Source organism: Enhydra lutris, unplaced genomic scaffold (assembly GCF_002288905.1).
Source record: "Enhydra lutris kenyoni isolate GAN:26980312 unplaced genomic scaffold, ASM228890v2 scaffoldscaffold13, whole genome shotgun sequence".
Classification (NCBI taxonomy): domain Eukaryota; kingdom Metazoa; phylum Chordata; class Mammalia; order Carnivora; family Mustelidae; genus Enhydra; species Enhydra lutris.
The window spans coordinates 13,164,001-13,410,011 of record NW_019154097.1 but is presented as its reverse complement, the minus strand read 5'-3'; the positions used below and the strand labels follow the sequence as shown (position 1 = coordinate 13,410,011).

The 246,011-nt window shown below is 40.2% G+C and overlaps 1 protein-coding gene across 3 annotated transcripts; it reads right to left on the bottom strand.

Annotated features, from left to right (window-relative positions):
• Positions 1 to 39,999: 39,999 nt before the first annotated feature.
• Positions 40,000 to 193,798, bottom strand: LOC111146248 (solute carrier family 44 member 1). Of its 3 annotated transcripts, XM_022501711.1 has the most exons (16): positions 193,680 to 193,798; positions 138,181 to 138,270; positions 128,606 to 128,748; positions 102,866 to 103,002; positions 90,435 to 90,528; positions 82,503 to 82,672; positions 80,492 to 80,581; positions 71,814 to 71,953; positions 70,192 to 70,378; positions 69,077 to 69,242; positions 67,495 to 67,651; positions 66,691 to 66,774; positions 54,733 to 54,870; positions 46,842 to 47,078; positions 44,179 to 44,259; positions 40,000 to 41,157 (listed from the first exon to the last, which is right to left on the bottom strand). In XM_022501711.1, exons 1-16 carry the CDS (start codon positions 193,713 to 193,715, stop codon positions 41,134 to 41,136), a joined length of 1,974 nt encoding a protein of 657 aa, XP_022357419.1. In that variant the 5' UTR covers positions 193,716 to 193,798; the 3' UTR covers positions 40,000 to 41,133. The 3 variants fall into 3 exon arrangements, with proteins under 3 accessions (XP_022357419.1, XP_022357417.1, XP_022357418.1); XM_022501709.1 differs by lacking the exon at positions 40,000 to 41,157 and having other exon boundaries at positions 43,969 to 44,259; XM_022501710.1 differs by lacking the exons at positions 40,000 to 41,157; positions 193,680 to 193,798 and adding an exon at positions 140,010 to 140,060 and having other exon boundaries at positions 43,969 to 44,259.
• Between the last annotated feature and the right edge of the window lie 52,213 nt (positions 193,799 to 246,011).

Here is a 246,011-nt window from a genome sequence, read left to right as displayed (position 1 = left end):
TGTCCAAGACTAGATCTAATTAGCTAATCCAATAAAGTTTGCTTCTTATACAATAAACCGCAGTTTTCTACACAGGACTTCACACAGAGATTGCCTGAAATCTCATGTTTGATACAGAGGGTGCTAAAATGAGCTCTCACCACCACTGGTGGAAAGTACCTCAGTAACATGACTGCCGGTATTATTCCCTCTGGCCAGGAATATTAGAGTGTCCTTTATGGAAAACTATGGTATCAGCTGCCTTTAAGCTGCCATTGACTTTTCTCTGGTTCAATTATCAGGAGTCTATCTATTGAACTTGCTCATAGAGCTCATTAGCTAATAGAGCTAATTAATAGGCAAAGTTTAAGTGCCCTTTCTAGCCTCCAATTTAACATTGGCTCTGCATTCCTTTCAGTACCTTCATTTTCCCCTGCATAGCTGGAGTAAAAAGAAGGCGTTCATGGTAACATCTAAACAAATGGCCATATTTTTCCCACCAGGAGTGGGTAATTTCCCATTCTCTCTCTTAAGGAAGAGAAACAATACCCTTTTGTCAGACAGTTTTTTAGATGGAAACAACTTAAATTCCGTATCCTTTAGTACCCTACTAGGGAATAGTATCCCATTAGCAAAGAGCTAATAGTTATAAAGATTTCAGATACTAAAATATTTGACAGCAACTCTTTCCAAAAGAAATGCTTGGCATAGAATTTTAAACAGCCAACATAGGATTTTTACCGGTTCTATTTTTTTTTTAAGCTTTTTGACGTTTCCCTTGTCTGTTTAAAAACCCAGTATAAAATTAAAATGAATTTTTACAAAAAGAAAAATTTATTCATAATTTCACCATTGTAGCATACCTATTTCAGGACTATGAATTCCCTTTTATCTTTGTCCAAGCGTGTGTTCTTTTTACCTCACATTTTATTATAAACATTTCCTATGTCTCTGGTATTTATGTATATTTTTTAAGGGTTACATAATATTTCATTAAGTAGATGTATAATTATTATTTAAACATTTCCCTAATGTAGTTTAAAAGGGGAAAGACTTTTTCTGTTTTCTTTTTTTTTCCCTTTTGTCTGTATTCACCACTGGACTCTGAGCATTTAAAACAGTGCTAGCAAGGGGCACCTGGGGGGGATCAGTCGGTTAAGCTTCTGCCTTTGGCTCAGGTCATGATCCCAGGGTCCTGTGATGTAGCCTCATGTTGGGGGGAGGGGTCCTGCTTAGCCGGGAGTCTGCTTCTCCCTTTCCCATTGCCCCTACCCCTTGCTAGTGCATGCTCGCCCTCTCTCTCTATCTCTCTCAAATAATAAAAGCCAAACAGCGGGGGCGCCTGGGTGGCTCAGAGGGTTAAGCCGCTGCCTTCGGCTCAGGTCATGATCTTAGAGTCCTGGGATCGAGCCCCACATCGGGCTCTCTGCTCAGCAGGGAGCCTGCTTCCTCCTCTCTCTCTGCCTGCCTCTCTGCCTGCTTGTGATCTCTCTGTCAAATAAATAAATAAAAATCTTAAAAAAAAAAAAAAAAAAGCCAAACAGCGGTGGCAAAAAGTAGACCCCAGGTACATACTTGTTGAATAAAAAGTGAATTTAAATGGTTTCAAGTTTTACTCTCACGTATTATTTTTTTTATCCTGCTTTCTTCTGACTTAATTTTTTATTTTACCTCCTTGAAATAAAAACAGTTGATCATGATTATTATTATTTTTTTTAATGTAGAAAGTATTTACAGTGATCAGTTGTCTTTGATTATGATCTGGTATAATTGGTATGATCCCAGGTAAATTCCTTATATATCTGAAAGGTCTTTATTCTACCCTCACATTTATTTCATAGTTTGGGTAGGTGGAGAATCTAGGATGGAAACCGTTTTCCTTCAGAATTTTGGTGAAGGTGTCCTTCCTTTTTTTTTTGTAGTTATCAGTGCTGTGCTGAGAAAGCCATTGTCATTCTGATTCTTGATCCTTTTTCTATGTATATCATTTTTCCTCTCCCCTCCTCCTCTCCCTTTCTCTCTGTTCCTTCCTCCCTCCCAGCAGCCCTTCCCCTGTAACCTCTCAAAAGTGCCTATAATTTGGATATTGAATCCCCTGGAATGAATCTCTAATTTTATCTTTTCCACCTTGTTTTTGCCCGACTTTCTGAGAGATTTCCTCAAATTCATCTTCTAACTCTTCTACTAAGTTTTACATTTTTGTTCTGTTGCTAATTTTCAAGAGCTCTGTTTTTCTCTGAGTCTTCCTCTTTTATTTATTTATTTTTTAAAAAGATTTTATTTATTTATTTGACAGACAGAGATCACAAGTAGGCCAAGAGGCAGGCAGAAGCAGAGGGGGAAGCAGCTTCCCTGCCAAGCAAGGAGCCCGATGTGGGACTCGATCCCAGGACACCGGGATCATGACCTGAGCCGAAGGCAGTCGCTTAACCAACTGAGCCACCCAGGCGTCCCTGAATTTAGCACCTTTTAAAAAACAAAAGAGTTAATCGTTTGAGAGAGAGAGAGAGCAGTGGGAGAGGCAGAGGGAGAGGGAGTGAGAGAATCTTCAGTCAGACTCCCCCTGAGCATGGAGCCTGACATGGAGCTCATTCCCAGGACCCTGAGATCACAACCTGAGCCGAAATCAAGAGTTGTTTGCTTAACTGACTGAGCCACCCAGATACCTTGAATTTAGTTCTTTTGAAAATGTTATCTTCTACCTTACTTCTGTTTCCTCCAAGTCATTTTGTTGTTTTCTCTCTGTTTTGATCTCTCTCCTGTCATAGAGACTTGCCTCAAGGGTCTGGTAATTCTTATTCAAGAATGGGGCCTTGAGGGGTGCCTGGGTGGCTCAGTCGGTTAAGCAGCTGCCTTTGACTCAGGTCATGATCCCAGGGTCCTGAAGTGCCCCTGCATCAGGCTCCCTGCTCAATGAGAAGTCTGCTTCTCCCTCTCCCTCTAACCCTGCCCCTACCTGTGCTCTCTTGGTTGAGTTCTCTCTCTCTCAAATAAATAAAGAAAATCTTAAAAAGAAAAATAAAAAAGATTGGGGCATGAAAAGCTAGTTGGAAGTTTTTTATTTGTAGGTAGAATTGAAGTGCTTCACCAAGGGTGATTTGGCTGGGCCTTTTAGTTGGAGAACCTGTGTTAGTTTCTTTAGATATGTTCCCTTGGCCTAGTTGGGTTCCTCAGAGAATAATTTTCCAATTTCGAACTTAGTGGGCAAAGGCCCAGTTGCTAGGATTCCAGGAGCTGTAAGAAGGAAGAAGGCCTCAGGTCCTCTCTTCCAGTATGCAGACTTCCAATTAATCTCCCTGATTTAAGTGTCATAGCTCTGCTTCTTATATCCCCTTAAATTCTATTCTAGCCTCATCAGAGAATATCCCTCTAGCTGTCTGCTGGGGATAAGAAGAGGCAGTTGTCTGACTTCGCAGAATAGAGGATGGTGTCTGGAATAGTTTATTTTTTAATATACATTTAAAAATTTTAATGACAACTTAAATGCAATAAAGTACACAAATTTTAAGTATACATGCCTAATGCATTTTTGCATGTGTACGTATCCATATAACATCCAGATTGGCATATAGAATATTTCCAGCACCCCGGAAGACTCCCTCATGGCCCATCTCAGTAAAAACCCTCCACAAAGTAACCATTATTCTCTTGGGTTTTACCATAGATGACTTTTACCTGTTCTTAAACTTGAGTTAAAGGAAATCACACTGTATGTACTCTTTTGTGTCTAGCTTTTTGCTCAATATTGTATCTGCATGATTTATTCATGTTGTTTCAATTTAGTTGTAACTCATTCTTTTTCACCTCTGTGTAGTATGCTATTGTTTAAATATACCACAATTTATTAATCCATTTGAATATTGTGGACATGAATAATTTCCACTTTTTACTATTTTTTAATTTTTCTTTTTTTTTTGGAGATTTTATTTATTTTTACTTAATTGAGAGAGAGAGAGAGCACAGCAGGGGGAGCAGCAGGTAGAGGAAGAAGGAGAAGCAGTCTCCCCTCTGAGCAGGGAGCCTGATGTAGGTCTTGATCCCAGGACCCTGGGATCATGACCAGAGTTCAAGGCAGATGCTTAACCAACTGAACCACCCAGGCAACCCTTTACTATTTTTTTAAATTGAAGTATAGTTGACATAGAGTTTTTTCCAGTTTTTGGCTCTTATAAATAATCCATTCATGAAGATTATTATGCATATCTTTTGGCGCACATATGCCCATGCTTCCATTGGGCATATACACAGGAGTGAACTTGTTGGATCTTTGGACATATATTTATTTTTAGCTTCAATAATACAGCAAATAAGTTTCCAGTGTGCTTGAACCAATTTGTTTTCCCATGAGCAGTGAGTGACAGTTTCAGTTGCACCACAATCTAGCCAACACCTTAAATTTTAGTCATTTCGACGGGTGGGTAGTAGTATCACATTGTGATTTTAATTTGCGTGTCCTAGATAACTGAAGATGGTAAGCACATTTTATATGCTCACTGAGCATTTGACTGTCCTCTTTTGGGAAGTGCCTGTTCAAGTCTTTTTTTTTTTTTTTTTTTTAAAGATTTTTTTATTTATTCATTTGACAGACAGAGATCACAAGTAGTCAGAGAGACAGGCAGAGAGAGAGGAGGAAGCAGGCTCCCAGCTGAGCAGAGAGCCCGATGCGGGGCTCGATCCCAGGACCCTGGGATCATGACCCGAGCCGAAGGCAGAGGCTTTAACCCACTGAGCCACCCAGGCGCCCCGCCTGTTCAAGTCTTTTAACCATTTGGGTTGTCTTTTTCATACTCATTTGCAGAAGTTCTTTATAAATTTTGGATAGGAACTCTTTATCAAATGTGTATTGAATAATGTCACTTTTCCAATCCGTGGCTTGATTTTTCTCTCTTTTAGTGGTGTCTTTTGATGAGCAGAAGTTCTTAGTTTTTGTTATGGCAAATGTAAGGCTCGATTTTAAGCAACTTAAAAAGGAAAATTTTGTTTAAAAATCAGGGTTGTCTTGGGGTGTCTGGGTGGTTCAGTCAGTTAGGCATCTGACCCTTGGTTTTGGCTCAGGTCATGATCTCAGGGTCATGAGATCAAGTCCCACATCTCAGCAGACTGCTTTAGATTCTCTCCCTCTGTCCCTCCTCTGGCTAGGGTGTGTGTGTGCACATGCTCTCTCTGTCTCTCTCAAATAAATAAATAAATAAATAAACAAATAAATCTTAAAAAAAAAAAAAAGTCAGGGCTGTCTTTCTGGGTTTTCTGTAATGCAATGCAATAAAACTTGTGCTGAGCAGAAAACCATCTTTGTTCCAAAGTTCAGGGTTATGGCTCTTGTTCTAGCTCTCATCATAATAGAACGTTACCAGACACAAACTCTGTACCATGCTACTCTACCTTTGGTCTTTTGGTCCCTAAAGAAATAAGGATAAAACTTCCAGGCCCAGAGAATCACTGTCTCTGTCCCCCTTCCATATACTTTGTTAATAAAATAATATCCTTTTGGGTGTTTTCTTCAATCCTGCAGATGCCTCCCCCCAGCCACCTTCAACAAAGTGAAATGGAACAACAGGCATTCTATTATACACAAATGATAAGGTTTTATTACTTCTAACAAGGAGTGGTCTGAACAGACAGTTGGCCTACAAGGTAATTGTTGACAAAGAGAAGGCCTATAAAGCAATTATTCAAAAACTAGAGCCACCATTTAACTGTTTTTAGCCAATGAAAAATGATAATAGAGTCAAAGTACTGTTTTTGGTAACCTTGGAAAATGTTGGAAGTAGGCCAGAAATGGAAGTCCTCCATCAAGACTGGTTTATTGTGCACAGTAGAGACTGGGAATTCAATAAGTATTTATCAGATGAATTTGAGGATGCTGGGATGGACATGTGGAGGCTCTTGGAACTGGTCAGAGTTACACTCTCTTTTCAGGTTCAATTCTGAATAGGAAGAATAATTGTTTTTAAAATAATGTTTTCCTAGGGGCGCCTGGGTGGCTCAGTGGGTTAAAGCCTCTGCCTTCAGCTCAGGTCATGATCCCGGGGTCCTGGGATCGAGCCCCGCATCGGGCTCTCTGCTCGGTGGAAAGCCTGCTTCCTCCTCTCTCTCTGCCTACTTGTGATCTCTGTCTGTCAAATAAATAAATAAAATCTTTAAAAAAAAATAATGTTTTCCAAATTAATTTATAAATCTAGTAGTCTTCTACTTAAAATTGCAGAGGACTTTTTGACAATAAACAGTTACAAAGTGATTTTATATATCAAAGGATAAAAAATGCTATATGGAAAAATAAAGGATATTAAGCAGACAGGGACTGTGGTGGTTGGGTTACTCTCTTCTATAAGTAGTTCAAGGAAGGCGGTACTGATAAGGTAACATTTGTACTGAGACCTGAGGCAAATGAGGGCATGAGACATGTGGAAGCAAGTACAAAGGTCCTGAGTTACCCCTGGTTATACGAAGAACAGAAGGTGCCAGAGGAGGTCTCCAGCTAGCACAGAATGATTGAAGACAGAATGATAGGAAATGATTTGAGAGTAGCATTAGGTGGGTTAGTGGGTGGAGGGTGAATCATGTGGGGACTCCGAAACCTATTCAATTTATTTTGAATGAGAAGGCAAGCCTTTGGAGAGTTTTGAGCAGAGGACTGATGAGATCAGACTTAGATTTTAAAAGGATGCTCTGACTCTTGTGCTGAGAAGAAAATGTAGGGGAACAAGGCTGGAAGCAGGAAGATGAGTTAAGAACCTGTTGCCATTTTCCAGGTAAGCGATAAAGGGTAGCAGCAATGGAGGAGGTGAGAATGATTGTATTATGGCTCTCTATGGAAAAATAGAGTTGACAGGATTTGGTAATGGGCTGGGTGTAGGGCGTGAGAGAAAAAGCATGGTCAAGGATGATTCACAGCTTCTGTTCTCAGCAAATGCAAGGCCAGAGTGGCTATTTACTGAGAGTTCAGTTAGGGAATGTCACATTTGTCATGCTTATTAGAAATCCAAGTGGCGATGGCAGGTAGGCAGTTGGAAAGGCTTAAAAATGAATCTGCATTTCATCTAGAAGAATAATGGGCAAGATTTGCTATTAAATAAAATTTCAAAATAAAAATTAAGGTGGGAATTGGCTTCACAGACATGAAAGTGCAATCTAAAACTACAATAAACAAAACTGACGCAGAAAACCAGAGAGATCGAAGAAACAAGAAATATGCCTTGAAACAGTTCCTCCAAGGCTTCTCTGCGTTTACAGATTTAAGCATTGCTGTTTTTACTGTTGGCAATGAGCTCTAAATCTTCATGACGATTCATCTCTAAAATTTGCTCAGGTACGCAGTTTTCCCAATGGAAACTTCTTTATTGTTTGTCCCTCAATATACATAATTATTGTCAAAAAATTACAGTAATGCAGAAAGCTATACTCTCATATCCCTCCAGGTTTTGAGATAATCTGTTTTTGTTTTTGTTTTTTTATCCTTCGGGTCTTCCTTCTAGGGCATAATATGAGTTGTGTGCCTGTGGATCTGGAAGAGTGTCACTCAGCTGTGAGTGAGCCCAGCTAATATCCACTGTGGAGATGTGAATGCAGCTTTGTTTTAATTTTTTAATCAAATTCCCAGTAACTCATTACCAGTTAAAACAAATGCAGCTTTGTTTTATTTTTCAGATTCCCAGTAACTCATTAAAGCTTCCTACACCATTCAAGAACACTGAGATTTATTCAAATATGGAATAACTTTACCAATATCTCATAGTTATGGTAGCAAATATGTACCCTATAGAATGATTCCCAAGTGACACACCTCCTGCTAAACGCTCTGTATGCACCAAAGAATAGGATCCTCTTCACAATCCCTCTTTAATAGATGGGGGAACTTAGGGTTTGATGAGCTAAATAACTTATTTCAAATAAAAAAAAAAAAATAGCAGAGCCAGAATCTGAACCCAGATGTGGCTGATCACAAAGTCCAAAGTCCAAACTCTTGGCTTATTATTATACTTCTTGGAAATATTAAGGGGTCTACTGCATATGATAAAACATCTTTACAAACCAGTGGGGGAAGGGATGAATTAGTCAATAAATGATTTGGTGGAAATTCGTTTAATATTCAATATGGGCCTCATTTCATATTATGTAACAAGATTATTTCCGGCTATTAATAAATATGAAAAATGATAGATAAAATCATTGAAAACAGAACATATATTATATCTTAATGTTAAAAAGAAAAAATATGGGGGGTGCCTGGGTGGCTCAGTGGGTTAAAGCCTCTGCCTTCGGCTCAAGTCATGATCTCAGGGTCCTGGGATTGAGCCCCGCATCGGGTTCTCTGCTCGGCGGGGAGCCTGCTTCCCTCTCTCTCTCTCTGCCTATCTCTCTGCCTACTTGTGATCTCTGTCTGTCAAATAAATAAATAAAATCTTTAAAAAAAAAAAAGAAAAAAGAAAAAAGAAAAAATGTGGGAAAACTAGAAGAATATATAGGTAAGTATTTTATTGATTTAGGAGAATAGGGAAAAACTTGAACAAAAAACTGGAAAAATAACACAAAATAAATCAATTTGTCTATCATAAAAATTTAAACCACTTATACATAAAATATCACTAGCAAAATTAAAAGACATATTATAAATAAGAAAAAATATCTGCAATGAATATGACTGAAAAAGTGCTAATACCCCTAATATAAAAAAATCTCTTATCCAACAGGAAGGAAAGCAGTGATAGTTCAATAGCAAAATTGGCAAAGGACATGAACAGAGAATTTACAGAAGAGGAAATATAAAGGACTGATTAATTAATGCAAAATTTCAACTCACTAATAAAGAAATGCAGTATTTTTACAAGAGACTATCATTCATCTTCCGGCTTTAGGGTTATCAGAAGTGAATGAGAACGGTGTCAGGACTATCTGCCAGGTGTGGGAAAATGGAGACATTCATAGACCTTAGTAAATATTTACTTTAGTAAATTGGTACAACCTTTCTTGAAAGCAATTTGGCAATATGTATCAACACTCATAAAGTCCCTTTACCTTTTTTTTTTTTAAAGATTTTATTTATTTATTTGACAGACAGAGATCACAAGTAGGCAGAGAGGCAGGCAGAGAGAGAGGAGGAAGCAGGCTGATAATTGTGATAATTCTATCACTGCAAAACAGTAACATCATTTTAAGATTATTTTTATCATTTCATCCCACTTTTCAAATTTCTTTTTTTTTTCAGTTTTTTTAAAAGATTTTATTTATTTATTTGACACAGAGAGAGCACCCAAGCAGGGGGAGCGGCAGGCAGAGAGGGAGAAGCAGGCTCCCCGCTGAGCAGGGAGCCTGACACTGGGCTTGATCCCAGGACCCTGAGATCACAGCCTGAATTAAAGGCAGACCCACAACCTACTGAGGCACCCAGGCGTCCCAGCCCACTTTTTAAATTTCTTAGCTAATATCATCTCATTAGCATTTTCCATCCTGTGGCATCCTTCACAATGATTTTTTAATGGTGACCTACCATTTTATTGAATTGATGTGCTATACCCCAGCTCAACATTCCCAAGATGCTGGGCATCCGATCTACTTCCAAGTAAAATGTCAGTTTATGGTGATAGTTTCTGTACAGGTGGATATTAATGTCTTCACTTGGTTATAAAAACTAAGATATATTCTTTTATTTTAATGTTTTATTTTAATTTTTATTTATTTATTTGACAGAGATCACAAGTAGGCAGACAGGCAGGCAGGCAGAGAAAGAGAGAGGAGGAAGCAGGCTCCCCGCCAAGCAGAGAGCCCGATGCAGGGCTCGATCCCAGGACCCTGGGATCATGACCTGAACCGAAGGCAGAGGCTTTCACCCACTGAGCCACCCAGGCACCCCCTAAGATATGTTCTTATTATGAAGATAATACACACTCAGTATTTAAAAGATAAGCGAAAGTGAACTACACTTACAATTTTGCAACCCAGAAAACCACTGTAGCACCTTGCAGATTTTTCTGACACACACAAACGTATGTGTAGTATATATTTACATTTTTTAAAAAATATTTTATTTATTTATTATTTATTTATCCCCTCAGCTCTGTGAACTTTTTGCCCTGTGAAGGGGTCCAGAGGGAGGAGGACAAGAGTGAGGATCTGATGCTCAGGGCTACTTAAGGCAGAACTGATTGCATCTAGTCAAAATTAACTTTGAAAAATCTCATAAATCATCCTTAAAGCATAGTGCTGTATGTTTTGTCTGTATGACCCTCTATCATTATTTTCTAATTTTTCCTTGTCCGTGTTTCTCTATATCTCTCAGTTAATTTCATCCTACATGACACTGATGGAGTCATCAACACCCATTTACGTAGCTATGGGAATAATATATTTCCTTTGTATCGTGACAAGTAAACCCTTGAAAGCATTCATAACTCTTTCATACATTGGCTTTTAGGCTTGATGGCATCTATTGCCTGCTTAAGTTAACACATCTGTAAGATGACTCCCTGTTGATTTTGGAAAGTGATAGGACTTGGACTAATGGTTGAAATAGAGGGAGGGAAATTTAGGAATGATGGTAGATTTCCAGCCTGAGCAACTGATTTAACAGTGCTATTTACTGAGATGGGAAAGACCAGGGGAAAAACAGGTATAGATACATTGTAATCTACTGATCTGATTCCCTCTTATTGGATCAGGTTGCTTGCAATATGTTATCATTAGGAACTATACTCTGATTTGTGGCAAGATCTTTTTGCACATCTTTAATTTCTAAATACAGAATTACTTGATTAAGGGATGTAAAAATTCTTAAGATTTTTTAAAAAAGATTTTATTTATTTGACAGAGATCACAAGTAGGCAGAGAGGCAGGCAGAGAGAGAGAGGAGGAAGCAGGCTCCCCGCTGAACAGAGAACCCGACGCAGGGCTCGATCCCAGGACCCTGAGATCATGACCTGAGCTGAAGGCAGAGGCTTTAACCCACTGAGTCACCCAGGCGCCCCCAAAAATTCTCAAGATTTTTAATGCACATTGCCAAATAACTTTTAAAAGAGCTGTTTCTTCACACTGTTAACATTAGGACAGATTTTGAACACTGAAGTTCCGAGCCTCCCTCGCTCTTTCCTTCTTTCCCTCCCACTTTTCCTTTGTTCATTCAATAAGTAACTTTTGTTGAGTACCTACTATGACCCACCCAGGGCCTGAGATAAATCTAGCTTTGTTCCTTGTTGGGAGCTGGGCAAAGCCTGGGGAGTAGGAAAAGCTATGGAAGACTCTAGAGTTTTGAACTGGGTGACTTGGATATCTTGCCCCAAACGGCTTCTTTAGCTCTGGAGACCAATCTAAAGAAGTTAAAACTCCTTCTTTATTTAGATTGGTGATGGCTCTCTAAGAATTTGGGGAAAAACGTTTAACTTAGTACAGACCACAAATAGGACACCGAGAGCAGGCTTTGCCCCAAGGAACTATAATTTGGAGGATATTATTTTGCAATGAGCTTTTAAAATATGGTGCAAAGTTTACTCTTAACCAGAGGCCACATCATCTCACCAGGACTTGTGGCAGAACTGCCCTAGCAAGGATTCTGTCTCATGGCAGCTGATTGAGAAGGGTGGAGCAGGAGACTCCAGGTCAGGGCATAAGGCCCCTTTGTGCTCACCAGGGCCAGCCCTCAAACTCTTGATTTGAAGCACTTTTCCTACTATCTGGCCTGAGCACCTAAGTTGCTAGATTTGACTCTGAGCTTGAGTTAAAAGAGGTGCTGGTGGATGTCCTCATTGCTGTAACTCAGATAGGAGAGTCCAACCCAACAGCACCATCTTGTCTCCTCTCACCTGGGACCTAGTAAAAGATTTCAGTATGCATAACACTGTAATCACTGCCAGTTATTGGTAGCCTTGGGTCCTACACAAGGCTGGAAAATAATAAGAACACACCCAGGTGCCAATAGAATTACAAGGAGATGCCTGGAGTATTATGAACCTAAGGTAAGACTGGATTATGAGGGTTGTAGCTCTCCTCTCTAAATATGGGTTATGATATAACCCCCCCTAATCCAGAGTTCTGCTAATGACTGTGGCTCTAACACTTCACTAACCCTCTGGAGGCTCTCTGACCTGAGTGTTCTCATCTTTAAAATGGCAACTGGGGAGGGGCACCTGGGTGTTCTCATCTTTAAAATGGGAACTGGGGAGGGGCGCCTGGATGGCTCAGTGGGTTAAAGCCTCTGCCTTCGGCTCAGGTCATGATCTCAGGGTCCTGGGATCGAGCCCCACATCGGGCTCTCTGCTCAGCAGAGAGCCTGCTTCCTCCTCTCTCTCTCTGCCTGCCTGTCTGCCTACTTGTGATCTCTGTCAAATAAATAAATAAAATCTTTAAAAAAAATAAATAAAATAAAATAAAACGGGAACTGGGGGCCCCTGGCTGGCTCAGTCGGTAGAGCATGCAACTCTTATTCTCGGGGTTGTGCATTCAAACCCCACATTGGGTGTAGAGATTACTTAAAAATTAAATCCATAAATAAATAAATAAATGAAATGGGAATAATTCAATGTCTCATGATTCCTATAAGGATTTAAAAAGATAATCCATATAAAACCCACAGTAGAGTAACTTTCACTTAGTAAGTGTTCAGTAAATGATGGAAGTTCCTGGAACAATGTACATCATACTATCACATCTGATTCATAAAATATTAATGCATCTTATTTATCAGACCATCTATTTGAAAACCAGAGGAACCGTTCCCAAGTATGATTTTTTTAAAGACTCAGCATCTGCCTTCTTAAAATATATGATGTGGTTATGCCTCTGGAGCTCTAGGTATTTGTTAGTTTATTCAACATCTGCTGAACACTTTTTTTCCCTTTCTTTAAAGATTTTACTTTTTTATTTGACAGAGAGAGACAGTGAGAGAGGGAACACAAGTAGGGCAACTGGGAGAGGGAGAAGCAGGCTTCCTGATGAGCAGGGAGCCCAACGTGGGACTCAATCCCAGGACTCCAGGATCATGATCTGAGCCAAAGGCAGACACTTAACAACTGAGCCACCCAGGCACCCCTGCTGAACACTTTTTAGACACCAAAATCATGCTACCTATCTGTGTCTTTGAATGGGACTTTGTAGTTCCTTGCTGAGTGGATTATCAAAGCAACCCAAAAGCAGATTTATCTAGACCATGCTATTTATATAAATATTATACTGGCTGTAATCAGCTCAACTTTCTGATATCTTTTTTTTTAATCATTTTTTAAAATTTATTTTCAGCATAACAGTATTCATTGTTTTTGTACCACACCCAGTGCTCCATGCAATCCGTGCCCTCTCTAATACCCACCACCTGGTTCCCCCAACCTCCCACCCCCCCACCTCTTCAAACTTTCTGATATCTTGCTGACTTCCACAGTTTGAAAGAAAAGAAAGAGATGTACACAAAAGGGATGTGTGATTCCCAGTGAAAGGAAAGTCTCCATACTCTGCACTCTGTACTCTACTCTTACTTCTCCATACACACATTTCTGTCTCCAGGACAAATTAAGAATCTTGTGATAACTTTAATTTTACATTCCCAATAGGAGGCCAACACTTTGTAAAAAGCAGAAGTTACAGATAACCATGACTTTTATTTAATCAAGTTCTATGGCTTCCTCCTTCTTCCTTGGGCGGTAACAAGAAGTTAAACAGGTGTCTTGCCTCTCTTCCTGCCACAATGTTGGGATGCTGCAGGCATCAGGATTCTTTCTGTCCAGACCAAGGATCCCGGATTGGATGGGCTCTGGGGACTATGGCATTTGTCCTGAATAATAGCAGACAAAAGAGACCTCTGAGCAAATGATTGACAGGTCTCAAACAGCATGGGCACCTGCTGTTTCAAAAGACAGTGCAGAGTGTACTCTGGAATAGGTGCAAAGCACCAGATTCTGCTCCCCAACAGTTAGAGTAGGTGGCATGGAAACAGGCTGCCTTCTACAAGGACTCCTAACCTACTTAGAAGGTAAGGATTACTAAATTAATTTCCATTAATAATTAGCAGTTAGGTGTACTTGTTAGTTAGGAGTTCCAGAGCAAACAAGATGCTTCTGGGAGTAGAGTGTGTTCAAACCTTTTTAAATCCCAGCTGGGGAATGTGGTCCGTCCCAAGGCTCTTTCTCCTGACTCATATGTTTCCTGAAAGATGCTCCCTTTGTAAAACTACAGTGAATGTACAATCTCCTTTCCAACCCTTTGAGCTTATCAGACACGAAAATAAAAATTGCCTAGAACATACTTTAAAATCCTTCAAGTACAAATAAAGCAGAGTCGTGTTTGAGGATCATCGTTATCTCCCCATGTCGTCACCATCTCTGGCAGCAGACACCCTTGGGCAGGTGTTGGCATGATTAACGTTAGTGTTGTTGGGGAGTACTGATGCTGTGCAAAGCAGCGCATTTGTCCCCGCACGCCATGTCCCCGCACGCCAACAGGAGGGTTCTTCAGCTTCTAAGTCTTTTTCCTTTGTGGCTTTTCAATCTTTCGTTGATTGATTTCTTTGGCCCTTTTTTGATTGTCACACCCACTGCCAAACTTTTAGAGATAATTTGCCCATATCTCTACATCACCAGGATAGTTAAGAGTAATGAGTACAACAGAATAGAATATATACAATTTGGGGGACGGGTCCCCCGCCCCAGATGTTATCCCTTTAAGTCAAAGATTAACTTTGGACCAAATCTTTGAGAGTAATGTCCTTTAGGCTGTTGACTTGCCTAGTAAGCAAGAACCCTCAGTGTGTTAGGCAATACCTGTAAATAAGACAGTCACACTTGGGCATGAGTGGCTAAGAGACCCTCTCCTGATTTGGGGTCAAGCCAGTCAGGCACAAGCTGCTTATCTGTGCAGATGGGGCAGCCCCACCCACGGGTCAAGAGAGCTTGGCTTGGGGGATCACATCAGCGTTGTGACCATGTCCTGCGGTGAGCAAATATTGACAGAATTGGATTCCTCTCTGAACAGCTGGTTAACGACCGTCAGACTCCATCCTTGAAAGAACTCAGACTCTTTACAGAGAGATTGGGACAGAAAATCTGTAAGCTAAGAAAAGGTCTCTTATTTAATTAACCTGTTTCAGAGGTAAACCCCATAAAGAGCACAGAATAGCATGAACTAATAGCCACTTACCACTGTTGCAGTCTTGATGCTGTGTGCTTCCTGGTCTTTTGATGATTCATTGGTATCAAGGGAAGGAGGGAAAAAAGGGAAAGGAGCTAACATTTATTAAGGACCTGCTGTGTGTTGGGCACTGGTCTCAGTCATTTTATACATATTTTTCTCACTCAATCCTCAAGATAAGGTATTATTAGCTCCTTTGCCCAGTAAAAAAAGAGGAAAAGTTAAGTGACTTGCCAATGCAATGGCAGAGAGGAGGCAAGATTCAAATTCAAGTCAATCAGTTTCCAAATCGATGCTTTTTCTGCTAGACCAGGCCAAATGTGTAAGGATATGCATGGTGTGGCTGGAGATGCAGCAGGGGGAGGAGGGAGAAGCAAAGAAATTCTGTTTGTCCATCTTTCATGAAGAGAAGTATTGATTCTGTAGCATGAACCCAACCAGAACACCTTATTCTGTTGTGAAAAGCAACCTGGACATATATCATTATCACTTATTCATTTTTAAAAGAGTTTATTTATTCACTTGAGAGAGAGAGAAAGAGCACACAAGCAGGGAGAGGGGCAGAACGAGATGGACAAGCAGGCTCCCTGCTGAGCAGGGAGCCCAACGTGGGGCTGGATCTCAGGACACCGGGATCATGACCTGAGCCGAAGGCAGACACTTGACAGACTGAGCCACCCAGGTGCCTCGATCACTTATTTTTAAAAGGTGAAAAATTATGCACAAAATAATGAATCAATTTATTTACTGCCTCTGGCTCTAAATATGAACCAGTGTTAGCTTTTGGACGTGGGCAGGATACCTATGGGATTTTCCTGGATTTTGTGTGATAGGCAAAGCTTCAGAGTCCTGTAAGGACAGGAAGAGAAGGCATTGCAGAAGCTCTTAAAAAGGCACAGTAGGGGCACCTGGATGGCTCAGTCAGTTAAGCACCCGACTTTTAGCTTCCCCTTGGATCATGATCTCAGGGTCAGGAGCTCAGGGTCATGAGATGGAGCCCTACTTGGGGCTCCACACCCAGCCTGGAGCCTGCTTGAGATTCTTTCCTTCTTCGTCTCTCTTTGCCTCTCTCCCTGCTTGTGTTCTCTCTCTCTCAATTAATTAATTAATTAATCTTTTTTTAAAAAGGCACAGAAATCCACCTCTGTCCCATATCTGCATAAAAAGAACCCCTTGTTAAACACATGGGTCAAATCTAATTACCAGAATACTAAGAGACTTTCCAAATGGACTGGGACTTTTTGTGTTGAATCTGCGCAAAATTCTCAATGACTACCTCTAATCTTAAACAGGAATTCGGACTCAGATTTGACCACTATTAGTTACAAAGGAAGTCCTGTACTTACTATGTTGATATTCCGATGGAATAAATAATCTGATAAAAAGTAAACCTTAGGGGCGCCTGGGTGGCTCAGTGGGTTAAGCTTCTGCCTTCGGCTCAGGTCATGATCTCAGGGTCCTCGGATCGAGTCCCACATGGGGCTCTCTGCTCAGCAGGGAGCCTGCTTCCTCCTCTCTCTCTCTCTGCCTCTCTGCCTACTTGTGATCTCTGTCTGTCAAATAAATAAATAAAATCTTTAAAAAAAAGTAAACCTTAAATTTAAACTTTTCAGTGATCACTTACACCTATAGGATGAACTCTAACCTTCTTAGCAGGTGGGGGAGGCCTGGCCTGCCTCCTTGGCCCCATCACCCATCAGTTGCAATCTCACACTTCATAAGAGCAAATTCTTTGGAATTTCTCTCCTAGTGTAGACACCCCAAATGCCATTTCACACCTCTATGTTTTAGCATACACTTGTCTCTATTCTGAGAACTTCTGCCCTAGAAATGTCTATGTAGGATTTGGAAGAATCAATTTTTCCCAGACTCCATCTTATTCCTGGATTCCATCTCTATCCCCTCACTGCTTCGCTACACATCACACGCTTCCACAGCCCTAAGCACACCCTCCCCCGTCTCCATCCCTAAACTGTGAGCTCCCTGAGAGGAGGGCTGGCATAGAGTAGGTGCTCAGTAAGGAAAGGAATCAATTGCTCTAAGATCTCTTGAAACATTTTTTCTTTATCTTGCCTGGAGTCTTCAATGAGAGATCAAAGTTGGCTTCTCCTCATTTCCCTCAAACAACCACAAAGAGTAAGTTCCCTAGTTGAAGTTTCAGTAAATCCTTCCAGACGACATCCAAAACTTGTCAATGTTTCATATGAGCATGAGATAAGAATATTTATTCTGGGGTGCCTGGGTGGCTCAGCGGGGTAAAACCTCTGCCTTCAGCTCAGGTCATGATCCCAGGGTCCTGGGATCGAGCCCCGCATCAGGCTCTCTGCTCAGTGGGGAGCCTGCTTCTCCCCTCTCTCTCTCTGTCTGCCTGCCTCTCTGGCTGCTTGTGATCTCTGTCTGTCAAATAAATAAATAAAATATTAAAAAAAAGAAAAAATTTTGTTCTAAGAAACATGTAACATAATCGAAGGACAATATTCTCAAGAATCCATTGATTCTTCCCCAAGCTAGTAAAAAGAGGAGAGAAATGTGAAATCAGGTGTTCCCCACTTCCTGATACCTGGGACTTTGGGTGTATTAATTATTGCTGTCAGATTTTGAACACTAAAATGCAGCACCCACGGTCTTGTGGGCCCCATAGGAGAAAACACCCACGTAGTTAGAGGGGGTTGAGTGCTTGCTAATTGTTACCGTGAACCAGCAGGTGTCGCCAGAGACAAGCACATCCCCGGCGGCTGCCTTCTCGAGGATGACCACCCTGAATCCTGCCTCCCGCTGGAATTCTGCCACTGTGGAAGCTTCTACTGGAACAGCCAATCTACACGCCCATGGTTCCAAAGTTCATTATCCAGGAGAGTCACTTGGAGCGCAGGGACTGTTGAAATGCAGGTTCCTGAGCCCCAGCTGCAGAGATTCTGATTTAGTAGGTATGCAGTAGGGCCTTGAATAAAAAATTTCTGCTTTAAGCACCACCTGCTTATCCTCCCTCAACCCTCCATTATGAGGTGCTTGGAGAAACCCTGATTTGGACCCACATAGACTGTACAATACCCTCTTATAGCCTCAACTCAGAGATAGTCAGGCTGGAAAGGGATTCATGGGCTCATTCATTCACCCAACATCTACTGAGCCCTTACAGCTTGCTAGTCACCCCTGGGCACCTTCGCAAAGTCAGGCAGCACATTCCCAGGTCTGAGATCACCACTGAGGGATCGGACAGAACACCCAGTGAAGACTGAAATTATGCTTTCTTGCGTTTACTGCATCAAAGAACCTGGCTTCCATCACGAGAGGAAAAATGTCTTCCTTTCTCATAAAGAACACTCCCACGTTGACAGAAATTCTGCCAATAAATTGACCCCTAATGGTTAGTTTACAGAACATACAGTCGAAAAGGAATCTTGTTACCAAGATGTGTTTTCTAAAACACAGAAAATAATAAATGCATTATTTTAAAACAAAGATGAAAACAATAAACCCATAAGTATCTGAAAGTCAAAATGCTCCTGAGTATACGTCCTCCTGTCATGTTAACTTTGCAAATCCAAGATAAATAAAAATCTCAAGTAGTAAAACAGTGGGATAAATTACATTATACAAAGAAAACATAAACTTAAATTTCATTAGAAACTTAAAACTGGCATGATATGGTTACCCGGGGGGGTTTTAGGGAGAGGGCTTTCTTAGAAACCAATGGGAAGTATGGATTCCAGGGCCAAAACATACCACCTGTTCAGTGACCAATACTTAAAAGGCCCTGAGCCCACCTTTTTTTTTTTTTTTTTTTTTAACTACCTTTCTGACTTTTGAAAAGTTTTTGTTCTAGGATGGACTTGAAAGTTCACAGAATCCAACTTTTCACTGCACACTCAACACAGCTTTACCACATTGCAGCTACCAAAGCACTTCCCAGCCTCTGCATGCATTCCCTAGGGTCAAGGGGATCACTCCCTTTCCCAGAGCTCAGTCCATCTTAGCAATGTTCTAGTTTTTAGGAACTTCCTCTTCACATCCTGACCGACAGGCAGGAAAAGCCAGTGACTCCACAAGAAAGCAAGCCTTCCCTGACCCCTCAAAGTTAGCATGGTGCCCGGGGTCAGGTGGCATCCTCGCCTGTTACAACAGCCTAAACAAGGAAGGTGTCCATCTTTCATATACAACCCAAATGAAGGATGTAAGGACGTCCTCCAGGAGCTAGGCTCCTTCTCTCTTTCTGCCCTGCCATCTTTTCTCCTGTGGTTCTTGCTCCTGTTTATAAGATTACTTTGCTTCCCTCTGCACCACATCTGCATTCCCGACAGGCAGAGGGCAGGGAAAACCAAGAGGATGGGAGGCACCTGTATAGAGAAGGCAACACTTTCTTGAAACTCCCTCTTATATTTCACCTTGTATCTTGGCAAGAACTGTCACATGACCAACTCAAAACTTCAGTAGGAGGTGGGTGTTTTAGTTGGGCACTTTGTTGACCAGAACATCTGGGTTAAACTTATGAGGAAGAAGGAGAGAACAGATATTGGGTAGGACAATTAGCAGTCATTGCCAGAGCCTCATAGCAATAGGTGATTAACATGTTAATTGGCTGATAAAATTTGTCTTTCTAACCATTAGAACCCTTCAGAAGCTTAGGACAAGATTATAGAAACTCTTCTTTCTCTGTAACACCCCTTCAGATAATTGAATACAGTGATCATTTCTTTTCACTTCCCCCACCCCAAGATGTCTCTTTTCCAAGTAGATGTCTTTTTCAGGCTTATCTTTGAAAACACTCCCATTTGTTTATAGTCCGGGTGCGGATTGAGCCATAAAAACTAATGCAGAATCATCACCTTCTTCCTGCTGTACACCTTGCTGTTAACAGAGCCCCATATCTCTTGAACTGAAACATTCCACTATCAATTTATACAGAGCGTGTCTTGAACTCTGATGCTTGTGGGGAAGAGGTGGGGCAATGGGGACACACACCACTGAATCCATACCCTCTGAAAGGCACTCTGCCATCTCCCTTATAAGACATTCCATTCAGAAGACCCCAAGGCCGTATCAACCTCATTCGAGCCATTGCAAGACTGGTTTTATAGACTCAAGGAAGCACTTTACATAATCATTGCTAAACTCCATGCTGCCAGATTTAGTCTATTGCTCCTGAGCTCTGGTTGTTGTTACCCAATAGCATTTTAAGCCCTAAGTCACCTTAAAATATGATCTATCTTTAGTATTAGTTAGGATTGTGTTCAGCTGTAATGCAAAAAAACAAAAACAAAAACAAAAAAATCCCAAAAAACCAAAACAAAACAAACCCAGCCAAATAACAGTTACTGACATAGAACAGATTTATTCAAGAAGTGTGGAGGTTGGGGGCGCCTAGTGTGGTTCAGTCAGTTAAGAGTCTGACTTGATTTTGGCTCAGGTCAGGATCTCAGGGTTATAAGATCAAGCCCTGTGTCGGGCTCCATGCTGGTCGAAGAGTCTGCTTAAGATTCCCTTTCTCTCTTTCTCTGTGTCCCTCCATCTACCACACCCCTGACTCATTTGCTCTCTCTCTCAAAAAAAAAAAAAAAAAAAAGTCTGGAGGTTGTCAGCCCAGGGTTGATGTGGTATGCCAAGTATCGGGGATGCAGGCACCTTCTACCTTGTGACTCTATTATGAAGTTCTGCCAGTTTCAAGGTCACTGCATTGTTCAGGATGGCTGCTAGACTTCTAGCCATCATGTCTGAATTCCAGCCAGCAGAAAAGAGGAAATCAAAGAAGAGGCAATGGCCCTTCCTTTTAGATGTTTCCTGGTAATTACATGTCATTTCTACTTGTATCCCACTGGCCAGAACTGAGTCACATAGTCATAACTTAGCTGAAAGGGTAGCTGGGAGATGTAGTTTTTGTTCAGAATGGTTGTATGCCCATCTAAATATCTGGTAAATGTCACCATTAAAGACTGAAAGGATATGGGGAGACAACTTGTCATACTTTTCCTCCCTCCCTCCTTCCCTTCCTTCCCTCCCTTTTTTTCTTTTTTCCTTTCTTTCTTTTTTTTTTTTAAAGTAAGCTCTATGACCTACATGGGGCTTGAACTCACAACCCAAGATCAAAAGTCACATGCTCTACCAACTGAGCCAGCCAGGCACCCCTCTTTCCATTTCTTCACCCACATCAGTAGGAAAAATATTAAACTGTCCAAGACTAAGGCAAAAGACCAACAAGAATTAATATTTGCTGAACATTCACTATGTGTCATGAACTTCTCTATGTATTTTACATGTAATAATATAGTTAATAATCATAAAAATTCTCTTACTTTGGACACTGCGACTCTACTACATAGGTGGAAAAACAGAGGCCTTGAGAGGCTGAAGCCCCAGATCCTCTAGCTCCTAAGGGATACAGGTGTGCTTGAACTGGAGCTCATGCTCCTAGTTAATCACTGCAATGCATTGCCTCAGGGCAATGTGTGAGAAATATGAACTTCTGTCTTATTTCAGCAACTGTTATTTTGGGTTTTTTTGTTACTCACATCTGGCGTCTGGCTCCTCTCTCAGAGTCCTCCCTTGGGTTGAAATTAATTAGCAAGCCTTAGGTTTGATCCTTCAATTAATGACTATTCCACCCATATTTCTTCTCAGGTCTGCTTAGCTCCTAAGAGCCTTGTCCTTTGCAATTTAAATAAACAGGAAGGACTCCCAGAACCAAGCTGATGCTGAAGAAAAATGGGAGATACGACCTACATGCCGAGAGCAGGTGTGGCAGCCCAACAAACATCTTGGCAGTGTGGAGTGCTTTAGTGTGGCAAACCAAGTTCAAGGACTTTGGAGTAAAAAATACCGCAGGTTGAATCCTGGATCTGCAATTTGCCACCAGAAAAACGTCCTTAACCTCTTGGCCTCTCAGTTTCCCCAGATGAGACCCACTTTGCACATTTGTTGCGAGGAGTCAAATGCATATACATGTGTGCACAAGTACGTATCTCCAAACCATACAGCACAGAACCGGCCACCGGGCAGGCACTCCTTGCTTTACGACTTTGATGACAACCAGTGAAACTCCAATGCACTGTTGGAGCTCCAGGCGTCCTTGAAGGAGAAAGAAATGTGAAAGATTAAAGGTTGGAAAGATAATGAGGAGAAGAAATTGTGTTATACTTAAAAAAAAAAAATCTTTTTTGACTTCTGGGAATTTATCCAGAGGAACAAATACAACTGAAGAAAAAACATAGATGCTAGATTTTCAGAACCATCTCCGAACAGCTGAAAGCTAAAAGCCACTACCCGCCCACACTGGAGAAGGAAGAACTTCATGTACAGGACACAGTTGCTCAGTGGAACTCTGGGTAGCCATTTGAAAGGAGAGGGAGTGAGCTCTTGTAGCAACATGACAACATATTTAGGATCAGGATTTAATATAAGTGAAAAAAGGAAGACAAAGAGATTTGACACATGGTTGCAACTTTGTATGTATAATTATAGCTATATATATATAACTGTAACTATATATGTGTATTACAATTATATATATATATGCGCATGTTCATTCCTATGTAGAACCAGAAATAATGTGTACAAAATAGAAATAGAATTGGCACAAGGTAGAATATTTTCAGTACTTTTGTACTGCCTTTCCAATAAAACAACAACAAAAAAAGCATTATATAGTACCATTAGGTGGAAAGTCAGTTTTCTGTATTTTCAAAAAAAAGCTACCACGATGAGTACTTCTAGTGCCCAGATCTTGGTTTCTAAATACCAATTTCCATTAAAAAGGAACCAGGATTCCTTTAAGACATTAGTGATTACAGAGCTGAGCGGGGCAAGGCTAAGAAGAGCCTGGAATATCTGGGTGGTGTCAGTAAACAGGGCAGTACTCAAAGGCTCACAGAGACAGGTCAAAAGGATACAGAAGCTAGTATGGATGTACTCTTATGGGGCAAATGTGAGACAACTGGGGTATAAAGATGATAGAAAAAAAATCCATACTTTGGTACTTATCCAATGAATAAATAAGTGGGAAAGAAGATAAAGTTCTTCTTTATAGTGGAACACCAACTCTTAAATGTAGAAGGAATGATGGTATTAGAAAAGCACCATCAGGTAAAACCCACAGTAGTCGTTGTTTCAGAGAAGAATCATAAATAGATGCTAAGGCTACTGGGTGAAAGGTTGGTGGGAAACAGGATCTTTGCATACTCTCAAAATATTTCCTCACAAGATACTTATTAATTACAAAGGGAGAAATAGCAAATTCATAGTAGAGAAATGAGGAAGATCCACCTTAACCAAAAGATCGAAGCTAACGTCACCAATAACAAACAGACATTATGTGCCTCCTGATATGAGGCACTAAGAACATAACATGATTTCTGTGGTATCTCTGCCAATAATGCATAACTTAATCTAATCATGAGGAAACTTAAACCCAAATTGAAGGACAGTCTATAAAATAAATGGCCTGGTATTTGCAAAGTGACAGTTTAACTTATTAAAAATTGAAATATTAGGGGCACCTGGGTGGCTCAGTGGATTAAGGCCTCTGCCTTCAGCTCCAGTCATGATCTCAGGGTCTTGGGATAGAGCCCCACATCGGGCTCACTGCTTGGCTGGGAGCCTGTGTCTCTGTCTGCCTCTCTGCCTACTTGTGATCGCTGTCTGTCAAATAAATAAATAAATAATTCTTTTAAAAAATTAAAAAAATAAATAAATAAATGGCCTGACTCTTAAAAAAATGTCAAGGTCCTAAGTGGCAGACTGAGGAATTGTTCTAAATTAAAGGACATTAAAAACACATGGAACCAGGGCACCTGGGTGGCTCAGTTGATTAAGCGACTGCCTTCAGCTCAGGTCATGATCCTGGAGTGCCAGGATTGAGTCCCACATCCGGCTTCCTGCTCAACAGGGAGTCTGCTTCTCCCTCTGACCCTCCCCTCCTCATGTTCTTTCTCTCTCTCAAATAAATAAATAAAATCTTAAAAAAGAAAAAAAAAGATACATGGAACTAAATGCAACGTGTGATCCTAAATTGGATTCTTGACCAGAATATTTTTCCATAAAGGCCATCCCTGGGACAACTGTAGAAATTTAAATAGTCTATAGAATACACACACACACACACACACACACACACACACACACACGCACACACACAGAGTTAGAAACAAAAAGACAGACAAATAGAGAGCAACGGAGAGAGTGAGAGGGACAGAAAATAAAAAAGCAAATATGACAAAATGCTAACATTTGGGGAATCAGAGTGTGAGGTATATAAGAATTCTTTGTACCATTCTTCCAATTTTTCTGTAAGTTCTAAAATTTCAAAATAAAGTTAAATAAATAATATCTACCAGTGTCATTAGTTTTTTTAATTGTGGTAAAATAAACATAATAATGTTTCATTTTAATAATTTTAAAGTGCATAATTCAATGGCATTTGTACATTCAGAAAGTTGCGCAATCATCACCACTATATAATCCGGAACATTTTCAACATCCCAAAAGAAAACCTCATACCCACTAAGCAGCAACCCCTTCCCCTACCTTCCCCTAGGCCTTGAAAACCACTAAATCTGTTTCCTGTCTCCGTGGATTTGCCTATTCTGGATATTTTTATATACAGGTATTCATGCATTATATGGCCTTTTTTGTTTAGCATAATGGTTTCAGGTTTCATCCATATTGCAGCATGCATCAGTACCTAACTCCTTTTTACTGCTGGATAATGTTCCACTGTATGGGCATACCACATTTTGTTTCTCCATTCATCAGTCGATGGATAGTAGATTATTTCCACATTTTGGTTGTGAATAGTGCTGTGATGAACATTTGCGTAAAGTTTTTGTTTCAATGTCTGTTTTTAATTATTTTGGGTATATATCTAGGGAGAGGAATTCCTGGGTCATATAGTAATTCTATGCTTGAGCATGTACTGAGAAACTGCCAAATTATTTTCTATCGGCTCTGCATCATTTTGCATTCCCATCAGTAACATACGAGGGTTCCAATTTCTGCACATTCTCATCCATGCTTGTTATTCGTTGTCTGATTGTAGTCATCCTAGTGGATATGAAGTTATAGCTCATTGTTCATTGTGGTTTTGATTTGCATTTCTCTAATAATATTTAATAACACTGAGCATCTTTTCAGATATTTCATGGCCATTAAAAAAATCTTCTTTAGAGAAATGCCTATTCAACTGCATTGCTTATTTTTTTTTCAAATATTTTATTTATTTATTTGACAGACAGAGATCACAAGTAGGCAGAGAGGCAGGCAAAGAGAGAGAGGGGGAAGCAGGCTCCCTGCCGAACAGAGAGCCCTTTGCAGGGCTTGAACCCAAGACCCTGGGATCATGACCTCAGCCGAAGGCAGAGGCTTTAACCCCACTGAGCCACCCAGGCACCCCTGCATTGCTCATTTTTAAATTGGGTTTTCTTTCTGTTGTTGAATATTAGGAGTTCTGTATTCTGTATTCTGGATACTAAACCCTTATCAGGTATATGATTTGCATTTATTTCCTCCAGTTATGCGGGGTGCCTTGGCATACTTTTAAATATAGTATCCCATGAAGCCAAAAGTTTTTAATTTGGATGAAGCCCAATTTACCTATTTTTCTTTTGTTGCTTGTGTTTTGGTGTCATATCCAAGAAACCATCGTCAGATCCAAGGTTATGAAAATTTGCCCCTGTTTTCTTATAAGGGATTTACAGTTTTAGCTCTTATATGAGTCTTTGATTCATTTTGACTTAAATTTTTGTATATGATGTGAGGTAAGGGTCCGATTTCTTTTTCTTTCTCTCTCTCTCTCTCTCTCTCTCTCTTTTTTTTTTGTATGTAGATATTGAGTTGTGCAAGCATCATTTATTGAAAATGATAAGGAAATGATAAATTTCCTCACTGAATAGTCTTGGCAATTTTGCTGAGAAACAGTTGACAATAGACACATGCTTTTATTTTGGTGCTTTCAATCCTGTTCCATCTATTTCCATTTCTATCGATGTGTTAGTACCATGTTGTTTTGATTACCATAACTTTAGAGTAAGTTTTGAAATCAGGAAGTGGTAGTTCTCCAACTTTATTCTTTTTCAAGATTGTTTTGGCAAAATGGAGTAGCTTGCAAAACTCCATATGAATTTTTGAATCAACATTTCTGCCCCCCCCCCCCCCCCCCCCGCCAAAAAGCCTTCGGGATTTCGATAAGGATTGCTTTGAATCTGTCAATCACTTTGGATAGTATTATCATCCTAACAATATTAACTCTTCCAGGGGTGCCTGGCTGGCTCCGTTAGTAGAGCATATGACTCTTGATCTTAAGTTTAAGCCCCACGTTGGGCATGAGGCCTACTTTAAAAAGAAATAAATAAATAACTCTTCCAACCCATGAACACTGATGTCTCCCCATTTACTTATGTCTTCTTTTCATTTCTTTCAATAGTATTTTGTAGTTTTTAATGTAAACATCTTGCACTGCCTTTGTTAAATTTACTTCTCAGGATTTTATTCTTCTTGATGCTATTGTGAATGGGATTGTTTTCTTCATTTCTTTTTTAGATTAAAAATAAAACTGATTTTTATGTGATAGGAATAAAACTTTAGATAGAAATAAAACTGATTTTGGGGGCATCTGGGTGTCTCAGTGGGTTGAGGCCTCTGCCTTCAGCTCTGGTCGTGATCCCGGGGTCCTGGGATTGAGCCTCTCGTCGGGCTCTCTGCTCGGCGGGGAGCCTGCTTCCTCCTCTCTCTCTCTGCCTGCCTCTCTGCCTACTTGTGATCTCTGTCTGTCAAATAAATAAATGGAATCTTAAAAAAAAAAAAGAAATAACACTGATTTTTATGTGTTGATCTTCTATCCCACAAACAATGCTTAATTTGTTTAAATCTAATTGTGTGTGTGTGAACTCATTACGATTTTCTATATAGAAGATTGTGTCATATGGGAAGAGATAAAACTTTCTTTCTTTCTAAACTGGATGTCTTTTTCCTTTTTTTTTTTTTTTCCCTACTGAATTACCCTGGCTGGAATGTTCGGTATAATGTTGAAGAGAAATGGCAAGAGTAGATATGTTTGTCTTATAAGTGATCTTAGGGGGGTAAAACTTTGAGTCTTTCACCTCTGAGTGTACTAGCTGTGTGGTTTTCATAAACACTCCTTATCAGGTTGGGTACATTCCCCCACTGTTACCACAGTGATTTTCCCCCCTAAAATGCTCAAATCACCAAGCACTCCTTGCTTAAAATCCTTCAGCGAGTTCCCATCTTCTTCAGCATCAAATCAAGTCCTTGAGCCTGGCACACAGGACCCTCAAGATCTGATTTCTCTTGAGTTCTCTGATTTCATGTCCCCACACCTATTCTCTGGGACAAATTCACAGACATGTCATTTCTTTATACACACTGTCCCTTCTGTTTGGAGCAGTGACACTTTTGCAAAAGGTTTCTTTCCCTTACCACATCCCATCTCCCTGCCCTTCCCACCTTCAAGTTGTCTCCTTGCTGCTCCTGAGTGAATTCCATCAGCATCTGGCACACTACATTACAATCATCTCCTCACCCTCTATGCCTTCCTAAACACTGTGAGACTTTGAAAAGCAAAGTCTGGATCTTTCATTTCCATATCCTTAGCTAATACAGGACTTGGTAAATGTCTTTGGAATAAACAAAGACTCCTTTCTATTTTATTAGTACTTAAGAATGTATATTTTAAGTCCTAATAGAGGAAGATCTGGATAAGAATAAAGTCACACATTCAAAGACTCAAGAAGTTGCATGTTGGGACTTAATCAGCTCAGCACCTCCAAACCCCAATCTGACAGTCATGCAGATTAATTTTGCTTTCACAGTCACTTGAATAATGCATATACTTACTTCCATCAAAGAATGATATTCTATAAATCTTGGTGTTTTCTTTTCGTTCAGGTTGCTAGGAAGCTCAAAATATTAATGCCTTACTATGTGGTAACAATTAGTCCTAGAATCTAGCATGTTTGTTTCTTCTTGCTTATCCTTTGCTTTTCTAATTTTTTTAGAGTTTCCTTATTTATAATCTCTACACCCAACATAGGGCTCAAACTCATGACCCCAAGATCAAGAGTTGCATGCTCCACCAATTGGGCAAACTAGACACCCCTGCTTTTCTGTTTTCAATAATCTTAATTTATATATGCCTTTTTGGAGAAAAGTAGAACATGATTATGTAAACATACAAATACACCAAATATATTGCATTATTTCTTGTTAGTGTAGAAGTGCGCAGATGATTAAGGTAACAATTAGTAGAACAGAGTCACAGCCATAGAGACAGAGTTTGCCTGCAGTTACCACGACTGCACAGCCATTGCTAGGTTGGGATCTCTTAACTTAAACCAGAAATCGGGTGGATTTCATTCATCACGGAGTGAAAAAATAAATATTTTGTTGGTACAGAGAATTTCCGGACCCTCAAACTTTTCTACAACTGAATCCTTCTTATCATTACAGAAATTTTACATCAGAGAGCATTAAGAAGGAAAGGTAAATATTTCTGATATCCAGTGAAGTAGAAAAGCAGAGCCTGGATGAACTTGACCATCCAGTACAAGCCCCTATCTTTTTAAATGCAGAGGTGACATGCACCACTCTGAGTGTAGCGCTCCACGATTTTGTTTTCCTTCTCCCCCAGATCTAGTTGGTCACCAGGCCTGTTAGATTTCCCCCTGGAATATTCCTCTTCCCCTTCCTTCTCACTCCCAGGTCTCCCTCTTCCTGTCCTAGGCTCCTGACAGCTCTTGGCTCAGGTATGAATGTACAGGCAAGACGCCTGCATCCTCTCCAGGGTCACTGTCACCTCTTGCGGCATATCCACAAGTTCTTGGCTTAGGACATGCTCAACAACTGATGTTCTCTCATGTTGCTGTATGATCGCTGCTATTCTTCTGAGTAGAATCTTCTCCCCTCCCAGCATCTCCCTTATCTCATCGCGCTAATTAATTCCTGCTCATCCTTCAAGTCTCAGCTCAAGTTAGCTTCTCCTAATGACCTCAGTACCTCCCTATGTGCTCCCAAAGCATCCTGTTCTCATCCCAGCCTCACTGCTGTCTACCTCCCTTACTAGGCTGTGAGCTTCTTAAGGTCAGGGAGTCAATATTTACCAATGAGTTCCCACATTATAAATCTGACCGACCAGAGGAGGTCTCAGGAAATGCTTATTGAATTAAAGTGAACATACCCAGCAAACTGCTTAGTAAATGCATCGGAAGTGGGCCTCACTCATTACATTTTCGACAAAATGTGAGACATGGATCTCACCAACTCCCAGCAGTCTATGCTTTTTTTTTTTTAACCTAATCCTTCTAAATTTATTAAGTCCCTCCCACTCCTTCCCCTGATCTTTCCCTCGTCTAATTAAAAAAAAAAATCCTTAATCCATTTGGATTTGACTTGGATTTGTTTTCAAACTGAAAATCAATTGTCCTAAACACCGTTTATTAAATGAATTCTTTCTTTCCTTATTCATTTGAGGTATATCCTTAGCTTTCATTAAATTCTTATAAAAATATAATTTGTTTTGGGAACTATCTCTTCTACTCCATTAGATCTATTACCATATGGGTTTAGTTACTATCATTTTATTATACTGACCTAGCTATTTGCTTTTTAATGTGACTATGTTGTTCATAGTAAGAAACTAGAGAGGAATATTTTAAACATACAGGTAAGTAAAGAAAAAATTAAATTACCCACAATCCCGTAATGTAGAGCTTAACCATAATTATCATTTTGATGTAAAAAGGGTGGCTTTCTTAGCTGATTTCCACTTCACCATCTTGCCAGATTAACTGACATTTCTGTACTCCCCCGTGGAAGGTCCTGGTTGATGTCACACAGGCTGAGTGCTCCTGGGGGCACGTGCACTTTGTTCTCAGCATCAGTGGACTATGCTTAGCAAGAGTCAGGTGTGTTTATTCCAACATGTTATGCCAGGCGCACTGTTATTGTAATGGTATGATTATTTATATCACACACATTGATAAAAATGTGTATAAAGAGAGTAATTGCAAAGAAAACTAAGTTGAATGCTAAAGATACTAAAAATATTACTCTCGAATTATGTGTGTGTGAGAATTCTAAACAATGGAAAGAAATTATAAAAATCTGGGAGTCCATACACAGCTGGTGTCTAAACTCCTGAACCACTTTTAAAATCCAATATTTCACTTATCAGATTTTTAGGTGGTTACATTATTGGTGTGGTTAGTGCAAAAAAAGACAACAGACAACTTCAGAGGAGTCAGTCATAAAAAAGAACTATACCTATGTCAAAGATTAGCCAGTATTTACTTGTATTCAAAAATTTTTTTCATTAATAATGATTCTCTTCATTAACCAAATTTTTCAATTAACTGATTAACTACCAGTGCTTACAGAATTGCATCTACTATACCATCAGTCATTTAAAAATGTGTAAAAATTGAATTACATAAATGAGATCAGGCTGTCAATACTGTTTTATCCCTTTTTCATTGATTATAGATATTACAAGTCATTAAATATTACTCATTTTTAATACCTGACTAGTTACTCCTATTAAAGTTCTATTCAATGCTTCCTTCCCAACACCCCCCCATGCTTCCTTTTTTTTTTTTTTTTTTTTAGATTTTGTTTATTTATTTATTTGACAGACAGAGATCTCAAGTAGGCAGAGAGGCAGGCAGAGAGAGAGAGAAGGAAGCAGGCTCCCCTGCTGAGCAGAGAGCCCAATGTGGGACTCAATCCCAGGACCCTGGGATCATGACCTGAGCCGAAGGCAGAGGCTTTAACCCACTGAGCACCCAGGCGCCCCCCCCCCCATGCTTCCTTTTATTAGACACGTAAAACTATGTACCTTTTTTGACTTCCTCTTTGCAGGACTGACAAAATTAGCAGTTCAGTGTTATGCTCATCCTTGGGTTTCTTATACAGCTAATCTTCTTTTCTCAGTTTTCATTTTCCTTTTATTTTTAATTTTAATTTTGTTGTTGTTTTATTTTGTAAGTTATGAGAATCCTTCTTGGCAGATGGACTGTAGATCAGACACAAATGCCTAATATCCTGTCTCCAAGGATAAAGTTATATGGTGAGTATGAATGACTAAAAGCCCTTTTGTTTTGCCTTGAAGGCAATTCTACTGTCGCCTCCCTAGACTGACATACCTGGCCAGGGAGCTTATAACCATCTAGAAAGCTTTAAGACATTTATTGAAATTGCTGATTAAGTCCATGAAATGGTCTAATAGCTTAGCTTTGCATTTTCTGAAAACCCAAATTAAATCAAGGTGCATCTTCTATTTTTTTCAGGCTTTGAACAGTGAATGCGTAATATCAAATTAAAGGCACAAGTTACTTCTTGCTTTCACTGCTACTTTCCATGACTAAAAAATAGTATGAAGAAACACTGATTAGTTTCACAGCACTTGATCAGAGATCTAAGGCCAAAGATTCTCATAGCATACTGGCTTCTTTCTGAACCTTTCAACACCTGTAAGAGCTTGAGTTATATAGCTCTTTGAAACTCAAATCTCAATCCTAACTTATATATTAACCTCGAGTGCACAAACAGTATTCTTCCTGAAAGAAGTCTTATAGATTTTTATTTTCTAAAATTGGAAATTAAAAACAGAGTATACTTTCCACAGCCAAAGAGAAAAAAATTCTAGGTACCTTTTAGGAGATGTGAAGCTTTTCACAGTCTCTTTAATCACTAGGTGAGCTATAGAACAAGAAATTGTGTACATTTGCAACAGAACCGCTGAAAAAAAGAATTAACGGTCTAGACTTACTAATATTCTTCAGCATGTCAAATACCTCCAGTGTTTAAGGATACCTCACAAATGTCCTATCACAACTTTTGGCAAGGTGGTACAGATAAACATCTGGGGCTATCATCTGGGCATCATTCACATTTACTAATGAAAAGCAGTCTGTAGAGCAGCTTCTCAAAGTCCAAAATTATGAAACAAATTAGGAGAGGTTTATTGGTAGTACAAAAGGTCTTTCACTTATGAACATCCCCTTCCTTAGTCCCCAGTATCATTTAAAATACAATTCATCTTAAACTTGATTTTTCTAAGCTTTAATGGGGCATAGCCACTGTATAATTGAGGGCATACCACAGTTTCACAAACCCACTAACACAGCACAGATCTAGGCTTCAAGTTATGTGCAGGGCATGGTACCAGACAAAAGTGTTTTCCATTGTAAATGTGATCCAAGAGGCTTCTTTTCTATTCTACTTAATGACTTATTCAGTTGTAACCTTAGCATTCACAAGGCAACTCAGACCCAAGCTTTGTCGGGCAGTGGATGAACTTTGTACTTCTTTAGTCTGTAGCATTTTTATACTGTGCACTTCAAGGATGCTAGGACATGCTGAGAGGGGCTAGAAAGGAAGAACTGGAAAATTCTAGGGCACCCTTGCAGCATAATGACCTAATCCAAGAAGGTCAAGATGTTGCCAAGGATCACTTTCCATTGACAAGTAGGTTATGCTGCCCCAAAATATGACTGTAGGATTTCAAAACACGCTATCTCCCAAAATGCCATTTTGGTATATTGATCATTTTGAACTGTAGGTACTTGAAAAGTAGTAAATGCAGGAAGAGGCCTTCTCTGAACTCTCCTGATCTACCTTAAGACAGATCTTCCAAAAGGAACTCAACTGTCATCAACTCCCTTCTTGGGAGGTTCATCAACTGGGGAAAACAGATTTATCACAGTGGACAAGAAGTCAACACTACACCCAGGCAAACTTTTTCACAAACTGTCTTACCTCTCCTTTATTCTTCTAAGGGCCCACTCATCTTTCTTAAAAATCATCTCTTCTCAAAAAAAAAAAAACAAAAACAAAAACCTCTCTTCTCCCATAACAAAGCTACCTCACCCCCCTCCCCTTTCCCTAATAAGATGGTATTTAAGCTTGAATTTTAAGCCACCTTGGGGGGTTAATCAATTTTCCCTGGGTATCTCCCATGTATACATGAGGTATACATGTTAATACACTTCTGCATGCTTATCTCTCATTATCTGTCTTCTGTTATGGGCGGGGGGGGGGGGGTCTCAACTAAGAGTCCAGAAGGGTAGGGGGAAAATTATTTTCCTCCCTTACACTACTATTAATCACCACCCTGGGCATGGGAAAGTGTTCCAACACAGTAGACAATGACAATCTTTCCTATAAAATTTTATTTATTACATAAAAAATTCTATACATTTGTTAGACTAAAATACAGTTTTCATTATAATTCTGGCAACTGAGTCAGTACACAGAGAAAACTTAGCATTGGATCAGCACTTTTTTTCTAGTTCATATTTCTGCACAAGAAAAACATTTCAAAGCTCCATTTCATATAGGCTCATTGTACTCTGAAGCCAAATGGAATTCCATCCAATTCAGAGCTCTTGGAAGTTAATTTCCCAGCAAGATTTGATAACTCCAGAAAGTTAATTGCTTAATATACATATTTTTAAAGTCCTCTGAGAGCATAATGCTCTGTCTATAAAGTCTGCACTGTGTCAATAATGACAGTCACAAATAGTAGGGCTACAACCGTGTCTGTGGGGCATGTGCAAGCACCTATATGTTTGTTCCCCCACCTGAATACAGTGTAGTGACACTGGGATAAGGAAAAGCTCAAAATGACGCTAAGGGAAAGGATCCTGAACTGCAGAATTCATGGAAGGCTGAACTCTGATCCGATAATGGACAGACAGGACATGATACAAAAATCCATTTTGACACTATGAAATAGGATGCAAATGGCAAAAGAAAATGACAAAGACAAAAAGGCATCAGGTTAAGAAATATGTGGCACCACAACATATTTCTCATGCTGGATCACACAACAGTGAGTGATCGAGACACACTGATGCGTGTTTTCTATTCCTATCACCCCATCCATACCCTGGGCTGGGCCGGACACTGGATATAAGCCTCAGAGCCTGAGAGATCAAGAGCAGGTCCCTATTGCACTGACTCATCTTAAAGCTCAGCTGCCTATTCTAGGACTTCTATTCTACACTCCCAAAGTTCAGATGGGCTGTGCCAGCAAGTACTTAAAAGTTGGACCTTTGGTCTGCAGAAGATATGCTTTTGTCTTTGGTTGTTTTTCCAGAGCCCCTGTAATTTTGTTAGGTGCCCTCCATACTTTTCTCCCTACTTTTTGGTTGGTTGGTTGTAATGTTTTTCCTCCTATAGTCAGATCAGCTAACAACCCACTAAACTTATTTCACTGGGTACAAGACCTGTTTGAACTGCATTCAGTGGTCAAGAATATTCTGAGACAATACCATTGAAAATTCTTTTCATTATGGAGCCCCTATTACCCTTTTATAGGAAGGAAGAAGTCAGAAAACCTCAGCAACACAACATAATCTTGTAGCACTAAGGCAGCATAGAAGAAAGGTAACTTTCCCCGTGCTAAGTCTCCAAAAATCAAAACTAGCACAGAAACAAGAGGAGCCAAAAAGAACTTCTGAGCACACACTACTACTGGAAGGAACCCAGATGATGGAGAAAATTTACTTAAGAGTCTCTGTCTCAAATCATCAGCCCCCAACACTGTCCTATTATTGTCTCATTCCTGTGAGGTATCTAACACAATTTATGAATCCTGGCCTGGTGATCAACATGGTAAATAGAGAGAGTGCTCACATTTTCTAGTGGCAGGTAGAATGGTCCATGGGATGCTGGCTGGAGCTTCCTCTCGGTTCCATGCCCATTTATTCAAGTCTTCTTTTCGGTCCTTAATTTTACTCACACAGAATGATTTAACACAAATTCCTGAAAAAAATAACTAACTCAAACTACATTCCAATCAGACGGGAAGGGTAGATCAGATTCAGATGGGAGGATCAGAACATTCTAAGTCATACACGTCTACAACAAAAGGAATGTCAAATGCAGATACTTACACTGGACTTAGGCCCTTTTTCACCTGCTATGGGAATTTCCACCCATGGTCTCTCCATTTGCTACTGTAGAAGGTTCATTAAAGCTCTTCTGGAGGTGGGGGGTAGGGGAGGGAGCTGACTCTCCTTTCTTCTCCAGCCAGTTATGAGATTCCCACTGCTTTCTTCAGCTTGAAAATGTAGGTAAGGGTTTGATGTCTGACTACAAATCATGACTCACTGGAATCAAATCTTAAAAGAACTTCAAACTCTTTAAGGATTTCTGCCTGCTCTTTTTTAAGGGTCCTGAGGGCCCTCCATGTAGATGCAGCATGCTTCCCTAAAGAAGCCGGGATGGATGCAGGGGAGTGGAGGCACAGTCTCGTTGGCAGAGTGGCCAAAGGCTCAAAAACAGTCAAAACAAAGAAACACCTCCCTGATGTAACTAGGAAGAAAAACAACTTTTGAATTCCCTTCCTCCCACCCCCCAGCATTTGCTCCTCCAACTTTCCACTAAAATATTGTCAACTGTAAACTACACTGAGTTTGCTAATTTCTCATCATCTTCAACTGTTCTTGGTCAGAATGACTGATGACGTATTTTTGGACAGTGATCTACTGATAGCATTTGTCATATTTGAGAAACAAAAAAGAATCCAGTGTTTTGGTGGATGGATAATTATAAGATTCTTGGATTTTTTTGCCCACTGCAAATAACTGGGTAGCTTGCCAAAATCCCTCCCCAACACACCCCATCACACCTCCAAGGAATGAAATCTTACTCTTGAAGATTCAGTGTTGACCATTTTCTTACTCCTTCAGGTTAGTGTGGTTTCTGTTTCCAAAGCTAGTACTAAATCAAAGTCTTCAGGTTATACAAATAATTCCAAGTTATAAGTAGGTAAGTACCATATTAGAAGTATTTTTAGTGGAGGCCCAATCACTACTTTATTTCAAAACATGTTATCAAACCAAATTTAGGGCAGCCTTTGATTTGTGTGTGTTAGGCCTTAAGGGGATGGTGGGTTGGAGGCTGGCAGATGGAGGGTCCTGAAATTCTATTACCATTTCAAATCCTCATAAATGTGCTATGTGCTTTTGAGAGAAAGATAGTCCATTATTTTCATAAGCTTCTCAAAGGGGCCCATAGTTCTCTCAAAAGATTAAGAACCTGCTTAATATTAAATATTAAATTCAGGTCTTAGCAAGTAAAACAGAAATTCTTGAAACATTTGGGAATTACAGTGATTTCATATTCAGCTAGATCTTGACTTGACCTTGAATAACCTAAAAGCTTCATTATTCCGAGTACCCTGGCCTGGAGTATTTATTCCTCAGGAAATCATTTTAGTTGTAAAACTTGAGTATCAAAATGGAATAAAATTCCCTAATATTTTGGTTCCTAATAATTTCATATCTTTTCCACAAATTTACTAATGAGTTCCTTTAGAAAATATCAAACTTAAATCCTTTCCATGTAATTTACAAAAGTGATCATTGTTTATGCAATACTGAAACTGAAACAACATTTGCAATTTTTTATGCATATAAAAATCCTGAAGATGGGAAAGAAAGTACTATAGTATTTCTATAGAAAGGTTTTCCATAGAAATTCTCAAATTTAAAAACTTTGCATTGAAGCCTTCTATAAGAAAGTTGTTTTAAAAGTTTTGAATCTTGGATTAAAGTTTTCTCTTAAAATGTGGAGAGTAAGAATTTGGCTCACATTTATGAAATCTGAATGGGGCAAGTGTGCCGTTTTAAACTGACAAGTGTATACAACATAGTTAGTTTTTTGTTTTGTTTTCTGAAGTTTGTTACAAGCATTAGATTTTTCTCTTGGCATATTCAAGGGTCCTGCTTTCAAAATTTAGGCTATGTGCCGCTAATCAAAAATGAGCTAATTTCAAAAACAGCCACTGTATCTGAACAGTGCCTACTTTTCAAAAGGGCTAATATGCATCCTGAGTACACAAAGATGCATGAATATGTATTTAAAGCAAAAGGTAGTCTATGCTGTGAATTTATAATACACAAATCTCTGCTTTATGTGTATTTACTTATGAACCTGCAATTTTCCAATATATATTCAGAGACCACTTCTTAACAACTCTAGGCAAGCCCTTATAATGCACTCCTATCTGTTAGATGGAATATATGAAAAGAATACAGAAATTAACTCTGGCAGGTGCATTTATAAGCCTCCAGACTCTCAGGATTTTTTTTTTTTTTTTTTAAAGTAGCAATAAAAAAGCAGTAGAGAACTTATTGAAAAGTGAAAGCTTAAAGACTTTTCTGAAGGTAACGTCTCGTAGGCTACATTAAGGCTACTGGAAACTCCAGAAATATAAATGAGAAAGTTACTGACCAAAGACAAAATAAAATGCTTAGGTCACCGTAATTGGCAGCTCTGGTTTTGGGACTGACCCCACAGTCCTATTTTGTAGTTGTGGTGGTTTAGGGGTGGGGTGGGGGGTCTCCTGAAATGGCCTTTATTAGCTAGTACTGGCGCATGGTGGAAATGGTTGAAATTTGGGGAGCACTGATATGCCCTGATAATTCGGTGCCCGTAGTTCTGGTGGTAGAAGCATTACTCTGGTATAAAGCAGCAGGTCAGCATCAAGATAAAGGAAGGAGTCATCTCTTCACTACTCCCTACTGGGATGAAGTCCTGAAACTGCCCTGGAAAGACAAGGGCCCTTGGCAGACACCAAGGTCAATGGTATTGGCAATTGGCAGCTTAATGTTCTTTGCTGAAAAAAAAAAAAAATAGAAGAGTAAGGGAACATCTCTACAAAGAAAAAAAAAAACTTATTTCTAGCATAATTTTAAAAGAGACTCAGTGAGTACCTCTTCTCCAACCATTACAGAAAAAGTTTGGGGACCAGCACACAGTTAAGCTACTTAAATTGCGGTAACATAGGACTTAATCATGCTATAGGATAGGATAAAAGCTCTAATCCTAAACATTAAGCATTGCATTAAATGGTTTAAAGGAACAACTTGCTTTGAGCTCTGTTCATCTATGCAAGGATTATATAATCTCAATGCCCTAGCTAAATTCCTAATGTTTACCTAACGTACTGGTTAAGCCTCCCCTAGAAGATGGGTTTCTTGGATTTATACTGAAATATGACCTTTTCCCTTCCACTTTATATGACTGCAGCACTTCCTCTTGAGGCAGGAGCCTGCGAAGTCTAAATCAGGTACCACAGCCTTTTGCTGATGGCAGAACCCACAGTGATGCTTGGGTCCCCACGATCACCACTTACACTGGAGGCCCTTAACTGTATTCTGGAGATGTCAGCACTGAACACGACTTTGAAGATCCACCACAGAAAGAGACACAGACCACAACACAGAGTCAATGGCTTCTAAAATTATTCAGGTCACTACATATCACAGATAATTTTTGTTCTTCATCTATTCTTCTCACTTGGGCAGAAGATGGAGGCAGTGAGCATTGAATAGCAGTAAGGCAGCCCAGAGCTAGCTGAAGAATGACTCGCGATGAATGAAAGAGGCAGCAGGAATATCCAAACATAACCTCAAAACATTGAAATATTGCTAAAAAGCCTCTGTGATGCTTTATAAAATGTATCAAGGAATGAAGCTCATATGAGAGTGATATTCTCTACATTAAATATCTCTCTGTATGTGCCTGGGTAACACATATATGCAGAGAAGCATATATCTACCTATGTGGCACACACATTTACTTAGGGAACACAGCCTGGCAATTAATTTGGAACTCAAATGACATGGTTACACATAGATCATAATTTCTAAACACAATGTTAGTAAAACAAAATTTATTTGTAAAACAGGACCTGTTATATAAAATGGCACACGATCAAGTTATACAAAAATACAAAATTTCTTTCTGATTACAGTTCTAGTTGCAAATGATAATTAGAAAGCATTCCTGGTGGTTTCCAAATAGCTGAGATTGCGAGCAAATGGAACAGGGGAGCAGCGAGAGTCCATGATGCTGGGATGTCCAAGTGAGTAGAACCTAATTTCCAAAATTCAAGATTTCCATCAGGTCACTTTGGAGGGACATCTCCTAAAATAGCTAGCTCCTAGAATGTCTTCTGTTCTGATACTCATCTTGCAAACTTTTTCCAATCCTAAATTTAGTTCCCAATGTCTCTTAGTGTCTAAAATCTGTGTGGCTATGAAACAGAAGGTATTCTGAATTTTCTTACATGATTTGCTCTCTCATCTATTTGGATAATTGTTAGTTACATAATTATATTTATTCCATTTCAGAGGATACAAAAAGAGTACAATGATACTGTCTGGCGATGTTAGATGTTAACTTCTGGAGGATTATTGTTTCAAAATAGCTATTCTCACAATGTTGGTTTCCTAGGTCTTGCCAAGATAAGAGCTCTTAACTGTGTGTGTTTTGTTTTGTTGTTGTTGTTTTTTTTTAAATCCAGACTCTTATTGCAAATATTCTGAAAAATCAGAAATATTACATGAGCTTTGAAAAGAAACCAAGGCATTTAGCAAATTTTAGCCTAGCTAGAGTAAAGAACACGGATACTAAAAAAAAAAGAAAAAAATACAATTTACCTTTTGCAGCAATTTAAAGGTCTAACCCTTTGAAAGCAAGCACATGAGCAAACCGCTGCTTATTAAGCCCTAGTGACATTAATTGTATGCATTTCCATAATACCGGTCTAATTCACTGTCTACTTCTGGTAAGAGGCAATGCTTTCTTTCAAAAGATTCTTCTTCCATGGAATGATAAAATGCTGAGGCTTTTTTTTTTTTGTACAGAGCCTGTATTTAGTGCAATAAGTTTAAAAAATCTGCTCTGAAATATTTACTTTACATTAACAAAAATAGCTTTTTTTAAAAAAATCGTAACAAAAAGGAGTTATCGCATAAACAGATCATGAATTATTCTTAGCAAATTACACTTTTTTTTCCTTAAAGCATTCACCATTACAATAAGCAGAACAATGGAATATTAGCCATTCATATCTGGTAAGCTTCAGGAATAAAAAAGAAAAACAACGAGAAACAAAAAAACCCCAAACCCATTCCCAAACAAAAAGAATATTCAACACTTGAGGATCAAAACATAACCAATTCTTCAGTTAAACATTGGAGAATTCTGGATACTTAATGAATTACGGAGGAGAGGAGCACCTGCCAGTATGGTTCCAGATTTTACAGCAAGTATTTGAATAAAATGGCCACTTAGCCTGGAGCCACTGAAGTTCCTTAGGAGCAGAAGCCCAAGCACTGGAATTTGCAATGCTTTGTGTTCCATGTTTCTCTCCCTTTTTTATTCCTCCCAGCATTACTTAATCTGTAAATCAATACACGGAAACTTAAAGGCTAAAGTTGCTGGGCGCCCCAGCTTCCCTTCAAATCAGTCACACCAATGTGTGGAGGGTGCTACTAAAGTAAGAAATGAAAGAAAGACAAACTATAAGAACAAAGTTTGCATAAGAAAGATTATCTACCCTTTTCTTTTTTAACCTACTCTCTTATAGAAGCTTAGGGTAAACTACAAATACCTGAGGAGTTGGTTACTTTTTAATGTTGGCTGACAAATGCATGAGCTATTATGAAAATTCCCATATTGAGTCCACTAGTATGTTTCTAAAAGTAAAATGACATGGCTTCTTTGATTGGGGAAAACTGATTGGAGTATCTCCTTATTTATCTGAAAGCATATGCCTAGTCTCGTCCCGCTAGGACTTATGCATCAGTAAAGTAAGACCTTGATTTTATGCACACATCAGGGAAATCACCCCTGAATAAACTTTAGACAGAGAATTCGGTACAATCATTTTACCTAATTTAAATAACTAAAGTTAAAATCTCCTCTAAGTTATTAAAAATGTTAATCAGATATGAATCTTAACATTTCCATTAAGACAATTACAATTGAAAACATTAAATGACGGCAGTTGCCTTGTAAAAGCCACCCGTATGAAAGGAGTACATGTTTGACAAAAATAAGCATAAAAAAGGTATTAAATCCCTGTTCCTTTTCTCTGATTTTGGCTGATTATGTGTGTGTGTGTATATACATATACATATATATACACACATACATATACATATATACACACACCCACACACACAAATACATAGTTATGTGTATATATTGTTTTGGAATGTCAATGGGTTCCGTAACGGTCGGCTAGGTTCAAGCAGAACTTGCTCCCGAAGCCTAGAAAACAAAGTCATACAGAGTAGAATCTTAGACAATTACCATTAAAAGGAGATCATGAACGATGTTACAAATACATAGATGGTCACAAGCGGCAACAAAGCAAAATGGATTGAGAGCCCTTCTCCCCAAACCTATATTCCAAAGGGGTGCAATTCTTATGAATGTGGAAAGTCACGTTTCTGGGTAAGCTCTGAGATATGCAGAGAATACGTCTCCTGCCTATGTTGCTGCAGTGTCCAGCTTTTTCCCCTCCCTTTCCTCTATAAATTCTTTCCTATAGGCAGAAGGCCGGAGTGTCTCCTTCTTTAACTTCTACAACACATGTGATCAATTTTTCTAAAATAATTTTCAAAGATGCATAGGGTGACCTCACAAACCTTTGAAGTTTCCTTAACTAGTGAGTTTCTCTCAGAAAAAAAAAAAAAAAAAAGAAAAAAGAAAAAAAGTCCATGAGGAAAACTGGAAGTACTTATATCCAGTTCAATGATTCCCTGTCAAAAAGGAAATTTAAAAGCTCATTTTCTTCCCTGAACATTATTCTGTAGGCTAAAAGTAAATTCTAAAGTAAAATATCCACTAAGAAAGAAGATAGACCAGTGAACTTAAACAGCAGGTTGTACAGATATGGCAAAATGGGTATGATGCTTTCATAGAACTTTCATCTATGGGAATAACATGTGAATTAAAACAAGCAAATACAAATAAGCAATACTAAATTCTACCAATCCTCAAACTTTAGTGAGGAATTTCTCAGGTAATTATTTAGGAACACATCCAAGATGGTGGTCAACGCCAACCATGCTAATGGAAAAGCGGGATAAGAATTAGAGGTATTGATTATGCTTAAAGTATTTAACTACTCTGCAAGCAATATCTCAAATTCTCTCCTGCAAAGTTTTTAAGCCATATAAAAACATCATTCTTAGGGATCAAATGCTGTAATGTTCAAAGACCAGAAGAACAATGCACATAAAAGAGAGATTTCCGGGACAGAGTGGAGAGTTTTGTCACTAATTTGCAAGCAATGAGTTGATGAACAATATAAAATAAAAGCAAAAAATGAATGAAGATTTTAAAGCAGTATTTGAGTTAAGGGACAATAATTTAAAACTGAAAGCAATATTAGGGGAAAAGATCTTTCTAAGTTCTTGGCTTCTGGTAGAATGCCACATAACTTGGGCAATTCTATTATTATTACCTATGAATTAGGGTTTCGGGGAGAGAAGGCATACTTGGTCTGGTCTACCAGAATTTATCTCTCACTAAAGGATAATGCAAAAATACATGCCAATTCATGGTTCAAACTAAGCTAGTGTAGACCTCCACATATTTCTCCCTTTGGAAAAATGACTATTACTGACAAATGACTTAATAGAAGTGCCAACCACTGGAAAGACAGAAAGTGGTAGAGAAGAGAGGGTTTAGATTTTAAGATTTTATATTTTACCTTTTTAAAGTTATAGGCTGGGAACCTTATTTACTGAACAAGTAAGATAAGCCAAGAATGACACGAAGAAAGCCTTCCTCATTTACCCATGCCACCAGAAGGTTAGCAAGAATCTTTACTGCTTTCTCCTTTGGCCAGTGTCAAGTAAGAGGGATATAGAAAGGGTAGGGAAGGCAAGTAACCAGACCATGGGCATTGCTGATGGTGCTTCTTGCCCACTCAATGCAGTTCTGGCTAATGCATGCTTAAAACTAAAGAGCTCTACATCCTTTTACTTAAAATTAGAGTGATCTATACCTTGGGAACTAAACATTGAAGGTTTGACTTTATAATCATCAGTGCTATTAAAAGCAACACCAAAATAAGCCCTGAAAGGGGGTTATGGAGAAAGAGTTTATATCTAAACATTCTGCTGAGGCTTCAATTTGGGTTGAATATGCAATTATTTTACATATTCATATGCATATACATATGGCCTCCCCCACCACCCACCCCGCAACCTTAAACGAACCCATTTCCTTTACTCTTAGATACTTAAATGGGCTTGTTTTACATTATGTATTTCTCCAGATGGAGACCTATGAAATCAACCACTTACTAAACTAGAAAGAAGAAAGAGGAGTCTTAATCTCACGCTTTTGGAAGTTATGTGCAATGAGAAGTCACGTTATTTAAAATGTACCATTTAAGGAGGTAGGCAATTATATAATATTTTGAAGTCACATGCTCTTTAAGAACAATACATTTGTAAAATAAGCAGTAATTACACAAATATGTGTGAGAGACATCTGTCATTACGCAGAGGTGAGAATATCTGTGGGAAAAGCAACTCAGGATTCTCTTACACTGACTGAGTTGCTTTTTGTCAAATGGAAGTGCAGTACTTATAATACATACGTATCCCTGACCAGAGATAATTTATCCTTCTCACAATCAAGATGAGGTAAGAGAAGACCCGGTTGTCTTACTGAACGGGGAATGTGAGTGTTGATGGAAATAACCTTGTTTCCTACTGAAAAATAGCTGAAGAAACAAAGAAAGTACAATCCAGGCAACAGAAGAAAAAGTCAGCGAGGGATAAAAGACAGCAACAGAAACAAACCAATATTAAAAACGTGGGGGATATGAATTTTAGCAAGTTGAAAGGAATTATTATCACCTTCCAAAAATGACAAAAATCAAACTGTCAGTTCAAGTGTGCAACCAAATGTTCAGTCTGATGAAAACCAAACACTGACAGTTAAAAAGGAAAAAACAAACAAAACAAAACAAACACCCTCCACCCGAGAAATGGCAATTTTACTTTAGGGACAGAAACAGTCCCTCCCCACCAGGAGCACCGGAAAAAGACACTATTCCTTTCAGCTTACTTTTACAGAAGGTGGTCTCAGTTGTGACAAGAGTTCTGCCATCCAAGTGATGGGTAAACACACAAACAGAAAGAGCAGCACATCCTGCGTGATACAGATAACAACAGCTTCTCCTGAAGAAGTGCAGTCAGTGAAGACAGAGAGAGAGAGGAAGTGAAAATGAAACTCTTGGAGGCCGGCCACCTCCTCATCTCCACCTACCATCGGTTTCAGCTCTCTGGCATCAGCAACGCCTCCCTTACCAGCTTCTTTCATTGCTTTTCTACTGTTTTCCACAAACTCCTGCAAAATAGGGACCAGATGGCATAAATTCTTAGGTCCTTCAGATTGTGGTTGGTAGATGAACCTAAGGAGCGTTTACATTTTGTATTCAATGTTAGTAAAGGGATGGCCTAAAAACATAGCAATAAATGATAGTTAGTATCACCATACAAGAGCTGCTAAGTTGGTGTGGGTAGGCAGCAATGTCAAGATAAAATCTTTTTTCCATACATTCACTGGGACCATCTCACTCAGGCTCAGAGAGAGAATGTTACTTCTTTTTTTTTTTTTTTTTAAAGATTTTATTTATTTATTTGACAGACAGAGACCACAAGTAGGCAGGGAGACAGTCAGAGAGAGAGAGGAGGAAGAAGACTCCCTGCTGAGCAGAGAGCCCTATGCGGGGCTCGATCCCAGGACTCTGGGATCATGACCTGAGCCAAAGGCAGAGGCTTTAACCCCAAGAGAGAGAGAATGTTACTTCTATTTGGAAGAGAAAATACCTAATTATTTTTAAGAGGACTATTTTCCCATAGATTATTGTTTTATTTGTTGTTTTACTTTTTCCATATCAAGGTTAAAGGGAATAACAAAGACTATTTTACTCCAGAAGGCCTGTCTTTAAAATAACCCTAGAATGTAAAAGAAAGCATCGATACTAAGCCCAGATTACTGTTTTTACCAAACCATAAATAAGCTACTTAAAAAAAAATGTCTATTTGGCTTTGAAATTACTCCATAAAGCAGGAAAACAGGAAGTTACAACCAGAACCTGTGGTCGAAAAGTAGTCAAAATGGGATTATACCCTGAAGGAAACATCTCTATCTTGTCAAAGTTTATGGAGCACTTCTCCATTCAATATACTCATCATTCTTACAGAAGAAAACTAAAAGAAGAAAAAGTGTATTTCTTTTTTTTACTCAACTTGTGATCAGAGGTTTAAAAAATAAAAACAAGTAATTCTTTTTCTTCTTCTTTTTAAAGATTTTAACTAAACCCACTGTGGGGCTCAAACTTACAACTCTGAGATCAAGAGTCACATGTTCTACCAACTGAGCCATGCAGCCATCCCCAAATTCTTCCAAATGCCTTCATCAGAAAGGAGATGGAATGCTCACAAGTCAAATTCCATCATGAAAACAACCAGTTAGAATTATAGTATAGACATTATGAAAATGTCCAAAATGTAGTTGATGGTGTTCTCAATGAAAGATATTCAGTACCAAATACGTCAGCTAAATCATTTGGAATTTTTGTGACTGGGAGGGAAAAAAAAAAGGAATCTATTTTATTTATTGACACATTTTATTTATTTATTTATTTATTTATTTATTTAAATATTTTATTTATTTACTTGAGAGAGAGAGAGAGAGACAGAACATGAGAACGGAGGGTCAGAGGGAGAAGCAGACTCCCAACAGAGCAGGGAGCACAATGTGGGACTGGATCCTGGGACTCCAGGATCATGACCTGAGCCGAAGGCAGTCACTTAATCAACTGAGCCTCCCAGGCTCCCTGACACATTTATTTTATTTTAATTTTTATATTTTTATTTTTTTAAAGATTTTATTTATTTATTTGACAGACAGAGATCACAAGTAGACAGAGAGGCAGGCAGAGAAGTGGGGCTAGCAGGCTTCCTGTTGAGCAGAGAGCCCAATGTGGGGCTCGATCCCAGGACCCTGGGATCATGACCTGGAGCCGAAGGCAGAGGCTTTAACCCACTGAGCCACCCAGGTGCCCCCCCCAACATATTTATTTTAGACTTAACTAGATAAACCATGCTCCTGGTAGAGGACTTGTTATCTCAATGTCTAATGTTCAGTCTTCAACATTACCCACCCTTCAGATAGGAATATTTCACAGCTTACTAGCAAAGTATTATTATTAAGTATCCTTAATTTGGTACCATTTGACAGTGATAACAAGTATTTGAACCATTTAAGTAGGATTTCTAAATTTTAAAAAAATTTCTATTGAGATTCTACCATAGGGAATCTGCAGAGGCTACATAACTATAACATAACTATAAAGAATATGAATGTAATACCTTTATCTTTGGATCTTGACTTACGGGAAACAATACAGTCAGGGTCTGTTCATCTGTATTCATTATGAAACACCTTCAATTTGGCCTGGCATACTTAGGATAATGAGTTTTAATGGCGCTGACGGCAATAATATTTGGAAAGGTGATAGATCAAGAAATACAGGCAGGTACTACAACCTGGGAAGTCTTTGAGCTCCACTTTAGGAAAGGGCACTTAGAACATCAGTAGTCCAATGTTCCAATTCAAGGGCTAAAATGCAGGTTTAAAAAGTCAATTCTAATCCATCTAATCGCAGAGAGGGAGGCAGGAGTCTGAAATAATGTGAATCGGGGCTACCTAATGGTTATTGCTCCAGCTATAAACGGTCCCATCCATGCCAAGAAGAGCTCCTTCCCTGATTTCCCCAAGACTAAGCTCATTCATGAGCACTACAGGTCTCATCCTGAATGACTCAGTTGCATACAATAGAAATGAAATACAGACAATGTCTTGCAAAAATTCTGAATCGTATTTTTACCCCTAAAGCAGTTGAGGGCATTTGAAGTACTTACCATCAGCACTTTATCCATATAGAATTCTCTGCCAGGGCTCCCATCATTGTATTTTGTATCAATGGCAAAACACAAGAATAATACATCCACTACCATTTCGTAAATGGACAGGAAGCAATGAGCGACTAGGAAAGCAAAGAGGCAGACGATGATCAGAGGCAGCACCCAGACTGTGTAATCTTGCTGGTAGTTGAGCAGCATAATCCCAGCCAAGCCTGTGCTGCAGACTATCAGCACCTGAAGCAGAGAGAACAAAGAGCCCATTTAATAGCCACTGTTTGTTCAACATGTGCAGATTTCAAGTTCCCTTCAATATTCTTAAATGACGGTTGCATACATTCATTCCACCTCAAGTTAGGAAGTATGTCATCCACACAGACCCACAGACACATACGCATTTATATGTGTGCATGCATACACATGCTTATCACATAAACAAAACATCGTCCTTTAAACGCTCTGGTTTACATGAAAAAGGAGTCATATTTTCCAAAGATTATGCTTATTCCTTAAAACTTCCCATATATATAGCACCTGTGGCCATTTTTAAAATAAGTGTACACATATTTTAGGAAATGACCCTATTAGCACTCAGAAAAAAATTATTGACATTCCGGGGCATTGCTATGTACTTCTAAGCACTTTTACATATATGAAATAGTATTATACATATGAATCATTAAAAGCTATTCATTAATATTTATAATATCACTATCAATGTTTTATAAACACTTAGTCACATAATTTCATCTTACAGGGGACTTAGAAAATTTGACCAGGTTCCTACATCTAGAGACTCCGATTGTTTTCTGGTATAAATAATGCTGCAACAAACATCTCTGAGAGCTTTTTCTTTGTTTCATATTTTATTTCACACAGAATACATGGCGAATTGAATATGATTTGCCACGAAATTTAAATTTAGATTACCTGTGAGGAAAGAGGTTGCCACAAACATCCATCATAGAAGAATACAAGAAATAGCCAATTTGCTTATTGTCAAGAATGACCTACTCTGATCGTGTCCAGACAGCACTTGAAATTTCTTGTAGTTCTTTTACTATATTTTAGTTCAGCTTTTCAGTCCCTATAAATGGTTTATGGCAAACATCATCATTCCTCGTTTTATAGACTGGGAAACGTGCTCAGAGATACTATGCAACCTGCCCAGGGTCACAGAGTAGAAGAGCAGGTACCACCTAAATCACGGTCTTATGATGCCAACTCCAGCATTCTTTGCAGGTAAAAACTCAGCAAATACTTGGATATGGATATAAAGCAGCAATAGGTTATACTGAATCCTAAACACAGTCTTGCTCAGCCCCTTATTTGCCTTACCATCCATCATTAAGTAACAAAGGAAAAGAAAGAGTCCTCTAGAATCATAGCAGTCTTTCCCTGTCCAGTGCTGAGAACAGGCAGACTGAGAATTAATTCTCTTGCCTTTTCCCTACTATTTATCCACACCAAAGCATCTCTCCTTCTCCATTATTTTAACCAAGAGTTATAATGCATTAGACGGAATATTGGTTAGGCTATAAGTTGACCCTTCTCGGATGATTTTAGGGAACAAATCTGGGTCTGCCCCCAATTTTGAAGACCCTTCACCATTTTTTGGTGGCAAACATTCAGGAATCCTCTCTTACCATTACTTTCTGTGGTGACTTCTACAGATAACTAATTATATCCATTTTCTTTCACGCTTTTTGGTTTTAGGATGAAATCACTGTTTTTGATATCTCTTCTTCAAATTTTTGAAATCCACCCTATAGAAGGACTTAGGTTCTTTATGCTCTCATTAGACCACTTAAAGTTAAGCCACATTTGAAATGTTAAAGTCAATTATAGGGAGAAGATGTGACTCAGACAAACCAAACCAATGTTGAGATAAAAGCTGTTGAGGGGGAAAAAAAAAAGCTGTTGAGGGGGAAGGATGGATACTGTCACTTTAGAAACAACTTCAAGAATTTATGATATTTAGGGGCGCCTGAGTGGCTCAGTGGGTTAAAGCCTCTGCCTTCGGCTCAGGTCATGATCCCAGGGTCCTGGGATCGAGCCCCACATTGGGCTCTCTGCTCCGTGGGGAGCCTGCTTTCTCTTCTCTCTCTCTGCCTGCCTCTGCCTACTTGTCATCTCTGTCTGTCAAATAAATAAAATCTTAAAAAAAAAAAAAAGAATTCATGATATTTAGCTGAAAAGGTCAGAGAAGTGTAATAATTGCTTCCAAATATAATGAAAGGGCAACATGCATTTATTCAAGCAGAGGATACATTAATGGCTCTCAAACGATGAGGGGTCTAGGTTATCACTTGGGGAGTTTGAAAATAACACAGATTCCTGGGCCCTACCCCCAGAGTCCAGTTGGTTGGATCTAAGATGAAACCCAGCAATATTTATTTAAAAAGTACCTCAGGTCATTCTGATAAAGTCCACAGCCTATAAGAAGTACTGGTCTATATCAATGGTCTCCATAGTGGGATATACATACTCAAGGAGTATTGAAGGGGATTACCTAGGACTTCAAATTGTATTTCTCACTTATTGAAATTTTCTTTTGTACTATGCTTTATAATATATATTATTAAAAGCTGTACATATATTAATAAATGTAAATATATTAGGAAGTGTGCTCAATTTTTTTTTCTAATAAGACACCTGATATAGAAAGTTTAGACTCTCCTGTTCTACAGGATACATTATTGGTGATGCAACAGAAGAGATTCATACACAGGCCAGGATGTGAGAAGCACGAAGGAAAGGGTGCTAGTTTTGGAATCAGAAAGACATAGATTTGAATCACACAGAGTTAGTACTTCCTAGTTTGTGACTCCAAGCAAGTTCAAATTCAGGCTTTCTGAGTCTGTTTTTCTGCCTTTAAAAGAGACCTAAGAGTACACACATCCTGTAATTGTTAAAATAAGCATTCTGAAAGCATATAACACAGGGCTTGGCAATCTTTGTTTGTTTCTTCCTTTGACTTCCACTATAAATCTTGCATTATGATGCCCTTTCCACATAGAACTCAAGTTTTGAAAGATTTTGTTTACCAGTAAAATAGCACCTATTTAAGTAATAATTCATATTCTCATTTTTAATTAATCAATGCCAAATAAACTGCCAATAATTAATGTTAGAAGTAGTATTATCAAATAGAGATGAAAAAATTTCACACAGAAGTGGAGAAACAGATTTTGTAGGGTTTTGGGTATAGTTTTATTGGGCAAATATGCATTATCTATAGGAGTTGAAAATGTTTAAATAGCTTGTAGATCTCTATTCTTACCGGGGAGGACCCTATAGACCAGTGATCACAGGTCACAAGCCACTAAATTAGAGGAGCTAAGATCCCTTCCAAATCTAATTCCATTCCATGAAATCACTTGGGTTCCACAGAAATGGAATCCAGGGCGTTGTCTTTTGTTTTCTTTTAAATTTAGGTTTGTTTGCTTGTTTTTTAAAGATTTTTAAAATTTTATTTATTTATTTATTTATTTTAAAAGATTTTATTTATTTGACAGAGAGAGAGAGAGAGAGAGAGATAGATCACAAGTAGGCATAGAGGCAGGCAGAGAGAGAGGGGGAGGCAGGCTCCCTGCTGAGTAGAAAGCCCGACGCGGGGCTCCATCCCAGGAACCTGAGACCATGACCTGAGCCGATGGCAGAGGCTTAACCCATTGAGCCACTCGGCGCCCCTAAATTCAGGGTTTTACAAATGAAATGTTAAATTTTGAGACAATTTTGAATTCACATATAGTTGTAAGAAATAACAAAGAATGATTCCATAAACCCTTTACCCAGTTCCTTTCAATGGTAACATCTTGTATACAGTACAATACCACAACCACAGTATTGACATTGACACGGTCAAGATACAGAACATTTCCATCATCACAAGGATCCTTCATGTTAACCTTTTATAACTATTACTCCTCCCCCAACCCCATCTCTAGCTGAGTGACCACAAATCTGTTCCCATAATGTTGTCATTTCAAAAATGTTATATAATCAGTTCAAGTCCCACGTTGAGTGTAGTGCTTACTTAATTTAAAAAAAAAAGGTATATAAGAATGTTACATAATGGAAACATACAGTAGTTACTTTTCTGGCATTGGTGTTTTCCACTCTGCACAATTATCTCATGATTAATCCAAGTTGTATATTATCAATAGTTCGTTCCTGACACTTTTATTTAATTTTTAAAAATGATTTTATTTATTTGAGCGAGAGTGAGCGAGAGATACAGAGAAAGAGTACACAAGCAGGGGGAAGGGTAGAGGGAGAGAGGGGATAAGCAGGCTCCCAACTGAGCAGAAGACTGATGAAGAGCTCGATCCCAGGACTCTGGGATAATGACCTGAGCCAGACAGCAGAAACTTAACAGACTGAGCCACACAGGTGCCTCTGTCTTTCCCCAGAGAAATTGGGGATTTCTGATTTCCCCACTTAAACTATCTACTGATCTGGGACTTCTGATTTCCCCACTTGAACTATCTGCTCAGAAACTATTTCTGCATACTAGCAACCACTTTTAGAAAGAAATGCTTTCAAAAGATTTACTGTATTCTGTGATCAGAACTATATATATATTTTTTAAAGATTTTATTTATTTATTTGACAGAGAGAAATCACAAGTAGGCAGAGAGGCAGGCAGAGAGAGAGGAGGAAGCAGGCTCCCCACTGAGCAGAAAGCCCGACGCGGGGCCCGAACCCAGGACCTGGGACCATGACCCGAGCCGAAGGAAGCGGCCCAACCCACTGAGCCACCCAGGCGCCCCAGAACTATATTTTTTTTTAAAAGAAAACTAAAGAATGTTTATCTCAGTATGTTGGAAACCCAGACTTTATTCTCCTCTCATTTTTTTATTTTCTTTTTGGGTATCTGGATTAAAAAACAGTTTATCTTTCATGGGTATAGAAGTAATTTTTTTTACAGTGTTATGAATTTTATATTATTCAAATGTAAATGTTCCTGGAAAGCAATTTGGTAATGTACATCAAGAAACCTATTATGTACTCTGACTCATTAATTCTATTTCTAGGATTCTGGACTCAGGAAATAAGGATTGATGCAGGCAAGGATTTGTATACAAAAGTTTCTCTGTATCATACTTTATGTTAGTAAAATGAGAATAGTTTAACTATAAAAAATTAGAGGCTTAGTTAAATAAAAGATACAATTGTATAACCATGTTTAAAACATTTTTAATAGGAAATACTCATAATATAAAGTGAAAAAGGGGATATAAAACTGCTTTTTCTACTAGATTTAAAATTTTCTTTATTGACTAGTGTATCACCAGTATCCAGAAAAGTTCCTAGCATATTACTAGTGGGCACCCTAGGATATTTGTGGAATGAAAAAAATGATAAAACCAAAGAAAAAATTTTGATATAGGCTGCTCAAAAACTCAAAGTCAATTTTAAAACACTGTATCTCATCACCTCTATATTTCCCCATTATGAGAAATGCGTATTTCATATAGAGAACTTATTTTATTATGATAAAGCAGGGGAAGGGGTTTGGAATCACTCGTATTTCCTTTCTTTCTTTCTTTTTTTTTTTTTTTTAAAGATTTTATTTATTTATCTGACAGACAGAGATCACAAGTAGGCAGAGAGGCAGGCAGAGAGAGAGGAGGAAGCAGGCTCCCCACGGAGCAGAAAGCCTGATGCGGGGCTCGATCCCAGGACCCTGGGATCATGACCTGAGCCGAAGGCAGAGGCTTTAACCCACTGAGCCACCCAGGCGCCCCAGGAATCACTCGTATGTTCAATATCCAAAGATAATCATTAACATTTTGAGATAGTAATTCTTTCTCATATGTACATCCTTAAACAGTACTTAACAGTGATAGTCAAGTCAGTCTTTTCACTTGTCATATTATATGTAAAGATCACATTATAAACTTTTAATAAAAACATGGTCTAACAACAGGTGAATAACAGTTTGCTATTATTTCTAACCATTTCTCTATTGGTAGGCAGTAAATTGTTGGCGATTACTAACTATTAGAAATAATGTTGTATTTTTCTGTATTTAGGATTATATCTAGCAGTGGTTTACCGTAAACAGAATTACTGAATCAAAAGACTTAAAAAAAAAAGTCCAAGGGCAAACTTCAGGTTAGCACATAGTGACTGCACACTGAGAAGTCAGACAGACGTTAAGTTTGAACTCCAGCTCTGCCACATTCTAGTCCTTTAAATTTGGGCAACCTATCTAGTTCTCTAAACTTGAGCTTCCTCTGCTACAAAATGAAGGAAACAGTAGCGGCTCACATTCTAGGAGAGGACGAATAACACTTTCCATGAAGTACATTCCTCAGTACCTAATATGGAGCAAGTGTCTCCATCAGAGTTTACTAAAATCACCATTATGATCAAATGCTGCCCCTGAGAATAACTTTCTGTTATTTCTCTATATGGCTTCTCTTCTATTTTACCTGCTCTGTGTACATATGTTCGTATTTTAAGCTGCCTCATATCCTTCTTAGTAGTGGGGATAAATTATAAATATGTAAAACATAAAATAAACATAAAATCTGAAGGCTTCCTAAATTAGTCATATAGCATATAAATAATAGCAATAGTTAATAAGAGTGTCGAACGCTATACTCAGTCCTTAACATGGACTGACTCATTCAATCCTTACTATAAAACATTTCCTGTTGTAAAAACATGACAAGAACAAATCCAAGTTTAATTTAATTTAATTTAATCCAAGTAAGTTTAATTACAGATTTTCAAAACAACTGCACGGTTTTATAATTCTTTTTAGATGACAGCTGCCTGAGAACTAGACACCACACCATGGTATCTTGGCCTCTCTACACCAAGTATTTTTTCCTTTTTAAAAACATTTTCAAAACACAGTAGCTGGAGGAACCTAAGTGTTTAGTAGTAAGAGAGTGTCTAAGAATAGCATTTGATGAAATACTGCCCATCATGATTATGAATTCTTATGAAGATTATCAAAGCAACAGGAGAACTGGATACAATGTAATATAAAGTGCAAAGGGCAGAACAAACTGGTAAGTATGCTATGACTGTTACACTATAGAAATATAAGCCTATGAAAAAATACTGGGAGGGAATATATAAAAGTGATGTTATTAGGTTATAGGGATGTCAGCTTAATTTTTCAAAATTTCTGAGTATTTTATGGTTTGAACTAGAGATACACAGAAATCCAACTATAATGTTATTTATTCTTCTGCAGATTTTAATAGTATAGAAAAATTACCTTTTTTCAGACACTTTAAGGACAGGTAAGTCTCATTCCCACACAGCTCTGTTTTAAAGGCATTTATATACAGTAACAGTGACAGCCAACATTCATCGAGAACTTACAATGTGTCAGGCACTGTCTTAGGTACACTACGTGTATTAGCCAGTCTAATCCTTACAACCCTAGGGGTTTGGCTCTATTATTATCCCACTTCCATAGATGAACAAACTGAGGCACAGAATGGTTATGTACCCTGCTTCAGGTCACACAGTGAGAGAGCCAGGATTTAAATCCAGGCAGTCAGGCTCCAAATACAGCACCTCTAACCACTAAGCAGACTATTCCTGAGTTCTGTACAGATCAAAGTATGTAAGGAGAAACATGGACATATTACTTGACTGCTATCTCAGTTTTCCCGTCTGTAAAATGAGGATAGTAACAGAACTTCCTTCACAAATTTCTTGTTAGGATTAAATGAGCACCATACATGTAAAGTACTTAGAAGAGTGCCTGACATAAATTAAGGGCTTTTGTAAGTGCTTCTTTTATATTACCTATATTACTTTAAGTTTTTTGGTGGGCTAGATATTTTTCAAATGAAAAAGCAAACACATATATATGCAAAAATTCACTGTATGTCTCAGGTAACCGATGTGGTCTTACCTTGCCTAGGAACAACATGAAATCCCCCACTGTGTTGATGGCAGCCACCCGTAAAGCATTCTCCACAAGAATGACAAAGGCATCCTTCGCGGAGGTGCAGAAGTTGGTGCTATTGATAGCTGTGGCTGTGTATGCATTCTGCACAAAAGCAAAAATGGTATTTTCATCAGTAAATGTAATTTTGCTCGGTTAAGATATAAACCAAATACAGTTAAAGCACACTTTGTGAAAACAGTTCCCAGTTAAACCCATGGCTCTGGTAAGGTACAGGTTAAAACTCAGCACAAGGAATATTAGACAAAAAACCCCCCCCCAGAACCCAATATGGTAAAAAAGCTTTTCTGTTGGCTTATTTCAGTCTTTTTAAAACACTGATATTTATTAAGGCACACAAACCTTTCCAACATCCATTAACTTCTTCCCCGTCTTAGTAAATCAAACATAATTTAACCTTTCCTAGATGTCTCAGGTTCATCACTGTGAATATCAGGGATGCATTATTACCATTTCAGTGATGCTTTAAAAGCCATACAAATAGATAAAAGGCATAAGGATGTGTGCTGTTTTATCTGGAACACCTACCATCTCCTCTTGGTGCTTTTGTCTGTGCTGCCACTTCTCACAATTTTTGTAGTAGACAGCTATTTGCTGCCCAATACACCCCTCCCTCCTGGGAGCAGGGCCCCAAGTCCCCTTTGAGAAAAGAGTCCTTTCCCCTTCTCTTAGAGTCTGAGTGGGGGACACTACCTCTAGCTCTGGGGGCGGGCCCTGATTGAGATAAGCCAAACAGCCCGTTCTACCCAGCTCCACAACGCCGGGTTCAGGAACTGGGACATAAACTAATAGAGCCAATGAAAGCCAAAGATGTTCCCTGGGGCTTCTGGGGAAAAAGAAGTCTCCTTCTTCCATAAGAGCTCCTGACAAAGCAGGTCTCTCATTTTCCTGGAGAGCAAGGTGTGAAGGGATGAACTGCCAGGGCTGTTTGGCCAGCATAATGGGAAGAGCCTGAAGATGCTGGAGCTTACAACATGAAAGGGAGGGCAAGGCTACCATCATGGAAGCAAGAGCAGAGAGAAACCAGGGACTTGTACTTGGTGACAATGTTTGCACGATTAGGAACTAGCCACATTTTTGGACTTAGCCTAAGAACCTAATAAATTGCTAAGAATCTCTTTTCTCTCCCCCTCCCCCTTTCTCACTTTCTCTTTTTTAGGCCAGATGGAGCTGGCTTTCTGTCCCTTGTAGTACTGAGTCCCAGGTGACACACTTTTATTCAATTATACCTGCTTCTGCTGCTCCATGTCCTCTCTGACCCTCTGTCACAGACTCTGATTTTTTTCCCCTTTGTACAGTGCATTCTAGAATAGGATTGACATTTTCTGGGAAATGTGAATACATGCTAGAACATCAAATACATCTGAGTCGTAGGAAGGGAAAGTATGTAGGCTTTGTGGCTAAAACTTATAATCCCGATGAATTTTTGGTTTAGTGTGGACTTAAATTGTTGGTGAGTCCAAAATGTTCAAGTTGTTGGAAAACTGCTGCACACGAAGGGCTTACTTTACATTGTGTTGTCTGTGAAATTTTGTTTTCTTTTTTTATTTTTATGTATGTATGTATTTATTTATTTATTTAAAAGATTTTATTTATTTGATAGAGAGAGGTCACAAGTAGGCAGAGAGGCAGGCAGAGATAGAGTGGGAAGCGGGCTCCCTGATGAGCAAAGATCCAGATGCGAGGCTCGATCCTAGGACCCTGAGATCATGACCTGAGCCAAAGGCAGAGGCTTAACCCACTGAGCCACCCGTTTTCTTACTTTAAAGAGTTTATTTATTTATTAGAGAGAGAGAGAGAGCAGGAGTAAGGGGAGGGGCAGAGGGAGAGGGAGAGAGAGAGAATCTCAAATAGACTCTCTACTGAGCGTGGAGCCTGATGCCGGGCTGAATCTCATGACCCTGAGATCATGATCTGAGCCAAAGCCAAGAGTCAGATGCTCAACCAACTGAGACACCTTAGGTGCCCCTGTAAAGTCTTTTTCTTTCTTTCCTTTTTTATTATTATTTTTAAAGATTTTATTTATTTGAAAGAGAGAGAGAGCACAAGCAGGATAGAGGGAGAGGGAGAAGCAGACTCCCTGTTGAGCAGGAAGCCCAATGCAGGGCTCGATCCCAGGACCCTGGGATCATGACCTGACCCAAAGGCAGACGCTGAACTGACTGAGCTACCCGGGGTCCCATTTTATTTTTTTTAATTGAAGTATAGTTGACACATCATATTACATCAGTTTCAGCTACACAATAAAGTGACTCCACAACTCTGTAAGTTATGCTCTGCTCATAAGTGTGGCTACTGTCTGCCACCACACAGTATTACAACACCACTGACTATTTTCCCTATGCTGTTTCTTTCTTTTTTTTTTTTTAAGATTTTATTGATTTATTCAACAGAGAGAGAGAGAGAGATCACAAGTAGGCAGAGAAGCAGGCAGAGAGAGAGGGGGAAGCAGGCTCCCTGCTGTGCAGAGAGCCCGATGTGGGGCTCGATCCCAGGACCCTGAGATCATGACCCGAGCCGAAGGCCTAACCCACTGAGCCACCCAGGCGCCCCTATTTTCCCTATGCTGTACATTTCATCTCCATGACTTATTTATTCTGTAACTGGAGGCCTATATCTCCCACTCCCACTTAAACACTGAGCTTGGGAGATACAGTCTTTATTTTATGAATGTTCCTCTTGTACGCTTGTTAGTTAATAGGAATTTGGTATGAAGATGAAGTCTGAGTCACCAAAAATTTGTTGCCATTACACAATTAAATTCATTGATTAAAAATACAGAATATTTTAGGGCCAAGGAAAGAAGACTACACTGAGTAGGACACTAATTTTTCACCAAGGGAGCAGTATATAATGATGCTCTTTGAGAAAGACAGTATGATTTTGCTATATATAACTCCACTAAACAAATTGGGGTAATTTATTATCGGAACATACTACTACATTATGTTCGCAGTTCTTTTTATCTCAAAAGCTAATATACAGAGTCTTTTAAGGAAATGATACTATTAAATTGTTCTGGTAGCAATAATTTGCTGCTTGCTCTCATATGTCATCACTGGCAGTGTTTCTTATCAGTTCAAAGACAGCAGGCACCAAAGAGTTAATCACCTAACTGCAGTGGTCTACATCTCTTCATCTACAAAGCTTCTTTTCAAATATTCTGCCAAATGCCTCAATGACATAAAAATAAACTATACTTTTGATCTTACGTAATTTTAACTCTGCTGAAAGATAATGGAGAAGAACTTCTCAGGCCTGATCTATCCTCAAAGAACCAATACAGTTCCCTCCATACTCAAAACAAACAAAAAACAACAAAAAAAGAGTTTAACAATTTATTCTAAAGCAGAGGTTGAAAAACTCCCACCTGTGCACCAAATCTGGCCTGCTGCCTACTTCTATAAATAAAGTTTTATCAGAACACAGCCATGTTCATTTGCTTACATGGCGTTTATGGCTGTTTTCAGGCTACAATGGCAGACCTGAGCAACTGTGACAGAGTCTATGTGGCCACAAAGCCAAAAATATTTACTATCTGTTCCTTGACAGAAAAACTTTGCTGATCCCTGTTCTTGAGTACTGCCCAGGATCAATATCACCCTTGTCTACAGCCTACGGAACCCATCTTCTTATCCCTTCAATCTTCTAGTACCTTTCTCTACAACTTCAAAGTCTTCCAGCATCTTTCACTAAAATGCTTCAGTTCAACGACAGACAGATGTCTGTAATGATTTGAAATAGAACATCCCATAAGGAAAATACCTTACTTCCGCTATCCTAAGACATGATCAAGAAACTAATGTCAGTTACTTAATAACAGGTTTTCAGGGGGAAGATACCCTGCCACATTAACTATATATTGATTATGAGATGCTTTCTGAAGTTAAAAAAAAAGCATTGTGATATCTAGAATCAAAGATATTGGATAACCCATTTAAATCAAATAGGTAGTGTCTTAAATTTCACCTCCTCAATGAGGATCAACGACTCACTCTTAACTATGCTATTCTCCCCTTTCCAGTTTGAAAAGGATCTTCTTTGAAAGAGACAGAAGCAAGAGAGGACCCACATACCTCCAATCTCTCTCCTCTAGCATCAGACCAGCTGACTCAGAGAAGGCCTAACATCTCCAAACTAAACCATAAAAGCTTTTCTGTTTTTCAATAATTTCAGAAGAAATTATTATTCCTCCTCTCCTGCTTCCTTCTTCTCTCCCCATGCTGCCCCACCCATCCCATCTACATTTAGAGCAGAAGCCTATTTGTGGACATGGAAGAAGGCAGCAACAATTTTTCTCTACTCCTAAGTTCCAGGGCTGGATATGCTCATAGAAATTTAGCTTTCTTGGTAATATTCCTACAGATCTGTGCAACTCCTTTGGATTCAACCTAACCGAAAAAAGTTAAGTGGATATTTTGTAAGCTCTTTCTCCCACTCCCAAGGCAGAAAGATGAGCTGCATGTGACACACACAGGTCAGGATGACCTCTTCAGGAGGAAAATTGTGCTACAGATCACAGCAGGCCAGGGAAAATTTCCTTCTACTTCTATACCTCCTAGTCTGAAAGGATTCACGCTAAGGTGCTCAAGAAATTCTGAGTTCTTTGTGCCTTTCCCTATTACTATTCTCTGAACTTTCTGCTTAACTACTTGGTTGAGATTTTTCCAGCCCACCTCCTTTCTCACACAGCCTTCCTGATCTTGAGTAAACCGCCCGCAGAGAGGCATCAATGATTAACATTTAGCGAGTGCTCAAAATGTGCAAAGGCAGGATGGAGGCCTTAAGGCTATGTAACTCCCAGAAGCAAGATAAAGGTGATCACCCTCCAGGAAGCATTTTAAAAGGATGACTGTTAGGCCCAAGTGGTCCTGGTAATATCTGTGTGTGACAGGATGAGGTGAAAAAGTCCTGGTCACATGGAAGAAAATGTTGGGGTAGAAGGTCACCACGTAGACAACCTAGGTCTGTTTGGTCACATGTCCCAGAATACATCTACATTTCTGTACCTTTCCTTTCTTCACTTACAGACTTAAAAATTCTCTTCAAATTTAAAGCCCCTTTAGGGGGCGCCTGGGTGCCTCAGTTGGTTAAGCAGCTGTCTTCGGCTCAGGTCATGATCCTGGAGTCCTGGGATTGAGTCCCGCATCCAGCTCCCAGCTCCACAGGGAGTCTGCTTCTCCCTCTGATCCTCTCCTCTCTCATGCTCTCTCTCTCAAATAAATAAACAAAATCTTTTAAAAAAGATAAAATTTAAGATCTTTAGATAATAATAGGAGAGAGCTAGACAACAATGGTAGGTAAAGGGAACAGATATATACCACTCTATGTGTGGATTGTTATGAATTAAATAAGGGAAAAGGTAATTAAAATTATCCCTTTCTTGTTTTGAGTGAGGAATGGAGGGGGCAAAAAGTCCCACCAACACCATCCGTTTCATTCAGTTTGGTTCTAAATTCTTAGACTTTTTAAGAAATATAAGAATTAATAATATGTCGCAAATCTTAAATTGTCTTTATTTTTTAATTTCTTTTTAAAGACTTTATTTATTTATTTGACAGACAGAGATCACAATCAGGCAGAGAGGCAGGCAGAGAGAGAGAGGGGGAAGCAGGCTCCCTGCTGAGCAAAGAGCTTGATGCGGGGCTCGATCCCAGGACCCTGAGACCATGACCTGAGCTGAAGGCAGTGGCTTAACCCACTGTGCCACTCAGATGTCCCAAAATTGATTGTCTTTAAAACCATCACTTGTTTTAGTTTATAGCATGAAACATGAAAATTTGAGATGTTTGCATATTCTCTATAATAATCTATACTCTAGTCTTCTTTATGTTGCATAAAATGGGTAGATATTTATATGGAAAACAGGGTAATATCCTAGCGAGAAGTACACAAACTTAGATTTGAAAACTTCCTCCATCTCTCGGTCAGATGGTCTGCGACAAGATGCTAGTCTCCACTTTCTCTCCAAAGGAAATGAGCCTTCCTTGTAGAGTTGTAGAGAAAGTGATAATATAGATTAAGTGCTTAGTATGGTATCAGGTAGTAGGTGCTCAAAAAATACTCTTTGCAATTCCCACTCATACTTATGTCAAGAAGAGCTTTATAATCTTAAAAGCTTGGCAGCCAGAAAGCAGATTCCCTCCAGTATTAAACTCCACTATCTCCAAATGGTGTCGAAGAAAACCGAGGCCAGAGTAATGCCCACCAGAAACAGATTCTAGACAGTCTTTCCACCTAAAGTGAATTCTGTTAGATGAGATGTACAATCACCTTCCCAACACATTAAGATAAGGCAGAAACAAAGAGCAGTTTATAGTTTACTCTGTTTATGTGCAAAACTCTAACACCTATGCTATAAATAATTAATGGCTTATTTTGAAAACCCAAAGGTCATTTTTGAAGCCAGCTGTCTTTTCCATGCAGTATGGCACTGGACTATGGATGGGGCTTCCAAATTTCATACTGAGCTGCAAAATAACTCTGGTCTAGTCTACCTCCGTACCAACACTCCTCTACTATTATCCTCTAAGTACTGGCAACAAACTGGTGGCCCATGGTCAACTGACACTGTATGGCCCGAAGACCCTATCTGCTCTGGCTCACTCAGATATATATATTTTTTAATTAGCTGTCAACATTTTAATAGTAGGAGATAAAATGCAAACATCCAGAATTCTGGCTTCGCTTGAGAAACTGGAAGAGTTAGAAACTGTCTATAAATTCTCATATGGCAAGAATATATCTGGGCTAAGAAGTGACTGTCTTCTTTGATTGGAATATGAACTCCCCAACTTGCCAGTCTCCACCACTCTCTGCTGCCTTGGATCCTGTCTGCTGCTCTCATTTGCATAAGTAAAATAATACACCTCAACTGGCCCAGCAGGGGTCTGCCCTGTCCAGCTCTGCTCAAGGCTTTTGACTTCAAAGCTGCATACCAATCTCAGGAGTGATAGCAAAAGAAAGGATGAGAGGAAAACAATGCAACAGGCATTAACTAATTATTAACCATTTCCAAAGAGTACACAGAACAGATCTCCGAATGGGAGACTCCATATGTAAAATGTGAGCCACAGTGCCTGGCACAGGGTAAGTGCTTGATAAATATTAGCTGGCATTATAACTAGTATTATTATTTCACTGTACTCTATTGGACACTGCAAGGATAATTCCAGAATGTAAACAGGTGATGAGATAAGAAAATTTTGAAAATTAGGAAGGAGGGATGCCTGCATGACTCAGATGGTTAGGTGTCTGCCCCTGGAGTCCTGGGATGGAGCCTGGCACTGAGCTCCCTGCCCAGCAGGGAGTCTGCTTCTTCCTCTGCTCCTCCCTCAGTTCCTGCTCTCTCTCTCAAATAAATTAATAAACTATTTTTTAAAAATGTAAAAGAAACTAACAATGAACAGTACTACAGAATAAGAGTCATCATTACAGAGGACTTGCTGTGTCCAGCCACATGCTTGGGGTACTACAGATATCATCTCTGCATCCTCACGGTCATGGGCACTATAGATGCTATTATTATCCCCATTTTACAGATGACGTGTATAGACCGATAAGACAATCTGTAAGTAATGTTTACTGCACTGAAGCAAAGTCTTAGAAACTTTTTCTCGAAGCTAACAGTATTTCAATGAAGGTAACTTATGTTATTAAGGTCAGATCATGGGTGATGTTTTGTTTTGTCTTGGTTTTCCAAACTCTTCAGTATTTTACATTCTACTAACTTTTAAAGAAAATAGATACATCTTTAGAAATACCTCTTGTTTTATCTTTGCCAGAGCTCTCTTATCTTAGAGTAAAACACTGAGAGTTCTTTATAAAACAATAAAATGGAGAAGGAGCGATAACATTTACTAGGTGATGACCAAGAGCCAGGCACTGTAAGAGTTGATTTATCTGCATTATATTTCATCCTTACCTAAAGCCTATGAGGACAGGTATATTTTTCTCCACTGCCTGAAGAAGGAAACAGAGACTCTGAGGTTGCACTGAGCTTGCCAAAGAGTTAAACTGTTGGGATTGAAACACATCTACAATATCTGGGCTCTCTCTCCACTGTATCTCCCCCCAATTATCAACTGTGCCTTTTCTAACAAGGATATAAAAGTATGGATTCAATCTAATGTGTATGGGGAAAAAGGAACTTCATTTTCAGAAAGCGGTGATAAACACCAGAGAGGAAAGGAAAGGTGTGAGCCTCCTGTTATCTCGGTGCCAGTTCTGGCTCGATCTCTAGCAGAGCACTAATCTCAGAACTGCCACATGTATGCAGCAGCGCTGAGAAGAATGCCCCTTCAGACACCAGCAGATCATACTCTTGGGCCTTATTGCTTTTTTTTGTTTTTGTTTTTGTTTTTGTTTTCCAAATTTTAGAAAAGTCTTTAGAGCTCATCTATTCAGTACTGCCATGATTCCTGTCACCTTAAATACTTTAAAAGGATGCGTGCCCACCCAGCTCTGAAACATTTCACAGGAACAAGGATTAAAAAAATTCCACTGGCAACTGATACTTAGGCTTAACCTCTCATGCTAGGAAGTGTTCCAATGTCTTCAATCTGTTGACCTCACTTCAAGTGAAATTCCTGGGCAAAACAGAAGCAGCCTGGTAATCGGTCCCCAGAGGGCAGCATTTCATATTCCCAAACAGACCTAAGTATTAGTTTGGAATTACTCTCCTGAAACCTTCACTCACTTATTTATTACTATGTTACTGCTTCCCTTGTATCTTCAAACAATAAAGATCCAAAATGCACAAAACCTGTACAAAAAAAGACCAACTTGAAGTTTGGATATACGACTCAGGACTGCACTAAATTGCTGATTCATGTTCATCTTGGGATGAGCTAAGAACTTTGGATTTTTTCACCTGGTTACTAAGCATCTTAACATCATGCGATTTGTTCTCTTCCTTCAGTAAAACTGCACATCTCCTTTTTGAAATGCTTTCTTTTGGTTTTATGACACCCTGTTAGTCTTTTAAAATCCAAATAGTCACTGATTAACAATTCATCCAGAAAACATTTATTTTTCTTCTTTTTTTTTTTTTTAAGATTTTATATATTTATTTGACAGAGATCACAAGTAGGCAGAGAGTCAGGTGGAGAGAGAAGGGGAAGCAGGCTCCCTGCAGAGGAGAGAGCCCGACGCAGGACTTGATCCCAGGACCCTGAGATCATGACCTGAGCCGAAGGCAGAGGCTTAACCCACTGACCCACCCAGGCACCCCGAAAACATTTATCTTTTAAAAATATTTAATTTATTTATTTGAGAGAGAGAGAGGGCATGAGCAAGGAAAGGGGCAGAGGGAGAGGGAGAAACAAGACTCCCCACCGAGCAGGGAGCCTGATGCAGTAGTCAATCCCAGGACCCTGGGATCATGACCTGAGCCGAAGGCAGACGCTTAACAGAATGAACCACTCAGGAGCCCCTCATTCAGAAAACATTTAAAGACCACTTACTCTATACCAAGCACTGTGATAGTCTCTGGAGAGACAAAACTAAGATCCCTGTCTTTGAGGAGCTAAAGGTCTAAATGTGGAGATAAAGATATAAACAGATGATTTTCATACACTGTTTTCAGTGTTTTCGCAGAGGTATGAACTCGTGTTGTGAAAGGTTGGCGGGGACTGAGAGAAGACTGCTTTGAGGTGACACTCAGGCAGGATCATTAAGGATCGGAAGGAGTTAACCAAGCGTTGGAAGGAAGTCATTCCAGGCATGTCTGGTTAATTGCGAGAGCAAAAGGTTCCTGTGGGAAGGTGGTAGAAATTGAGAACGGAGAGGTGGGTTTAGCATCTCTCTCTGCGGATGAGCTATTTAGTGATGGGTATGAAATGTAATAATGATTATTTTTAGTGCATCTATCAACTTTTTGATAAGGATGACTTGGTCCTAAACTGAATTTTAAAGAATGTAATTTTTCAAATTGCTGTGGTTGATATTAATTATTTTTAATAACGACCTTCCAAACACTTTACATCCATACAGCATTATAATCTATAAGAATTTATTTTGCTAATGAAATGTCATGCCTGCTTCTTCATATTAACCACAGAACACCAATAAAGCAAACTCCAGGAACGCTAACCACCACAAGGACTACCATCCTCAGACTACCCTTGAGTGAATGGAAAACACATTGCTACTCCTGAATCACTTAGCCATAAATGGTGAGAAAGTCCATTTCTATCTTTAGTCTATTAGAAGAGGGCATTGGCACATCACAATTGATTTTCAAGAAATGGAGAGAAGTAGGTTTAAAAAAAAAATGAATAAGATGGGAAGAGTGAGTCCCGGCATGTCCTGGGTGCCCAGGCACAGCAAGACAGAGGAACAAGCTGCTCCCTAAGAACAGTTATTCTGTAATACCAGTTCTTCCATTTGACCCAAGAAATGATAGCATTGCTCTGACAATATTTCGCAGGCTAGTATCACAGTCTTTAAGCAGCTGGATTTCTCCTGCCAAAAAGTATCAGGATAGAGAGCACACTAGTCTTGAACAATAGTAGAACTGAAGGACAGGGTGCCTGGCTGGCTCAGTGGGTTAAGCCTCTGCCTTCAGCTCAGGTCATGATCTCAGGGTCCTGGGATCAAGCCCCGCATCGGGCTCTCTGCTCAGCAGGGAGCCTGCTCCCCCCGATTCTCTCTCTGCCTATTTGTGATCTCTCTGTCATAAATAAATAAAAACTTAAAAAAAAAAAAAAAAGAACTGCAGGGAAAAAATGAGTTTAAGTGTCACAGTGACTTTTCATTAAATTAAAGCTTTCAAACAACATTCATTCATTCATTCATTTAAAAAAAGTAGGCTCCTTGGGGCGCCTGGGTGGCTCAGTGGGTTAAAGCCTCTGCCTTCGGCTCGGGTCATGGTCTCAGGGTCCTGGGATTGAGCCCTACATCGGGTTCTCTGTTCGGCGGGGAGCCTGCTTCCACCTCTCTCTCTCTCTGCCTGCCTCTCTGACTACTTGTGATCTGTCTGTCAAATAAATAAATAAAAATCTTAAAAAAAAAAAAAAAAAAAAAGTAGGCTCCGTACCCAACATGGGGCTTAAACTCACAACCCTGAGATTAAGAGTCATATGCTCTATGGAATGAGCCAGCCAGCCAGACACCCCTCAAACAATATTTAAAAGAAGAATTAAGAAATACAGCTAGAGTAGACAGGTTCTTAGGGAAAATCAAAGATGAAAAGATGTTAATTAAGGGATAAGAGATAAATGTTTTTCCTTAAAGACGAACCCTAATGATATTTTATCCTTATATTACAATTAGTAATAATAAGCCTTGGTAAGAATATTTGTCACTTTTGGGGCGCCTGGGTGGCTCAGTGGGTTAAGCCGCTGCCTTCGGCTCAGGTCATGATCTCAGGGTCCTGGGATCGAGTCCTGCATCGGGCTCTCTGCTCAGCGGGGAGACTGCTCCCCTTCCTCTCTCTCTGCCTGCCTCTCTGCCTACTTGTGATCTCTCTGTCAAATAAATAAATAAAATCTTTAAAAAAAAAAAAAGAATATTTGTCACTTTTAAAAATAAGACTATGATAGGGGCACCTGGGTGGCTTAGTTGACTAAGTGTCGGCCTTCAGCTCAGATCATGATCCCAGCATCCTGGGATTGAGCCCCACATTGGGCTCCCAGCTTGGCTGGAAGCCTGCTTCTTCCTCTGCCCCTCCCCCCTGCTTATGCACAAGTGCGCAGCTCTCTCTCTCTCAAATAAATAAATAAAATCTTAAAAAAAAAAAAAGAATATGATAGAAATAGATATACCTGAACACACTACAATATACCACAACATAAGAAATCCATAAAATCTTTCAAGAAAGCTCAATTATTTTATCTTGGAAGAGGAAACGATGAACCTGTCTTTGAAAGTGAATGTTAGATTGATTTTTTAAAAATCTTTTACCTGATTTAGATAATTTAGGCACTTTTCAAGACACCAAAGGCAACAAATGCAAGATTTCAGCACACATCGAGCACAAGCATTTTCCTGGGAAGGACAAAAATTTGAAATAATTAAAAACCAAAGAATCAGATGATCATACAGAAAATTCCAAATGTTAGAAAAATAAATAAAAGTTAAAAAAAAAATCAAAACCTATGTTTCAAGGCCTCTACACCCACACCCTCTTTTCCCTCAAAATGTAATAGCTGAATTAGTTTTAATCAATTTAATTCAACAGCTAGTTAGTACCTACTGCATATAAGATAGAGTAAGGTATCTAAGACCAGAAAGGAACTTATACAACTGTACAAGAAAAAAAAATGCTAAATATAAAAAAAAGGTTAGAATCAGAATATGCAGTAGATCCTAGTGTGATGAGAGTGGAACACAGAGATGACATCATCAAAGAGGAGGAGTAATCAGGGAAGGCTTCTGGGAAGAGGTGTCATGTGAGCCAACCTGTGTTGAAATGCATGTTATCTCCATAGTCAGGGACAAGGAGCAGGCTCTAAGGAGGAGGGTGTGAGTCAACACAGAGGAAGAGAAGCAAGGGGTACTTTGCCAAACCAGTGATATGATGGATTTGCCAGAGCATATAGAGAGCAAGAATAGGGGATAAGGCAGAAGGGCTGGATTCTGTTTGCAGGGATTTTGAAGAAAACATTCACAGGTATGGACTTAACATCACTGGGAGCTTTACACATACAGAGCTGAGGTCTGGAGTGTGACAACCACAGAAAGCCCAAAAATGTTTTTTCTCCTTACCTTTCCTTTGAGCTGACTGTGCATGTACATAAGGATCATTCGTGGAATTTTGACTAATGTGATAATGAAAGATCCTTTTGCCACCGTACCCAGGTGATAACGAATAAGGCGATTCACTGATGCCAAAATAGGTGTAAATGGCAAATTCCTTTTATCCCTATTTAAAAAGTAACCAAAAAGACAGTTAAAACAAAGCCCAAGTACAGGAATGGTTTAAGCCCAATGCAGTGAAAAAAATCAGTTCATCTAAAAAAAATTCTAGCTTTGTGGCAAAATGGCAAAGTAATATATAGCTAATACAGATGCTACTGATGTACCAAATAAAATTAATGCTTCATTTCTCTATGGTAGTTTCATGGGGTTCTTAGGCTCTAAGACTTTAAGTAAAATGAAACTGTGCTTTGAAAGTTTTTCCTCATAAATACTTACGGAATTAAATATACAACCAAATGTACAACCAAAAAATGGAACTTAAAAAAAATGTTTAGGGTGACAATCGGTTAGGCGTCCAGCTCTTGGTTTCAGCTCAAGTCCTCATCTCAAAGGTTGTGAATCAAGCCACATGTTGTTTCCATGCTCAGTGTGGAATCTGCTTAAGACTCTCTCTCCCTCTGCCCCTCCCTCCCTGCTCTCTCTCTCCCAAATAAATACATAAATCTTAAAAAAAAAAAAAAAAAAAAAAAAAAAGATGTTCAATCTAGACCTGGTACCTCATTGTAATAGAAAATTGTAAGGCTTACAGCTTATATTCAGCTCTGAAGTTAGGAAAGGGAGTCACAATACTTATTGTGATCCAAACAAATTAAAAAGGTGTGTTATTCTTTGACGGATCCTTAAGTTTTTTTTTTTTTAAAGATTATTTATTTTAGAGTAAGAGCACAAATGTGAACGGCAGAGGAAGAAAGAAGGAGCGAGAATCTTAGGCAGATTCTCCGTGACATGGGGCTCCATCTCACGACCACGAAGACCATGACCTGAGCCAAAACCAAGAGTCAGAGGTTTCGCTGACTGTACCACCCAGGGGCCCCAATGGAAAAAGAACAGAAGACAGTATAAGATTTATTCTTCTGCTAAATATAATTGCAGTGATATCATGACCTGCTGTTCTGATTAATTTTTTTGAGGAACTTAAAGAAAAGTATAAAGATTAAAGTAATAATCTCCCATGTTCCTACTGCCCAGAATTATCAGGTATAACATTTTGTCATATTCACTTCCAACCGCTTTTTAAAGACATGAAACTTGGTGTGCCTGGGTGGCTCAGTCGTTAGGCATCTGCCTCTGGCTCAGGTCATAATCCCAGGGTCTTGAGATCGAGCCCCACATCAGGATCTCTGCTCGGTGGGAAGCCTACTTCTCCCTCTCCCACTCCCCCTGCTTGTGTTCCCTCTCTCACTGTGTCTCTCTCTGTCAAATAAATTAAAAAAAAAATTAAAAAATTAAAATTAATTTTAAAAAAAATTTAAAAATTAAAAAAAGAAAAGAAAAGAAAAGACATGAAACTCTTACAGCCTCACCTCCATGTCCTTCAGACACAATCCCTTAGATGATCTAAAGTTTTCTGACGAATATAAATTCTCACCTAGTAAAATAGTATGTTACCACGGCCCCCGCCACAGTCATCTGCTGACAGGCCAGGATGAATTCGCTGATCCATATCAGGCCCACCGCGTGGAACCACCACATGTACTGCAGAGGCCCAGAAACTCTGAACTCCACAAAGCCTTGCTCATTCTGAACAGCACTGCCTAGGAGAATATCAAGGAAGGAAGAGAGAAGCACATACAGCACAAGCTAAGAAATAGGGCTATTCAATGTAAGGCATTAATCTAATTCCCAACGACAGCCCCCTCCCACCCCCTCCACCCCTCTAATGCCCCCCCCATCCCCCCAAACCACCGACTTTATGATCATGGTGCTACTGAATTAGGAGACAAAAATAATTATCAGTTGAAAAGCTGTGAAGCCAGACATTATACAATGAAGCATTTTGTTTTCCCTGAAGGCATCATATAGTTTTTAAAAGGTCTTCTATTTGAATACAGTCCTTTACCACATCAGTTAATTTAGGCATGAATTTTCAAACACTTTATTTATTTTTTTTTCAGAGCTATTTATGACTCACCCAATAATTACAGACCTAAATCATTAGCAATGGATGGGAATTCATATTATTTTCAATTGGTGAATGTTGCTGAATGGCCAGAGAGGTCACATACAAGCCTACGATCCTTATGCCACTCCTCACCATTAATTCCATTTAGGGGTCACTTTTGATATGAAGTGTGGTTGCAAGCAAGTCTGAGACTCTAACTATGAATGGTATCAACTCTACTTAGGTTCAGATCTTTTGCAAACTAGAAAATCCCAAGGAAGCAAGATGATCTTTGGCTGTAACTGGGGTTTAAGGCAACCCCACAGCCACCCTGCATTCATCTGTTTGTCTGAGAATGAATCCAAATGTGTGAATCAGTCCTGGAGTATACTTCAAAGCCATGACCTGGTTTAGACCCACTCTGCTAGGATGATCTAAAAATCACACACAGGGAATGGGTTGGTGAAGGGCTGTGACCACTACTAGTTCTGAGGGCGATCAGACCTCAGTTATAAATGACTGAGAATTATACCTTAAGTTTTAAAATAATTTAACACGAATCAGATTCATCACCAAGAGAAAGAAGCAGCAGGTCTTCTTACCAGCGGTGCCAAGAAAAAGAAGTGTCATGATCCAGTATGCCCAAAATAAGACAAGAGCAAAGAAAGTCCAAAAGGGTTGGAAGACTAGCAGTGGCAAGTGAATGAAGACCTTGCCAGCCACGTGGAACAGGGCGATGGTGAGAGCAACGCGCTTGCGCATGACCAGCATGATCAGGAACAAGATAACCTGTGTCCAGAGAAGGCAGAGAAAGGCTCCCGTTAGCGTCTTGGGCAGTGAACACAGGAACCGAACAATGGCGGACATTTTTAACATAACCCTTCCTTTCAAATGGGGGAAGGACTATTATTCTCTGAATCCCCAAAATACTTTATCAGTCTTGCGGCACTTAGCGCTCTCGTTTGTACACTGAAAATATCCTTAAAGCTAAACATAAAAGGATTTCTCAATTAATAAATCCTAGAATTCTCCTACTTTACTTTCCTACTCATTATGAATCAAAATGGGCTGTTTATCAGTTGGGATGAGGCTCTGAATTTATCTGGATAGATACACACCTGTCACTCTGAAAACAGGGGAGAAGACAATACACCCTGATTACGAAATCAGAGGCCGTATTTGTGCCTCACCTCCTTTATTGGACCAAGAGCCCCTACACAGCAGGGTCGATGTCAAATTCCCTGCCCTGCATACCCTCACTCGGCCCTGGGTGAGGGCGGGTGAGGGATACTTTAAATTTAAAAAAAAAAAAAAAAAAAGAGAGAGAAGAAGAAGAATTGTACTTAAAGATGATTAATACATATTTAGATAATAGTAACAAACAAATACCTTTTGGGACCAATGGTTTTGTGTGGCTTTTTTAATTTTTAAAGCTCAATTAAAAGCTTGGGATTGGTCTGAGAAGTGTCTGAGATTTTTTTTTCCTTTTATCACTGAGGAGAAGATGAACTGAAGATATGAGTACAGATTATTTAACCACATGTTCATTGGTAATTTGCTGTAGAGTGCCTAGCCAGCAGGGCTCACGGACTTGGAATAATGTTGTTAAAAGTTGAAAAGGCAAAAACGGGAAAATAATTAGTGAACAAGCAAAAGAAATGATATGAAGTGGTGTGTTTCTTAACATACTTTAGGAAAGAAAACTATTTTTAGGGGCACCTTGGTGGCTCCGTTGGTTAAGCGGCTGCCTTGGGCCCAGGTGATGATCCCGGGGTTCTGGGATCAAACCCCTCATCAGGCTCCTTGCTCAGCAGGGAGCCTGCTTCTCCATCTTGTCCCCACTTGTTTTCTCTCTCACTATCTCTGTCTCTGTCTCCCTCAAATAAATTAATTAATTAATTTAAAAAGAAAAAGGAAACTTTTAAAAAAGGAATTATACTACGACAGTAAGATAACATGTTCTTACAAATGATAATGTAAATATTCTAGGCGAAACTCCTCTCGCAACAGGCAGGCAGTGCAGAATAAAAGGTTGCATCAAATAACACTCATCAATTAGGGGAGCCTTCTGAACACTTGTTAGTGTCCCACACCGTGGGACAGAGATTTTCTCTCATGGAGGTCAGGGTGAGGCATATGCAATAGCTAAGTGAGGTTCTGCTCCATTCATGATCCCTGTGAAGAAAAATGTAAACCTGAAGGATCCCCCCAAGCCCCTACTCACTGTGAACACTGTGGCTGAAATGGCATAGATGAGGAGGGCCCGAAGATTGTCTTCAGCTATTTGAAGCTGCTCAGGAATCACAGTTTCTTTGGGAGACCTTCTTTGCTTTGCATACAGCCACCACAGTACCCCTGTGCCACCTGGGTTCAAAAACCAATTGTTTTGGAAATAAGTAGCACGAGAAAATGCATAACATAAATCTGCCCTTTCCTGGATCTTTCCTACACATCACTGTGGGACTGACACAGCAACAATCTATTTGGCTGGGTGGGGGGGTGCGTGGCTGTAACTTTTTGCAGACGTAAGGGGAGTTCCAATTACTCCTTTCTCATCGTTCACACTAAGTACTCAGACATATTCCAGCGTATCAAATAAATGTCCTTCAGCCATATTTATTATTTTTTTAAAGATTTTATTTATTTATTTGACAGACAGAGAAAAAGCACAAGTAGGCAGAGCAGCAGGCAGAGGGAGAGGGAGAAGCAGGCTCTCTGTGGAGTAGGGAGCCTGATGTGGGACTCGATCCCAGGACCCTGGGATCATGACCTGAGCTGAAGGCAGCACTTAACCGACTGAGCCCCCCATGCGCCCAGCCATATTTATTATTGACACTGAAGCTCAGAGAGAGCCAGCAAAGACAGGTACCCCTGAGAGGAAGTGATCATGAAGAGAGAGTCAGAGCCTGTTGGGACCTGAGGAGCTTGTAGGAAGCAAGTAAGGGTCACAGAAATCAGTAATGAAGCTGAGGACTGAGGAAAGGAAAGATCCTCTTTGTTGTGCTATCACAGTAACCCCAGTGCCTCCTGCGGAAACAGTCATGCAGCTGATACAGTATTTGTACAACGAGCAAATGAAGATGAAAGGAGTAATTCCCACCAAAAGCAGGAACAAAGATAGGAGATCTTTGATAGCTTGCTAGCAGTGTGTGCTAGGATGGGAGTTTTTCTCCCTGTCACTGGTTCAGAGATCCCAAGAGCTAAACTGTAGAGGGGGGCAAACTCTCCACCACATGAGCACTGTATCAGACACCTTCATTCTGAGTGCTCAGAGCATCGACTGTTCTAGGTGCTGGGGACAGAGCTGTGAACAAAACCAAGTCCCCACCCTCCCCCCTCACGGAGCTTATATAGTCGTAAGGAAACAAAACAAATAAGGAAATAAGTAAAAATAGAGTATATGACGTCTAAAGAAAAATGTAACCTCTTAATAGGGATAGAAAGTGCTGGGGTTGGGAAAGCATTGTAATAGGATGGGTAAGCAAGGTCTCACTGGTGAGTTGGTATCTGAGCAAAAGAATCAAAGACAGGCCAAAAGCAATCTATAAAATTATCTAAGAAAAGGATGTTGCAGGCAAGGGTAATAGCAAATTCTAAGATGCTGAGGTGGGACCCCCACGTGGCAGGAGAGAAAGGAGGCCACCATGGCTAAGCAACAGCAAGGAGCAGTAAAAGCTGTGGGCAGAGGGGCTCTAGGGACCAGATCCTAGTGGAAGGCCTTGTAGGCTACAGCAAGAAAATGGAAGATTCAGAATAAAGATGTGTATGTGTCGGCAGACAAGATAAATGCCTGGGAGAGGAGAAATTGGGCTCAGAGATATGCAAATCAACCTGATCCCCACCTGCACTCAAGTAAACAGTGAAGAGTGTCAAAGGGAAATGCCACCCCTGCCTGGTGGCAGTGAGCACGAATTTTTTTCCATTGAAGATGAATAAACAAATTTAAAACAACCACGAGTCTATGAAAAACATTTGAAAAAGGGAAGTACTTCCATTTTGAAATCTTTTTTTTTTTAAGATTTTTATTTATTTATTTTGAGAGAGAGAGAGAGAGAGAGCATGAGAGGGGAGGTCAGAGGGAGAAGCAGACTCCCTATGGAGCTGGAAGCCCAATGTGGGACTTGATCCCAGGACTCTGGGACCATGACCTGAGCCGAAGGCAGTTGCTTAACCAACTGAGCCACCCAGGTGCCCCCGAAATCTTTTTTATTTTTATTTTTTTCAAAGCTTTTATTTATTTACTTGAAACACACACAGAGAGAGAGAGAGAGAGAGAGCACAAGCAGGGGGAGTGGCAGGCAGAGGGAGAAGCAGGCAGCCCAATGTGGGACTTGATCTAAGAACCCCGGGATCATGACCTGAGCCGAAGGCAGACGCTTAACCACCTGAGCCACCCAGGCGCCCCTTCCATTTTGAAATCTTAAAGAAAACTGTCATAGCCTCAAAAAATGGAGTAAAATATGTTCTCCACAAATAGGAATAGAAGTTATGAGGGAAACGGCTGCCTGGCTGGCTCAGTTGGTGGAGCGTGTAACTCTCAATCTTGGGGTTGTGAGTTTGAGCCCCATGTTAGGTGTAGAGATTACTGGAAAATTTTTAAAATCTTGGGCACCTGGGAGGCTCAGTGGGTTAAAGCCTCTACCTTCAGCTCAGGTAATGATCCTAGGATCCTGGGATAGAGACCCGCATCAGGCTCTCTGCTCAGTGGGGAGCTTACTTCCTTTTTCTCTCTCTCTGTCTGCCTGCCTCTCTGCCTGCTTGTGATCTCTGTCTATCAAATAAATAAATAAAATCTTAAAAATTTTTTTTAAACCTTTAAAAACATTATGAGAGAAAGACAAAAAGAATTGAGAAAGAAAGACAGAATAAAAACAGAAAAGAAAACAGAACGAGATAATAAAGGAAACATCAAGGAGGATACCGTTCCTAACAGCCACAGAAGATACCACTTATTAAACATGTAAATTTCTGTTAGGAAGTGCAAAACTGACGCGAACAAATTGAAGCACCACAATACTATTAAGCAAGTATTAAAAGTCCCACTTTTTAAGTGATAAAATTGAAATTCAGGAAGGTTAAATAACGTGCCAATTGTCACACACCTAGTTAAGTGGCAGAGCTGGAATTCAGATCTAGTTTTTTTATAAAAATGATCCATCTGGGGACGCCTGGGTGGCTCAGTTGGTTAAGCAGCTGCCTTCGGCTCAGGTCATGATCCCAGCGTCCTGGGATCGAGTCCCACATCGGGCTCCTTGCTCATCAGGGAGCCTGCTTCTCCCTCTGCCTCTGCCTGCCATTCTGTCTGCCTGTGCTTGCTCTCTCTCCCTCTCTCTCTCTGACAAATAAATAAATAAATTCTTTAAAAAAAAAAAAATGATCCATCTGCTATAAACTGAATGTTTGTGACCCCTTAAAACTCATATACTCAAGTCCTCCTTTTTAGATGGTATTTAAAGGTGGGTCTTTGGAAGATGATGAGATCATGAGGGTGAAGCCCTCACAAATGAGATCAGTGCCCTTATAGCACAGCTGTCAGAGAGCTCCTCCCCACTTGCACCATGTGAGAAAATAACAAGATGATGGCTGGACGCAGGAACCCAGCCCTCACCAGAAAAATGAAGCTGCTGGCACCTTGGCTTTGGCCTTCTGAACCTACAGAACTGTAAGAAGTAAACGTTTGTTGTTGATAAGGCATCCAGTCGATGGTAGTTTGTCACAGCAGCCCAAAGTGACTAAGAAACAGAAACTAGATACGATGGTGACACACGCTGAAGTAAAAAGAAAGATGGCTGGATGAAGGAAGGACTGGAATAACAAAGTGAGGAGGTCAAGTAAAGAAGTGACAGTGAGGAAAACGAAATCAGTGATCTGGAAGGTACACCTGAAGAGCTCCTTCTGAGTGTAAAGAATGTGATAAAGGATTCAAACGATAATGTAGAAGATGATAGCAGAAGAATGAAGAATGATGTGAAGAGGAAAACCACTGACACAGAAACAGTACTCAAATACAGAAATAAGACAACTTTTCAAGTTGGAAAAGACACACCCCCGCCACCCCAAAAAAGAGATCATAGGCAAACCTAGTTAAGATTCAGAATCAGACAGAAGTTTTAAGTTATAAGGATAAGTTAAAAATTAGAGACACATCTAGGTGAGTGAAATAGGTGGTGGGCAAAGGCACAAAATTAGACTGGTCTCTAAAAAGTAAAGTACAGACCCAGGGAACATATTGCCTCCTGAGAATTTTATATGCAACAGATTCAATATTCCCATCTTAAGGCAGAGCTAATAATCTTAGATGCTCAAGAGTTAAGAAAATAGAGAACCCACAAGTACTTCATGAATAAGTTACATGAATTCAAATTCTCGTCATTAAAAATATCTATCTATGAAAAACCCACAGTAAATATCATCCTCAATGGGAAAAAGCTCACAGCGTTCCCGTTGAGATCAGGAACACGACAAGGATGCCCACTCTCACCACTCTTGTTCAACGTAGTATTAGAAGTCCTAGCAACAGCAATCAGACAACAAAGAGAAATAAAAGGTATCCAAATTGGCAATGAAGAAGTCAAACTCTCTCTCTTCGCAGATGACATGATATTTTACATGGAAAACCCAAAAGACTCCAACCCCAAACTACTAGAATTCATATAGCAATTCAGTAAAGTGGTAGGATACAAAGTCAATGTTCAGAAATCAGTTGCTTTCTTATACACTAACAATGAAAATACAGAAAGGGAAATTAGAGAATTGATTCCATTTACTATAGCACCAAGAACCGTAAGATACCTGGAAATAAACCTAACTAAAGAGGTAAAGGATCTGTACTCGAGGAACTACAGAACACTCATGAAAGAAACTGAAGAAGACACAAAAAGATGGAAGACCATTCCAAGCTCTTGGATCGGAAGAATAAACATTGTTAAAATGTCTATACTGCCTAGAGCAATCTATACTTCTAATGCCATTCCGATCAAAATTCCACTAGTATTTTTCAAAGAGCTGGAGCAAATAATCCTAAAATTTGTATGGAATCAGAAGAGACCCCGAATTGCTAAGGAAATGTTGAAAAAGAAAAACAAAACTGGCGGCATCACGTTACCTGATTTCAAGCTTTACTACAAAGCTGTGATCACCATGACAGCATGGTACTGGCATAAAAACAGACACATAGACCAGTGGAACAGAGTAGAGAGTCCAGATAAGGACCCTCAACTCTATGGTCAAATAATCTTCGACAAAGCAGGAAAAAATATACAGTGGAAAAAAGACAGTCTCTTCAATAAATGGTGCTGGGAAAATTGGACAGCTATATGTAGAAGAATGAAACTCGACCATTCTCTTACACCATACACAAAGATAAACTCGAAATGGATAAAAGACCTCAACGTAAGACAGGAATCTATCAGAATCCTAGAGGAGAACATAGGCAGTAACCTCTTTGATATCAGCACAGCAACTTCTTTCATGATATGTCTCCAAAGGCAAAGGAAACAAAAGCGAAAATGAACTTTTGGGACTTCATCAAGATCAAAAGCTTCTGCACAGCAAAGGAAACAGTCAATAAAACAAAGACGCAACCCACAGAATGGGAGAAGGTATTTGATAAAAGGTTGATGTCCAGGATCTATAAAGAACTTCTCAAACTCAACACACACAAAACAGATAATCATGTCAAAAAATGGGCAGAAGACATGAACAGACACTTCTCCAATTAAGACATACAAATGGCTATCAGACACATGAAAAAATGTTCATCATCACTAGCCATCAGGGAGAGTCAAATTAAAACCACATTGAGATACCACCTTACACCAGTTAGAATGGCCAAAATTAGCAAAACAGGAAACAACGTGTGTTGGAGAGGATGTGGAGAAAGGGGAACCCTCTTACACTGTTGGTGGGAATGCAAGTTGGTACAGCCACTTTGGAGAACAGTGTGGAGATTCCTTAAGAAATTAAAAATAGAGCTTCCCTATAACCCTGCAATTGCACTACTGGGTATTTACCCCAAAGATACAGATGTAGTGAAAAGAAGGGCCATCTGTACCCCAATGTTTATAGCAGCAACGGCCACAGTCGCCAAACTGTGGAAAGAACTAAGATGCCCTTCAACGGATGAATGGATAAGGAAGATGTGGTCTGTATACACTATGGAGTATTATGCCTCCATCAGAAAGGATGAATACCCAACTTTTGTAGCAACATGGACAGGACTGGAAGAGATTATGCTGAGTGAAATAAGTCAAGCAGAGAGAATCAATTATCATATGGTTTCACTTATTCGTGGAGCATAAATAACACAGAGGACACACAGAGATGGAGAGGAGAAGGGAGTTGAGAGAAATTGGAAGCAGAGATGAACCATGAGAGACTATGGACTCTGAAAAACAATCTGAGGGTTTTGAAGGGGCGGGGGGTGGGAGGTTGGGGGAGCCAGGGGGGGGGGATTATGGAGGGCACGTATCACATGGAGCACTGGGTGTGGTGCATGAACAATGAGCCTGGTACGCTTAAAAAAAATTAAAAAAAAAAAAAAAAAGAACAAAGATGAACTGGGGCACATGCACCCCAATGTTTGTAACAGCAATGTCCACAATAGCCAAACTATGGAAAGAGCCCAGATGTCCATCGACAGAGGAATGGATAAAGATGTATGTATATATACACACAATGGAATACTATGCAGCCATCAAAAAGAATGAATCTTGCCAGGTGCAATGACGTGGATGGAACTACGGGGTATTATGCTAAGCAAAATAAATCAGTCAGAGAAAGATAAAAGACATATGATTTCACTTGTATGTGGAATTTAAGAAACAAAACAGATGAACATAGGGAAGGGAAGGAAAAATTAAGTAAGATGAAAATAGCGAGGCAAACCACAAGACATACTGAACTCTAGGAAACAAACAGGGTTGCTGGAGAAAGGTGGGTGGGGGATGGAGTAAGCAGGTGATGGGCATTAAGGAGGGCACTGGGTGTTATATGCAACTGGTGAATCACTAAATTCTACCTCTGAAACTAATAATACAGTCTATATTAACTAAATTGAATCTAAATAAAGAAATAAAAACAAAGATGAACCAAAATTAAGAACTCAAGAGTTAAGATTTACGGAAGACCAGTAGTTCTCACTAAAACTAGGACAGAAGAATGTAAATAAATTTATAAATGTAATTATGAAACATTTCAAGCCAAAGCAAATTTTCTTTAAAAAAAGATACAATATATCAAATAATAGTTTAACTTTAATAACCTGAAAGCAAAAATTCAGATTATTTTTAATGGCTAAAATGGGAGCAGACAGAGAGGAATAGGATTGGAAAGGAAGATGTGTATGGTGGATTTAAACGAAGTAGGGGAAAACCCAACACCTACCCTTTCATTTCAGCCTTTAATAATGATAGGATTCTAGATTGAAGAATATTTTCTGAAAACATATGGGTTACCAATTGTAGAAGTAAAAATAAAAGGTATACCTCTAAAGCAGGGTGAAAATAACCAGTGAAAGCATAGTTCATATAGCAAAGATGGGGAAAACAAAATAAGAAAGCATACACTTAAGGAAAACATAAAACAGACGACACCAATAAGACCAAACATAGCAGGCAGGATTATAAATGTAATGGCAGCAAACTCCCTACTAAAAAAGTTTCACATTGGGTAAAGCATTTACAAATGCATTGAAAAAAGGCACTTTATTTATTTAAAAAAATATACATATGTTTTGAATTTCAACGCTAATAGTGGTAAACTGAGGGAAGGTGGGGTGAAACTGTGAAAATTTTAGAGGCAAAAGTAAACTTCTTTTAAAGGGGTAATCGGGCACCTGGGTGGCTCAGTTGGTTAACTGTCTGTCTTCTGCTCAGGTCATGATCCCAGGATCCTGAGATTCACTGGGTTCCATGCTCAGCAGGGAACCTGCTTCTCCCTCTCCTTCTGCCTTCCCTCCCTCCAACTTGTGTTCTTGCTCACTCTGCTCTCTCAAATAAATAAATTAAATTAAAAACAATAAAGAAAAGAGGTGGCGTATGAAAATAAAACTTTTTCCTCTTTTTATATTTCTACTTTCTACCATGGAAGTAGTTCGATAATTTATATTTGGGAGGGGAGGGAATTACTATTCTCCAAAAAAGACAATAAACACAGAAAACCCAGAAGGTTTCATTAGAAATAGTAAAACAAAAATATTAAACAAAATAGAATGTCAATAGACAGAAAAATGAGTAAAAATTTTATACACACACAATTATCCCACCAGGAGCAGCTCAGCCTGAACGAACTTCAACAGCTTAGAATGGGGAATTCAGGCCATTAAAAGGTTTAGGATCAAAGGAAAGGACCCCTTCCTCTAACAGGCAGGGAACACTGAAAGTATCAAGAGAAAAATTATAGAACAAGAAGCAGAACAGGGCCTCAGTTGCTTTCTTTTTCTCATGGGCTCTTTTCCCAAAACTGATACTGACAGAAAAATGTTAGCCTCCTTTTAAAAATGTCTTCACTTGCTTTTATTCCAAACGGCCAATGACTTCACCATTTTATCTCATTTAGTGATCTCCTAGTGAATTAACGTCAGTGTAATCCGCTCACCAGTCTTTTTATGGTGTGTAAATGAACTCACAAGACTTACAAAAGGAAAATTATTTAAAATAACCAAAGTGGGGTGTCTGGATGATCTCCAGGTCCTGGGATCAAGCCCCCTAATGGCCTGTGTTCTCAGTGCAGTCCCTCTCCTCCCCCTCCTCCCCTTGCTCCCAGGCAGGTGAGCCTTTCTCTCCCTCAAATAAATAAATAAAATCTTTAAAACAATCAAAGTAGTTCTGAACTGAGGGACTGTTAAAAGCAAACTTAACTCTCAATTCTAATTACTAAAAAACAAAGGAATAAGCAGCTTACCGAGTGAACCCAATATGACCAGAATCGTTAAGATCCACACAAGTACTCTTGAAATATACCTGATTATCACCATCAGAATCATGGATAGAACTGCAGGGAAGACAGAGAACACGTAGAATATTATTTTAAAACACTGGAAAATCTAAAGAGAAACTCTTTCAACTGTTTTCTCCTAGGGATACAATTGGTCGCTACTGATACGTTCAAGAACCCAATTTAGGGACAAAGGTTAACTGACTACTTCTGCGCTTTGACTTTGGTACTTGCGGCACTGGAAACCAAAGGCACCTAACCGTGGGTTTATAAATGACAGAAAAGAACACATGCAAATGCAACATGGTGACTCCAAAACAGCACACAACTGTTGTGGATTCACCACGGGAAGACATCAGAACTCACATGCAAACAAACATGCCAACACACAGAGTGGAGAGAGTGATGTGTAGTGTTGGTGATTGGAAAAACTACCACACACAGACAGAGATCAGTTAAAGTAAGTGCTACGCTTCCTGGAGTAACCCTTGCATTTCAAGACCAACTTCTCTGATAGATGGTCCACGCACTAGACAGTATTTTATCTTTTTATCGTTTCTCTTCTGAAATTCCAAAAAATGCTCTGACCCTACGGAATAATATCCTGAAGCCTCCTGAGGCCCAAATTCCTTTAAACTTACTTCTTGACTGGGGTCAGGGGTCCTGACTGATTGAGAGACTCTTCAAAAAAGAGCAAAGCTCAGTTTGAGTTATTTAGCCAATGCCTCTACCCAACCCAAGCTAAATTCCAACATGCTAAAATCTTGAGTGAAAGAAATCTTAAAAAAGAAACCAGGAAGATTTGACCTTTGCATGGGGAAATTCGTTTCTGAAATCATAATTTGTTCTTCTTTAATTAACTAAAGGCCCATGTTACCAACAAATGAACAAAGATCTTAAGCCTCAAGAGAACCATTCCAATAAAAACTGGAATTCCAATGGTTTCACATTATTAGCACGATTTTTAAGGTTTCGTTTTTCTTTTCTTGGTTAAAGTCATCAACTATTTCAGAAACCAAGTAACTTTTTCGTAAAGCTGGACTAATTCAAGTTTTTTGGGGGACCATTTGCAAAGCCAAATAAACGGTCAGGATCTGTGACTAGGTAACATTATTAAGGTACTCACTTTTGCAATAAATGTACAGGAACCAAAAACAGATGGGAGCGTTTCAAATATCACAGAAATAGCTTTTCATATGGACAGCATTATTTCAATTGAGTCAAGTACTACCTAAGCAAAAAGAAAATACTCTCTAATGACAAGATGGAAATACAGCTAGTCTTCTCAATGACTATAATTGTTAACAGGCATAAATACTCATTTTACTTATACAGTGAAAGAGGTGCTTGGTTCCTACCACAGTTTACTCCTCCCAGCTAAAAAGAGCTTAGATTCTGATACGGTTACATATGGTTCTAGGATAACCCAGGATATTTACATCTTGAAAATCACATTTACTTTATCTATTGACAAGAAAACTCAAGGGCTAACAAGTGGAGATTTCCTAACTTTTCCAGCAATACAATGGTATTATGAACTGTAGCAATGAAAAAAAAAAAAACATACTCAAAAAGTAATCTATCAGAAAGCTTTGCTCTTTGATGGAAATAGAGAAGAGACTATGTGGCTCTTTTTTATAAGCCTCTGGAATCATAACTAAAAACAAAGGGGGTACTGATTCACTAAAAGAAGCCTCTTGCTATCATATTAAATGTTATTATAGACAGTAACCAGTTTGGGAAAACACCCGTTATCTCCAATGAGAGAAAAAGAAAGTTTCAGATATATAAATATAAATATATATATATATTTAAATATGTATATATTTATAACTCTATATAGTCTGAAACAATTATGTTGGCTATGGGAAGTTAAACATTGTACAGGTATCCCGGTTGTATTCATATTTTGGTTAAAAGACAGAACAGTCTTCTACTGCAGTACTATGCAATAGCTAATAATGAGAAAAACAATTACCTAGTGATAACAAGCAAAGTCCCAATATAATTTCTTTGCTGGTCATTACTCCACTAATCAGCCTGTGTAAGACACTATTGTCACTGACAAAGGTGATCAGGGCCTCTGCAAACTTGGCATAGCAGGAAATGTTCACAGGAGCACAGCGATGGAAGAATGGAATAGGTGCACTGGTGATACAAGAAAAAAAAAATCAGAAAAAAAATTACTCCTACTTAATATAAATGCCACATCAAACACACAAATGAAAGGTGGTTATGACTGCAACACACTCCACCCTCCACACATCATATGGGGGCCAAGAGCTGTGAGCTTAATGCTATGAGGATGACTGTCATGGGCAGGGATGCGAATCTTACCACAGGCCTTATCAGAGAGGGTGGAGTGCATATTCCAAAGGAAGACATTACCCTCCCCTTCTGGAAAGAAACACACGCACATATACACGCACATACGCACGTACAGAATACAAAAAGCAAAAGCAAACACTTAAACTCCTTCGCCTGTACATCCATCGGTCAATGGGCAGATGACAAAACTTACAAACATATACTTCATTGGACTGAAAATGACTTTTTGCCGTAAGCTATTTAAAACTAGAAAACACACATGCTTTTTGCTTGAAATGTTCCACCGTGAATACAAAGTTTCCTCTATCAGAACAGCATACAAAACCTTGCATTAAGAAAAGGTGTGTGGGGCACAAGCTTATTAACTCTCTTATCAATTAATCATGCCAAGACATCAACATACAACATAATATGTGGCTGTTTAAAATAATAACCATGGATACTAACGTATGGAAACAATTAGGAGGTAATAGTACAAGGGGAAAGAAGCAGAAATTTGATCTAATGTGATGGTTGCCAACTCTGTACAAAAAAGAGAAACATAAGAATGACAACAGAAAAAATATAAGTAAATGAAAAAATTTGTTAGGGTCATGAGATTCTGCATGGTTTTCTTTTTATATGTCATTATGATTATGAGATTATTTGTGTCCAAAAATGAGGTCATTGGTTCTATCAGGTTCACACTGACCACAGGGCTCTTCTTGTGAAGGAACACAGCTATGTACGAACAGTGATGTAGCTCTGGTTTGTTAGAACATATTCTATTTTAGCCTTTGAGACTATGGTATTTATCTGATCAACAGGAGAGTCTAAAAAAGTTCTAAGAACATGTCCCCAGTTGTGAGTTGTATGGATTCTAACAGAATCCGTATGTCTGTCCGTACACGAATACACACGTCTGTGTGCATTAAGTTAAAGGTTAGCCACTGTTAACACAAATCTCAGATTTTCAGAATTATTTGTAGAACTATCAGTCATAGCTCTAATATAACTCTGTTGATGGCAATGAGCTAAGCGTGCTCTCATTCTTGGTTGGCACTGTATTTGGGTCAAATTCGTGACTAAGAATATATGACTAAATATCAAATTCCAAGGTTTCTGATCCCAGCAAAGCAGTTTTGTCTGAACTGAAGTCAAACAGTATCTTTGTTTCCTTCCATGGAAAACAACAAAAATATTTCTTTTCAAATAAAAATATAAATGTACTAGGTACATTTACACCAATGGGAGTAAGAATAGGCAACATATTCCATGCTGTTAAACTTCATGGAACAACAAAACAATAAAAATAAAGATCAAGTCTTACCTTAGTTATGCTTTGGTAAAATGTATCCCAAAATAATGACGTGACATTATGACATGAATGTTCACTTAAAAAAAGAAGTGTCTCTTGTGACTTGTGGGTGTTTTTGTGTGTACCTTCAAAACAGGACTGGTGAAATTTAATGCCTAAGATTTGATGTTTTGTCAGAAATTGCAGAAAGTCAGAGCATTCTGAGCAATGCTTAAATTAAAGGTATGCAAGCCATTGTTTTTGACAAAAGTTGTTTCACTAATGATATAAAAAGCTATTAAATTACAGAATATCTTTCAGTGAAATGAATTTATTCAGAAATATTATAGGAAAGCATCAAAAGAATTAACCATAAGTTCACAGTCAACGGTGGCTAATTTAGGACAAGAAAACTTTGTTGTGACCTACAACTATTTTTCTTCCTGAAGCTGTCTATCTAGGTAATGTCCCTGCCAGGTTAATGTCTCTAAGGACTTCTAACCTTATTTTTAACTAAAGCCTGAGTTCTCTGTCTTTCAAAACCAAAATCTTCTCTGCTCTACAATTACCTGTACCCTCAGCTGCTTTACTCATAACCCTATCATTTCTGGTGTAGCCTCTGTTTAACTCACTTGCCTCCAACCTTGAACATAAAACATATCTACCTTAAGGATACAGATGCCACCTTCTTGCTTTCGATATCCACCAATTTTCTAGCCCTGCTCTGTTTTCCATTTTCCTGTCATATAACCATAAGTATTATCCCTCCATCCAGAGGCAGCTCCACATCTACCTCCCATATCCTAGCAGAATGCTGCTTTAGTTTTAGGCTCAAAGAGAAATATGCATCATTTCCAAAAGACAGAGGGGTCTGTTACAACAGGAAAACAAAACTGGACGAGTTCGAAAGCCTTGGGTGATCCCCTTAACATTACACAATTGCATTCTTAGCTAAAAGAGTAGGAGTAATGATGATAATAATAAATAGGAATGGAGCCCAGCCATAAGTCAGTGATTCTAAATCAATAGGAGCAGCATATCCAGTAGCGTTCATGTTTTTCTGCTTTTCAGACTTATAATAAGGATAGATGGCTGAAAGGGAAGGATTATATTCTTAAAATTCAAATCTTTTATTTCTATTTAAGAGTTAATGCTGACTAATACCTGTTCTCTTACCCTTTCAAGTCACATTTATACTATATCTAAACTCTTGGCTAATTGGAAGGAGTACTTTTACAAGTCTCCTTCAAAGAACTAAAGCAACGTAACAACAGTGCCTTAAAATTTAATCTCTATCAATTTAAAAAAAAACCTGACAGCTCTAAACTTGAAGGTATAAGATTAGCACAGACTGATTACATTGTCTAGCTGATGGTCAAAATGGTCAAAATTGTTCTTAGCGGTAGGGAATATCAGAAATAGAAGGCAAATAAAAGAGAAGACAGTATTTGGACACAGTAATAACAAAAGTTAAAGAGTTAGTTTTTTGTTTTTTGTTTTTTTTAAAGATTTTATTTATTTATTTGACACAGAGAGAAATCACAAGTAGGTAGAGAGGCAGGCAGAGAGAGAGGGGGAAGCAGGCTCTCTGCTGAGCAGAGAGCCCAATGCGGAGCTCGAACCCAGGACCCTGAGATCGTGACCTGGGCGAAAGGCAGAGGCTTAACCCACTAAGCCACCCAGGTGCCCCTAGAGTTAGTTTTAAAGTAAAAAGCACTACACTTCCTTGTCATTCTTTTCCTCTACTGTTCCCCAAACAAAAACAACCGGCCATGAGTTTTTAATACTCAAATGACATTCTTGTTAAAAAACAAAACAAAACAAAACACCACAAAACCTAAGTAATCATGGCATTGAAATGATTTTTCTTCTACTTTATCGCTTATATCCTATGTGACATAACGAATTCGAATTAGCTGATTTCATATATCTCTCAGAAAAGAATGCTTCTGAGAACCTTGTATGTGAGATCTTTTCTACTTTAGTGTCTAACCTAAATGACACACTTTGTGCTTCTTAATTAAGAGGATAAGCATAAAGAATTCTATTTATAGCAACTTTTCCTACCTTTCGAAGCCCACAGAATATTGAATCTTTATGAAGTCAATGTAGTCCCATTAGGAACTGATGCTGTTTCACATTATTGAAACATTAGTCAACAAGAACAAAATGAATTTATAATGAGTCTTTTAAAGATTTTTAAAAATTAGCTCAGAGGGATATTGTATCTTACCTTGGCAAACATACTATTTGCCTTAAGTCCAGACTATCAGTTAGTGAGCGCCCCTCCCTCAAAGTCCGATGACAAACAATGCCTAGTATCCCTCATCCATATGCCTTCATAAGAGAAGATAGGAGTTTGCATCTCACACAATGATCTTAAAACTTCAGGTTATAAAAAAGTAATTACACATGATTTCTAATGAAAAATTTTACTTAAGAAAGAATAGTAAGAAAGGATTCTTGACAGCCCAGAAAATGTAGAAAATAAATCAAGACTCTAATGGCAATACTCAGTGGTTTTTCATGTATTTCATTTTATTTATTTTCTCTCCTTTCCTTCCTGTACTCTTTTTAAAAATTTTAATCTTTAATTTTTTTTTAATAATTTATTTGACAGAGAGAGATCACAAGCAGGCAGAGAGGCAGGCAGAGAGAGGAAGGGAAGCAGGCTCCCTGCTGAGCAGAGAGCCCGATGCGGAACTCGATCCCAGAACCCTGAGATCATGACCTGAGCAGAAGGCAGCGGCTCAACCCACTGAGCCACCCAGGCGCCCCTAATCTTTAATTTTTTAAAAAGTAGGCTCCAATTCCAATGTGGGGCTTGAATTCATGACCCTGAGATCAAGTATCATGTGCTCTCTACCAAATGAGCCAGTCAGGCGGCCCCCACCTTTTTCCTTTTTTTTTTTTTTTCCCAATCTAACTGTGGTATAGGACTTTGCTTGGGGAAGATGGCAGAGTAGGAGGACCCTAAGCTCACCTCATCCCATGTATTTAACAAGATAACACTCACATCAGTATAAAACTGTGGTATAGATTTTACAAGATCTTAGATTAAATATCTGATTCCTAACAATCAACTGTGTGACTTTGCACAAGCCCTTTAACTTCTCCTATCTTCTATTTCCTCATCTATAAATTAGGAACAATATCCTTATAGGCTTTGTGAAGATTAAATAAGACAATACACGTGAGAAGCTTAATATGGTGACTGGCACCCAACAGATATTAACAAGTGTTAATTTATGTGGAATCCTTTATTTTAAAAATACGATAAACAGATAACACTTTTTTTTCTTGGCTATTAGTTTCTCATGTCCATATCATGTTTTTAATTCCCCAACACCTAATATCCTTTCTGGCATCCAGCAATAGTAAAATAAATGTTTGGTGAATTTACTGAATTTATGTAATGTTTGTACTACTGCAGTTTTCTTTAACTACACCTAAACCTTTAAGCATTTTAGGTATAAGGGATAGTCTCCCTACGGCTACTACTCTCCATCATGTCACCAAGTTATAAATTTGGATAAAACATGGCCCTTTCTAGGCATCTGCTTTTAAAATTCAAAAGCTCGGGGCACCTGGGTGGCTCAGTCGGTTAAGTGTCATGGCTCAGGGCATGATCCCAGGGTCCTGGGATTGAGCCCCACGTTGGGCTCTCTTCTCAGCAAAGAGTCTGCTTCTCCCTCTGCCTCTGCCCCTCCTCTGCTTGTGCTTTCTCTCTTTCTCTCAAATAAACAAATAAAGTCTTTTAAAAAAATAAAATAAAATAAAATTCAAAAGCTCTTAGGAATAGTCCCCATTTGGCAATTATGTGGTATTAGTGTTTTACTGCAAATTAGCTTATAACTGCTTTTCTCTAAGAAACAGGCATTGCTTTCAATGGCAGAAGGTGCCCAGGCACCCAGGGAGGTTAGGGGTGAAAGGGAAGGCTCTAGAGCTTAAGAGAAATATTACTCCCTAAGCCAGATGCCAAGCACAATAATGGATGCTTAAAACATATGCTCTTACTTAATTCTGACAATTCCAAGACAGAGGTATTAATATTGCCGTTTTACATGTGAGGACACTTGGTTCATAGACAGGTGAAAAGACTTGCTCAAGCTGACAAAGAGAAGGTGATGACACAGCATTCACCCCCAGGCCTAGCTGGACTCAAAGTGCAGCTCTTTCTGTCCCACTAGGGTGCTCCTAGGAGGAGAACAAAAGAGACATGAACGATGCTAAGGGCCATTTGCCTGCATCATGCTTTGCCTACTGTCCATCTTTTGGTGTATACAAAAAGTCACCAAAACCAGTAGGTTTTTTTTGTTTTTGTTTTTGTTTTTTTAAAGGACAGAGCTTCTTAAGGACAGAGACTAGATCTTACTCATCTTTGAAGATGTGGTCTCTAATGTGAGGTGGGAAATGTGGTATTGCCCCCAAGTTTTTATTACAACCAATTCACTGTTTTCTGATCTTTGCACTTTGCTTGCCAAAGGCTAAATGACACTGTTCACCAGGTCCTAATTTGATTTTCTTCCATCAACTGTTACTTCTTTGTTTACTTTCCAAGGCTGAGCTCAGATAAAAATGATAAGATCCTTAGACTGTGAGGTACTAAATTAAATAAAACCCAAGGATCTTTAAATAAAGTATAAACAGAGTTCACTGTCAGTTTTCAGATGGTTTAGGGTCATCACTGCAGCTTAGACTACTGGACATCAGTGGACAATCTTGCTAGAAGCCAAGTCTGTCCATGTCTAAAACACAAGCCCTTAATACTATGTCTTATCTTCTAGTGAATACCCCTCAGGACGCCGTATGTAAGATGTGTGAGCTCTGTATGGCCAAGAAAGGAACACCTGAGATACCAGAAAGAGGCAGCCCTCAACATGGTGGGGTCAGAGGTGAAGGAGGATTTACCTGAGCCCTGCCCCATCCTTACGCATGTACAGAGCAACCTCATCCTCACATCAAGGCTTTCCGGTTATCCTTTTATAATATGTTTATATCTTAAAATATGACTCTATACTCATAGTAGGCATTTAAAACAGGCTGTTTTAAAGTTCGAGTAGATAAGAGGACAGAGCCTTTCTTGTCTTTACATTGATACATTTTCTCCAACTACTCTATTCAAAGGACCTCCTTTTCTTACTGTTACAGCTTCCCTAATATTCTCAACGGTCACAAATGGGGTCTCTTTACCTATAGGTCTAAACCCATGATTTATAGGTCCCACTTGTTAGTATCTTTTAAAATAGTCCCTTTATTTTCATTTCTGTAGGCTTTACATTTTAACTCCAATAGCAAGTTGACAAGACTAAAAGAGCTGGACATCAATGAAACTGATAGATCCTTTGTCTACTTTTCAACAGAAATTTCCACATTTCATTCAAGTTAATAAAGCACAAGTTACACCCATTAGCAAGCCAAAGGAAAGCACACATAAGATCAGTCTCAACATTTTAATCAGTAGCTTGCTATAATATACCAAGATATAATAAAAGTGGCTTCAATTCAGTATTCCTGGTGAAGTTGACTCATGGCATACCTGGTTGATACACACTTAAAGTTCTCAAGATGAGACATGCTTCTAAATGCTATTCACCTAATTCTAGGGACATGTTCTACAATGCTTGCAAATTTATTTCCTCATTGAAAAAACCATTTATAATTTTAAAGTTGCTTCCCTTAAAACTACTGCGAGATCCCTGTAAAGATTATTTCCTGTCTCTTCTTTGTATCCAATATATGCAGTAGGTACTGAAATACTCAGTGTTTGTTGAGTAAGACCTTGGATAAGATAAGGCACACAGTGTATTAATATAGAGAATGTACCTAAAAGATGCAGCTTGAAATAAGGTATGGAGAATAATCACTGGCATATGTTTTAAATTTACAAAGTAAATTAAAAATAATCCCAGTATTACTAAGATCAACTTCAAAGAATCTTTGGAGACTGCGAGACTTGGCTTCTAATTTTGCTATAGATTTTGCAATGATTCAGCAGTTGTATATTCTTAAAAATTATGGCATTAAAAAAAAAAAGTGAGCCCTCAAAAGAAATTTAAAATCTGAGAATGAGAAAAAAGTTATTTGCCTCTGTGTGTGTGTGTGTGTGTGTGTGTGTGTGTGTGTGTTTTAAGATATGAAATACATGCTGTCATTTCTAGTATTATTTTCTAAATTTTGTGATAAAAGTATTGGTCCTGAGCAATAGGCATCATCAAGTGACTCTTTCCCCAGGATAATATATAGAGTTTAAAATCTACCTACAAAAACAAAAGTCACAAGTTCACAAAATACAATAAAATTTACCTCGCTGGAACTGGTAGTTTGGGGCATAGAACAGAAGCTTTTGAAGATGTAGTATATTCAGAAGGCTTTAGGTTGTAGCTACATAGTGCTGATCCTGTTGAAAGAAAAGCTGGATGTTAGCTAGCAGAACAGAGCCTCAAATTCTCTCACTGATTCATTGTATTCACTTTATATGTTAATATTAATTCAACATATTAATTCAAACACTATAGAATTAATAAGAATCTGATTTTGTCTTTAGTATCCGTCTTCAATCATTTAAAACTGATTCCTCAGGGCACCTGGGTGGTTAAGCATCTGCCTTAGGCTCAGGTCATGATCCCAGAGTCCTGGGATGAGCCCTACATCAGGCTCCCTGCTGGGTGGGAAGCCTACTTCTCCCTCTCCCACTACCCCTGCTTGTGTTTCCTTGCACTGTCTCTCTCTCTGTCAAATAAATAAATAAAATATTAAAAACAAAAACAAAAAAAACTGATTCCTCTCGGATAATTTATGTACAAACTTTAATTAATGATATTAAGGATAATAACAATAATAAGTACTAGAACTACCTTTACTGAGTGTCTGCCATATATTAGCCATTTTAAAATAAAATGTGAAGTGAAAACGGCAGGTTTTAACATTGAACTAATTATAGAAATGTCATGTGAGGATGTAAGAAAGAATTTCAAGAGAATACAGAAAAAAGATTTGCTAGGACAACAAACAACCTTGAGAATGGTTTTATTTCATCTATATTTTGTCTTATCAGTCAAAAGAACTTTTAAAAAGTCACAAACCTGCATTTAATTCAGTAATACTGCCCTCAAATCAGCAACCAACTTGCTAAGTATTTAAATATTTAAGGTCTAGATATCATACTTACAAAAAAAAAACCAAGTCGCCATCTATTTTATATAAAGATAATTCAAGTAATTTGACAATGTAAGGTACTTTTTATTTTTTAAGGATTTTATTTATTTATTTAATTGACATATAGAGAGAGAGAGAGACAGCAAGAGAGGGAACACAAGCAGGGGGAGTGGGAGAGGAAAAAGCAGGCTTCCAGCCCAGCAGGGAGCCTGATGTGGGGCTCAATCCCAGGACCCCGGATCAAGACCTAAGTTGAAGGCAGAGGATTAACGACTGAGCTACCCAGGCACGCATGTAAGGTACTTTTAAAAAAATATTTATTTACTTATTTGAGAGAGAAAGAGAGACAGAGACAGAGAGAGTGTGCCAGGGGAGGGAGAGAGGAGGAAGGAGAAGTGACCCTCTGCTGAGCAGGGAGCCCAACTCAGGGCTGGATCCCAGGACCTTGAGATCATGACTCGAGCCGAAATCAAGAGTTGTATGCTTGACCGAATGAGCCCCCCAGGCACACCTTGACAACGTAAGGTATTTTACAAGAGATACTTGAAAGTTACACGGCACTATTCATGTTTCCACCACTTCTTAAGATAGATTCAGTAGGAAACTTAAGTTTCTGAAACTGTTTCAGAACATCCTTTTCCATGTTAATGACTTATTTATTTTAAGTTAAGCATGAATATTAAATATCTACTTCTTCTAAAATTAGTCTTTTGTCTTTGAAGATAATGCCACCAGATTCTATTTACAGCAGTTTCGGAGAAACCATGACAACAGTGGAAAGCAAACATTTTAGATTAATCCTGAAATATCTGGAGTCTGACTATAGAACCGCTCAGGAAAAACACAGCAACCATGCCAGTCACTGCAGAGCGCCCAACAGGATCATCAACTTCCTGATCTGAATTGTCAACTTCTTTCTTTCAGGGTCTAAGACGGAATCGATTTGCACAATATGAAAGGGCCTAACTAAGGCACTGTGCCAGCACCGTCAAACACACTGCTCCATCTGAATTCAGTGAACATAATCTCTGTCCCCACCCTTTCTTCATTTAAAAAAGGAGGTCAGCAGGTGCAACAGAGTTCAATTTTATAAATACTTTCCCAGGATAATGCTCAATGAAAGGATAATAGCCTTATCTCTGATGGTATTCTGGGACATAGGCCAGTACTAAGTAGATCCTGTACTAAATAGATTAAAGGAAAAAGATCTTTACAATGTAGTAACAATCAGAAGAAACCTTATAATGCTTCCTGCTCAAAGGGCTGATGGAGAGAGAAGCTTCAATGCAGAACATTAAAACAACCCAGTAATGGCAAGCATTTTGCAATTGTTTCTCTTTTCATGTTGATTAGCTGATGCATTTTCAGTGAACATTTTTAAGGTGGTATCCATTTCTCTCTCTCTCTCTCTTTTTTTTTTATAGTGAGAGTATAAACAATACTTAGCACAAGAGGTTTGGTCATAAAGAGTAAGACAAAGTTTTTCTTCTAACGCAAAAGGTAGGGGAAACCATACTTGAGTAATGAAGTCTAAAACCAAAAACAAAAGCTTATCTAAACCACACCAGAGGCAATCCATGCAACTCAGCCAATGTTACTCAAAATGAGTGATCTTAGGAAGCCAACTTCCATATATAAACATTTATCTTGGTAAACAGTTGCCACAGTCCCCAGAATGTTTAACTACCATAATTTTTCAAATGCCTTATAATATTCAATTATTTATTCTTTAGCTCAATATCACTTATAAGAACTCCCCTAAGAGGTATGTTTCCATCACCAGACTCCAAACATTACAGATGAAAAAAATAAGTAATACTTCCAAGGCCTTTATAAGCAATCACTGACAAATTTAGGAATAACATCCTTTACTCCTAGGCCACAATACTTCTTATGTGCCATTTCTAAATATCATAATCAGACAAATATTCAATAAGCTCTGGGCAAAAAACATATATCCCACAGATATCTCAAAAACTCTTCTCTATATGCTGCACACAGCCTTGAAAATGGTCTTTGTGCGGTGCCTGGGTGGCTCAGTGGGTTAAGACCTCTGCCTTTCGGCTTGGGTAGTGATCCCAGGGTCCTGGGATTGAGCCCCACATTGGGCTCTCTGCTCAGCGGGGAGTCTGCTTCCTCCTCTTTCTCTGCCTGCCTCTCTGCCTACTTGTGATTTCTGTCAAATAAATAAATAAATAAATAAATAAATAAATAGAAAATGGTCTTTGTAAAATGGTCCTTACTTGTAAACATCTTCCTGCCCTCAGGATAATTTCCAAACTTCTTGGCTTCAAAGCTTTCCTAAGGCAGAACTCTACCTAAAACTTCTAGCCTTATCTTAACATAATAAGCTACTTAAAATTTTGCTGTTTAAAAACTTCCAGGCTTTTTTGTATGCTGTTCCCTCTGCTTGGATTGTCTATTCCTGACGACCATCTGATTGAGTGTTCAAGTTTGAGAATTTCTACAAACTACTCAAGCCTCACCTCCCTCATTAAGCTTTCCCTGATGCACCCAAAGCTATTTAGTCCTCAGTTCTACTATAAAGCTTAGCATATTATTTTGTAATTTTTTTTTTAGCTTACATATTATCTCTATTTTTAGAAATTGAGCTCTTTGAGAACTGGGTCCTTATGCCTTCAAAATATGTGGGACCCGTCTCTCCTGGCACATAGACAGCACTCAAAAGCCATCTGTTGAAGATAACAGATATCATGACTAAAAAAAAACCCACAAAACTTATTTTTAATCGCCTATTTTGGTGTTACATGTTATATATAATGTTTATATGCTTTTCACCACTCACTACAAATTATACAAAGTATACAAATTATACTATGTAAAACAGATTTCTGGACCTTGGTATTATGACACTTGGAGCTGGGCAATTCTTGGTTGTAGGGAGCTGTCCTGTGCATTGCAGGATGTTTAGCAGTATCCTTGGTTTCCAGCCACTAGATTCCAGGACCCTCCCCCTAGCCCTTACCCCAGTTTTGACAACCAAAAATGTCTCTTAACACTGCTATGTGTGGTGGGGGTAGAATGGGGGGGGGGCATGTGGTAGCAAAACTACCCTTGAGAACCACTGGTCTAAAACACCAAATTAGAGGCGCCTGGGTGGCTCAGTGGGTTGAGCCTCTGCCTTCGGCTCAGGTCATGATCTCCAGGACCTGGGATCGAGCCCCGCATCGGGCTCTCTGCTCGGCAGAGAGCCTGCTTCCTCCTCTCTCTCTCTGCCTGCCTCTCTGCCTACTTGTGATCTCTGTCTGTCAAATAAATAAAATCTTTAAAAAAAAAAACCACACAAATTATTTGAAACAAAAATACAAAATGGGCTTGGTAAGTTGGAGGCTAATTCTTCTGGCTTTAAAATTTTGCTTGATTTGCTATCACAACGATATTTATAGGCTACACTAAATTAAGAGAAAAGATTCCTTATAAAACATACTTTAGAAAATTGTAGTTAATAAAAAAAAGAAAATCTCCCAATGCAGAACAGTGTCCATTACAAAAAAAGAAATTACACTGCTGTGTGGGGTCCAGTGAATTTAACCCTCTTCTCTCCAATGAGGAAAGCATATATATTTACACGCTGGAAGAATACAATTCCCATTTTCAATTTCCAGGAACCAACAAAAAGCAAGGACATATTTGCAGTTCCCAAGAAGCACCCATTAACTAGCTAGTGCTGTGACATTATCTGTCAACCACTATTAGCAGCAGATATTCTGTACATAATAAATCTTTGCTGAGTGAATTAATTTTGGACATCTATGTGCAAGACTTCTAGGTATTATGGAGGACAAAGAAAAGTTTGTCTTCTATCATGCAAGCTCCCTAAAGGGAACTGTACCTTTTCTTTGTTTCGCTGGCACACACTTCATGGGTGCTAATTAACTGTTGAATGAAGGAATTACTTAAAATCGCATTATCAAATATAAGGATTTTTTTCCCCCTTAACAATCAAGCTTCAAGGGAAGCTGATTTCTGCCGGTTTCTGACTTGGAGGCTATTAAAGCAATTGCTAGGGTCGATCATTTCATTCATTTGTAAGTGATATCAAGTCCAAGCTTTTGATTCACTGTGTCAAAAAGAATCCATAATAACTCTGTGGTTTAAGTTACATTGTTACTGACTGGTAGGAAAGAAGGTAATACTGATCATTGACTGATACTAACTTTAAACCTAACACCTAGATAATGACAATCAAAGGCTTGTTTCTATTCATAAATTTTATCTGATGTGTCATATCATCTTTCGAGGTTTTCAAAGACAGAAAAATGATCACCGAGAAAGCACCCAGCTCCGTGGCCCTACTCAAAGTATGAACATGGTCTACATGGTAGTTCATAAAACTCTCTGACTTTTCACAAAATACAGTGCACTGCAGAAGCACTCCTAGATGGGAGGGATTTCTCCCATGCTATAAACAGGACACACACAAGAAAGAAAAGATTTCTGCCATTGTACTACTGTGTTAAGGAAACAAATTCGATTTTATAAAAGTTTGGTAAGAGTAATGCAAAAAGTTAATAAGGTATTCCAGGTAACACATTAGCAATGACTGAGAATATGCATGGGCCCCCAACTTTCAGGTCGTTCTTATTTCTAAATTGCTGTTTAGAATTTAGATTAGCAAGTGGAGAGAAATAAAATGACACGGAAAGCATCTGGCACTGTGCGTGGCACAAAGTAGGTACTAGTAAATGGTATAGTGAAACAAGGCAGGGCTTAAGTCTGACTTTATCCATTCAATAGACTCAGACACCTGTGCCAAACAATGGCTAGACAAGAGTAAATCGAAGGATGAACTATGGGCCAGACTCAGAGCAGGAGAGAGGAAGGGAAGGGACTGTCCCAGCAAGCATTACGCCCTGGGTTGAGATGAAAATCTCATATAAAGTTGATTAGCTTCTGAGGGAGAGCCATTCTCCTTCCCCCTACAATGGATACGTTATTTGAGTTTTCAAAAATAATAATAAAGTAAGAAGGAAACTGTTCACCAGAAACCGGAGGGAAGGAAAATTAGAGTAAGACGGAATTCACGCTCTGCTGCAAATAAATCAGGGGAGGGCTCCCACCAGATGATTTCAGTTTTCTCTGTAGGGCAGAAGGTTAGGAAAGAGGAAAAACAGGAGGGCTTGGGGGAAAAAAAAAGGTTATGAATAATCATGCGGATAGGATGGACAGGAGAGATAAATGAATGAGTAAGCTGAATTACTGAGAGATGAGAAGGAAGATGACCAAAGATTCATATCAATTCTGCTTAGCATGAAGCTAATCATTTTACCAGCTGGTGGCAACTGACACAGATTTAGAACTGAGAAAAGGATAACGTGTGGTGAGAGAATGAGAAATTATTAAGTGCCAAAGGAGATGAAGAGGAAAGTCCAGGGGCGCCTGGGTGGCTCAGGTCATGATCTCAGGGTCCTGGGATGGAGCCCTGAATTGGGCTCCCTGCTCAGCAAGGAGTCTGCTTCTCCTTCTCCCTTTGCCCTGCCTCATGTTCTCTCTCTCAAATAAACCAATGAAATATTTTTTTTAAAAAGAGAAAGAGAAGTCCAATCCATTGTTCTTTCAAAACGCATGAGTAGCCACTATGTGGGGTCCTGTACTAGGGCAAGGATATTCAGAAGTGAAGAGCATGATCTTGTCCCACAGGAAATTCATGCACTGCTGCAGGAAAATGATAAAGAACCAAAAAAGTTGAGTACTAAGTCCTTATGGTACTTAGCAATTTTAATTTTTAAAAGGCAATTTTTAATTTGTTCTCTAGCATATTTATATTTGGATCATATAAAAACAACAAACCATAATAATAATAAGGTATATGTTTGTCTACCTCTCACCCAACTCCTGGACCAGGACTTAAAAGACGTTTATATTCGTTTAAATTCTTCTGTTTGCCTTTTAAATTTTTTTTTAAGATTTTATTTATTTATTTGAGAAAGAGAGAGAGAAGAGAGAGAGCGTGAGAGAGCAGGAGAGGGGAGGTCAGAGGGAGAAGCAGACTCCCCATGGAGCTGGGTGCCTGATGTGGAGCTTGATCCCAGGACTCTGGGATCATGACCTGAGCCGAAGGCAGTTGCTTAACCAACCGAGCCTCCCAGGTTTCCTCTGTTTGCCTTTTAAAGCTCTTTATAATGGCAGCTTCTTTTCATAACCATCACATGTTCAGCTGTTTCTTCTAAATTTTCTATTCTAGTCAGACATATTTAACAGAGGTGTTCTACAAACTTTAATGTCTAAGAAAGCTCCTCTTTCTTGTCTAAAAGAAAGAGTTGAGGAAATTTCTTTTTTTTTTTTTTTTTTTGCCTATTAAATGCATTTCTTACAACGTTGTTATAGGAACCTAAAAGTTAGCTTTCCCTTACAAAGATTTTAAATAATTTGTGAAGGTAATAAAAGTCCACACAAATGGATAGTTGTAAGTGCTAAAAAGCACTTTCAAATGTTGTCATGGAAACTTAAAACTCTTTGAAAATGATTTATAGTATCTTTTTAGTCTGGTAAGTAAAACATTCTTTTACCTTACATTTTAAAATAAGGTTTAAAATTATCATTTAAAAAGTTACTATCCAGATGAATCTTTTTCTCTTTCCTGATCTTCTTTAATTGTGGTAAGATACACATAATAAAACATTCACCATTTTAACACCATTTAAATGCACAGTTCAGCAGCATTAGGTACATTCATGTTGTTGTTCAAACATCACCACCATTTAACTCCAGAACTTTCCATCTTGCAAAATCCAAACTCTTTACTTCTAAAATGGTAACCCCATTCCTCTCCACCCTGCAGCACCTGGCAACTTACCATTTTTTTTTTTTAAGATTTTATTTATTTGACAGAGAGAGATACAGTGAGAGAGGAAACAAAAGGAGGGAGAGTGGGAGAGGGAGAGGCAGGCTTCCCATCGAGCAGGGAGCTGGATGTGGGACTCAATCCCAGGACCGTGGGATCATGACCTGAGCTGAAGGCAGACGCTTAACAACTGAGCCATCCTGGTACCCCGCAACTTACCATTCTATTCTGTCTCTATGAATCTGACTACCCTAAGTATCTCATATAAGTGGACTCATATTGTATTTGTTCTTATGTGCCTGACTTATTTCACTTAACAATGTCTTCAAGATTCGTCTGTACTGTAGCATGTATCAGAATTTCCTTCTTTTTAAAAAAAAAAATTGTGGTAAAACCTGTAATACAACACTGATCATCTTAACGAGTTTTTCAGTGTACAGCAGTGTTAACTATATGAACACTGTTGTCCCAACAGATCTCTAGCATTTTTTTCTTTTTTTAAAGATTTCATTTATTTGTCAGAGAAAGAGAGTGCACACGCGCAAGCAGAGAGAAGGGCAAAGGCAGAGGGAGAAGCAAGCTCCCCACGGAGCAAGAAGCCTGATGCGGGATTCGATCCCGGGGCTCTGGGATCATGAACTGAGCCAAAAGCAGATGCTTAGCCGACTGAGCTGCCCAGGCATCCCTAGAATTTTTTCATCTTGCAAATGAGATTCTATAGCCAGTGGAAACCATCGCCCTATCTTTCTATGATTGGCTTATTTCACCTAAAATAATGACTTCAGGTTTCATCTGTATTGTAGCATATGACATAATTCCCTTGTTTTTCAAGGCTAATATTCCGTGGTGGGTATATACCATGTTCTCCTTATCCATTCATTCATCATTGGACGTTTAGGTTGCTCCCATCTCTCGGCTATTACGAATAACGCTACGATGAACATGAGTTTGCAAATATCTCTCTGAAATCCTGTCATCAATTCTTTTGGCTATATACATACACCCAGGGATTTCTGGGTCATATGGTAATCTACTTTCTAAAAGACGATTTTTTTGGAGCAGTCTTAAGGTTCGCAACAAAATTGAGAGGAAGGTACAAAGGCTTCCCACATACCTCCTGCCCCCCCCAACAGGCATAGACTCCTCCATTATAACACTCCCACCAGAGTGGTCCATTTTATACAACTGATGAGCCTACACTGACACATCATAATCACCCAAAGTCCACAGTCCTATTGGCATGGACAAATGTAAAAATAACATGAATCCATCATTACAGTATCATACGAATTATTTTCACTGCCCTAAGAAATCCTCTGTGGTAATTCTATTTTTTAATTTTTTAAGGAAGCTCCAAACTCTTTTCCATAGAGGACATACAATTCTGTATTCCTGCCAATGATGCACAAAGATTCTCATATATTCATAACTTCACCAATATTTGTTATTTTCTGTTTTGTGTTTTTCTCTAAAGAAGCTGTCCTAATTGGTGTAAGGCGGTAGGTATCTCACTGGTTTTTGTGTGCATTTCCCGTATGACTAGTAGATTGAGCATCTTTTCATGTCCTTATTATTGGCCCATGATGTATCATCTTTGAAGAAATGTCTATTCAAGTCCTTTGGCCATTTTTTAATTGGGTTGTTGTTTTTGTTGTTGAGTTGTAGGAATTCTTCATATAGTATGGGCATTAACCCTTTATCAGATATATGATTTGAATATCTTTTTTCTCCTATACCATGGGTTACCTTCTCATTCTGCTGTGTCCTTGGATGCACAGAAGTTTTAAATTTTGATGCAGTCTAATTTATCTATTCTTTTTCCTTTGTTGACTGTGCTTTTGGTTCATATCCAAGAAATTATTGCCAATGTAATGTCATGAAGTTTCCCCCTATGTTTTCTTCTAAGAGCTTTATAATTTGCTCTTGCATTCCACTCTGTCATGGATTTTGAACAATTGTCTCTTAGAGGTTTGGAAATTTCCCACATAAACTTAAAATCATCTACTCCTTCCAAATCAATATGCATCTCAAATGATGGAAAGACAAAAGGGTAAGAAAGAATGTAAAAAACAGACAAAGAATTCTCTCAGTGGCAAAAATAATGTTGGAATTAAATCTTACCAGGTCCATATTAGGTCACCAATCCAAAGAACAATACAGATTTTTTTGTTATTGTTGAGAAATTCAGGATTTTCAACTTAGGGTTGCTATTAAAATAAAAGTATTTAGGTCCCTCCACCAAAGGCTCCCTTCTCTATTATAATTTAATAGTTTTTCTATTGCCTTTTAAAATATTTATCTTCTCTATCCTCCACTGCTGTGCTTCTTGACGCTGCCATTATTAATACTTTTTTTAATGCCTAACATGTTGACTTATTTTGCAAACAGCTGCCTCAAAAGCCTAAGGGTACCTGTGTAGTTGGGCACCAATTTAAGAAGTCTGTTTTCTGGAATAATATTTATTCATTAATATTCTTGAACACCTGCTTTGTGTAAGACACTGTGAAAAAAACCAAGCTGTAAAACTCACCAAAAAGGTCTTATAAACTGGCCATAATAAGCCATACTCAGTATCATAATCACTTAGAAGGATAATGGCCTGGAAATAAACATACCAGCAGGGCAGCATGGGCATTTCTCCCCAGTGGGTCATCACAGCAGGCAATACAGTCGACAAGGAACTAACTCTCTTCTGGCCCTCCAGATGACATGTCAGGTTCAAGGGACCAAGACTCACATCCAGTGGGTTCAAGAAGACATGTTAGAAGATAGTTTGACACTAGATCCTAGCTTTGAATGCCAAGGTAAGGCATACAGTGTTTTATTTTTTTTACCTCTGAGTAAATATTATTTTACTTATTTCTGAGTAAGGGATTAATAGGATTGAAGCTCTAGCAACATTAATACAGCAGTATGTAAGGAGCTAGAAGTAGAGAGACTGTAGGCAGGAAGACTATCACATTCCTTTGGGGGAACAACATTAATAGTAGTAATGTAACAGCAGTTTTATATAAATAAATATATATGTGTGCGTGTGTGTGTGTGTGTATTTATATATATATATATATTTAGCAATTTACTAGTTGCCAGATATTCTTCTAAGCATTTTTCATGTATGAGGTCCTTGTAACAACCTATGAAATAGTTTTCGTACAAATATTATCTGCTTCTCAAATAGGGAAACTGAGGCATCTAGTGATCAAGTATCCTACCCAGGATCTCGTGGCTACTAAGTGGTAGTACCAACATCTGAACCGAGATAATCTGGTTCCAGAGACTATACTCTTAACAACTCGACACCATCATCTTCCAGAGTGTACTGTGTATGCTCACACTGTCTCAGATTTTAGAAAAACCCAAAAGGGATAATTCATTTCTCCCTAAGAAACCTGATAATGACAGGGCTGACAGTTCTAGTATTAGACTTAGCAAATCAATACAGATAAGGATATCATGTGGGAATAAAAAATGAGATCTTGAAGGGTAGTCGGTACCTCTTTATTTAACGCCCACCAAGTGCCAAGGATTCATGCATCATCTTATTTAATCCTCACAACCACCTATGAAGGAGGCATTGTATTTAATTCATTTTTTTTTCAGACGAGGAAATCTAGTTCAGAAAGGCTATACCTTCGGTCCCTCATTACAGAGCCAGTTAGTGGGGCAGCAGAATTAGAATCCAGAGTCACATGCTCTTCCCACTACCTCACGCCGAGGGCATGAAATGACAGGACAAGAATATGGCCAGTCTGGAAGGATGCTGTCCTTCTGCCCTCAAAAGGCCAGCAACAAGGGAAGACTCTGGAGCCATGCAGAGGTGTGTGTGCAGCTATATTCCCAGGCTGTCTCTTTACCCAGCTAGAAGTTATACTGATGGATGCATGAGTTAGCCCTTGTTCTGAGGAACCAGAACTAGCCTGTAAATTCAGGCAGGGCTAAAAGTCAGCTCTGGGGATTCCAACACACAAAATGCAACGTAAAGCCTCATGGAAGTTCGAAAACACAGGCTAGAAGTTTGTGACCCTCCACGAAGACAGGTTAAAAATAAAATTATCTGAAGAGAACTGAAGATAGCACGTGAAAGTGAGTAACCCAAGGGAACAGAGTCAGAGCTAAGGAAACTATGTTTGTTTTCTCAGCTAATCCCCATATGTTTAATCTCAAAGTTTCTCAAAACCCTACCCTTAGAAAAATCCTTATGAGACAATATTAAATTTAAAAAAGCAAAACACACTAACACACTTGAAAGATGGTGGAATTTTGGGTTTTACTTCATTTTCCTTTTCCTGAATTTTTCAAATTTCTCATACTAGACATGTATTACATTGTTCTTCCAGGGATAAAAATAAAGTATACTAATTGAAATACTTTTAAGCAATACTTAGGAAGAGAAAAAGAAAAAACCCAATTTCATGAAGAGTAGTTTAGTAATTCCTAAATGCGCAAAGACACTCCATCAAAATCACCTGAGACATTTGTAAAATAACAAAAAACCAAAACAAAAAAACCAAGAAGAAACCAAATTTCCAGAACCCAAAGACCTACTCAGTCAGAATTTCCCTGGGCTGAACCTAGGCATCTGGAGTTTTAACAAGCTCCCCAGGTGACTATCATCTTTTTCATCAAGGAAGTCCAAAAGCAGTTTCAATTCTCTTTCTCTTTTTAAGGCTCTTTGATATTTCTTTAACACCAGTTAGACTGGAAGGCAAACACACAATATTTAACAGTGAGAGCAAGTGACCAGGGTGAGGACTCGGATGGCCTCATGTCTCACCATTCATCTCTGCAAACTTCTGAACATCACTTAGGGTTTTCAGTTCTTGTCTTGGACATGCTGTCACACACAGTGCTATAGACTTGATCTTCCGGTTTATCAAGTCCAGATTGCATGGATCCAAAAAGAACACATACCTAAAGCATGGACAAAAATATTGAGACGTTATTTCACAAGAACACATTCTGGTTCGCTGCCTAATTTGACTACGCCTAAAAGCAAAGAACATCTGTGCTAGTCTATACTCCTTCACAAATTTTATCAAAGATGAACAGATCTAATCACAGATTTTCTTTTTAGTCAATTGTTTGTAAATATACCATTAACAGTAGGGACTGGAGGAAATGTTTGTCATGATGTATTTTTCCAATATTTAAATTTTTGTAATGTATACTTTATCATTAGAAGTTATTTTTTAAAATAAGTAGTTTTATTTTTTGCCGAACTTGTGCCTTCAGAATCTCCCAAGACTGCTATATAACATAAATTGTAGTTTCTATATAAACTTATGTAATAAAAATAATTATATACAAAATATAAATTTATAAAAACAGATATATAAACTTTTATTAATGAATATATAATTATAAAAATGAATTGTAAAATTATATAAAATTGAACATAAAAAGTTGAATGGAGGCTTGAAGGAAATACACCAACAATTTAACTGCAGTCACCTCTGGATGTTAGAATAAAGTGATTTTAATCTCTTTCTTCCACTTTTCAGAAGTCTCATTTTCTAGAAAATGTAAATGACTTTTGAATTGAGAAAACTACAGTTGATATTGTTTATTAGAAGGTCCATTACATTTCAACAAAGTAATGCCCAAAACTTAAATTATCCCTTCTGTATTCTGTACATTTATATTTTCTAAAAGGAAAGATCCATCAGAAATTACACTGAAACAGATCTTTTTTTTATTTTTTTTTAAAGATTTTATTTATTTATTTGACAGAGAGAGATCACAAGTAGGCAGAGAGGCAGGCAGAGAGAGAGGAGGAAGCAGGCTCCCTGCTGAGCAGAAAGCCCGATGCGGGGCTCGATCCCAGGACCCTGAGATCATGACCTGAGCCGAAGGCAGTGGCTTAACCCACTGAGCCACCCAGGCGCCCCAACAGATTTTTTTTTTTAAATGTTAAAAAGTAGGGTGGTTCAGTCGGTTAAGCATCTGCCCTTGGCTCAGGTCATGATTCCTGGATCCTGGGATCAAGCCCCACATGGGGCTCCCTATTCAGCGGGGAGCCTCCTTTTCTCCTGCCTGCCATTCCCCCTGCTTGTGCTCTCTCTCTCTCTGTCAAATAAATAAATAAATAAATAAATATTCATATGTATGTATGTATGTTAAAAAAGCGGAAGAGATGACAAAGACTGTAGATGTTGTTATCATCTGCCCAAAAAGAAAGTAAGAGCCAAATACTCTTATTTGAGAAAAGCAAAGTCTAATGTGGAGCAACAGAGGGGGTACAAGTAGGAATGCCTTCATGTCAGAAAGGAGTTAAAGAGCCTCCAGCACTGGTTTCCATGCTACTGGGTCCAAGGAAGGTTTTATGAAATCATCTATTTGCCAACAGCCTTTCCCACATTGTTAAACTCTGTTTGCTTTGCTATATAAAATAGGATTCAAATCAGGAAGTAAAACCAAATAGAAGAACCAGGTGAGAAAACTGAAAAGCAAAAATATCAGGGGCCCTGGCTGGCTCAGCTGGTGGAGCGTCTGCCTTTGGCTCAGGTCATGATCCCAGGGTCCTGGGATTGAGCCCCATGTTGGGCTCCTTCCTCGGTGGGGAGCCTGCTTTTCCTTCTGCTGCTCTCCACTGCTCATGTGCTCTCTCTCTCGCTCTCTCTCTGACTCCCTCTCAAATAAATAAGAAAAATCTTAAAAAAAAAAAAAAAGAAAGAAAAAATATCAAGTCAATACATACATTGGGACAGACAATATTAAAGGATACCAGAAAATAATTAAATATTAAAAGAAAAAAGTGTATATGTTGGGGGAGGGGGACCTGAGAGGCCTTTGCATGTGGAGTAATATTGCACACAGCAGGGATCAGGGACCAGGAACCCGCACAAAGGTCAAGGATCAGCTATAAACCACCAAACTAAAAAAATAAAAAAGAATATTTTGTGACTGGGCTAGTGGCCCCAATATCATTTATGTTCTACATAGATAAAAGGAAAGAAAGAAGCCAAGCAGAAAGGTGTTATTTGGCAGTGGAATTCAAGACTGCTCCTGTGCCTGATGGTTGGGAAGGAGCGCAAGGAGAAAACTTTCTGACCACCTTTGTATAGAAGCGAGTGCTCCCTTACTGATTCCCCCTCTATCTGTCCTGTGTCTGGGGGTGAGTATGTCCTGCCTGGGGCTCTGTGCAAGGAACAGCAGGAAACACACAGGTCCTTGAGGAAGGTGTCATAAAAACTTGGGAATCATTAACTACCACCACCATGGATACTGTCAGCAATACCCATAAAAATAATGGCAGTCAACATTTATTGAGTACTTACTACGTACCAGATGCCGTATTCATAAACCTTTTACACACATCAACTCCCTTATCGCACAATCCTCACAACAATCCCGTCATCTGTTTTTGTTGGGGTGGGGGGGGTGGGCAGTGGAGTTGGGGTGGGGAGAGGAGTTAAATGCACAGTTCTAAGCGATGAGCAAAGCCTGCAGAAATACCTGGAAAAATCACATGACAACAGAAAAAACGGGCCTGGGGAAAAGGAGAGACTGCCACAGGCTCCTAGGGCCTTGGATCAGTGACACGGACTTTTATAGCCTGCTGGGAACAGATACTTTGGCTGACTGTCCTGCAGGACTCTGCCCCCTCCAAGGCCAAAAGTGTCCTCACTATATTCCCAGCTTTCTCTGCATCTTAAAGCACATTCTTGATTTAGCCTAGTGACTAGGCAGCAGCCTTGTACCAAGCCTGGATCAGACCCATCTGAGCCTGCTTTCTGGTTCTCTTTCTTAATAGTTCTCTGACCTTGGGGAATATATTTATCCTTCTGAGCCTCAGTTTCCTTATCTACAAACTGCACATTCATGACTTTATTTGATCCTCACAACAACTTTATGAGCTAGAGGCCATTACCATTCTACAGAGGACAAAATTGAGGCCCCAAGGGACTAACTACATGGCCCAAGAGAGCTAGTAGATGCCAGAGCATGAATTCAAACCTAGTCCTTCTGATTTGGAGTTTCACCCTGTGTCCAACCTGCTCAAGCCCCAAAATATTTCCTATAAAATAATAAATCATTGTAACTGTTCTATATTAACTCTGAATATTTCTTTCACCATTCTGAAGTTCATTCAATCCATGGCAACGTGTTCATAAGTAATTAAATTTTAACTAAATGGCATTTAACTGAATATTTAGAGTAGGAAAAGTGCATGTGTCAAACAGACAAATTTATGATTCATTAAAACTGCACTTTCTTGCCTTTTGATTTAAAAATGCCCTTAGCCAGGTAAATAAATCCTTACATTAGTTTCAGTTTTCACTTCAAACAAAATGAACTATATTTGCCAATTTCATTTTTTTGAAATGAAACAAATACCCAGCTCTCAAATAAGCGTGACATTGGCAGACCAGATTATTTTAACTAACAAATTTACCAATGACTGGGTTTTTTTTTTAAACCAAGAAAGCGAAAGACACCAGGTAAGAGGTTATAAAACACCCTAAAAAAGGTTTCTTAAAACAGCCTACCTTGACTCTGTCACTGGGTAAATGGCTGGGAAGGGGTTGGGGTACATGGATTTGTGATTACATGCCCTCCTTTCAAGGTGGAGAACCACGGTCACAGATAAACAGTAAACTGGAGTGAAAAGCAAATTTTCATCTCTATCCTCAGTGAGTCTTTTACTAGACCTACTAACAACTTGAAAACAGCTTTAAGCTTCACATCCTGTAGAGGAGTGGGTATGAATAAAATACCAAAAGTGGGAAGGAAAGTAGGGAGAGACGCAACAAGAGAAAAACATTTTTCACCATTTGAACAGCCCAGACACCTGTGGGCACTGGCACATATGACAAGCATACAGCATCATCACACGGTATCGAGAACACATTTGCAAAGAGGACAGCAAAACAACCCAGGCGAGCTTTGAACTTCAGAGTTAGAGGAATGGCGAAACACGTGGAAGGCTGAACTGTAGAGCAAACACTACAGAGGACAGCAGGTAAGGCGTGGAAGTATGTATTATAGTCGAGATGGTTCCTGGGAGCTACTAAAGGCAAGAAACAAATAAATTAGTTTTCAATCGAAATTCTTGAAATAACAGCTTATCCCCAAAAAGAGAGGACAGGAGAGAGATCCAAAGAAAATGTCTATCTACACAGTAAACTTGTGGGCACAGATGCACCAAAGATGGAGACAGGGCCGCAAGGCATGAAAGCTCAGGAAAAGGGACAAGAGGTATAGAAAGAGGTGACTTTTGAAGCTGTGCTCAGGGCAGGGCAGTGAACACGGAGTGAGCTGATGCAGAGAAAGCTGCCAGAGATGGCTCACGCTGGTTTAAACTTCTATTTTGCTTTTGCTTTCAGGTTCTTCAAGGAAGATAGGGCAAGGTGGAGAATATAAGATATACCAAGAATTTACTTTGGGCCACCAAGCATCTTTGGCATTGTCCTCACACATCCTAATTCAACAAGAGGGAACTGGGATTTATGAGTTGGGCAAGCAACCAAAGGCTACACTGCCTTGAGCCCCAGGGGGACTGACTCCAAGGGCTGCTCTTCCTGCCATTGGTCCTCCAAGTAAGAGTAAAGGTAAGGGCGAGCGAATTACAGAGCAATCACACAGTGATTGATCTCTACATGGTGAGTTACGCTCCCATGATAAGAATTACATAGGATGGGGCCACCTGGGTGGCTCAGTTGGTGAAGCATCTGCCTTTGCTCAGGTCATGATCTTAGGGTTCTGGGATGGAGCCCCACATTGGGCTCCCTGCTCAGTGGGGAGTCTGCTTCTCCCTCTTCCCTCTGCTGCTCCCCCTGCTTGTTCTCTCTCTCTCTCTCAAATAAATATTTTTTAAAAAAGAATTACACAGGATAACATGTAAACACTTCACTCAGCAAACACACGAAGTGTTTATTATGTACCTACTCATGGGCTAGGCCTGGAGATACAAAATTCATTAAAAAAAAAAGTTCTTAAATGCAAATAACCTACAGGCTAGAGAGGAAGAAACAAAAATACAGTCATTCCAAATCACGTGATAGGTGGCAAGGTTGAGATGGCAGAGGAAACAGTGTCATTCTGCACAGAGCATATGGGGTTAGAGGAAGCAATACGGAGCAAGAGGCAGTTTCTAAGCCATATTTTGAAAATGAGTAGGAATTTTCCAGACAGATGGGGAAGGGAGCGTTCTGGGCAGAGGAAATGCATGTATAAAAGGACAGAAGCATGAAAGAGCATACTTAAGGAACTGCAAGTAATTTGATAAGGTGGACTCCGGGACGGGACATCAAAGGGCTGCGCCCAAGGAGAAGCGGGGGATCGAAGACCGAGGCATCCTTCGAATGCACAGACCCAGACAGCTCCGCGGCACCCAGGGTGAGGCCCACGGATCCCCGGCGTCACCAGCCCCTCAGGGCGGAGACCGCAGAGGGCGGCTGCCATGGCAACTCCGAGGCAAGGCTTTTTGGAGCAAAAAGTGGCAAACAGTTAACTGGTCTGCTGGCCACCTCCTGACAAATTTGGCTTCTCTCCTCCCTCATCAGGACGGAGGCACGGCAGCTGGAAAGCTGGCTGAAAAATCCCTCCGTCCAGCGCCTTCCGCGTTAGTGATTCCTGACACGCGTTTTTCCCCCAGAGGAGAATAAAAATGGAGTCTGATCATTTTTCCAATTACTACCTCGTATCAATTTACAATTTATAGCCCCTCTCCACAGAGCATGCTGCCATTAGTGAATCACACCAAAACGGAAAACAACCTCACAGAGGCTTCTCCTATTGCTCAATACGGACTTCGGAGAGCCTGGTCTCTGCTCCACCCGCCGTGGAACCGTGCCCAGAGGAGACCTCTGACTTCCTGTGCGGGTGCCAGCAAGGCCAGCCTGGTCATCCCACCCGGGTGGGACCCAACTGCACTGGGAAGGGCTCTGTTACACAGGACAGAGCTATGAAACCTGCATACTCAAGTCCCTAAAAAACCCCAAACGACCCCAACACACACCAACCCAACAAACTGAGGCAACACACCATAAACTAAAACCCCGCTGGCCCTCCCCTTTCTGGAACAAAGCCAAATGGAGAGAGAGAAATATGTTGAAAGCAGTGATTTATCTTCAAAATTGTCACTCTAGATAGGAGCTGAGAGAACAGCACAATGTTCACAACGCCCCCAAGATGGCAAGAAGACTAAGGAACAGAGAAAAAAGGCAGAGGTGAACTGTGGGTGACCTGACCCATGAGGGTGAGGACAGCAGCGCCCCATGTTCCCACTGTCCCCCGCCCCAGTCTCAATGAGGAAGAGGCAAAAACGTCCCCAGAGGAAGCACTTGATAAAGAAATGCCTCCCCAGCCCAGCAGCCTCCGATACTAGCACGTCTGTGGCCCTTGATTCACAGGTAACTGCTAAGCAGGGAAACTCCCATAGTCATTTCTGGTAAATGCACAGCATTGAGAGCTGAAAACAGCTTCCAGCTGCGGAGGGAGCCCAGGGATCAGATGCAGACAGCGACACTTGGAGATGTTAACCCATCTGACCTCACCTCTCGCAGGTCTCCTTTCTGTCCCTCACTCTCTAGCTCACCCGCACCTAGAAGCCTTTGCACTTCCTTTTTTTTTTTTTTTTAAAGATTTTATTTATTTATTTGCCAGAGAGAGAGAGAGCGAGAGCACAGGCAGGCTGAGTGGCAGCAGAGGCAGAGGGAGAAGCAGGCTCCCCGCCGAGCAAGGAGCCCGATGTGGGACTGGATCCCAGGACGCTGGGATCATGACCTGAGCCGAAGGGAGCTGCTTAACCAACTGAGCCACCCAGGCGTCCCAGCCTTTGCACTTCTATCTGCCTGGAGTGTTCCTCCAAAGAGCAGCACAGCCACTTGTAGACCCCTCACTTGCTTCAAGTCTTCACGCAAAAGTCACCCTCTTAATGACGGTGGGGCAGCCGCCCATCTGAAATGCTTCTCTCCACTCGGATGGGCGTCATCCATCTTTCCTCCTTTCTGTTTCTCCTTAGCACCTACCCTCACTAACACACTGTATATTTTACTTATTTATTGATTTATTATCTGTCTCCAGCCATAGAGTATCAGCTCCCAAAGGGCAGAAATATTTGCTGTCTTCTTCATCACTATATCCCTAGTGCCTAAAACAGTGCCTGGAATAAAGGAGTTCCTAACTTATTTGTTGAATTCATACATGGATGTTAACTGTGTAAGATTTTGCCAAGTGGAGGAGGGGGTGGAGGGAAGGTAAGGAAGAAGATATTTTAGGTAGAAGGAAATAGTCTCATTCACTCAACAGAAACTTATCAAACACCTCTGCCAGGTGCAGGGCTAAATACGGAGTCACGATGCCGTGATAAGTGAGACCAACACAAACAAGTGTCTCCCTTCCCAGCAATGACAGTCCAGAGAGAGTAAGGAGGTAATTACAAAAGCATATAAATGCTATTGCAGAGAAAAGAGGATAAGAGGATGCCTCCAAAGGGCCCCATGAATGGACAGGTGTCCAGAAGGAGGGAAATCTAAAGCCAGGACCTAAAGAATGAGTAAGAGTTTGCCAGTATGGAGGAAAGGAGGCAAAAACAGGGAAAGAAGAGCACATGGAAAGACATAAAAGTGAGACACAGCACGGTGTAACTGAAAAAATGAAAAACATCATGATGGCTGAAATGGACAGGGATAAAGAACCAGATGGCCGGACAGGCAAGCTGGAGCTGGACCACAAAGGCCTCTCAGGTGGTATCAAAAAGATCAGAAACTTGGGAGTTCATCCTAAAGACACTGGGGAGCCACTGAGGGTTCACCAGCTGTAATGTGGGGAATGAATTAAAGGCGAGCAAAAGAGAAAGTAAAGAGACTGAATCTCTACCAAGAGGATGACTTCGACTAAGGTGGGAATGGGAACAAAAATGAGATTTTGGAAACACTGAGGCACAATTAAGAAAACCTGATGACTGATTATATGTGGAGGGAAAGAAAGAAATTAAGCATGATGCTTATTTACAGAAAAAAATTAAGAAAGGAAGAAATTAAGAATGATCTGGTTTAGGGGTGCCTGGGTGGCTCAGTGGGTTGGGGCCTCTGCCTTCGGCTCAGGTCATGGTTCCAGGGTCCTGGGATGAAGAGCCCTGCATTAGACTCTCTGCTCGGCAGGGAGTCTGCTTCCTTTCTCTGCCTGCCTTTCTGCTTACTTGTGATCTCTGTCAAATAAATAAATAAAATCCTTAAAAAAAAAAAAAAAAGAATGACCTGGTTTAGACTAGGGTAGCGAGGGCATTCTGGTTTGGACTCCTGTTCAGTAAGACATGCGTCTCAGAAGGAGGAGTAGAGTCTGGAGGGATAAGATCACATTCTAACTGTAGACAGTGTGAGTCTGGAGTATCTGTGGAGTGTCCAAGTGGACCTAGACGGTTGGCCAGAATGCTCTGGCAGAGAAATCTGGACAAGAGGAATTACCAGCATATAAATGATAACCTGGCCCAGGAGTACATGAGATCATGAAAGAGAGTGTGCAGAGTTGAGATTCTGATTCTTCGCAAAATCTGTGACCCTCTTGAAATTGTAAACAAAATTTGGTGTACAAATTCACAGGCAGCTTCCTGAAGAGAGATTTCTTACTTATAGTTTTGATCAGATTGCCAAAGCCCTCCCAAAGAGGTTAAAACTAAAGTCAAGTACGATGAGCAGAGAGCCAAAACAAAGGCAGGGAACTGAAAAGGCATGGGGATAAATGATTCTATCATCTAGCTAAGTGTCTGCCTTCTCCTTATGCATATACCGCAAAGGGAGAAATGATCGCCAGAATGGTAACCAAGAGCTTGACAGCAAATAGTGTTCATCATACTAAACTGAGACCAAAAGGCAAATTAAAACACCTTTCTTTTTTTTTTTTTTTGAAGATTTTATTTCTAAGCAATCTCTATACCCAACATGGGACGTGAACTCACAACCCGAGATCAAGAGTCACACACTCCACCGACTGAGCCAGCCAGGTGTCCCTAAAATACCTTTTAAAAGCAATTCACAAGAACTTTAAGAAAGAAAAGTTCTCTATTTACTCTAGTCAACCGGAATAACACCCCAACCCCAAGTTCACTGGCAATACTACACAGGTCACACGAAGCATTCTCAGAATCAACTTGTTCCAGCACTCAGGCTGAGAAGTAGTATGTCCTGACAGTCAAGGACCAGAGATCTATTTTTTTTTTTTTAGTTTAATAGCTTTATTGAGCTATAATTTATGTGCCATAAAATTTACCTGTTAACTGTACAGTTCAAAGTTGTGTACAATTCAGTTCAATTAAATATTTTTAAGTATATTTCACAGAGTTGTTTATCTATCGCCACAATCTAATTTTAGAATATTTCATTACCCCAAAAAGAAATCTCATACTCATTAACAGTTATTCCCCATTCCCTCACTTTCTAACCCCTAGCCCTAGGCGACCATGAACAAACTATCTCTATAGATTTGTCTCTTCTGGACAGCTCACATAAATGGTATCATAGAATATATGGTCTTTTGTGACTGGCTGCTTCTACTTAGCATGATGTTTTCATGCTTTGTCTGTGTCATTCCTCTTTATGGTTGAATAATATTACGTTGTATGGCCAGAACACATTTTGTTTATCCATTCATCAGTTGGTGCACATTTCTGTTTTCCCTTTTTGGCTATTATGAATAATGCTGCTATGAACATTTGCATACAAGCCTTTCTACGGGTGTATGTTTTTATGGATACATGTTTTTATTTCTCTTGGATAAATAATAAGGAGTAGAATTGCTGGGTCATATGGTAACTCTGTATTTAATATCTTGAGGACCTGCCAGACTTTTCCATAGCAGGTGCTCTATTTAATGTTCAGACCAGTAATGTACGAGGGATCGAAATTTTCCACATCTTTGCCAACACTTGCACCTATGTGTTTTTTACCACACCCATTCTAGTGAATGTGAAGTAATAACTCATTGTGGTTTTGATTTGCATTTCCTTCATGACTAATGATGTTGAACATCTTTTCATGGGCTTACTGGCCATTCATCTCTCTTCTTTGGAGAAATGTCCTTTCAAATCTTCTGCCTGTCATAGACTTCTTTTCAGTCTTTGAGAAGGACAGAGTAAGGCAGAGACAGGCACTTGATATTATCACAACAGTATGAAAAAATTGTAAGAGAAAATAAGAATGAAAGTAAAGAAAGAAAAGCAATTAGGAGAGAAAGTACAGGAGTCAAAGAACTAATAAAGGTCAAAGAATGGCTCCAAAAGGCAAAAGACACACAAACTGGAAGGAGAAAAGGCTGTGGTCAGAGTGGAGAGTTCTTGAATTAGTTTGAATTGATTTTATAGGTGGAGCGGTAAAGGGTGATGACCAGAAATCAAGCTGTGACTACAGAAGAGTGAATCCTGAAAGCCCCCCACCACAGAGGAAATTCAGAGTTCCCAGGGCTAGAGTAAGAATGAGATAGAATATGGGAAAGTGTTTTGTAAACTCCACTAATGTAAACTGGGCTAAATGAGCAGTTTTCCCCATCTACGTTAAAAAGGGAAGAAGCTCTGATAAGTAACTTTGAAACTTGTTTTGGAAGATTATAATAATGAAAATGATTGTAAAAAATAACAGTTAACATCTATGGTTCCAGGCAATATGTCAAGAAGCATACATCATTTATCGTATTTATTCCTCCAAAACACCCTAGGAAGTAGGTACTACTATTATTTTTATTTTACAAATGAAGATCTTTAGGTCACACATATTAATGTAATTTTCTCCAGTGTCTATCATCCATGGTGAAAATGTAAACCATCATTAATTATCTGCCTACTGAATCTACCCTTATGGATATATCTCCAATTACATGAAAAATCTTACCCACCATAGAAAAACTATAAGTACCCTTCTCAAGGTACTACTTTTATCTTTACATCAGAGAATCAAGTTTTTTGACAATCAAACATGCCCACCTTGGTACTACTTTACTCCTTTAATGCTTCAATAACATATAAATGGTTTCCTCTCCATAACAAAAGTATTCCTCTCCATAACAAAAGTATATTTGTTTTAAAGTATTTAACTCAGGGCGCCTGGGTGGCTCAGTCGTTAAGCATCTACCTTTGGCTCACATAATGATCCCAGGGTCTTGGGGTCAAGTCTCATGTCAGGCTCCCTCCCTGCTCAGCAGGGAGTCTGTTTCTCCCTCTGCCCCTTCCCCACCATGTGTACTCACTCTTTCTCGAAAAATAAAATCTTTTTAAAAATAGCTTTAGATGGGGCACCTGGGTGGCTCAGTGGGTTAAAGCCTCTGCCTTCGGCTCAGGTCATGATCCCGGGGTCCTGGGATCAAGTCCCGCATTGGGCTCTCTGCTCTGCAGGGAGCCTGCTTCCTCCTCTCTCTCTCTCTTTGCCTGTGATCTCTGTCAAATTAAAAAAAAAAAAAGGCTCTAGATGTCGTTTCCTTCATATTAGCATTCAACAATGTCTTTTGTTAAACAGTGATTGCTATTAGTTTTTATTTTACTTGATTTCTCATATGCTACTATCAGTTTATTTCTCGTATTTCTATTTTGTTTCTGTCACTGTTATTAACCTGCACTTGGGCAGGCTCATTAACATACTTGGGAGTAAGCGTTGGTTTTGAATGGAAAAATTTCTTTTTGTTCAATTCTAAGCTACACAGTCACTAATTAGACAATGAGTGATCCCCTCCCCACTACCTGTTTTGTTTGGACAATACACTAACTGCCCATATTTAAGAATCAGAAGATCGTGCTATGGCCAGAATGTGTGCCCCCAAATTTCATATGCTGAATCCTAACTTCCAAAGGTGGCTATATTAGGAGTCTTTGAGAGATGACTAGGTCATGAGGATGGAGCCCTCATGAGTGGGGCAAGTGCCCTTATAATTCCAAAGAGATCCCTGTCTCTTCCTACCATGTGAGGACACAGGGAGAAAAGTATTAGCAATGAACCAGAAAGAAGGCCTTCATGAGAACGTGATCATTCCAGTGTCTTGACCTTAGATTTCTAGTCTCCAGAACTAAGAGAATTTAATTTCTGTTGTTTTTAAGCTTCTCAGTCTGTGATATTTTGTTAAAACAGCCTAAATAGAGTAAGGCGAGAGGTCATGTGTGCTCTCCTACTCTCCTTCCATCAATAGCTTACTGGCTTTTTTTTTTTTTTTTTTTAAGATTACTGGCTTTTTTTGAAAACGGAGCACCACTGGGCCATCCACCCACATGCCAAAAACCAGCTAAAACCAAGTAGAAAGTCTCCTTTCATTGGGCACACATATATCAAGTTCAGAGTGTCCAACATTCTCTATTATTTTATTCCCAGCCCACTTAAGTGATTTATAGTGACTGCCTACAGGCCTTTAAATATGCAAACTTTGGGGCACCTGGGTGGCTCAGTTGGTTGAGTTTCTGCCTTCTGCTCAGGTCACGATCCCACAGTCCCTGGATCAAGCCCCGTATCAGGCTCCCTGCTCAGCGGGAAGTCTGCTTCTCTCTCTGACCCTCCCTGGTCTCATATTCTCTCTCACTCTTTCCCTCCTTCAAATAAATAAATAAAATCTTTAAAAATAAATAAATAAATAAATAAGAATCCAAACTTTGGTGAAACTCACAAGTTTCCCTTTCTACCTTCAAAGCCAGAAAGTCCGTAGTGAATTTGGTGTATGGCTCTCTGCTCTTTTATCCCCATTTAACTGTCTTACAATATATGCTTCTAATTCTAATCCTTTCAAATTATTTTGAGAACAAGAATGATTTTTAAAATGTTCTCCCCTGAAGTTCTTTCCTGCTCCTTTATTCTGAGATTTATACTATCAATCAAGTCCAATTCACCATTCTATCAGGATATTAACTAGTATTGTATCAAATCTATAAATTAACTTTGTTAGTACTGTCATTTTTATTATATTAAGACTACTCAGCCAGGAGTAGATTATATTCTCTTATTATTTGTTTTCTTTTCATTCTATTAAAGTATTATAATTCTCTGTTTTTGGCCCTGTATCTTGTTAGATTCTGTTTTCTCATAAAACAAATATTACGTTTTTCATTATATGTTGTCTAGTGATAAAAAAAAATGACTGAATTGAGTTAGGTGTATGTTTTATAACCCATGATTTAAGCATCTCATTTTAAGATATGTTTTTGTCGAATCCCCTAAACATTCAAGTTACAGTCCCTTGTCGTTGGTAGACAGTATTATTTTTATCTCTACTGACCTACACACACTCCATTTATCTCTTTTATATAATTTGTTCCAACTAGTTATTTAAAACAGTATTATACAAGAGGTGATATCCTTCCTTTAATATTTTCCGTAATACTGGTATCTGCCACTACTGGAAACTCCAACAGCTTCCTTTCATGCCCTCAGATTTAAAAATCTTTTTTTTTTTTTTTTTTAAACAAAGGTACCAAGGTTATTCAACAGGGAAGGCAGTATTTTCAATAGATGAAGCTGGAATAACTGGATTTTTCTATGGAGGAAGAAGAAGACAAACCTTGACCTTTTCACACCATATGCAAACATTAAATCAAAATGGATCATAGGCATAAACCTAAGAGCTAGATAGAAAACTTTTAGAGGAAAATGAAAGAGGACGTCAGCTACCTCCATTTGACCTCAGTCTGTACTTTCTGATTAAGTTCTTCTTTCTAGTTTATCTCTTAACTCAGGCAAAAGACCCTGCAGGCAAAGCATCCCCTGATGGGAACCAAAACTACCCCCTCGAGCAGGAAGGACTGCCCCGAGTCAGCAAGACCCCACGGGACTGACCCTAAGACAATGATGACCTGACCTTTACTGCCCACCTGCATGTACCCACCCACCTTTGTCCCATATTCTCCTTATATAAACCTAGAAGTATTTTCAGCACTTTGAAGACACTCTTTGAGACGTTAGTCAGCTGCCTTCCCGGTGTTGGCCTCACTGAAATAAATTCCTTTCTTGTTTCCCCACCACGTGTGTCTCTGCTTTTGGATTTTGTCAGGGGCAAGGGGCCGAACCTGGTCTGTTTGGGACCCCTGGAGCCAGGGGCTCCTCCACCCCTGTGCCCCTGCTACAAAAACACAGAAACAAATCTGTATGACTTGGGATTACACCAATGATTTCTCAGAATACAAAGAACATGAGCCATTAAAAAAATATACATCTTTGTGTGTGTGTGTTTTAAATGTATCTAATGGATAAATTAGACTTCATCAAAATTGAAAACTTGCTTGTCAAAAGATAACCATTAAGAAAACAAAAAGGCAAACCACAAATGAGAGAAATACTTGCAAAACGTTTACCTGACAGAGGTCTTATAAACAGAAAATATAAAGAACTCTTAAGACTTTTTAAAACAAATCAAGTTGTCAAAAAATGTGCAAAAGATCTGAACAAGTACTTTACAAAAGAAGATATATGGATGGTTAACCAACACTTTAAAAAGATGCTCACCATCACTGGCCACTAAAACATGCGAATTAGAACCATAGTGAAATACCATCACATGCACATGTGACCAGCCAAACCTGGTCTGTTTGGAACCCCTGGAACCAAGTCCTCTTGCACCCCTACACACCAGCCACATTGGAAATGCAAAACGGTGCAACACCTCTGGAAAACAGTTCCGTAATTTCTCATAAAGTTAAACATAACCTCATCATGACTCAGCAATCCCAAACCTAGGTATTTATCCAAGAGTAATGAAATACATATCCATACAGCATCACATGCATAGATTTCCAAAGCAGTGTTAGTTACAATAGAACAAAATTATTTTAAATAAATAAATAACCCAAATATGCAAAAAGTAGTGAACAGACAAGCAAAATGTGGAATGGAATGGAATGGAATGGAATGGAATACCACTCAGTAATTAAAAAGGAACAAAGTAGGGGTGTTTGGGTGGCTCAGTTGTTAAGCGTCTGCCTTCGGTTCAGGTCATGATCCCAGAGTCCTGAGATGGAACCTCACATCAGGCTCCCTGCTCAGCGGGAAGCCTGCTTTTCCCTCTCCCACTCCCCCTGCTTGTGTTCCCTCTCTCATTGCCTCTCAGTCAATTAATAAAAAAATAAAATCTTTAAAAAAAAAGGAAAAAAGGAACAAACTATTGTTTAACAACATGGACGAATCTCGTTAATATAACGCCAAATTAGAGGCCAGACACAAAACACAATATACTGTATCATTTCTTGCATATGAAATTCTAGAAAAGGCAAAACTATACTATCAAAATGCAGATCAGTGGTTGCTTGGGAACAAGGATGGGAGAAGAACTGGCTGCAAAGGGATATGAGGCAATTTTCAGGGGGCAACAGAAGTGCGGACTGTGATAGAGGGCGAGTGACTGTATACAGTTACCAGTTACGTAAATTATTTCAAATTTCATCTTGAAAAATGTACTTTACAAAATCCAACTTAAAGAGTCTCTCATTAAGTCCCACACACTCAAAGTATGCAGTAAAGAATTTAACCTACTCAGGGAAAGGTTTTGACTTTGCTCTGGGCAAAGGCGTGTCTTTATTTGCCAGGGGCTTTGGGTCATAGCAGATAGTCCAACCAGTGTGGTTTAGGGTGTGGGCAGGCCACACCAGATAGAATTTAGGGCAGCAGTTAACCACTTTTTTCTTTTTCTTAAGATTTTAATTTTAAGTAATTGCTACACCCAACATGGAGCTCCAATTTACAACCTGGGATCAAGAGTTGCACGCTCCACGGATTGAGCCAGCCAGGTGCCCAAGGGGTTGACCACACTTAGACCAGCAATGTCATGCAGACTAGGAGTTTGAGTGATCTTGTGTTTTCTGCTTGATAAGAGGGGTTAGAGACGGAATCAGCCTCATGCACAATGAACCATACCTGCATAATGAAGCCCCAATAAAAATTCTGAATACTGAGACTTGGGTGAGCTTATCAGTTGGCAATGTGCCATGGGTGCTGTTACATATCAGCGCCAGCTAAGTAAATGTCCTGACTCCACAGAGAGAAAAGAATGAATGCCCCACCTTGTGTACTTCTCTCATTGGCTGGTTTTAATCTGTAGTTCTTCCCTGTGAGTATAATAGATTTCAGTGAGTTCTGTGAGGCTTCCTAAGTATGGTCTTACGGCCCACTCAACTTCCAGTTGGTCTCAGAAGTAAAGGTAGTCTTAGGGACCCAAACTTATAATTAGTGTCAGAAGTGAGGGTGGTCATGTATGGACTGTGTACCCTCCAACTTCTCAGTTGCCTTCATACTCAGGTCCCAATAAAAAAATAGATGTCAAACTAATGACTTTAAAATTCACAGCTGAAGTGGTTAATAATTACCTAAGATATATCATAAAGGTCGTTATCTATGAGCTTACATACAATGATAAGAGCTTTTTAGAATCTTTACAGTTGTCTCCTTCACCTGGAACCAACCCAAGTAGTGAAAGTCTGGATTGAGCATGTATAATCAGCTGTTTAATGTAGCTAGGGGAGGATACACACTGAAGCAGATAACACAGAGAAACCAATCACCCCATCCTTGCCTCATTGCACGCATGCCATCTCAGAATTCTAAGTGGCTTTTTACTTCCCTATTCAGAATCTGCAAAACATTTCAGGTTTCAGCTCCTGTATTTTCTAAGGTATGTAACTGAATCTCTTCTTTCAAATTGCTAGCAGTATTATCCATAGCAAGTATTATCCTGACGTTAGATTTATACTAGTAACACAGATGTTACCTTTGTAAAAAGTTTGAAAATTCAAGCTAAAGAGTGGTCCGGTCCCAAAATATGGCAAAAGAAAAAAAAAAAAATCCAAAGCTGCCTCCATAACTTTGCCTTCAGAAAATTTACCTATCATTTTTACACCTTCTAACATTTTTCCATGAGAGAAAAATGAAGTTTAGGGGAAAGGGCATAAAGAACACTCTTCAGTTTCCATTTAGAACATCCAAGGTGTTACTGTTTTCAAGCTTATCAGCTTGTGACAAAACGAGTCCACAAATGGAAGTTCATGCGGAGGATCTACCTTGGCTTCTCTTCTTCGCACTAAGCCAAGTAGGAGAGGTGATATTAATGTTAGAATCAGAGACTATTTGACAGGACACAAAGAGGACAGTGCTTTCCCCCAAAGCAAAACCAAACTCATCGAAGGCTTAAAATATCTCCATTTGTTCAAACCTATCTCTAGCTACAGGAATGAGCAGGTGATCTATTGAGCTGCTCTGAAGAATACCCTGAACACTGTAAAACCCAAGCATTAGTAGTGAATGAAAGGCACTGTCTCTCCTCTCTGAAGCCTCTATAAGTCCATGAGATAAGAGTTAGGAGCTCTTCACCGTGGGTGCCAGTTTTCAGCCAGCTTTAGCACGTCCTACAGAACTCCAACCTGTACACAATGTTCTTCAGCCAACGAGAACTAAGCCTGGCCTTCTAACTGGAATTTCATCCTCACAAGAGATGGGCTCTTGAGCTGCCATGTGGCCCAAGAACCCACATGACCATCCATTCACCAGTTTCCACCCCCATCACCGCTCCAGAAGCCTACTTTATTTGATTTTCCCTTTGCTAGAAGGCAAGTCCTGCTCAGATCCTCCAACCTAAGGCTCTAAAACTCTACTTCAAATGACTGCCCCTGAACCCCGAGTCACTGGCTAAGAAATTCTTCCACCAAATGGATGATCTAGAACCAAGATGCTACCCTGAAGAAGGGGGGGAGGTCAGGGAAACTTAAGCATGAGAAGGATCTGGCTGACTGTTGCTAACGGAAATGGACCATGAAACCCAGAATATAGGCTATAGGATATACAGGCTGCCTCCAGAAACTGAGAACGACTCCTTGTTGACAACCAGCAAGGAAATGTGATCTCGGTGTGACAACCACCTGGAACCGAATTCTGGCAACAGCATGAATGAGCTTGGAAGAAGATTCATCCCCCAGAGCCTCCAGAGAGGAACACAGCCCCGCCGATATTTTGTTTCAGCCTTGTGAAACCTGGAACTCAGGGAATCAGTTGAGCCTTGCCACGCAGACCTCTGACTTAGAGAGAACGTTATTGTTTCAAGCCACTTAGTTGGTGGCCATCTGTTAACAGCTGTAGTAGCACCTAATACAGCGGTGGTTCCAGGGCCACCACCAAACTGCCTTCAGATTGTTTGAAGCCTTCACAGATTCGGTAGGTTTCAAAGTTTCTTTAGTTATAACTATTAATTTATATAACCCACCCTTTCTTCTCTGTGTATTCTACTAAAAGTTTTACATCTTTAAATGTCCAGAGGGGAATGCTTGGGTGACTCAGTCTTGGTTAAGGGTCTGTCTTTGGCTGGGTCATGATCCCAGGGTCCTGGGATCAAGTCCCCCATCGGGCTCCTTGCTCAGCGGGGAGTCCGTTTCTCCCTCTGCCTGCTGCTCCCCCTGCTTGTGCGTGCATCAGCACTCTCTCTCTCTCTGACAAATAAATCTTAAAAAAAAATTTAAAAATCTTAAAAAAAAATTCAGAGGTAGAGGCCCTAAAAGTTAAAAAAAAAAAAAAGGGTGGGTAACTGGAATCATTGTGTAGCTCACCAGGAAATAATGCAAAGAGCACTAGACTGTGCATTCAAGAGTGGGTGCTAGTCCTGATACTATTGTTTCATCAAGCCGCTGATGTATCCTAAACCTCAGTCTCTTCACCTGTAAAATGAAGGGGCTCCGTGATCTCCAGAGCCTTTCCACCACGTACATTCTATGCTGTGGATTTCTGGGGAATGAAACAGTTGAAATAAAGAAGTAAAACTCGCATTAGATACCCTGCCACAGGTAAGGAAGGTAATTGAAAAAGGTCTCAAACAAAATGACCCTATAGATTTTACTTACAAATGTATGCCATCAGCCTCCTCAGACCTCTATTTCCTGTATATCCTGTTAATACTGATTATCTGAAATCTGAGAGGCATTTTATGGTCAAAGAGCCTTTATCAGTGATTGGGGCTTTAAATGGCTTCCTTAGAGGAAAGATAAAAAGATAAAGAACAAAGTTAGATTTGTGCAAAAAATGTATCTTTGGAACCTCTATGAAAAAATCAATACTGGTACGTGAGACCTATCTCATGTACCTCCTCACTGAGAAAATTTCTTAAGAGTCACAAAGAAAGAGTCACTAAGCTCTGTGTTAGGATTATTTGCAGGATGGAGAAAACATTTCTAATAAGTGATATAATACCTACGTAAGAAAGATTAAAAGCAATTCTCTACATACCCCACACCTGGCTTTCCAATAATTTATGAACACTAAGAGTCAATGTCACCCTGCCATAGCCTCTCCCACCCCAAATACCCATGACAAAGGTAACATCCATAGTGGAAACACAGTGCTTCCCCCCGCCTCCAATTATCTCCCCAGGGGCCAACAGAGCTAGATGCTTTGCTCTAGTATAGTCCCCATATCCACAGATCCAGGTATCTTAGAATTAAAAGCAGCCCTATTCTATCCAAATTGATATGGAGGACAGGGGGCTTCCCCTGTGGGAACAATTTCTATAATAATAATAATACTCTAAAAATTGACACATACACTGTAAAGCTAGCTTTATGGTTTTGAAAATGGTAGGCAATGTAGAACGTAGAAGAATGGTGGGTTTTGAAAATGGTAGGCAGTGTAGAATTTTGGAATTGTCGATCAGAGTTCAAATATATTATTACTACCCCATCCCCCACATCCCCCCCAAAAAGACTATAAGGCTTACACTTGTTCTCTAGCATCTCTGCTACATAATAATAGCTCAACTACAAAACAAGTCATTTTCTTCTCTGAGCCTTAGTTGGCACTCAACCAGTATTTGATGGGGTGGTTTACAGAGGTTACACACAAGGCTTACCAATATTTGACAGGATGTTTTAAGGTGGTTACACACTAGATAATCTTGAAGATCCCTTTCACCTCTGACAGTCTATGATTCTAAGATAAACGAGTTTTCTGAGTTAAGTGAGCCTCAGAATCTTATTTATAGCAGTTTCTACGCAGAAGAGTTGTATATATCTTAACCAACTTAAAAGTAAACTTTGGGAACATAATCCATTTGAAGTTGGGGGGTCTCTCTGTATCTCATAAAATATTATCTGCCATTTTTCTTTACATCCTTCTTACTGCAGTAAATATATATTATCGGGTCAAAATATTACTTGAAGAAAAAGAACACATTATAATTAGAGTAAGAAGGCAACAGGGGCCCCTGGGTGGCTCAGTCAGTTAAGCAGCCAAATCTTGATTTAGGCTTAGGTCATGACTTCAGGGTCCTGAATCGAGCCCCACCTTGGGCTCTCTGCTGGTGGGGCCTGCTTAAGATGCCATCTCTTCCTCTCCATCTGCCCCTCCCCTTCTCTGTCAAATAAATAAACCTTTAAAAAAAAGAATGATAAGGCAATAAAATATTGCCTTTTCTTTACCACTAATAGAAACCTATAGTCATCTTAGCATCTTAAACTTTTTTTTTTTAAAGATTTTATTTATTTGACAGAGAGAAGCAAGCGAGGAAACACAAGCAGGAGGAGTGGGAGCAGAAGAAGCAGGCTTCCTGCTAAGCAGGGAGCCTGATGTGGGGCTTGATCCCAGGACTCTGGGATCATGACCTAAGCCGAAGGCAGACGCTTAACAACTGAGCCACCTGGGCAGGCACCCTGGCATTTTCAACATTTTTTGAAGATTTTATTTATTTATTTGAGAGAGAGAGAGAGAGAGAGAGAGAGAACACATGAGCAGGGGGAGGGGCAGAGGGAGATGAAGAAGCAGGCTCCCTGCTAAGCAGGGAGCCCAAAGTGGGGCTTGATCCAAGGACCCCAGGATCATGACCTGACCCAAAGGCAGATGCTTAACTGACTGAGCCAACCAGGCGTCCCTGAAATTTTCTAATTAGAAGAGGACAAAGGCATTTCCCCTTCCTAGTCTTCTTCTAGCTTTGTTGCTTCCTCTATTACTGCAATTCAATAAGCTATGAAATAACTCAATAACTATGAAATAACTCTCAGGTGTTCAAATCTGGGAGCTATACAAAACATGACACTCCAGCGAGACACAGTTGGGCAGGGTGGCAGAAGACTTTAAGATGCCCCAATTATTCCCACCTCTTGGAATTCACACTTTGGTGTAATTCCCTCCCCTTGACTTTGGATGGGACTTGTGACTTGCTTCTAACAAGTAGAATATGGCAAAGGTGACAGGACATCACTTCTATAATTATATTACAAAAAATTTAACTTCCATCTTGCTAGCAGACTCTACTGATACTATCCCTTGCTGGCTTTGAAGTAAGCCACCATATGGAGTAGCCCACATAGCATGCACTGAGGGTGGCCTCAGGCTTATGGCCACAAAGTGCTAAGGCCCTCTGTCCAACTATCTTGAAAGTGCTGCTAACTATATGAGTTTGGAAGGGGAACTCCCAGCAGAGCCCCAGCCCTGACCAACACGTTGATCTCAGTCTTGCAAGACACTCTGAAGCAGGAGACGCAGCTAAGCTATACCCTATTCCTGACCCAAAGAAACTATGAGATAGCAAATGTATCTTGTCTTAAGCCACTAAGTTTATAGTAACATTGTTACCTAGCAAATGATCATTACTACAGGCAGAAGAAACACACATTATAATTGGAAAAGGACTTTGAGGCAACAGAAAAACAAATTTGAGATAGGAAAGTTTGGGTAATAAAAGGTCACTATGGGATAAAGTTTGTTTTGAAATATTTCATGAAGAGGTCAGGACACCTTAAGTCTTTCAAGAATTCAGATTGGCAGAGAGGGAGAGGGGATAGTACACAGGAAGAATGAGTATCTTGAACACTACTATTACACTGAGAAACAGTGGGAAAGGACTGAACAGATACAACGGGTCTAGATCACTGGAAGCCTGGAAGGTTGAGTGGGCTCACCTTTAATACTGTACGCATCAACAACACTAAAGTAAAGGCTCTTGAGCAGGGAAATGAACGTAAAAAGTGTTTGAAAGAACTTAATCCTATCACAGCATAAAGGATGGAGAAGATTAGAGATTAGAAGGCCAAGAATAGATATACTACCACAACAGTTGTCCTGAGGTCAACAAACGTGCGGTAAAGAGGCTCACACTCCCAAATAACCCAAGATGAGCAAATTAAAACTATAAAATGCCATTTCTTGGTTAATGAGTAAAAAAATAAAACTAGTAATACTAGCAAAGATAAAGCAATCTCAGACATTGGCGGGAATGTAAATGGAACAGACTTTATGGAAAGCCATATTCATCAATAATTTTTATTAATAATCTTAAATATTTATTAGTAGTCTTAATCTTATCCTCAAACTTGGTAATTCACTTCCTAGAAAATATTTTAAGAAAATAAATTTTTTACCCATTCAACAAACATTTGAGAGTATCTACTACATTCCAGGTACTGAGGATACAGTACTGAAAACAGACCTCACCTCTGCTTTCACAGAACTTAGAAGACACATTTAATAAATAATCACAAAATATATACGTAATTACACATATTATAGGACACAATGAGAATATTTTTATTTTTTTCATTTATTTAATTTCATTTATTTAATAAATAATTTCATTTATTTATTTATTTAAGTACACTCAACACCCAACATGGAGTTCGAACTCACAACGCCAAGATCAAGAGGCACAAGTTCTACTGACTAAGCTAGCCAGGCACCCCGTGAGAAAGTATTTTTAAATACCTGATTTAAATTGTGAGATCAAAAAAGACCTTTCTAGGAAATAACATTTATAGTGAGGACTGAAGGATGAGTAGGATTTAGCCACATGAAGAATGGGAGAAACGTTTCTTTCTGACAGAGAAAACAATACTCATTAAAGCAAGAAAGAGTTAGTTGTATTCAAGATTTTAGAGGATTTATTTATAAACTTATTCAACAAATATGTATGGAGGTAGGTCCTAGTAAGTACCAGGTACTGACACTTACTGAGGATAAGAAATGGGAGAAAATAGTGATCAAGATCAAGTTGAGGCAGCAACAGACAAAACAGATATAAAAAAATTCTACAGCTATGGTAGGTATGGTAGCTATGGTAGTAATGAAGACAAAGATATATCAGGAAGTGAATGAAAAAGGAGGAAACAAATGCAATTGGCAGGAAAAAGAAGAGGATGGAGTAAAAGTAACAAACGCAAAGGCACTGTGCCTTCTTTAAGACCCAAACAGGATAGACTTACCTGAGAAAGGTATGTTCAAAATGTATGAGTCATTAAAAATATATATATTCCATTTATAGTTAGAATAGTTAGATGGGTCAGCACTAAAATGTTTACATGCAGAGGAGAAGTAGAGATCAAAAATAAATAAACAGGGGGCCCTGGGAGGTACATTTGGTTGAGTGTCTGGATTTTGGCTCAGCTCGTGATCTCAGGGTTGTGAGACTGAGCCCGGGTGAGAGTCTCTCTCACCTTCTCCCTCTCCATAAACAAACAAACAAACAAACAAACAAACAAACAAACATTTATACTTAAGGTATAGCTACACTTGGGAAACTATTTCTTCTATAGCAATCCATGAATGGCTCCCAACTATGCTTAAGCACTCAGGGAAAAGTAACCACTTTTTTTGGAATAATAAGCAGGCTCTCTTTACAAAAGACCAATATACATAAAAATATACACGGGGTGTGTGTGTGTGTGTGTGTGTGTGTGTGTGTGTGTGTATAGTCTATAGAACATATAGTATATAGAGAATATCTATATCAGTATATAGAAAATACAAGGATTTGAAATTAAAAATTGATCAAGTGAACTTCCATAAGGTTAAGTGTGAAGAGTGACATTTATACAAACCTATGGTGACAATACGCTTGGAACCATCAGCAAGTTATAAAGGGAGCCATAAACATGAGTATGACCTCATGTGAGCAATAGATCTGAGGGAAGAGAGCTCTTTTCCTCCTGTCTCCACAATTACCTAATTGGTAATATTTCATGTCTGGTACATGTCACCAGCACTGAAGAGTCAAAATGTATTGCACAGCATAGACACTACCCACAACAACAACAAAAGATGTGGAATCTGTACTATTTTGCAACTTCTAGGAGTCTAAAATTATTTCCAAAGAAAAAGTTTAAAAATATATGGATGGGCTATCAGAAATAATGGGTTATCAGAAATAACACAAGGCCTAAACATTGTGTTAATTCTATAAAGCAATAAAAAAAGCGATAAATGAAAATCCTCCAAATTACTCTCCATGAGTCCAATTTTCACTTCTGTCAAGGGATGCAGGTGCTTATCCAGAATAAAGCTCATAGTCTGTGTTTGATATTCCACTGACCAACCAGACTTTTGAGAAAAATCACTTCAATCTCTCTAAATCTCTGCTACACCTACCTCACAGCATGGTATCATACGCTTGCCAACTATCACATGCTACACAAATATTCACTGTTATTATTTGAAATTTTATTTATTTAAAATGCATTATTCCTTCTTTCAATGGGGGAATATCTCTGAGATATGATTAACTATCTGGATTTCTTCAAGTTTGTGAAATTATCAAATCAATCTTATACTTTTCAGGAAGGGCCCTGATTTAACAAACAGATTTATCTAATAATAAATATAGCTACTATGGGGCAGCAGGGTGGCTCAGTCATTAAGTGTCTGCCTTTCAGGTCATGATCCGAGGCTTCTGGGATGGAGCCCCACATTGGGCTCCCTGATGAATGGGGAGGGGAGCCTGCTTCTCCCTCTCCCTGATACTCCCCCTACTTGTGCTCACTCTCCTGTCAAATAAGTAAATAAAATCATAAATAAAAAAAATAAAGAAATAAAGCAAGCTACTATATCCTGGAAAATGCTTCTTAAATGTTATTAATTGAATTGAGTAACCCATTACTTTGGTTAATTCTGAAGACCTGTTTTCATTTATTACACTTGTCTAATCAAGTGTGATGGAACATTAATATACAGTGTGGACAAATATATTGACATCATACCTAAGATATGTTTGATGACATTTTCCTCACAGACATTAAAAATGAAGTAATAGCTCTCATGAAGAAAAAAGGCAATTAAGACAGGAATTTCATAAAATGCAAAAGATGAAGCTTGAGAACACAAAACAAATTTTAAAGTCTGACAAAGAAAATGTTATCTTTCATAAAATTGGAAATTGATGTGTACTGTACTTATAAATGATGCATCACAAAATGTTTCGTTAATCCATTTCATTTAATGTTTCAAAATCCATTATCATCCCTCCGTCCCCCATCAAGTACAATCTTAGGAAGAAAAAAATAATTACGTTATTTCCTGAGTTAAAACTTCATGTACAATCTAAAGGCTAATGGGAAAAGAGAGTATAGGTAGAAACCTCTCAAATCAAGCCTTTACTTATTAAAACCTTAAGATAGTTAATATTAACTTGGCAGCTAATTTTATTTCCTGGAAATGTATTTACAGACCAAAAACAGGACTAATTTGAGTGGGCAGTTAAAAAAATAAAAATAAAAACACCAACAGGAGACATATAAAAATAATATTCAGTAAGATATTATTTTTATAACAGTAAGAGAAGCAGGATTTTCTACCCCCCTTCATTCAGCCAACAGTCTACTCACTTCCGATGGGTGTGGTCCATGCCACTGTTTGGTATTGCTTCCAACTTGGCATTTTTCTGCCCACAGATATTTCCATAGCTGTCGTATCCTGACACTAGTCTCGCTGCTGCACCTGTTGCTATCGAAAAGCCACAAATAAATCCCTAGAAAAAAAAAAAAACAGAAAAAACATATAAATAAACCAGTTCAATAACAACAGTCACTACTTGATACGATAATGAGCTTCTTTTGTCCGCTGAAGGGAACAAAGAGCTATCTTTCCTTATTGCAAACACTATTCTACTGTTTTCCTGGGATTTCACAGAAGCAGCACAGAGAAGTCCACAGGGAAACACTATTTACTACTGTAACAAAACAAATCTTAAGCTCTGACATCATAAGATCGTCTACGCATTTTATAATAGTAACAGCGGCTTCTCTGTATGGAACATCTGTGCTGTGCCAGGCTCCTACTAAGTGCTTACCAGACATTATCACTAATCCTCAGGATGGGGAAACTGAGACCCAGAGAGGTTCAATAAGTTGCCCAACGCCAAAGAAGCTAGTAAAGATCAAAGCATTAAATCAAACCCTGCTTGTTTTATTCTTTTATTTGGTTGTAAAGGAGCTCTGTTAAATGGACAACAGTAACAGATGAAAGAAAAAAATTCAAAGAAGAATAGGTGTGTGGGTTTTAAAATTATTATCACTCTGGTGCACGCAACACTCCTGTTTCCTTCCTGCAGTAAAGCTGTATACAAGCCAAAGAATTATGCCATGAAACACCACCATGTTTTTAATACTGCAGACTCAAGGAGCGGGAGGCACTGGGTCTATATGCCACAAAGGTCACTCCGCTTCATGGGAATAGGCTTCATCACAGTGCCAAAGGCAAATAAATGGTAGATGCTTCGGGAATGTATCATACCTGCTGAGTCAAGTACGCGCTGACCAAGACAGAGCAATCCAGCCTACGCTCATTGCAGGGAGCAGGCATAACAACAGGAAATAAGGTGAATCACTACTGATAAACTGAACTGGGCGAAAAGACTGGGGTTAGAAAAATCTTGCGATGTAGTCATTAAAAGGGTGAGTTCTTATTATCCCTCATGAAGTGGCCAATGAAGGCAGGGATTATCACTGTTTAATGTATTCTAGCCAAGTCTCATGAGTAGGACACATGTAAGCAGCTCAGCTAGATCTCGGGCCCATGGTGCTCAGTACAGTACCCACATGCACTTCCTCCAAGAAAAGTGTTTCCCTCTTAAACATACTTTCCTAAAAAGGCAAACAAACTCTTTTTTTCTAAATAACCCCTCTAGTTTTATCTTGCAGGTGAGGAAAGGGGCGGGAGGGAGAGTGTGGCTCTAGCTAATAGAAACTGCTTGAAACTATGGCTTATAAAAAAGTCTACTCCAGAGCAGACCAAATTGCTGCTGTCATGCCTTCTGATCCCTGCCAAGTTACGTTAAGTCTCCGTCCCTCAATTTACTCACCTGTAAAGTGGGATAGTGAGTGTATAGCTCATAAGAGCGCTGTATGGATTAAATGAAATAATCCAGTAAAGTGGTAAGAATCCTGCTCAGCACACAGTTAGAGCTCAATAAATATTAGCTATTATTGTTGTTAGAAATGAGAATGTGTAAAGGAAAAGATCACGGGTTCGGGGTCAGATACACCTTCACTGATCAAAGGAATACTGATGACTCTATATTCTACCTGTGTGACATTGGCCAAACCTGCTTAATGCTTTGTGCTTCAGTATTCCCGTCTATAAATTGAGGATAAAACCACTTACCACAAAGGCTGCTATGAGAATCACATGAAATAATGCATGTAAGTGTCTGTTTCAATAAAAATGTTAGTACCCTTCTGCCTCCAAGGAGCAGCTAACTGCTTGTACTAGGGTTAGGCAGAGGCTGGTCTGGACCCACTCATTCACCCTCGCCTTTTGCCCCCTCCCTCTCTCTGGATTCCTCCATGGAAAATGCAAGATAGTTCCACGTCAGGACCTCAGGCCAACAGTAAAACATGAGATAAAAAACATTTAAGCCCCTGCACACATACACATGTGCAAATCAGCATGCCATTTTAAACGTATCGTTGAACTTCCAATTAGGAAATCCCACACCGAACAAAACCTGGAAGTGGAGGTAAACATTAGGAGGTTTAATAGCTAACCTTTCCAACACAGTTCTTTAACAAGAAGAATCAGAGAATAACAGAAAGGGAACACAGAGAGAGCTGGATTTAAACCCTGGATCTACCACTTACTACCTACGTGACTTTGATCCAATTACATACTTGGAGTGTTTCTTCCTCATCCCTCACAAAGCACTATCATCTATTTCATAGAAGATATGAATGTCATGATGAAGACTAAAGGAGATAATGCATCTCTAAGCCCTAGCTGGTCTGGTACATGGCTGGTCATAAGACATGGTAGCTGTTAGTGGGAAATTTGAAGGATAAAGCCAGTCTACAGAAGTTGACACCAATAACTGGGGACTAACCAAAAACTCCTTCAGTTCTCACCTTTAGCACAAAAATTTCTAGGGGGAAAATGAGCGATATTGTCAGTAATTGTGTCACTACATAGAAGCATTCAGACCACAATTACAATCTTTTTTCACTAGCCTGAAATAGCAAAGCCCTTGCATAATTAAAAGGTTATGTTCTTCTTTCCTTTTTATAGAAATTTTCTTATGTTTGATAAGTACTTTGTGTTACAGATTCCTTTAAATGGTATCTGATTTCCCTTTCTGACTATTTTTAACAGTACTGTTGGACATGTGAGTTTTCTTCTTCTTCTTTTTTTTTTAATCATAAGCCACCTCACATCCCTCTGGGATGTAGACAGAGGATAAATTATAAACGTTACATATATATGGTAAAATGGGACACTGACGTATTTTCACACAGGCCACTTAAATTTCTTAGTTGCTTAGTAGCTTCCAAAGCCATTAGAGAAGAGAGGTTGAGAAGCTGCAGGGGAGAAAGCAAGGAGAAAAAAGTAAGCTAATAAGATAGGAAGAAACCATGACTGTTATCCCAGGGACTTCCCATATGGTAGAAGTACTGACAATGGGGAACTAGGCCAAATATAATTAAAAATACAATCGCCTTTAAAAAAAAAAATTCTAAGTCCAAATGCGGGAAGCAATATAGTTTCATATGAGAAAAAAATGTGGTACATGAAATTAAAATAGGATGAGAGAAACTTTACAGAATGCACTCAATAATTTAATGGCTCTAAGCAGGGAGAGGAAGAGGCATTCAAGAGAAGGAAATCATATTAATGAAGCAAATGATAAGGGGGATGAGGAAAGCTTTTTTTTTTTTTTTAAAGATTTTATTTATTTATTAGTCAGAGAGAGAGAGGGAGAGAGAGCAAGCACAGGCAGACAGAATGGCAGGCAGAGGCAGAGGGAGAAGCAGGCTCCCTGATGAGCAAGGAGCCCGATGTGGGACTCGATCCCAGGACGCTGGGATCATGACCTGAGCTGAAGGCAGCTGCTTAACCAACTGAGCCATCTAGGCGTCCTGAGGAAAGCTTTTATATGCCTATAGCAGAGAGCAATCACGGCAGAGAAAGTAAGCCTATTAGTAAGGAAGAGAACCGTGGCTAAAAATCTTAAAAGGACTGAGTTACTGAAGTGCTTGCAGAACTGCTCTTTCGAGAGAGAGGAGGAGCAGACAAATGGAATCACGAACAGGAGGTGACTCAAGTCAGATCAGGGCATCCGGTGGTATGGATCCCAAGCCAGATCTTGCAAACTCATTAAGTTCCCTATTGCCTACGCGGGAGAAAGACAGTTTGCTAATTAATGAACTGTGCTCATTATTTCAATGTAAGAAGGAGGATTTGCTTAGATTCATACATTTTAGTCAAAAGGAGGGACATGCTTTATTTCACAAGCATGTTTGAATTTCAAACCTGGAGGCTTAACATGCAACTGAGCAAGGCAGAAGGCCTTAGTTTTGGTTTGGGGGGCGGGCAGAAAAAAAAATGGGTCAGCCAAAACCTGTGTGGCAGGTGGGGATGAAATATGAATATGGCAAAATGTTTCAAAATAAAAACACAGGCAAAAAAGAACTTACTCCTACAGCTCTCTCCTAGGGATTCAAGAAAATATGCCCAGACCCTTTTTCCTCAAATACTACCTCCTTAGCTCTATCCCTAATCCTCTACCTCTATCCCTAAACTCAACCAAAGCTTGGGAGTCAATCTCTTAATAACTAATTTGTCAAACCTCAAAGTAACATTTGGCTTCTGTTTCTCCTCTGTAGAACCCTGAGATCTAAAAGGCTATTAGGACCCAGCAGACAGGATAAGAATGTCTGATGCAGAGCTAGTATTTATACAAACAAACAAAAAATTTAAACATTCTCCCAATCTTCCAGATCTCTCTAAAGTTTAATAGGATGCATTACTCTAAGAAAGAAGAAAGAAGCTATAAGCAAATATGACTGGAAGCCTAGAAGAGTCCTGTCAATAAGCATTTATCAAGCACAATCAAACAGAAGATGTCATGCAGGGGACGAAAGAGTTATAAGACATCAAGTTTACCCTGAAAGACCTGACATGTTCGCAAAAGATCAGAAAATAATGAGGTGTGAGGAAGCAAGATCAGAGAGGTTCAGTTTCACGGGCAGCCAGAACAATGAATAAAAGAAATAAAACACATGGGCAAGGAATGCTAGACACCGAACCCAGCTTGGCCTCAAACGATCCTTATGATTGTGGGGAAGTCACTTTAAATACCGAGACTCGGTTTCCCTACCTGTCACGAGGCTTGAACTAGATTAATCTATAAAGCCCTCTCCTCATCCCGAATTTTATGACCCTAAGGAAAAGTAGGTAGAGAGTAAAATGTTTCAGACTATACTTGCAGGAAGTAGGATAAACACATTGGGTCCAGCACAGTGACCAAGGATACAAAAAACAAGAGTGGATTAAAAGCAAATCGATTCAAACTTTAAAAACAGTTTAAATGGCAAATTTTACATTATGTGTATTTTACCATAATCCCCCCCCCCAAAAAAAAAGGAATGAAACAAAGATTTGACAGAAAGGAGACAGGTATTTGGATCAGGTAACCTCAGGGTAATTTTTGGCGTGCTATTCCTACTCTCTGATCCTGCCAGAGCTCAGACCATCGCACAGATGACTAAACACGGCAATCAGTCTTTGAGTCTTTCACTTTGTGCTGCATGCTCAACAATAGTTAATGAGGTAGAAACACTATGCGCTGGGAAATAGACTAGTGTTATAAAATAAAAAAGGTCCTTGAAAGTGGTCTGAAGGGACAACGTATGCAATGTTGTCTCCTACTCCCAGCTCTAGTCCAGAGCCTTCTCCAAAACTCCCAACTCTGCCTTTCCCACTGCTTATCTTTACCCACACCCTACCTCTCCCAAACTCATCTTCTCATTCCACATTTCCCCAGGCCACTTTCCTTCATCTACCCTGTCTGCCTTTGTAGTATCATTTCCTTACCAGACCGCACATGTAAGAGTATGGAGTAGAGCGGACTCTTCGGTCTCCCTTATCCACGCCTCTGGCCATCACTCTCGCCTCCTAACTGCACCAGAGGAAGTAAGAATGCTAAACTGTTTGCTTAGAATCTGAAATCCTGACGAGACCACTTTCTCCTGGCAGGTGAGGTTACTGTGTCCATGTTCCAAACAACAACTTTTCTATAGTTCCAACTCCAGGCAAAAAGGAAGGACTATTCTTGAGGCCTCGCCTTCTAGAGCTCTTCTCTTCCAGGTCCAATCCTGCCACTGTGTAACCTAGACAAGTTACTTAACAAAACCATGTGCCTCTGTTTTCTTATCTGTAAAATGAGAATGATGTTAACAACAGCAGCGACTTCATCGTATAGCTGTGAAATGTAAATGTTTCTGCATCACATGCAGAATAGTCCCGAGTCCACAGTAAGCAGCGCCCAGTATCAGGAGTACATGGTAGGGCGTCACCACTGTCCATGGTGAGCACTCCTATCAGGGCCAAGGAGCCCCGTCTTTCCTGCCTTATCTGGGCAGAGAGGGTCCAGATGGATCTCTTCTCTCTTCTCACTCATATCTCTTTCCCTAGAAACAGAATGGAGTCACACTGTCCAACATGGGAAGGATCTTCAGGCCATGTGGCCCACGTTTCATTCTACAAGTTGTTTTTACCAAGGAGCTCTTCATTGAGTATAATCAGGTGACTTTCTGGCTCCTAACACAGTGCTTTGTTTATCCATCTCATTCTTGTTCCTTCACGTACACAGAAATTGTGGTTTGGAACTTACAAGCTGCGGTCAGATTTGATCTGAAAAGCCCTACTCTGAACCCTCATACAAGAACCTCTTAGTCATCCTTACTCTGCTTCCCCCTTGTCTGCAACATCGATGACACTCTCTCCTCTTCTTTATCACGACGCTATTTCAGGTTTTCCACATGTTCCCTGGACTATTCCATCAGCCTCCAAAGCGGACCCTCTTTATAATGCATTATAAACCATCTATAACATCCGTTACCAGGGCCATCCTTCTAAACCCGGTCACATCATTTCTTGCTGATAACCCTTCAGTGATTGGGGGACCTGGGTGGCCAAGTCAGTTAAGTGTCTGACTCTGATCTCCACTCATGTCATTTGGGTTGTGAGACTGAGCCCTGTGTCAGGTCCATGCTGGGTGTAGAGGCTGCTTGAATTTCTCTCTCCCTCTCCATCTACCCGTCCCCTGTTCACCCTCTTCTAAAAAAGAAAGAGAGAAAGAAAGAAAGAAAGAAAGAAAGAAAGAAAGAAAGAAAGAAGGAAAGAAGAGAAAACTCTTCAGTGGTTTACTGGCACTTAAAACAGGAATCCCAACCCTGGCTGAACACTGCAAACACAGAGATTAAGTCAGAATCAGAGGAGGGACCGAGGAAAGAGTATTCCAAATTCTAGCTGCTTCTGATAATCAACTTGTCCAAAATGAGAACCACTTGACTGCTACCTTACTGGAAAACAGAAATTTAGAAGTACAATGCTACATGCAACTTTTTTAAAGAACAGAGTAAATGTATGTCCAGTGATTTCAAAATATTGATAAAAGTTCAAATGTGGAAGATGAGCATGGAAGGCGGGCCTGGAAAAACCCTGGATGTAAGGGAGGAAATAAAGGTACAAATATTTATGAAGAGGTGAATGCGTGTAAGTAAAAAGATTAATGGTGAAGATGAATGAAATGAGACAAGGTCTTAAAATATTTCAAAGCATTACATAAATAAATATTTCAAAGGATAGGTATCAAGGAATGAGCAAAGAACTGCAAGTAAGGACAATGAATAAAGATTTGGCTTGAATATTCAGCCCTAAGATGACAGAAGAAGCAGACACCATGAGGTTAAAAGAGTATTCTAGTTCTAGTACTAGAACTAGTATTCTAGTTCCTATTCTACCTTTGCCACATATTACCAGTATTCTATTCTTGGACAAGCTAATATTTAACCTTGCTACACCTTGCTTGTAAGCTGGGGAGAAAACCTATTTCATAAGGTAAATGGGAGAATTTAATGAGATGAATACATACAAAAGCATCAAGTGTAGGATAATCTCAACAAACGTTTGATGAATATTTCTCTGAAAAGAATGAAATCCTAAAGAAAAAAAGAACTTCTAAAAACCATACAAAACAAATACACAGAAGACAAAAAACTTTGGTCTGCTGCTGTGTCCGTATGGCAACAGAACCTGGAAATTTCTGCAGTTCCCACATGGCAAAATGTGAGGTAAGCTCAACTGTATGAGACTAATCCATTAAAAAAAAAAAAAAAAAATCATTCCAAAACAAGTAACACTATGCCTGCATTTAAAAGTACACACAGTGGGTCTTAATTACCATGGCACTGAAATCAAGGTTCTATTAATTACCATTGCATTAAAATGTGTCAGTGAACAGATAGCTCCCTACTCTAAGTCACTCCCAAATCAGCCTATCAACATTAATGACTGCACTTTCCCGAGCTCTTTTAGCATAGAAAATCAAAAGCACATGGAGTGGCAGGTACATGTTTTTATAAACATAATTTTGAAAGGTCAGCTGCCATCCATCTCGGGAATAATTCAGGGAGTAGGGAGAGTCTGTGCTAATTCTGTTAGCAAAAAAAAAAAAAAATCTTTCCCACACTTGACACGCACACTGCATTTTAGGAACTACTCGATTAAACTAAGTAAACTCCTGAAAAACATTTTCCAAGTCCTAACTAAGTGAGGAAATGGGTATTCTGATGTCTTCTAAATATCTTAGGTTTCATGAAACTGAGCCGTCTATTTAAAACGAACTTTCCTCATTTTACTTGCTTTATTATATCTCTTTAAAGTCGGCTTCTTTCTTTTCCTTTCTTCAGGTGCGTAACAGGTCCCTGCAATTATGCCTTTTTGTCAGGATTAGGGTGGTTCTGTGGTTTGCAAATGGCATTTGCAGCGAGCAGTTGCAGAGGACACAGAATCAGATTATCCTTAAAGAAGCTCTACAAAAGATATGGGGAAATGAGGCTTAAAAACACTCATACATTTGTGAAAAAAGGCTGCCAGAGGTATTTATGCTTTAGTTGTAAAGACTAAGAAAGAGAGCATAATACCCGGCTGCAGAGTCCCTCTGAGAAAGGGGAAAGGGGCTGGCAGAAGACAGCATTGTCCTGGAAATGAAGAGGGCAGGGCTCTGGTACCAGCTCTCCCATGAACTAACAATGTGGCCTTGGCATGGTCATTTCCATCTCCGGGTTTGATGCTTTCCATCTGAGGAATGAGGGGAATAAACCAGATGGGGATTTCCAAGCCTGTTCTAACTCGAGCTGGCTTTAAAACCCTGTTTTCACCCTGTTTTTTCCCAGCCCAGCACACCTGCAGTGAATCTCCAGTCCCTGAAGCCTGTGTCAGAAATCCTGCCGGGCAGGGTGCGGGTGCCATTTGAAAAAGCCCCCCCCCCCCGACACTCTGCACCAGGGGCTCTGCTCCTCCACCCTCGACACCCAGTGGAAAATCACCAAGTCCCTGATCTCCAATGGAGAGATGCCACCCTTTACAGCAGGCAGCGGGGGCCGAGTATGGGCAGAAGCAGAGAGCAGCCAGCCTCCTCTCTAGGAAGAGCTAAAAGATGTCAGATTTGGAAACACTGTAGACATCCTCTGGCACAAACTCTAATTGTATATAAAAGAACACCAAATACCCCAGGGGCACACTGGTGCAAAAACAGTCAGGCTTGTGTGACTGGGTTGGATACATACTCAGGACTCAGGGGCCAGGGCTCTGCTCAACACTCCATCAAGACCACAATTCACAGAAATTTATGTCTCATGATCTGGCTTTCTTAAATGATCTAGTCCAGGGGACAGTTCCAATCCTCTTAATTTTATCTCATGTATCAAGGGGTACCAAATACCAACAAATTGTATATGGGACAAAAATAACCGGCTTCAATGGTCTCCGAGGACCTCCAGTCATAAGCAATTCAGAAGGAGTTAAACATAAATCAAATAACAAGCTCCCTCTTTAGACCAGTTCCGCATCATTCCCCTGGATCATGAGGCCGCCAGGGTCTAAGGATCTGTGAGAGGGTCCTTACCATCCCAATGCAGAAGAGGATAAAGAGCAGCAGCCATGGGATGTCTGTACAGCTGCGGTCCTCCAGCGGCTTCCATTCTCGTTTAGAGCTCTAACGGAAAACACACAGTAAGAGACTGGTGAGCGTTAAATGTGAAGTAGGAAGGCACAAACATACCACTTATTCCTAGATTGCTTCTTCTTTTTTTTTTAAAGATTTTATTTATTTATTTGACAGACAGAGATCACAAGTAGGCAGAGAGGCAGGCAGAGAGAAAGGGAAGCAGGCTCCCCACTGAGCAGAGAGCCTGATGCGGGGCTCGATGCCAGGACCCTAGGAGCATGACCTGAGCTGAAGGCAAAGGCTTTAACCCACTGAGCCACCCAGGCGCCCCCTAGATTGCTTCTTGCCTGACAAGTTTCTTTCTTTCTTCTTCTTCTTCTTCTTTTTTTTTCTTTTAAGATTTTATTTATTTATTTGACAGAGATCACAAGTAGGCAGAGAGGCAGGCGGGGGCGGGGGGAAGCAGGCTCCCTGTTGAGCAGACAGCCCAATGCAGGGCTCGATCCCAGGACCCCGAGATCACGACCCGAGCCGAAGGCAGAGGTTTAACTCAATGAGCCACCCAGGTGCCACACCTGACAAGTTTCTTACTGAACATTTTAAGATACAACTCAAATATGTGTCACCTTTCTGGGAAGTCGTCCCTAACTCCCATCGTTCTTCCTGGCCAGGCAGACTACTGACTGCAATGCTTTTTTTGGTACCTCTATTATGGCATTTAGGATACTGAATTGAAATGTGTTGAGCTGTGTCCCCAGAAGATCATGAGCTTCCCAAGGGAAGAGACCTCTTCTCATTTCCTGGCATCTACATGACACTAGAGGGTCCAAGATATGTACTCAGTATGAGCTTTTTAAAATGAATAAACAGGGGTGCCTGTTGAGCTCAGTGGGTTAAGTGTCTGACTCTTATTATCAGCTCAGGTTGTGATCTCGGGCTTTTGAATTCAAGCCCCATGTTGGGCTCCATACTGGACATAGAGTCTGCTTAAAATAAATAAAATTTAAAAAAAGAACAAACAAATTCTTCCAACTTCAATCTTTGTGGTAGCTTTCTCTTTGAGTGTCCAGATGCGAGACTTATAGAATGTGCTTTACATGTGTCCTCTTCTAGGTAGAAAGCCCATTAAAATGAATTCCTATTCAGGGGTAGCTTCTTTTATATCTAATAAGATTCAGGAAGGAAAAACTGAATTAAAACATTTTTACAGACTGATCTGGGTAACTCCTTACCTACCATCCACAGATCTTTAATCTGTTTCTGGGAAGTTTAAAGAGTTTCTAGATCAGAGATCCCCTAACTAAAGAACTAGAAGCATTCTGAACGTGAATTTGCAAAGTATTGACTGGAATCCTGATCGTATTTTTCTTTCTTCTAGCAAATAGTCTTAAGTTTTCAAGTCATCTTACAAATTCCTTTTACCCAGAATGTAATTGAAATAACACCCCTAAGCTTTCTAATGAACAAAAATCCCAGAGCCTCACCCCCTCTGCTAGAAAAATAAACAGAAAAGGCAGAGAGATGGTAGTCTTGGGAAACCTACGGGAAAAGTTCCTGTAAGACGAGGACTGTGGCCTCCAACGGCTTCCATGACAAGATCAGGAAGCCATCTGGGAAGGCTTATCTGCAGGAAAGGGCACACAAGCAGAAGGCAGCTGGAGATAATAGGAGCCCTCTAGTATAATTAGCATTTGGAGTGCAAGAGTGAGAAACTGGTTCTCAGGTTTGCTTATTAGCTTTCCCTCCCTTTATTTAAAAAAAAAAAAAAAAAGGTTTTAGCTAGGTACCCTTTGATAAGCTGATGAAAGGTACACATTCTTGTCTTGGGAGGTATGCATCTATTTGTGTAAATTTCAAATTTACGACCCCAGGTTAGGAAGCTCAACTTTAAAATACCTGCCTATCCAGCACCACTATCCGAACCCAGGTTAGGAAGCTCAACTTTAAAATACCTGCCTATCCAGCACCACTATCCGGGTGGCTCAGCGGGTTAAGCCTTTGCCTTCGGCTCAGTTCATGATCTCAGGGTCCTGGGATCCAGCCCCACATCGGGCTCCCTGCTCAGCAGGGAGTCTACTCCCCGCCCCCCCCCCCGCCTCTCTGCCTACTTGTGATCTCTCTCTCTGACCAATAAATAAATAAAACTTTAAAATAAAATAAAATACCTGCCTATCAATGTTGAGGGCAGAGAGTATGAACTTCAACCCTTCCTTCCTGAACCCCTTTGTGCTAACCAGATAAATGCTTTCTCCTTGTTTAGTGCCTTATACTGTTCAATTGTTCAACAACAACAACAACAACAAAACACACTACCCTTGATAGTTTGCTCCCAGACACCCACACAAGAAAACAAAAGAGCAGTAGTGAGTCATGGGGAAAAACCTTACCCAGAGACTCTAACTAGCATTAAAAACCAAGAGTGAGTAGGCAGTTTTTTTCCAGAGGAATGTAATACTGGAAAATGGATAAAGGGCTCTGTTCTCTCCCTGGTTCTGTCATTAGCTAGCTACATGACTTTAGATAAATTACTTTCTCTCTCTGGGTGGCAGGAAGGAGTTAGATTGGATCTCTTAAGTTCCTTCCAACTCTGAAAATCTGTGATCAGGAGGACAGTTTCGTGAAAATTTTTATTATGACCAAAAAAAAAAAAAAAAAAAAAAAGCTACAAAAATAATTTGACATTATTCCTTGTATTATTCAGGTTCAAGAATGCCTGTATTGTGGTCTGTGTTTTGGAAGACAGTTGCTCACAGTATGAATAAAGAATGTTTCTTTGTATTAAATAATTTCAATCTTGAGTAATACCCATTACAGTAAAATTACTTACAAACACAGAATCTGGACACCTCTTTGAAATTCATTGTATTTACTCTAAGGTAATTTCCAGAGCAACAGCTACTTTAAAATCTGATATTTGTTTATTTTAACAGTCAGGGGTGGGGTTGGGGGGGGAGCCCTTGGACTGAAGGAGCAGTTTATTTACCCACAACTATGGTCTTAGTAGTTTTACCTTAGACCAACATTCTTTTTTTAATGCTTAGATTTTCACCTATAACATAAAGAAAGTGGGATTTCACTCTTGACCAGAAACATACAAAGATTCAACATCTCAACAATACAACTTACTGTGGGCCACTTCTAACCAAATATATTAAAAACAAAAACAACAACAACAACAACAACAAAACCTTTCACTGGGGATGAGAAGTGGAAAAAGGATAGGGGTTACATATAAAAAACAATGATGAAGTACAAATTAGAACAGAAGACCACAAAGCAGAGGGCGGTCACCCTCACTCAAATAATTAAAGAATTCGCAGGGGATGGAGGGCTTACTTCTTGGAGCTATTCTGAGGATCCTGTCACACAGTAAATACTAATTCTCGGTTATTATTCTTATTCATCAACACTCACTTTTCAGTTCCCCCTCTCCCTATTGTTAAAATATCCTTTTACCAGATGGACCTCCCCAACTAAAAGAAATAAAAAAAGTAAACTTGCTTTCCCCTTTGATTTATTAATATTCAACTTAACAGCAGCATATTTTCATTTTAGCTATTATTCTTAATGCTATCAGTCATTCATCATGATTAACTAGGCACTATACCCAAAGCTTTACATACTTGATATCTTCTTTACATATATTATATCTTCAGAACAGCTGGTGAAGGTATCCTTATTTCACAGATAAAAAACAACAACAAAAACTCAAGCTTAAAAGTTAAATAATCAGCCCAAGATTTTACAGCTGTGCAACTAGAATCTGAATCCAAGTACGGGACTACAAAGCCAAATCCAATGAGAATATCCTTAATTTGTACCAGTCAGTAAGGAGCAAAAAACTCCATTAGTTTTTCCTCACAACACAAAATTTGAGAGCCAAACCAATTATTTAAAATCCTATATGCACAGACAGAGTGAGATGTTTTATGAGCCATGACATTCCTCAAGTGAGTCAAGAAGCCCAACAGTTGAAAAATTTTAATGATTCTTTAACAGATTTAACCAAGTGGCAACTGGATTTAATGCTTTCTGTTTCTTCCAATTAAAATCCACATAGACCCGGCAAAAGTAAAATGTTCTACAAAACCACTTTTAAAATGTGATTTTTATCCCTCTCTCAAATTCTACATGAGATTAATACAGGCTGTCAATAAATGTTAGGTCCCTTCCTCTTCACAGAATCTTACAATTTAGGAATTAAATAGGGTCAAAGTAATCATACCCTGCAAGCCTTGAGTGACAGTGATTGAGACTGAGGGAAGAGAGAGGCAGGGTCTAGCCTAAAGGATCACATTGATTCCCCAAAACAATTCTGTTAGTCATTATTATATATTCCTGATATTTGTCTTTTGTAAAAGAGAAAACCAAGGTTCTGAGAAAATAACTGAAAAATCTATTTCTGAAACCTGAAACCTCAATCTTAAGTGGAGAGTTGGACACTATAAGAGTTAAGGGAATGCTAAAAATAAAAAACATGGTAACGAGATGAAGAATGCTTTTGTCAGTCTCATCAATAGACTAAACACAGCTGAGGAAAGAATCAATAAACTCAAGGATAGGTCAATAGAAATTACTGAGAGGGAAACACAAAGAAAAAAAGAGTGAAAAATAAAAAACCCACAACCAAGCATCCAAGAACTATAGGGCAATATCAAATGGTCTAACATATGTGTAATTGGAATCCCAGAAGGAGGATGAATGGGACAGAGAAAATGTTAGAAGAAATAATGACTAAGAATTTTCCAAAAATTGTAACAAAAGAAATTTATAACAAAATTAGCATAGTTATATTTACAAAATGTTAACAAAAGAAATCAAAGCACAGATCCAAGAAGCTCAGAGAATCCCAAGCAGGATAAATCGAGCACACACATATGTGTGTGCATACACACACAATACACACCCTACATATATTATATTCAAACTGTTGGAAACCAAAAATACAGAGATCATCTTGATGGCAGTGGACAGGGGCGAGGCACAAAGATTAAACAAACGTCTTGTCAAAAACTATGCAAAGCAAAAAACTATGCAATGACATCTTTAGATTACTGAAAAAATTTTTTAAAAACAACCAGCACACCAGGGGCACCTGGGTGGCTCAGTTGGTTAAGCACCTGCCTTCAGCTCAGGCCATGATCTCAGCATTCTGGGATCAAGCCCCATGTTGGGCTTCCTGCTCAATGGGGAGTCTGTTTCTCCCTCTTCCTCCGTCCCACCCCCACCTCACTCATGCCCTCTCTCTCTCTCTAAAAAAAAAAAAAAAGAAGAAGCCAAAAGAACCAACACTATTAACCCAGAATCCTATACCCCTCAAAAAAATGTTTCTCAGAAATATTTTTTCAAACAAAAATTTAAGAATTTATTAGCAGCAAACCTCAACTACAAAAAAGTTTTTAAAAATTCTTCAGATTGAAAGAATAAAATACCAAATTTCAATGTACACAAAGAAACAAAGATTCCCAAAAATGGATAAAGAGTGAAATTTCCCATAATAAAGTTTTTAAATTATTTATTTATTTATCTGAGAGAGAGAGAGAGAGAGAGAGAGAGAGAGAATGTGAACAAGGGAAGGGGCAGAGGGAAAGGGGAACAAGCAGACTCTCTGAGCATAGACCTGGAAGCGGGGCTCAATCCCAGGACCCTGAGATCATGACCTGACCAGAAACCAAGAGTCAGTTGCTCAACTGACTGAGCCAGGCGCCCGAAAGTTTTGTTGTTCTTTTTTTTAATTAAAAAGATAAGGGTGTGACTATATGTGTACAAGGACATTTACCCTATAGTCTTTTTACTTACATAAGGTCAATATCTAGGAATTGTAATTTTTAATACTAGTACTAGACCATAAAAAATAATTCTCAGTCAGACCACAACCGACCTCCATCTTATGTTTTTTTTTAAAAAAGATTTATTTATTTATTTTGAGAGTGAGAGCGCAAGTGCGCATGAGCAGGAGAATCAAGCGTACTTTGCGCTGAGCACAGAGCCCGATGCAGGACTTGAGCTTTCGACCCTGAGATCACGACCTGAGCCAAAACCAACAGTCCGACATTTAACCAATTGAGCCACCTGACCTCTACCTCATGTTTATGTTTTATTATATTCATATCCGTAAAGATAGGGAAGAACAATGTTTAATATCTTCACATTCCTTCTTACATTTTGCCCATCATAGATGGAAAGAAAGGGAGGGAAGGAAGGGGAGGGGAGGAAGGAAGAAAAGCTTCCACCGTATCTCTTACAGAAGTCTTAGCACAGGCAGCTGTGTCCTAGACTCCACATTCACTATGAGCCCCGATACCTAAAACCATCTGATGAATCTGATGTGGTATAGCAGGGATATGTACTTTTTAAACCTGTAATGTTATGACCTAAATTTCCACGTTATTTCTAATGAAAACATGGATCCTGAGTGAATGTATTACAGATAATAGTAACACACAAAGCTTTGGACAAATGATATGTTATAACCAGTCAGGTCAAATCAGGTATCACTGGAGGGCATCAGCAGTAAATAGGGCAGGCAGGGTGGACCACGGGTAGGAAAAGGCTGGCAGATGTGAATCTAGTTCATGGAAGTGGACAGGGCAGAAAGGATTGGGAAAAAAATGAAAAGATCAGAGAGGTAATACCAACAATCCAGAAATGAGACAAGCAGGCCTCAAACACAGAGTCAAGGAGGGTCCAGGTAGTCACAAGACAGATACCCAGGTGATATCTAACAGCAAGGACTGAATGTTTCCAGCCTCTTTTCATACTCTGTGCTTACTCTCTGTATGACTTTCTCCTAATTAAGATAAAAGTACGAAGCTTCCCCAAAAGATTCTTACACTAATCTAATAACAGTATTTCCTAATGCTATGAATCTTTCCTTGACACACCAGACTTGTGTAGACATGATTCGAAAATAATGAAAAATGTGCCACAAAAAAAGAGCACAATTACACTAAGAAGTTACTCAATTTTCAGACAATACTCTCAGGCATTCTGTTGATTCTTCAGATCGATACTGAGTGCCACACAATGTACCCGAGATTCAAAGCCAAGTAAGATAGCCCCATCCTCACTGGGCTCCAGTGTAAAAAGAGAAAGACAAATTAGATACTATGGTATCGTCAAGTGATGCCAAAATAGAGACATGTAAAACGTAATGCAGGAAAAGAGATGTGGAACTGTTGAGTAAACGTTTGTGAGATCTGTTGAAATGACCTCGCAAATTCTGAAGCAAACACTGAAAAATGATCCTTCGGTGTCTGAAATAGAATGTGTTTTGTGCCCAAAACATACTGAAAATTCTCGCTCTCTATGGTGCGGAAATATTGACTGCCAAATAAGAATTACTCCACTCCGAAGTGTTTAGTCGTAAACAAACAGAACATTAAGTTGGCTTAAAAATACAAAAATCAGCCATTCCTTTGCTTTGTTTCCATTAAGATTTCTTTCTACTAAAGATTCTACGGTGCCTCCAGTTAGGAAGAGGCCTTCCAGTCTTTTCAGACTGAAAAGTGGTTTTCCCTTCTTTTCGGGCACAATTAGTGCAGCCCTGTACTTACTAAGCTGCTCAAATATTTTCATGTTGATGTCACTGGTGAGACTCCTAAGTCTGGTCGCAGACATCTAGAATTGCTTCAGCTGGGAATTTCAGCTGCACTAAGTGACCACAAGCTCCCTTGTCATTTCCCCTGAGTGAGCCAGGGGACTGTATTCTACATTCAAAGCAGCACGAAGCGTCAACCCAGGAGGCTGGTGTTAACCCTGCAAACAAAGGACAAGCCAGCATCCATTCCAACACTGAGGGCCAGGAGTTCACAGCTACAGCTGCCCAATACTTCTGTGTTTTGATCAATGGGGAGGTATAGCAAAAGCATTATTACTAATTAGGTACAGAAGTTCAGAAATTTGAGCAGAATCAAGATTCTTCTTATAAGGTCATCGACACATGCCTACACTCCCACATGCCAGCAATGAAAGTTAAACAGGTAAATCAGGAATTACAGAAACCTGAAGCCTCCACCTCATGAGAAGCATAAGGACACCATGTGTGGGCCTAGATCTCTGCGGCTCAGATCCATCCTTTCCATCCGCGCTCCTTTCCCAGATTCCAGTGAAAAGCCAACTGTGCATGTGAAGGCCAAAGCAAGCTGAGATGTAGCCTCTCATGCAGGACAGATTCCCAGAAGGTCTCCTTGAGGTGTGTTTGCTAATGTGTTGAATAATCAAATTCCCCACTCCATCCCCCTGCAACATTGTTTTTTGGTTTTAGGGGTTTTGTTTTTTGGGGTTTTTTGGGGAGGAACATCATGGTCTCTCTACTGCCTGGATAAACAGACCAGCTCCAAAATTGGCTCCATAGTTCCAATGGCTCTGCTACAGTGTTCATCGTCCTGGATGCTCTTTGGCACATCCAAAAAGCCTCTAAGGTAGTCCCTGAATGCATCTCCAAGGTAACTGCCACTAGATAGCCGTGTGATTTAAATTACACATGTGGCAAACACTGGGCTATCTGTAAGGACTTTATTTTGTTCGTGCCAGTCTGTTTTACACAAAAATCTCCAGTATTAAAGACAAATAGTCACACACTCCAAATCTTCAAAGCTCCCTCCAAGGACATACTGCTTCATTAAATTCCCCAATATGCTTTTATTTGTGCAGAGTAGTAACAAAAGAATAAAAGAGCTGATGTGTATCATTTTTGCCACAATTTTCAATAGAGTGAGCAGACCTGATGAAGTTGGGCAGCAATAAAACATGGGAGGCTTTCAGCCTTCTGTTCATAGCACCTGCAAATAAAATCCTGTAATAGGATTTTGAAAGACATTGCCTGCCCTTTGGGAAAGCTCTCTCAAGGATTTGGAGTGCATAACTACTTATAGTTACCATAAGTAATCCGTTTCATTTGCTAAGCCTGGTGATGGCAATTTATATTTGAAAGGTAAAAATAAAAGCATGATTTTAACAGGCAGTTAAAGGTAATAAGATACATTGAGTGGAAAGATACCGGCATCTGTGTCCAACTGCTTTTCTTAGTTCATGAACTTTATGCTAAATCACAAACATTCATCCGCTGGAGAAAAAAAGGGGGAAATAGCAACTAGAGCTACTCTATAAGTTATTTAGTTACACAATGATAGAAAGATCATGGGGAGATAGCTCCCTTTTGTCTTCACCCTTCCTCCAACTGCCCTAAAAATAAATAAATAACTGTAGGCCTGCTACAAAGATGTTCTTCCATCAGACTTCTCAGTGGCTATCTTTCTTGCCATGAACACATGATAATTAGTGGGCAGAGGCCAAAACCATCCTGCTCTGCAACACAGCTACTAGCATCTTTCACCGTATCATCAATGAAACACGTCAAAATTATCCAGACAAGCCTTGTCTGCCGTCCTCAAACTGTATTTCTAACCTGTCTTTCTTCTCAATCAGTGGTGAGCAATGTTTTTAACTTGAAATTACTATTTATTTATTTTTAACTATACCATTTTTATGCCTTCATTCCCACCCCACCATTACATCCCACCAAGTGTCAGAACGTATTCGGTACCTGAAGATACCAAGGACAGACGAAAAAGACCAAAGCTCTACTTTGCACCACCTCCCTGTGACAGGACAGCCAGTTTCCAGACTGCTAATGAGTTTTCCAGACTGATTACTGAGTTTCCCTGTTATACTAGAAACATGTATTAAAGCAGGAGTCATAGGTACTCAGCATAGGATTCTAACTCACATCTGGCTTTCTTTCCAAGACACAGTAAGTAAGAACTGGCTTATGAAGTCTATACTGACTGAGGAGAAGGAATATGAAGATTATACTGACTATAACACAGTTAATGGGTGGGAGGAACTGAGTAAATGTGTTTTAAGTCAGAATTAGAGAGGTGCCTGGGTGGCTCATTCACTTGAGCATCTGCCTTCGGCTCAGGTCGTGATCCTGGGGTCATGGGATGGAGCCCTGTCTCAGGGTCCCAAATTAGCAAGAAGTCTGCTTCTCCCTCTGTACCACCCCCTGCTCTCTCAAATAAATTAGTAAATAAAATCCTTAAAATAAAAATTAAAAAATCAGAATTAGATATTGCCTTTGCCAATGAAGAGGTTTTTAGGTTCACAGTAAACATGCACAGAAACAATATATGTTCAACTCCGTGGCAGTGCATAAGAACTCTTAAGTGACCAAATTCCTATAATAGCTTAAAAATTTTTGGAACTCTCAAAATATGGATTCGATTCCTTTCCTTTGTGCTCCTATAACCCAATTATGTATATACCACCATTACAGTAATCATCATTTCACATTATAATTGTTTTCCTAATAGATTACAAACTTCTTGAAGGTAAGCTAACATTCTTCACCCCGCCCAGTAAATCATGAATCAGCACTGTTTACAGTTGGCACTTAAAGTTCTTTAAGTGAAAGCCTATTCCATGTAAAACAATGTGTATAGGGGCATCTGGGTGGCTAAGTCAGTTAAGCATCAGCCCTCGGCTCAGGTCATGGTCCCAGGAGTCCCAGGATAGAGCATCCCGCCCTTGGGCTCCCTTCTCAGTAGGGAATCTGCTTCTCCCTCTCCCTCTGCTCCTCCCTACAGCTCTCTCTCTCTCTCAAATAATAAAAAAAAAATCTTAAAAACAAAACAAAATAATGTGTACAGAATCAATCTCTAAGGGAGCAAACATACAATGACCATTCTTCCCACTCTACTGCCTACTTAGGGGCAAGGACTTGTTGGTTTTATTCACTGCTATATCCTCAGTAGATGAACTGCGTCTGGCACACAGCTCTAACTTTCTTTAATGAATGAATGAACAAGGCTAGGTCTCTCCCTTACTACTGGTACGACATGTTACAGCAAACACCCTTACTGTCTCTCCTGCATGAGATCACATCCCTAAAAAGCACTGTACTGCATCATAGGCTGGAGCTTTCTCTGAGAGATATTATACAGTATGGTATTCCCCAAAGATGTTTATTAACAAATCTACAAGAAAAATAAATTCCAGATTTAAATAAGTTCCAGAAATGCTAACAGAATCTATTATTTCAGGTGGGATTGGTCTGAGACCTTACTGTGAGACTCTCAAAAACTTATGGGGTCATGGGAGACATGAATACAGACAGTGCCAACCTCTCTAACAATATATTTCTGGAAACCAGAGCACAAGAGTTCATGCTTCCACTTAAAATCACTTTCAGAAGTGAAGGTGGGTAGTGTTAGTGGGACTATGTTAAAACTGAAAGCAATTTAAACTGGTTAGATATTTTTGCAAAGTATTTGACAATACATTTCAAAAAGCCAAGGAAATAATCTAAAACATTAAAAGAGCTGCACATAAGATGTTCAATACAGCTCTATTATGCAGAAAGAACTAGAAATTAACAGAAAATAGTTAAATATGAGAATGGAATATGAAGCAATTACAAAAATACAAAGAGTTTGCACTGTAACATATAAAAATGATAATGATAAGTTGTATTTAAAAACATGTATGAGGGGCGCCTGGGTGGCTCAGTGGGTTAAAGCCTCTGCCTTTGGCTCAGATCATGATCTCAGGGTCCTGGGATCGAGCCCCACGTCAGGCTCTCTGCTCAGCAGGGGGCCTGCTGCCTCCTCTCTCTCTGCCTGCCTCTCTGCCTACTTGTGATCTCTGTCTGTCAAATAAATAAATATTTTTAAAAAATGATATGAATAAAATAAATCTTAAAAAAATAAAAAATATAAACATGGTATGAAATTGTATCTTATGCTCTGGCTCTACAACTTGTAAGACAGCATATGAAAATGTACAAGCACTAGAAGGAGATAGTGCAATTTTTAAATAGTTTGACTTATGATGCATTTGCCTCACTTTGATTTCCATTAATGCTATTTAATTATGGAAGAAATAACAAAAAAGTAACACTGGCTCCCATTTCTCCAGATTATTCTTTTTCTTTCTCAGTATAATATCAGCTATAAACAGACACAGTGTCAAAACCACCAGAAAACATTCAGTCTTTCTATCTGACACTTATTGACAGGAGATAGAACACTTTAAACATCACTGGAAAGCTATATGCTGAGAATCAGCTAGGCAGGAACAAGGTTGTTCCTAAAGAAAGCAGGAGAAATGGCAACATCAGACAGATAATAAGTACACTAGCAAATATTAGAGAGGTAATACACGGGTACGGTGAGAGGAAGCAACATAAACCTGGGTTCGAATCCTAGCTCCTCTTCTAAATAGAAATAGGATCAGCTGACCTGATTTGCCCACTCATAAGGTGAAGGAGACGATCCCCATACCCCATGCTGTGGTTTTCAGGACTAAACGATTTTAAGTAAAGCTCCAAGCTAGGATCAGGCCCTAAACCATTATTAATGCCCTTTCACAACTGGCAAAGGGGAAAATCTTCCCTGTGAAATATCTTAAAAATTAAATTCCCGGGGCACCTGGGTGGCTCAGTGGGTTAAAGCCTCTGCCTTCGGCTCAGGTCATGATCTCAGGGTCCTGGGATCGAGCCCCACATCGGGCTCTCTGCTCGGCGGGGAGCCTGCTTCCCCCTCTCTCTCTGCCTGCCTCTCTGCCTACTTGTGATTTCTGTCTGTCAAATAAATAAATAAAATCTTTTAAAAAAAAATTAAATTCTCACCAATACTCATGTTAAGCATGTAAAAATGGCTCCCATGTTGCATACATTCTAAAATGTGTGCCTGAAAAAATGGAAAATTAGTTGTAAAGGAAATACAATCAGGAGAAATTAGTAAACGCACTAAATGTAGAGTAGTAAATGTAGAGATAATCGCGGTAGAGTAGTAAATGTAGTAGTAAATGTATAGATAATCGCAGTAAATACAGAAACAAATTAATAGTAACCTTCGAATGACAATGGCAACAAGAGCAACTAACATGCCTTCCTAGGTCTTAGGTTTTAGAGAAATACGAAGAACACTTCAATTCTAAAACCCAGAGTCAACCAAAGTATACAAAAATCCGCCCAGTGCAGAGTCTGCTTGTCCCTCTCCCTCCTGGCCTGTGGGGGCTCTCTCTCTCTCTCTCAATAAGTAAACAAACAAAATCTTAAGGAAAAAAAAGATTACCAAAAGAATGCTTTATTATCAAGTGCTTTAGTGACTGTGTGACACTACATACAGACTACAGCTTATATTACTGAGTATATTCCATGTGTCAGACACTTTACAGATACTAACCTATTTGATTTTCACAAGTCTATGAGGGTGGTACTATTATTCCCATTTTACTGATGACAGCACTGAGGCAAAGAGGGGATAAGTAACTTGCCCAAATCACATAGCCAGTAAATAATAAAACAGCAGGGATGTGAAGCAGGTAGTTGAGCTCAATGGCTCAGGACTGCTCTGCTCTTCTGTGTTGACTGTGGTTAATATCCTGTGTGGATACTGTAGACTGGAAGATGTATGTGGAAGAGAAGAGGGAAAACAGAACAATGAGAAGCATAAAAATTACAGCAAAATTACTGTCGTACATTCTGTGGCTTATTTTATCTAAATTGATTTTTTTTTTTTGCACAGTTAACATTTTTCTTACAGGAAAATTATAGGCCATAACGAAGAATAACATGTTATTAACATATTTTGTATTCTGAGTTCAAAGATAATTTCCAAATGTCCAAATATTGCTGTTGATATTTGAAGTAAACACCCGCAGTGATGTCTAACAGGTAGAACCAACTGTTGTTTCTTCCTAGCCTTCTGTAACTTCCATCATATTTTGTACAACACTGTTTGGATTTCAAAAAGGAAAATAATACTAAATGCTACTTTGCTAATAAGAAATCACATACAGGAGTGCCTGGCTGGCTCAATCAGTAGAGCATGTGACTCTTGGATGTCAGTGTCACGAGTTCAAGCACCACACTGGATATAAAGCTTACTTAAAAAAAAAAAAAAAAAGAAGAAGAAGAAGAAGAAAGAAAGAAGTCACATACAAATGCCCATCAGTTGATGAACGGATAAATGCAATGTGGTATATCCATAGCATCGAATATAAATTTTAGAATAAAAAGGAGTGAAGCAGTGATATATACTACAATATGGATGAACTTTGAAAACATTAAAGTGAAAAAAGCCTGACACAAAGGCCACATATTATATAATTCCATGTATATAAAACGTCCAGAATAGGCAAATCTATAGAAAGTAGTAGAGCTTGCCTAATATTGGATGGGAGTTGAGGGGAAAATGGTACATGACTGCTCATGGGTTTCTTTGGGGGATGATAAAAATGTTCTAAAAATGATTGTAGTGATGTTTACACAACTCTGAATACACTAAAAACTACTCGACAGCAAATTTTAGATGGGTGAGTTGTATGGTCTAAGAACGAAATCTCGGGGCACCTGGGTGGCTCAGTCGTTTAAGTGTCCAACTCTTGATTTCGGCATATATCATGACCTCAGGGTTGTGAGACTGAGCCCCTGCACTGGGCATGGAGGCTACTTAAGATTCTTCCTCTCTCTCTGCCCCATTCCCCCTAAAAAATTATGTCTCAGTAAAGTTGTTATATGTCTAAATCACAGAGAACACTTAAAAGGCGGCCATACTGGCCACTTCACATGTGGTGTTCTACTGATTTTATGACAGACATCATACAAACGCTTCTAATACAGCTATATTAGATATATGACAAGAAAAAAGCAGAATAGTTTTGTTTTTTTTTTTAAAGATTTTATTTATTTATCTGTCAGAGAGAGAGAGGGAGAGAGAGCGAGCACAGGCAGACAGAATGGCAGGCAGAGGCAGAGGGAGAAGCAGGCTCCCTGACGAGCAAGGAGCCCGACGTGGGACTCGATCCCAGGACGCTGGGATCATGACCTGAGCCGAAGGCAGCTGCTTAACCAACTGAGCCACCCAGGTGTCCCGAAAGCAGAATAGTTTTAACTGAGAGTTGGGTCATAATGAAATTTGATGAAAGGAAGCATTTTTGTGAGCAATCAGAAATTACAAGAATTACTAGATAGAGTGCTGATTTTCACTGAGTAGTTTAATCCTCCCATGGGCAGCACAAGAGGAAAAGAGAAATGAGGCCGTGCCGAACTGAATTAAAAGATAAAACAGATCAAAATAGAAAGAGAAAAGTCATCTTAGAGAGACCAAAGGGCACACATGCCAAGGCAAAACTAGACTGTGGCACACCTAGGCAAAGAATGTACTTGTCTGAGAAAAGGGCCAGAAAGGGCAGGTCCATGCACAGCTCCTCTTTATTTAGCATCTAGTAGGTGGCAGGATCTGTGCTTGACAGTTACACTGAAAAATAACAGTCTGAGAGATAAACGTTGACATCCCCCTTCCAAACCGTCTTGAGCAAGAGGTGCCAGGGCAGTGGACTCTGGACTGATGGAGAGACAATTTAGGCTTCTGACAGGCTGCTGCACTGTGAGTCATCCAGGCTGCTCCGTTCATCTGACTGCATGTCATCAGGCAACCTTCTGACTGTCCTCCAGCTTCTTCCCACAACTGAACAATTGATGTGCATCATCTAACTAGAGAGCTGCAGAAAAATAAAGCAACAGAGTAACAGAAGCTCCTGTGTGTGCAAAGAGTCTGGATGAATAAGTCTAGAGGAAGCTGTTAACAACTGTTACTCCACCAGGTGGGATCAGAAGGACTTTTGACTTACACATTTCCATATTTGGCTTGGACCATTAAAAAAAAAAAAAAAAAAAAAAAAAAGGACTACTTTCCATTAAGGATAAATAGGATAATTTTAAAATAAATAAATAAGTAAATAATTTGGCTTTACCTTAATACTTACTAGCTAAGGCAACTAAAATTTTCTGGTCTGTATCTAAGTTTCATGTAGCCTCCTGAGTCGACATATGTCTTACGACTCAGGTTTACATGATTCTACTATTAACAGAAGGATGCGCTCTATATGTACTAGCAAACTTAACTTTCTGAGCTTCCAAAGCTCTAGGGGTTGGTGAATTCTAACATCAGCTGGGCTTCCTTGGTAAAACCTGAACCACGCCAAGTATTCTGCATTCAAATTCCATAAGCAGAAAATATTAAGGGATGCCTGGGTGGCTCAGTCAGTTAAGCAGCTGCCTTGGGCTCAGGCCATGATTCTAGGGTTCCAGGATCGAGTGCCCCATCAGGCTCCTTGCTCAGTGGGAGTCTGTTTCTTGCTCTGCCTGATGCTCCCCCTGCTTGTGCTTTCTTTCTCTCTCTCTGACAAATAAATAAAATCTTTAAAAAAAAAAAAAAGAAAGAAAAAAGAAAATATTAAAGAGCTATAATTTAGAACCCTTTTAGAGACCTCTCCCAGCATTCCAGCATAATTTACAAACAGGCAGCTGCTGGACCTACATGGTGGCCTTGTTAGCTGGCAGGCCTGGGGAACAAAGGCTGGTTCTATACCACCACCAACCTCAGACACCTTCTCCCTGCCTACAAATAGATAAGAACTGTGCAAGAAGCCCTAGGAACATGACAGTCCTGGCCTTAGCCTGGGCCTAGAATTTGAGTCCTAAATCCAACCACCCTCCCACACCCTGCCCAGAGTTTAAAGTTAGAGGTCAGAGTACCCAGCAGTAAGGGCCACCAAATGGTATGAATGTTTCAGCATCAGATAATCAGAAGGCCTTCAGCCATCCCTAAGAATGACCAGTTAGTTATTGCTAAGTGAATGCTGGGCCTGAGAATGCCACATACCCTCAAATCCCACTTCGTGATAAATGCCACTATTAAAAAAACCAAAGACATCAATTATGTAAGTCTGAAATGGAAAAGAATAATATGGGGGATTCAAGCATCAAATTGACGGATTAGAAAACCATTACAGTCCTGTGCAACCCGGAGATAACAATGTTCTATCATCAGGAGAAGGTTTTCAGGAAAGTATGTGGGCACATCAGGAGCTAAATTAATGAAAACCAGCTAAAGATCTGGAGTGATTAAAGAAAACTCATAGAATAAGACTACAAACACCCAAATAAGTGAGAAGGAATACTGAATCATCAGATTAATAGCCCTGTAAATGACAGATACTAAACTTGCTCTTAAAAAAAATAATCAACTAAGAAATATGAATGTTAATGGACCAAACTTGAATAAATAAATGCTCTAAAAACATGAACATCTGTAAACTTCCATGCCCAATGAGTCAATAAAGTTTCTTAGTTTGGGTCACTTGGGTAGCTCAGTAGGTTTGAGTGCCCAGCTCTTGATCTCAGATCATGTCTTGATCTCAGGATCATGAGTTCAAGACCCCCATTTGGGTGTAGATCCCATTTAAAAAAAAAAAGCCCACTCATAAGAAACAATGTTTATCCATCTCCAAAGCCAAGTTCCCAACTGTGGCTGACCTCATTTGTACCTTGACTGGTCTGTATCCGAACCCGGCAACCCATCCTTCCAACCAACTAGTCCTCTGTATGTCCATTTAAGTTACTTTTCTCATGCCATAGGATTAATTTTCACTAACCCCTTAAAAGTAAACCACTTCTTCTCCCTCTCCACGCCCCTATCCCACTGCATACCAATTGGTTCTTTACTGCCTAAAGTATGTAATGACTCTCAATCATAGGCTTCAAGCAACTATACAACTTCTAGCCATATTGCTCCCATATGCAGTAAGTCTTCACTTCCTTGAAATCCAATTAAATCCTATTTCCAATCTATTAGAACTCCATATATGATCATCCAGATATCATCTGAGATGATAAATGTGAGACCGGGTTACCAAATAACAAGCTAGCAATCTACTGTGGACCAGAGTACAAGCCCCTGATGGAATCCCAAAATCCAACAAAGATGAGACAGGACCTCAAGTCTCCATACCTTGAAGCCTCCCTTCCTGACAATACCATCATTCCCTGATCATAACGAGACATGTCTTTGGCCTCTGAGTCTACCATAAAAAAGCATATGGCTCACTTCATCACTGTCTATATGTAAGAGTTCCTGCTCTCACACATCATCATTCCCACCCTGACTGGTCTTTCTGGTGACCACACTTATGAAAACTACTATAGAGAGTAACTGAACAATATCAAAAGGAAAAAAAAAACACAGAGATAAGAATATAAATATGCAGACACAGAAGATAATAAAACACATGTGCCACTACCAAGAGTACCAATGGCTTTAGAAGAAGAAACCAAGGGAGAAACAACCTTGGCTCTGGTCCATTCTTCTAAGTGTTCTTTTTCTGCTAAGCGTTTGCCTACCAACATCTTGCCCCCCTCTTTGGTCCTCAACCAATATATCATTTTGTTCCCAAAGAGGCTGCTCCCAGGACAGGCACTACCCACCTCACATACCCCGTGCAAGTCCAGTTCCGGGTATTCTCCATGATACGATGAGTAGATTTTTATTCTCAGTTATCTCTATCCGATGCTTCCCAGGGAAGGCGGTTTCTGGCAGGAATGTGCTCTGGCCTGGGATGATCTCTAGGTCATTTCTCAGCATGCTCTGCCATTTCTGAGCAAGTGGTGTGCTACAGCCAGCTTGTACCAGGCTCATGACAGCCAACAATGCACATCCCTTCCCAGTTCCCACTTACCCACTTCATGTCGGCAGCCTGAAATCAATGTGGTGGAAGAATGTATACCAAGGAAACCTGCCAGTGTGACACACCTGGGCATTTTTTTCCCTCCCTCACAGGGCTGGTTATTATATATTTACCAAGACACCACTACCTGTGCCTTAGTTTATCACCCAACGTGTGAGTTTCTCTTTTACACAGAAATAAATTTTTTAAAAGATTTTATTTATTTCTTTGAGAGAGAGAGTGAGAGAGAGCATGAGAGGGGAGAAGTTCAAGGGAGAAGCAGACTCCCCACAGAGCTGGAAGCCTGATAAGAGACTCGATCCCAGGACTCCAGGACCATGACCTGAGCCGAAGGCAGTTGCTTAACCAACACAGTCACACAGGTGCCCCAGAAATAAATTTTTTGTCTAGGCAAATCAATTTGACTTTGGACCTTTACTCACTGCTTTTAAGCTCTTATTATTTGATACAATTTTTTTCCTTCTATTTGTTTATGGTTCCATGGAATTTATTTTGATGTGTAATACGAGCTTATCCATGATTTTTAACCTAAATATCTAATCAGCTGTCTGATTCAAAATGGCTCTTTTAATAGACAATCAATTATTTTATATTATGGTCTCAGGTTTATACATTCTCTTCCACTGACCTATTTTACTCTTGTGTCAACACAAAACAAGAACAACTACCATGTTTGGATACTTCCCATGTACCAGCAATTTGCTCAGCCTTTTATTACATTATCTCATTTGATCTCATACTTCACAGGTGCGAAAACTCAGAAGGAGATGGATTAAGTAACTGGGCCATGGTCACCTGCCTAGAATCCCAGTACTCTACCTCCAACACCTGACATCATGACTACTATGCTAAACTGTAACACACAATTGACTGCTATATGTGAAGTTTTATTATCTGATATTAGTCTCTCCTTTATTACTTAGAATCATTTTCTCAAGTCCCTCCAGAAATGTACATAATTTTTACTCAGTTGTTAGATTTATAAATTAACTGGGAAAAAAATGCCATCTCACTCTTCCAGTTTTGGCATCCATGAACAAGGTACATTCCTCTAGTTTATTCAAGTTTTACTTTAAAAATCTCAAGTTTTATGGTATTCCTGATTTCACTACCACATATTTCTTACTAGGGTTATTTCTAGGTATCTTATATTTGTTGTTACTATACTGAAGGGATGTTCTTCCCATTATGTTTCTAACTGGTTATTGTAAACACCTGGGAAAGCTCTATTGATTTATTATACTTACCATTACACACATACACACACACAAACATACCCCTTTTAGTTGACTTTCTTGGTTTTTGTATTTTATTTCTTTTCAAATAATTATACTTATTTTTGCTTTATGGTTTACCATACCAGTCAGAACTTCTACAATACTGTTCGTGGCAATAGAAGTCTTGCTAATATGTTCCCGAAATAAGCAGAAAATCCTCTAGTGTGTCATCATCAAGAATGATCTTGGCTGTTGGTTGGTTTGAAACAGTCAGTCTCGTTGAAGATGTAATTTTCACTTCCTGCTTTTTAAATGAATAGATGTTGAACTTTTTCAAATCTTTTTTGAGTATACTACTGAAAAAACATTAGGGTTTTTTCTTACTGAAAACGCTATTTTATTTCTTAAAGCACATTTTTAAAAAAGATTTATTTCTTTTATAGAGAGAGAGCATGCGAGCAGAGGGAGGGGCAGAGGCGGCAAGAGAGAATCTCAAGCAGACTCCCAACTGAGCACAGAGCCATATGTGGAACTCTGTCTTACCACAGTGAGATCATGACCTGAGCCAAAATCAAGATTTAGATGCTTAACCCACTGAGCCACCCAGGCACGTCCCCTGAATACTTTATTTTAAACAGAAAAATTCTAGACCATCCAATAAAGAGGTAGATCTAAGTTTGGTCCTGGACTGTATGTCAGCTCTCAGGAGTCAGGAGTCCTAGGTCAGGTACAATCTGTTCTGCCACAATGTGTTTCTTTGACGCGCATTATCTCACACACAACTGGCAACAGATGAATGACATCTGCATAATGAAGAAGTCACATTGGCTCCCATGTACTTTTTCCTAGCATGTTAATGTTTCCAAGTAATCAGACACAAGTTTTCTCATGATTATTAAAGAGAAAGCCTTAGCAAGAAGACCTTGGGGGGAGTGAGGGAAGCTGAAAAATCTACAGAAGTGACTTACTTTTAAGAGGTGGCTGATTCATTGACTTCAAATACAATGACACTTCTCAGATTTTTTTTTTTTTAAAGATCTTATTTATTTGTCAGAAAGAGAGCAAAGCAGAGGGAACAGGAGGCAGAGAGAGAAGCAGGCGTTCCTCTGAGAAAGGAGTGCAATGCGGGACTTGAACCCAGCACCCTTAGATCATGACCTGAGCTAAAGGCAGATGCTTAACTGACGGAGCCACCCAGGCACTTTCCATCTTCTAAACCATCTGGCAAAGCTGTAAATGCAGATAAAGAAGCTGCAAAGACATTTCTCCCTGTATTACAACCATGGATTAATGAAGGCTATATAACCTGGATCAGATTTTTAATTTTGATTAAAAGAGTTCTATTAAAGCAAATACCCGCTAAGACCCACTTCTCCAAAGAAGAAAGCCTGAGCACAGGAGTGTAAGGCTACAAAGAAGTTTCTCACTGCCAAACTGGGTACAACACCAGTAAACTCTAATTTTTTTCTTAATACTTCTAGTAGGACTACTACTTCTGTTAGTTACAAAGTTCCTTAGTTTTAAGTGTTCTGTCCCAACTCCATTTCTCCAGGTTGATTATTTTACTTTTGAATTGTTAAGTCTTAGTTTTTTTTTTTTTTTTTTAAGATTTTGTATGTATTTATTTGACAGAGAGACACAGTGAGAGAGGGAACACAAGCAGGGGGAGTGGGAGAGGGAGAAGCAGGCTTCCCACAGAGCAGGGAGCCTGATGTGGGCCTGGGATCATGACCTGAGCTGAAGGCAGACGCTTAACGACTGAGCCATCCAGGCGCCCTGTTAAGTCTTAGTTTTGTTCTGTTTTGGTTTGCTTGTCTTTTCCAGGTTCACCTCTACGGTGTGGCGGTTGAAACATCCATATTCCAGACCCATCGGGTCTACTGCAACCTACTTAGCACAGTAAAGCCCACTTGAGATGTGAGGTTCTTTTTTAACCCAGACAGCTAAATAGACACAAAGTACTTGCCATCAAGGAATTTAAGATGCTTGATTTAAATATTGAAAAGTTTATGAGACTGACACGCTGCCTACTGCGCTAAGGAGGACCTAAATATTGAAAAGTTTAAATCATTTGTCATAGAGTACCTGCGGCGAAGAGAGAGGGCATATGAAAATTTCTGAAGTACATTCAAGCAAGGGCGGTGGCCACACCTGACCCCATCATCTCATTCACAATGCACACAGACCCCACCAAAACTCCTGATCTCCCACACAACCTGCTCCACAAACACAACCTTCCCCATCTCTGCAAATAGTAATTCCACCTTCCCAAGTGTCCAGACTGAAAACCTGCCGGCCTTCTCCACACCACATATCCCATTCATTAAGAAATGCTAATGTCTGGGGCACTTGGGTGGTTCGGTTGTTAAGTTTCTGCCTTCAGCTCAGGTCATGATCCCAGCATCCCAGGATGAAGTCCCATATCCAGCTCCCTGCTCAGCGGGGAGACTGCTTCTCCCTCCACAGCTCTCCGGTGCTTGTGTTCCCTCTCTCACTAACTCTCTCTGTAATAAATAAATAAAATCTGTAAAAAAAGGAAAGGCTAATGTCTCTTATCTTCCAAATATGTCCAGAATCTAACCATTTCTACCACCCTCGTTTAAGCCACCATTATCTCGTACCTGAATTACAACAGCCTTCTATTGGCTTCTATCCTTGACCCCTTAACACTAGCTTCAATAAAATGAAACCCTTTTCATCGGAAAGCCAGATCATTATTCCTCTGCTCAAAACCCCACAATGCTTTCCAACATCACTCAGAGCAAAGGCCAGCTCATAGGATGGCTGAACAGCACCACGCACCTCTGAGCTGTCCCTTTCCTTCCCTCTACACATACCGGCAAGTAGGACGGCCTTGCTGGCCCTCTAGTCTCTCAGGCTTGCTACCAAATCCTGACGTTTGCAATTCCGAGTTCCCTCTGCCTAGATTAGTCCTTTCTTGGGTAATCAAGCTGGCTTTCCCCCTCACTTCCCTTAGGCTTTGGCTCAAATGTCGTCATCTTAGTGAGGCTTCCTCTAACCACCATTCTGTATATTGCCCGCCCCCACGCACAGACGCACACACGCGCGCACACACACACACACATACACGCTCACACTCTATTTCCCTTCCCTTACTATTCCCCATAGCATGTATCTCCATTTGCTAAACTGTATATTTTACTTATGTGATGCACCTTCCCTGTTCACTAGAAAAAAAAGCCTATTGCTGTCCTGTCTCCGGGGTACCTACAAGAGTTGCTGGAGTACAGAACATATTGAACTCAATTACTACTTAATGAATGAATCAGGTTCCCGGCATGAAGTGATGAAGGAAGTGACAGATTATAACTTCAGGTTATGGCCTTCACCATCACAAATGCAAGGAATATCTGGAAGAAGGTGAAGCAGTGCACAAAAGTTTCCTTTATTTTAATGCAGGCATATGGCTAGGCTGTGAAAACTTATTTAAAAGATTTACTGAGCTGCTTCCTCAGATTAAGGACACTTGGAATTAAAGGGCTTTGAGGGGCGCCTGGGTGGCTCAGTGGGTTAAAGCCTCTGCCTTCGGCTCAGGTCATGATCTCAGGGTCCTGGGATCGAGCCCCACATCGGGCTCTCTGCTCAGCAGAGAGCCTGCTTCCTCCTCTCTCTCTCTGCCTGCCTGTCTGCCTACTTGTGATCTCTGTCAAATAAATAAATAAAATCTTTAAAAAAAATAAAAATAAAAAAATAAAGGGCTTTGAGTGGCTCGACTTGTCAGACACCCTGGTGACTCACAAGATTGTTCCTCCACGATGTGACAAGACATTTGAACACACCAACACTGAAACTGCAGGGGAAAAAAAAAACCCGGAGCACTACTGATAGGACCAACGAAATACAAGTGTGCTGACTCAAACTGGTCAAGTGAATGAAGCCCATGGCAACTGCATTTTTTTCCAAGGCGGATGAACCCCTACACTCAATGGAATCACTGAATTTAAAAATGAGAGAATCTTATCAATTAATCTCAAAAGAATATCTGTGGTTACCTCTAAAGTGCATCCTTCAGGGACAGGCCTGAATTATCAAGGATTTGTCCCACTGGCATGGCTCACATTTTCATGAACAAAATGCAAGAGCTGAAGGCAAAATTTAATCAACAACAAGTCAATATTTAGGACAGTCTGAAGATGAACTTACAAGGTTAAAGTTATCCTAAAACTTCTGACATGAGCTCAATTCTAGAATGTGTTTACCATCCCTGATACTGTAAAAACATACTCTTTTTCATGAAAGGGCTGAAATTAACACTGGAGCTTTCCATCTGTGATGTAACCCTAGAGTCAGGACAAACTGAAAAGTGCCTGACTACACATAGCTGTAGAGTACGGTTGTTTCTTAAATGCCACATTCCTATCAATACATCAAGAATGCTATTTGACTAGTTCCAGGCCTGCAACCTGTAATTCTGCAGTTTGGGGATTAACAAGTTTATTAAATCATTTTTCAAAATGATTTTGAATTAATTCTGAAACCTTAATTTCATAAATCTGTTTTATATCATTATTAATCATCTTAAAAAAACATTTAGGGGTGTTTGGGTGGCTCAGTCAGTTAAGTGTCCGACACTTGCTTTCGGCTCAGGTCATGATCTCAGGGTCTTGAGACTGAGCCCTATGTCGGGATCCCCACTCAGGAGCCAGCTTCCCCGCTCTCTCCCTCTGCCCCTTCCCCTGCTCATGCTCTCTCTCTAGAATAAATAAATAGGGGCACTTGGATGGCTCAGTTAAGCGTCTGCCTTGGGCTAAGGTCATGATCCCAGAGTCCTGGGATTGAGCCCCCCTCTCAGGCTCCCTGATCAGTGGGAGTCTGCTTCTCCCTCTGTCTTTTGATCACTCTCTCAAATAAATAAATTAATTAAAATGTTTTAAAATTTTAATTAACTAAAATAAATAATAACCTCTTTAAAAAATAAATCTTAAAAAAAAAAGAATTTTAAAATTCATATGGGCCCACACATAGGTGGATTTCAAATTACACACAGGTTTTTCCCTGTTATCCAAAAGTTTGATTTACCAAAGAACTACATTAGTTCTTATTTTTCTCAAATGAAAGAAATCTGAAGAGGATTTTCATCTTATGAAATGGTAATTGTTTCTTCAGCACCTCAAGCTTACAAAAGGTTTCATGGGAATCCTCTACTTTTGGATAGTGGGGAAGCCTATAATTCATTACTTCAAAAGCATAGGTGCTTACTTTTCAGTAAGGACAAGGTAATGAAATACAAGGAATGCCACAGATTGGAGGAGTTAACTAAGATAAGATGGTTAAATGCAGTAATGCAGATTGGATCCTGGGAGAGGGAAAAAAAACCAACAGTGGGAAAACCCAAATAAAGGCTATAGTTTAATTAATAGTATTGTACCAACATTAATTTCTTAGTTTTTTAAATGTATCAATTTCATGTAAGATGTTAACATAGAGGAAGCTGGATGAAGGGAATACAGGAACATTCTGTATTCTTTGCAACTCTTCTGTAAATTTAAAATTATTTCCAAATAAAAATTCAAGGACTGCCTGGATGGCTAGGTCAGATAGTGCCTGACTCTTGATTTCCGCTCAGGTTATGATCTCAGGGTCCTGGGATCAAGCCCTGTGGCCAGCTCTGGACAGACTATGGAGTCTACTTGAGATTCTGTCTCCCTCTTCCCCTCCCTCTGCTCAAGGGCTCTTAAAACAACACCAACGACAACAACATAAAACCAAACCAACCCCCCCCATCTTCCAGACCTAACACGACAAAATACAAATACCCCAAAACAAATAAGGGAAACTACCTTAAGATAATAATAGCAACCACATTTACATGGACATGAAGTGATGTGAAGATTAGAATAAATCAATATTTCAACCAAAATCAGGTATGAAGGACATTCTAAATTTGGAAGGGATGGGCACCTGGGTGGCTCAGTCGGTTAAGTATCCAGCTCTTGATTTCAGCTCAGGTCAGGATCTCAGGGTCACAGGAGTAAGTCCCACATTGAGATTGTCTCTCTCTCTCTCTCAAATAAATAAAATTCATATGGGCCCACACATAAAATAAATAAATACATTTTTAAAAAAATAAATAAAAGCACATAGTGGTTGTTTAATAATTATAAATGATTATTTATTAATTATAAATGATTATTTCACTCTAAGCTCTTCTCTACAATGAGCATGTGAAGATTTTATAATCTGAACAATAAGAATACATATATTTCAGGGGTGCCTGGGTGGTTCAGTCAGTTAAGCGTCTGCCTTTAGCTCAGATCATGATCCCAGGGTCCTGGAATCCAGCCCCACATCAGGTTGCTTGCTCAGCAGGGAGTTTGCTTCTCCCTCTCCTCCCAGCTTGTGCTCTCTGTTGTTATCTCTATGTCTCTCTCTCAAATAAATTAAATTAAAAAAAAAATAAAAACCATACATTTTGGTGTTAGTGCATATAATCTTGAGGTGAAGTAACAGGAGGTTATTCCTGTTCCTACAAAGTCTCATATTCTTGTCCCCCCTTACTCCTCCCCGACTGGCTCTGGTTTGGATTCTGATCAGTTCTCCCCTAGTCTGCTGCATCATCAGCCAGTCTTCCCCATATCCCTCCAATTATCTTCAGTCTAGTTTTCCCATTCTTATAACTTATTTTCCTAAAATTCAGGTTATAAGACATCACTTCCTGTCAAAACAAAACAAAAAACAGAACTCTAAAAACTGTATTGTCTAAGGGAGAGGCAATATTAGTCTAAGGATGAAATTTCCAATTTTCCTTTCAAGGTTCAGCCCACTGTGTCCCAAAGAGACTAAACCCTTCCACAAACTTAACAGTCACCTTCAAGCTTCTTCTAAGTGTTTGTTCATGACCTTTTCATTAACAAAATTACTTTGGCTAACATTTACTGAGTGCTTATTATGTACTAGGCACAATGCCAAGAGATTCACATGTAATTTTTTTCCTAGAGTCTTCTCATTAACCCCTAGGGGTAAGTGTTACTAAAAGAAGAAAAGTCAGAGCTATTGGCTAATTTTCCCAAGGTTATCTGGCTAGTAAGTGATGGTGTAAGAAAGTGAGCCCGAATCTCCAAGTTCCAAAGTCCACACTCAACATAATCTTCTTTCCAACTTCTATCCCAGAATGCTAGCTTCTGGTACCCTCCCTAATTCCTCCAGTTGGAAATGATAATCTCTTCCATGGACCTACACAGCTATTTACTTTCCTTTTATAGATCTTATCCCGTCCTTCCTTGTATGTAGGTAACAATACATATGCCTATATTACCCAATTAGATTCAAGTGCTTTGAGGACAGGGACAGCAAAATTACTATCCTTCACAATCTGGACCCATGATAATGTTAGGGAATAGTAGCACTCACTACCTATCAAAGAAAATCATGTTCAAAGAAACTTAAGACTCCTACTTTATTCCTTCAGTTATACACACATACATGTTTGAATTAAAGGTACAAAGAGTCTCGCACAGTACAAAGAACACTGGTTTTGAAGCATGGCAAACCTGTTTACAAACCCTGGCTCTAGTACAAAGAAGCTACTATCTAACCTTGGGGCAACTCACTTAACCAACGTGCCCTTAATTTCTCATCTGTAACAGTGTGAGACTAATGATAATAGGTATAAAATATATAGCACTACATGTAGCAAACTAAATGGATAGCTACTATTAAAGTAAGTTGATAAACAGTTAGGTGTTACTGTTATTTGATTCTATAATATATTAATTAAATTCTGGGCATGAGAACTCGCTTCATCCCCAGAGTGACAGGGCCTCATTTCTAGGACTTTAAAAAGTCAGTATTTCTGTAAGTAGATGACAAAGAACACTTAGATAACAATACTCAGACTAGTGAAATGATTACGTGCTAAGTGTTCCGAGATGAGAGTGATCAGTGTAGATCAAAGAGAAACACTTCTGCAAAGGAAGGAATATGAGCTGGTTCATCAGGACAGAAATGGATAGAAGGGAGGAAAACTCCAAATAAAGAGACCATCATAAGTAAAAGCAGTGAGGCAGGCGTAAGATGTATGCTTATTTGAAAAAAGTCAACATGCCTCAAGTACCATCTTACTCAGTGGACAAAGACCACATGAATAAACAGAGGGCAGAGTCCAGAGGGAATTCTGAATCGAATGCTGGTGTAAAAGATACACAGCTCAACAGGATAAAAGCGGGAAAGAAGAAGTTTCATATTGCTCATAGGAAAACATCCAATAAAATGAGAATTAGGGATTTATCTAATGAATGCATAAAGAGTTGGTTATAATGAGCATATCCTTTGTTTTTATTAGCCGTATTCACTACCTTTATCTCTAACCTCAAGGTCAGTGTTCCTAATCTGCCCTATCGTTCAGCACTGTGAAACATATTTGAATGCATAGAGAAATAATAACTCAGAGAACTACCATACCCATTCACATGTGGCTGTGGTACAGATGAAACGCAGGAGACACGGGGTTGAAAGCTCCTTACAACTAAAAAATGCTAACTGATTCTAAAGACCCTGAGGCAGGAAAAGTAATTTATTATTAATATTACTAATAACAACAACAAAAAAAATCAGGTACATTCTGTTGAGGGAAAAACAAAAACTATAATTTAAGAGCAATGCTAAATGGGTTAATGAACTAGGATACTGATCAGTACAATGGCTTTAATTATTACTGCTCTGTGACTGCAGGTTAAGAATCAGACAATATACGCAGAACATAATACTTTTTCACAATGGACTCACACCTTCAAGACTCCCATTGCTTGAAGGAAATTCACTCAGTTGCAATTTTACACAAATCATCCACCATGAAATGATATAAGAGCCCAGCATCCTGAGTTTACATACGGATTTTTCAAATCAATGGGCTACCTGTTCAATCAGAACTGGTGGCGGGGGGAGGGTAGAAAAACCTAGTTGACAAGTATTAATAAAAGCAAAATACAGTCCACTCACCTCCACAGTCCATACTGACTACATGGACAATCAGGAATAAAACCTCCGTCTCTAATTCATAAGCCTTTTGTCTTAGAAATAAACTGTGGTTGACTCTTCCTCTAGTCAAAGTTACCAGTCTTAGTTCCGGTTTACACACAATGGAGAAAGCCCTTTTCAGAATTACAATGTCACTGGTGAAAATATGGGAAAATTAAAAACTTAAACACGCTGAATGGAATTATTTTAACATAATATTTAATGTGGTATAAATAGTTATTTTTCTAATGATGTTATTTATTTTATTTATTTATTCATTTGAGAGAGTGCGGGTACACACACGAGCAGGGCAGAAGCAGAAGGAGAAGGAGGGGAAAAGAATCTCAAGCAGACTCCCCGCAGAGCGCGGAGCCCCATGCAGGTCTTGATCTCACAACCCTAAGATCATGACTTGAGTCAAAACTAAGAGTCGGATGCTTAATCAACTATGCCACTCAGGTGCCCCTTTTTCTTTTTCTTTTTCTTTCTTTTTTTTTTTTTTGTCAGAGAGAGAGGGAGAGAGAGCCAGCACAGGCAGACAGAATGGCAGGCAGAGGCAGAGGGAGAAGCAGGCTCCCCGCCAAGCAAGGAGCCCGATGTGGGACTCGATCCCAGGACGCTGGGATCATGACCTGAGCCGAAGGCAGCTGCTTAACCAACTGAGCCACCCAGGCGTCCCCCCTTTTTCTTTTTCTTATCTATTTTCATGCACATGTCACAAGAAAGGCCAGAGGCTTTGAATTTGCCTAAACCCTCAGCAGATGGGGAAGGCTTCCTTTCAGCACATGGACTAGCCACTGCTGCACAAACTGCATTTTTTTTTCAACTGGCCAATAAGCCACCCATCAACTGTGTGTGGGATTTGGGACACCTAAGACAGAGAGGAGAAAAAATAACCTAAGACTTGTGTTCTAACTCCAGGTCATTTGTTTGCTAAATAATCTTAGACCTTTGACCTCTATCAACTGATTTTCTCATCTATAAACAGGACCCTAGGGGCGCCTGGGTGGCTCAGTGGGTTAAAACCTCTGCCTTTGGCTCGGGTCATGATCCCAGACATCGGGCTCTCTGCTTAGCGGGGAGCCTGCTTCCTCCTCTCTCTCTCTCTCTCTGCCTGCCTCTCTGCCTACTTGTGATCTGTGTCTGTCGAATAAACAAATTAAAAAACAAAAAACAAAAAACAAAAAAAAAACCTATTCTATAAACAGGACCCTATACCTAACACAGATAATTCATAGTGGCTCCAGATTTTTCTTCTTGGAGGCAAAAGAAGCAATCCCTGATTGGAAGGGGGTATATGAAGATGCCCCTGTCCAGGAATGCACTGGAGATTATGAATACCGTAACTGTCCTATCAAGAATGGGGACTTGGGGTGCCTGGGTGACCCAGTCAGTTAAGCACCTGCCTTCAGCTCAGATCATGATCCCAGGATCCTGGGATTGAGCCCCTCATCAGGTTTCCTGCTCGGTGGGGGTCTGCTTCTCTCTCTTCCTCTACTCCTTCCCACTGTTCATTCCCTCTCGCCCTCTCTTAAATAAATAAAATCTTAAAAAAAAAAAAAAAAGGGAACTTGATGGAGATACTGAGAAAGCTAAATATCCCCCAGGCCCCTCCATGATGCCAGCACTGCTTGCTATGATAACATAGATTATAAACAGAAAAGCGATGTGTAAGAAGCAAAGATGCCAAAAAAAAGAACATCCACATGCAGATGCATATGAGGTCTGCAATACAAAATCATTTATCTCCCATTTTAGATTAACCCAATAGATAAAGTCTGGCCTTCTAGATTCTTGGGGAGATTAAATCTTCTTATCAGAATTCAATTCAACTCAACACTGAACACCTATTATGTGCAAGCTACTAGGTAGGGTGCTTTTGAAGACAGGAAAAAAATGAAGAGATCTTCACCTTCAACTAGTATGTAAAAAGAACAAAATAATTCCCACACTAAGAATATAAAAATACTATGAGAAAGAAAACAGAAGCCCCATAATCCTGAGCCTTCATTTAAGGTCACAATCTATCTTTCAGCCAGACCCCATACTACTGATAAACACATAACTCCAGTCATCCCAGACCACTTCTGCAAAACACACTGTGCACTGTGCCCTTCTGTTCTTCTGCTTGTGCCATTCCTACAGGCTGGAGTTCCTTTACCTATCTCCGACTCAAGTTATTACTCTTTCTCAAGACCAAATTCCAATCCTTTTGCTTCACAAAGCCTTTCCCATGACCAGTTGGAATTAAGGAGGTGATTTAAAAAAAAAAAAAAAAAAAAAAGATACCATCAAACAAAAACACTGAGGAAGAAGGGAATGAAACATCTGTACCAGAGGAGCTATAAGATAAATAGAAGACAAAGGATCTGCAGAATCTTCTAGAAAACCATCATACCATGCTACACAGAAAATTAACAAGTCTAACAAGTTTTAACGGGAGGAATCCAAGAGGTAAGAGAAAGCCTGTCAAGATTACAGGATACTGGGGCAACCTGGCTGGCTTGGTCAGTAGAGCATATGACTCTTGATCCCAGGGCCATGAGTTTGAGACCCACACTGGGCAGATTACTTAAAAAAAAAAAAAGGAAAAAAAAAAAAAGAAAGAAAAATTGCGTGACACAAAAAGCCTAGCAGCAGAAACCAGGGAAGTGCATCTAGGAATTATGAAACCCAAGGAGTTAGAGCCACAGTTGGTCTTTTTATCTATTATTCTGACAGGACTAGGAAACACGTGGAAAATTAACCACTAGTTACACAAACAGCATCAAAGAACAGAATTTAGTTTTTTACAGTTTAAGATGCTACTCTACCAGGAGGCACCTTATTAAGTATGGAAGAATGTGTTTGCTCACAGACTGGCCTATCTCATCAAAAGGGCCTTGAACTAATCATGGAGAGGTAGAAGCCATGATGTAAACCAATACTGTAACGCATCATTCATCCTACAAGAAACACTGACTGACCATCTCCCAATTGCCACAGCCTGGTGCCACACTGGTGACACAGCATTCAGCCAACCAGACAAATCCTGGTCCTCGCGGAACTTACGGAGGGAGAAAAGCCAGTAAATACATGTAAATAATTTCAGGTGATGATCAGCTTAAAGAAACATACAACCAAGTAAGAATTAGCCCATGACAGGGTTGGGGTAGAAGGGTCATCTCAGAACCAATGGAGCAAGGCTGACAAATCTGAGGGTCCCGTCAGGCAGAGAGAAGAAAAGCAAGGCCCTGACAGGGAAGAATCTCAGCATGTCTGAGAACAGTAAATCTGGCCAGAACAGAACGAGCAGGAACTGGGAGGAGGGGGGCTGAAGAGGCAGGCAGAGCCAGACTGAGGCAGAAAGGAAGTCTGGATATCACACTTCAGGGTGATGGAAGTTACTGGAGGGTTCTGGGTTCAGGGAAGATGGGATCTGAGTTTGCTTTTTGATCACACAGACTGCTGTGTGGAAAAAGGAGTGAAGGTCCCTGAGCACAAAACAATGTTGACTCAGACTAGGGTAGTGGCAGCAAAGTTAGCACAAGCCAGACATGACACATAAAGAAAGACTAGAGGCAGTCCAAGGAGAGAATGGGGTGGGGGGGGGAGGAGTATCTCACATATGACTTCCAATGTCCAGACAACATGTGCACAGGAGGGGCCGTGCTTTACCGTTGGCACTTCAATGCTTTCTCCCCACTGGGTGAGCCCCGTGAGAGCAGGAGCTGTCTTATTCTTCAGTATAGATCCAAAAGCCAGCAAAATGCTTGCAACACCAAGAGGTACTCTGAAAAGGCCTTTTTTTTTTTTTTTAAATAAATCTTGACACAATAAACACAAGTGAGAAAGTACACCCTTAAAAGTGTTACCAAAATTTAGTAGGATGTGACTCACCACTGAGTTGGAAACACTGAAGCCCAATAGGTGAACAGGTGAGGAAGTCCAGAAAGAACCCTAAGCTGTCTCAAAACACAAACTCACTCAAACATTTATGGAGTATCTTCTATATCACACCAGTGCAGTATGCTGAGAACACAGGGATAAGGCAGTGTCTTATCTTAAGGGACAGTTCACACCCTGGTCATCTAGACATATAGACATCTACTTAAGGGACAGTTCGCATCCAGGTCATCTAGACATATAGACATCTATATGCCCTCCGCAATGGCAGAGAACCAGAGGAAACATGTCAGCATCCCCACTTTTAGAAAGGAGAATGAAGTGAATGTCACAAACTTTGCAACTGAACATAACTTCAACTCTGAGTAAAATTCTAGCACAGATTAACAGAAGAGGGTTTGAGGGCTCTTAAGAAGAGGTAGGGGCGCCTGGGTGGCTCAATGGGTTAAAGCCTCTGCCTTCGGCTTGGGTCATGATCTCGGGGTCCTGGGATCGAGCCCCGCATCGGGATCTCTGCTCAGTGGGAAGCCTGCTTCCTCCCCCGCAACCCCCCGGGCTCTCTGCCTGCCTCTCTGCCTACTTGTGATCTCTGTCTGCCAAATAAATAAATAAAATCTTTAAAAATAATAATAATAATAATAATTAAACAATAAACATTATTAAGACTAAAAGATAATGACATAGGGATTTTCCAAAGGAAATGGGCCAGCCAGCCAGTCAACCCCACAATCAACAAGCCCTTTCCCAAATGAATATGAAGACATAATTGGATTGCTGACCCAATCATCAGGTAATAAAAACTTAAGAAGTAATAAATAAATAATAAATAAGAAAGAAAGGAATAACAAATATACTGGATAATAAAGTCAAAATTCCAAAAGTTTCAGAAAGTCTACAAAACTGGGCAAAAACCAAAAGCTTTCAATTTTCTAGGGAAATTCAAGTTTTGTTGTCATGTTTTAAAAATCCATCATTACAGAAACAGCAGGATAGGAAAAACAAATGACTTGGGGCTTTTCTAATGTAAGGGAAGTTACTGGAAAAGCTAATTCCACGCTGGGCAACGTGAAGAATCCAGAAGGATGGACTTCATCTAGTTTAGTGAGCTCTTTTCTGTGCACCACACTAATGAAACTGTTAAACTAGAACTCATAAAGATGAAAGAGACTTGGAGAGTACTTCCAGTAAATGCTGACTTACTGAATACATGCATTTAACTCTGCTCCCTTCCAAAATGCCACTAAAATGACAGTAAAAGGATTTAAAATCTTTGGAGCTTGGAAGTGGGTAGGAGAGAGATAATTGACCAGGAAGACTCCAAAAAGCTAAATTCTGAGTCAACAGTGGAAAAGCCAGGAAGCATACCAACTTATGGTATTTAAAAAAAACCCCAAACCTCAGGAATTAGGGGTATAAGGTATCTCTGGAACTGGAGGTTGAATGGGAGAATTTAGTGCAAGGAGGCCCAAGGGCAGTTACATCCTGTGTGCAATGGAGCAACTAACTGTTCCTTGTCTGCCCAGAAGGGCTGTGGCCCTTTTCCCCCTGGAAACAAAAAAAAGTTAAGTGGAGGTTTACATATAAAATAGAGACCCACTCCCACCCAACTTTCTACCCCCCCCCCCCGCCCCCGTGTCCCAGAACTCTGGCAACCAGACTAGTAATGCCCTCCAAGAGACAGGAAGAAACTTTGGGAAAACCTGACCAGTCCAAAAGATACGGACACTGGGTGTTTTCCAAGGAAACAGGCCAGCGAGACCACCCTCCAGTGGAAGCCCAGTTAACCATTCTCAAATGAATACAATACTTTCAAATAACCTTTCAGAGCCCCATACTGAGCAGATAGCTAAGATTATTAGACATTTTAGGAAAGTTTTAACATGAATGCAGGGACAAACAGAGCAAAGCTGGAAGAAACAGATGATGCAGATAGAGAACTGAATTTAAAACAAATGCGCACACATATGCACAGAGAGATAAGAACAGAAGATGCAAATATGAAAAAAAAATGAAGAGAACAAAATAAAATACCCCAGGAAATTAACGAATTTTGTTAAGCAACTGCCTTCGGCTCAGGTCATGATCCCAGGGTCCTGGGATGGAGCTCCACACTGGGCTCCCTGCGGGCTCTCTGCTCAGTGGGAAGCTTGCTTCTCCCTCTCCCTCAGCTGCTCCCCTGCTTGTGTTCCCTCTCTCACTGTGTCTCTTCTGTCAAATAAATAAATAAAATCTTAAAAAAAAATACTGAAAGATAAATTGAGGAAATCTACCAGAATGTGGAGAAGACAAAGAGTTCAGAAATGAAAGAAGAGAAGAAAATTAAGGAACAGGAGAAAAAGATGGGAAGGAATCAAAGAAAATTCAGGAAAATTTTTCCAACTGCAAAACACAAATTTCCAGATTGAAAGACTCCACAGCAGTCAGCGTAACAGATGAAAACAGATCCTTAAAAGACACAGAAATGAAAAATGTCAGAACATAGGTTAAAAGGAAGATCCTAAAAGGCTCCAGAGAGGATAAAACTAGTTGAATACCAAAAACTCAAGAACCAGAATGGCAACAGAGTCAACAGCCACTCTAGAAGCAAAGATGACAAAAGAACAACACATTTTAAAGGGCGCCTGGGTGGCTCAATGGGTTAAAGCCTCTGCCTTCAGCTCAGGTCATGATCTCAGAGTCCTGGGATAGAGCCCCACATCAGGCTCTCTGCTCAGTGCGGAGCCTGCTTCCCCTGCCTCTCTGCCTGTCTCTCTGCCTACCTGTGATCTCTCTCTCTGTCAAACAAATAAAAATAAAATCTTAAAAAAAAAAAAAAAAAAAAGAACAACACATTTTAAATGCTAAGGGACAATAATTTCCAATCCAGAATTCTACATCCAGTCAAACATAAAATCAGTAGGGGGTAGGAATAAAGGCATGCAAAGTATTAAAAAAAGAAATTATCTCAAGTATCCTTTCTCAGGAAACTACAGGAGGAGGTATTTTACCAAATCAAGGGAATAAACTAAGAAAAGATCAGAACAGTTAACATTGATTAAAGAAACAAAGGCTTAAATAGACCACAATACAAATACAAATACAAAAATACCACCACCACAGATATGAAACGTCAGTATTATTTGACAATTTGAGAATTCTTCCTTAATTAATATACAGTTGTAACACAAGCCAAATCAAAACCCCAGCAGGAATTTTTTTTTGGTAGATATTGACAAGCTGATTCTAAAACGTATAAGGAAAGACAAAAGAACTGTAACAGCCAAAACAGTTCTTTAAAAAGAAGGAAAGGTTAAAGGAATTGCACTACCTGATTTCAATATATAGTATATAAAGCTACCGTAAAACAGGTGAATGAAACTGAATAAAAAGCTCGGAAAAGGTCCCACACATATATGGTTGATATCTGAAAAAGGTACAAATGCAATTCAGTGGAAAAAGCATAGCATTTTCAACAACTTGTACTGGAATAATTAGATACCCATATGCAAAAATGCAAACAACAACAAAAAAAAATCCAACCTCAAACCCTCTACAAAAATGAACTCAAAATGGATCACAGACCTTAATGTAAGATGTAAAAATAGAAAATTGTAGGGCAGTATGTACATCTAGTTGCTTGGCTGGGGAAGTGATCCAAGGTCTACCTACTCCTAACATACACTATCAACCGGTTTCGTGGTTTTCAACCTCTTTTCTTACCCATGCCCTCAGGGATCCCTGGGCCTTAGATCCTACCTAGGTGATCTGGACCTACATTAATGCCACACCAAGGAGTTTGGAGAAGGAGAAGAGATAAGTGCATATTGAATCCGCCATGCTGATCAGATTCACTGGTCTCATTCCAAGGAGAAAGATGTTCTGAACTCTTCCCAGATCTTGCAGTTTGAAGGCAAAAAAGTTTTCTTCTTCCAGTTCTATTTCACCTTCTTCCCTCCTTTCCTTCATTTTCCTTACATAGTCACAAAATAAAGAGAGCCGCATCAACATTTTAGAAATATTTTTAAGTAAACTTTTAAAACATTCACAGGATCCAGATAACTGGGACTCCAACACAAGAAAGACCAAGATAATCCCTGGTATGATGTGAAGGGAAATCTCAAATTAAGAGCTTTGCAGCAGGCCTGAAAATTGGCCACCCCAGACTAGAGCTATGGAAGAGATCGAGTCCAGAAATAGAAATTGAAGAGAGCATCCAAGGTATCTGAGCTGACTCAAAGAAATTCACACAAAGAGGCAAGAATTTAGAGGTAAATTAGTCATTAAGTGCATAGGAAACTAGGTAAACAGCAAAACAAGACAATTACCTCCAAGAGCAACAAAAGATTATGTAAGATGGATGACATATTACGTGACCCAGCTATGAAGAACATTTACATAGTCGTGATGTAAAGACTAAATACTGATCCAAACAAAATGATGACACGTCTATAGCAGGAGGTTAGATAACAGATAACGGGGGCTGGAAGTGTTCCCAGGGAAGGGGCCAAGAATGGTGTTGCAAGAGAGCTCCATCTTCATCATCCGTAACAGGAGGCCAAAATTAATGCCAGAAACTGGAAAACCAGGAGGCAGTAATACAAGCATGTTAGAGATACTGAGGCAAAAGCAAAAGATTTAGTTCAAAGATTTGAAAGTGATGGCCTCAGGGCAACAGAAAATGGGGGAGACTTTAAAAAAAAAATCTGGCTAGAAATGTTTGACTCTTTAAAAATATATGCATGTATTGCTTTGATAGGAATAAAAAAATAAATTTTAAAAATCAAAGCATAAGAGGGGAAAAAAACGGGGGAGCCCAGAATAGTACAGGATCTGGAATCATGACATTTAGAAATGGTTGTATAAATCAAGGGTTTTAAAGTTTAAAATACACACAAACTTGGCAGATATTAAAGGCTGATTTCTATCTTTGGTGCAATTATTCTATCTGGCTAAAGCGTGCAGAATCAGAACCAACAGTAAAGTTACATGGACACAAGAGCTCAGCTTGCAAAAAGGAAGACATTTCTACTAACTGCCTGAAAGCCGAATTAATTGTCTCAGGAAGCAGTGAGCTCTCTGCTACTGGAGGTATTTAAGCAGAGCCTGAACAAAGTCCACCTAGTGGATATGATACCTTGGTGGACTGGGCTACAGAATGGCCTACAGACAGGCCCTCCCAGTTGTGGGAATCTGTAAAAGGATTTCATGTAATAATCTCCTTTGAATTAGTACTATTCTAAAGAAGAGCTAGGAACCCTCATAGGTGAATAAGCTTGGGCACTTAGGACATGTATGTCTCTTCATTCTATACCACCTCTCCTTTTAGCTTTTGACTTTTCATTTCAAAATCTTTTTTTTTTTTTAAAGATTTATTTATTTCAGAGAGAGAGTGTGAGGGAGTGAGAGACAGAAAGCACAGGCTGGGGGGAGGAGGGGGAAGGGGCAGAGAGGGAAGCAGGCTTCCCGCGGAGCGGGGGAGCCCACCGCAGGGCTCAATCCCAGGACCTCGGGCAGGACCATGACCGGAACCAAAGGTGGCCACTCCGAGCCACCCAGGCACCCCCATCTTAAAAGTCTTAAGTATATTTACATTTGGTTACAAATCACGTAAAACATTTCTGGAAGCAGACGAAGTGCAAATACTTAGCGTAAAAGAGAAAATGTCCATCGGAGTGGGAGAAAGCTGGCAGAGAATCAAGAAGTTGGTCTAACGTAGGGATAAGGGACAATGAAGAACCCACCGTGGGTCCTGTGGTTCAGTGGCTGAACAGCTCATGGTACCCAGTTAGGTCTGAGACTCTGGGACCGCACCTCTGGTGTGAGACGAGAGGGTACCTGTGCTTCCTGGCAGGGTGAGAGCAGAGAGTGCTGGGATTCAGGCAATAGTGCAGACAAGCAGCGAGAGAGCCACCAGAGATGAGCGGACAACAAAGGAATACCTTCAATTTGTTCTACTTTAAATAAAGTTACTAGAATCCTGTACTATCAAAGAACAAAACCCACACCTTAGCTTAAGTGTTGGTCATCAAATGAGGAATAAAAATATTAAACATATGGGGTACCTGGCTGGAAGAGCATGTGACTCTTGATCTCAAGGTTGTGAGTTTGAGCCCCATGCTGCGGGTAGAGATTGCTTAAATAAATAAAAACTTAAAAATATATATTAAACATATTACAGGTACCATCTTCTCTATGGGACGACCTCAGGAGTCAGTATGACCTGTCTATAGGCTTCAGGGAAGCTTTATTTTCTAGTAAAGGACACTACTTTTCCCTTCACTCTGCATAATAACATACTATCATGCCTACAGACACAATAAATTTATCCCAAACTTTACTGAACTCCACCTTATCAGTTAAGAAATGACACACATCATACTTCAAAAATAATGTCTATTTCTAGCTCTTATTTTTATTTTATTTTTTAAAAAGATTTATTTTAGAGAGAGAGCGCTGGGGAGGGGGGGGACGGGGGCGGGGCAGGAGATGTGGAGGGAAGGGCAGAGGGGAAGGGAGACAATTCTCAAGCAAACTCCTGCTGTGCAAGGAGCCTGACTTGGGGCTTAATCCTAGGACCCTGAGATCATGACCTGAGGTGAAATCAAGAGTGAGCTGCTAAACCAACTGCTAACTCTTATCTTTAAAAATTAGTTTAGGGGTACCTGGGTGGCCCAGTTGATCGGGCAACTGCCTTCGGTTCAGGTCATGATCCCGGGATTTCAGGATCGAGTCCCGCAACCGGCTCCCAGCTCCACGGGGAGTCTGCTTCTCCCTCTGACCTACCCCCCCCGCCACCTCATGCTCTCTCTCACTGTCCCTCTCTCAAATAAATAAATAAAAATCTTTTTTAAAAAAATTAGTTTAGAATCTACCAAGAAATTATCGCCGTTTATCACACTGTAAATGGGTGTAACTTATGACTATGTAAGAAAGAGAGGTACAGGTGCCCTCCAACACTGGGGGAGCCCCTACACTCCTCTGTAGACTGTAGACTTCTAGAGGCAAAGTCTCACTCTTGGTTAAAGCCAGTCCAGCCTGACCAGCACACTTGCTAGTAAACATTGAACTGAACCAAAGCATATGACCCGCCTGGAATTTTCTCTGTATTTTACCAAAATTCTTGATGCTTTTACTTTTTTTTCAGTGCCTTCCCACTGGCCTCAGAGCTTCCTCACTCCTGCGCCACAGTCATGGGCAGGGGTCATTTTTGCTGTGCTTTTTATCCTTTCAGTAATACTTTGAACAAAATACACAGGCTCCATAGCTCTACCCACTCTGCTCCCGACAGGCATTGCGAAGATGGGCCAGAAGAGCTTCCTTCGAGCATCTGCAATGGGAGCCAATAAAAAAAGGGGGCGGCAAGGAGTGGAGAGACAGAGGCAGAAGGGAAAAGACTTCATTCTCATAAATCTATTAACCAGTGCTGATTACCTAGCATAGTTAGGTGCGGACCAGCCCAGGGGTCTCTAGTTTATGACGTGCTCTTTTCTTCCCCCCCACTGCCTAGTATTAATGTCTTCACCAAGACTTCATTATAATGAAGGGACACATGCTACAAGATCAGGTTCACAATCACTAGAATTAACAAACATTTCGAATAATGGCCTTTTTATAATTTTCAGGTTCATTCCCATTTCACTCCACTGCACATTATATTTGTTTTATTAGTAATTTTGATAAGTATCATTAGCATCCTAAACTGTTAGTCCCTGAATACCCCATCCCCTCATCACATTTATTCAATAAGCATTTATTGAGGATCTATTATTTGATTAGCCCCTATAACTTCATCTCCACTCTCAATTCTTTCTCCAACAAAAGACAACATTGGATCACCAGGTCCCACCTCCGGATGGCCCCTTGGAGTGGTAGGCAGCAGACCCAGAGGAAAGGAGAAGAAAACCCCTAAGCCCAAATGACTGGTTCCTTCTCTTGCTGTTGGGCCACCTGGCCACACAGCAGTCCAGATTCCCAAGTTACAAACTGGCAGGGTCCTTCTGTAACCTATTAACTCTTCTTGGGAGATCTCAAACCACAAATAGGAGAAACCATTCACATGAAGGCTATTAGATTATAATGCATTCGAGTGACTTAAAATTTATTTACATTGTTCTGCTAATATTTTATTTATTTATTTTTAAAGTGTTATTTATTTATCTGACAGAGAGAAAGAGAAAGATGAAGGGGGAGAAGCAGGCTCCCTGCTGAGCAGGGAGCCTGATGCGGGGCTCAAATCCAGGACCCTGGGATCATACTTGAGCCGAAGGCAGATGCTCAACCAACTAAGCCACCCAGGTGCCCCAGCTCTGCTAATATTTTAAAGAACGTGAAGCTTATGACGTGTTCAAACTCCATTTCATATCTGCTGAGCGCTTCCTACCTGAGGGTTACCTGATCCAACACAATTCTTGTTACTCCCTTGTCACTTCAGGGAATTGAGAAGGAATACTTCAAGAACCATTTCTCAAGGTGTGCTCTGCAGAATAGTTCCTCAAGATGTAATGAAAAGGGGCACCTCGCTGATTCAGTGGATAGAGCTTACTACTTCTGATCTCGGGGATATGGGTTTGAGGCCTGCTGGAGGTAGTTTACTTAAAGAATAAATAAAACATATTTTAAAATAAACGTAATTAAAAACATTTAAGGACAAATAAATTGAAAAGGTCAGTTATGCCAAGTTAAATTGGCTTCCTGTGGTTGAGGATGGGGAGTGTGGGGCAATGAGCCTTTAAAATGCTGATATGCACTGTGACTCAAAAGAGGTAAGGAAAGGGAGATGTTGGGGAGATGGCATGGAATAATCAAGAATTTCCCAAACTTTTATGACGTTAGAATCTTTTTTGGGGGGGAAGATCACCTGTAGCCCTGGTATTTGGGGAGCAGAGGCTTGGGAGAAACCCTTAAGGCATTCTTAAATAAGTAACATTTGTATCTTTACTGTAGAGCACCACTCATGGAACCCAGAGCCTGGTAAGTAGTAGGTCAGAAGAAAGTGTTCCTCCTGCCCAGGAGGCTTCTTGCTGTTTGCCTGTTACTATAAGAGAAACATGACTTTCTACTTGCTCTTGGCAAGTTTATAGATTAAACTACATTAAACTATTAAACTGTAAACTTTTAAAAATTATCACTATTATTTAAAAATAGAATTGCATTCAATTTTAAAATTAAAGTATTATTTCCAAACTTTCATAACTGAAATCTACTTCAACCACCAGTGTCTATTCCAAAATGTTTTTCTTGACATAGAAGTAGTTTCAGAATGTATTTAATATGCTAGACCTAAAACTTGATAGCTTTAAAATTGTCTTCCAACACTTGATGTTTTTAGACTTGTCATGAAAATACAAAATCACATGCAAAACAGATCTGAAAAAAACTTCAGAGCCTAGCAAGCAAGGAATAAAACTCGTAAATATGCTGAATTTTTAAAGTGCAATTTAGTTAAAAAAAAAAAAAAATCCAGCTTTTGCCCTGGTGGTGAAAATTTCTCCCTTCATAATTTGATCCTAATGTGCATGCTAATCATTTGTGCTACAAATTCAACTTCAGTGTGGCCATTTTCTTCACCCTTTCCTCTCTTATGGCTCTCCAGAGCCTTGTTGGTACTCACTATTAAGTAACACCAACATCCATGGGCATCTCCAAACACTGACTAAATAAACATATAGTCCTTATTTAAAATGATATTCTCAAGAATCTAAGTTATGGAGGAAAGGACACAATTATAGTCACATTTGGTAAACTTACTGCCATGACAGACTTATTCAGACTCAAGGTTTTAAGAAGAATCCGTAAAAGAGCCCAGGAGGGTATACACAACAGTCCAGGGTCCCTAGAGTCCAAGGTTTGTAACTTACGAGACCACAGACGCTGCTCCAAACTGTCATCCTGGACCTCTAATTTGGAGTGCACAGATTTAAGGATTTAAAACCAATACCCTCGGGGAACCTGGTGGCTCAGTCGGTTAAGTGTCAGAGTCTCGATTTTCACTCAGGTCATGATCACAAGTTTGTGAGACCAAGCCAGCCTTGGGCTCCATGGTCGGTGGGGAGTCTGCTGGAGATCCTCTCCCTCTCCTTCTGCCCATCCCCCACCCCGCTCAATGTCTAAAATAAATAAATAAATCTTAAAAAAATAAGTAAATGAGGGTGCCTGGGTGGCTCAGTTTTTCAGTGTCTGCCTTCAGTTCAGGTCATGATCCTGGAGTCCTGGGATAGAGCTCTGCATCAGGCTCCCTGCTCAGCGGAAAGCCTGCTTCTTCCTCTCCCACTCCCCCTGCTTGTGTTCCCTCTCTCCTTGTCTCTCTCTGTCAAATAAATAAATAAAATCTTTAAAATAAATAAATAAAATCAATCCAACCCCCCCCCCCCCCAACACACACACTTTAAAGTGAGGGCAAACATTACATACAATCTCTGAATTTAAGTGACAGGTAAGTGGTGTCTGAGGTATATTTAATATACTATTCAAATATAGTAGTCCTCAGTACAGCAGAGAGAGAGGAATGTATTGCAGTAGGAAATGTACGTGCCTTGAACTACTCCAGGCTTTACACTACTTGGGGGAATTTGGGCAAACTGCCTCAGCTTTCCTAATCTGTAAAATGGGGCTAACACTGACACTACCCCCTAGAGTTGAGAGAAAAAAATGAGATTTATTATATGAGAGCAGACAGGGAATGAGCACAGAGAAACCCGCATTCATGATCAGTCATCACTCATTCCCTAGTTGCCTGCTGTCATATTTCATGCCCTTTCCTTCCCCTCAGAGATGACCCATCCTGAAAGCATCTCCTCTATGCACATGACATAAAGCATTATCTGAAACCCAGTGCTAGGACCTCCATTGCCTATGGGAAATTGCTAGCTACATGGAACTATCAGTATCAATATCACCTCAAAATCAATCCACACAAAATTAAACTCATCTTCCCTTCCCCATACACTAGTCTCCATCTCCCCTTGCAATGCCTATAACACTCTTCCTCCATTATATGTAATTCTAAACTGGTTTTATCTTTCTCCTTCATCCCATATACCCAGATAAATCAGGAAAGTCTGTCCTATTTCAATTTCATAATATCTCTTCTCTGTTTTCCATTTGAGAAACACTGTTTTGTCCAAGATAGTGAACAGCTTCCTGGAGTGGCATCTGTTTCCCTTTCTTCCCCTTCAAGCACAGGCAAGGTTGTCATATTAATCTTCCTTAAATCACTCTGAAAAACCCTCCATGGCTGCCTACTTCCTTCCCTTCAAATATTAAACACTTCCCTACGTGTCACATCTCTCTACTCTGGCCAGGTCTCCTTTGTAGTAAGTTAAAGGCTTCCTTGCCTTTTTCCCAGCTGTTCCTTTCTTTGGAATGCCTCTTCTGTCTTCTACTGAAATCGATCTTTCCTCCCACTCAAAGTCCCATCATTCAAGGCCAGATCAAAGATCATTTTCAGGTAGCCCACTCAACATCTAGTCCAACCTTTCTTGGTTTCCCCATTCCCTGAACTCCTAAGCACCCAATTTAGTCTCTCATTGCTGTTTTTTTCCACCCTTAGCACTCATCTTCCAGACACAATTTAAAATTTTTAGAAGTCAGGGTTCCTTTTCCAAAACCCAAACAGGTTTTTTTTTTCAGGGGGATTAATGGATACAAAGACATCTGACAGATTTAGTTTCCATTAATATCATAATGGTGGAGATATTTTCATGGGTTGTGCAATTTACTATAAGCCTATATGAGACAGGTTTTATTATTGTTCCCATTTCACATCTGGGGAAAGCAAGGCACCAAATGTTAAAGAATTTGGTCCAAATAACCCAGCTGGTGACAGAATTGAAATTCAAATCCATGCAGTCTGGCTATGCAGCCCATAATCTTTTTTTTTTTTTTAAGAGATTTATTTATTTGACCGACAGTGATCACAAGTAGGCAGAGAGGCAGAGAGGTTGGTGGAAGCAGGCTCCCTGTTGAGCAGAGAGCCTGATGTAGGGCTCAGGACCCTGAGATCATGACCTGAGCTGAAGGCAGAGGCTTAACCCACTGACCCACGCAGGAGCCCTGCAGCCCATAATCTTGTCAGTATAACATGGTGATCAATTCTATGAATTCTAATGGCCCTTTAAGGTAACAATAGGGAAAGGATTTCTTATAAGGAAGGTAGAAGGCCACTTATGCATTAACGGAGGATCATTAAGCTGGGGATGGGAAATGAGACACATACAATAGAGTTTTTTTAGTATAAAAAAGAAATTTTACACCCAAAATACTATATTTAATAATAAACTGTTTTGATATTATAAATAGCACCAAATGGGAAGATTCTTGCATATGGCATTTACTATACTTTTGGAGTACTAAATAAGGGATGTCAACTGCTTTTATGGCTCTTAATGTATGTCATCAAACAATGTCCCAAGAGAGTCATTCCAATGTATTCAGCAAATCAATAAAGTACACTTGAGTCAAAACCACATGAGCAATTAATATTCTGTTAACTTTTACTAAAGTTGCAGGTGTAAAAGAGTATCTCTGTGCTCTCAGTTAATTTGATTATCGGCAAGATTGAACACATTCATATATTAGTTTACTATTTCCTCTTCTGTAAATTAGCTATTTGTTGCAGAGATGCATTTTTTATGAGAGCTCTTTATATTGTAGATATCCTAAATAATGATGTGAATCTTTAGGTTTATTATTCTTTATACAAAAAAGAAAGAAAGCAATTAAACAGGCAGGAAAGAAAAAAAGGCACTTTTTTTTCCTTCTCTATCCTAGCACATTCTACTCAGTATTATGGCTCTTTAAGTGCACTGGGGAGGGATGAGAAGGACGGAAAAAGAAAACGTTAGAAAAAAGAGAATAAACAAGTAATGACTAGGCAGAGATAAAAACACACAGAAGAGGCAGACAAGGAAACTGAGAGCCCGAGGGAAGAGGTTATACTAACCCCCAAGATTCTCTTGAGGGTCACAGACTGTGGGAATATCAATTAACTACTTAACCATTATTACAACCTTAAATGGTCTTTTTTTTAATCCTGAAACTATCCTGGTCTCAGAACAGGAAAGAGGCAGTGGGGTGGGTAGAAGAAACAGGGGCTTCAGCAGTGGCTATAGCAATATTCCTGGGAGAATGGAAGGATAATGGTGTGACTTTCAGTTATGAGCTGTGAAGTCTTATAATGGAGCTATAAGCAAAATGTTGGGAAACACTGCAGATGTGCGACTTTACAGGCAGAAGAAAACGACGAGACTGTGTAACAGGTACTGCTGGCTGACTACCCCGTCACCATCTCCACCCTCGCCCTCTGCACTGCTGGCAGAGTTCTAATTTTGTTCTGGTGTTGCTCCACCCTCCACTTGACTCCAGGAAATCCTGGTTAGTCTAAGCCAACCAATTACAGAGTTCTTGGTCTCCTGCCTGCTAGAAATTGTTTAGGGATGAGTATGCAGCCTCCCGACTCCTACTAAAGGGAAACCACTGGAGGTTGTTAGTTCAGAGGAAGAAGGAAGAGCCACGTGCATCTTGGGATCATGAGGGCAGATAAGGGAAGAGAAGCCATCTTCCTTAAAGTAAAAGAAATTTTAAAAAGCAAAGAGAGACTGACATCATGTCCTCCTGACATCATCAAGCTGCTAAACGAACCAACCTAGAAGCCACCCTACCTCTCCATTTATGTGAGATTAACTTTTTTTTAAAAGTTTTAGTTGTTTAGATTTCTTTACTTCTTACAGCGGAACCATCCTAAGTGATTCATAATGAAAAATCTTACAAGATTATCATCATCATTATCACAATGCTACAAAAAAAAACAGAACACTTTTTACATTTTTTTTCCACTGGTACCTGAACATCTTGACGTAACCATCTATTTCCAATTTTTCTGTCTTTTTGATGTTTTCTTTATTTTATGTTATACAAAAGTACACAGAAATCAAACATTTCTGTTTAACAATTTTTAGTATATCTAATAACCTTAAAAAATTAGACTAAAAATAGCTTTTAAGAGTTTCCTGTCTAAATAAATGTCCAAATAGTTAGCTGTGAGATGTTGTAGAGAACAGCTAAAAAGAGTAATATTATATTCGCACAAAAAATAAATTCCAGGGGTGCCTGGGTAGCTCAGTCAGTTAAGTGTCTGACTTCAGCTCAGGTCATGATCCCAGAGTCCTGGGATCAAGCCCCATGTCAGGGCCCCTGCTCTAAGGGGAGCCTGCTTTTCTCTCTCTATTGCTCTGTCTCTCATGAATAAATAAATCTCTCTCTTAAAAAAAAGAAATTAATTACTTAAAATTCAGTGATTTATCAACCAAATGTTTTTTTTTTTTTTAAGATTTTATTTATTTATCTGACAGACAGAGATCACAAGTAGGCAGAGAGGCAGGCAGGAGAGAGGAGGAAGCGGGCTCCCTGCAGAGCAGAGAACCCGATGCGGGGCTCGATCCCAGGACCCTGGGACCATGACCTGAGCCGAAGGCAGTGACTTAACCCACTGAGCCACCCAGGCGCCCCAACCAAATGTTTTTTTAAGTAAATCCTATTATACAACTGATATGAAATCAAAAAATAATCTATTGGGGCACCTGGGTGGTACAGACTGTTAAGCATCAGATTCTTGGTTTGGGCTCAAGTCATGATCTCAGGGTCCTGAAGTGGAGCCCCATGTAAGGCTCCCTGCTCCTTGGGGACTCTGCTTGTCCCTCTTCCTCTGCCCTTCCATGCCCCCTGCTCATGTGCACACTCACGCATGCTCTCTCTCAAGTAATAAAATATTAAAAAAAAAAAAAAGATTTTCCCTCTCCCTCTGCCCCTCGCCCCCTACAATATATAAATCTTTTTTTTTTTTTTTAAAGGAGTGTATCACAGGAAAAAATAAACTAAGGATCTCCTACCACCGAGTATATTAAAACCTACTGAAAAGGGGTGCTTGGGTGGCTTAGTGGTTAAGTGTCTGCCTTCCGCTCAGGTCATGATCTCAAGGTCCTGGGATCCAGCCCTGCACAGGGCTCCCTGTTCTTCCATCTCCCTCTGCCCCTCCCCCTCCAGGCTCGGGGGGTGGGGGGGTGGGGGTGGGGGAAGGGTCCCTTTCTCTCAAATAAATAAATAAAATGTTAAAAAAAATACTGAAAAATGCAAATCTCTTTCAAAAATAACCTTTTAAAAGGAGGACTAAGTTTGACACAATGCATAAATTCCAAATTGGAACATCACGCTGTGCTATATTCCAAATAAATGTGAAAACAAAAAGTACTAAAAGGGCAGAAATATTACTGTGCCAGAAACTTTAACCATTTCCAGAGTGAATTCCCACAGTAGAAATAACAATGCCTCTTTAACGACTGAAGTTTTCACCAGTTCAAACACTTTTTCTTTATAACACCTCACATAAAGTCCCATCCATTTGTGCCTGCTATAAAAATGCCAGCACTGTAAATCCACCTGGCCCATTATTGGAGTGGACCAGTCTTTTCCCATCTACCTTGACCCGGGAACTCAGACCTCTCAAAGTCCGCTTGCTTCACACATGATATGCATACCTGGAACATACAGGCTGTTTAAGAACACCATTGAGGATGATATAGAGAAAGCTTTTTTGAAAGTATTTATTCCTTTAAAAATTGTATTGAATTTTAAAACATCGGAATTGCTAAGGTAGGAGTTCATCCACATCCATCCATGGTAGGAAAGAGAACTTTGTTAATTTATCCAAATATTTCCCAAGTACCTATCATGTACTGGCTACCAACCTAGCACAGAGAGTAACAGCAGTGAACAAAACAGATATGGTCCCATGACAAAGAGGTGTCAGCTCGTTCTAGAACAGGGGTCAGCAAACATTTTATTTAAAGGCCATGGAGTAAATATTTATACTTGTAGAGTCTCTGTCATAACTACTCAACCTTGCCATTGAAGCATGAAAGTACTGACAGACAATATGTAAACAAACGAGTGGGATCATGGCCCAATAAAACTTTGTGGACAATGAAAATCAAATTTCATATAACTGTATGAAATGAATGTATCATGCAATAATCTTTTGATTTTTTTCAACAATTAAAAAATACACACACAGGGGCGCCTGGGTGGCTCAGTGGGTTAAAGCCTCTGCCTTCGGCTCAGGTCATGATCCCGGGGTCCTGGGATCGAGCCCCGCATCGGGCTCTCTGCTCGGCAGGGAGCCTGCTTCCTCCTCTCTCTCTGCCTGCCTCTCTGCCTACTTGTGATCTTTGTCTGTCAAATAAAGAAATAAAAAATCTTTAAAAAAATACACACACACACACACACACACACACACACACAATTTTAGCATTCTTAGCTTGCAAGCCATATAAAAACAGGTAGCTGGTCAGATTTGGCCCATGGATTATAGTTTTGCCAACAACTCCCGGTCTAGACAATATCAACTTTATTTGTTTATTGCTTTAAGCACTCAAAGGGAAAATTCTTCAGGCGATGAGAATTTACTAGGAGACGTGGCCTGGTTTGAAACGTCAGGGAAGCCTTTTCCAAAGAAGTGACTTTAAGGCTAAAACTTAAAGGATGAATAAATAATAGCCAGCCAAAGTCCAAAGAGAAAACGACAAGTTTTCCAGACAAGCGAACAGCAAGTGGAAAAACTCCTTAGAAATACAATCTACTAAGGAATCTGTGAGGTTGGAGCATGAAGAGTGAGCATGAGAGAACAGTGACACTAGAAAGAGATCATCCTCAAAAGAGTATTGTTGGCTAAGGTCAGAGACTCTGGTCTTTGTCTTAAAAGCAATCAGAAGCCATGTTTTTTTCTTCTTCTTCTTCTTTTTTTTTTTTTTTTAAGATTTCTTTATTTATTGGGGTACCTGGGTGGCTCAGTGGGTTAAAGCCTCTGCCTTCAGCTTAGGTCATGGTCCCAGGGTCCTGGGATTGAGCCCCACATCGGGCTCTCTGCTTGGCAGGGAGCCTGCTTCCTCCTCTCACTCTGCCTGCCTCTCTGCCTACTTGTGATCTTTGTCTGTCAAATAAATAAATAAAATCTTTAAAAAAAAAAAGATTTCTTTCTTTATTTATTTGATAGAGAGAGAGCGAGCGAGCGCACAAGCAGGAGGAGCGGCAGGCAGTGGGAGGGGTAGAAGCAGGCTCAGAGCTGAGCAAGAAGCCAGATGTTGGGCTCGTTCCCAGGACCCTGGGATCATGACCTGAGCTGAAGGTAGACGCTTAATCGAATGAGCCACCCAGGTGACCCCCACTAAAGGGTTTCAAGCAGGAAAGGGACACAACCAGCTTTGCATTTTCTAAAGATCACTAAGACTGCAGTACAGAGAAAAATTTGAAGGAAGCATGAATAATACAGGGAGATCCATAAGCAAGGTTCTGGCCAGAGATGATGGAGGCTTAGACGGGAGTGTTGGCAGTAGAATTTAGAAGGTAAAAGAAGCACTACGTGGAGATGCAGTGTGGAGGTATGAAAGGTAGGCTCCTGTATACCTCAGTTTCCAGTTTCCACACGAGGATACTGGTACCCTTCAGTGAACCAGAGATTCTGAAAAGACACTGTGTGTGTGTGTGTGTGTGTGTGTGTGTACAAATTCTGAGTTCAGCAAAGATAAGAGGACTTAAAACATTAAGAATTAACCACAGAAAGATGGAGATTAAGAGGCAGAGTTTCTAGTCCTAGCTACCTCATAATGGATTCCTCTAACCTCGGGCTACTTCATAGCTTCTCAATTCTAGTTTAGATCAACAGAAAAGTGAGACAGTAGGACTGGTTTACCTCTAATATCCCCTAGAGTCCCAGAAACCTGAGCCAAGGTTACAACATGGAAATATTTCTTTCTTCTGGGGGTGGGGTAGGGTATGGAGGGTTATGCAGAAACACAGCTATTAACCAATTACCAGAAGCGTAATAAAGAATGCATTTTTATAAATAATTACCCTCCCAAGCCAATAACATCTCTAAATGATAGGATGAAAACATCAAATGGTACTTGATAGCATTTGTGAAGGCTGGGAACATTCTAGCTAGACTGGTTTTGCTATATTATACTAGGTTGTTCCACAGAAGTTCAAAATGGTGGCACGAATTTAAGCTGAAAATTCCTTAATTCAAAATTTTATTGAGTGGACCTTTTCTAAAGATAGAGTGAGCTGCAATTTAAGATTTGGGAAGCATGCATATGAACACAGAAACACAGGACTGCGATCCAGAAGACCGGGATTAAAGTTTGGATCTGTCACTTGGTAGCTGACTTGAGCCAAGTTTCCTAACCTCCACGTCCCAATTTCCTCAGCTGTAAAATGAAAGTGGAGTCAACTTCATAATAGAAATTATAACACAAAAATCGTTGTGGAAAATAGCTGTACAAAAAGCATTACCATTTTTACATTATTTTCCAATTTTAACAGTAACTTTTATTTCCATATTTTGAGGATCTTCTATACTAACAGCACAGTATTCAGAAAAAGAAAAATAAACTGTCTTCATGCCATGACTTTTTTTAAATCCCAGAAAGACTACTTTGCTGGACATAGTTTAATGGAACAACTTAGTTTCTTTTGGGAAATCCCACTACAGTCTTCAAGTGCCATTTTTATCATCTGACTTCAAATTCCCCAAAGCAGGTGGAGACTACAATATTACTAAAAATCTGTTCAGGAGGGGCACCTGGGTGGCTCAGTGGGTTAAGCCTCTGCCTTTGGCTCAGGTCATGATCTCAGGGTCCTGGAATCGAGCCCCACATCCAGGCTCTCTGCTCGGCAGGGAGCCTGCTTCCCCCTTCTCTCCACCTGCTTCTCTGCCTACTTGTGATGTCTCTCTCTCTGTCAAATAAATAAATAAAATCTTAAAAAAGAAAAAAATCTTTTAAGGAACAGTTAACATACTCAAAAGTTAACCAGTATTAGTACACCACTGACTATTTTTTATTAATCCCTAGACGAGATAGAATATCTAGAAAAAGAGAGTTAAATTTATAGCTCTCGATTTGAGGACCATGGGACAAGACAGTAGACAAGTACAATTTTTCCTGAAGTCAGACAGACGAGGGGTGGTCTGTTCAACCAAAAAGACTCTCTTCCATCCTTTGCACAATTTCTAAGGTTAGAACCAAAGGACGGAACTTCACAGCACTTGCAGAATCTCCTGGCCTCCAAAGCAGTGCTGTGAGGAATAATGATCTAGCCATTAACGACAAAGACTTACGGCAATTTGCTAAGTAATCTTTGGAAAGCCTGCTTCATTCAAACTGGTTTGTCAATGGGAAAGAACATGTCATAAATCTGAAGATTTACACGTGAACTTTGAAGTTTAACATTACAAGAATAGAAATTATGTCAGGTTATAACAGAACAAACGAATTATGGAGAGTTGGGAATAAATTTTAAGAGTCTTAGGGAAGATTAGTGCTGTAAAAAGAAACTCAAGACTATCTCACTTTTACGTTCCCTTCAAAGACATTTTTAGGCAAAGGCTATCATGTGTTGGCTTATTTTGAGCAGTTACTAATATTAGCAAATAACCTGTAGTGGTCACTAATAAAAATCATAATTAAGAGTTCTGAAAGAGCCCTGACTCTGTAGCCATTCGTAAGATTCTTAGATGTACATAACTGATGCAGCACAAATTATTTTGCCAATAATTTGCCCCTTCGGCAATGAAATGCAAGTTAGTATTGAAGGTGACACTTTTCTTTGATCTAAATCCTAAAACAGGATAATTATTTTGATAGCAAATTATGATATCCAGACACTGCCAAGAAAATGAAAATAATACCAGGACAGACTATAAGAGATGAAACAGTTGGGAAGACCATAAATCCTTTTATGAGAGTCTACAGCAGAGCAAGAAACTAAGAGGAAAAATAAATTACATTTCAAAAGTGAATCCCTACTACAAAAAGGAAACACACTATATTTACATTGATAAAACCTGTCGGAGCTTTAAAATTGCTGACATACCACTGAGAAAAGCTAAGCTGAACTGCAGAGTACCCCGAAGCACGTTGTTTTGATGTGCTATGCAGGTTATCATTAGAGTTTGCAGACAAGCTTTTTAAAGACGTTATAGCCACTGCTCCAACTAAAATATAGGCATTGAGCGGAACACCAGGAGAAAAGGAGACTCCTGCTCAATTTTGCAAACTGATGATACCATTGACGGAACAGGAAGGAATGTGGGAAAGGCAGGTCAATTTTAACTTAAACAGTTCAACTTTGAGCTTCAAAGAGGATGGCTTGATGGAATTAGTCAACCAGTCCATGGAAGTGAAACAGCACATGGGTCAGGGTTGGACTCATATTCCATGTTGCTTGCCAGCCAGATATTGAAATGTGTATGTATACATTCTGTTTACTGAGTACTGCTGAACAACTGTGCAGGATATAGTGAGGCACTGCAATGGATACAAAGATGGGGAAAACAAAAGCAGTTCCTATTCTCAAGAGGCTTACAGTCCAGTAGAATGCATGAAAAGAAACACATCCTGCCTGAAAATACAATTGAGGCCTCTAACAGAGGTTCAAAGTAACGGGAAGTTGCATCCCTATTTTCTTTCAACACAACATTGAGAGATATGATACTATTCTAAAACTGGACACACTCCTGAAAGGGACATTAAAATGCCAGCAGACTGGTAACGTTTCACAAATGAATAATGATGCCAAAATCTCAAATTAAAAACAAACAAAAAAACGATGACCAGCTCTTTGGCACAAAACCTGCTCCTCGATGCTCCACCAAACACTACAAGTCCCTAAAGCCGAACTTAAAGGCATATGACAGCTGCTGATTGGTTATAGAAATCTACAGGAAAAAAAAAAAATGCACCCCTCAGGGTGCATGACATGCATCTTGTCTGTAGAACGTGGCATGAAGGAAACAGTGACTGCAAGAGGAGGAAAAAGCGAAGAAAATGTATGTGACAGCATTCTGAAAAGTAAGACGTGGAGCTAGTCAAATGCAAGACCTATGATTAAACCAGAGTTTGGGTCCAGCATCCATCCCTCCCAAATTTAACTGTTTCCACAATTAATAAGCCATCCACAAACTATCAATAATTTCCTGTCTTAAAGGGATTTCACCACCAAGGGAGGATGTAAAGTAACCCAGTTCTTAAAAGAAAGGTCATATGAAAACACCTTTTTGGTGAAAATAATAATGTAAGCAAATATGAGATAAAGAGCCCCCTCCCCCAAAACTCCCTAACCAGTTGAAAGGTATTGTGTAATCCCACACCTTTAACTGTTAATATGAAAACACTGGTCTATCGACCTCTCCTCCATATCACCACCACATACAATTTTCTTGGCTATTCCAACTGAATAGGAAGGTTTAACTAACTAAACCAATCAGCCTGACTGTGATCCCAGTAGGCAGAAAGGGAAAAAAACAAACAAAAAACAAAAAACAAAAAAACCCCAGTAAGCAAACACCCCCAAAAAAGAACTGGACAAATAGGTTGGATACTTGATAAAATATAGATGTCCTCCATTCATCTGCAATTCTAGTCATTTTCTAACAGATCTCAGATTTTCAGAACAAGTATGCAGGTTATTTAAAACTGAGTTATATATAGTCATTTAGCAGCAGCAAAACACTTCTGGCATTATCGCAGATGCTAGATCTCTGGAGGAATTTTTTTTCCCCCCAAACTAGCATTTTTCTTCACCAAGAACCAACCAGCCTTTATTTCTAAAAACAAGAACCCTTGTCTTCCCCAAAACAAACAAATCAAAGACCACAGTTAAATTCTACGCTAATGAAACTGTGAGATTACATCCCAGGCGTTGTCAGAGCCTATTTTTCATACACCAACACCAGACAGTTTGATGCAGTATTCCTGATTGCTTTTTATCGTATTTGTAAATACACTCTCTAATTCACTAAATTAGGTAATTTACAAACAGGTCCTCTCAGTTATTAGTGGCCAGCAGTCAAGTTCTATTACATTTGATCCTTATACAGTTGTCTAAACATTTCCATCCAGGTTAAGGGCTCGGATCGGCAAGGGAGAGGGAGGTGAGCGAAATTTGGATGGGGGCAGGGTAGAAGCTGGGAGAAATCTCTGCATCTCAGCCCTCAGCGACAACATTCAGCCAGTGCCCACAGAAAAACTAAATTCGGCACCTCTTCCTCCTGTTACACTGGCAACAAAGAGGGAGTTTCCGTAACGCTCCCGTCACCCACAAGGTGCCCAATCTCCTTCCCAGCCTAGTGCCAGCGCTCCCGCAGGGGCCTCGGTGTGCGAAGAGGCCGCGGTGCCCAGGGTCAAGGCACAAAGGGGGGATGGGGTGCATGGCGAGCGGGTGGGATCTGTGAAGTGGGCCGTGTAAGAGCTCCGGAATCCGCTTAAACACTTCAACCTGGTGTCGGGGGCGGCGGGCAAGAGAAAGGGGCAGAATGTCTAATGGAGCAGAAACTGGAATAAGGTGGAAACGGGGTGAAGAGCCCATGCTGAGGGTACTCCGCCTGGGAGCAGAGAAAACAGCCGGCGGATGGGGAAGGGGAGACTCCAAGGAGATGGGAAGAGAGGCGCAAGGCCCAGAAGACGAGGCAACGGGGTGCCACCTGGGGCAGAGCAGAGAGGAGGCGCCTGTGTTGCTTCTACCTGCAGGCGGGCGGGACGGGCCGCTCAGGTGTGACTGGGAAGAGGCCAAGTCGGAAAGGGGCCAGCGAGAGCTGGGGTCATACTGGGGGCCGCGCAGAGGTGGCTGCGAGTTGGCAGCCGCGGAGCCAGCGCGGGGGCACCTGCGGGACAGGCGCGAGGGAGAGGCGGGGATGGGGGTCTCCGGAGTGCACGGTGGGCTGAAGGGTGGCTCTACGGCAGCGGGAGGCAGCGGGCGCCAGCAGCGCGGCGCGGGGGAGGTATCCGGGAGGGCGGCCGGGAGGCGGGAGCCCCTCACCTGCGCGGCGGAGGAGGCGGAGCTGCAGCAGCCCATGGCGGGGCCGAAGGAGCCCGGAGGCGGCGCCCGGCGCGCAGCTACGCCCCGGAGCCCTTCGGCATGCGAGCCGGCGGGCGCCCGGGGAGGGCGCGGCCTGGCCCCGCACGGCTTAGCGGCGGCGGCGGCGGCGGTGGCTTGGGTGGCAGCGGGTACTCAGGAGGCGGCGCGGCTCGGGGCGGGCGCCGGCCACATCCCCCGGCGGCGGCGGCTGCGCGGCTCCTGCTCCGCTCCTGCTGCTGCAGCTGCTCCCCAGCGGAAAGGGGCGGGCGGCGGCGGCGCCTCCCCCTGTCCCCCGCCTCCCGCCTCCCGCGCCCAGTCCCTCTCCCGCTCCCTCTCCCGGACCGCCGCCTCCTCAGCGCCGCGCGCGTCTCCCATCAGACTCCCCGCCCCCAGTGCAGCGCGGCGCCGACAGCCGGGCGGCGACTGCCAAAACGAGGCCGGGTCCTTCGGCGCGCGTCGGAGCCTGCGCAGTGCCGAGCCTATTTAGCGGTGGCACCGAGGCACAGCGCTGCCTCGGAGCGAGAGGTCGCGTGGGGTTGAGCCTCCCAGGGGCTGAGCAGGTTCGCAGCCGAAATGTGGCCGCATTGCTTCCGGACCCCAGAGGTACTGGCGAGGCGTGCGGGGTTGCTCGCTTTCGCCACTGGACGCGCAACCCGAAGACCCTAATGGCATCTTAGTGCTTCTACGGTTGCTTTTTATCCAGAGGAAAGTGTACACAATAAATCTTCCCTGGTGATGGAGTGGGTGATAGAAAACGGGGAGAGACAAGCATCTGTTGCTACTGACCCCATTTTGCTGATGAAACTGAGCCTTTGAAGGAGACAGCCTAATAAAAGGCACCCAAGGTCGAAATTTTTATAAAGAGCCGTATATAGGGACAAGGTAAGTTCGCCAGGTCTCTCAATACAGAGCCATGTTGGATCTGGACTAAACTTTCTTATACAGGATTGTCTACAAAAAACAATAAGCGAATATTAAGTCGTTCATATCAAAAATATTTACTGAGGACATACTAAGTTCCAGTAATTTGTAGGCACTGTGAATAAAGAGGTGAACAAAAAAGATAGCTTCTGTTCTCCTACAAGTTGCTACATTAATACACTGTGTGGAGCAACAAGTTAGAATAGGCTTCACTACCTTCAAGAAGTATACAGCCGGAGAGTCCTTGGGAAATAGTGTCCCATGAGAATAGCTCAAAGGCCACAGAAATAAGGATGCCTGGCTGGCTCAGTCATAGAGCATGCAACTCTTGGGCTTCCTGGTCTGAAGTTCAAGCCCCATGTTTGGTGGAGAGTTTACTTTAAAAGGGGGGGGGGGAGGTGAAAAGAAGTAAGTGTTTACTTAAAGGTGAAACGAAGCAAGTGAAAAGGTGGCAGGAATAAAACTTAAAAGATCAGGGTTCATATTAAGAGAAGAGGTATCAGACACTATTATAAAACTTTTACATGTTTCATTTCATCCTGTCAAAGAATGTCTCAAAGACAGAATCAAAAGGAAAAAAAAAAAGGTTTATTTGCAAAGGTGCAAAGGAGTGAGATTCTGGAAGGCCTGACTAAATGAGAGACAGCAAATTTTAGAGATTACTCCAAGTCTAAGGGAGAAAAAAGGGCACAGAAGTAAGTTGACCTTATGTGCATTGAAAGCAAAGTAAAGTCAAAATAGAAAGCTGGAGACAGCTAAAGAAAGGACCGTAGAATTCCTGGTTGGTGTATTCCAGTACCATTTCCTAGGTCTGTGACAGTGGATGAATCACCTTTCTAAACCTCTTTCTTGTCTTCTGTGAAATGTTAATGATAGGATGACCCTGAAGGGTGGTCGTCAAGATTGGATAAGAAAGCTGGCTGGTGGGTAAGCTGCGCTCTACAGAGTGCTGCCTGGGATTATCAGTACTTCCTCTGCATCCTACCTATGTTCTCTTTCAGTTTGATGGGAGGGTGCACCATTCCACTGGGCTAGTAAATTCTTGGTGTGTTACCAGTAACCATCAGGCCACTATGTAGAAGTGAAAAACATAAAACTTTAGTGGCTCTAGTCCCAATTCTGATTATAAACTTCACAATTAGATTGTAAACTCCCTGAGAACAAGGGAAAGGATTTTCTCCTTTGTATTTCCCTCAGCTCTCTCAAATGTTTGTTGAATTATTCAATGCAGCCAGGAATAAAAAACCTTCCCTTGAGATTTTCCCTCAAAGCCTCAAAGTACATCTTGTTTTTAACTGAGGGAGGAGGCTGAAAGTAAAATTACAGTCTTAAACAAGAAGCCATCTGTCTTCCTTCTTTATAATCAAGGAAAGGGGAGTTGTTTCTCTTAGCAGAGTCAATATGGGAACATTTCTCTCAGATTATAAAAATCTTTTTGGCTAGTGTAGTCATTCCATGTAGTAGCTAGTGCTTATTTTGTAATTAGAGCTGAAAAGCAGATAAATACGTAACAGACTGTGGCAGGGCTTCAGAAAAAAAAAATGTATTTCACTTTCTTGGAGGTCTCTTTCGTAGGTATGGATGATGGGTGAATATAATTGAAAGGGAGTACATTCCATTGTGCTTGATTGATATGAATTCGTTTTCCCTCTAAGGGTTAATGGAACTAGGAGTTCTAAGGTTCTGCAAGGTGCTTTGTAAGTATACTAATTATGTATGTATGCACCATATATGCATATGAATGTGATGTTTTAAAATTATACCTCGTCATTAGCATAAGAGAAACTAGCGGCTCCTGAATTGATATTCTGTACCTTCTAAGAAGGAGTCTCTTTCCCATCCCCCTCATATCCAAAGAAGCCTCATAAAAAGAGTGATTTAGAGGGGGACAAATTGCTGTTCCTTTTCACTCCTTCTCATAAACAAGCACGCTCAGCCTTCAATGAAATTAAGCTACAGAAAATTCAGAAATCATGAAAGGGATTTTTTTTTCTTAGCCAGCGATCAAGGTACTGATCTCACCACCATGAGGTTTCATCAAGGCAAGCCACTTGGGAGAAGGGCTTAGTTTGTTTTTCTTTCGAGAGAAAGAGCATTGTTGTTTTTTTTTTTTTTTTTCAACTTATGTAAGAACAGCATCTGCACTAACCAGGATAAAATTATAAGGTCTATCAATCTTGATGCTGCAGGGTAAAAGCAGATCACCAGCTGAGCCAGCCCGAAATGCTTCCCAGTGGTCTAGTATTGCATAATTGGCCGTGTGAATTCCAGGGTTTCCAGTTTCGGATGGAGGACATGGTGCTGGTCACTCACGGTAGGAAAACACTGAACTAATGGTCTTTCCTATGATTTTAATAATGCCTGACTCATTGTTCACATGATTGGAGGTTTTTGGGTAACAAATACAAATGCATCTATGTATTCATATGCTTATAATTGCTCAGAATCATCTTCTAATTTTTTTTTTTTTTTTAATGGCATTTGTTGCTTTGGGCTGTGTTATTTACATTTTAGCACATACTGTGTTCACAGCCGTATCCCACAAGAGCACAGTTGGTTCAGCAGAGCCCCAGCCTTCCAGATCTGCCTCACAACTTCCTCCTGGAAGCATTGGCATATCACCTCTGGGAAATGCTCCAGAAGCAAAAACTAATTGTAACCAAGGACTGTAACTGTTCATTCATTACCAGAAAGGCAAGAGCAAGTCTCTATTTGGGAAGACGGCGATGTACCTCAGCTTCCCAGTTATAAGCCTGGAAGTTAGAAACCCCTGAAAAGAGCTTCCCTAAACCCAGGCTAGCAAGACTCTGAGAATTATAAATCCTTAGTTCTGCAACTTTGTTTCTGCCTATATTTGTAAGTGGATGTCTCTCCACTGTTAATAACTCTGTCTTTTATTTGTGGTTTCATTTGGATTTTGGCTGCAATGTCAGACAGTTTATAAGTTCTCTAAAAATGTTTGTTGTGAACTTGTGTTTGGTGGGGTAGTATTTCCTCTAATACTTTTCTGAATGACATTTTAAAAATCTGTAGTTATTCACTTATTTGATAATTTTTTAAATTGAGTCCTTGTGAGCTAAGCATGTTTGATTAAATATCACTATGCAAACATCAGACCTTGGGGATTTCAGCTGTTTCCATCCTACAACTACTGTTGGTTTTTATTTTGAGGTGATGGGCTGAGGAAAGAGGGGAAGGGAGACAGGATTTCTAGTATTAGTATGAGAAGGAAAGAAGACAACTTGTAGGGAAATCTATTTACTAACAATATAGTTCTTGAGCAGTTATAATGAGCCAGATACCTAGATAGATGCCAGGGATTCAAAGACAAATGAGGTACATTTCTTGCCCTTAAGTCGTTTACATTTTAGTGAGGTGGAAAGACATTTAAGCCAAGAATTAGAGTATAGATTAAATGTAATGAGAGGAATGAGTCTACGTGCTATATAAGCTCAGAGGAGGTCCACAGATTGATTTATTTTGCTCGTAAAAAATTCCGCATTACATTTTCCCCCCTGTTACTCTTATCCTTATCCCCTCTAGACAAGTTCCCACTGCGTACCAAAAGCCTAGAAAAGAGCTTAGTATCTAGGAATATGTCACAAATATTTCTTCAATGAATAACTGCATTTTGTCAATGAGTTCCCAGAAATTTACATTTGCAAATGCCTAGAATGTCTCAAAGGAAGTGTTATCTGAGATCCTGTATGATTATTATTATTATTTTTAATGTTTGGCCTTTTTTTCTTATAAAACATCTGGAATAAAATATATTTGTTTATATAGTATACAAAGTATAGGAGGTTTTTCTGTGAAAGACACTGTAGGCTAACACTTGGCAAAAGATGGGATTAATTACATAAATCTCTTTAAACTCCTAGGAGCAAAAGTTACCATAAATAAACACAACTGTCAAACAGATAAATAATCCTTTAAAGTGATATATAAAAGGTTCAGTGCTGCAGCATGAATGTCATGTCCTCCAGAAAATTCATATGTTGAAATCTTAATGCCTGAAGGTGGTTGTTTTAGAAGGTGGGCCTTTGGGAGGCATGTGGGTCTTGAGGATCAAATCCTCATGAATGGCACTAGTGACTTATAAAAAAGTTTCCAGAGAGATCCCCAGCTCCTTCCACCATGTGAGGACACAGAACGAGGTTGGCAGTGTATAGCCAGAAGAGGGCCTACCCCAGAATTCCATCATGCTGGTACCCTGATCTTGGTCTTGCAACTTCTAGAACTGTAAGGAATTAATCTCTTTTATCTCTTTTTGTCTTTTTATCAGACACACAGTCTATGGAATTTTGTTATAGCAGCCTGAATAGACAAAGATATTTGCTATTGATAATAGTTGAAAGGCTCCTATTAAACAAAATAAAACTCTAAAAGCACCCAAAAGGGAAACAGAAAAAGGACATAGCAGACAGAACCCACAGTGAAAGAAATACAAGGGCTCATAAAATGTGAAATGCTGCTCAACTTCACTAAAAATAAAACTGTAAGTTAAAGAATTAGGCGCTATCATTCTTCACGCAACAAATTGGCGAAGATTTAAAAGCTTGATAATATTCAGTGTCAGAGAAAGTCACAGTGCTCTCATATTCTATTGATGGGGATATAGTTACCTCTTTCTGGAGAGGAATTTAAGAATTTATACCAGAATTTAAAAGGTGCATTTCATTCTTTTAGTTCAGCCTTTTCTTGTCCAGGGAACATATCCAATAGCAATAGTCTTTTTTATAATAAGGAAAAATTGGCAAAGACCTAAATTTCTATAAGAAGAATATTAAATAATTGGTTCAATAATAAGAAGTATTTTGCCACTATTAAAAAGTATGAGGTAGATCAGTATTTACTGACATGGGAAGATAACTACAATACATCATCGACTAAAAAAGACTTACAAAACAGTATTATGATAGAATCTTATTTATGCAAATTTTGTGTGTGTGTATTTGTAGAAAAGGCTGTGGGAAATATATACCACTCTGTTAGAGCAGTTACCTTTGGAGAGGAGCTGAGGGTAAGTTGGGTTGACGAAGAACAAGACAGAAGGGAGACACTTCCTGAGTTATGGACTTCTGCATTGCTTGTGCTTTTGGCAAACCGGGTGCTGTTTTTAAAACTACATTAAAATGTTTTTATAAAATGACTGTGGGGGGAAGCAGTCGTCCCAGATGACCTTTCCGTCATGGAGAAATTATGCCAAGTGTCCAGAGTACAGAGAAAGAACAGATCACTATTAAAAGCCATGATTAAGAGAGGCTTCTTGGAGCAAGTGGCATTCAGATGATCCTTGAACAGCAGGTAGATTTTCTTTCTTTCTTTTTTTTTTTTTTAAAGATTTTATTTATTTATTTGACACAGAGAGAGAGAGATCACAAGTAGGGAGAGAAGGAGGGGGGGGGGGGGGGGGGGGAGCAGGCTCCCTGCTGAGCAGAGAGCCCGATGTGGGGCTTGATCCCAGGACCCTGAGATCATGACCTGAGCCAAAGGCAGAGGCTTAACCCACTGAGCCACCCAGGCACCCCAGCAGGTAGATTTTCAATAGGTGTAGATGGGAAAGAAAGAGATTTCCCAGGCATAAAATAACTTAAACAAAGGTGAAGGCTTAGAAATGAATAAGATCTATTGGATGTTCCAGTTATGTATTGTTTTATCACAAACCAGACTTAAAGCAACAATTATTTATCACCATCTCTCCCAGTTCTGAGGACTTCTCACGTGGGGGCTCTCATGTGGTTGCAGTCATGTTGTGGGAGCAGGGATCATCTCAAAGTTTCTTCATTCACCTGCCTGGTGGTTGATGCTGGCTGTTGGCCGTGAGCCACAACACTTATGTGGGCCCTTGCCATGTGACGTGGGCTTCCTCACAGCATGGTGGCTGGGTTCCAAGAGTGAGCATCCCAAGAGGACCAGGCTGATAAGGCATTACATCATTATCTTCTATAATCTAGCCTCAGAAGGCACATAGCATGACTACACATAGCATGTAGTCACAGACCCATTCAGACTCAAGAGAAGGGATGAGGAATACCACCAACACCCAGCCCCAACAGAAGAATTGTCAGTGTTGCATTGTAAGAAGTACATGTGGGAGATCTTGCTGGGAGATCTTGCTAGGACCTCTCCAATTTGCCACAGGTCCTAATATTCGCTAAAGTCTCTTATGACAGGAGTTAGCTTCTCCCATCTACACTACCCCCTGGCTCCATAGACCTTGGAGTTCTCACGTCTTACAGACAAGAGGATCAGAGGATTTGGAGCAAAAAGGTAATAGAGCTTTTGCTTTAAAAAGATCACTGTGTTGATATCTTATAGGGAGGTCTAGAAGAAGGGGAGATTAAATAATGAAAACAGTAGGTGCTAAAACTGTTGCCCATAGTCATCAACTCCCCTGCTCAATTCAGCAAAATAATGCCTAAGTATGATCGATGGGAGTCCTCTGTATTCTTACCAAAGCATTCAGTCTTTAGGATGCTCTCTATGGACCTCAATTCTTGTAGAACCAGATGCTCCTATGCCTGGCAGGAAATTGGTAGGCCATGGGAAGTAATTGAACTTTTTGAGAATATCAAGGTACCACTTCAGGGATACTGAATGATATTTTTCCGAATGAGCAAAAGACATAGACTGCCTGGGAAGCAAGCCATCTCTTGACCACCCAACTCTGTCTCTTCCCAAGCATTCCAATAGCTGGCCTCCTAGTGTGGTGCTGCAGAGCAAAATGAAGAAAAGGGGCAGACAGAGACTGCGAGGTCTGGCTGGACTGACAGTTTGAAGCTTAGCTATAGTCATTCCCAGCTTCCCTCAAGTCCTGTTAAGCAATTTGTGTTAGGTAATGAAAATTATAGCATTAGTCTGGTTTTTAAAGTCCCCCCCCCATTATTATTTTATTGGACAAACTGTCAAAATCCACCTGTTCTTTTTCTCAGAGCTCCTTTCTTCCTTCCTCATTGGCACTAGACAGAGTCATTTTCCCTAATACTATGTAATTTAGAAAAGGCTGTGTCAATTGCATAAAATATTTCTAATCTCCATAATTAAGATGCTGCTGGTCTGACAGCTTTGCTCTCTTACTCCCCCTCAGCTAGTTGCAGGATATAGAAAGACATTTAAAAAGAGTACTAAAGCAAAAATGACATGCTGTTCCCTTCCCGAAGGGCCTTCTCACGACCATCACCAGCTTCCCTCAACTCCTTCCTGGAGAGCTCCATTTATGGCTGCTTCAAAGGTAAGAAAGAGGCCATGCCAAGTTTCTTCAGACCATTTTTCTCTCCATTCCCAGAACATGTATGCCCTGTCCTCAATTTGAATTTAGAGAAAATCCAGATTGCCCCTTCTTATGACCTGTCCTTGAGGTCAGCTCTTAGCACCGCGTTTGACGTGGAATAGTTCACCAGTTAACTTGAGTCAAACAGTTGAATGATGGAATTCTGCGGTCAAAGAGAAATTGAGGACTAGCAGAGCATTGCAAGTGGTGGCAAGGAATCCAAGGAACATATAGTCTCTTTTCTTTACTTTTGGAAAAAACAGAGAGACAATGATTCACCCAGATTGCCGTATATTCAACTCTTTCTTCCTAGTTTGACAATGCCTTCAGGTATGGCCTATAAAAAGTTTCTTTTCAGCCTCACAATCATTCAATTAAAATTATTATGACTATTTTAGAGATTAGGAAAATGAGATGTAAAAAAAAAAAAGGTCTAGATAGACTAGATTATGTTGCTATAACAAATTTACCCTCAAATTGAAGTGGTTTAGTAGAACAAAGGTTTCCTCTTCCCTCCCAGTATTTATGACAGAGCATGTGACCCAAATGGGAGAGGATGGCAGTATCGCTCCATGCACTTATTCAGCACCCAGGTTTCTGGAGGCTTGAACAGATTTTAGCTGCACCCTGTAAAACTTCAGGTCTTTCAACCTCTCAAAGAAAAGAAATAATGGGGCGCCTGGGTGGCTCAGTCAGTTAAGTGACTGACTTTTGATTTCAGTTCAGGTCATGATCTCAGGGTCCTAGGGTGGAGCCCTTACTGGGGTCCAAGCTCAGCCGTGAGTCTACTGTTTGTCTCCCTCTTCCTCTCCCCCTCCACCCCCATCTGCTCATGTGAGCATTCACATGCGTACTCTCTTTCTCTTTCTCAGATAAGTAAATAAATAAATCTCTAAAAAGAAAGAAAGAAAGAATGAATGAATTAGATCATTATATGGGGGCGCCTGGGTGGCTCAGTGGGTTAAAGCCTCTGCCTTCGGCTCAGGTCGTGGTCCTGGGGTTGTGGGATCGAGTCCCGCATTGGAGTCTCTGCTCAGCTGGGAGCCTGCTTCTCCGTCTCTCTCTGCCTGCTTGTGATCTCTGACAAATAAACAAATAAAATCTTAAAAAAAAAAAAAAAGATCATTATATGGGCTTTTCATGGATGCAGCCCAGTTTGGCTGTATTTCATTAGCTAGTACTGGTCACGTGTCCTCACTGAACAGTAAGGGGGAAGAAGTGTAGGAGAAATGGAATCTTTGACAAACATTGCTCACTCACTGTCACTGACCTATGAGGTAATAATTTGCCCACTCTCCCATAGCTATGAAGTGGTAGGATTGGCATCTAGAACCAAGCTATCTGACTCCACAGCCCATGTTCTTAACCATTGTATTTTCTTCCGGGACAAAAGTGGCCATGGCATAGGAGGCAGCTGTAACATAGTAGAAAGATCTCTGGACTTGAGACAGGTGGGTTTGTATACCCATTCTGCCACTTACAAGTTTTGAGGCCTTGGGCAAAGCCCTTAGCCTCTCTTCTGACAGCAATTTTCCCATCCATAATTAGGGATCAATAAAACCCTTTAATTAGGTCACTGTGAAGAGGAAAGTATGAGAACCTTCATGCCACTAACATTTCCTCAACAAATGTTTAAATCTGAATCCCATCATTTCATTTTCCTGCCCCTCTTTCTGTCACACAAGTGCTTTCCTATGATGTGAGTCTTTCCACAAAGACACCTTTTACTGAAAGTTCTCGTTGAAATCCTGCCAGAGGAGAGACATCAGTAACCTGATCCCAACACTTGGAACTCTAAAGTTCTGATTCTATCACCAGTCCTTTTTCTGACATCAGTACTTTTCTTTGTGTATTGCCAAGCACAACTCATTCGTGACTTGAGATCCAAGGAAAGGATAATGTCGCACTGGAATTAAAAGTTGTGGCTTGAGAACAGTTTTGCATTTAAAAACACTGGAAATGTTGGCGCCTCTTTAGGAAGTAAATTTCAAGGCACATTAATATAGTGTGAGCATAAATGCCTTCCGGTTTCTCAACCTATTGAGAAAACCTATTTGGTTCATCATTGCATCCTCTTCTAAACTCTGAAAATAGGTCCTCTATATTATTTTAATGTTATTTGGAAAAACAAATTAAACATCTATTAAAGCAACCAGGTAATATGGAAAAAATGTCTTATTTAGAAGCTTAATGGTGCTTTTACTCCTGGGAAAAGAAAGTAAATTATTTCCAATGGGAAGGTGCATAAACTCTTTCAGGTCGCTGGGTAATTATTTAGGAGAGTATTGGTACAGATAATTTACAATCTTAGGAGTCAAGGTTCAAGGCAAAAGTAATGAACTTCCCCCAAGCAAAGCACAACAACTTTTATTCTTTACTTTGACTTTCTTGTTAGCAACTCAAACGTCCTGACATACTGGTTGCAGTCTTGGGCTCTGGAGTCAGACAAATGTGGGTTTGATAACCAGCTCTGCAAATTACTAGCTGTGGGACCTTGTCCTAGTCTGACATTGCACTGTGATTATTAAATGGGGGAGAGTACTTGGCAAGTTGACAAGGGTGTACCTGGCATATTTGATGCCTGGAACATATCCTTTAATGCTCTCCTCCAGATGACAACATTATTATCAGTAATAATCATTTTTTTAATTTTTTTTTGTTTCAAAACAATTAGAAAATAAATTTCAATCTTTAAGATTGAACTAAAATGTACACTTACTCACCAAAGTATTATACCTTGCAGTTCATGGTTTTACTGTTTTAAGTTTTAAAAGTGCCATTAAAAACCCAAATTGTGACATAGAATGATTGAATTAAATTAATCTAGTTTTGCTTCTTTACCTTTCGAATGACTGTGCTATTATTGTTTATATCTATTTGCCACTTAAATGTAGGGGTGTATCCTAGCACAGGGACTGGAAACATGAACAATGTCCGAAATGAGCTTGAACAATCCCTAACCATTATGAGCTTACTCTTGAAGCAAACCTGGGAAACTGTGTCCACATGTGTCAGGGCTGACTGTATAAGTAGAATTTTTCTGGATTAACTTCCGTTTTGGAATACGGTGTTTATTGAGACAAGTAATAAACATTTGCTAATATGAGGTGTGTGTGTATATATACATATACACACACATATATATACACACACACATATGTATATATATGTTATATAATAAATATAAATATATAAAATATATTATAAAATATTATACAAATATATTATAAAATATTTAAAAATAATAAATATTCTATATACATATTATATAATAAACATCTATAAGTTTATATGTATGCTTAATATAAACATACATATTCTTAAAATCCAGGAGTTTAGAAGGTAGGCCAACCAAAAATGTTTTAGGGAAGAGCATTTATCATTGACATTGTTCAAAATTTCAGGCACTTGGTGATGATAAAAAGCAGAAAAGGCTTGATTATTTTTCAAAATTCTCAATGGACAGATGCTCCTTATATTGTTGCTAGCCGCTCCCAGGCCCCGCCCTTGGCATACCACCTTAAAGCTCCTGGCTATAGTATGCAGTCAACAAGTGTCAGCTATTACTATTTTTCTACAAGCCTTTTATAAAAACAAAGAGATTGGGGCACCTGGGTGGCTCAGTGGGTTAAAGCCTCTGCCTTGGACTTAGGTCATGATCTCAGGGTCCTGGGATCAAGTCACGCATTGGGCTCTCTGCTCAATGGGGAGCCTGCTTCCCCCTCTCTCTCTGCCTGCCTTGCTGCCTACTTGTGATCTATCTCTCTCTCTCTGTCAAATAAATAAATAAATAAATAAATCTTAAAAAAAAATAATAAAAACAAAGAGAGTCCTAGGGGCTTTTGTGTTGTGGGGGCAGGGGACACGGGTGGGGCGGGGTGAGGAAATATAACTTAATACCCCCATAGAGAATTATTGTTATTTTTTTAAAGATTTTATTTATTTATTTGACAGACAGAGATCACAAGTACTCAGAGAGGCAGGCAGAGAGAGAGGTGGGGAGGCAAGCTCCCCGCTGAGCAGAGAGCCCAATGAGGGGCTTGATTCCAAGACTCCGAGATCATGACCTGAGCCAAAGGCAGAGGCTTAACCCACTGAGCCACCCAGGTGCCCCTGTAATGTTATCTTCTTTAAAAAGATTAATGCTTTAACCTGGTGATTCACAGACCTGTACCTCTGGGGCTAATAATACACTATATGTTTATAAAAAAATTTTTAAAAATTTAAAAAAAGAGTAATGTTTTTCTGTAATAATAGCAATAGATGCTTTAAAAAAATGTTTTGGGGGGCTGAAGTACACATAACCTTTGCCACTTTAATCACTTTATTTTATTATTTTAAGTAATCTCTACCCTAGCGTGGGGCTTGAATGAGCCCAGAGATCGAGTCACAAGCTCTACTGAGTCAGCCAGGCGCCCCTATAGCAATAGATGATTTTTTTTTAAGATTTTATTTATTTATTTAACAGAGAGACACAGTGAGAGAGGGAACAGGAGCAGGGGGAGTGGGAGAGGGAGAAGCAGGCTTCCTGTTGAGCAGGATGCCTGATGCAGGACTCAATCCCAGGACCCTGGGATCATGACCTGAGGTGAAGCCAGACACTTAACGACTGAGCCACCCAGGTGCCCCACAATAGATGCTGTTTAATATAGAAAATATATTATATATTAAAAAAAAGCATACCAAATGCAGTAAAAGTTGTGGCCCTGTTATCCAAAGTTGTTACCAAAGACAATAATAACTTATTGCTTGCTTACTGTATGTATACCGGAGCTATACATTCAACTATTTTCATCTTCACTGTCAAACTGTGAAATAGGTTCATTTTTTTACATTTTTCGTTTTTTCACATTCTCCTTTTCCTTTTTCACAGAGGAGAGAACTGAGACCTGGAGAAGTGATATAAGTTTGTAAGTGGCAAAGCTGGTATTCAGTGACAACTCTGACTGGAAGCCCAATCTCTCTTGCTTTTTTTTAAAGCGTTTATTTACTCAAATAATCTCTTCACCCAGCATGGGGCTCGAACTCACGACCCTGAGATCAAGAGTTGCACACTCCACTAACTGAGCCAACCAGGTACACCTACAAGTCTAATCTCTTAATAACTCTGCTATTATATGTCTTTATAACCTCAGGGAATATATTCAAAGAATATAAACAGAATCGTTTTCAAAGATTCACGAATGAGGGTTCTTATCACAGTGATAGTTGTAAAAACATGTATTTATGTACATGGAAGAAAGCTGAGAAGGAAACAATAACACGTTACTGATGGTTAACTCTTAGTTACGGAGTTATTGATTTTTTTTATTGTGCATGTTTTTCAATATTTTCTAAAATTTCTATAAGAATGTGAGATCTTTCAAATGTGAAATCTTCTAAAAATTTGGAAAAAGTATATTTTCAAAAATATTGGCAAATTTTTGGTGAATCTTCAACTCTGCTCAATCATTGAATCCCAATCTTTCATACCACGTTTGATTAAAATATTGTGCACGCTTCACGCTTCCCAGCAACGTGTGGAATAGGCTGAAATTCAGTGTCACTTTATTGTCTTTTCTCACGTCTTCTCTCCCCCTCAGCTGTTAGTGGCATTTATTCTACCAGGTCTTTGATTGTTGCTAATCTTCCTGGGGAGAAGATATTCATTTACTTCTTTGATTGCTTTTTTTTTATAAGGACATCTATTTCTTTTCTCTCGTTAGGAGATTATGGAAAGAAATATTTACACAGCCCAAATTTCTCCAGTCAGGTGGAACATTTTCCCCCATCTTGTAAAAAGTTCCTTGTAGCTAGCTCACTCCAGAAATCTTGGGCAAAGTTAGCCGTTTTCATCAACAGCATAAGATCTCTAAATACCTAGGTAAAGGTACGTCAGCTGTATCTCTTCACTTGGGGCTCACTTTTCTCATCTATAAAATAAAGACACAAACTCATGGTGCTCTGAAGTCCCTGCCTAGTCCCAATCCTTAGGTAAAAACAAACCAGTAAAGGAATGGGTGTTAGTTCTGGTCTCAACACTGCAAGACTGTGTTTATATATTAACTCTCTGAATGGTGCCTAAGCAAGGGGTTTCTAGTATAAAGATGTACTGTCCTAGATTAATGTAGTGTGGGACGGCCTGATCCAATGGAGGCTGGCCTTGTGGGCAGTGAAGGAATTCACCTAAGACAGACCAGAGGAAACAGAAGTTTATTGAATATACTGCAGGGGAGCAGGGGGCAGGACAGCCATGGAGAGACTATCTGTGACAGGTGGTGGTGAGGGGCCACAGTTGTAAAGCAGAATGAGAGAGTATCAGGGACATAAGGAATTTTCCCTTTTTTGGTAATCTTAGGAACTGTGCCTGGTTGTAACTGGTCACTTAGGGCTTATGGTTATTTCGAGGTGGATCACCTAATGAGCCTGTATGCCTTGCCTGTTTGCATTCCTCTCAGTGGTCACTGTGGGCTCTTTTGCCTTGCTCGACATGGAGTCTTGTGGAAAGATGTTGAATTTAGAATGAAATGACCCCAAAAGGAGGCTTGACTGTCTTTTTATTGGCTATATGGCCTTCAGGAAGTTGGGTAAGCCACTTTTTAGATTTTCTCTTTATCTTGCTACTCTGTGGTTTCTGAACAAGGTGTCTAGATACGGATTTCTTTTTGTTTATCCTGCTGGGGAATGGTTGGAATTTTTGAATTGTGTGGTTGCTCTCTTACTGGTTTTAGAAAATTTTAAGCCATTCAATATTTAAATACTGCCTCTAGAGGCAAAATGGTATGAACACTGGGAATTGCTTTAAAATATACCAACAAAGAAAGGCATAAAGAAAAAAGGAAAATGAACAAACATGGCCAGATCTTAATAATTGTGAAATCTGGGTGTTGGGTGTATGGGGTTTATAGTATTATTTCTTTGTTTTTTTTTCTTTCATGCGTGCTTAATTTTATTAAAAAAAAAAAAAAAACAAAGAGATAGGAGAGGCATAATAAATATTCTGTCCTCTTCTCTATCTGGAACTTCAACAGTATGTACACCAGACCTTCTCATTCTATCCTCTATGTCTCTTAATGTTTGTATTTGTCATATTTTTATTTGTCATGTGACATTCTGGATAATTTCTTCTGACCTATTTTTATTTCTTTTATTCTCTATTTAATTATATTTAATTAGTTACCAGGAGCTTAATTTTGGTTATTGTAATTTTTAAAATAATTTTTTTTATTTTTTATTAATGTATAATGTATTATTAGCCCCAGGGGTACAGGTCTGTGAATTGCCAGGTTTACACACTTCACAGCACTCACCATAGCACATACCCTCCCCAATGTCCATTACCCAACCACCCTCTCCCTACCTCCTTCCCTCAGCAACCCTCAGTTTGTTTTGTGTGGTTAAGAGTCTCTTATGGTTTGTCTCCCTCCTGATCCCATCTTGTTTCATTTTTTCCTTCCCTACCCCCAAGCCCCCCACATTGCCTCTCAAATTCTTCATAGCAGGGAGATCATATGATAATTGTCTTTCTATGATTATTTCACTCAGCATAATACCCTCTAGTTCCATCCACATCATTGCAAAAGGCAAGATTTCATTTCTTTTGATGGCTGCATAGTATTCCATTATATATATATACCACATCTTCTTTATCCATTCATCTGTTGATGGACATCTAGGTTCTTTCCTATTGTAATTTTTATGGACATCCCTTTTAAGTATGTTAGACTACTTTTTATAGTTTCCTGTTCCTTATCCTTTTTCTGCAATCAGAAGTGGGCCTTCTCCAGAACTTCTTAAAAATACCCTTCCCCAGGTAGTCAAGCAACAACTAACAATAACAGCATAGTAAGCATAATTGTTTTATACTCTAGGTCTCATAATTCTGATATCAGAAATCTGTGAAAATCTAATTATGTTGTGTATGTGTCCTACTGTTTTTAAAGGATATTTCTCATTGTGCTTTGCCTGTATGCTTGATTATTTTTGACTGTGTGCTGCTCATATATATGAAAAATTCTGTGTGTGGTCCTTTGTGGTCTAGGATGAAGGTGCTTTTCTCTAGAGAGAATATACATTTGATTCTGTCATGTGCTCAATGCCATTGCCAATTCAGGACTATTTTAAAATAAATGCAGAAGTTGCAGTCTTGCGGGGGGGAACCAAATTCCGTGATGTGAAGGTAGGCTGCGAATTTGAGTGTAACTTGCTACAACTTTTCAGACTTTCCTTCCCCATCCTGGGGCTCAGCAGCAAGGCCATTTTCTTGTAGTCCCTGAAATGGCAAAAGGTACAACCCTTTGGTGTCACATCTTCTTTGGGATGAAGGAGTCTCCCCTTAGAGAACTAATCTTGGGCAGAACCTGGGCTTGGATTTCCCTCCTCCTCATCTTGGGAGACCACCCCTGCTCTGGGGGGGGCAGGGGAGGGAAGCAGCTTTATTGTTTTCTCTTCCCTTCTAGAAAAAAATGAGTAGTAACCTCCTCTGAGGTCCAGTTTCTTCATATGTAACATGGGGCTAATATTGCTTCACTCCCAGAGTTACAAGTGTCAGGATTTTAAAATGTCCTTTGTAAATTGTAAATCATACTATAAACTTACTCTGGAAACCTGGGCCCTTAAAGTTTGGGGAACCTCTTCAAGTTCTATGCATTACTCCGTGAATATGTACATTTTGCTTCATGTATGTCAGATGGTGTGTATATATTTCATAAGATATTCAAAGGATCAACTGGCTTCCAAAATATTTAAAGAGATTTAAAAGCAATTGAAAGTTGAAATTATTACTAGAAATCAAACAAATACAGGAAGAGGGCAGCAGATTTGACCAGTGGTTATTCATTTAGATGTTGCTGAATTTTTAAAATCTCTGCCAATGACCAAAATAATATTTTTTTTGCTCAATAAATCATATTTTCCCTGTTCTCTTCTAAATTCCCTTCCACATGTGTGAAGTTCAATGGCAAGAGGGGGAAAACATACCAAAATAAATCCATTGGTTTTAGTTCAACTTTAGCATCTGGTAGGAAGAGCATTTTGTTCCTTTCATAATTTATTCCTTGCAGATTTTCATTCTAAGGTATGTAGACTCTTAGAATGTTAGGGCTGGCTGGATCTGTATAGATCAGATCACTCACCTCCTTAATTTACATTTAAGGACACTGAGGAAAGGACAAAAATAAATTTATTAGGATTGTAAATGCAGCCAATATTCCAGGGGCTTTCTGCTAATTAAAATGTTTCTTTCTTCTTAAAAAAAAAAAAAAAAAGAGTCAACAGAATTGGAGATTTTCCCTGATAGCATTGCCAGCATTAGCCTTTAAGGCCCTGATCAAATGCCCTCTCTCCTGTAAAGCTTTCCTGTTTCAGATGAAATGACCCACATAACTTTACACAAAGATTTCTTGATATACAAGAATTCCTACTATAACTTTTCACCTCTTCCCACAAAATAAGTCTTATCATATTTCAGAATCAGAGTAGAAGAAGAAATCAATGATGGGAAGCTTGAAAATGTGTAAAGGAGGGGCGCCTTGGTGGCTCAGTCAGTTAAGTGTCTCCCTTTGGCTCAGGTCATGGTCTCAGGGTCCTGGGATCGAGCCCCACAGTGGTCTCCTTGCTCAGTGGGAAGTCTGCTTCTCCCTCTGCCTGCTGCTTCCCCTGCCTGTGCTCTCTCTTTCTTTCCCTCTGACAAATAAATAAATAAAATCCTAATGACTGAGCCACCCAGGCATCCCAATAAATAAAGTCTTGAAAGAAAGAAAGATAGAAAGAAAAGAAAGGAAAGAAGGAAGGGAGAAAATCTATTAGATCTTGGGAAGAACAGAGAGAGTCTGTGGCACACCCACTCTCTCCCCCTTCCCACATTGGCTTTATGACAGAAGCTCCAATCTGGGAAGGTATCACCAAGAAAATGGAATTCCTCTTCCTTTCAGCATCTAGTCAAGGGAAATGGGGGCAGGCCTCCTGCACGTCTCATCTCTCAGGTCAGGTGAGTGTGGCACAGAGGCCAGGGACTCCCTTCCTCCATCGAGTTCGCACGTACAGGTGGAGGCGCCATCTAAGGCATGGCAGGCTGAGAACACTAGGGACCTGGTAACCCTCGTTCTAGCTTGCAGGGTAGAGCTTTCACAGAGATTTTATTTTATTTTTTCTATTTCTATTTTTACTTTTTTAAGATTTTATTTTAACGTGATCTTACCACCCACTGTGGGGCTTGACCTCACAACCCCAGGATCAAGAGTTGCATGCTATGTCAACTGAGCTGGTCAGGTGCCCCTTCATAGAGATTTTAAACAGCCCATTAGATTCAGGATTCTGGAACTCAGAGAACTTGACACTGTAGATAATGTAAAACCAACCTGGGGAAAGTGTGATGACTTCAGGAGAACCACCCTCCCTTTACTTCTAGACCTGAGGCTCCAGAGGAGCAAGTGATCACCACTGCCTCTGTCAGCCTCCCAGCTCCAGGTCTGCCTTGCCTCAAGCCTATCAAAGGCCTGGAATGTTCTTCTGCAGGCCCTTCCTGCTGTTGAATTGCAGCTTGTTCTGCAAGACCCTTCTTTCTCAGGACCCGATCCTGCTGGAGGGGTGTGCCCTGGCTCCTGAGGGTTCTTCTGTAATAAGCTGGTCCCAAAGAGAAAACAATTTCTAAGAGTTAATGAAAAGCTCCTTTTGTATCTCCTACTTTAATTTGATCCTCTCAACCTGAATCCCAGAGGAGGTATGTGTGCTGAATTCTGAGGGTGAGGGAGCATGTTTTACTTTTAGTTCTCAAAGGTCAGGCGGCAAGCCTTAGTCATGTAATTTTCCTTGGAATCAGTTTTCCAACTCAAGGGAGTTTTAGAAATCTTCCAAATGAGGCTATTGTCTCCAAATCACAGTGATAATTACTTGCAAAGTCAGAACTTCAACTCAGGTCTTCTGATCTGAAGACTAGTGCTTTTTTTTTTTTTTTTTTTAACCCCACAATACTGTTATATCTGACTTTCTTAAAGCCTCTTACAGCACCAACCACCATTCCTAGTACACAGTAGTGTCATAATTACTATTGAATGAATGGAGAAATAGCTACTTTACTGCCTGATTCTTCCTTTTACCCACTGTAAGTAGAGTAAAGAAAGAAAACTGCTAGGCTATGTTTTGGGTTTCCAAGTGGTATTACCAGCGTGAATGAATGACCTTTGGGATCTCTGCCAGTCAAGTCATTCAATCAAGTGCAAGTTGAATCTCTGAAGAACTACTGTTCATTCTTAGCACAATTCCTGAAGGATATAAAATCCCAGAACATAGCCAGCAGGAAATACTAACTCTGATCTGTTGTATAAATAATATCACTTATGAAAGTGGAAGGCCAGATACATTTCCAAGGGAAGATAACTGTTCATGGCTACCATATGCATCTGGTTAGAAATAGGCTGCCAGGTACTATTAAGGTGTGTTTGTTGGAATTAGTTGAATTTAATTGAATTGGATTCATTGCTACTATGATTACTCAAGGGGTCAGAACTTTAGTCTTTCAAAGTCCTGGAAGCAGGACCCTAGAGGACATCTGTTGTTTCCTGCTGCAGCGCATCAGTTTACCCTTCTGGAAGTACTCTGGTTTACTTCTGGGAGACTCTCCTTCCTCCATTCTCAGCTCTTATTTATTTATTTATTTATTTATTTTAAAGATTTTATTTATTTGACAGAGAGAGATCACAAGTAGGCAGAGAGGCAAGCAGAGAGAGAGAGAGAGAGAGAGAGAGAGAGGGAAGAGGAAGCAGGCTCCCTGCCTAGCAGAGAGCCCGATGCGGGACTCCATCCCAGGACCCTGAGATCACGACCTGAGCCGAAGGCAGAGGCTTAACCCACTGAGCCACCCAGCCAGCCCCCATTCTCAGCTCTTATGCCTTGGGCAAGGCTGAGTGAGCCAACTTCAGGTTCCAGAGGGGACCGCAGACTTCAGACCTGGCTCGTCAGTTGTTTCAAAGCCAATGAGCCATAGTGAAGGGTTTTTGTAAGACACATGCCACAGAGACTCTTGTTCTTTACCCTGAAGGTAGATTTGAGAGTTTACAGGGACTTGGCCTGCTGCTGCCACATTGCTACCACCAGAGCCCAGGGCTGAAATCAGTATAACAGAAGGCAAAACCAAAAGACTGGAGAGGAACTAAATCCATATGACTTAAATTGAAGCATGAATCCACTTTCGTGAACCGTGCACTAAGTCTAAGGGTTAAAATAGGAACCCACAGTATCTTTATCGCTTAAAGCAGGTTTAGGTTAGGTTCTTCCACTACCTGTAGTCAGGAGGGTCCTAATTAGTGTAAGAGTATATCCTGTCTTGCTTCTCCTTCAGTGTTCTCTCCTGAACAGCCTTCTACAGTCTAGACCTTGGACACCTAGGCAGTAGGAAAACAAGCTGGTTCACTGTGATCTCTGATTTCTCTCCAAACTCCACCCTACCATGAAAATACCTTTAAAACATAACTTGAGCTAGGAAACAAGTGTTTTGTTTTGTTTTTTAAAAGATTTTATTTATTTATTTATTTGACAGAGAGAGAGAGAGAGAGAGAGATCACAAGTAGGCAGAGAGGCAGGCAGAGAGAGAGGGAGAAGCAGGCTCCCTACTGAGCAGAGAGCCCAATGCAGGGCTGGATCCCAGGACCCTGAGATCATGACCTGAGCCGAAGGCAGAGGCTTAACCCACTGAGCCACCAAGGCGCCCCAAGAAACAATGTTTTATTTAAGATCGTATAGCTAGAGGTAGTGAAGCCAAATTCATGGCCTGGGATTTTGGATTTGAATACTTTGCTATCCACTTACCACACTTTTGATCACATTTGGAGCATATGGTAGCCATGAACAGTTATCTTATCTTGAAAATGTAGCTGGCCTTCCACCTTCATAAGTGATATTATTTATACAACAGATCAGCCACCTTTTTCTGGTTGTAGTCATGTACTTTGAGCTGCACTATACAAAGATGGTAGCAGCTAGCCTTATGTTGCTACTTATATTTAAATTAATTGGCATTAAATAAAAGTTAAAATCAGTCCTTCAGTCCTGTTCCACTCACACACCAGCCACATGTGAGTAGTGACTGTCATATTGGATGGCTCAGATACAGAACATTTTCATTGTCACAGAAAGATCTAATGGATGGCACTGCCTTAGAGACAGATTTTCTTCTTTATCCAAAGTAACAAGGCTCAGAAAGCCCAGTAGAACCTTCCCTTTCTTCCAATGGCAAACAAGGCCAACAGACACAGGATGGACTATGAGCTGTTCAGTCCTTATGCCCCATTTTCTAAACGCTTACATGGGATTGATAGCTCCTAGCTACTCATCTCTGGGATGGTTAAGTCAGAAACATGCTATTTGGTAAGGGATGATTATCTCTCGTCATCTCAAGCATGCTGAAATTATTATATAAATAAATGTAATTAAAAGATGCATATATCTACCCCCTCTAGCCTAGTGTGTGAATATATACTTCTTGGGATTTTAAAGAATATGATGTTTCATTTTTTCAGGTTGGTGACTCATTAAGAATACATTTCTCAATGACATTTCCACAGACCATCATTCTCCAAGCAGGAACTATCTTCCTAGATCTGGGCCCATTTCCCTTTCAGATTAAAACCCTTTGGGGGGAAAGATCTAATCATTTCACTTCAAACAGGAAGTAAAAGCTCTCCAATTGAAAATTCGTACAAGATATTCAAATTGGGAAATGATACCTAGGGTATAAAATAAGCCTTCTTTATTAGACAGAATATACAAATGAAAGATTATATTGTCACCTGGATAGTGCAAGTGAGTTATTTTCCCAGGGGAGGAACAAAAGCTGGATTTGCTTTGTTGTATGTCAAATGGAAAAAAAAAAAATGATGAACAGATAACAGAGGACCCAGGGTGACCATTTCTTTTTGGTTTGACACAAATAGTTTGTATTTGCAAACATTCTCCATTCACTTGTGTGAAATAGTTAGAAAAAGAGCACACAATTTTTGCAAAATTGGGAAAGGGGGGGTCAGTTTTTAGCCCAAGTGCTCCCTCGTTGGGTGAGTAATTTGGTATCAGGAGGTAGTCATGGCGACCATAAAAGTTACTCATGTGACTAACGATGCAACTAATGATGCCCACAATTACTTAATTGCAGGCATGCTTAACTGCTTTTGCCATTTTTGGAGAGTGCTTATGGCTAATTGTGGCTGCAAGTGGGTAACTACAGGTGCAATCAGATGTGTTCCTAATTTTTACATTTGTGCTGACAGCAGGAGAATAAACCACCCCCTCTAAGGAGGGGAGTTATAAAAAGAGGGTTGAAATTAGTTCTTTCATGTCCCGGGAGGATGGAACAGCCTCCAACATGAAAACAAACACAAGTCATTTAATGTTTAAGCAGAGGAAAGTTCTGGATCACCAGCTGACCTTTAGCTGGACTCCATCTGTGCATCTTCTCTGTTCCCTGAGGTTCTCTGTCTTGGGTTCCTGCTACTGTCCCTACCAAAAGGAGCCCTCTAGGACCTTACAGCTCCTGTCCTATTGTGGAATAGTTACTATTCTTTAATTTCGATGAAAAATAGTAGTAGATACTTTTTTTTTTTTTTACATTGTCTGCACGGTCATTTACTTTACAAATACTTTTTACACATGGTAAATATATATGTGTACAGATGAACTCAAATATGTACCCTGGGGACAGGTGGTTAGTTTTTGAGATTCTCTCAACAGGAATTAACAACCCAAAGATGGCTATATAACACTTCAAATATCTTCATCAAAATCTCACTTGAAGGTTTTGAATTTGTTTAAGGAATGTTGGAAATATATATATTTTTTAGGATTTTAATTATTTATTTGAGAGAGAAAGAGAGAGCATGAGAGAAGGGAGGGTCAGAGGGAGAAGCAGACTCCCTGCCAAGCAGAGAGCCTGATGTGGGACTTGATCCTGGGACTCCAGGATCATGACCTGAGCCGAAGGCAGTCACTTAACCAACTGAGCCACCCAGGCACTGGAAATATTTTTGAGTAGGTAAGATGAACAATGGTCCAAGACATATGGTTGGTTAGAAAGACGGAAGCCCTACTGATCTTATATGGATGAGTACGTAGCTCCAGAAAGCTCGGGGGCAGGCCTTTTTGTACAGTAACTGAGGTCTGGTATTCCCTTGGTTCTATATACTTCTTCGCGAAGTCTGTGGCTTGACCCTACAAAAGGCTGGCTGGTTCTTTCATTATGTTGTGTCTACCATAGAACTGATCCTGCTTACCTTATCTGTGGTGTCTAAGACAGAGAATGGATCCCCAAAGCCTCAAGAACAGGTCGTAGGACTGTTCTTATACCTGCTGGCTAGTAAAAACTTGTAGCTTTGGCAGAATTTGGTCTTAATGATGTGGGGCTTGTAGGTTGCATGCCAGCTCCCCATCTGTAAGCCCCAGAGGCTACTGATATTTATCCAAGGGGCTTGGCAGATGCTGAATGGCCAGATTAGCTTGGATCAGTTCAGAACACCTAAATTCTCTTAAAATAGCTCCCACCAGCTTTTATTTTCAAAATAAATGAAATAAAAAACAAAGATACATGTAGTTATACATAACGGAATAAAAAGAAAGGATATAAAAAATATGTAGTTGCAGAAGGCACCAAATGCAGAGAAATGGACACATTTTCTAAGTGTAAGAAACCACCTTCTGCCCAAGGGAGGAAATGTAAATGACTTCTTTCACACACATCTTGCCTGGCCTCTGCCCCTCCTGGGCCCTCCTAAGGCCTGCTGTTTTCCAAGTTGTGCGTCATCTTTTGCCTGTCTCATAAGAGATGCTGGCTAATCACTCAAACTACTCTGTATTCCACAAACAGTATCAAATATCTTTCTGTGTGCCAGCCACTGTTCTGGGCTCTGTGGTGACTTGGTGGGATGAATTAGACAGGCTTCTCACCCAAGGGAGGCTTTCCTGTAAGTAAGCCCTCTGCTCTATTAATCATCAACTCTTCTGGTTCAGGGCCTGAGGTACAAGCTTTATCCAAATGGCAGAACTGTGAGGACTGGCAAGTAATGAGGTGGAGAAAATGTTGGTCACCAGCGCTCCCTTAGGGAGAGCTTTCTATTTGATTAGAAGAAATACTTTGAAATGACATTGGGGTGGAAGGTGAAGTCCCAAGGGCCTTCTCCATCAAGAAGAAACGTCTGTTAAACTGCTTTGCATGAGGCAAGGAGGGGAGTTATATTGCTCCTAAGAGAGGGTGGAGAAGGGGGAGAGCAGGGAGGTGGGGGGAAGAGCTTGCAACCACAGTGCGACAGCAGAGGGATGTCTGCTGCACGATGTAACCCTTCATGGTGATGCACAAATCTTTGCTAAAACATGCTAAGTGAATGAAATGTTTAGCATGCATGATTATCTTGTGGAGATTGATGAGGAGGTTGGGTTTGGTATCGACTGAAGCTGAACAGAACCCCTAGGTTGTTTTTTTTTTTTGGTAAGCCCACCGCCATGCTTAGTATTTGTGTGTGTGTGCGTGTGTGGTATGGTTCTCTCTCTCTCTCAAGCACACACACAGTCTGCTGTCCTGCCCCTGCCCATAGTGATCGAGAAGGAGCACTGACAGAGGCGGAATCATTGTATCATGCTGTGACATGACAGGTTGGGAATACCTGCAGGCTTGGAGAACTGGGCATGGTGCTCAGGGCTAGGGCAGCCACGAGTCAGAGGGTGACTAGACAATGGAAATCAACAGCTTTTATTGTTATTATTTTTTAAAGTTTTTAAAATTTATTTGACAGGGAGCGATCACATGTAGGCAGAGAGGTAGGCAGAGGCGGAGGGGCGGGGAAGCAGGCTCCCTGCTGAGCAGAGAGCCTGATGCGGGGCTTGATCCCAGGACCCTGAGATCATGACCTGAGACGAAAGCAAACACTTAACCCACCGAGCCACCCAGGCTCCCCTTTTATTTATTTATTTTTAAAGATTTTATTTATAGATATCAACAGCTTTTAAAGGCTAGAGGACAAGGCCACAGAGATTGTTCAAAGGTCCAGCAAGTCACCATGAAGGGGGTCTGCGGGGCTCCTGGCTTTAAGTGAGGACGGGGATCAAACGGTCCAGCATTCCCTCCACACTGTGATGTGCCAGGCCCATCAGGGATTCCACAGGGGTTGAAGACACTGGGCCTGTCTCTCTAGATGAGATACCTTTAGGATCCGGTAATGACACCTTGGCATTAGGAAGCTCGGAAGAGCCTGGCAGTTGAGGGAAGTCTTCCATAAAGAGGCAGTCCTTGCTTTTGGCTTCGGAGGATGAAGAGGAGGAATTAGCAGATGTTTGAGGAAAGGCCTTCGAGGCCTAGAGGTTAGCCTGTGCAAATGGGCAGAGGCATGAGAGTCAGGAGAACTGAGGCAGAAGATGAGGATCTCAGAGGTCAAAATGGCTTTGCCTGGAAAAGAGAGAGGCCAGGAACAGATCCTTCCCTCATGGCGCTTGAAAAGAATCCACCCTAGGGATATGTTGCTTTCAGATCTCAGGCTTCCGGCGCTGTGAGAAAATGACTTTGAGCTGTTTAGGTCACCCCGTCTGTGCTGCTTGGTGGCCCCGGGGGAAACTAACGTGGCAGGTTTGAGTCTCAGCTCAGCTGCATCTCAGCTGTGCAAGCTCAGGTGATTACACCACCCAAGGCTTGCTTCCCTTGTCCGTAAAACAGGGATAGGAATCAAAGCTAAGTTGTGAAGTTGTGACAAGTGTTACATAATGAGGTGTTTAGCTTAGTGCCTAGCTGTCATCATTATTATTGTTATTTAGCTTCATGTTGTGGTTTTAGTTTCACGAAACTTACAAGGCTCCAAGTAAGTTACTTTGAGGATTCAAACACAGTAAAAATGTAGCCACATCTGTAGGAGTAACTCCTGTCACTCTTAGGTGCGACGAGGCAGGAGGCTAGATCCCTAAAATCAAGAGTCAATCTGAATGGGGTGCCTGGGTGGCTCAGTTGGTTGAGCCTCTGCCTTTCTCTCTGGTCAGGATCCCACCGTCCTGTTACCAAGCCCAGCATCTGCTCCCTACTCAACGAGGAGTCTGCTTCTCCCTTTCCCTCTTCCCTCCTGCTCCCCCGACACCCACCACTCATGGGCACACTCTCTCTCTCAAATAAATAAATTAAAGAGTCAATCTGAGAAATTGCATCCAATTTCCTGCACTTTGGACCTCACCCCCGTCATAGTCAGAGCTGAGAAACCAAAACTTCCTTACAAGAAGAACACCACCTCAGATTCAAAATACACCTCCTGGGGAAACAGACTTTACATGGTTCCTGCTTACCACCTGAAGTGACCCCACTTCCCTGCTGCGTTTTGTTGTTGTTTCATTTTTATGTTTACCTTTTTTGTTGTGGAGAATCTCACACAAACCCAAAAGTAGACAAAGTAGCTTAAGAGCCCTGGGTGTCCATCATCAACTCATAACCAAGTCTGCACATCCACTGCCACCCCCATGTTCTCCCTAAAGAATATTCTAGATGTTCTATAACTTCACCATTAACGTTTAATTATGGGTCTTTAAAAGATAAGGAGTCTATTTGAAAATAATGTTATTATCACCAACCCAAGTAATTAAAAATATAATATTATTCATAACATCGTATCTGGTCAGTATTCACATTTCCTTTTTCATAAATTCACAATTTTTAATAGTTTGAATAAAGATTAAAATCATCCTTGTTATTTGAGTAAATCCACACATTGCAATTAATAAATATATCTGTTTTTTTTTTTTAATTTTTAAAATTTGTTTGACAGAGATCACAAGTAGGCAGGGAGAGAGGGGGAAGCAGGCTCCCCGCTGAGCAGGGAGCCCATTTGAGGCTCCATCCCAGGACCCTGAGATCATGACCAGAGCTGAAGGCAGAGGCTCAACCCACTGAGCCACCCAGGTGCCCCTAATTAATATATCTGTTAAGTCTCTCTTAATCTATAGGTTTCTCCTTATTTGTTGACACCTGGTGATGCGTTCTGTGGAGTTTCCCACAGTCTGGATTTTGCATTCATTCCTGCAGTGGCATTTAACATGTTACTCTGGCCTCTACATTTCTTGTACATTGCGGGGAGGGACTGCCAGGCTTTTGGCCCTGTCCTGGGGTATTCCCCCTCTGTATCCCCTTGCTTCCTGACTCTTCTGCCAACATGGCTTTCCATTTCTGTGGGGACCTCATGATACTGCTAAAGTTCTTCTCAGGACTGGGTGGGGAAGAGACATGCTGAAAAAACTTTGGAGGATAACATTTAGCTGCTTTTGCTCTTCCACTCTAGGGAGTGAGTGCCAAGTTTGAGCCCTGCCCAACTTGCTAATGATCCAGATGGCAAACAGCTGTCAGGCAGAAGAGGGACTGTAGACAGGAAGTAGCTGAAGGGCTTCCTTCCTGACCCATGCACAATAGGAATGTAATTCCCAAATACAATTTAAATTTAAATTCAAATTTAATGCTTGAAGTCTGAAGCCCAGCTCCGGTTGAGGCCCATAAGAATGTTCCAGATTTCCTAGACCTTGGTCAACAAGAGATTGCCGTAGATGAAGGATTTGCTCAACCATTTCTCGCCCACACTAATATGAAAACTTTGCCCAAGATCTAGGTTATTTTGCTGATTGGAAGCCTACAAAAAAGAAAAAATATATATTTTCAGTTATCACTGCCAGCCTTGCTACAAAATAACCTTTTGTTAGATTCAGCAACATTTACAGAATAACCATTTTATATGGCCTTGGTTTTGTCATCAACTAATTTTACCTTGTTGAATCCTAAGGGTAGCAGATTCCGTCGATGTCCCAACCCCTATCTCTTGGGTTCACCTCTGAGCTCACAAGCAGATGGAGTAGAGTAGCTCTTGGGCTCCCTGACCCGTTCCTACCTCACATGCCTGTGATTTCCTGCTTTCCTAAGGGTTTTCTCTTGTTCCACCGGAAATTACTAGAGTGCTCAGGGCATTGTGGAGGTCCTGGTTATTTAAGGCTCCCAAAGGCAACCCTCAACCACTAAGAGAACGGAGTCAATGGGTAAATAGGTAAGCTTCCCCATCGCACAGCAGGAGAATCCTGAGAGGTGTTCTACGGGATTCTTCAGAGGGTTCCCTTCAGAAGACTGATCTGCAGCGGACTTTCACAGTCAGTGATGCACCTTTTATTAACTTCTTTCCCTTTCCAATCTTATTTTCTTCACTGTCTCACTTCACCTTCCTGGGGTTACCTCTCAAATAGCTCCCCATGCCCAATTACTTAAGTTGGGGCTGCTTTGGGGGAACAGAATCTAAGATAGGCAATAACTTTGTAAGTTACCTCAAAACCTTACAGAACAAATGAATATAAATAATGAAATAAAATACGGAGTATCACATGCTGAGTACATTTACATGTTCCATGATCTCTAATTCTGTGAGTGAGCCTATTGTTAACTCCATTTTTTCAGATAAAACTGAGAATAGAAGACATTAAAAGAATTGTCCAAGATCATGTAACTGGTAAGAACTGAGATGGAAGTTCTTAACTGTCCTCAACATTATCTTACCTCTTGTTCTCCATTTTGTTTCAGGTGACAGATTTTCTCTAGTAGCTAGTGGATTTGTGCTTTTTTTCTTCTTTTTTGAATTGTTCTGTTTGCTTATCTGTATTTTCAATGGGAGAGTTTTCTGCCAGTTGAACTTCAAGTTGTAAGTAAAAAGGCCCATCTTGATGTGGTCTCCTAGCAACAATTTATGAAACACTTTAAGGCAATTATTCCTCTCAAGCACGTTTCCAAATGTTGAAGCATGTTCATTCACTTCGATCATTAAAATCCCCAAGAACATTCATTGTGTAGCACACAGTTCGGGTAATTATAAGCTTGTCAACAGGTTGCTTTGTGAGCTGAGAGCAAGGACAAGACCACATTCCCCCCCCAGGAGCTGAGCACTTTGTTTCCAGCCTCGCAGGCAGGGCAGAGCCACTCTTCCACGAAAGGAGTCTTAATTGACTTGTGGGGTGGGGGTAGAAGAGAGAATATTTAAACCCAAAATAGCCCTCTGTAAAATCTCAAGCCCGTGGCAACACACAGGTCTAAGGAGGATTTGAATACCTAAGGCCCAAGTCCACTAAGCGGGCAGTTTACTGCTCCTGTTCCAGAGCCTCCCTTTGTTCAGCCTAGATCTGAACAAAGTCAGGTGTAAGACCTAGCACCTCCTCAGGTTTCTTAGAAATGCAGTTATGCCCTAAATTAGCTGCTGGCCCTTCAATCTTTGTTCTTCTGGTTGTTGTTGTTGTTTTAAAAGATTTTCTTCATTTATTTGAGAGAGAAAGAGAGCTTGAGCAGAGGGAGAGGGAGAAGGAGAAGGAGACTCCCTGCTGAGTGCAGAAGGCCAACTCAAGGCTGGATCCCAGGACCCCGAGATCATGACCTGAGCCAAAGTCAGATGCTTAACTGACTGAGCCACCCAGGTGTCCCTATTTTTTTTTTTAATTAAAAAAAAATTTTTTTTAGGGGAACCTGGGTAGCTGAGTTGGTTGGGTGATTGCCTTCAGCTCAGGTCATGATCCTAGAGTCCCTCTATCGAGTCCTGCATCAGGATCCCTGCTCAGTGGGGAGTCTGCTTCTCTCTCTAACCCTCCCCTCTCTAGTGCTCTCTCTCTCTCTCTTTCAAATAAATAAATAAAATCTTTTTTTTTTTTGAAAGAGTTGGGTGGATTTAAAAAAAGATTTCTTTTTAAAGATTTTAAGTGATCTCTACACCCAATGTGGGGCTTGAACTCATAACCCCAAGATCAATAGTCTCATGCTACATCTACTGAGCCAACCAGGTGTCCCATTCTTCTGTTTTTTCTTTCTTTTTTTTTCCCCCTAAGAATTCTCTTTTATTTTTATCTTTTAAAAAATGTTCTAATATACTAAGCCTGGAAGGGGATCTGGATCGTTGGCAATCAACTACAGGTTTAGCAAACTGGAAAGCCGATTTGGCAAGTTAGAGAATATCCGTCTGGACTGTACTTATGCAGACATCAAGCCTGACTTCAGCTCTACTGATGCCTTTGAACAGAAGTTAGGTAACTCTAGGAAGTTTTTAGACCTAAGAGGGGAAGATTGAATTTCTTACTGATCTGGATAATAGTTTTTTTTTTTTTTAGAAAACCTTTTTTTTTTTTTTAAGATTTTATTTATTTAGTTGACAGAGAGAGATCACAAGCAGGCAGAGAGGCAGGCAGAGAGAGAAGAGGAAGCAGGCTCCCTGCTGAGCAGAGAGCCCGACGTGGGGCTTGATCCCAGGACCCTGAGATCACGACCTGAGCGGAAGGCAGAGGCCCAACCCACTGAGCCACCCAGGCGCCCCTAGAAAACCTTTTTGGATTGCTTTTAGATTTACAGAAGAGTTCCTATACACCACTTACGCAGCTTCACTTAATGCCAACATCTTATGTAACTATGTACACTTACAGATGAAGAATCTGTTTTATTTTGGGTGTCCTTGTGGAGGGAGATTGTATGAATCCCAAGCTGGTGAAGCTGGATACATGCGTTAGAACACACTCGTGTGTGCACATATCACGCATACTGACACACACATGTGTGTGCACATATCACGCATACTGACACACACGCACGCACACACACACACCACAGATATACATACACTATAATACGATACAATCGACACACATGCACACAGGACGCACATACAAACACACAATATACATAGAGACACAAAGCATACATACAACAAGAGAGACATGCACACACACAAATATACATTCAGATACATGCATATACACACATGTGCATATACACATGTACACACACACACACACACACACACTGTCTCTTAGAATTAGGGGCTCATCCTCCACATATGGAGAATGTTTCCTTTCTCTTCTTTTTTTTTAAAGATTTTTTAAAAAGATTTTATTATTTATTTCTTTGACAGAGAGAGATCACAAGTTGGCAGAGAGGCAGGCAGAGAAAGAGGGGGAAGCAGGCTCCCTGCTGAGCAGAGAGCCTGATGTGGGGCCCCATCCCAGGACCCCGGGACCATGACCTGAGCCGAAAGCAGAGGCTCCAACCCACTGAGCCACCCAGACGCCCTGAAAGATTTTATTTTTATGTAATCTCTATAGCTAAGGTGGGGCTCCAGTTGACAGCCCCGAGGTCCAGAGTTGCAAGCCCCACAGAGAATGTTTCTTGATGTGACTCAAGCCAGTTGATGGGGGTCGAAATGTGCTGAGAGACAATAGAACACTGGTGATGAAAGTCAGGGCAGGGGTGCCCGGCTGGCTCAGTCAAAAGAATATGCAACTCTTGATCTTGGGGTTGCAAGTTCGAGCCCCACACTGGGTGTAGACACTACTAAAAAAATAAATAAATAAAACCTAAGGGGAAAAAGAGAGCAAATGAGCAAGATTGACTCTATGTGGAGATTGTTAATTGCAGAGGTGGGGTTGTGGTCTATCACAGCAACGGTCTAGGTTGCAGAGTCTGGCCCAACCAGCAGGTTGAGATAGGCTCATTCAGATAAGCTTCTGATGTATACTGTTCAGTCCCCTCCCTAGGCAGTGCTGGATCCTGAGGTGAGGGTGGGAGGGAGTGGGAGTGGGAGCAAGAATGAGAAATGTTTCCTGCCTGAGACTTTCAGGCAAGGCTCTGCATGGGGACTAACAGAAACATGGGAGAATGTATAGGCTGGAATCTGTCTCAAACCCGTTGTGAGAGAAGTGAGTATCATTCACTGAGATGTAGAGACAGATGGGCCTTCAAGACCTAGGGAAGTAGGAAAAGCAAGGAAGAATGGAACAGCGTGGAGAATGGTACTTTGAACAATCCCAGGGATAGTGGTCTACTTCTTTGCCTGAGTTTGTGTAGATTTGTGTTGATGGGTGGGTCACTTAAAGGAATTAGAGATGTATTGGTTAAAAGGCTTTAAGAGGTAGGTAGTGAGTGTATTAATTACCTATTGCTGTGCAGAAAATTACCCCCAAAACAGCGGAGGAGACAACAGTAAAGATTTTTTTTTTTTTAATACCTCATTTTATCTGTGGGTCAGGAATTTGGGAGTGCTTTAGCTGAGTTGTTCAAGCTCACAGTCACTCAGGATATTACAACCAAGATGTTGGCCAGAAATGCAGTCATGTGAAGGTTTGACTAGGACTGGACAATTTGCTTCCCTGGTGCCTTACACATGTTAATGGCAAGTTGATGCTTTGATGCTGGCTGTTGGCAGAAGGCTTCAGTTCATTACCCCATGGGTTTCCCCGTAGGACCCCCCAGTATCCTCATGTCATGGGGACTGGCTTCTCCCAGAGTGAGCAATCCAAGAGAACATGGTGGAAGTCTCAATGTCTCTTATGGCCTGGCCTTGGAAGCTCTACTGTCATGTCTGCAGTATCCTACTGGTTACCTAGGTCAACCCTATTCACTGTCAGAGAAGACTATCCAAATACCAGGACGCCCTCTTGGGAGCTGACTGTTGAGTGACTTTTCACTTTTACGATGGTTTCATTCAGATTTAATAAAGCATATTTTGCTTATACCTTGAAACCAAGTTGGTGGAATTGGTGAAAGCCCAAGTTAGGTGTCCCCTCATACAATGAAATTTGCATGGATCCCTAAAGGAAATGTAAGAATGATGGAGAGAGTTGGTAAGGTGAGATCAGAGTAGCGTGTGTGCCAGGGTAGGAGTGCATGGACAGGGTACAGACCAAGTATGCCTTGTTGGCCATTTGTAAGGACATGGGTATTTTATCCCTTCCAAAATATCAGGAGACTTGCAGAAAATATATGCCTCAATGCTGTCATCTTCTTCCTTTCTCCCTCACTATAGAGTTAAAATGGCATACAAGATTTTGGGAAGTTGTGAGAAAAGGAGGCCAGGAAGCGTGAGGCAGAAGTGGGGGACCTGGTAGAGTTTAATAATAGAAGTCATGAGGAATCACCGTGTGTGTATGTGTGTGTGTGAGAGACAGAGACAGAGATAAAAGGATTCTAAGTCTAGTACTATGGATTGGCAGTAGCTGCAACAACATTCTTTTCCTTTAAAAAGTTATTTTAGGGCGCCTGGGTGGCTCAGTGGGTTAAGCCTCTGCCTTCGGCTCAGGTCATGATCTCGGGGTCCTGGGATCAAGTCCCACATCAGGCTCTCTGCTTGGCCAGGAGCCTGCTTCCTCCTTTCTCTCTCTCTGCCTGCCTCTCTGCCTACTTGTGATCTCTGTCTGTCAAATAAATACATAAATAAAATCTTTTTAAAAAAAAGTTACTTTAATGAATTCTTACTTAAAAAATTTTTCCTGATTACCCAAGTAATATATGGTCATTGTAGAAAGATCAGAAAGGTAGAGATCAGTGTAAAAAGATAAGGAACGATCATCCACAGTGCTATCACTCAGAAGCAACAGCCATGATGGACACCTGAGTGGTCAGTCGGTTAAGCATCTGTCTGCCTTTGGGTCTGGTCATGATCCTGGGATTGAGCCTTGCGGTGGGGGGCGGGGGGGTGGTGGCGGTGGGAGGGCCCCTCCCCTCTGCTCAGCAGGGAGTCTGCTTCTCCTTCTTCTTCTCACTCTCCCTCTATTCCTCCTCCCTGTTTGTGATTTCTTTCTGTCTCTCAGATAAATAAATAAAATCTTAAAAAAAAAAAAAAAGAAACAACACTTAATATTTTGATATTTTCTTTGTTCTTGTTTTTGTATATTTTATTCCTGAACCTGAGATCATATTCTTTATCTAATTTTGTGTTCAGCTTTTCATAAACTTTTAACTAGGTTATTTAAAAACTTTAAGTATTATTATTATTATTTTTTAAAAGATTTTATTTATTTATTTGACAGAGAGATCACAAGCAGGCAGAGAGGCAGGCAGAGAGAGAGGAGGAAGCAGGCTCCCCTAGAGAGCAGAGAGCCCGATGTGGGGCTCAATCCCAGGACTCTGAGATCATGACCTGAGCCGAAGGCAGCGGCTTAACCCACTGAGCCACCCAGGCGCCCCTAAGTATTATTTTTGAAGTTGGATATGTAGGAGGACCTGGCTGGCTCACTTGGTAAAGCATGTGCTTCTTGATCTTGGGATTGTGGAGTTTGAGGCCCGTGCTGGGTATAGAGAGTACTTAAAAATAAAAAATAAAAAAAATAAAGGTGGATATATATATATTTCTTCTTTTGATATACGCTCTTTATCAAATTAAATACTCTAGAATTATATTAAGAAACAAAAAGTCCTTCCAAATATCACCTCCAAAAATACTGTTAATGGGTACAGTTTAAATTTTCTAGATAGTTTTGTATGTATTCCTAAGGTTATGTAGATGATGCCTTTTTTTTTTTTTTAAAGATTATTTATTTATTTATTTATTTGGCAGACAGAGATCACAAGTAGGCAGAGAGGCAGGCAGGGAGGTTGGGGGAGAAGCAGGCTCCCTGCTGAGCAGAGAGCCCAATGCAGGGCTTGATCCCCCAGGACCCCAGGATCATGACCCAAGCCGAAGGCAGAGGCTTTAACCCACTGAACCACCCAGGAGCCCCTCCATCCTGTATTTCTGATTTGTACTTTGGTACATGGAAATTAGAATCTCCATGTCAGGCTTTAATAACTCTACAATACATATTTGTATTTGCTTTTCCCCTCACAATTTCAAGCATTGGAAAAATAGTAATTTGGGCCACCTGGGTGGCTCAGTCATTAAGCGCCTGCTTTCGGCCCAGGTCATGATCCCAGGGTCCTGGCATTGAACCCTGCTTCGGGCTCCCTGCTCAGCGGAAGCCTGCTTCTCCCTCTCCTACTCCTTCTGCTTGTGTTGCCTCTCTTGCTGTGTCTCTTTCTGTCAAGTAAATAAATAAAATCTTAAAAAAAAAAAAAGAAAGAAAAAATAGTAATTTCTTAGTCAATTATTTTTTCCTAAAAAATATTTATTAAATGTACAAACAGCATTGTAATAATAATACAATTTCTTAAAAATGTATTTAAAAATTACAACATATGGCCACCATAATAAATTAACTTTATTTTTCCATATTCTCATTTAATCATTTTTCATATACATGGATACTTTTAGACTAGGGCTCTGCAAAGTTTTTCATAAAAGACCAGATAGTGATATCTTGGGCTTTGCATGTCACATGGTCTCTGTTGAAACTACTCAATTCTTGTAGTGTGAAAACAGCTATATCCAATACATAAATGAATGAGAATGGCTATGCTCTAATAAAACTTTATTTACAAATGTAGGTGGCCAGCCTGTGTTTGCTAAACCCTATTTTCGGCAGTTATTCTTGTAATTCAGATGAAACTATTTGCCTGGCTATTCCTGAACCAAACTTCTAACTTTCTGAAGCTGTTTTAAATTTTTAATGATTTAATTTCACTTGTTTTCCCTAGATCTTTCTTAGCCATGCTGCAATTTTGGAGCTGAAGTCCCCATATTGATGTGTTTTTAGTAATGCAATAAGTTTAATGCACTTACTGATTATAAAAATACAGGATGTTGTTTTATAATGGACTTTTTATAATGGAGGATGACTCTTAAAAGAAAAAGTCATCTGTAACCTCACACTATAGCAAAAGATTATGATCTTTTTCTGCCTTGGTGTTTGAGCATATTTTTGATGATTATATTAATGGAAAAGATGATATAGCAAGAGTAATTTTGGGAAAAAAAATCACCTCTTTCCACTACCAAACATAGTTTTGTTCTTGTCCACCAGCAAATATATTTTTATATGGCTGTGGTTATGTACATCTATCCTTTTAAAATATGTTTTTCATTTACTCTAATGAACACATATTCGAAGCTCTCTAAGTTTATCCATATTTGTAATCTTCTAAAGGAATTTAAAAATGTGTTTACCCTATTCAGTATAGTCCCCTCTTCATCATTCTGAGGCAGCTTAATCCAGTCCTTTTTTTTTTACTTGTATATTTTCACTTTATACTATGAAGAATCTATTTTTTAATTGTTTTTTTTTTTACTATGAAGAATTTTAAATGCACAGGAAAGTTGAAAGAATAGTGTACCAAACACCTCTATGCTCACCACCTAGATTCAACAATTTACATTTTATACATACACACATAATTTTTTTCTCAGTCATTTGAAACTGAAGGTCAGACATCGTGATACTTTAATCCTAAGTACTTCAGTAGGTGTCTCCTAAGAATAAGACTTTCCCTGCATAACCACATGCCATTATCACATTTAAGACAATGAATAATGATCTCTAATATCATCTAATATCTAGTCCATATTCAAATTTCCTCAGTTGTTCCCAAAATATTATGCCCAGTAGTTCCATTTGGAACCAAGATCCAATTAAGGTTTGTATCTTGCATTTGTTGATTTGTCTTTTCATTCTTATTTATTTATTGAAGATTTTGTTTATTTATTTATTTGTCAGAGAGAGAGAGTAAACAGAGGGAACATCAGGCAGAGGGAGAAGCAGGCTCCCTGCTGAGCAAGCAGCCCTTTGTGGGACTCCATCCCAGGACTCTGAGATTGGGACCTGAGCTGAAGGAAGATGCCTAACCAACTGACCCACCGAGGTGTCCCTCAGTCTCTTTTAAACTAGAAGAGCATCTTGACATTTTTCACCATGACATTGACAGTGACTGGGATGATTGTCTTTATTCCACAGCCTGGGTCTGTCTGATTGTTTCCTCATGGCGTTATATAGATTGTTTATCCCCTAGACTTCCTGTACACTGTGCACTGAGTCTGAAAGTGAAATGCATTGAAACGTAAAATGGGGAAAATATTTCACTGTTCACTCCTATCAACTTTGATTGATTAGACATTCTCTTACGTTTAAAAATAAGTTCCATGTGGCAAGGTAGGTGAGATCTGCTTTGTAATCAGAAAGGTTTTACAGCAGGAGATCTTGGGAAAATGACTTAACTTCTTTGAGCCTCAGTCTCCCCATATGTGAAAAGGGAAGTGGTAGACACTCAGTAAATGTTTGCTCCCTTACCCTAGTTTCTTTGGGATCTCGCAAAATGCCACCAGGATAGATATCTCAAGCACATCTGAAGAGCTCACGTTTCCTAAGTAAGACAGCAGCAGCAAGACGGCAATCATTTCTGTGGAGACAGTATCATCATAATGCAATATTAGCTACTGTGATCTTCTATCATTTCCTTCCTGGAGAGTTATGACTGTGGCATTGAGGATTTAAGACCTACAGCCCGAACACTACTTACTACAAATCTCTCACAAAGCTGCTGCAATAAATCTCGTAGAGGAAAGTCATTGCATAAAAAATCCCCAACTCCAGGGAGCTGGCCATTTATTTTCCTACGAAAGAAGGGCTGTGATGAGAGACACTCCATGCTCCTTTAACTCTATGGAACTGAACCCAACAAAGCATTCATCATAGTAAGTTGAGTGATGGGCCCAATGAGATAAGCTGGGGAAGGAAGTTGGTAGGGAAGTGCCCCCACCCCAGGCCTGCTCAGGGATTTCCCCTCAGCCTGGGGATTAGCTCTGGATGGAACCAACACCACTGAAGGTACAGTTTCTGAAGACAAACTGCCTTTACCGATAGGAAGCTGGAGTCTAAAATTGGACCCAGTCGACTCCACAGATTTATCTGGTCTGCATAGTGTTTTAAAATGTTTTTTATTTAGATCCCAGCATTTAAAATGTGAAAATGTCACAGAGAAAGATAAAATCCAGATTTCTGGCATCTTTGAACAAATTGGCTGATCCAGCCGCAGTGGCTGAGGTTCCTGCACTGCTGCCCCCTGTAGGCAGTGGGTGTAGGTGCGTTAGTGAGGCAGCTTCCCCTTCTGCCTTATCTGCTTTGCAAGCAATGCGGTTTGCACTCCCCATACTAATCAATTGCCCTGGGGTCCATTTTCTCACCTTTTACTCCCACTGCTGTCCTTGTATCAAAGTGTAGCACTTAAGTAGAAAATACATGCGACGCCTGGGTGGCTCAGTCTTTGGGCATCCATCTTGGCTCCCGTCATGATCCTGAGTTCCCGGGATGAAGGCCTTCAGTGGGCTCCCTGCTCTGGTGGGAGCCTGCTTCACCTTCTCCCTGTGCCCCTCCACCCCGCTCATGCTCTCTCTCTCCTCTCTCTCTCTCTTTCTCAAATAAATAAATAAAATCTTAAAGAAAAAGGAAAATACTGCTGATTGAGCCTTTTTCAATCATGATCTCCTACACATTCAGGAGGTATTTCTAACATGGTAGGGAGCAGCCTAGAGTAAAGCATAGGCTTTGCTGAAAGGCCGGCCGGCTCAGATCCCATGTCTCCCTTACCCTGTGATGTGATGCACCTTGCTAAGTTCCTCCTGAAACTTTGCTCAAGTTTGCTCACAGCTAATGTAGTATACTAGGATCTCCCACTTTGGGAAACACCTTGGATGTGCCATCTTTTCCCATATTCTGTGACCTCACACTCTCTTGGTTCAGTCCCTTCCATGGCTTCTTTGCTTCATTTTTTCTGTCTTCTTTGAAGACACCCCTTCCTGGAATATTCCATAGATGTCAGAGCTCCTCAGGGTTCTGTCCTTGACATGGCTCTCTGCTGCTCCTACTCTTTACCCTTCCCTCAATCTAATGGTGCTACAGACACATGAATTGATAAGCACATTACAGTACAATATGACTCTGTTTTGCTTCTCTCCCCCCAATTCAGTCTCGAAAGAGACTGTCAAAAATTGTCAGTGCACACTGTAATTTGAGTTGTCACGGTGGGGTATTGGGAAATGATCAATTAGCAATAATTGTGCCTCAGATAAACCTCACTGGCTACAATACTGCCACTGTGCAAAGCTTGTTTTACTTTTTTTTTTTTTCCTTCTTTAAAGTTTTATTTACTCAAGTAACCTCTATACCCCACATAGGGCTTGAACTCATGACCCCAGATCAAGAGTCACACTCTCTTTCAGCTGATCCAGCCAGGTACCCTGTTTTGCTTTTTTTCCCATTTATCGTTACATAAACTTTTGCTCTTTGCTGCAGCACATTCTTCAAAAGGAACATTTGATGGCTGCACCATATTCCATTGTGTGAATAGATGATAATTCACTTAATCATTCCTCTAACATTGGACGGTTAGGTTGTTTTAATTTTGAAAGGTGAGAATGCTAAGAGTGTGTTCTTATACGTGGCATTTTGTTTTGAGATTATTTCTCAGCCTTATTTTATTTTTTCCCCACCACCTCCCTTTTGCCCTTTTGTTCTTCTCTTCCTCTTTCTCCTCTTCGGGGCCCTCATGTTTCCAGCTGTTTAAAGTGTTCTTTTTGGTGTCAGTCTGAAGGAGAGAGTGTGATTCAATAAAGAAAATAGCCCTATCTGTTGACAATTTATGTGTCCGAAAAAGCCTACATAAGCCCAGTGTCCACTTGGAACTGAGGATCAACAGCTTATGTGTAACTCTTCTCAAGGTGGGTTTAAAAAGATGAATGTCTAGGAGCTTTACAAGTATGTGTTATCTGTGTGGGGCAGTATCTGTGAAAGTGGGGATAGGTTTTCTTGACTCATCTGGCAAGTCCTGGCATGGAGTTAGAGTAAGGAAGGAAGGAAGGAAGAAGTCCCCATCTAGCTGAGAGAAAATGTTAATTTGGACGTAAAGGGGGAGTGTTGGATCAGTTAAGGAATTTTAAGTGCCCTCTCTGTGGTAGGAGTATTGACTAGACAGTGCCATTGGTCCCAGACTGCCTGATGTCTGAATGGAAATGCAGTGATAAAAGTGAGAAATACAAAGTCAGGTTTGATAAGGAAGTGGGAGGTAGCCTCTACCATGGGAGAGACTGCCAAAAAGGAAGCAGTGAGTAACCGGCTTCTTGTGACAATTCGGCCATTGGTAATTCAGTTGACTAGCTAGATGGCTCTCCTGGAACTCTACCTCTCCTGATGGAGCAACGTTCCACCCAGGGTCACTAGGGTAGATTAATGAAGACAAACAATAATTTTACACGGAGTATTTTTGGAGACTTTATTGTCCATTGCGAAGCCAGCTGGCAGCACAGAAGTAGGCGGTGAAATGTTTCAAGGTCATCTCAGAGTAATAAGCCTTTCACTCACAAAGATTTTATGGGTTAATTCCTTTCTCCTCATTGCAATGTCTTCTCCATTCTCCACCAAATTTAGCGTCCCCTTCCTATTGTAGATTAACCAAGAGAGGCAGAAAGAGGAGTTATTTTTCTTGAAAACCCATTTACAGGCTCTTTCTCATCCCAAGAAGTCAGTAAAGAGGTCTGGCTGCTCCTGACATCTTGCAACAAATGATACTACTTAAATGCATATGATTCTTTACCAAATTTGAACAGCAGAACCCCATAAATTTTAAGTATCAAGTAAGGAGAAGTAAGGCTTCCTAACTGGTTAACAAAATTGGTTGTTAAAAAAATGTCTCCAGAGAAGAAAGAGCACAGACCTCCTTCGGCTGCTTCTGTTCTTTAAAATTAAAAATGCAGCATGTCAGGGATGCCTGGGTGGGCCTGGCTCTTGGTTTTGGCTTAGGTCATGATCTCAGGATCGTGAAATTGAGCTTAAGTTTCTCTTTCTCCCTCTTGCTCTGCCCACCTCCCACTCTCTCATGCATGCATGCATACATACATACATACATACAGTGCAGTATGTTAGGGAAAGTAGAAGGAAGGCAGAGTTTATGTTTTCTGTCTTGTAGGCTGGGACAGTACAACTAAGCTCATTTCTGCTTGGGTGTTCTCCTTTTAAGCCTGAGTAAAATCTGTGGGTTTGTTGCAAAGGCAATAGGCAGTCGAAGGAGGATTAAGCCTATTTTTGCAGTTAGAAGTCCTATTTTTGCATCTTGAAAAGGTTCTTTTTTTTTTTTTTCTTCCAGGATAGCTTGGAAAAGAAGATAAAAAACAACCTTCAAGGGATATAGACCACAGAAGAAAAGTTCTAGAGTCAGGAGGGTTTTGTTTTATTTTAAGACTTGGAAAAATTTCAGTGTGCTGATGAATTGAACAGCACCCCAACTCTTCCATCACAGAGAATGAAACTCTGATCTGAAGTCAGATTTTAGGATCACCCAGGGAATTTTGTAAACCTAGCCAAATCCCCACTCAGTTGCTCCCTTGGGCTCTTCCAAAGCACGCTGCATCATATCCTTTTCTTTTCCTTGGCTGATGTGGCTGTCGCATGATCACGCTCATTAGCCAATGTTGATGGCTTGAGTGTTATATGCCTGGTTTCCTAGATCACCCCTGCAGCTAGCCATACCCACCGTTGCCTCCTCTCTTTGACCGTGAAAGCAATCCACGGCTGACCTACAGAGCTTTGGGCTCACGAATGGGTGTTTTTGTGAGCTGCTGAGTTTGTGGTACTTTCTTCCACAGCAAAAGAGAATGAATACATGTACCTTCTTCCTCTTTTATTACTCAGAAAAACCCTGTGAGAAGACCCATTACTCAGCTATACCCTCTAGGAAAAGAGGGCATCTCTAGAACCAAGCACCTATACTGCCCTCTGGTGTAGAGCTCTGAGAAAACAGGCATGTATAAGTGCAACTCCCTTTCTGAAAAGACTGTCGTCTTCCCCTGCCCAGTGCCTGGTCCAGAGAGTGATGCCGGGGGCATCCCAGCTCTGCCCAGCAGCCTCCTCCCTGGGATTCCAGGCCCCACAGGTGCTGTTGGACTCCCCATCCAAGCAGAGGTCCCTCGGGAAAGAGGCGTGGCTGTCTCACTAGCGAACCACCTCCAAATCCTCTCAGTTGTATTCTAAGTGAAGACCGTCCTCCTTCCTTCCACACCCACTTAGGCTTTGCCCTTCTCTGTAAGCGCAGAAAACTCAACCGCATTTTGCACACCAGCCTTCCCTCTTGGTAGACCAAGAACCTCAGAGACTGGAGGGCACTAGAGCTGTCTTTTGGGAACTGCTGAGCATTTAGTCAGCTTTGCACTGGGTAGGGGGAGGAGGAGCTATACCTGGCACTGCTAGAATGTTTCAAGAAGGTGCAAAGGACCTAGTTTCTAGGCAAATTAGAGTGCATTTCCTCCCCAGGTTCACTCAAGTGCATTTTGATAGTCCTTAAGGCAAGGTGGAGGGAACCAGGTGCTTTTGCATTTTACTTTCATAACAATCTTGTGAGGTGGATAACGGTACAATCATTTTATGGATGACACTTAGAAAGGTTAAATGACTGAGCTAAGGTCACAGTCAATAAGCTGTGGAATTGGCATTCGATTTAATCATCTTTAAAATTCCGTATGTGAGGGACGCCTGGGTGGCTCAGTTAGTTGAGCAGCTGCCTTCAGCTCAGGTCATGATCCCAGCGTCCTGGGATCGAGTCCCGCATCGGGCTCCTTGCTTGGCAGGGAGCCTGCTTCTCCCTCTGCCTCTGCCTGCCACTCTGTCTGCCTGTGCTTGTTCTTGCTCCTCTCTCCTGACAAATAAATTAAAAAATCTTAAAAAAAAAAATAACGTATGTGATATTATGATTTATTTTTAGATAAACTTTATTTTGGAACAGTTTTAGATTTATGGAAACATTATGAAGATAGTATAGAGTTCCCATATACCGCACAGCCAGTTTCTCTGATTATCAATATCATCCATTAATATGGTACATCTGTCACAATTAACAAACCAATATTGATATGTTATTGTTAACTGAAATCCATGCTTTATTCAGATTTCCTCAGTTTTTCCCTAATGTCCTTTTTTCCATTCTAGGATCCCATCCAGGACACCACATTACATTCAGTAGTTAGGTTTCCTTAAATTCCTCTTGGCTGGGGCAGTTTCTCAGACTCCCCTTATTTTTGATGAGTTTTGAGGAGTACAGATCAGGCATTTTATAGAATGTACCTCTGTTAGGAATCATTTGATGTTTTGTCATGATTAAACAGGGGTTATGTGTTTTTGGAAGGCCATAGGAATTCAGTGACATTTTCATTACACTGTATCAAGGGCAAATATTCTCACTGTTGACATTCACCCAGATCACCTGGCTGAGTTAGTGTTTGCCACATTGCTTCATTGTCAAGTTACTCTTTCTTCCTTCTTTTCATATTGTACTCTTTGGAAGAAAGTCGTGTGCAGGCCACTCTTACAGAGGAGAGGAGATCTGTTCCTCCTCCTTAAGGGTGGGAATTGACATAAATTATTTGGGGTTCTTCTGCACAGGAGGTTTGTGACTTCTCACTCATTTACTCAGTCATATATTTAATCAGAATGAACTCATGGGTATTTATTTATATTTGAGTTATTATCCAATACTACTTTATTTTGTTGCACATACTTGAATTTTCATCTACTGTTTTTTACAATACATTGCTTGTGGCCTTGATTTGATGCCACGGAGGTAATATTTGGCCAGGACCTAAGGTCCCATAACACTAGAATCCTTTCCTACCTGGTTCTTCTCTTTGAGGCTTCCAAGAGATGCAAATGCCAGAGGACAAGTCCAGGCAGAGGAATTCTCATTGTCCCAGGATTGATCACTGGCCTCTGTCAAAGTATACATTTCAAGAGTTGAAAACATGACTCTTTCAAAAATATAGAATAAACACGTCAAAGATTTTATTTAACTCGTTAATTAATGAGGAAACCAATAACGGATACTTGTGGGCAATTTTAAGAAGAACTTCAGGATAAGGTCACTGGCAGATACAAAACTGGTTTACTACCCTACAGGGTGATAAAACTATAACCTTTGGGGTTATCTTATCTACTAGTCAGAAATCATTTGCATCTCTATTAGTCACACTTCTACAAGTTAACCTGCAAAGTCAGTGAGTCCCAGCCTCGATTAATACCAAATGGCAAATTCAGGATGGAAATTTCTCATGAGATATTACATAAATCTTTTTTTTAAAAGATTTTATTTATTTATTTGAGAGAAAGTACAAGCAAGAGAGAGCATGAGTTGGGGGAGGGAGAGGAAGAAACAGACTCCCCTGCTGAGCAGGGAATCAGTTGATTGGGGGGAGGGGGGCAGTGGTGGAGTGGGTGGGGGGGCAATGGTGGAGTGGGGGGTTTATACCAGGACCCTGGGATCCAGACCTGAGCTGAAGGCAGCCTCTTAACCAACCATCCAGGCATCCTGTAAAATTACATAATTCTTGGATGGGCCTGTTAAACTACGGCTTGGGATGATATGGAAAGGACAGTTTGTGCTCTCTTGAACTTACTATGTTTTGGGTAATTTTTTCTTAACTCATAGCCCAGTGTCATTTCCTGTGGAACTGTGAGAAAGCATTTTGCCAGCCTGCATAGGCCTAGTGGCCTTTCCATAGGCTCCACTCTAGTTCTACTTGAGGAAACAGAAGGTCTGAGTGGGAATGCAGCCCTAGGCCTCTCCCTGGGAGACTGAAGATTGCAAAGGGGCTTAGCACTTTAGTTAACTTCCAACTCACACCAAAGCACTGCCTCCTGGCATTTTGGTCCAAGAAATATAAAGCCAGATTCAATGCCTATGGAAGGGATTCAGAACAAGTCTTCTCAAAATGTGCCATTTTGGCATATGGATTATGTTGAGGTGAAGGCAATCAAGACTAGCAGATTCAAGGAAAACTTTAACCTCTCTTTGAAGGGCCTCAAAGATCTAGATAGTAGGGCTGGTCCAGGAAGAGAACTATTACCAGAGACAACTACGGAAGCATATGGACTATGTGTGGTTAACTGCTGGGCAGTGAGGGGAGAGTTGGGGGGGGGGGTTGTTACTCTGCAGGGCCTAGAGGTTAAATTTCTCTCTGTGTCCCATTGTCTCTGCAGGGCAAGGCAAATATTTGTTTACCAAACATTTGCTCTTTCCATTATCCTGTGAGTTGTCTTCCTCCTCTTTGAAGTCCTAGAGATTTCCTTTAGCTCAGTATGGCATATAAACCTCCATGGCCTGGGGCGCCTACGATCTCAGGGTCTTGGGATAGAGCCCCACATGGGCTCTCTGCTCAGCACGGAGGAGCCTGCTTCCCCCCTTCTCTCTGCCTGTCTCTCTACCTACTTGTGATCTATCTCTCTCTCTCTCTCTCTCTCTGTCAAATAAATAAATAAATAAATCTTTAAAAAAACAAAAAACAAAAAACCTCCACGGCCTGATTGCCTGTGGGTGTCATATTCTTAAGGGCCCCATTTGTATGTATGCTTTTACCCTATTAATATGTGCTGTGTTATCTTGATTATTAGACCGGTCAAAGAACCGGCCAAAGAACTGAGAAGGGCAGAGAAAAATGTTTTCCTCTCAAGAAGGTCAACACCCTCATCTTTTGATTGTGGGAGCATGATGAGGCTTGACAGAGTGGACAGAAACTTGTTTTCTCTCTAAAAAGTTAGATACCCTACATGGATTCCAAATTTTAACGGTACCTAATAGTAGTAATTTTTAGTTAATGTCCTTCACCCGAGCGGTGAAGTGGGACTATACATTTGTATAGCTTTGCATTCTTCACGGCATCTGGCCTTAGATCTGGCATCTTGCGGGCACCTTGTAAATGGCAGCTGCGTGAATGAGGGGGTATTAGGACTTGGGGGTTTCGGTGAAAATGTGATTATTCAGGAGAAAGTGTTTTGAGAAGCCTATACCAATGACTTGCTATTTGTGAGGCCATGCTGTGTGGGGATGTCTTGAGGACACAGTATTCCGGAAGAAGCTTCCAAAAGCACAAGAAAGCCTTTTATTTTTCATAATGGGACCCAGATGGCAATACCAAATAATAATAATTATGATACTTTTTTTTTTTTTTAAGAGCCCAGGCCTGTCAACATCTGGCTTTGGCTTATAAATTGGCTCACTATCCGGAAAAAATATTTATTGAAACATAGCACTGATCAATGACTCAATATAAGCCTGTTGTAAAAATCAGGCTGGTATTTGTACACGTGGTATTTGGTGTGTAGCTTCGCAATAGGGATAATTGTGTTCCAAGATGAACAGCAGGGACAGGAAATTGGACTTTGGGGTCCTGGTCTGATCATCTGGAATGTAGGGCTAATTGGGATGCCTCCTTTGGAGGTTTGCTTCATTAAGGTTTGGTTGAGAGCTCAGAAAGCTTTGAATCAAAGTCTCCTCAGCACTGTGCTTAGCCTTATTATTTAAGTGAAAACCTCAAAGGTTCAGGCCATTTTACTTGTTTTTCAAGCCTCTCTGTTTTTCTGTGACATTAAGGCTTTCCTAGGAATTTGCCTAGATTTAGCTCACTGTGCCTTTACTTCCATCTTCAAAAACATCTTAAATATTAGTTAGCATAGAATATACTGAAAGATTCAGATACCTCCATGGTCACAAATGATAAAAGAGAATGCACCAGAAGACCAGCTGGAGAGGTGCTTGCTACACAAACAGCCTGGTGGAAAGAACACAGGCTCTAGTGCCAGATGGCTCTAATGTAGAATCAGGAGCTTCAAATACAGTAGATATATGTGACCTTAGACATCTTTTAGTATTACTAGGTTTCTGTTTCCTCATCAAGAAGAATGGCAATGCTACCTGCTTTGTAATATGGCTTTAAGAATCAGAAATTAGGGCGCCTGGGTGGCTCAGTGGGTTAAGCCGCTGCCTTCGGCTCGGGTCATGATCTCGGGGTCCTGGGATCGAGTCCCGTATTGGGCTCCCTGCTTAGCGGGGAGCCTGCTTCCCTTCCTCTCTCTCTGCCTTGCCTCTCTGCCTACTTGTGATCTCTCTCTGTCAAATAAATAAATAAAATCTTTAAAAAAAAAAGAATCAGAAATTACATTTGTATAGTTGCTGGAGCATAGCAGATACTTAATAAATAATAACAATTATTACCATCCCTCTTCGAACACCAACAACAGTAAGAAACCTGGTGGGGAGATGTGGAAGTTTGGAAGTCCTTTCCCTCAGGGTGTCCTGAGCTGGGAACATGGACAGTAGAGATCTCTGATTATAAACATGCTGGGAACATCAGTAGGCAGCTTTGAACTCTTCATTTCCCTTGAACATAACCAGCATCCACCATATAATAAATATGCCTAGTATGTTCAAAGCTGAAAAGAAAGCAGAGAATGGAATGAGTGAGACCCAGACAGATAGAACCAAAATAAATGACATTCATTACTTTCAGCTTATGGACAGATTATCCCAGCTCCTAAGCCAGGAGTTGAAGTTTAAAGAAATAATTATAGAGTAGTGGTTAGGAGCTCAGACTCTGGAGTGAGACTGCCAGACACTCTTTAAATGTGCTTCAGTTTCGTGACCTGAAAAGTGGGAAATTGTCAGGATAGGTAGGTTATGCTGCAGTAACAAAGGACTCCCCCAGATCTCAGTGGCAGACAACAACAAATGTTTCCTTCTTATACCACGTATGTCCTTCATGAGTTGACTATGGCTGTGCTCCATGCTCTTTATCTTCAGACCCAGGCTGACGGAGCTGCCACTCTTTGGGCACTGCCAGCCATCATGACACAGTGAGAAGAGAACATGGCAAAATACGCACTGGCCTTTGAAGTTTCTTTGTAGAACTGACACATGGCACTTCTCCCCTTATTTCATTGGCTAAAGAAAATTATATAGATAGTCACTCCTTAGTCCAACAGTACTTGGGGGGATGCCCAAGTCTGTTATGGGTAGGAGCACTGCAGGAAGGTAAACTAAAATATTTAGTGAACAGAAATCTAATTTACCACAGATGAAGACAATAATGAAAGTTCCTACCTCATGGGTTGCCCTGGCAACTAAATCAGTTAATTTTACACACAGAACACTTAGAAAAGTGAGTGGCACCCATTAAGCATAATACGTGTTTGTTATTTTATTGCTGAACATCATCTAGTGGGGTAGTGACAGCTGAAATAGATCCCATGTGTTGTAATTGAAAGGAAGAAAAAAATTGTACTGAGAGCCATGAATCCACAACTAAGGACCAAACACATGTAAAAACCAATGTAAAGCAGTTTCCTTTTTCTTTTCTTTGTTTTTGTTTTTTTGGCTTAAACATCAGAAATTTATTTTCTCATAGTTCTGGACAATGGAAGCCCAAGATTAAGTTGTCAGTAGGGTTGGTTTCTGGTGAGACTTTTCATCCTGACTGCCCTTTCCTCTGTCTGTACACACCCCTGGAGCCTCTTCTCTTCCTAGGCAGACCTAGTCCTATTGAATCAGGCAAGCAGGTTTCTTTTTCTTTCTTTCTTAGATTTTATTTTTTAAGTAATTCTCTACACCCCACATGGGGCTTGAACTCAAAATTCTGAGATCAAGAGCTGCATACTCTACTGATTGAGTCAGCCCGGCAGCAAGAAGGGTCTTTAAAAAGAAAGAGCTGAGGGAGAAGGGACAAAGGGAAAGGTGAAGAAGGAGAAAGAAAGAAGTAAATGAGAGAAAGAGGGAGAGATGTGGAGGGGAGACACACCAATGCACGAAAGCCAAAGGACAGAAAACTTCAGGGAGACAGGGAGATGCAATAATTCATGAAATGTGCCATGCAGTGATGACTGTCTTGGTTAAACCTGTTCTCTCCAGGCTAATGTCATGCTTGTAGGTTTGTTATACCTTTCACAAAAATTTAGATTTCCTTCAGCAGCTAGGACCCCTTCCATTGTCCTTTCTTTGTTCTCATCAATCTTGAGTCTGCAGTTGGTGGGATGGTCGGAGCACATACTGAGGAAGGAAATTTCCTCTGGGTTCCAGTCTTAAATGATGAGAGCATTCCTGACACAGAAATGCTCAGGGCTGGGCTGAAAGCTAGGCTCAGCTAGAGGCTGGAACACTCTATTCCCCAGACTCCCACCTGTGACACAGAGCGAAGGGGCAGAAGGTAGGGATATCCAGATCTAGGGCAGAAGACTGTCCCTGAGTCTGCCAATAAAAATAAGAGCTAAACTTCAAGTTGTACGAACTATGGCCCAACACTAGGAGGTGTTCACATCTAACTCTTCATGTTCATAACTACGCTGTGTGATCATCACCTCCGTTTTACAGGTGGGGAAACTGAGACACAGAGTAAAGTAACTTGCTCTTCCCTGGGCTCACAGTTAAACATCTGAGATGACTTTGAATCCAGGCAGTTTGCTCCAGAATCCATGTTCTTGATGACCGTAATGTAACATCTGTCTTTCTAATGGCTGCTTGGGGAACTACTTCAATTTTGTGTGTGTGTGTGTGTGTGTGTGTGTGTGTGTGTGTGTGTGTGTGTGGCCTAATAAATCACGTATGTACAAAGTGTAGAACTTAGTTTGAGGGACTCATTTTATTTTGCCTCCCAATAGTAAAGATTCTTTGCTTATAAAATAACAGATGTATTGTATTTAGAAAGTTGCTGTCAGTTGTCAGGAGTACATTGGCTGCATTCTACATGAATTTGTCTCCAGAAACGTTACCAGCACAAACATTAAGAGCTTTCCTATAGCCTACCAGGGGAATGTTGGTTGACCTCCGTAAAAGGTGCCCTGTTGGGAGGTGTCTCCCTAGAGCCCTTGGACATAAAACATATTCTCATGTCCTCCAAGGTGTCAGTCTCCATATTGATCACCCGCTTTGGGCTCCTACCAGCAACTTGCCTCCCCCTTGACTATCATCAGCTGTTGGAGGCTAATTTTCTTGCTGAGTCAGACAATCAGTCTTAATTGCCTGTCTCCACCTCCAGCTGTGTCTCTTCCTTGCAAGAGGAAAAAACTCTGTCTCGGGGGTTGGTGCCCACCCATGAGGCCCTTAGATCAGATGCCCAAGGTGGCAATGCAGGCCACCTAGCCTCTCCTAGCAGACTGCTCTCCTACCCTCACTTTGTCTTCTTCTCATAGCTGGCCAGGTCCTCGTCCTCCACGTGTCCTTCCAGACTTGTCCATCCTTCCTGCACTGCCACCTGCCCTGGGAGGCTGACCTGTTTGGACCATCAGAGGGCTCTGCAGTAGGTGAGAAGCCTGAGCAGGAGACCTGGTTGAGATCAGGATGTTTATCCCCTTGGCATCCTCCCTGTGGCTTCTCCTCAGGTGCTTTCAGATGGAAGGCCAGAGGTCTCAAGAGGACCCTTTTCTCACGACTTTTTCAGAGTTTGGCTAAACACTCCCTTGGTTGACATTAGGGGGTGTGATAGATTAGATTATTGACCCCAGTTCCTTGTCCCTCCTGGTATCCATTCTCTTTGTTTGCATGCGACTTTGTAACTGCTTCCATGAAAGGAGGGGTTTATTGTCCCTTGCCCTTTGGCTTGGCTCTGTGACTTGCTTTGGTGGTGGTCGAGTGGAACCAGTTGTTGTTGCCATTTCCCAGCCCAGGCTTTCAGAAGCATCATGTGTTTCTGCATGCTTTCTTTGTGTCTCTGCCATTTCCATAAGAAGAGCTTCCCCTGGGCATTGCTGCCTTTTCAGTCTGGGCCCTAGAATGAACTTATGTAAAACGGACCAGATCTTGATCTGCAGAGAGGAGGCAAGCCCAGCTGGACACCAGCTTAAAGCAGAGACCCTGCTGAGCCAGCTGACCTGGCTTACCCCCCCCCCCCCCCCCCCACGAGAAATACATGCTTCTAGCTGCATTGTGATAAAGGCAGGTCACACCCCACTGTTACTAGCACCAGGGTTACTGCACCATTCCTTGTGCCTCCCGACACCATGCTCTTACACTGTAAATACTCCCTTTATTAAACCCTTGGGGAACATCCTAATTTGAGTGTCATCTGTTTCCTGTAGTGACACTGAATGAATGATACAGGCACAGGGCCCAGTTCTTCCCCGTCACTCTATCACATTGCCAGCAAAGCTCAAAGTATGACATTAGATGCCAGCTGCCCCCTCTTCTTTGTTCCCTGCTTGCTACTCAATATTCAGCGGAAACTCTGGTCTTACAAGCCACTAATGACATTTCATTTTATTCTTTTTACATGTTAATTTGTTTTTAATTTTTCAACATTTTATTTGGAAAAAAAATTTCAAACATATACATAAACATAGATATCATAATGAACACCCTTGGACCTGTGGCTCAGCTTTGACAATGATCAACATTTTGCCAGTCTTAGTTCCTCTCCTGTTTTTTTTTTTTCTTCTAAATCTAATGACTTTTCAGTTTTCGGGGGGAATCCAGAGGTCCTGTCTTAGCTCTAGTCCGCTGTGGTCTCTCCCAAGTATTTGCTACTGTGGCTCAGCCTTTCCCTGCCTTTGCTGTCTCCGAGTCTCCTTTTTCTCTGTTTTCTGTTTTCAAATGTCAGTGCTTCTTTTTTTCCCCCTTTTTAGAAAGATCCATTTATTTATTTTGAGAGAGAGAGAGAGAGTGTGTGGGGAGAAGGGCAGAGGGGGAGAGTCTTAGGCAGACTCCACACTGAGGGCAGAGCCTGACCCAGGACTCGAGGTCACTACCCTGAAATCATGACCTGAGATCACAACCTAAGCAGAAACTAGGAGTCAGCTGCTGAACCAACTGGGTCCCTCAGGAGCCCCCTGAATGTCAGTGTTCCTGAGGGCTTTGTCCTTCACCCATTTTCCCTCCAGGTTGTCTTCTTGAGATGTCTCATGTACTCCTATGGTTTAATCTGAGAGCCTGCTCCATCCCTGGGCTATACTGTCTGTCTCTGAAGCCCCTTCACTTGGATGTCTGTATGTGTTTCACACTGAACATGTCCAGCTGAAACCAAACTCACTGCCTTCTCCTTGAACCTTCTCTTTCTTCACCTCTTCTCCTGGGTTTCCTCTCAGTTCAGGAGTTCCCCAGTGCCCAGTCACATGACTAGGTATGTTCTACCTCTCTTACCCAGATCTAACCATTCCATTTCTTTTTGTTTTTTTTTTTTTTAAGATTTTATTTATTTATCTGACAGACAGAGATCACAAGTAGGCAGAGAGGTAGGCAGAGAGAGGAGGAAGCAGGCTCCCTGCTGAGCAGAGAGCCCAATGCGGGGCTCCATCCCAGGACCTTGGGATCATGACCTGAGCCAAAGGCAGAGGCTTTAACCCAATGAGCCACCCAGGCGCCCCTGACTATTCCATTTCTGAATGGTCTTTCCCATTCTTCTCTTGTTTCCTTCTCCACCTCCCTGGTTCAGGCCCTCATCATCTCTCAGTTGGGATATTGTGGTGTTCTCTCTGACTAGTCTTTTCTCTGTCATTCCTCTCCTCAGTATTAGCATCATTTCCCTAAATCATACACGTAATCAAGCTAACCTGACCCACCTTACAAATCTTCTATGGTTCCATTCTAAATGTATTCTGAACATTTTGGTGTGATAACGAAGGCTCTTTACCATCTTGCCTTCTAATGTCACCTCCTTTACCCTGTCCTCCAAATATAT

Bases quoted from the DNA above. Each gene is read 5' to 3' on its own strand.
- LOC111146248 (XM_022501710.1), bottom strand. From the start codon at position 140,060: ATGCATACCTCCCAAGACAAGAATGTGTACCTTTCATCAGCTTATCAA. The intron at 138,271-140,009 runs GTACCTAGCTAA...GTTTTCCGTTAG, and splicing joins TTTCATCAGCTTATCAAAGG to AGCTCTAAACGAGAATGGAA. The intron at 44,260-46,841 runs GTAAGTACTTCA...CCTATTTTGCAG, and splicing joins ATATGGATAAAGTGCTGATG to GAGTTTGTGGAAAACAGTAG.